Source organism: Bos indicus, chromosome 20, assembly GCF_029378745.1.
Source record: "Bos indicus isolate NIAB-ARS_2022 breed Sahiwal x Tharparkar chromosome 20, NIAB-ARS_B.indTharparkar_mat_pri_1.0, whole genome shotgun sequence".
Lineage (NCBI taxonomy): Eukaryota > Metazoa > Chordata > Mammalia > Artiodactyla > Bovidae > Bos > Bos indicus.
In genome coordinates this window covers 6,589,899-6,878,256 of record NC_091779.1, presented here as the reverse complement: position 1 = coordinate 6,878,256, position 288,358 = coordinate 6,589,899, and the positions used below count along the sequence as shown (strand labels likewise).

Below are 288,358 nucleotides of genomic sequence, written 5' to 3'. Positions count from 1 at the left end.
GAAGGAAGTAATGTGAGGAGAGGTGGATCTCTGTGGTAAATTAAGTTTGAGAGGTGCTGAGTTACAGTGGCATAGGTCTCAGCCTTTTAATAGACTAATCATGTTAGAGCCTCTCCAGAGAGTTTTTCCCAAGCTTTGACCACACGAGAGGGGCAGTACCAAGGGGGAACTTGAGAGCATTTTACACTTCACCCCAATAATCTCCATCTCTCCAGCGGCCCCCCCAGCTAACCCTCTCCATAACACATAAACTAAGTTAATACGTATCTTACTATAAACACAATCTTCAGGCAATAGGGGGCTGAAGCCTGTTCTCATGGGCTCACACCAGCAACTTGGGCATAACTGGGGATCAAAATGTGTTCTGAGAAGAAAGTTCTGGAGCAGTAAGTCAAATATACCCTGAACACAGTTACATCATGCAAGAAGAAGTACAGAGTTGAAGCAGTTGCAAAGATAAGTCCAGACCTCAAAAATGTCTATGTACTTCTCTTATGCTATCCATATGTGCCATCCGGATATTTTTCTATTGGATTATCTGCAAACTTGCTTCAGTTCTTAACATCATTCATATGAATGCGTGCAGCCTGTGTTCATAGAATACTTAGATCACTCCCGATATAGGCCTTCTTACTGACACACCCCTGATACCACAAAGTGTGTGGAAAGAAGCCAGAGGCGTGGACCAGTAGCTGAGATGAACCATGATAAAGGACATCTTCTTATATCATCAATGATATAGGATCGTCGATCCTCTGGATCAAATCCTGTACCCTGTGTGTATTTCACATGGTTATTCCAGGATGCTTACAAGTATTGTCTTTACTTTTCTTAAACAAGATTCAGAAAGTGTACTTGGTTGTCCATCTAATGCCCCCAAATGCCTCCAATTTAGTTAATGCAGTGGATAAAAAGGTATCTTTTCAATCCCAAAATTAGCAAAAATTTCTAATTTAATATCAATTCAACAAGATGGCCTATTGATTGAACCTTCGACTTTTCAAACTGAGTCTTTTGCCTTTGTGTCCAACGATGACATGTGTCATTGTGCAAAATGGAAAAGCCATCTGGCCAGAGCTGCCCTGTGAGATAAGGAAGAATGCTGGCATTCTTACCGCAGGGATGCTCAATATTGAACTATGTTGGATACTGTGAATAGGAAAGCTTCTCCAATAAAAAGTGTCCTTTAGATGCAAGTGCTGTATCTCCCTGTCACATCTGTGCTGTTTCTGCACAGTGACAAGTGGTCCTGACATAGCCTTCCCTTGCCCCCAGAATCCCCAAAGAGCAGCACAGAGGATCGGGATGGTTCTCCAGCGCAGGGCAAGTAACACAGAATTTCAGAAAGGAGATGAAGGCCATTTTCAAATCCCAGTTATGAAATAAATAAGCCACAGGGATGTAACATACAGCATAAGGAATATGGTCAAGAATATGGTAATCACTTTGTTTGGGAACAGATGGTTACTAGACTTATTGTGGTGACCACTTCATAACATAGGCAAATGTCAAAGCACTGTGTAGTATGCCTGAAACGAATAGGATGTCAGCTATTTTTCAGTTTTAAAAAAGTGCAATTGTCTGTCTCTGAACTCTCTTTTCTTGCAACACATTATTAGATTATTTTGTAATCACTTATTTTCCAAGCCATCTGTTTTGTCTGCTTGACCAAGAGCTTGCGCTTCGTGGTCTTACTTATCTCCATATCCTCAAAGCCAGTTAGAGACTGACCCAAGCTGGGCACTCAGTAAATACTTGTTAGGTGAATAAATGGAAAGTTGAATGAATGAATAACGCAGGAGGAAAGAAATTCGAGATTTGAAGCCCTGTTTTCTGGAGGAAGCAGTCTGTTAAACCTAAGAACCATCCTACTTGCATCTTTTGGTCAAACTGGTTATCATGCCCTGTCTGCACCATCCTGTGAGAGGCGACAACTGACACTTCTAGGTCTCAGAACTTGCTCTGCCCTGTGTTCTCTGAATAGGTGGACTAAGGTTTAGAGCCCAATCAGTACCGGGCTTTCCTAGGCTTAGCTGTACTTTTTTTTGCCTTTGACATTTAACCTCCCTTTTTTTCATATACTAAATATTATTTAGTATCATCTGATGCTCTTGACTCCTCAATGTACCTTTCCTCCCTATTTGTCTTTTCTGTCACCTGTTGAATACACCAATACTTCCTGTCTCTCCAGCCTGATATTGCTCTAATCTAATCTCTTCTTTGGAAAAAAGAAAAAAACTATATCATTTTTTTTTCTTCTTTATCTCTTTTCTATAATTTGTTCCCAAGGCCTTGACCCCTGAACTCACACTGAGTTCCCACAGCTACTTTCTCAGCTGGCCTGCCTGGCACTATCTCTAAAACATTCCTAGAATTGCTCCTTGATGAGATCGAAACCCATGCACACACCTAATCTCGATTTATCTTGACAGGTCCAATTTCTCCATACATGGTCCACATACCTCCCTGTTGTCTGACAGTCTACAGATGAAAATCCCGTGTCTGTTCCACATCCAAGAAGTCCACGTGTCACATCCTTGGCTGTCCCCATCTCCTTGGAGTTCTCTAGGCTGGCTGCCATCTTCAAATCTGACATGGCTCTTCAAGCTATTTCATTAGAGCCAGTGGAGACTCGTGTTTTGCTTTGTTTTCCCCCGGCTCTGCTACTGACATGATAAAAAGCTGGAGACAAGGTACTGAACTTGACTCTCTCAGTCAGTATAAAGCAGGGATTTAAAACACTTGGCATTCATCCACTTTGGAATGAAGCTCTAAGGATGAATGAGTCTGTGACCATAGTCAAGATTTTATTATTATGGATCTCTATTAGCAGTCCTATAATTTTACTGATGATGTTAATGGAGCTCATAATAATATAAGAAATCCATCAGCAGGCCTGGAAGCTCAGAAAGGCTCTACTGCTATGGCCTTTAAGAATGATCTGCCCAATGTGTTCCCTCCCCTCCCTAAACTCCTCTGAATTTTTTTTTTTAGCAAGAATCAAACTGCTGGCGATTAACTCTTATCTTACTATTTTCTGTGGGTTAGCTTAGTCCCAGTGAGATGGAAAGACCCTTGGAAATAAGGCTCAGGCTTGGTCTTTCTCCTGAACCTCTGCCGTACCAGATTCCGGACGGTCACAGGTCACAGATGCAAGCATGCTTAGACACTCAGTCATGTCCGACTCTGCGACCCTGTAGACTGCAGCCAGCGGAAGTCCTCTGTAATTTTTAAAAAAATTGAAACAGTTGATTTACAACGTAAAGATCATCATAGTAAGTAAGTCAGAAGGAGGAAGACAGGTACCATATGATATTTATATGTGGAATCTAAAAAATGGTATTAATGAACTCATTTACATAACAGGGAGACTTTCTGCAATGTAATTTCAACCTGAGAATTCTCTTAATCATAGTGAAAAAAAGGATGGCTTATGACGTCTAATGAGATTGCTAAATTGAAAGACTACTAAATTCAATGCCTTTTAAAAAATATTTCTCTTGAAGAGGAGTTGCTCCAAGCCCTCCAAAGCCCTGAATGCAGTCCCCGACTATCCCACTACTTACTGCTGAATTTCCCAGCCCGTCTCCTGCTCTTAGAAGTTGGTGCTGAGTGGGACACCTCCCTTTTCAAACTCACCCACGTTTCCTGGCCAGAGCCCTCTCCAGCCTCCTCATTTTTATAGGCCACCCCCTGAAAATGCCCTGTTTGTCAGAAACTAAGTACCAGCATCCAGGAGGCTCCCCCGCTCCCAGCCCCATACTGCTCTAGTGGCCTGGTGGTCTCGCTTCTCTTGTCTGCTACTAAGAAGAAGGAAGAAGTCACATTATTTGAGCGCCTGTGTGGGTCTGGGGCTCTTCTGCTCCAGGTGGGGAGTGCTGGTAACTGCGTGATAACCCATCTGGAGGAGGGAGCCCTGATGTGTAGCCTGGGGAGATGGTCCTGTCCTAACATGGCCAAGTTCAAGCTAGGAGTGTGTCACCACTGAAAGCATTCTGCGTTCTCTGTGCTGTCGAGCAGGGTGGATCTGGCTCCAGTCTGGGATAAGGGTAGGTAGCCCTGCAACTCGAAATTCTCTCTCCCAAAGTTTCTGAAAAATCAACTCATAAAAAATAAGCATAGGGGACTTTCCTGGTGATCCGGTGGCTAAGACTCCTGGCTCCCAGTGCAGGGCGCCCAGGTTCCAACCCTGATCAGGGAACTAGATCCCACCTGCTACAACTAAGACTCAGCACAGCCAAATAAATACATAAACAAAAACTAAATATTTGGGGAAAAATCAATTGCACTGGTAATTTCCAGAAAGGACATTTAGAAAGATAACAAAAAAAAATTATAAAGAAAACAATCGTAACTTTGGCTTCTTGCTTTTTGGTATCTCACTTTTAAAGGTTTACTTGGCTCCCTTTTAATGCTTGGAAGACTATTTCCCCGGAAGAGTAGCAGAATATGCCATCCCCAAATATGCCACCCTCTGCCCAAGATTCATTGCAGACGGGCTGCCTCAGCTTGCAAAAGACATTTTTCTCCAGTTTGTACAATGCAAAGCATGCAGGGTAGTTTCAAGGAAAGGCGCTTAATAAAAAATAAATAATACCTTAAGACCATTCATGCAGACACTTCCTGACAATCCCTGGAAGTGCTGACTAGCCCATGAGCTAATTATCCTGTAAATTTCCTATTCTTCCCTAGCGTGGAGGTGAGATCTAATTTGAAAGATTAAAATCTTTGCATGATTACAGTATCTGGTAATTGTTCAGCTCTGTAGTTACATGCTCAGTAGCTACTAACTAAGTGCAAAGAATTACAAGGTGATTTGTGCCTGTAAAATAAATTTCAAGAATTTTGCTTTTACAAAAGGCAAAGAAGCCAAAGTGGCAGAATAACAGACATGCTAAGTGGAGTAATTTATTGTAAACTTCAGGAAAGACAGACTTAGGGATCTCTGGATTCATAGACAAGCCAAGTTGCAGAATACCGCCCAATGCATCTTTGAGGTTGTACTAAATTTTATTTATGTAAAAGCACAGCTCAAGTGGGTAAAGTTATCTAAGAAGTATTTACCCTAAACTTTTGGAGGGGTTCCAAATGTTTGCTATTCTCATAGCAGAGGAACCACCCAAACCACATATTCATAACTTTCAAACATTAAAAAAAAAAAAACCAAACTTCTGGAACTCAATACTAGAGCAATGATATGAGATTGTGTGTGTGTGTGTGTGTGTGTGTGTATGTATATAAAATTAAAATTTTAAAGAAAAAAGAATAAAAAATAATAAAGCCTTTAGTATTTATGCTTTCAACTCCACCACTATTTGATTTTGTGCCAACCATTCTTTTTCTGCTTTAGTAGGTCACACCGGAAAATTCATTCATTAAACAAATATTTATTCAGCAGCCAGTGCATACCAAGCTCCTGTTTTTGGCACTGGGGACATGATGATAAATAAAATAGATAAGAACTCTGCTCTCATGGACTCAGAGTTCAGCAGGAAAGAAAGATTTTCTAATACTTAGAAGTATTCATTTCAATTACAAATACTTACAAGTGATGCTTAGAAGTCCTGGGGAAAAAAAGGGCAGCCCACCACGAAGAACGTAGGATCTATCCTAGTTTAGGAGTCAAGGAAAGTGGCTAATGAGGAAGTGATGCTTAATTTGAGAGCTTAACGTCAACTAGGCATGATTAGCTCAGAGATGAAAGTAGAGAAAGTGAACTCACTCAGTCGTGTCCGACTCTTTGCGGCCCCGTGGACTGTAGCCTACCAGGCTCCTCTGTCCGTGGGATTTTCCAGGCAATATTACTGGAGTGGATTGCCATTTCCTTCTCCAGGAGATCTTCCCAAACCAGGGATTGAACCCAGGTCTCCCACATTGTAGACAGACACTTTATCATCTGAGCCACCAGGGAACCTCAGAGATGGGGGAAGGGCAAAGCCAGTCTTTTTCTGCAGTCAAGTAAAGCAAAGGGAGTTTTCAAAATGATAATATTTTAAAGCCTTTCTTCCTCCAAACCTTGAGGCTTCCCAACCCTTTTTGTTTGTTACAGCTCAGCTTTTAAAGATTTTTCTAGTTAAAACTTTTTATATTACTGGTTAGAATTATGCTACACGCATAATTCTAAAAGAACAAGGAATATCATATCTGATGAACCAGGCCCTTATGTAGACAGGCAATAATGAGCCATTAGAAATGAAACTCACAATGGCCTGACAGTGATCTGTTCCAGCATCCATTCTGTGGAGCACCCCAGAGTCAGGCCTCCCTGGTTAAGAAAAGTAAGGGGACATGTGGGCAAGCCACAGAAGCAGGGGCTGGTGGACAGAGACTGAGTCACACAGAGCTCACACAGGACAAGGTAACTGGTGGTGATTTGTCCACAGAACCTTTTCAGGCAACCAAAAAGAAAAATGTAGAATAAAATCCTTCCCTTGGAGGTTCGTTCAGAAATGACTCGTTTGTGTAAAATGATACCCACAAGTAGCTAATTGTCAGTGTTATGTCTCCAGCTAGATTGTAATGACTCAGCATAAACCATGTCAACATTCAGAATTTTTGGAAAATTCATCTATTTCCCTTAATGGTAGGACTTTTCATGTGTTACCAGATCAGAACCTCACTGCTCACTTATCTTGACCTACAATTATAACATGTTATTACTGATGGTTTTTATATAGTTTTAGAAAGTCTTTGAGAAATGTAGGGGGAAAAAGGAAATAAATGACCCATCTTTCAAATCATTACTCAAATAAAAACAATAATTTACATTTGGGTATATTTCTTTTCAATTTTTTTCTCATTCTTCCTTTTCAAGTTTTATCTTTTGTCGTAAATATAAGTAATTTAATAATCTACATATAACTGAGAGCTATTCAATGCTTATTTAGCATTCTATAATACACATTTTCCTCTATTATAACTTTTGTAAATGTTATGTTTGGGGATTGCACAATATCCCATCAAGGGGATGTGACATTGTTTACTTCACCAGTCTTCTACTGTGGGACATTTAGGGCTTTTTAACCTGACATTTTTTTGAATAAAGAGGACTACTCATCAGCAAGGACTTCTGGATGTGGCACAATTAAGTCAAAGGTATAAACTTTCGAAGATCCCTAAAATTTTGTCCAGACTGTGTCTTCAAATACTGTATCAATTTATGCTCCTGTTGACCATGTATGAAAGAAAGCACTTGTCCTATGACACACTTGCCAGCCTCCTCTCTCTTCCTTTCCTTCCACTCTCTTCAGTTCCGTTCAGTCACTCAGTCGTGTCCGACTCTTTGCGACCCCGTGAATTGCAGCACGCCAGGCCTCCCTGTCCATCACCAACTCCTGAAGTTCACTCAAACTCATGTCCATCGAGTCAGTGATGCCATCCAGCCATCTCATCCTCTGTTGTCCCCTTCTCCTCCTGCCCCCAATCCCTCCCAGCATCAGAGTCTTTTCCAATGAGTCAACTCTTCCCATCAGGTGGCCAAAGTATTGGAGTTTCAGCTTTAGCATCATTCCTTCCAGAGAACACCCAGGACTGATCTCCTTCAGAATGGACTGGTTGGATCTCCTTGCAGTCCAAGGGACTCTCAAGAGTCTTCTCCAACACCACAGTTCAAAAGCATCAATTCTTCTGTGCTCAGCTTTCTTCACAGTCCAACTCTCACATCCATACATGACCACAGGAAAAACCATAGCCTTGACTAGATGGACCTTTGTTGGCGAAGTAATGTCTCTGCTTTTTAATATGCTGGTCATAAGTTTCCTTCCAAGGACTAAGCGTCTTTTAATTTCATGGCTGCAATCACCATCTGCAGTGATTTTGGAGCCCAGAAAAATAAAGTCTGACACTGTTTCCACTGTTTCCCCATCTATTTGCCATGCAGTAATGGGACCAAATGCCATGATCTTAGTTTTCTGAATGTTCAGCTTTAAGCCAACTTTTTCACTCTCCACTTTCACCTTCATCAAGAGGCTTTTTAGTTCCTCTTCACTTTCTGCCATAAGGGTGGTGTCATCTGCATATCTGTGGTTATTGATATTTCTCCCGGCAATCTTGATTCCAGCTTGTGTTTCTTCCAGCCCACCGTTTCTCATGATGTACTCTGCATATAAGTTAAATAAGCAGGGTGACAATATACAGCCTTGACTGTACTCCTTTTCCTATTTGGAACCAGTCTGTTGTTCCATGTCCAATTCTAACTGTTGCTTCCTGACCTGCATACAGGTGTCTCAAGAGGCAGGTCAGGTGGTCTGGTATTCACATCTCTTTCAGAATTTTCCACAGTTTATTGTGATCCACACAGTCAAAGGCTTTGGCATAGTCAATAAAGCAGAAATAAATATTTTTCTGGAACTCTCTTGCTTTTTCCATGATCCAGCGGATGTTGGCAATTTGATCTCTGGTTCCTCTGCCTTTTCTAAAACCAGCTTGAACATCTGGAAGTTCATGGTTCACATATTGCTGAAGCCTGGCTTGGAGAATTTTGAGTATTACTTTACTAGCGTGTGAGTTGAGTGCAATTGTGCGGTAGTTTGAGCATTCTTAGGCATTGCCTTTCTTTGGGATTGGAATGAAAACTGCCCTTTTCCAGTCCTGTGGCCACTGATGAGTTTTCCAAATTTGCTGGCATATTGAGTGCAGCACTTTCACAGCATCATCTTTCAGGATTTGGAATAGCTCCACTGGAATTCCATCACCTCCACTAGCTTTGTTCATAGTGATGCTTTCTAAGGCCCACTTGACTTCACATTCCAGGATGTCTGGCTCTAGGTGAGTGATCACACCATCGTGATTATCTTGGTGGTGAAGATCTTTTTTGTACAGTTCTTCTGTGTATTCTTGCCATCTCTTCCTAATATCTTCTGCTTCTGTTAGGTCCATACCATTTCTGTCCTTTATCAAGCCCAGCTTTGCATGAAATGTTCCCTTGGTATCTCTAATTTTCTTGAAGAGATCCCTAGTCTTTCCCATTCTGGTGTTTTCCTCTTTTCTTTGCATTGATCACTGAAGAAGGCTTTCTTATCTCTCCTTGCTATTCTTTGGAACTCTGCATTCAGATGCTTATATCTTTCCTTTTCTCCTTTGCTTTTCACTTCTCTTCTTTTCACAGCTATTTGTAAGGCCTCCCCAGACGGCCATTTTGCTTTTTGCATTTCTTTTCCATGGGGATGGTCTTGATCCCTGTCTCCTGTACAATGTCACGAACCTCCATCCATAGTTCATCAGGCACTCTGTCTATCAGATCTAGTCCCTTAAATCTATTTCTCACTTCCACTGTATAATCATAAGGGATTTTACTTAGGTCATACCTGAATGGTCTAGTGGTTTTCCCTACTTTCTTCAATTTAAGTCTGAATTTGGCAATAAGGAGTTCATGGTCTGAGCCACAGTCAGCTCCTGGTCTTGTTTTTGCTGACTGTATAGAGCTTCTCCATCTTTGGCTGCAAAGAATATAATCAATCTGATTTCCGTGTTGACCATCTGGTGATGTCCATGTGTAGAGTCTTCTCTTGTGTAACTTTTACTAAAAATTTGTTAGGCAAAAAATGTCATGGGTAGTATCTTAATTGGCATTTCTATGTGCTTAATAACTTCCCTTTATTTGGTGTTAATTGTGTTTTCTTTTTGATATATTGTCTATTAATGTTTACTGTCCATTTTCAATTAGCCTTCTTTAATGCTTTGGAGGGAAAAAAATTCCCCAGTTTGCACTATAATATTTTTCATCCTATTGAACCTTTACATTTTTGTGGTGATAATTCTAAACAATGAACACAAATAATGCAACTTTCATTTGAGATGCAAAAAAGGAAATAAACTTTAATTGTGCTCTCTTCTGTTTTAGTCACCAGTCCAATCAATTACATGTGATATTCTTTGTTCTCAGAAGCATAGAAAATAGAGGATTGAGTATTTTTAAAAAATGAGAAACTTTTATTTTAAAAGTAATTAAGCAGGTAATTTATTTTAAAAAATAACTATTTGAAAAATTGTACATTAATTTCACTGAAAATTTTGTTTAGAATCCTCTTTTGGAATTGCCTTCCAATTAGTTTCTGAGCCTCCTTCATTTTTATTGCAAATATTACCCAGGTTGATACAATTCTATTTACTTATTTTGGTTTAACCTACTTTGGGAGGGTTCTAATGATAAAGTCTCTCTCATGCCAGGACTAGACGATTGCCACATTGCATCTGTCCACATCAGCCCATAATCCCAAGACTCTAAATTCAGATCTGAAAACTAAAGTAGGGAGGAGGTTTGGGGTAAAATAATGTCCTTGAAACAAGCATAGTGCATTTAAGAAAACCTACTATGAAGGAGAGGCTTCCCAGATGCTGCTAGTGGTAAGGAACCTGTCTGCCAATGCAGGAAACATAAGAGACTAGGGTTCCATCCCTGAGTCAGGAAGATCCCCTGGAGGAGGGCATGGCAACCCACTCCAGTATTCTTGCCTGGAGAATCACATGGACAGAGGAGCCTAGCAGTTTACAGTCCATGGGGTTGCAAAGAGTGGAACACACTGAAGTGACTTAGCACACACCCACACACTATGAAGCCGTCCAATCACCTGCATGTGTTGGTAATGGGGGCAGTCTCCAAGAGCAGGTGTACCCTGCACAGCCTGTACCGCTGAGTGTGATGGCCCTGCCTCTCAAATGTGCATTTGAAAAAATCCATTTTGAGTCCTTACTTGAAGCTCAGATACTCAGAATTGCTTTTATTATTTTTCAAAAACTAAGAAAAGTTGTGTAAAATCAAGATTAAAGTGAATTAAGTAAGGCTGTACTACATCAGATTTAACAAGAGTTTTGTTACAAGTAAAAGTGTATGCAATTTGGAGCACTGATTTTTCTGATGAGATGTGAACTAGTGTGAAATCTACAAAGGTGTGTTTGCAGAGCAGCAGTGGAGACACGGACATTGAGAATGGACTTATGAACGTGGCTGGGGCAGGGGTGGGGGGAAGGAGAGGGTGGGTTGCAAGGAGAGAGTAGCATGGAAACAAACATTACCATATGTAAAACAGATAGCCAATGGGGATTTGCTGTATGACTCAGGGAACTCAAGCCGCAGCTGGACAACAACCTAGAGGGGTGGGATGGGAAGGAAGGAGGGCGGGATGTTCAAGTGGGAGGCGGCGTGGGTAAACCTATGGCTGATTCATCGTGATGTTTGGTAGAAACCAACACAATACTGTGAAGCAATTATCCTTCAATCAAAAATAAATTTTAAAAAAGGTGTGATACCACATTTTACAAGATTATCACGATGCGATCCTTGGAGTATAGAATGGAGCTTATGCCAACATACGCTTGTTCAAAATTCCTAAGATGATCACCTTCTGAGTTAGAATCAGCAAGGTGATTGATTATTCATTAAAAAAAAAAAAAAAAAACTCTTAGCCATCTCAGCAACAATGAACTAATGTTTTCAGTAGATCAATAAATTTTCAGTCTAATCCCAAGGAGAAACCCAGTGCATCAGAAAAGTCATCAGCAAAAACAGAAAGATCCATGCCAGCTGTTTGTGGCAGCCCATCGAAGAGGGGGCAGACCAGAACAATAAGAAATGTTTGCCATGTGTTGGGAGAGGAGCGGTAATGGAAAATACTCATAAACAAATGACTAACACTTGCCTGTATGTTATTCAGGTGCGCAGATAAAATACATCCATCTTCTTGCATGGACTCTTCTGGATGCAAATTACTCTGAGGCTCAGGCAGTCATTACCAGGGTCTTGTAATTCCTTATGCAGCCCAAGCCATCATGGGTGTCAGCAGTTTTGCAGCATAAGCACTTTAAGATTAAATCCTAACATCCAAATTAGCATAAAACATTCTATGCAAAATAAGACACATCAGAGGCTTTCCTTTTCAATTTCCAAATTGTCCATTGCTATTGTCTTGTACTTCACAGTTCAGTTCAGATGCTCAGTTGTCTCTTTGCGACTCCATGGACTGCAGCACACCAGACTTCCCCATCCATCACCAACTCCCGGAGCCTGCTCAAATTCATGTCCATCGAGTCGGCGATGCTACTCATGTCCATCGAGTCGGTGATGCTATCCAATATCCATCTCATCCTCTGTCGTCCCCTTCTTCTCCTGCCTTTAATCTTTCCCAGCATCAGGGACTTTTCCAATGAGTCAGTTCTTCACATCACGTGACCAAAGTATTGGAGTTTCAGGACTGATTTCCTTTAGGATAGACTCGTTGGATCTCCTTGTTCTCCAAGGGACTCTCAAGAGTCTTCTCCAACACCACACAGAGTTCAAAAGCATCAGTTCTTCAGTGCTCACCTCTCTTTATGGTCCAACTCTCACATCCATACACGACTACTGGAAAAACTGTAGCTTTGACTAGACAGGCCTTTGTCAGTAAAGCAATGTCTCTGCTTTATAATATTATGTCTAGGTTTGTCATAGTTTTTCTTCCAAGAAGCAAGCATCTTATAATTTCATGACTGCAGTCACCATCTGCAGCGATTTTGGAGCCCAAGAAAATAAAGTCTGTCACTGTTTCCATTGTTTCCCCATCTATTTGCCATGAAGTGATGGGACCGGATGCCATGATCTTCGTTTCTTGAATGTTGAGTTTTAAGCCAGCTTTTTCAATCTCCTCTTACTTTCCTCCTCACTTTCATCAAGAGGCTCTTTATTCCTCTTTGCTTTCTGCCATTAAAGTGGTATCATCTGCATAGATGAGGTTTTTTGCTCTTTCTCCCAACAATCTTGATTCCAACTTGTGCTTCATCCAGCCCAGCATTTCACATGATGCACTCTGCATATAAGTTAAATAAACAGGGTGACAATATACAGCCTTACTGTACTCCTTCCCCAATTTCAGCCTAGAAGCCTCTTCCCTTCTCTCTAATTCCATATCCTTGGTGCTTGGCCTGACACTCCTTCAGGCAGGCTACGTCCGCTGTGTTTGCTAGAATGGACATTTGATGTAGGAGGAAAGGAATATGGCATCTGACCCATAAGGGTCAAATCAAGCACAAGGGGAAAACAACCATTTTCTTTGCTTGTCTTTAAGCGGATAGGATAGATTTATTTCTCCTGAAGTTCAGCTTTCCCACAGCAAGAAGCAGGGGAGCAGCCACAGTGGGTTAAGTAAAGGGAACCCAGGATAGAGACAGCCCTGCCTGGATGCTAGCCATCAAGAAACCAGATTGCACCTTTGACAACCTGCTTGGAGCTCAAACACTTGAGGGAGACATCCCCAAGCCTTGTGGGAGAGCCTGGGAGGCCAGCACTCAAGGCCATGGGATTCCTGGTGTGATTCTGACCTTGACCACATGTGCATGTAGCCAAGAAGGCTCTTTAATTTGGACAGCTTTGGGCTTCCCTGGTGGCTCAGATAGTAAAGAATCCACCTGCAATGCAGGAGACCTAGGTTCGATCCCTAGGTTGGTAAGATCCCCTGGAGGAAGGTATGGCAACCCACTTCAGTATTCTTGCCTGGAGAATCCCCAGGGACAGAAGAGTCTGGCAGGCTATAGTCCAAGGGGTCGCAAAGAGTTGGACACGACTGAGCGACTAAGCACAGCACAGCATTGCTGAAATAGGGACTGACCAGAGGTTGCCATATCTCTTGCTTTAAAAAAAACTTGAGAAGAGAAAACAGATGTATTTAAGCTAGAAGCAGAGGATTGACCAGCTCGGTTCTCAGGGGACGGGAACCTATGGGGTAATATGGAAATCTGTGGGAGTATTTTTGATTGTTGCACGGATTGGGAGGCACCATTAGCATTTAATGGGTGGAACCAGAGGCAGTCAGCACCTTACCAAGTGTGGGATTTGGCCCACATGACAAAAATTTTTCCCATATCCCTCCCTAAGTAAATATGAATATCTAGTTATATAAGCAAAAACCTTGAAAAAATTATCTGAGTCTAAGGTCTAACTCCATTTAACATATAAACACAATGTATTTTTTCTCAGATTTAATATACATTGACTTCTTTGAAAATGTACCATTGTGTGCAAATACTTGTTTGGAATTTTATCAAGAATTGATCACCCTTTCAGTAAATCTCTGGTGACAGTGTATTAGTCTGCCTGTACAACTGCTGCATTCGAGTATAGATACAAATATACTTCCCTGGCCCTTCTTTCAAAATGCCAAGTATTAGAAAAAGTGTTGACAATACTCAGTCGAGTGTTGCTTTCTCATAAGCCCAAATTAATTTGTAAGAAATGGCTGTGGCTAGGGACTTCCCTGGCAGTCCAGTTGCTAAGACTCTGTACTCCTGATGCAGGGGGCTGAGTTCAATCCCTAGTCGGGGAACTAGATCCCACATGCCACAACCAAGACCGGGGGCATTTAAAAAATAATTTTATTTATTTATTCATTTGGCTGTGTTGGGTCTTCATTGCTGATGGACTTTTCTCTAGTTGCAGTGAGCTGGAGCCACTCCCTACTTGCAGGCTTCTCATTGTCGTGGCTTCTCTTGTCATAGAGCACAGGCTCTGGGGCATGAGGGCTTCGGTATTTGCAGTACACGGGCTCAGTAGTTGCATTTTCCAGGCTCTAGAGCACAGGCTCAATAGTTGTGGAGCACGGGCTTACTTGCTCCTTGGCATGTGGGATCTTTTTAGATGAGGGATCGAACCCATGTCTTCTGAATTGGCAGGTGGATTCTTTACTACTGAGCCACCAGAGAAGCCCTGGTGCATCTTTTACATTTAAAAAATATATATTTAGGGACTTCCATGGTGGTCCAGTGGTTAAGACTTCACCTTCCAATGCAGGGAGTGTGGGTTTTATCCCTGGTTGAGGGCTTCCCTGATAGCTCAGTTGGTAAAGAATCCACCTGCAATGCAGGAGACCCTGGTTCAATTCCTGGGTCGGGAAGATCCACAGGAGAAGGATTAGCCTACCCACTCCAGTATTCTTGGGCTTCCCTTGTGGCTCAGCTGTTAAAGAATCCATCTGCAATGCAGGAGACCTGGGTTTGATGGTCCACATCAAAAAATTTAAATAGATATATGTTTATTTACTATAAAGAAATTATAAATCATTTTAATTTTATAAATAAATTATTAAAATATTACAAATAAATATTTTGAAAGTAAAAGAAAGTAAAAAGATGAAGTTAACTTGAAAAAAAAAGAGTTGTGGCTAGATAATAGAATGGAATATCTTTAATTTTATCATACCAAAACTTCATATGCTTTTATTGTAAGTTACTTTCCTATTATTTTTTCTTTTCTCTTACAGGTTGCGCTGGACCCTCTGTGCCTCAGGCCAGTTCCCACTCCAGGACCCTCTCAGCTGCTGGAGTGTTGACTGCTGACAGCCCAGAGCTGAGCGCCACCACCCTCTCGCAGCCGTCACTCCAGAGGGCCGCCTCTGCCAAGGTCCTGCCCCGTGACTCCTCCTCGGGGCCGCCTCCATCCGCTGAGTGGTTGCTGGCAGGTAATGAGGCTCTGATTTGGCACAGTTATGCAGGATAGCCCCAGCTCCAGAGCTCCCTGTGGGATCTGCTGAGCCATTTGTGGGATGGTGGTCAAGCACAGCCCAACCTCCGTCCCGCCCCAGCCCTGCTTCCTTCCCTCTCCCACGCGTGCTGATTCTGAGAGCGTGTCCCACGTGCTTCCGACTGCCTAATGCCATCTCCGGTTCTCTTTCCTGGACAACCTGGACTGTAACATAAGTACAGCATTATAATGGCATTTGGACGTTGGGTGTCTTGTTATCTGGCAATTTTAACTGAGGATAGTAAAGGGGGAAATTAGCAAATATTTGTCACAATAAAAAAGAAAAGAAGCACTGTATATTGTGGGCATGAGAACCTCTAGACTAGGTGATCTCTGCCGGGTCCCTCCAACTCAAGACCCTCTCCTGGAGGGCAGGAATACTCCTTGCCCCAGGTGGGCAAGTAACTCAGACTCAGAATGATGCCTTCTGCAACTCCTTCTCACGTACTTGAATAAAACAAGTATTCCTATACAGCATCACTTCACATCAGCACTTTCCCCCAGATTATCCACCTGCCAGGCCCTATATCTGTCAGCAAGCTCTTGCTGGTTGCAACCAGCAACTCGCAGCAGTGCCTGCCCTTCCCACATTCTTAAAGCCTCGCCTATGAATGGCTGGCTGCCTCTAGCTTTCTGAGAGATGCCAGGTGCCTAAGGAAGTAATAAACGGGCTCAATAGCACCAGGCACTTTGTCCTTTGAGAGTTTTTTTTTTTTTGGATGAAATACAGGTTTAATTTCATTCTTAATATCACAGAATTGTAGTTCTCCTTAAACTGTCAACTGACGAAGATTCACAGAGCTTGAGGAGAGTTGGAGTGTGCGTGTGTGCGTGAGCATGTGTGCACGTGTGTACCTGTGGATGCTCTGCAGGGCTGTGTGGGAGAGAGTGCTTGCTGGCCTCAAGGGCGGTAGAGGAGGACAAGCCGAAAGCAAGACCAGCGAGCACCACACTTCCTCCTCTGGTCTAGCCCTCTAAGCCAGGCTGCCCCAAGCCAGTGATTCAAAATCCCTGAAAACAGCTAAATTTTTTCCCATGCCAGGGAGTTTAGTTCAGTTCATTCACTCAGTCGTGTCTGACTCTTTGCAACCCCATGGACTGCAGCATACCAGGCTTCCCTGTTCATCACCAACTCCCAGAGCTTACTCAAACTCATGTCCATTGAGTCAGGGATGCCATCCAACCATCTCATCCTCAGTCATCCCCTTCTCCTCCTGCCTTCAATCTTTCCCAGCATCAGGGTCTTTCCCAACAAGTCAGTTCTTCGCATCAGGTGGCCAAAGGATTGGAGTTTCAGCTTCAACATCAGTCCTTCCAATGAATATTCAGCACTGATTTCCTTTAGGATGGACTGGTTGGATCTCCTTGCAGTCCAAGGAGTCTCTCAAGAGTCTTCTCCAACACCACTGTTCAAAAGCATCAATTCAAAATCATGCCAGGAATGTGTTCCTTTATAGTAAAGCCAGACTAAGGGTTGTTTTACCTGGCTCTGTGACCTTAATCAAACTGACTGTTGACATAATTCTTCAGGATGCCACAGGATCATCGACTATCTTAGCTGTCAGACAATTCACACAGAAAGGCAGATCAGAGTCTGAGAGTGTGACCCTGGCTCCTCAGGGCCAGCACACTGCCCCCAGGTTGGCTGAGCACTGGAGGCTGTCTCATCACCCAGTACCTCTTCCTTAACTCCTTCACCTGTCACCCTAGAATGCCAGTCAGAGTTTCCAACTCTGGTTCCTCCTGGGGTGTGGTGATAATTAAAGCAATAATGGTTTTCAAGCACAGAGACATTCCAGATTAAAAGACACTACATAATGGAACGCATTCTGCTTCTAGTGACATAGGCTGATATAATTGCAAGCTAGGAAAATAAGATTAAGCCAAGCATCCCTGTTACAGCAGCAATACCATTTACCTTATTCTCATGACTTAGGGCCTGCCTCATATAAAAAGAAGCCCTAGTGCTCAAGAAAGAAGACACCAGGTTGAGAAAGAAATGCTTTTACGCACTCAACTTCCACTTCACAGACCAACAAAGCTGTACAATTCTATTCCAGTCACTTAGTTCAAGGCTAAAAATTGGGTTAAGAAAAAAATGGCACGTCTATTTGCTCATCACATCATTTGTACCTCACAGACAGCTTTTATTAAAATATTCATGTTGCTCAAGGATGGATTCAGAGATTATCACGGTAAATGAAGTAAGTCAGAAAGATAAAGACGAATACCACATGATATCATTTATATGTGGAATCTAAAATATGACACAAACATTCACAAAACAGAAACTCACTCGCAGACACAGAAAACAAACTTACGGTTGCTAAAGGGGGGAGGGGGTGGGGGAGGATAAATTAGGAGTTTGGAATTAGCAGACACACACTACTATATATAGACTAGATGAACAACAAAGTCCTACTGTGTAGCACAGGGAACTATATTCAATATCCTGTAATAAAGCATAATGGAAAAGAATATTAAAAAAGAATGTATACATGTATATAACCGAGTCATTTTGCTATACAGAAGAAACTAACATAACATTGTGAATCAACTCTACTGCAATTAAAAAAATATATTCATGTTGCTGTAAAAAGCAGGAAGACTATGTAAGGTCTGCCAGTTAACTTATGCAAATGCTTTGCACATGCATTTTCTTCTCTCACATATAAAATTGACATATTATACTGTTGCATATCTACTCTGCTGCCCAACACAGCAGCTCTTAGCTGAACATTTCGCATCCCAGGACAATGTTGACTGACACAGAACCCAGCACATCACTGTTAGCGGTTCAGCAGTGCCCAGGCTACAGCCACAATGGTGGCCTCAAATGCCCCGCCAAGAGGTCAAGAAAAGTGATTTGGGGGTCTGAGATGTTGGCCAACAGACTGCACTTCTATGCAGTAATGCTTCTGAGAGATTGTATTAAGAAGCTCTGTTCATAGCCAAGCCACTGAGAAAATATATTTTCTGATTCCATTCATTCAAATATATCTGAAATTCCAGGTCTTAAACTGGCAAAAGAACCCCAAAAAGCAGAAGGGAAGTAAGTGTTTATTGGGCTTCCCTGGTAGCTCAGCAGTAAAGAATCCACCTGCCAATGCAGGAGACTCGGGTTCAATCCCTGGGACAGGAAGATCCCTTGGAGAAGGAAATGGCAACCCACTCCAATATTCTTGCCTGGGAAATCCCATCGGCAGAGGAATCTGGCAGGCGATAGTCCATAAGGTCACAAAGAGTCAGACATGAATTAGTGACTAAGCGATAACAACAGTAGCAAGTGTTTATTAGGCAGCCTGGATTGAGGAGGCTAACAGAACGTGAAACAGAAAGGAGCACAAACTGTTTCTGGTCGGGTATATCTGCTGTTGAATGATATATAAAACTTGGCCAGGGTGCCTACTATATTTCTAAAGTCCTGATGCCCAAGCTGCTTCCAGAGGCAAAGAGAACGGATTAGAAAAATACCCAAATGGAAACAGCTCAATGACATATTAACAGAAAAATGCAAGTTGCAGATTCAGTAGTATGATTGCTCCTCCTTGCTCCTCCCTGCTCAAAGAATCCAAGCAAGCGTGGTTCTGTGGGGTCAGCTGCATTTAGGCCACAAAATGTTAGAGGCCATCACAGGAAGTTCACCCAGGGATGACACCTCTTCCGTAGAAAAGTATGTCCCAAATTTCAAACAATTCTTGCTTATCAGCTTCTACACATGAGTCATACTTAAAAGCTTTCAAAAATTTGTTACACCATGGTTTCACTTGGCCCTACCTTGATTTTTATTTCTCAAAAGGTGGGTGGTTTATAAAAAATTACTTCCCAGGAGCCAGCTAACATGCTCTCATCTTCATTCAGGCCTCTGGCCTCTGGTACATGTCTGTGGACGCTTCCTTCTATAGGTGCCACATGAGGACCCAAACCTCACCTCCAGAAATATTTGTTTCCAAATTCCCTGGAAAATATTTCCATCTGGAACTATGATCATCAGGTTAAATATCAAATTAAGTATTTATTTCTTTAAATAAATCTAGTTTTAGGCTACCTACTCTACAGGGAACAGGTTGAGTTCCTTAGATATTTTAATTTTGGTAAAAAGAAGCCTGAAATTATTTCTCTCAAGTTGCCACATGAAAACTTTTTTCCGGATTTTAAAAACTTATTCTTCATCATCTGTCATTTCTCCTTCAGTTAAAATCCTAGGTTGAGCTTGTGACAAACAAGGTGTGTGGCTGTCACTGACTCTATTTTAATTCCTAATACCACTTTCAGTGGGTGAAGGATGGCACCCTGACAAGGCTTAACTTCATCTCCTGCTGTTACCATCTCAACAGAAGGACTTAGTGGAAGTCATTCAACAACTCTCCCATTGCCAATAACTTTACGATGTAGAAAGGGAGGCCCCAAACTTTATTCTTTCCTGTGACTAATATGGTTTCTCCTCCTCCTTTCTTAAAACTTCTAAGTGAATCACAGAGACAAGTGGAAGGCTGAAAACAACGTGTCAGCTTTTTAATGAGCTTTAATTGTCACCACAGAAAATTAAGCACAGACTGAGAGTCAGGATCCAAGGCTGACTATAAACCCCGGCCGGGCAATCAGTCCTGATCCCATGAGATTGCGAAAGCTTTGTCTTTGGAGTAGAGAGAAAAAACCTGAATGGACAACAGAAAGGGAGTTTTCAGCTTTTCAGTGGCCCCAGCTGAGACCACTTGCAGTCACCCCTGCCCCTTGGGGTTTGCCCTGGATGCTCTAAGGCAGGATGGGGGTGCCCCACACAATGCCTGCACCTCCCCTCCTGCCTGGCTGGCTGATGGCATTGAGACACTGGCATCCATTTGTGGAGGCTTCTAAGGGGCTGTCTTTTGGTCATCTTCCAATTCTACACCCCAGCAACAGAAAGCTGACCTTGAAGAAAGACACTTACTAGGGTGTCAGGATGTTTAATAAACTAAAGGTGCCCAGGGTGGGCTTCCTGCTGCTTCCAAAGCTGTTAAGACCTTTGCAGGTATGTTCAATCATCATGCTCTTCCTGAGTAAGATGATAGCCATTTCAGAGAAAAAGAAACAGAGGAGAAATAACTGTGGAACTCAGCATGCTCAACATCTATTTCAAAAGCATGCTCAAAGGTCTCCATTGGAAAATCTTGAATAGATGCAATAGTCATGCTTTTAAAACCGATCAGAAAGGGATGGGCCACAGTGCTATTATGGAACCATGTTATTGTAAAAATGCACATTATATTGCTCCCAAATCTTTTTATTCAAAACCGCCGGATGAAAGGAGCAGTTCTTTTCAAAGAAACCAAGGCTGCTGCTTCCTCAGAGAATAAGCTGTGATAGCTGGTCACACATCAGCAAATAGCCCATCTGAGCTAAGAGAAAAATAATGGTTTGGTTTTGTTAACATGGGGAAGTGCCATTACTTTTAAGGCTTTGTTGTAGACTGCCTCTGGATGATTGCTGCTGCTATTAACCAGAATGTTCTAATTGGATATTAGCTCATTTATGGGGCAGAGGGAGGAAGAGCATTTGCCCAGGTGACTTGTAACGAAACGAACAAACAGATGTTAGGCATCCTGAAATTACCACCAAGTTTTCATGAGTTGTTAGATGCTGAGGCGCTCTGGAAATCCTGCCGAAAATTGCAGCTTAGTTGTGAGCAGAGCAATCATATCACTCTGCTCAGGCAGATTGCTGCCAAATGCTAGGACGTTTTCAAAACCATTTAGTCATCTCCCCTGAATATAAAAATGAAAGTGAAAAAAAAAACAAACTATCCCTCTGAAAGTATGATACCGAGAGCTGGGCCACGGGGATGATCTCATCCCTATTGGAAACCTTCCCTCACCTGCTCCTACACCTGCCTGGCCCGCATGAAATCACAGGGTCAAGGGGTAAGATAGCAGGTAGGTGGCGATTTCGATCTCAGTCTTCAGCTGTGACCCTCCTGGTTTAGTCGGGTCCTCACATGGCTCAAACGGTAAAGAATCTCTGCAATGCTAGAGGCATAAGAGACTCAGTTTCCCTCCCTGGGTGGGGAAGATCCCCTGGAAGAAGAAACCCCCTCCACTATTCTTGCCTAGAGAATTCAATGGACGGGCCACAGTCCATGGGGTCACAAGAGTTGGACATGACTGAGTGACTAACACTTTCTGAGAAGCAGACATCAAGACAGGATGGGCCCAGCAAGAGATGTTCAGGAGAAAGGCCTGAAGAATACGAGGAAATGACCAGAAAAAGTGGAGAGAGATTCAAACCACATCCCAGATCAGACCCTTGTGAAGCAAGGCAGGAAGGAGAGAAAGCGCTTTTCTAAATACTAGTGTTTCCTGTTGCTAGTGAGACACCTGCCAGGCATCAACAGCTCCAACGTCTACTCATCCCTCATCCCTTTCTTTTTTTTGGAGGCACTGCTTGGCATGTGGGATTTTAGTTTCCTGACCAGGGATTGAAACTGCACCTCCTGCATTGGAAGTGTGGAGTCTTAAACACTGGATCCAGGGAAGTGCCCCCACTTCCCTCTCTTACAGGCTCTGTCCCATACGGTGGATTCCAGGTACCATATACATTCATCACAGACTGACGCCGTTCCAGGTCCACCTGTGAACGTGGCTGTCCGTGCATGAGCCAAACCTGAGGAGGTGAGCAGCTCCTCCCCTCTCCGCTTCTGCTGTTTCTACTCCCCACCGAGGCTGCTGCCCGGCCTCTGGTCTCCAGGTGCAGTACCCACCACCCCTTCCCACCTGGAGGGTGGCCCCTTTCTTCTCTTGTTTTGAAAGAGCCACTACACCCTTCCTCAGAGATGCAAAGGGAAGGGCGCTGCTCAGCCTTTGGTCTCAGAGGCAGGAAGGGATCTGCTGATGACAACTCGCCACCCAGCCTGAGTAACTCACTGAATGTGCAGCATTTAGGGCACATTCAGTGCCAGCCCAGAGGCCTTGGGAATCCCTGCCCGAGGGTGACTCTCTGTCCTTGGACGTGGTTCCTGGATGGCAAGAAAAGCTGCAGGTGCCATTCAGAGATTGTACAGGCAGTCATCCCCCAAGACCTATCTTCCTCACAGCCTCCTCTCTGGTCTGCTGGCAGCAAAGGACACCCAACATGTTACCCGCCTCCATCACGCCTCTGTGCTCCACCCCATTCTCCAACCCCCAGGGATTCCCAAGGTGCCTCTTCACAGACAGTTCAAGCCGTCTGCCCTAGCCCCAGCCAACAAGACCAACCTGTGTCATCTGAGAAACAGACACCCTGCTTCCCCCAGCTACCTTTAATCAGTGCTACCGGAACTTTTGAAAGACCTATTGTTGTTTCCAAATGGCTTGTTTTATCTCTGAACATTTCTGTATTTCAACCTGGGATTATAATCCCTTCCTTCTCTGATTATTTCAAAAGAAAATGTTCCCAGCCAATAGACCAGTGAATGACGAAATGAATTTCTAGTCACACAGGCATTTGTATTTTGGGCTTCCCTGGTGGCTCAGCTGGTAAAGAATCCACCTGCAATGTGCGAGACCTGGGTTCAATCCCTGGGTTGGGAAGATCCCCTGGAGAAGGGAAAGGCTACCCATTCCAGTATTCTGGCCTGGAGAATTCCATGGACTCTATAATGCATGGGGCCACAAAGAGTCGGACAGGACTGAGCGACTTTCAGTTTCACAGAGAAGCCTGGCGTGCTGCAGTCCATTGGGTTGCAAAGAGTCGGACACGACCTAGTGACTGAAAAACAACTGCCATTTATGAAGTTGACTTTCTGCTCTAGAAAAATACCTGAATGTGGAAATAATATATTACAGTCCTTAAATTTCAAACACAAAGTCTTATGAAGGAAAAAAAAATGTGCAGAAATAAAAATCTCTGAATCAGCACTTATACAGTGACTGCAGATATTCACATGTAGGTATTTGCCAAAATATCGACTGTCAATTTGTGAGTCAGTCGGTTCTGACAGTGAATTGTAAGTTCGCAGCTTGGAGTGTAGGACGTATCCTCCTGGCGGCGATGTTATAATTGGTGGCTCGTTCCCCATCATGACTCCACGTCCTAAGCCTCCGCTAGGAGGGCCTGATCCGGGGTCCTGGGTCAGTGAATGCAGGGATGGGAGAGTTTTCTCTTTCCAGTACATGGAGTCCACCCATGGTAACAGTTTTTAAAATATATATATATATATATACTATATAACTTATTTAGGTTTAACAATTTATTTGACATCCTTTAAAGACTCTTTTTGTTTCTTTTTATTTTTTTGGCATTTAATAAACCTTCTTTTTTTAGGGCAGTGTTAGGTTCACAGCAGAACTGACAGCAAAGGACAGGGTTCCCATACCAGCAACATAACCCCGTGTCCAGCAAACACGCAACCTCCACCTCTCTCAAAGTCCCCACCAGAGCCGTCCATTTGTTGCAGCCTGGGTCTGCTGGGAACTTACACTGACACATTATCACCTTGGGGTTCACTCTCGGTATATATTCTACGGGTCTGGACAGATACTTAAGGGCGTTTCAAAGATTACAGTATCACACAGAATAGCTTAAGGGCCCTAAATATCTTCCATGCTCTGCCCTCTCATCCCTCCCTCCCACCAACGGTAACATTTTTGAAGTCGTGCCTTTCTCATTTGTTCTCCCGCCTGCTGCTACAATACCCACAGGCCTTCTGACTCCCAGTGTTCCCGAGTGTGCCTTCCAGTCGAGCCCCACTTGGGCAGAACGCACCCCACCCAGGGTTCCCTGACGCAGCTGATCAGCGCCCGCATCCCCACCCACGCCCCAGAGTGGCCTGGATCATCTGAACAGGCGAATACTAACAGTCCCCCAGACGGAGCTTAGGGATTTCCATTTTAACAGGGTGCTGACTGACCGCCTCTGTCTCTTGAATAGGTGCAACCTCAGTAAGCATCTGAAAGGAATGTGAGGTGGACCCCCCAGGCACGTCTGCCCCAGAATCCTTCTACTTTTTCCTCTTTCTCCCTTCCTTCCCTTTAGAGCAGACCCATGATAGCAGAATTCCTAGATCTCTTCTCTCAAAACGGTTCTCCTGGCAGCAACAGACTTGGCCAGAACGTGTGGGGGTGGCTGAGTGGTACCCCGGTGTTTGCAATTTAGAGCTTGCCAACAGATTAATTAGATCCTCAAAGAGAGAGACGTTTTAGCTTTCACTTTGCAGGTGCCTGATTTGTATCTACTGATTTCATCTTCTTTATACTTACAGTATCCGCAAGTGCTCTCAGCCCTTCTAGGATATTCAATAAACACCCCCAGCAACGTCTAAAAACTGGGTGTAAAATCACTTTTTGTAACAAAACAAGTCATCCAACCACCCAAGGAAAGGATTAGTAGAAGACTTGGCTGCCCCTCCAACTGCCTTTCCTCGATGCCGTCCCCCATCTTCGCCCATATAAAGATTATGGTTGCCAAGGAAACAGGACCAGAGAAAGAGAAAGACAGAAACTTTGTCTCATTTGGTCTTCCCAAACTCACAAAGCAAGCTGGGCTGTAAGCAGAGCTGGATGAGATTATGGTAGATTTGTAATTTACTTAGTCAAATTGCTTTTAATTCCTAGTCAAGCTTCAATGTACACTTTATTTTTCCTCTGAAAGTTAGCTCTTGCACTTAGTGGTCCAAGGTCTGACAAATAACAGAGCTTTACGATTCATTGTCTGTGATTAAACTCAAATGCAGGACAGATGGCTTGTCTGAGTATGTGTCAGACAGGCAAAGCACTTAAGATTTGTGACAGGCAAGACCAGGAATTAACTGCTAAGTTTTTGCATTTATTCATACATTCATGTGCACCATGAATATGGCTGTAAAACTCACTTAAGTGTTCTCACTTTATTCACAATATTCCCAAACAAAGCAACTGCTCTCCTTTTGGCAAACCAGATGCCCTAATCTCAACCTCATTAACTCAAAATCCATTTTTCTCCTACAATATGTGCTGTGTACGTTTTATCTTACTGTGACATGCAGGTTGCAAATGACATCCTTCGAAAACCCAGCTTGCCCAGAACCCAAAATGTTGGTTCTCACTTCATTTTTATGAACACTTTTATTGAAATATTTAACTTTTTATTGAACAAACATTTGTCTGTCAAAATAAACAAAAACTAACAAAATGAGAACAGGCAAAGGCTATTTATTCAGAGCTTGCTATATTGCAGGGGAGTCAGTCACTGTCAGTTGGTTTTGGCAGAGACTCAAAAGCGGGCACAGAAGTGGAAAGGCTTTATAGTGGAAAAAAGGGAAGGTTTCAGATATGCCCTGGTTGGAGGCTGGTGACCTAGGGACGTTGAAGGCAGGCTAACTAGAAGCAGGCATGTTATATGATAGTTAGGAGGGGATATTTGATTTTTTTCTGGTTGGTCCTAAGTGGGGAGCAGCAACAAAAATTAGAAAAGCTGGAAGTTATTAATCAAGTCCTGGCTGTTTGGGGCCAATTGTTGCACAGGTTATTGTTTGGCTTCTTAGACCAGTTGCTAGAGATAGTAATCTGACTTCCTGCAAGTCAGACTTGTAGATTGCAGGCTGACATTCTGGGCTGGTTATGGGAGATAATGCGGTTGGTTTCCTGGTCTGGTTGCTGCAGGTTTTTGTGGTTCAGAATTCTATTTTTATTACGCACTGGCCATTGTCCATTTGTATGTTCAACGTTTAAGCGATTAACATTATACGAACAAAAAGTACACAGAGTCTAAGTGTGCACCTAGCTCAATGAGTTATCCAGTGTAACGACCACCCAGGGCCCCCGTTTATTCTAAAATTCTCCTCAATCAGAATTTCAGAAACCTGTCATCAAGGAACATTGTGAGCGGCCTAGTAGATTTTCTTTCTCTTTGCTTCTTTAGTCCTGGTGTCCAGGGTGGGACTCACCACTTGCAAACTTCTCAGGCCTTCTCACGAAGTCATGCCTTCCCAGACACAATACGGGCAGTCCCGGGTTTCCCACAGTCAGGCTCGGCCCCATGAGTCACCATCCTCCACATTCCTGGACAGGTTCATAGAGCATGCCTTGAAATCCAGGCCTCACCACTTCCTTGGCAAGTTAATCTCTCAAAACCTGTTTCTTCATCTACAAAATGGGGGTAATAACAGTGCCTATTCTCAGGACCTCCCTGGCAGTCCAGTGGTTAAGACTCTGAGCTCCCACTGCAGGGGGTATGGGTTCAAGTCCGGGTAGGGGAATTAAGATCCCACATGCCTTGTGGGTGCAGCCAAAAAAAAAAGTGCCTCTTAATTGCTCTAAGGATCAATTAAGGCGATGGACACGTCAACACAATCTGTCACACAGAATAAGCACTCAGATTCTGATTTATTGGATGTTTAAAATGTCTAAAAATGACAGCTGAACATTAGTGAGAACCTCCGACGCACCAGGCCCTGAGCTTAGTGCTTAAATGTAGGATATGAATAAACGTTCCTAGCTGACTCATTAGAAAAGGCTGTGGTGCTGGGAAAGATTGAAGGAAAAAGAAGGGGCAGCTTTTCACTCTCATGCATTGGAGAAGGAAATGGCAACCCACTCCAGAGTTCTTGCCTGGAGAATCCCAGGGATGAGGGAGCCTGGTGGGCTGCTGTCTATGGGGTCGCACAGAGTCAGACATGACTGACGTGACTTAGCAGCAGCAGCAGAGGATGCGATGTTTAGATAGCATCACCAACTCAAAGGACATGAATCTGAGCAAACTCCAGGAGATAGTGGAGGGCAGAGGAGCCTGGTGTGCTGTAGTCCATGAGGTCGCAACGAGTCAGACACGACTTAGTGACTGAACAAGAACAACAAAAATTAATCATCCTTATTTTACAGAGGAAGGAATTGAGGCTTAGAGATGTTAAGAAACCTCTCTGCACTTACCTGCATTTGTTGTGAGAGTTAAGAGATGAAGGAAAGCATGTCTTTAGTGCAGCCCCAGCGCATCATAGTCACTCCATCAATGGGGCTGTTGTTTAAAATGACCCTTGGATTATCCACTGTGGCAGACCCTAGGCAGCAATTGCTTAGCAACATCTGCTCTCCTTTTCACCCTTAGCAACAAAAAACTCACTTTTTTGTATGGGGTGGCATCAAGAGGAATACGTAAAAGTACTCCTCTTTTCAGGCTCTCTTACTTCTTTAGGAGGTTGTGAGACCCAATTCTGGCCAGTGAGAGGTGTTTAAGTTTCTGAGGTGGGTCTTTTTGGAAAACTTATTATTGTCTCAAGAAAAAGGAAATTTCATCTGACAAATACTTCTTCCCTTTTGCCCCCATCTTTGCCGCCTAGAATGCCCATGCAGTTCTGTGAGGTACAGCTGCCACGGGCTGTTCTGGTAGCCCAGCTGGTAAAGAATCCACCTACAAGGCAGGAGACCCCGGTTCGATCCCTGGGTTGGGAAGATTCCCTGGCGGAGAACGTGGCAACCCACTCCAATATCCTTGCCAGGAGAATCCCATGGGCAGAGAAGCCTGGCAGGCTACAGTCCAAGATTTGGACATGACTGAGTGACTAAGCACAGCACAGCACAGCTGCCAGCCTGTAAGCGTAAGGACCAAAGGCCCATGCCTGGGATGCCGAGGCAGAAGAGCCCCCTGGGACCTCCCTGGTGAGCCAGAGCCTGGGACTCTGCCCTCCCAATGCAGGGGGCCTGGCTTTGATTCCTAGACAGGGAAGTAGATCCCAGATGCTGAAACTAAAGACCCAGAATGCCGTAACAAAAGGATCCCACGTCCGCAACTGAGGATCCCACCTGCCACGGTTCGACTTCGCACAGCCAAACAAAATAAATAAAATTTTTTTTTTTTTTTTTAAAGAAGAATCCCAGACCCCTGATGGCCTTGTAGGCAGACTGTCCAAGCCCTGGATTGCCAGCCTCCAAAAGTTTTCACCCCTGTAATAGCCAGATTTCAGTTGATGTTATACACATTTGAAGGCAATCCAGACTAATGCAGCCACCATTAGGGTGATAAGGATATCTGAATGAAATGAAATTTCCAAATGAAATGAAAATTAGGAATCTTTAGTATCTTCTTTAATCTGTTTACACATCCCTACTGATGATAAAGAACTCCTGAGAATGAGAAGTCGGTCCACATCATCTACATGAACTCTTCTCCAGCCTTCTGAGGACTGGCATCAAGGCCTCAGCATCTGAGTCCCATGTGTCCACTAACTCTCCCTTCTCACCAAGTCACATGATGTCATAGATGACGTCACCAGCAGGGCTTCCATGGGTCACGAGCACTGTGTGCCAAGGGACCGGAGGATTCTGCAGTCACTTGTTCTCAAGGCTTGGCTCTGGACCAGCCTCACCCAGCATGGGCCTGAATGACGCTTCTGTAAAACCTGAGGCATCTGCTCTGACATCTTGGTCCAAGTCCAAGGGCAGTAATTGCATTCTGCCTACTTGTGTCTCTCCTAGACTTCTAAGGTAGTATTTATGTCTATCCAAAAAAGATGATGCCCAGTGTTGCTCTGCCCATTAAAACAACAAGGGGTCCACCTTAAGGGATAAAGGAGCATCTGCACGAGGCACGACATCCTGAAGTGGGGGCAAGAGGCTTTACGAGGAGCCGGCTGGGATGGCAGCTTTCAACTGGAAAGAAGCTAAGTTAAGAAGGGTTAAACTTGTGGTTTTTCGTGCCACTTCAAAGAAATAATATGCATACATTTCCACTTACTTTAAATAACTCTAAGGCAGTGTCAGATGAAAACAGGATTTACCTCCAGCCTCTTTTCTCACAGCTTTCCTAACAAAACATATCCCACGAGAAGTACAAAAACTAAATTCCTTCTATATATTAAGCATGTTGTCTTACCACTGCATAGTACATGACTTTATATTCTAAACCATCAGTAAGCTCAACTGAGGTATATTTTGGGTTTGCTTAAATATTCTAAAAGGCCAACATTTTAAGTTACTTAATGTGCAAAATTGCTCTAATAAATGGATATAACTAAATGGTGAAATAGAGGACACCCAGAAAAATTTGAAATGATCCTCTTTTGAATTCAACTAGAAAAAGCACAATTTTCCAATGCCTAAAATTATATTCAATAATTAGCCATACACACAATGAAGAGAAAATCTCTAATAATTTATTTGACCTTCAGTTTCACATTGTGAAAAAAAAAAATAACAGTTTTACAAAACCTCAAAAATGTAGTAGCAAACAAGTACATATGAACACGAACACTTTACTTCTTCAACTTACACAGTTTTGTATGTGAACCACATACTCAAAATAGTCAAGAGAGGGATATTATTCAGCTCTAATCATTCTTATTCAGACAGGTGTCAAGCCCAGAGAAAAGGGGTCTACACAATTATACCAGAAGTGGAAGGCTGCCCTTTGTTATCCGTTTCCACAGCAACCAGCCCACAGAATAAGAAGAACCTTCTCTGTCTTATGCCAAGGTTTTTGTGTGCACTGTGCTGTGAATTGTATTTGCTTCAAAGTGTACGACATTTCACAGGGTGAGAATGGTCAAGTAGTGAGCCCAAATGCCTCTGTCAATTCAAAGAGCAGGAGTCCAGAAAGTTCCCTGCAGGCTGCGGGCCCACCCTGACCACCGCTCCCTCTGGCTCACACACTGCAATTAATAGAGGATTCAAGGACAGACCACAACTTTGAAACAGCTGCAGAAAATTCACCCTGCTCTCAAAAGCCACGTAGAGACACTCACATCTTGCCAGATTTGCATCATAAACTACGGAGCTGTAACTGCGACAATATACCGCCAGGGTACAATCAGACATTTGCATGGCTTAGAACACATCTAAGAGCGAGGGACTGACTGCTGCAAAGTATTGAGACCCTCCCTTTGATTTCGATGGCTCATTTATTTTGGTCCAAGTATAGCCCACTTATTCACGGCACGGACGGACATGTACAATTAGTCTAATGAATTCAGGTGGAGAGAAATGTGAGGGATTTATCTGTCTTTAGACAATGCAAACACAAAATGTCAAAGGTTATTGGTCTTAAACCCTATTTTCTAAGATACGATATTACGAGAAACAGCAATGGAAGCAGTGTGAGTTGCAAATGCTGGGCTTCCCCGGACACTTGCGAGGAAGCACCTATGAGTCTACCACTAATACCTATCACGGCACATGTTTAGCAAACAAGCACTGGAACTAGCAAAGAATGTATTCACAACCCATTCCCAGCTCTCCAGGGAGGCCTCTCAGAAGGGGCCACTGCTTACTGTTCTTTGGTGTTTGGGGGGCCATACGTGTCACTTTCGTGCACCAAAGAGTTCTTTTAGAGACTTACCTAAGAGGGAGCACTGAAGTTTACACTGTACCCCTCTGAATATCACCTTGGAGAACTTTTAGCACTTGCTAAACGCTACAGCAGGAATAGAGAACGACCAGTTTTGGTCAAGCAAATCTGATTGAGTGAATTAATTTCTGTCGGTGAGAGTTGTGTTTTTTCCTGTTAACTGGGGTTATGGCCAAGCATTCTCAGAGGGTAATAAATAGATAAATAAATAAACTTTGGACAATGCCTTTACCTGTGCCCTATATACAGAACTAGACCATAGAATTTCCAGGATTTCAGGATATCACACAAAGGGGAAAAAAAAAAACCAAAAAACTGCCAAGTGATTTGGTCCTTTCCAAACTTCAGTAGCTGAGACAGAAGCAAGTAAATCGAACAGGGATGGGAAGGACAGAAAGAAGGCTTCCCTTGCCCCAGGAGCCACTGGCATGACCAGAGCCCACGACACCCCAAAGCTGATTTAAGTTTAAGAAAAAAATGACCTTCATGCTTTCCCTACCTCTAGGATGTAACTTTAAGTTTCTATTTTGTCATCTTTCCCTGTCTTGACATTTACAAAATCTGCCCCCGCCAACCCTGCCCAACCCACCCTCCAGTTATACCCCTAAGTGTAACGCCAAAGTTTTCACTTTTGTGCAGCAGAGCACATCACAACGGTCACAAAATTGTGCAAAACGTACAACCATTCACACGCGTCCATACACGTGAAGACAACTATAAGCACTGTTTCAGCATGCAGGATTCAAACAATAAATAGCTAAACCTACAACACATTTCTTACCAGCCAAGGGAAAGTTTAAAGTCACTTATAAATAGAAGAGAACATCTAGCAAACAGCTACCAACAATGTCCCCATTGTTCAGAAGCGTTTCTGGGGAGCACAGCCCTGGGAGATTAGCGTGGAGTCCAGCGGTCCTCACTTCTGCAGCCAGCCCAGCCAGCTCCCCTCCTGGCCCCACAGTCGGGCTTTCAAATCTCCAACAGCAGCTGGTGTGGAGGCTTCAAGCTTGCTCCTCAGAGAGAGGTGACAACCATTTCAAATTTTACACATAAGTGGTGGAACCCATGGAAAATCAAATGCTGAATATGGTACAGCAAGGAAAAAGGGCTGGCTTTTCTCTCCCTTTGAGAAGCTGATTAATGCTGACATTAATCCACAATTACAAGACAAGGACTAGATCACAGGTTTGTTCATTCATATTTAAACCATGTGCTACTCGCACTGAAAATCCCACCCCCTCCCCCACCCCCTTCCTTCATGTCCAGTTAGAAGCATTTACAAGGTGCGGTGGATTGGATGCGAGTCTTGTAGCAACTTCTTTTCCTTTTTCTTGTCTTTCATTCGATGTGGCCTCTCTAAAGTAGAAATCGCATCTTGTCTCATCGAGGGATGGAGTCAGCTAAAATAGAAGAGAAGGAAGATTTTTTGTTAGTCTCAAATCTAAAAAAAAAAAAATTAAACTCAGGACAGAGCTGGTCAATATTGCTTCTAAAGGTCTTAATTACACATTTGGTAGGCAATGTGCAAAGATATTTAAAATGCCAGACTTAAATGAGCACGCTTGTGCATTCGTGCATGCAGATGCTCCAGCAAAAACAGAAAAGATCCTCACTTCTTGATTAACCATACATACATGCAAATCAAACCTATATACCTAGGTGCTATTACATCTTCTGCTTCTGATATGCGTAATTCCTCTCCATGGTTAAACAGCGTCACTGTAAAGTGATCACCAGAGGGTCACAAGAGATTCCTTTGCCAACTCACCCCCACCTTCTTTGGCCCATTTACCATAAAGGATTCCAAATTAAATTTATTCACCATATAGAAAGCAGACATATTAATCCTCTTATTTAAATGCATCTCTGCTATTCATTATGGCAGAAATCAGTCTCGCTTCTTTTCACATGACAGCACACCAGGCCTCAGCAGCCAAGGCTGGAGTTTATTCTCCAAGTTCATCAGTCCACACATAGGAGACTCAGGCTGTGGCATGCAGCATTCAGCTTTATCACCTACAGGACTGACCGACCGCCGATGATAAATTCAAGGTGCTGTAAGCACAAGCTTGCAGGTTTCATGAGAACTGGTGGTTTCTCACACCAGCAATCCTTCACACTTGGTTAAGTCTAATTTTACATAAGAAGAGTTCGCAGAGGGCTTTTGTCTTTGAAAAGCTCCCCCTATCTGTTCTTGGAGCACATTTCCAGCCCTAGCATAGGAATCTGCAGCCCCAATGCTGAAATTCCAAGTACAGACAAAGGAATTCAGGAGCGGCTGCTCATCACTCACGGAGTCCTTCTTGCTCTCGGGTGTTCAGAAGTCTGATTCATTCCATTAGCTGTTTCTTCCATTTCAAAACAGTGATTCAAGCTTTCAAGACATTCCTTAGACTACCGTGTCATCCCCCACCCCCACCTCCTTGGAACCTATACATCAACATGAGGCCAAAAGAATGTATCTTGTAACAATATGAAAGTTCAAGATGTTGCACACTCAAACAGAAAAACCAAAAAAAAAAGAAACAAACAAACAAAAAAAACCCCAAACAAAAACACCTCTACAAAGGGGAGCAGGGGACAAAGTGAACCAAAATCCAAGTGTTGTCAAGCTGGGGCCACAGAGCACCATGAACACGGAGTGAAATCAAAGGCATTTCCTTTCTGTCCCTCCCAGCGCTGACAGAGCAGCAACAGAGAGTTAAAATCACCTTGGTGGATAAGCTTTCAGGCAGAGGGAAACTTTGTGTTAACACTGTATTAATTCAGGTAGCACCTACATTTGGAAGGAAAAGCCAGGTCCCGGAAGTACTTGCAGCTCACGACTGATACCTACACAGTACTTCTTTTAAGTCACTCCATCCGACTTAAGTGTTTTAACACTATCTTGTGTGCCGTAAACTTTAAAAATTTAAACCAACATTCTCCCCGTCGGAAACTGCAAGAGTGGCTTTGATCAGGCCCACGCCATCCTTTAAAAAGGCAAATCCAGCCCCCTCAAATTTGCTTGTCCTGTGCTTGACTCTCTGGCTAATAGCACCAAGAGTGGAGAGGATATGTTTCGAATATAACCCAACACTTTTTTTACTCCATTTCCCAGGGGCCGGACATGTGTGATTAAATAGGTTCAAAGCCCCAGGAGAGGGTGAATTCAAGTGTTTGCTAACATACTCACTCTGGGCTGAGAAAGAAGGTACCAAAAATGAAGTATAGAGATAACAAGCAGGTAACAGTCATAGAAACCTCATTTTCCCACAACACATAAAGCTAATTCCACTTCAAGGTAAGGTCTAAATTGAAGGGAGGAAAGAAAACTAATAAGAGTATTGAACACTTAATATATTACAGACATGGGCTAGGTATTTTCACCCCTTTCTTTGCTTTTTTCTCATTTATCAATTCATCCAAGTCTAAACTGGGACAGATCTCAAGGAAAGCACAATTCAAATTACTCATTTAACAAAGGGGAAGTGTGAAGTGCAGAGAGGTCCAGACTCCACAGCTGAAGTCTAGAACCAGACATACGTGGTCGCTCTCTTTCTGCTTCCGGTTCCTTACCTTGTTCCAAGGATGCCAAGCCAATCACCACCTGGAAGTATGGCCACTGTCACTGGCAATTTTTAAGGCTCTCCTATGCAAATATAGTCAATTCTGGACTAACACCCAATTTAGCAGGCTGTTAATTGATGCTTCTGCCTAGAAGGTTCTTTAAACTTCCTTTAGAGTTGAGTAATGCATTTATATGGCAAATGAAATAACCCCTTTCAGAGCATTTGTTTATTCAGGATTACTGAGATGCCAGCAAGGCTGCAAAAACCAGTTTGGTTTGGAACAGTTACCCCATTCGCTCCCCAGAGGACGGTCCCGACAGTTCCTGCACCCATGACGGTGTCTCAGTACAGGTAAGCATTACGTTACGAAGAACTGTACCAATTGTAACAGGCGGGAGGAGATGAAGAAGAAATGAAAGAAATAGGAAGATTACATATGAAAGGGAGGTCAATTTTACTTGTGTTTCTAAAGGAGCTGTAAGAGATGAGTGAAGAGAAGACAAACGAAGAGTCCAAACCCCCTCTTTGCTGGACGGTCCCCTTGAAAGGTGTGAAGCATACTAAACACAGAACCAAACCTTTCCAAGTAATGAGTTCATTTTCACAAGCAGCTCCTCCAAAGCAGATTCTTAAACTTCATCCTCTTATTATTAGTAACGAGCCCTCTAGTCACCAAAACAAATCAACCCATTCCATGTGCTCTGTGCTACACTTACACATGCTTAAGTGACTTTGGGGCCAATCCTGAGAGTGCTTTACAAGGAAGCAAGGCAGCCATTAGCTCCCTGAACCCTGAACTGTGAAGGCCTATTAATTATTTGAACCAAGAGTATGATACACTCTTAAGTACACAAGACAACCATTATGTACTCAGATATATGACACAGAAACACAACTTTTGTTCACCCTGACAATGGGGTCAGCCTGAATGATTAACTCTGAAAAGCTGCAGGGAGGGCGGTTTGGATGGCTCTGTGTCCACGCATCAGACAAGCTCATGCAACGCAGGTGCAACTTTTTCCAAGGACAGACCCAGATTTCACAAAAGTTAGTGAATGCCCTAAAGGTGGCAGTTTGGGGATGGGGGGACGGGGGGACATTTTAAATAAGCTAATAAATAATTTTGCACAGAATACACTGGGAATAATTTTCAGCATTCGATTTTTGAAACCCTACTTCATTTCAAAAAGGGTTTGAGGAAGCTCAATCTAAATGTCAACAATTATCTCCTGGGGTGATACCAATGTGAAGTGTACTATGTGCCCATTTGGCATGAGCTGAAGTGCTTACACTTTGCAGCCAGACTGCCTGGGTTGAGGTCTTGACCAACCTTTCTGCCTGCTAAGCCCTATGACCTCAGGCAACTTACTTAACCCCTATGTACATCAGGTGTTCTCATCTATAAAGTGCTCCTGTAATAATATCCCACAGGGTTGTTGTGGGGACCAAATGAAAAGATCCATGTGAAACACACTGCCCAACAGCCAGCAAATGGGGAAGGCTCAGAAGACATCAGCTGGCATTATTAACATAGGTCAGGGTTCCCAACCAGATCATAATTAGAACCACTGAAGAACTTTCTAAAAATGCTAATGCCTGGGACCCATCCAGACCCAACAAACCCAGCCTCTGGGGTGTGCAGATTTTGGAAAGCTCTTTGGCAGATTCCGAGGCTCAGTAGAGGCTGAGAACCACTGGCTGATGATCTGGGGGGGGACTGCAGCTGTGATCAATACAAGTGTTTAAGCTTTGGGGTGCAAGTGCTTTTATTGGTATAGTTTGTGTGGTACCTCTATAGGACGGGCTATATGGAGCCTGTCTTATCCCACATATGAGCTTACACAGCTCACTCAACTATACAGATACTTACAGCTAAGCTGACTTACCTCACGCTCACTCTCTCCAGGATGCAAGGCATTTAAGAAGGCAGATGTTTCCAGGTGCTGACAAACGCAGTAGGGATCAGTGAGTACGGGACTGTGGTGATGCTGTTCCACGCATCCAATGTTGGGTCGTAGCAGTCCAGAGTTTTGCATCGCTGAATGCCAAAGTAACCTCCAACCACGTACAGTTTGTTTCCGGAGGCCACGGCATGGCAGCTCATGCGCTTTGCCGTCACGTCTCCCACCTTGGTCCACTGGTACGTCTCGCTGTTGAATTTATATGCAGAGCAGGCGGAGAACTCGGTATCTCCCCCCATAATAAAAATCTGGTTGCCCAGCACAGCTGCCGCCGTGTAACGCCAGGGCTGGGGACAGGTGGCTGGGACCGTCCACCTGTTTTCACACTGATCGTAACACTGAACTTTGGGGAGCTTGTCATGACTGACGCTGGTACCCCCAAAAGCAAACAGCTTGAGCTTGGCGCTCACCACTGCGGCGTTGCTGACCCCTTCTCGGAGGGGAGCCACCATGGTCCATTTGTTGGTTGTGGGGTCGTAATGTTCCACTTGCTTCAGAGAGACTGAGGGGGAGGCTGGGAGGCAGCCAGTGGCGGCAGTGTGCCCCCCAACCACATACAGGCAGTGCTTGAGCTCAGCAGAGCCGTGGCCAAACCTGGCCACCAGCATGGGGGCCGCCTTGGACCACTCCTCATGCAGGGTATCATATACCCAGACGTCTTTCGAGACCCCGTTCTCAGACCCTCGCCCCCCAGTAATGTATACTTTGCAGCCAATTGCACACGCACTGAATTCTTTTCTCGGGCTTGGGATGTCAGCCTTGGGAATGATCTCTTTGGCCTTCTGGTCGACCAGATAGAGTTTGTCACACATGAAAGTCTGTCCTCCCAAGAGGAAGAGGGCATGGCCAGTTTTCCGGGGCCGGGCACAGAGGCTGGTCACCACACCGTCGTTCTGCAGGATTTTCAGTTTGCACCTGATGGCCTCTTCCACGATCTCCTTGCTCTTCCTCTGCTTGGTGATGAGTTCTTCCATGGCCACGTTCTCCATGAGATAGATGGCCGGCAGCAGCGCCAGCCGCACCGTCTGCAACAGCTCTGGGAGGTAGCAGTAGCGCTTCTTTAGGTCGTAGCTGATCCAGTTAATTGCAGACTCATACACAAGTCTTTCGTCTTCGGTCTCCAGCTCTTCACTGGACAAGAGCTGCACTACCATGTCCTGGGGCAGCTGGAGGAAATCTTCGTTCTTCCTGATGGTCTGGAAGTTGCTGAGACACATCCGCCAGGAGAGCTCGTACAGCTTGGTGCACTGGTGCGCATCGGACAGCAGCAGCATGCCCAAGCAGTTGGTGGGGTGCAGGTTCTTTTCCAGGAACTCAGCACACGCATCCCGGATGTCTTGAAACTCCAGCATGTCGCCAGCTTCCAGGAGTGATTCTGCATTCTCTTCATTGATGATGACCCGGGAGGAGTAGGCATAGTCGAGGAGCAGCTCCAAGACTTCTGGGTGGATGGAATTGTCAAAGTTGACTTCACTGTCCTGGCTCTCTTTCAGGCCCCCGCTGAACATGGCTTCGAAGTAGCGGCTGCACGCAGCCAGCACTGCCCGGTGACAAGGGAAGGTCCTGTTGCCCGCGTGGAGAAGAACATCAGTGAAGAGGCGCTGCTGGCGTAACAGGTTCAGGTGAGTGAGGACACTGTCCGCGTAGGAGGACTTGTGGAACAGGTAGATGTTGATGGAGCCACTGCTGGCCCTGGACTTGCGGTTCTCGTGCACACTGACAGACATTGTTTCCACTCCTGGAAAAAACCACACACAACTACTGAACAGTGATGCTCCCAGTGTTCGGAACAGCCGAGCCAAAGCCACAATCGAAACCAGAAGACAAAAGACACCAGGGAACAGAATACTTGGCTGTGGGCCCCGCTGCCAACATTCTGAATAATGGATGGCCAGGCCTATCCAAAGCCAGAGACAGTTACCTATAAGGAAAGGCACTCACACTACTGTTGAGCTATGTGAACTATACGTTGTTTAGAAAAAAAAAAAGTCACTGCTCAAGAGCAGGTTCATCTTGGAAAACCTGATTGCCAACTTTCAGGATGTTGAAGTTCCTGAGAATGTAAGTCAGCAAAAGCCAAGAGGATCAAGGTCTCATTCTCACAGGTCCCTGCCCTGGTCCAGCTGATTCAGGGTTGGTCACTTGCAATGCCAGGCCTCCAGCTCTCGTAACGCCACGATGGGCACAAGTTTTAATGCCCAACATAAAGCCATGTGTAAGACAAATACCTACTAATTAATTCCATTAAGAATTCCTTTGGTAATATCCACTGTCTTTACCAAAGTGTAGGTACAGTAAATGGGAAATGTAACACTAAATCCACAGGTGTAAGCCAACTTCTGAAGTGACCAAACATTTACTTAACATTACAAATCATTTCTAACCAGACACCTCTACCACTTCAGTCCTAAAAGAGCCCCAATATAAACATGACCATATACTGATCAGCAAGCTATCCTGGAAACACCGAATAGACTCTGGCCTCACTTACCACCCACCTTTTCTGCTCTGGCCAGCTTCCAAAATGAGGATTTGTGCCCAGAAAAGAAAGACTAGTTTGAGTAGCAAACTCAGGAGTTCCGTTGTTCTGTTCTCCCTGCTTTAAATCAATTCTTAGAAAACTAGCTGCAAGAACAAAGGGTGTATCCACTGCTCTCTCTCGATTACACAGGGATCAATCACCAGGACCATCCCTGGGTGCCTCCAAATGCTGGCACCTGCATATAGGGAGATCAGAATGCAAATGTTACTTTATCTAAATCAAAACACACATACACACGTGTGTGTATATGTGTGTTGCCAGCCATTGTTAACTTAGGGTCACTCTAGAATTTATTTGCCGACTACAGTGCTTTCCTCAGTATCTAAATGGGAATTATAGCAGAACCGAATCGACTCTTTGGCTTTCCTCAGTAATCAAAGTGTAGGCTAAAGTTACAGGACATGCCTATCACCTATCTTCAAAAATTGAATTATCTTCTTCTTTTTTAACCCTATCCTTCTGTTAAGTCAAAGGAATAAAGGCTTCAAGAACCCGCCTGTCAGAGGATTCGTAGGGAAGCTGTTTATTCCAGGACGGTGAACTGCATCGATACAGTATCTGTTCCAAAGTAAGAACAGCCAGTCCTTACCAGCCTTGTTTCCTTCAACCTGACCAGCGGAGGCAAGGCAGGCACAGAGAACAACAGAGGCAGGTGCCTTTGACACACCCGGTCTATACTATTAGGAGTTGCAACTTGTTTTCTTTTATTTTAGGCATGTAACTTTTCATCATGAGTAAACATGATTTACTGGAGAAGAAAATAAACAAGAGTCCTAGGGCTCTGGTGTTAAGACTTTAGGAAGCACCCATCAGTCTCCACAGTGACCTGAGCTGTGACAAATGGTGAAGAGGCCAGCATCACCCCCACCTCAAGCTAAGCCTCTAAGGTCTAGTCCAGGTTACCCAAGGCCCAACGCTCCAAAGAGCAACCGACAGGACCCTATGTAAATGCACCAGGTTCTCCAATGTTCAAACCTGAATTAGCATCCCTGCTGTTCAACTGCTGTAGTCATCATGTGCGTGAGCACATTCAACCTTAAGTACTTTGAAGAAGAGTTTTAGCCTAAACCTCAAAAAATGGTATAAATACTCTTATGTCTTATATAGAAACTTGCAAGAATTCCAAATGAGTAGCTATGCTTTTTAACTTTTTTAACTAATGCTTCCAAAGCAATCTCAAAAGCTGCCTCCCTTGGATGGACCTAGAGATTATCATACAAAGTAAGTCAGATAAAGACAAATGTCATATGATATTGCTTAATGGAAAACCTTTCTTAAAAAAGATAGAAATGAACTTATTTACAAAACAGAAATAGACACATAGAAAACAAACTTACAGTTACCAAGGGGAAAGGAGGAATAAATTAGGAGTTTAGGATTAAAATACACACACTACTATAGACAGCCAACAAGGACCTACTGTATAGCATATATACTCAATGTCCTGCAATAGCCTATAATGGAAAAGAATTCATAAACGTGTGTGTATTCTGAACACTTTGCTGTATACCTGAAACTAACAACATTGTAAATCAACTGTATTTCAATTAAAAAAAAAAAAAAAAAGCTGCCTTCTTTCTGGCTGAGAGTGAATGCAGCTGACAGAAGAATGAGGCTCTTGCACAAGGTACAGAAGCACCAGAGTGCCTGCAGATTGAGCTGGAATCACACCCACCAGGCCCAGAAGGCATTTCCCTGAGCAGTGTAAAACAACACTCAGAGCCAGGCTTACACTTAACATAACAGTTTAGAAGACTGTGGGATATAGGATCTGCATCTCTTTACAGCCTGTGTTTATGCTCCTGGATTTCCCAAGTAGGTTCAAAAGCCAGCAGAAGAGCCTAGTCTGTCATCTTGGATGCCACCCAAATGGAGAAGTGTGTCACAGTCAAAATCCAACGATCTTGCAGGAATATTTGATTAAAAGGTACACTTGAAGACCCAAGGGAGACAACTTGCCTTTTGGTTTAAAAATATGCAAACATGAAAACATCAGCAGAAACCATGTGTACAGCCTCTAAACACACCTTCAACACAGAATGAATCATCCTTCTGGCATTTTTTAAGCCCCCAGAGAAATAATATTTGCATGCCAAGTAAGTGGCCAAAAAACGCACACATATACTTAACCTGCCTCTACAAAGAAGAAGGGGAAAAGGGCTGCTATTACCAGTGAACATCAAAAGGAATTCTGGCTACAGTAACTTCAGTTCACTTAATGCTCTTTAACCAGGATCTCAGCCTCCAATACTTAGCAGCGCGTCACATTTCTTTAAGTTTTGAACCTGATCTCCAGGCCATCAAAGGAGAAACTAGACAGATTTTCTCAGGCAATTTACATTATTGATAACAAAGGAACAACACTATAAAGAGACTGTTAACAAGAAAAGCATTTTACTATAGAGTCCTCTATAGCACTTGTAACGCTCTTTAACACACGGCCATGCCTGTGAGGGCGACACAAGATACATGCCAAGTTCAGTGGTTCATCTCCACCCCGCCTACCAATTCCTATCCTTCGAAACTAAGCCTGTTAAAGCTAAACAACTTGAATGACAAAAACCTAATTTTTTAGAAAGCAGTTTTCATTCATTCCCCACAGACATCTGGCCGCAGTGAACACGCCCTCACTAGGGGTGTCTGTGAGTGACCCGAGTGCCGCGTAGGGTGCAAGGGGCACAAACAATCCCGCGCGCTCGGCACGGCTCTTCCCACGGAGGGGAATGGGGCGGCGGGGGGCTGTCGATCGCATCCTGGCTGAGCTCCTCTCTCCCCAGCGGCTCGTCCGGGCGGCGGAGAGGAGGCCCCTCGGGCAGTGCCCGGCTCCAAGCGCTTGTCCTAGGAGCGCAGCCGCGGGCCGGGGTCTCCGCCCGAGAACAGTTCCCCACCGCCACCTAAGTCGGAGCTCCCGGCTCCGCGGTGCGCGCCCGCGCGCGCACACACACACAAACACACGCACACTAGGCAGCCCCTGAAACCCGCGGCGCCCGCAACAGGTCCGCGGCGGTGGCGGAGACTTACAGCAGTGGCGGCCGGCCACAGTGCACAACCAGTTAGTTGGGTCTGGCCTCGGTAACCCGGCGGGGAGGCGACGGAGCAGACGTCTCAGCCCCAGGGAGCAACAGCGACTGCCCTGGCGAAAGGAGCGCGCATGGGGCTCCGGCTCGCTGGCTGGTTACCGCGGGCTGATCGCCGCGGTCTCACGATTCCCAGGTCAAGGACTCTGGGCCTGCCACCCGCGGAGCAGCTCCCGGAGGGCGCTCGGGAGGGAAGAGCGAGCCAGCGGCCGCAGGCGCCGCGGAAGGAGGCGGGCTGAACGCTCGGGGGTGGGAGCTGGAAAGAGCCGTGCGCGCCGGCGGCCGCCTGGCGTCTCCACTTGGTCTCTGCAGCGCCTCAGCCGCGCCGCCTCCTCTCCGGCTGCCCGAGCAGTCAGCGCCCAGCAGCCCAGCGCCCGGCTATAAGCGGCGAGACGGGGAGGGGAGGGAGGGGAGGAGAGGGGAGGGGAGAGGGCGCGTAGGCAAAAAGTGACACCAGGGGAGGGAGGGAGGAAGCGCGTGAAAGCGGCCGGCGGAGGAGGAGGAGGAGGAAGGGGAGGAGAGCGTGTCGGGGGAGTTAATCGAGAGAGGAAGCGGGGGAGGGGGCTGTGGCAAGTAGAGAGAGAGACAAAGCGGATGCGAAATCTCAGCGACGAGCAGCTGCAACCTTCGGGAATCGCGAGTAAAACAAGTTTTCCTGGGTAGCTGTGTCTGCGTCTTGAGCAGAGTCCGGTGCTGAGGGACCTTTCTGGGGTGGGTGGGGACAGCGCGGCCCCCCAGGTGTGCTCTCTGCGTTGCGGGAGCCGACGTGAGGCTCGGCAAAGAGAGACAAGGGGCGAGACGGGTGTTAGTGGTTCGCGCCCTGGGCGCACACAGCCTGCCCGCTGGGCGAGATACCTGGAAAGAGGACAGTGGCGAGGTATGAACACAATTTTGGACACTGTAGGAACTCCGCAGGTTGGGCAAAGCCAGGCTGTAGGGCTTCTCTGTAGGGCACGGGACCAGAAGGACTCGAGCCCCGAGCGCTTCCTGCCCCCACGTACTCCCCCCCCTACCCCACCCCACCCACCGCGGGTGCGGCACCCGCGGCCGGAATCTGCCCCACGCCGCCCTGGGCAGCAGCAGCCGGGCGCTGTCCGGCGGAGCGCGCACCACGTGCTTTGCAGCCAATCGCCGTGGCCGCTTCATTCAAAACGAACTGCTCCAAGGAGTGGCCACGCCGCCACCTCTCCGTAGTGATAAACCTTTAATCGCCCCCTCAGACCCGGCCCTTTCCTGTCTTTTATCTCCAGGTTGTGTTAGGTAGGAGTTCAGCAGAGAAATGGTTCAGCCCATACACGTTTGAAGCGCCGCGTGCCACGAAAAGGAAAAGTGATCAGAAAATCTCGAACGGCAATCACTATTTATGAAACCCATTTTTGATCTTTGTACCAAGGGCTTATCTTTCCACTGGGAGCTGAAATGCCTGTTTTTCTTTTTATTGGCCATTTGGAATAAAGTATATGAATGAACTGTAGAGATTACCGGTCCAGCCCCCCGCCCCTTTTTTTACGGATTGGGAATCTGAGGCCCAGGGAGATCTGAAGTGAACTGTCCAGCTCGAAGGCACACGGCTACTTGCAATGGCTAGAATGGAGATCCTCACTTCCCAGCTTTCTTTTAAATATTAGACGCAGAAATGGTTTAACAGGCAGAGGAGGCTACCCCCGGCGCGCCCAGAATCCAGAGACTAGAAATCAAGGCCCTCTAGGTCCTTTAACCCCACTTTCCTATAACCACGGTCCCTCCAGGTATTCGCGCTGAGAAATTTCGCTCCTTGCAAACAAAGGAAGACAGTGCCCTCTGAAGTCCTTTGTTCGCATTAACTCGTCAGCTTCACCACGAGCCTTTACAGATCTGCTTCATATTTTAACTTATTATGCAGAGTCGCGGCTCCAGACTGCTCCACAAAGCCAGAGAGGCCAGATCGGTTACCGGTCAGACCTACGTGCAGGGGGTCTGCCAGCTGCAAGGTAAAGAGACCGGGTATGTTGCGAGCCGACCCCTGGTTCCTAAAGATGTGGATAAAAATCAGCGAAGACAGAGGAAGGCCGCAGATATTGGAGATAGGTGCTGAAAAGCCGAGAGGTAAACGTGTTGTATTGCACAGATGTCTTTTAAAAAAACATGTTTTCTTAGCCTGCGGCAAGGTGTGGGGGAAGGTAATCAGTGCAGCCTCTGGAGGCACCTCCTCCTAGCGCTTTATCTCTCTGGACTGCGGGTCAAAAACAAGCAGGTTGGTTCTGAAGACCAAATGTTAATAATATCTGCCCTGGAAGGTGGGACTGGGGTGGGGGCTGGTATTCTGTGTAAGAGATTATATACTTTTTCTCATTAAAGAGAAGTATTTCCTTCTTATTTCAGTTACTTACCAAATCTACTGGGACCTGTACCTAGATGACCCTGCCTAGGAATAACACATGTCCTCAGTTCATTTGGTTGGCTGGAGATTTTGCCACAGGAAGCCGCTGAGCTAAGAACAGGCCATCTGTTTCTGTTGCGTCTTTACCACTCAGAAAATGCAGAGTGTCCTTAAACAGGGGGTGGGGGGACAGCAAAGTTTACATGTCTTTGCAAATAGCTCAGCAGGCAGGACTGAGAAAAGAGAGAACTCCATCTGGCCATTCTGTCATCCACCCATGCGGTTTTCCTGTATCTTTTCTACCTAACGTGGCCACCTTTCTACACTTGAAGAAAAGAGAAGGGGAAAAAAAGTTGTGGTCTGGAAAATCTTGAACGTATTTAGTGACTGTATACATTCACTTCATCTGCCTTAGGGAGATAAGCAGCATGGAGGAAGGGAAAAGAAATTACTTATTCTATAGGTTATAAAAACTGGAAGACAAATGACCTACAAACCGTACCCTGGTTTGCTTGAGCCGATGCATCATAAGTTTTCAGGCCTATAGGCAGTTTCTAATGTTTACTTCACAGCTGAAAGTGATTTGGCAATTTAGGATCACAGCCATTCAAACTGTTATTCCTCCAGCGTCTCTCAGCCAATCCTAAAGGTAGTTCTTATCACTTCACTTACTGGAAGAAAAGATGAGCAAGTCTTGTATTTATACAGGAAGAACTCTCTAGATAGACTTGTGATCAAACCGGATGGTATAGGCTTCGGAGATATAAGTCATAAACATCTTGGGAAACTCTACAGACTTCCCTGTGGTACAATGGCCACCACCTCCCTCAAGATGTTAGGCCGGTCCCCTGGGCCCCTGGGAGCTGGTCTTCGCCTCTGCCTTGTGACACCAAACCAAGGTCTCGTTTTTAATGCTATTAGGAAGCTGTGCCAAGGCTTTGGCCTTGTTATCTCCCTTAACAATGTTATTTTGTTAGGCTGCAAAATAAGCAGCATGGGGTTAAATGTATTAGCTGCCTTCAAACCTAATTTATCTTCATTCCATCCTAATTTACACTTGGGCTGAATTAATGAGAATGATTTAATTAACACCCTGCGACCATAGTACCAGGAACAGGACAGCTCAGGGGATTAGACCAAGCAGTGGGCTAAGCAGCTGCCATCCTGCCTCCTGCGGTCCCCTGAAAGCCCCACCCGCCTTTCAGGCACACTGCAGGCCCGTCTTCCAAAAGTGCCCTCTTTGTTCTTCACTCCTCTTTTGGAGTGTGTGAAAGGAGGATGGCATGGCTTTCCTTCCTCGTGTGGTTTGTGAGATAGGCTTGTGAAGTCAGTGTGGCCTGGGGCCCTTACAGAGGTTTGTGCTCTTCCTCCCCGAGTGTCAGATTCTCTCTGGAAGTGAACACCCAGCCGGAGGTGACATGCTACACCTCCCAGCCCTCCCCCGGCCCATCGTGGGTCACGTGAGCGCAGGCATGCATGTGTCCTGGGCTCAGCACCTGTGGGAGGAAAGAGAGGGCAGGAGGGTGGGCCGGGAGAGAAGCTGAGCTGGGATGCAGCCTCGGTCAGAAATGACGCCGTGGAGCTGTCCCCAGGCAAGCTGAGAAGGCCAGGCTGTAGACGGCTGTATTGCCAGTTGCTGAAGGCAGGCTGCCCAGGAGAGGGGCCGTGGCACGCTCATGCTCATGTTCCCCAGAGGCCGTTCTGAGGGCTGCGGTAGCACCCCCAGGGCCAGGCAAGACGTCCTTCATTCTCCAAGGAGATTCTGAGGCGCTCAGTGCAGTGCCTGCTTTGACTCTTCACCCTCACACACAGACACAAGCCTACAAACCTACAGAAGTGAGGCTTCAGTTCCTACCAGCAATACTCTTTAATAAAAGGGAGAATTTTTTTTTTTGACTATTGATTAGAAAGCCAAGCATAGGAAAAAAGTAAAGTAATCAATGCAAGAAGTCATCAGCATTGTTCAAGGCAGTTATTTGTCTCTCTGGGAAGAAACAAGAGGTCTAAACTGATAGTTGTCTGAATTTTGGTTTACCCACCTGCTGCATTTATATCTTTTTAACTGTATTTGCGTTAAACATGTCATGATAAACTTTGAGAGTATTCTTAGAATTGGATCCAAATTGGCATGGTCATATCAAAGTTTTTACTTGTTTCCTAAAAGCTTCTGTTGGAGAAGAAATGGCAACCCACTCCTGTATTCTTGCCCAGAGAACTCCATGGACAGAGGAGCCTGGTGGGCTACAGTCCATGGGGTCATGAAGAGTTGGACACGACTGATGTGACTTTAGCACGCGAAGCCATTATATGTGTGACTACTTTACGTGTATTTTGTGAATTAAGTTGGATTATAGTGTGACTTTTTAATTTCCAATTCCAGTTGCTCATTGCTGCTGTGTAGGAATACAGGGGACTTGTGTATAATGATGTCTAACGGAAAGTCATGTGACCTTTCAGCGCTGAGCACCACCATGGGACCGCATGCCTCTCTTCAGGGTTAGAGCTGGGGAATTCATTCTTTCTATGAGACTGTCGCTTTCCACACCCCCAAGTGACATGGCAAGCGGTACTTTATTGACTGCTTACGGGGCTGCAGAGGGACGCATTTGAGGCACTTTTGCTTGGTATTTCTCCGTAAGCTCCCGGTCGTTAGTAAATCAAGCCATTCAGACTTGTTACTTCTATTGCAGGGCTGTTTAAAACAAAGATCTTCACAACCTGTGGTGGGTTATTGATTTTAGGGTCAAGCTTTTAAAGCTGCATTTATTATTTTCTCTCTGATCACAAAAGCACTATATGGTAGAAGGTTGGGGAAAAAAACAGAAAAGTAAAAAATTAGAGATAATGACACTTAGCATTTAAATCCTAGTCTTTCTGTATCCACATGGTATTTTATTTTTGGCAGTTAATTGGTTAAGGCAGAGACTCTGGAACCAAGCTGGAATTCCTGCTTTGACATTTACTAGCGAGGTGTTTGGAGGCCAAGTATTGTAATACCTGGGTGCCTTAGCTTCCCAGGTTGCAGTATGAGCTAATAACCGTACCTGGCTCAGAGGGTTGTTTGGCTCCTTAATAAATTAGCATATGTAAAGTGAGTAGAACAGAGCCCGGCTAGTGGTAAGTGCTATATAATGGCTCCTTTTATGATTCTGTAGTCAACTGTTTGAGAATGATATTCCTACAACCCCATAGTTTTTTCCTAGGAATTCTCCTAATAAAGATTTGAATCCTTATCAAAGCTGCTATTAATATTTCTACAACCTGCCCAATAGCACTGGACTAAAGGACATTTCCAGTCTTGAATTAATTTATTAATACATATGATTTTGAAGTGTTTATCTGAGGCTGTGCTTCTCTCAAACCCAACTTGTACAAGAAACACTAAAATTCATGGGAGTCACCGCTGCTTCCTTCCACCTCTTACTGACACTTTCTTCTTTTTGTCCTGATTGTTCTTCTGTTGGTGATGGAGAAACAATTCTTCACCTTCCATCATCTTAAAAACTAAGCAGATGAAAGGGGAAAGTATTTAAGAAATCATATTTTTTTAAAAGCAGTATTTAGAAGGCAGCAGGCCAAAAACAGTGCATAAATGAATCACAGCCCTGCTTCTTCCTGCCCTGAGGTTCTGGTAGAGGACCCTAGGTAAAAGCTCACTCCTATCTGTCAGAATCACACCAGGACCTCTGCAGGGTGAGGCCTTTCACAGCCCAGGGGCATCTGAAACCATTTTCCTTTGCTTCTCCATAATTTTTGAGTGTCCCAAGGCCCCTGGATCTAAACTCTTAATTTGTCCTAAGTAATTACATTGAAGAATTAACCGTTGTTCCAAGCAGTGAAAATGAAGGTTTTCTTTGGCCTATAGGCTTTGCTACAGAGCAAGACGCCAGGTCTGAGCATGTCTGGGCATGAAAAAGGGGCCAGAAGAAGGGACTTTTGTGGTCCATGACCTTTGAATGAATGAATAGTAAGAGGATTTTATGGCACACTGTGAGCACACACTTGACTCAGACCCGAGTCTGAAATCAGGAAGCTACAAGTCAGAATAAAGAAAGAATGAGCAAGAAGAGAGAGATGCTGGTGAGTGTGTTGTCTTTAAGTTCTCGTAACTGTTTCTCCTCGTGATTTTGAAAATACAGCCTGAACAAGGATATACTCAGCTATTAAAAAGAATGCATTTGAATCAGTTCTAATGAGGTGGATGAAACTGGAGCCTATTATACAGAGTGAAGTAAGTCAGAAAGAAAAGCACCAATACAGTATATTAACGCATATATATGGAATTTAGAAAGATGGTAACAATGACCCTATATGCAAAACAGCAAAAGAGACACAGATGTAAAGAACAGACTTTTGGACTCTGTGGGAGAAGGTGAGGGTGATTTGAGGATGATTTGAGAGAATAGCACTGAAACATGTATATTATCATATGTGAAACAGATCGCCAGTCCAGGTTCGATGCATGAGACAGTACTTGGGGCTGGTGCACTAGGATGACCCTGAGGGATGGGATGGAGAGGGAGGTGGGAGGGGGGTTCAGGATGGGGGACACATGTACAGCCATGGCTGATTCATGTCAATGTATGACAAAAACTACCACAATATTGTAAAGTAAGTAGCCTCCAATTAAGATAAATTAAAAAAAGTAAATAAAGTCACAAGATTCCCCTAGAAATATAAATCACTTTTGAAAACAGTCCTAAAATCCTAAATAAAGTTGGAAGACTTGCTGTTTCTTGATCTGAAGATATTTGGAAATACTGTAATATCAGGAAGAAATGAAGACTTTAAAAAAAGTATATATATTCAAGTAGTCCTAAATCAGTTTTCTTATCTGCAATTATCTGAAAAGTTGTGGTTTTATTCATTCATTTGTCCACTCATTCAGTCATTCATCCAGCCAATGTTTACTTACAGGCATCATATTGATACTTAAAGCTGGGGAGGTCCTCAGTTCCATTTTATCTAGCCTTCTACTGTGATTTTACACTGCATAGGCTTGGCTTGCCATCAATGTCCTCGTATTTGCATTTCGAATGTGTCTCTTCCCCAAGCTGACACCACAGAAAAAGTCATATAAAGAAACTTGAAAGAAATAAGCAGGAAAGAACATAAACACAGGCAGAAAAGGAGCTCAATTGCTGTCACCCTGATTGCTGTTGGTTTAGAAGAAAACCAAGAGAAGGCAGAGCGCCTGGGCTGTGAACTGGTGGTCTTCAATTGCCATTTTTCACCCAAGGATTATAAATAAAGCCTTTATTGCCTCATTAAAAACTGGCCTATTAAAAATGGTTAAGTGGCTCAGAATGCATGGGAAACCTCAAGGCAGGAGGTGAGACGCAACGCTGCACCTCCTTATTTTCACAAGGGCTTCTGTTTTCAAGAGGCTCTGAGTTTTGCCACAATGCAAGGAAACATCTCGGGTCCCCAGAACTGTGCATCAGTTTCTTCTGCACCTTTTGTGGGTCACTTGCCCCAAATCAGCAGGAACAGCAAGTTACACTCTGATGTTTCTGACTGATGGTGTTCCAGGCAGATTCTCGATCAGTTTCATCAGCATAAATTTTCTCTGTCTCACTTGTGTATTTTAACTTTGTATTTTGTATCGAAGCATAGCTGATTAACAATGTTGTGATAGCTTCAGGTGGACAGCGAAAGGCCTCAGGCATACATATACATGGATCCATTCTTCCCCAGACTCCCTTTCCACCCAGTCTGCCACATAACACTGAGCAGAGTTCCCTGTGCTGCACAGTAGGTCCTTGTTGGTTATCTGTTACAAACTAGTCACTGGTATATTTTTAAAATGCCATATACAATGTTGCATAAGTTTAAGAAGTTAAAACTTTAAGAATTATCTCAATATTTTCTGTATATATTTTTCTGCTACCGACAAAAGTTGTTGTTTTTTTCCCCCTTCCTGGTTACATAAGAAAGGAAACTGTCATCCTGAACAAAGCCACGAATGGGACACTGCAGTGCAGGACAGAGCAGGGGGCGGCGGCCCACAGTGCGGAACTGGGATGAAGCAACAGTGCCCTCTTCTGACTACAATGAGGAATCACACAAAATTCAAGATGCTCGGACCCTAGAGATCTGCTTTAGGACGCCGTGCCGCTGGGTAACAATAGTGCACTGTGTACTTGAAATTTTGCCAAGAGGGTAGGTCTTATATTGTGTTCTTATCACAAAATTTTAATAATAAAGAGGATAAGAGGAAACTTGGAGGTGATAGATATGTTCATGGCTTAGATTGCCGTGATGGTTTCACGGATATAGACTTACTCCCAGATTCATCAAGTTGTATATGTTAAAAATGTACAGCTTTTTGGAACATATTTGAGTCAGTTCTAATGAAGTGGATGAACCTAGAGCCTATTATACAGGGTGAAATAAATCAGAAAGAGAAAAACAAATACCGAATATTAACACATACATATGGAATCTAGAAAGACAGTACTAATGAACCTATTTACTGGGCAGCAGTGAAGAGGCAGACATAGAGAACAGACTTATGGACACAGCTAGGGGAGGGAGGAAGGAGAAGGAGAGATGGATGGAGAGAGAAGCATGGAAACATCTTCCCAACCCAGGGATCAAACTCAGGTCTCCTGCATTGCAGGCAGCTTCTTTACTAACTGAGCCACCAGGGATTTTGGAGTCCCCCCAAAAATAAAATCTGTCACTAATTCCAGTTCTTCCCCTTCTATTTCCCAGGTGACTTGAGGTAAAGAACCTGCCTGCCAATGCAAGAGACAGAAGAGATGTGGGTTCGATCCCTGGGTCAGGAAGATCCCCTGGAGAGGGCACGGCAATCCACTCCAGTATTCTTGCCTGGAAAATCCCATGGACGGAAGACCCTGGCTTTAGCCCATAGTGTCGCAAAGAGTCAGACATGACTGAAGCAACTTTCACACATTGGCCATGAAGGGATGGGGCTGGATGCCATGATCTCAGTTTTTTGAATGCTGAGTTTTAAGCAAGCTTTTTCACTCTCCTCTTTCACCCTCATCAAGAGGCTCTTTAGCTCCTCTTCACTTTCTGCCATTAGAGTGGTATTTTATCTTCAGTTCAGTTCAGTTGCTCAGTCGTGTCTCGACTCTGTGATCCCATGGACTGCAGCACGCCAGGCTTCCCTGTCCATCACCAACTCCTGGAGCCTACTCAAACTCATGTCCATTGCGTCAGTGATACCATCCAACCATCTCATCCTCGTCGTCCCCTTCTCCTCCCATCCTCAATCTTTCCCAGCATCGGGGTCTTTTCCAATGAGTCTGTTCTTCGCATCAGGTGGCCAAAGTACTGGAGTTTGAGCTTCAGCATCAGTCCTTCCAACAAATATTCAGGACTGATTTCCTTTAGGATGGACTGGTTGGATCTCCTTGCAGTCCAAGGGACTCTCAAGAGTCTTCTCTAACATCGCAGTTCAAAAGCATCAGTTCTTCAGCGCTTAACTTTCTTTATAGTCCAACTCTCACATCCATTCATGACTACTGGAAAAACCATAGCTTTGACTAGATAGACCTTTGTTGGTAAAGTAATATCTCTGTTTTTTAACATGCTGTCTAGGTTGGTCATAGCTTTTCTTCCAAGGAGCAAGCATCTTTTAATATCATGGCTGCAGTCACCATCTGCAGTGATTTTGGAGCCCCAAAAATAAAGTCTCTCACTGTTTCCATTGTTTCCCCATCTATTTCCCATGAAGTGATGGGACCAGATGCCATGATCTTAGTTTTCTGAATGTTGAGTTTTAAGCCAACTTTCACTCTCCTCTTTCACTTTCATCAAGAGGCTCTGCCATAAGGGTGGTGTCATCTGTGTATCTGAAGTTACTGATATTTCTCCCAGCAATCTTGATTCCAGCTTGTGCTTCATCCAGCCCAGCACTTGGCATGATGTACTCTGCAGGGTGACAATATACAGCCTTGATGTACTCCTTTCCCGACTTGGAACCAGTCTATTGTTCCATGTCCAGTTCTAACTGTTGCTTCTTGACCTACATACAGATTTTTCAGGAGGCAGGTAAGGTGGTGGTCTGATAGTCCCATCTCCTGAAGAATTTTCCACAGTTTGTTGTGATCCACACAGTCAAAGGCTTTGGCATAGTCAATAAAGCAGATGTTTTTCTGGAACTCTTGCTTTTTCAATGATCCAGCAGATATTGGCAATTTGATCTCTGGTTCCTCTGCCTTTTCTAAATCCAGCTTGAACATCTGGAAGTTCACAGTTCACGTACTGTTGAAGCCTGGCTTGGAGAATTTTGAGCATTACTTTACTAGCATGTGAGATGAGTGCAGTTTTTCAGTTAGGTTAAGCATTCTTTGGCATTGCCTTTCTTTGGGATTGGAATTAAAACTGACCTTTTCCAGGCCTATGGCCACTGCTGAGTTTTCCGGATTTGCTGGCGTATTGAGTGCAGCACTTTCACAGCATCATCTTTCAGGATTTGAAATAGCTCAACTGGAATTCCATCACCTCCACTAGCTTTGTTTGTAGTGATGCTTCCTAAGGCCCACTTTGACTTTGCATTCCAGAATGTCTGGCTCTAGGTGAGTGATCACACCACTGTGATTATCTGGGTCATGAAGATCTTTTTTTATAGTTCTTCTGTGTATTCTTGCCACCTCTTCTTAATATCTTCTGCTTCTTGTGCTAAAGACTACACACACCCATCTTATTTAATCCCTGCAATGACCCTAAGAGACTGAAGGTCTCCAGAACCCAAGGTGGGTTTCATCCCAGTAGAGTTGTGTTCCTAACCACTGACCCACCCTGCCTCTTCTACTCTCCTAATTAGCTTGGGCCCCTGCTTTTCTGTCCCCTGGAAGGCCAGATTTGGACCCCTGGTATATATACTTGAATTTACAAGAGAAGGAAAAGAAGTGAATTGTTTGGTTTTCTTTGCTTCACCTTGACAGGTCTGATAAGGATGTGACAAATGAAAAGCTAGAATCAACTGACTAAAATTACATTTTTTTCAATTATTCATTTTTACACTTTAACTATAGTCAATTAAACATGTTATCAGATCATTCATTCTGGCACACTAGACCCACCAGAAATTGGTACATCAATTCACATGCAAAATAATGTCCTAATCAAATTGCTTTTTAAAATGTAACTCAGACATAGTCTCTTAACTATGGAGCGAAGCACTCTTTCTCCAAGTGTGTATATTAAGTGGCTTCAGTCGTGTCTTACTCTTCGCGATCCTATGGGCTGAAGCCTGCCAGGCTCCTCAGTCCATGGAATTCTTCAGGCAAGAATACCGGAGTGAATTGCCATGCCCTCCTCTGGGGGATCTTCCAAACCCAGGGATCAAACCCGAGTCTCTTATGTCTCATGCATTGGCAGGCAGGTTCTTTACCTCTAGTGCCTTGACACCAAATATTAAGGGTCACATACCTGTCCACTTCAATGTCTAAAATCCAAATGTCTGGTGGAGTTCTGCATGTCCTCCTGGAACGATCTGGAGAAAACATGCAGTGGAAAATAAAGGATGCTCCAAACTGCTCGGCTATATCCAGCAACAGTGAAATTGTGGTTAAAAACCTAGGATACATAGGTTATACTAAAGTTTGAAATCTTCATATTGGACAGTGGTTTACAGATGGAAGGCTTCCCTTGTAGCTCGGTTGGTAAAGAATCTGCCTGCATTGCAGGAGACCTGAGTTTGATTCCTGGGTTGGGAAGTTCCCCTGGAGAAGGACATGGCAAAAGATGCTGTCAGTGAGGAGGCATGGATCCTCTGTTAGAATGTGATGGTGCTTGTCACTCCCCGAAGAAGCCAAACACAATAAAACCTCAATTGTCCAGAAGCCAAATCACTAGAATGATTAATAAAACATTTTCCTATACTGAACTTCTAGAAGAAAGATGGTGAACACAAGAAAATATGTCCGTGTTGGAGCTTTTATTTATTTTTTTTTTTTAAGGCAAGTAACATCTACCTAAGCAACAAATCAGTAAGAGAAATGTCAAATTGGGAAAGAAAGGTGAACAGTGTGAAGGCAATATTGACCGGCATGAGGAACGGCTGAGGGACAGCTGCCTCTGGGAGTGTGCGACGTTGCCCCCGGCTGCCTCTGCAGAGTGGGCTGCAGCTGGCGGGGTGAGGCCAGGGGGCTGCTGCCTTTCCTCTCGTCCTTCTCTGCGGGTTCTGCATCCACCTGCCTTTACTACTTTTGTTAATGTTGCTGCTGCTGCTGCTGCTAAGTCACTTCAGTCGTGTCCGACTCTGTGCCACCCCATAGATGGCAGCCCACCAGGCTCCCCCATCCCTGGGATTCTCCAGGCAAGAACACTGGAGTGGGTTGCCATTTCCTTCTCCAATGCATGAAAGTGAAAAGTGAAAGCGAAGTCGCTCAGTCATGTCCGACTCTTCGAGACCCCAGGGACTGCAGCCAACCAGGCTCCTCCATCCGTGGGATTTTCCAGGCAAGAGTACTGGAGTGGGGTGCCATTGCCTTCTCCGTGGTTAATGTTAGGAATTTTTGAAAGTAAACAATAAAAATTAAAATGTTATTTATTTACTCCTTAAAGTTTTTTTTTTTTTTTTAATATGGACTGTTTTAAGGTCGGCATTGACTTTATTACAGTGTTCCCCCTGTTCTATGCCTTTGCCATTGGCCACAAAGCACATGGGATCCCAGCTCTCTGACCAGGGATCAAGCCTGGACACCACCACCTCCACCACTACCCCTGCCTCTCCCAGCACGGGAAGGCGAAGTCCCAACCACTGGACCTCCAGGGAAGTTCCCAAAGTGTTATTAAAAACAAAAAATAGCTGCAGAAACCAACCTAGTGTTATAATTCTCCTTCAATTAAAAATAAGAAAGTTGGGCTTCCTGGTGTTCCCGTGGTTAAGAATCTGCCTTGCAGTGCAAGGAACACCAGTTAGATCCCTGGTCCAGGAAGATCCCACCTGCCGCGGGCACCACAGCTCCTGAGCCCACGCACCCTGAGAGCCCAGGCTCTGCAATGAGGGAAACCAGCACAATGAGAAGCCCGCCCACTGTGACAAAGCATAGACCCCGCTCTCTGAAGCTAGAGAAATGAGAGAAGGCCCAAGTGCAGCAACAAACACCCACCACAGCCAGCAAATAAAATAAATAAATCTAAAAAAAAAAAAAAAAAAACCCAGACATCTCCCGCATCAAAAGTAAATAAATAAGAGGAAAAGAATATCCATTTATTATTTCACAGTGGGTCAGAAGTGCCAGCATAGAGTGGCTCCCTGTTTCCTCTGCTCAGAGGCTTCTGTGGCTAAAGTCCTGATTCAGACAGCCTGAACTCTTATCAAGGGGCTCTGAGGAAGATTTTGTTTCCAAACTCATTTCAGGTTGTTCAAAGAGTTTGGTTCCTTGAGGTTGTAGGACTGTGGTCTCCATTTCCTTGATTCATAAGCCTCTTCATCTTCAAGCCGATGATGGTGCATCAAATGCTTCTCCCAAACCTCTGTTTCCCTCTTCTGTCTGCCTTCTCTGCTTTTAACGGCTCGTATCATTTCATTGGATCCACCTGAATAATACAAGATACCCTCCCTGTCTTAAGGCCAGTTAATTAGTAACCTTGATTATATCTACAATGTCCCTTTTGCTACAGTTCAGTTCAGTTGCTCAGTCATGTCCAACTCTTTGCAACTCCATGGACTGCAGCACACCAGGCTTCCCTGTCCTTCACCAACTCCCAGAGCTTCTGAAATTCATGTCCATTGAGTTGGTAATGCCATCCAACCATCTCATCCTCTGTCATCCCCTTCTCCTCCCGCCTTCAATCTTTCCCAGCATCAGGGTCTTTTCCAATGAGTCTGTTCTTTGCATCAGGTGGCCAAAGTATTGGAGCCTCAGCATCAGTCCTTCCAATGAATATCCAGGACTGATTTCCTTTAGGATGGACTGGTTGGATCTCCTTGCAGTCCAAGGGACTCTCAAGAGTCTTCTCCGACACCACAATTCAAAAGCATCAGTTCTTCGGCGCTCAGCTTTCTTTATAGTCCAACTCTCACATCCATACATGACTGCCGGTGTCAGCCGGCAAAGTCGATCAGGTCCTGAGAACGTGTACGGCGGGGCTAAGAAAGAAACTGAAGTAAGAGACTACAAAGATGGGGTCGAGAGGTTCAGACACGTCTCTACGAAGGGACGCAGTCTGACACCAACTTTATTTAACATTTCATATTTATGCAGAAAAGCGTGAGAAAGACAAGACAGTTGACTTTTTTTTTTGGTTGGCCTATACATCTTACAAACAGTCACTAGAAATCTTGAGAGCATGGGAATGGCTCCCTGTTATTATTTTTTACACCAGATAACATTTTTCTGTGTGTGAAAAGTTTATACAAAACTCCAGGTGTCTGTAATAAATAAGCGCCTAATCTCTGAGGTGGCGAGACAGAAAACTATGTTTGTAAACAAACCCTCAAAGACTGAAACAGCTCCCAGAGCTGTGTCCTTCAGACAAAAGACCCCGTTCTCACGGACAGCTCCCCACACATGACTACTAGGAAAACCATAGTCTGGACTAGACGGACCTTTGTTGGCAAAGTAATGCCTCTGCTTTTTAATATGCTGTCTAGGTTGTCTTTTGCTACACGATACAATATAACCATGAGCATTACAACAGAGGGCAGAGGTCCTGGGGGCCAAAATTCTGCCGGCTACACAAGCTTAAATATTGAGATTAAAATCAGCAGTTCTTGGAAATGGATGAAGGCACAATAATTATATTCTTCTTCCTTGACAGATGCAAGTGGAGAGAAGTTACAGCCCAATATCGGTTTAACAAGCTACTGTTCTTTGTCAGCCGGTATCATCAGATGCTCTGCAGGTCTGACCCATAACCATGAGTAATGGGAACTGGATGAGAGCAAGAGTGTCCTGACCTCTAGTCCCAGACCTGGAGTTTGTTAGAAACGAGACAACAGACCCAAATGAAATCACTTATGCTAAGCCTCACATCTCCAAACTGAGACTTAATTATAGTTCCAACTCTCCTGCAGATGGAATCTTAAACCAGTCAATCAGGAATGGCCTGATTAGCACTAGTTAGGTCATCTGCCTGATAGCCCTGTCATACCCTAAAGAAAAGTAACTTTGCAATAACCAACCTGCTTTTGGCCCTCTATAACTTGCTTGTCCTTGCTTCCTTCTGCCTGTAAGAATCTTCCATTCTGTACAGCTCCTTAGAGCTCCTTTCTTCCGTCTGCTAGCTTGGATGCTGCTCAATTCAATTCAATTTCTGCTCAGATAAACTCTTAAATTTTTTAATATACCTCAGATTATTTTTCAACAAGCTCCTTGAGCAAGTCAGTCCATCTCTTGAGGCCCTGGTTTTCTCAAGAAAATTTGTAAAAGGAAGGAATTGAACCAATAGTTTATTCTTTAAAAAAAATGCTATTTTTAATACAATATAGAGTCAAAATAGAAATGGCATCTTCTTTTTAAATGATAGAATGTTTGGACCATTTAAAATTATTTTCATAAAGCAATGCAAGATTCTCAGGCGTCAAATAAGAAGACCATTCATAGAGAACTGCAGTTTCTAGTGTTTTGTGCTTTATTATCCTCAAATGTCTTTGGCAAACTAGATATTCTAGTTGCTGCTGCTGTTCAGTTGCTAAGTCATGTCCAACTCTTTGCAATCCCATGGACTGTAGCACGCCAGGCTCCTCAGTCCATGGGATTTCCCAGGCAAGAATACTGGAGTGGGTTGCCATTTCCTCCTCCAGGGATACAGCATTGGCAGGCGTCTCCTGCTTGGCAGGTGGATTCTTTACTGCTGAGTCACCTGGGAAGTCCAGATATTCTAGTTATTGGGACAATTTCCTGATGAGAAACTGAGTCCAGGAGAATAAACCCAGAATCACGGAGCTGTGAAGTGGTGGTGTTGCAGCCTGCACAGGGGCCCTTTCAGCCTCCACCAGACAACCTTTGTCTTTTCCTCATTGTGTGTCTAGTCCCTAACCCACTGCACAGTAGTAAAACAACTAATATTTTTAGAATGAACAAGTGAATTGTTTAACAAATGAATGACTCCCAACCATCTCATAATTCATAAAGAAATATCCAAAGTATGTTCATTGCTCTGTACTTGCTAAGCCAAGAAAGTCTAACAAAGCATTAAACATAGATGTCAACTTGGACTAAGCCCAGATGATTTACCTGATGTTATCTGGAAAACCCCATTTCCAGAATATTTCGCTTAATCAGAGTTTCACTGGATGCCTTAAGTAACAGGACCACATTCAGAGCCAATGAATTGGAGGAAGTTCCCCCAAATTTCCAAAGATGAACCATCATCAATATATGATAAATTGTTGTTGTTGCTATTGTTTAGTCACTAAGTCATCTCTGACTCTTGGCAACACCGTGGAATGCAGCATGCCAGCTTTCCCTTCACCATCTCCTAGAGCTTGCGCAAACTCACGTCCATTGAGTTGATGATGCCATCCAACCATCTCATCCTCTGTCATCCCCTTCTCCTCTTGCCTTCAATCTTTCCCAGCATCAGGGTCTTTTCCAATGAGTTGGCTCTTTGCATCAGGTGGCCAAAGTATTGGAGCTTCAGCCTCAGCATCAGTCCTTCCAATGAATATTCAGGGTTAATTTCCTTTAGGACTGACTGGTTGGGTCTCCTTGCAGTCCAAGGGACTCTCAAGAGTCTTCTCCAACACCACAGTTCAAAAACATCAATTCTTCAGCGCTCAGACTTCTTTATGGTCCAACTCTCACATCCATACATGACTACTGGAAAAACTACAGCTTTCACCATATGGACCTTTGTCGGCAAAGTAATGTCTTTGCTATTTAACACACTGACTAGGTTTGTCATATCTTTCCTTTCAAGGAGCAAGCATCTTTTAATTTTATGACTGTAGTCACCACCTGCATTGATTCTGGAGCCCAAGAAAATAAAGTCTGTCACTGTTTCCACTGTTTACCCATCTATTTGCCATGAAGTGATGGGACCAGATGCCATAATCTTAGTTTTTGAATGTCGAGTTTTAAGCCAGCTTTTCTACTCTCCAATGGATATTCAGGGTTGATTTCTTTTAGGATTGACCTTTGCAAATAACTTGAGTCTCCTTGGAAGTGTGACCATTCCAACTGTAAACTAAGCAACATCACTGTGCTTTTCCTCTCAAGATAAAAAAGTGTTAAATCACCCAAAGAGCCAGTCACCCAAAGGGGAGGTAATTTATTTCTGCTCCTTGGTGATTAATTGGTCTGCACTCCTTAGTGTAAGAAATGATAAGACTTAAGTAATGGAAAACCAGGGCATATCTCCCAGTGGGAAAGCCTCACAGTAAGTCATGCTTGTTAATTCTGACATGCCAGCACAAATCCTCCTGGCCTGTGGTCTGGTGGGTAAATCTATTCACCAGCTCTATGTAACACTACCTTTATGTCAGACAAACGAGGAATTCCCTTAAAAGTCTAACCCTAACTTATTTTGTTGGGTCTAGTACTTAAGTATGGAGTGAGCAGCCTGCACAGAAATTAAATTCAAGCTCACTTTGAAGTCCATCAGTTCAGTTCAGTTCAGTTGCTCAGTTGTGTCCAACTCTTTGCGACCCCGTGAATTGCAGCATGCCAGGCCTCCCTGTCCATCACCAACTCCCGGAGTTCACTCAAACTCATGTCCATTGAGTCGGTGATACCATCCAGCCATCTCATCCTCTATTGTCCCCTTCTCCTCCTGCCCCCAATCCCTCCCAGCATCAGGGTCTTTTCCAATGAGTCAACTCTTCCCATCAGGTGGCCAAAGTATGGAGTTTCAGCTTAAGCATCAGTCCCCCCAATGAACACCCAGGACTGATCTCCTTTAGGATGGATTGGTTGGATCTCCTTGCAGTCCAAGGGACTCTCAAGAGTCTTTTCCAATACCACAGTTCAAAAGCATCAATTCTTCGGTGCTCAGCTTTCTTCACAGTCCAACTCTCACATCCATACATGACCACTGGAAAAACCATAGTCTGAACTAGACGGACCTTTGTTGGCAAAGTAATGTCTCTGCTTTTTAATATGCTGTCTAGGTTAGGTAATACAAAACACACAGATCATCTGTAAATTATAATTCATGCCCATTTATACTCACATCATGACTTACAGAGTGTTTTGAATGTTCTTAGTCATCCTGTGAGGTAAATATGATCATTATCCTTGTTTTGTTAATGAGGAGACAGGGAAACCAATGTAATTTAATTTGCCAGAGAGCCCAAAGTTAACAAATGGCAAATATCAGAGCCCAGACTTTTACTTTTTACTCAGAACCTGAGTTCTTCCTAGTTTGTGCACCTCCTGCTCAGAGAATCCACTTGGGTAGCCAGTAAGCAGCTCCTGAATACAGAGTGGCTTCTTACCTTCGTGTCCTTTCTCAGTCAATGGTAGGAAACAACATAGCAGCTGTCATGCTTGGGGACATTCTGCTCAAAGCTTTACATTGAAAGGGGTCCTTATACTTGGGTAGTAATTATGAACCTTAGGACACAAGCTTAGAAGTATAAGAAATGCAATTTTCTTTTTTTCTTTTTTTAATATTTTCTTTTTTTTTAATGATCAAATAGCTAACTTTATTTTTTTTAATTGGAGGCTAATTACTTTACAATACTGTGGTAGTTTTTGCCATACATTGACATGAATCAGCCATGGGTGTACATCTGTTTCCCATCCTGAACCCCCCTCCCACCTCCCTCCCCATCCCATCCCTCAGGGTCATCCCAGTGCACCAGCCCTGGGCACCCTGTCTCATGCATCGAACCTGGACTGGTGATCTGTTTCACATCTGATAATATACATGTTTCAATGCTATTCTCTCAAATCATCCCACCCTCACCTTCTCATACAGAGTCCAAAAGTCTGGTCTATACATCTGTGTCTCTTTTGCTGTCTCGCATATAGGGTCATCGTTACCATCTTTCTAAATTCCATATATATGCATTAGTATACTGTATTGGTGTTTTTCTTTCTGACTTACTTCACTCTGTATAATAGGCTCCAGATTCATCCACCTCATCAGAACTGATTCAACTGTATTCTTTTTAATAGCTGAGTACTATTCCATTGTGGATACGCACCACAGCTTTCTTAGCCAGTCTGTGCCGCACCACACGTGGGCCCTGACGCGTGTGTTCCCCAATCAGGAATTGAACCCTTGCCCCTTGCATTGGAAGAACAGAATCTTAACCACTGGATGATCAAGGAAGTCCCAAATTTTCTTTTTCTAGGTGTTTTGGTGAAAATTTAATTTGAGTCATTGACCAAATTCCCTCCCTCACCACTCACCTTCCCACTTTTCCCCTAGAGCTGTGTCCAAGTTCCAAAGTGCTTTTTAAGGTCAAGAGTAGAGGCCCGTCTAGTCTCCTCCACCATCTGTCCATGGCAACAAGCCAAACAACCATCACCCCTTCTCCTCTTTATTAGGTGGTCTCAGAGTCACCCCAACTTCCCTGGCCCTCTCAGTTACCCTGTGTCATTTGCTGCCCTCATCACACCGGAAACCCTGGTCGGTTTATGTCTATGGGTCTTTCAGCCCAAACTCACCACACAGCTCATGTGCTCTGAGGTCCCGTCACAGCCCCAGGCCCGTCCCGTCAGCAGCAAGGGGGAGACGCCTTCTCAGGGAACCACCCACCTCTGTGCCAGTGACACTGTCTCTTTTGGTGTCAATTATTTTTACTGTCTGCTTGTCTCAGGTCAGATTTGGTGAGGGAAATGGCAACCCACTGCAGTGTTCTTGCGTGGAGAATCCCATGGACAGAGGAGCCTGGCGGGCCACAGTCCATGGGGTCATGGAGAGTTGGACGCGACTGAAGTGACTAAGCATGCATTTTTACTATCTACTTTGCCTTCCTGAAACAGAATTTTTAGACAATAGTCTATTAAGTTTCACTTCAAAAAACTCAATAACATTTCTTAACTCTAGTGTCAAGGAGAAACAAATGGAAAGTTATAATAAAATCATATGCACTTAAATATGTAAATGCCCTAGCAGGACTACACCAAATGACATCAAAAGGAGTCAGACAGCTGCCCACGTACACGGAGTCATGGTGAGTATATGGGTCTCCAGATGCAGCCTGAACCTGGGCCGTACCTTACCCATTCAAGTCCCATGACTCGCATTACATCAGCAACACGATTTAAAAACATGATGACCGACTCTTGCTAAAGTCCCAGACAAAACAAAGAGCTCTCTCTCAGTTTTCACAGTCGTCCCCTCCTAGATAATTTGACGGGTATTAAAACACCACAAAAGTGCTGTGTGTGTATGAGTAAAGCAGGTAACTTCCACCTCTGGCCAAAATGGAATCACAGGGACCATATTTACCTTCCACTTTTAAAACCAGACAAAGCATAAGAAACGAGGGCCCTCAAGACATTGCGTTATCGGGTGCTGAAGGCCAGACTTACAGGCCACGGTCCAACCTCAGAGCCACACCTCTGCCAGCAGGACCTGTAGGCCCTCCTCTAGCTTTGCCTGAGTGAACAGACACACATTCACAGTTTACCAAGTGGGGTTTCCAGAGGGGTTGTGGTGATGCTGATGTTGTCAATGTTGATAATTTTGACTAAGTGTGATACCTTTCAAGCCAGATAAAGTTCCTAGAATTCTGTCACGGTTGATTCACTTCGGTTAAACATCAGGGTGATTATGCGCTGCACTGGCCTGACAGGCATGAGCTGCACCATGTGCATGACTTAAGCCAAAATCCACCCATTAGCATTCATGGAGACCCTTTCATGTGTCTGGTTGTGGGGGTCTGAGGATACACCTCCAGGGAGCTCAGAGACCAGCAGGGGGGTTCTAGTCTAAGGCTTCTAAATCAGCCATATGGCCACCTCATGCTAAGCATCTCCGTTTCCTACACAACAAAAGATAAAGATGTCGCGTGTCCTGTGGACGCCTGCCTGGGTGGCTCTGGGGGTACACGGCTAGCCTGCCCAGCTCTCTCCGGCTGAGGCGGCCTTCACTCCTTTTGCCCCACCTGGGCGTGTGCCTGGGGAGCCAGGTGTGGCCAGCTCACACTAGTGCCCAGTGTGAGCAGCCAGCACATCTTTGGAGTCTGGCCAGCTTAAAGCATCCACCCCAGGCATCAGCAGGTATAGCCCTTTCTATACTCTTCCTTTCTATAGTGCACTTTCTATGGAACCCTCGCACAGGCACTTTTCAGACTTTAATGTGTGTAAAAAATCACTTGAGGATGTTGTTCAACTGCAGACTCTGACTCAGAAGGTCTGGGTAGATGCAGAGATCCTGCTTCTCTTTTCGTTTTATTATTATTATTATTTTATTTTGACTGCCCTGGGTTTTTGTTATGGCTTGTGGGCTTCTCTTGTCATGGAACACAGATCATAGGGCACATGGGCTCAGTAGTTGCACAGAATGGGCTTAGTTGCCCCACGGCATGTGAGATCATAGTTTCCTGACCAGGACTCGAGCCTGCATCCCCTGCATTGGCAGGTGGAGTCTCAACCACTGGACCACCAGGGAAGTCCCAGAGGTTCCACTCCCAGGTGACGTCTGTGATGCTGAGCTGCAGGACACACCTGCGCAGCGAGGCCTCGCTTGGCAGCATCACAGAAGCTGTCTGTAACCACAGAATCACACAGGGACATTTCCGTGAGTGATAGGAACCGCTCTTTGATCCTTGGGGCTGCAGCTCCTTGGACATGAGGTTAGCTTTCATTCCTTCGTTAAGGGGATGGACTCAAATAAATACATTGCACAGAATATACGGAGAATAACAGACTTTCTGGGGAAGTAAGGGACGGCTTCCAGAAGGAGGTGATTTCTGAGCTGCGTGTGTAAAGATAGACAGCAAAAGAGACACTGATGTATGGAACAGTCTTACGGACTCTGTGGGAGAGGGAGAGGGTGGGAAGATTTGGGAGAATGGCATTGAAACATGTAAAATATCATGTATGAAACGAGATGCCAGTCCAGGTTCAATGCACGATACTGGATGCTTGGGGCTAGTGCACTGGGACGACCCAGAGGGATGGTATGGGGAGGGAGGAGGGAGGAGGGTTCAGGATAGGGAGCACATGTATACCTGTGATGGATTCATTTTGATATTTGGCAAAACTAATACAATTATGTAAAGTTTAAAAATAAAATTAAAAAAATAATAATAATAATAAAAAAAAAAAGACATTCAGCAAATGGAGAGGAGGTATAGGCATGGAGGGATGAGTCCCTGCAAGGCACCCGCAGCCACACCGAAAGGTTAAACTGTTTCTACACCGTGGAACATGTATTTTTGAGAGAGCACCCTGACTGCTGTGTAGGGCGTCAGCTAGAGATGAGAGGGGCCAGGGCCAGGGGGATAGCTCTGTCCAATGCAAAGGACAGAGAAGTCTGGACTAAGGAGAGAGAGCGAGGAAGCAGAAACCTGTGGATGCGGTACCTGCTGACTTTTACTGGGACCCTTTGGGGAGTGGGAGGCAGGGGGCGCAATTGTGCAGCTGCTGAAGCTGGGTGGAGCTGAATATCCAGGAGACAGACACCAGCTCTCTGACCTTGATTCCACGAGCACAGGAGCAGCGGTGGTGACTAGTCCTCCAGCGGGCGTGCAGGTGTGGTGAGGCACTGGGAGATCACACGCAGTGGTTCAGGGTACCCTTTCCCATTTCAACAGTACCGAGTGTCTATTAACACGAGAACGTAAAATGATGTGCTTGCTTATGTCAGGCGCTAATGAGGACTGTGATAAGAGCATCAGTGTTATTTTAAGAATGTTCTAACCAATATGCAGATAAGTATGGGGATACTAGGAATGTTCTAACCAATATACAGATTAGTATGGGGATACTAACTCTTAAAGCGCTGAACCTTTTGTTGTTAACTTTGGAGAGTTTCCGACATCTGACTGTTGATCTCTCAGCATCTATAAGAGTCACCATTCATTATTATGTGGCAAAGCCAGTTAGAACTAGTCAGCAATCAGTCTTTATGCTAATTCACACAATTAGGTACTGTACTATGATTAAATGCAAATGACTTGAGGCAATGAAAAGAATCAGAGTTTGTTTTTAAGGGACCCAAATCTGATTTTCACAGCAAAATCAGTCTTGTACCTGAAGAAGGCTGAGCATGGAGATGGCTCTGTGTGTGTGTTATATGAACCTTCTTTGTCCCTGTTGCATGAGCTTACAGTTTACATCCTCCAGTGGCTCCCATCTCCTTTTTACAACCACAAGATCCGGTTTATCTGGCTTCATCTCCACTCCAGCCACCCTCCACAGCCCAGGACCCTGGCACTTACTGTTTTGCCCAGAGCAATCTTCCATAGATGTCAGCATAACCAGGTATCTCTGCTCAGATGTCTCCTGATTAATGAGGCTGTCCCTGGGTTCCTGATCAAAGACAAGCTCCTCTCTTTCCATCTCTTTACCCTGCTTTATTTCTCTTCAGCACACTTGTCACCACATCAGGGCATATATTTATTTATGATTTGTATCCACCACTAAAAATCAAGCTCCATGAAGGGAGAGACTTTGCTATTTTATTTTGCTCTCTGCTGAATCCTCAGCACCTAGAATGTTGCCTGGAAACAGCATGTGTGTGTCAGTCACTCAGTTGTGTCAACTCTTTGCAACCCCATGGACTGTAGCTCACCAGGCTCTTCTGTCCATGGAATTCTCCAGGCAAGAATACTGGAGTGGGTTGCCATGCCCTCCTCCAGGGGATCTTTCCGACCCAGGGATTGAACCTGGGTCTCCCACAATGCAGGCATATTTTTTGCCATCCGAGCTAGAATGGAAATAGTAAATGATCAGTAAGTATTGTTAAAGGGAAAGATGGCAACTATTCATCAAAAGAGTTGGACACAACTAAGCAACTGAACTGAACAGATTCATCAGAACCTTATGAGAAAGCTAATAAGTCCTTCGCTTAAGGAAGAATATGTTTTTCTTCTGAAACCTGACACTGACTGTGTAGTCACAGGCTTTCTAACAAATCTGCTCTCTCTGCTCATCAGCTGCTTTAGTTCCCAACTCCGTGCCGCCCCTGTTGTGTGGCGCCCTCCACCCCCAAACCACCCCTCCCACCCCTGTTTATAAGGCCCAAGGTTTCCTGCCCAGTTTCTAACTCAAGCTGCTTGATCTCTTTTGAATCCCCTAAGCCTTTGTGCCCCCAAATCTCCAGTTCAGGTGTTCACAGACTCTGACCTAGTTGGAGCCAGTCGTTGGCTTCCAGAAATGTCATCTGTGAGTCCCTAGGCCACTGGTGTCTTGAAACACACCAGACTCTGGAGCCCTAGCTTCTCAGCATCTCTGATGTCTGTAAGCCACTGGAAGTGGCAGCTGAGGGCTCTGGTCTGAGTGGCCCCCAGCATCACTAGAACATATCTGGTGAGAAATAAAACAGACTCAAAGCAACTGTGTTTGATCTCCAGCACCACTAACAAATCACTGTCTCCAAGATGGCTCTGATGCCTCTCTCACTTTGCACTTTCCTGAAGGCAGCCTATGATAAGTCATGAGTAAGAAGCAAAGCATCTTGCTAATAAAGAATTTGGTTTTTGACCAGAGAGAAGTCTGGCCCTTGCCCCAGCTTCTGGGAGGCAGTCTGGTAGAAGTGTCTTAGTCTAGGCCAGAGCCTGGACACAGCAGGTCTTCGAAGGGGCCCGCCACATCCCATAGTATTAGGGTGGGAGCTGGCCAGGCGAGAAAGACCAACCTTGTGATTTAGGACCGGAGCTTTGGGTCACGTGGTATCAGTAGACCTGGAGGCTTGGATCAGCCGTGCCTACGGAATGGGGCCTCAAGAAAACCTCCAAACATCAAGGCTCAGAGGAACTTCCCCGGTGGGTAATGTTTTGTGTTTTGTTGCATGTTGTAACGTGTTCCCAAAACAAAAACTTTGCTCTTAGCCCCTGCCCCCAGACTTTGCTTTACATGTTTCTTCCTTCAGCTAATTTTAATCTATATCCTTCTCCTGTGATGTTCTATACTGTGAGTATCATAGCTTTCAGGGGTGTCTATAAGTCCTTTCTTCTAGGGAATTGTCAGAACTGAGGGTGGTTTGGGGAACCTCTTCCCACAGACTGCAGTTGGTGCCAAAAGTGAGGACAGCCTTGGGGACTGTGCCTCCAAGCCTCGCAGTCTGGCTGACTCTGGGTCCATCTCCATGCCATAAGGAGGCTGATGCTTCTGCTCCAAGGCGTTTCACTTCAGTACACCATGCATCCTCTTTTTTCCATTTAGCCGTAACTTTTGTCTTTTTTTTATATCATATTTCAAAGCTTTCATAGAGGAAAGGGAATTTTAAAACAGGAGAGAAACATGTGTGGTCTTTATGTCCTATTTGCATCTGTAAGTCCCAAGATACTCTAAAAATATAGAATTTCACAATGACTTTCCAGCACAGTATTAATTTTTTTTAGCACAATTCAATCATCTGTGAACAAAACATGAAATGCCTGATTTCCCTCTGCCCAGCAGACCATGGTCAAGACCAGGGACACACTGATCTTAGAACACACTGGAAAGCACACAACCCCCAGTACAGAGCAGGTGAAGGGGCCGAGATAGGAAGAGATGATGGAAAAATACAGAAATGCTGAAGGGGGAGCCGCAGGCATTTCTGAACTCAAAGAGATCACAAGGTGATGTATGAGGTCCCCACCAGCTGAGGATAAGAAAGCTGAAAGGGAAAAGGAGGGTAGAGAAAGACTCAGAGGCATTTTGTAGATGTGAACACAGAGAGGAAGCAGGAGGAGGGGATCCTAGGGCTGGGGGACAACCGCAGATCCTCCCTGTTCTGGAGAAAAGAGAACTGTGCTCAATTCTTTCTCCTTTTCTCTTTTCAGTCAGTCAAAAACTAACACTATGAGTGTTTTAGCAGAAACTAGCATTGCATTCGGAGAAGGCAACGGCACCTCACTCCAGTGTTCTTGCCTGGAGAATCCCAGGGACGGGGGAGCCTGGTGGGCTGCCGTCTATGGGGCCGCACAGAGTCGGACACGACTGAAGTGACTTAGCAGCAGCAGCATTGCATTATTGTCAGCTAAACATGAATGTTCTTCCTCAACTCAGGAAGATTGCATTTTGTTGAGAATAAATGAAATGTAAACCTTAAAAGCTTGATAAGTGGCTGGACTTTAGTATCACACTAAAGAAGTCAAAGAAGGCTCTTACCTTAGAAATCATGTTCTTTTCCACCCTAAGGATAGAGGGCGAGAGAGGAATGACCCTCGACAGCCTGTCTGTGACTGATAGAGTGGAGAGAGGTGCAGAGTCCAAGGGCAGAGAAACAGTTGCCACTTCACCTGAGCAAGAAGTCAAAAGAGAAGAGAGGCTCTGACCTTTGTCAAGAACACAAGGGTCATTTGGGAAGGAAGCCAGAGGATGGGGCGTGTGTGGTGCAGAGACCCTCAGCCTGGCTGAGCCCACTGCACCCCCCGCCATAGCCATCCCAAACCCCGATGATATTTCCACGTGTGCCCAGCCCTAAGCAATAACTGGCAATTGATCTCAGCCAAACATAGTAACCCTCATCCTCTTCCAAGTGCTGGTTGCCCAGCCTACCTCTTTAGTGAGGGTAGTGGTGTGACTCAGCTGATGCCAATGAAGTATAAAAGGTAGCCTGCTGGGAGGTTTCTGGAAAATGTTTTGCTTTTTGGTTAAACCAATATGTCTGAGGCCACCTCCTTTTCTCTTCCTCCTCCCTCCCCGTCCGTACATGATGCCTGAAGTCGCAGCAGCCACAAGGGATGAGGCAGGAGAGTCATAGAAACACCAGCCCCAAGGGCCTTATGCTGCAGAATTGAGCCGGCAGCTGCCCACCTGTGGACTTCTTGGTAGGTAAGAAAAAGTAGAACATGTTTGCTCAAGCTACCCTTAGTTTTGTCTCCTCCTCCCAGCAGCCTCAGAATACTCAAGTCTTATTCCAAGAAAATGTCTTTCAATCCTCAAAGCCTTTATAACTGGTAAAACCACCATTTAGATGATCATAGGAGAAATTCTGGCCAAAAAAAAAATTGTCTTGGAGCTCATGGAATCCATCAAAGAGACCTCTGATCATCAGGGTGTCGCACACTCCACTTTGAGAGCTGAACAAGGCCAGAGGTGCAGCTACAGCAAGGGTAAGAAAGACAAGGCATTGCCTGGAACAAGGGGTCAGCTTGGGAAAGCAAGAACATGGGCACCTGAAAAGGCGCCACCCAGCCTCCCTGCAGCAGAGGGGAAAGGACGGTTAAGAAATGCCTTTCAGCATGGCCTCCACCCTTCAGGTCAGACCACAGTGGACTGAGCCGCAGGGAGGCAGGAAGCTCTGTCTGTTGGTATCACTGGGGGGTCACAGAGCAATCAACCCCTCTCTGCCTCCCAGCACGACAAACTCAGAGCTGGAGCAGAGGCCAATTGCACTTGCACCGAGGCTCATTAGATCCCCAGGGCGTTCTGAAAGCGGAACGTAAATTGAAGTTGACAGTCCTTGACCCCCAGGAGTTATCCTCTGAATGAGAATAAGGGGAAATCAACAGGGAGGCAGAGAGGTGAGAAAGAAAAGCCAGAAACGGAACACAGGCCTGACGGATGAACCCGCTGGGGGCTCACATCTTCCCTAGTTTAAGCAGGCTTTTCTGTTTTAGTTCTGATTGTATTTGGAAACTGACATATTTTTAAAACTAAGTTCTACTTAAGGAAATTCAATACATAATGTTGAAAGCCGATCGCTCACATTGTGGATGGAAAGGTCATTTGACATACTGCAGAGTTTCTTCATGAAATGTGTTTTCATGGTACCTTTGCTCCAAGATCTGAATTCAGCAGAATTCCTCAGCCTCGTGTCCACGTACAATAAGACCTTACCTAACATATTTTTCCTTTCATAATTATGTTTTCATTCAGGAGAAATATTCATCTAAAAAGTGGGTTTACTTTTAGCCAAGTATAAATTTTGGAAAATATAGAAAAGTAGAAAGGGGGAACATTCACCATACTCCAAAGAAAACCTCTATAATTTTAAGCGTTTTTGAAATAATTTTTTGTTAGTTTCAGGTGTATAACATAATGATTCAATACTTGTATGTATTGCGAAACGGTCACACACTAAGCCTAGTTAACCTCCATCACCATAAATTGTTATGATTTTTTCCCTTGTGATGAAAACTTGTAAGATCTGCTCTCTTAGCAACTTTTAAACATACAATTCAGCATTATTAACCATTGTCATCATGCTGCACATTATGTCCCCATAAATTTTTCTTTTAGTTTTTGTGCCGTTCATGGTATTTCTCCACAGGCATATAATATTGATTAGACAATTTTATTTTCTGCTTTTTTTCACCTAACATTATAGCATGAATATTTTCTTATTGTTACTCTTACTAAATATTATTTTTTATGATTGCATGCTATAATTTACTTATATATTTCTGATAGTGAAATACTCTAACATAAATATACTTGTTTTGGATTACCCCGTGTCATTTAAGCAAAAATCTAAATGAATTATGTCATTATAAAATCTACCACATTATCATTGTCCCTACTATTGAGATTTTCCTGGTATCTTTCACTCTCTGACAACATCTTTATGTACCATTTTTTTCTACATCTTAGGTGAATTTCTTTTAGGCTAAATTAGTAGAGATGGGACCTACTGGTCCCAAAGGAAAGAAGTCTCAAGGTGCGTGATTGTAAAAATTGCTTCTCAAAAGGATTATAGCCAGGTATACTCCTAAAGTGTCCATTTAACCACACTTTCACAGCACTTAGTGGGTATTTAAAAAAAAATATTTCTTTATCAGTAAAAAAATCTTATTTCATTATTATATTAATCTATCTTGTCTTTGATTACCATCGAAGTTGGTACATATTTCCAGAAATTTATTAACTAGCTATATTTTCTCTTTTGTGAAGGATTTGGTCCTAGGTCAGAAACAAACTTCATTTTATTTCCAAGCGGAAAAAAAAGCCAGCAGAAGTTAAACCATTTGCCCAAGGCTACACAATTAAATGTTTCAGGAATCCAAATCGGGTATTTTAAGGCCTACTTAAGAAATTGCCCCTCCCACTACTGCCTTTTTTTTTTCCCCAATTCCTCAACCCTATTTGCAAATATTAACAAAATAAGTACATTTCAAAGCACACACTTGAAGCTCATAGCTTCTCTTCAGGTTTGAGGCTTGAAAGTCGCTCAGTCGTGTCCGACTCTTTGCAACCCCACGGACTGTCACACTTAGCTGCAGCAAGTAGGGTCCCTGAACTGTCTAGCCCAACAGGCTCCTGTCTCCATGGGGTTCTCCAGGCCAGAATACTGGGGTGGGTAGCCTTTCCCTTCTCCAGGGATCCTCCCAGCCCAGGGATTGAGCCCAGGTCTCCCATATTGCAGGCGGATTCTTTACCAGCTGAGCCACACTCTTCAGGTCTACCACTGAGTAAACTGAAGCCCTGGGCGGCACTGGAGACGGGCTCGATCCCTGGGTGGGGAAGACCCCCTGGAGGAGGGCATGGCAACCCACTCAGTATTCTTGCTTGGGAAATCCCATGGACAGAGGAGACTGGCGGGCAGCCTAGAGGAACAATGGCAACTTAAACAGGTGTGTGTGTGTGTGTGTGTGTGTGTGTGTGTGTGTTGCTCAACTGTATCCAATTCTTCAGCTCGCCAGGTTCCTCTGTCCCTGGAATTCTCCAGGCAAGAATACTGGAGTGGGTTGCCATGCCCTCCTCCAAGGGATCTTCCCAACCCAGGGATCAAACCCAGGTCTTCCGCATTGCAGGCAAATTCATTACTGTCTGAGCCACCAGGGAAGCCCTTCTAGCCATTCTACTTCTAGGAAATAATCAGAGATCTATGAAAAGATTTTCATAGAAAGATATTTCTCCTAGACTGTTCTTTTTCATTGAAGTATTGTTGGTTTACAGTGTTGTGGCAATCTCTGCTGTAGGGCAAAGTGACTCAGCTTTACACATATATATTCTTTTTTTATATTATTCTCCATTATAGTGTCTCTAAGGAGATTGGCTATAGTTCCTGTGCACTACGATCTTGTTTATCCATTCTAAAAATAATGGTTGGTTGTGTCTACCAACCCCAAACTCCCAGCCATCCCTCTCCCTCCCTCCTTGCCCTCGGCAACTTCAATATCACAGACTGTTTACAGCTCTGAACGTTCCTAAAAACTCCAAATGTCCCCCAGTAAACTAGTTCAATAAAAATAGCCTTTCCATCAAGTTTCCTATTTTAAAAGAACAAAACATGTGTGGTATTTGAAGTGACAAAAAAGTATATAGAATATCATTCTAATCTTATCAAATGAAAAATGCTACGTATATACACTGTAGTAATAACTGGATATGGCTACAGATGATTTTTCAGTTTTCTTCTATACTTTTTTAAACATTTACTTTTTAAATCGAGGTATAATTGGTTTACAATGTTGTGTTTCAGGGGTACAACAAAATGTCTTCTTGTATTTTTCTGTGTTTTCCAAACTTTTTAAAATAAATGGGGGTGTGTGTGTGTGTCTTTGGTGGTGTGGTGTTCAAGGAGATTTTTAGAATAGTAGCCCAGTGGACAGTGTTCTAAATATCTTTGTTTCCGTTCCCCATACACACACAGATGTTAAAAGCATCTTGTTGGAACCCCACAAAGGTCTATAAAATGGAGACTACACAGGTGGGTTAGCAGCTAAGCTTTCTTAATGAGAAGTTGGAAAGAAGTGAACAGCAAGTTTGATGAAACCATTTTTTCATAAAGCTGTACATATTCCAGAAGACAGATAAGAATATAAACGACAGCAAGATCAAAGATTTGATGGAACATATCCACTAGGAGTGAAGGTAAATTTATGGACTGAATTCTTTCTCTTAAGCTGGTGCCTTGTGAGTGTCCAGTTTATTGACGGTTTAAATTATGTCTGCAATTTTCTGAGCGGTTCACTTACTTTTCAAGTTTGTAAACCAACACATCAACAATCCCTAATCAATGGGAGAGCAATTCTCCAGGGAGCTATGAAAATATATGTTGCATTTCAATGCAATAAAAACACGACGAAACATGCCTCTGTTCTTCGTAACACAAAAGTACCACATCTGGTCATTAAAAAAAAAAAAAACAACATTATAAGAGTTGTAAGGATGCCAGATACTTATTACAGAGAACTGTTTTATCCATTTAGCCCAATTTTCCAGATGTTTTATTACTTGGAGACAGGACAATTGTTCAAACTGGTGATTGAAGCCCATTTATTTCAAGGGCTCATCTGCAAGCCATAGGAAGCATTTGAGGGACAAGTAATTTATGACAGGCCACAAGGCAAGGCTTGAGGAGGGCTGCCATCTCACTGGGTCACGAATAATCCCAACAAAGGACAAACTACCCTATTTTGTTAACACCAGCTTCATTTGCAAAAATTGCCTCTGAGGCAAGCACTTAGTTGTCATTTCACATGCAAATATGATGCACTTAATTGGAGCAATTTCCATAATAGTGGGTTAAGTTGGCTGTGACTGGTTGGCTGTGATTGGAGGCCTGGTTCTCATTGTCTACCAGCAACAAAACGCTCACTTGGACCAGTTGGAAGTCTTGTCCTCATAAAGACAACAGGATCGTTACGCAGGAGCAGGTGTTGCTCCTCCCGCCCTTTCCCCAACCAGGTGTCCCTGCCAGGGCCAACCCCCTCACCCCCCACCCCTGCTCCCCCAACTCCACACTCAGAGCCTCACTTCCCTGCACACAACCAGGGAACCTGCAGAGCACTAGCCTCAGGACATTAGTGAAGCAGTCCTGGCAGCCACAGTCTTTGCAGCTAATTAGAAGGCACCTCACTGTGGTAAATTCTCTCCACCTGTAGATCAAAGTCGGGATTTGGAGGGCAGAAGGGACGGGTGGCATCTTTCAGCTTCGCAACTCTGAAGTCAGCATGTCTGTCTTTGCTTCATACACAGAAGTGGGAGATCCCAGGGCCTTGTGGAGGTGTATTTTCAGGTTAAAAGGGTAGTGCTGCAAACTGTCCTAAGCCAATGGATTCACCAGCAAGTCAGCCTTGGGCAATTTACTTGTTGTTGTTTTTGTTATTCTTGTAAAAGCTGGTTACCTCTGGCATTAGAGAGAGTGGAGACTGTACATCCTCTCCTTGACAAATTTGCTACCAGCTTGTTTATTGTGATGAAATGAAATCTGAGACCAATTTCTGCTAAGTGTGTCAGTGTTTATTAACAAGCAGGTATAAAAATGATCATACAGTGGTGACTTGTGAGTGGGGGAAAAGTCCCTCGCAATCTTTAGGCATTCCAACTTTGCTTGAGAGGTTCATTCTAAGGAGGAACAGTAATTTTTAAAGCAGAATTAGCCAACTTACTGGTTGGGTCAGGAAACAGGCCAGAGGGATGAGAAGGAGCACAGGGTCAAGCGAGTCTGAAGGGCAAGTGCTGCTCCAAAGGCATGGTCTGGGCAGACCAGATCCTCATATTTACTTGTAGGGCCCATTATAGTCTTTCTCCGGCTGCTATTTAGTCACTAAGTCGTGTATGACTCTTTGTGACCCCATGGACTGTAGCCCACCAGGCTCCCTCTGTTCATGGGGTTTTCTTGGCAAGAGTACGGGAGTGGGTTGCCATTTCCTTCTCCAGGCGATCTTCCCAACCCAGGGATCAAACCCACATCTCTTGCATCGGCAGGTAGATTCTTTACCACTGAGCCACCTAGGAAGCCACTTTCTAATTAGTCACAGATTTCAATTCTGCTTTTCAATGGGAATCATTCTACTCATTACTTCTACTAGTTAACCAACCTGCTCTTTCAAAAACAATAATTCTAATCCGCAATTCTGGAGTGTATCTTCTTGATTAGGATGCTTCAGAGGCTTACTAATCATCCCTGAAGTGTGGATTCTTGATTAGGGGTTCCTCAAAGGCTAACCAGCCCCATGCGCATCACACTGTTTACAGCGGGTAACATTAAATCATCTCAGGTTGGACAGAGGTTCATGACATTGTACCAGTGGCAGTGATCAAGACCATCCCCAAGAAAAAGAAATGCAAAAAGGCAAAACAGTTATCTGAGGAGGCCTTACAAATAGCTGTGAAAAGAAGAGAAGTGAAAAGCAAAGGAGAAAATTAAAGATATAAACATCTGAATGCAGAGTTCCAAAGAATAGCAAGGAGAGATAAGAAAGCCTTCCTCAGTGATCAATGCAAAGAAATAGAGGAAAACAATAGAATGGGAAAGACTAGAGATCTCTCCAAGAAAATTAGAGATACCAAGGGAAATTTTCATGCAAAGATGGGCACAATAAAGAACAGAAATGGTGTAGACCTAACAGAAGCAGAAGATATTAAGAAGAGGTGGCAAGAATACACAGAAAAACTGTACAAAAAAGAGCTTCATGACCCAGATAATCAAGATGGTGTGATCACTCACCTAGAGTTAGACACCCTGGAATGTGAAGTCAAGTGGGCCTTAGAAAGCATCAGTACGAACAAAGCTAGTGGAGGTGATGGAATTCCAGTTGAGCTATTTCAAATCCTAAAAGATGATGCTGTGAGAGTGCTGCACTCAATATGCCAACAAATTTGGAAAACTCAGCAGTGGCCACAGAACTGGAAAAGGTCAGTTTTCATTCCAATCCCAAAGAAGGGCAATGTCAAAGAATGCTCAAACTAACACACAGTTGCACTCATCTCACAGGGTAGAGAAGTAATGCTCAAAATTCTCCAAGCCAGGCTTCAACAGTGCATGAACTGTGAACTTCCAGATATTCAAGCTGGATTTAGAAAAGGCAGAGGAACCAGAGATCAAATTTCCAACATCCATTGGATCATTGAAAAAGCAATAGAGTTCCAGACAAACATCTACTTCTGCTTTATTGACTATGCCAAAGCCCTTGACTGTGTGGATCACAACAAACTGGAAAATTCTTCAACAGATGGGAATACCAGACCACCTTACCTCCTTTCTGAAAAATCTGTATGCAGGTCAAGAAGCAACAGTTAGAATTGGACATGGAACAACAGACTGGTTCCAAATCAGGAAAGGAGTACATCAAGGCTGTATGTTGTCACTCTGCTTATTTAACTTCTATGCAGAGTACATCATGCAAAATGCCAAGCTGGATGAAGCACAAGCCAGAATCAAGATTGCCAGGAGAAATACCAATAACCTCATATATGCAAATGATACCCCACTTATGGCAGAAAGCGAAGAACTAAAGAACCTCTTGATGAAAGTGAAAAAGGAGAGTGAAAAGGTTGGCTAAAACTCAACACTCAGAAAACTAAGATCATGGCATCTGGTCTCATCACTTCATGGCAAATAGATGGGGAAACAACATAAACAGTGATGGGCTTAATTTTGGGGGGCTCCAAAATCACTGCAGATGGTAACTGCAGCCATGAAATCAAAAGACACTTGCTCCTTAGAAGAAAAGCTATGACCAACCTAGACAGCATACTAAAAAGCAGAGACATTACTTTGCCAACAGAGGTCTGTCTAGTCAAGGCTATTGGAGAAGGCAATGGCACCCCACTCCAGTACTTTTGCCTGGAAAATCCCATGGATGGAGGAGCCTGGTAGGCTGCAGTCCATGGGATCGCTGGAGTCAGACACAACTGAGCGACTTCACTTACCCTTTTCACTTTCATGCATTGGAGAAGGAAATGGCAACCCACTCCAGTGTTCTTGCCTGGAGCATCCCAGGGATGGGAAATCTGGTGGGCTGCCATCTATGGGGTTGCACAGAGTCAGACACGACTGAAGCAACTTAGCAGCAGCAGCAGCAGTCAAGGCTATGGTTTTTCCAGTAGTCATGTATGGATGTGAGAGTTGGACTGTGAAGAAAGCTGAGCGCCGAAGAATTGTTGCTTTTGAACTGTGGTGTTGGAGAAGACTCTTGAGAGTCCCTTGGACAGCAAGGAGATCCAACCAGTCCATCCTAAAGGAAATCAGTCCTGAATATTTATTGGAGGGACTGATGCTGAAGCTGAAACTCCAATACTTTGGCCACCTGATGAGAAGAGCTGACTCATTTGAAAAGACCCTGATGCTTGGAAAGACTGAAGGTGGGAAGAGAAGGGAAAGACAGAAAATGAGATGGTATCACCAACTCAATGACATAAGTTTAAGCAAGCTTTGTGAGTTGGTGATGGACAGGGAACTCTAGGGTGCTGCAGTCCAAGGGGTCGGAAAGAGTTGGACATGACTGAGTGACTGAACTGAACTGATGACATCCACAGTCTATAAGGAGTGGGTCTGTACGAGACCAAGGCTCTCAGAGAATAGACAACCTGTCCTGCTCCACAAAGGAATGGAGCCTGGCTCTGTGAAATTTAGCCATGACATGCCTTGATTGTGATCCATGGAGGCTGGACCCAGCCCAGGCAGGGTTACCTGATGCAGACAGGAAACAGGTGAAGGGGTGTGTTTTAAAGGGGGGACCTCCTAAGAATTGTAGCAGTGTGCTTCAACAGCTAGCTTGTTTTTGTGTGTGTTTTTCTTTGCACATTTGTCCTTTGATCTTGAACTCTGCTTTTCGCTAATTACAGAAAAATTCCATTTTCTTATAATTTTTTCATCTTTCTTCTTGATTGGAGTTTGGGTGCCGGAATCCAGCTCCAGCAGCCAGAGAATCAGCCTGAAGAGATGAGCAGTGTCGGCGGAGAATGATGCAGCCTCTGACTCAAGGTGTGGGACTGCATGTTTATTTCAAGCGTCAGGTCTTCTTTTATACTTTGACAAAAGTATTAGATCGGAGGTTTTACATTTTCAGCTCCCCCTTACCCAGACTTTGTCTCCATAAATCACTGTTGCCCTTCAACCAGAGTTACATTGTAACTCATGCTTATGTCTGGGCTGCATACCACATCCCTCAGTTTATTTCTTATCTTTCTAAATCCTGCTTGCCCCTAGTATCCTAAGCTCACTATCTCCTAAAAAGGCTTCTAGCTATTCTTAATTATTCCTAAACCCTAAGCTCAGCAAACTTCCTTTGCCATAAACATTCCCCTCACAAACAGGTCTCAGATAACAATCCTTCCCATGGCCTCAAGCTGCGGCCTATGTGCTCATCCTGGAACATTCTTTGTAAAGATCCTTGAACAAATGTCAGTGGTTACTTTATAGATTATTTTCTGGGCACAACTGCAGAAGGCTTTGTGCTTTCTCATGCTTCTCTCAAGAACAATAAGCACCTTAACATTCTTTCCAGCCAACTCAACCGAAGAAAGGAAAGAACAAGTCAGAATCACAAGACCTAACTCCTTCATCCCAGGACCATGTCTGCGGGATGAGGAGAGGGGGTTGGGGTCGTGCCTCCATTTTGTCAGTAATGCCTAACACGGCTCCTAACATTTGGGGAGGGTAGGTGGGAAGCAGTTTTTCCAGATTCAGGCTTCAATAGTGGAAGCCAAATTCTTTACAAATTAAGATGATTTCAGAGGGGCAGCCTGGCCCATGGGAAGAAGAGAATGTGTAGTTAGTCCACGTAGAATCAGATCCTGGTTCTCAAACTTCCTAGCAGTGTTTTTCTGAGCCTCACTTTGCTCATCTGTAACATAAGACCATGTTATTGAACTCAGATTCCACTGCTTCAAAGTCAGTACTCAAGAGACAAGTGTTGGTTGGAAAGGAAACGCTTTATTCAGTTGGCCAGCATCCTGGGAAGAAGGCAGACTCCTTTCCAAAAACCTACTTGACAATGAAAGTTTTTAAACAGAGAAAAGGAAGTTAAACATTCGAGGGGAAGGCGGGGGGAGGTCCAGAGTCTTCATTATCCTCCACTGTGTGCAGACTTTCTTCTGATTAGTTGTTGGTGAGGAAACAGGAGTCTTATGCTCAGACTGACATTACCATCTTCCATCTGGGTGGGGGCCTTAGTTCCTGCAGAAAAACTTAAAGACAGTGTGATGCATATTCCTTGAGGTGGCACGAGGGCCCTGACACATCACTGCGCTACTGTTTCTTGATTGCGCCTCCTTTGTATCCTCATTCCCTTTGTTGTTGTTAATTAGTTGCTAAGTTGTGTCTGACCCTTTTGCCACTCCATGAACTATAGCCCACCAGGCTCCTCTGTCCATGGGATTTCCCAGGCAAGAACACTGGAATGGGTTGCCATTTCCTTCTTCAGAGGATTTTCCAGACCCAGGGATAAAACCCAAGTCTTTTGAATTACAGGTGGATTCTTTACCACTGAGTCACCAGGACAGACCCCTTGATCCCCTTACTTCCTAGGTTAGTTATTGAATCTGCCCTTTAGCACCCAGGAAAGGTCTTTCAGCCTCCTTGATGTCTATTTCCCACAAACAAGAAATGGAGGGCAGGGAAAACATTTGTCCCCTGGAGGGTACCACAGGGTCCTGCTCATTTCAATCAATTTTCTATACCTTGCAAGACTGTCATAAGGTCCGTCTAATCAAAGCTATGGTTTTCCTGATAGTCATGTATGGATGTGAGAGTTGGACCATGAATTGATGCTTTCGAACTGTGAAGCTGGAGAAGACTCTTGAGAGTCTGTTTGACTGCAAGGATATCAAACGAGTCAATCCTACCAGAAATAAACCCTGAATATTCATTGGAAGGACTGATGTTGAAGCTGAAGCTCCAGTACTTTAACCACCTGAAGTGAAGAGTCAACTCACTGGAAAAAACCCTGATGCTGGGAAAGATTGAGGGTATGAGGAGAAGAGGGCGACAGAGGATGAGATGGTTGGATGGCATCACTGACTCAATGGACATGAGTTTGAGAAAACTCCAGGAGATAGTGAAAGACAGGGAAGCCTGGCATGCTGCAGTCCATGGGGTCCCAAAGATTTGGACACAACTTAGTGACTGAACAACACACTACAAGGCTATTATAAGGATTTGAGATACTATGTGTAAAGCAACTGGTTAAATAAAGGCTTTTAAAATGATAGCGGAACTTCCCTAATGGTCCAGTGATCTGCCTTCCAATGCAGAGAACTCGGGTTCAATTCCTGGTTGGCAAATGAAGATCCCAGATGCCATGGGGCAACTAAGCCCACTCGGGGCAACAAAGATCGCACGTGATGCAACTAAGACCTGACAGCCAAAATAAAAAGTAAATAAGTAAATAAATATTAAAAAATGACACAGCCAAAAATAAAAATTAAGTAAATAAAAAAGGGGAAATGATAGCTTCTCTGAGCCCCCAGGAGGCTACTGCTGTGAGCAGAGTGCACATAGAAATACTGAAATGGAGCAGAGCCCTTTGGGCCCTGGGACAGAGCCCCTGCGTGCTCTGCTGAAGTGCCCCTCTGAAGTACCTAGATCAGAGTATATGATACCTGAGTGGTTTTACAGGTATGAACACCCCACCAAATGGGAGAAGCTAACTACTTAACGACCATGAGCACATAATACCCAGGCCTACTGGAGCCTGAGGACTGATAATGCTAACCCGTGACACTGCGCTGTGAGCTCACCAAGCTCACAGCTTGTCAACCAAGTTGTGCACAAGCTGGTCATGTATCCTGCGACCTCCCTCACCCTGCCTTTAAAACTGCTTTGCTGAAACCCTTCAGGGCACTCAGGCTTCCTGAGTATTAGCTGTCTGAACTCCTTGTGTGGTGCCTGGCAATAAACACTGTATTTTCCCTCACCACAATCCCGTGTGTCACTAGGATGGTTTTACTGTGCCAGGGCAAGTGAACCCAAGTTTGGTTTGGTAACAATACTACAACATGTATGAATCTTAAAATAATTATGCCGAGTAAAAAAAGAACCTTAAAGAAGAAAACATACTGAATGATTTCTAAAAAATTTTTAGATAATGTAAACTAATCTTTGATGACAAAAGCAGATGAGCAATTTGTTTGGATAAGTGGAAAGGAGGGAGTGGGGTGAGGTTAGAGAGGGCAGGGGTCAGGGAAGGGATTACATAAGGTCAGGAAGAAACATTCAGGGCTGATGGATATGATATGTTTCATTATCTTGATGGTGGTGATGGTTCCACTGTTACATACCTAAAACTTACCCAGTGGTTGTTCAGTTCTTTAGTCACATCTGACTCTCTGCAACTCCTCTTTTTGACTTTGAAAGAAGTTAAATATTGCTAAAATTCAGCCTCTGTTCACAGGTGCTGAATAGAAACGTGGAGACAAGAGTTTTTGGTGAAACAGGAAAGAGTAGCTTTAGTTGCTTTTCCAGGCAAAGAGGGCCATGATGAGCCAGTGATCTCAAGACTGTGACCCACTATAGTGTTTCAGGAGCAGGCTGTTTCAACCAGTCTACGGTCTATGTTCCTGAGGTTGGCAGTTTTCATTGGGAGGGGAGTTTGCTTCTGGTAAAAACAATTTAGGAGTGTGTGTCAGGCCTTTATATCTTTAAGGGAACTGTGAGTTTGGTAATTCTGCTTTGTGACAGAATTATAGTCTAAATTGTTCCCAGTTCCCTAGCCCAACAACTATCCTTGTTTCTACATCTTCACATTTTCCAATCATTAACTCTTGAGTCAGCATTTCACTTCAAAAGACAAGCACACGGGGACTTTTACAGTTTCCTTAATTGTTGACCTGTGATGTTTTGGAGGCTATGGGTACAGTGGCAGCATTCTAGACATGGAAAGATTAAAGAAGGCAGGGGGTGATGAAATTAGGGTTGGAAAAGTAAAATATAGTCCAACTGTAGGGAAATCTGTAAGAAACTACACTGAGGAATTTGAGATTTGAGAAGTGTGGTAAATGATTTAAACATTTTGAAGAGAGCAGCATAATCATTAGAATATAGGAGGGACTGGAGTATGAAGAGCCCCAGACAGGGAATAGACTAGATCTGGGCTAGAGCATCAGCAGTAGGAATAGAAATCTTACAGCTTATGTTGGGGAAAAAGGAAATCAAAGATGCATGAAGACTAGTGACGCCATCAACAGAAAGAGGAAAGAGCAGGCAAGTGTTTGGAAAAGAAAATAATGAGATCAGTTTGGGCCATATCGTGTTGCTGCAAGATACTTGGACATCATCCCAGAGCAGGCCAGTGGATTACAAGGAGCACCCAAAGACTGTGACTCGAGTGCAGCTTTGAGGAAGCTTTGACGCTCTGTAACTAGGCAGTTGTTCCCACGGAAAAGCCTGTGAAAAGAGAACTAAGGACAGACCCACGAGCACAACACCTCTTGTTCAGTCACACAGAACTCTGACTTTTCCTTAGATACAGCATTATTCCTCTTAATTTTTAGTCTTTCCCCACTCCGTAATGTTATTCAAAAAGATATCATGTGGAGTGGCACGAAGCTTTGGGTAAGAATTGCAAAAATACTTAGGATCTATTTAGTCATTTGTAGGGACTGTCATTATTTTTTAGTAATGTTTTCATTCAATGATTATTACTTTTTCTCTGGTTGAGTCATTTCAGTTGATAGTGATTTTCAAGGCTTAATCAGCTGCAAAGAACTGAAATTATGCTTTTACTATATATATGTGTGCTATAGTTTTCTGAAATTTCTACGATAAAGAGAATATACTGAAGTTTTTACCAGTCTGCCCATTTTTCATGATCGTGAAGGTAGCAGGGAGAGGGGAAGGCGGAGGTGCTGAACTGTGGGGAACAGAAGCGTCCGAGGTGCAGAGCATTACTGGACAATAGACGCCATGGTAGCGTCCGGTCCTGAGTGAGTGGGGGCCGGTGAGCAGAGAGGATGATCGGCCAGAGCCAGATAAAGGAGAGGCCACATTCCAGAGCCCTTCTCTTTGGTCTGATTTCCACTGCTAAATCCATGATAATTGCATCCCACCTGACAACCAAACAGCTTAGAATATATAGGAAATTGTTTTAACTCTGGTAGGCTGGAGGAGTAGGTTACCTTTTAAAGCAAACCCATCAGTAGCTACAGTGCTTGCAAATGCCCTCTGAATCCATGTACCAGTTTGGCTGATGGAATGATGCTTACAGACAATCTGACTAGGACCCCAAGATGTCTTTGTTCCTCTGCTGCTTCCCCAGTTTTTGTCCACTTCCTATTTGCCTGATGCTGTTTTAGCTTTTTTCAGTTTCTGTATGCGCTTGTTCTTCTTGGCCTTTGAAATCTGAAATTCTGAACAGAATTCTGTTTGTTTTACACTGAGAATATGTTCTATTTATTGTGTTTTTAGCTCCTTTACTTCCCTCCTTGATTGCCCCGACTTGTAGCATGCACTGTAACTGTAGGTTTCAAACATAAAAGAGGAGATACATGAAGGAAGTATGTCTTTGAGAGGGGAAAACCATTTTCTTTCCCTGTGTCTCTGGGCACATGTTCACAGGTACTCTACATAATCAGACTTTACCAAGCACCCTCCTGCAACACATACATGAGGTCTCAGGCGCACTGTCGGCATGCACGGACGAGCGAACGTTGACCTTCTGGACTTCTTATAGAGTGTTAAGGCAGGCTTCTGTCTTTTTGCTGGAGGCTCTGTGCTTAAGAGTATGGATAGTATTTAAGGTTTTATGAATCTTCCCTTCGTAACAGAAGTCTGATCTGCAGTCTAAGGAAGAGGAGTTAACATCCCTTAATTTTTTTAGGCTCTGAAGAAAGCTGATAAGCAAATTTTGGAGCCCCTGATGAATCTTGAGGTGACAGTGAGCAGAGAGTACCTCAGCCCTGTCCTAGCAGACCTGGCACAGAGAAGAGGGAACATTCAGGAAATCCAGTCTCGCCAAGACAACAAAGTTGTTATTGGATATGTTCCCTTAGCAGAAATCATGGTAGGTACTCTGTGACTAAATCTACATATTTTACATAAATTGCTTGAGAAATCCCAGGGATTCTATCCGCACGGGTGTGGATGTGTGGGGGAGGGCTTTCCAGTCCTCCACAAAGTTTGAGCTGTGCTCTACCAAAATGTGTCATCAGCCTCAATGACCGTTTTCCCATGCTGAGCACTTATCTACTTCTGCTATTGCTGGCTCAGCCAGTTCTTCCTGTCATTCTTTTCCCCACCAGCCTCTCCTGCTCTAGGACAGGCGTCTAAGTGCCAGCAGAGTCTTTACCAAACGCTGGGACTGGGGAATGCTTCTGAAGCATACCTCCGCTCCTGGTTTTCTGTCCTCCACGGTACTTACCAAATTTTTCCTGATAATGGTCAAAAGATGTGCAGGGAGAGATTTGAGGCTTAACTTTGCAGAGCTAACTAACTTAAATTATTTTGATTAGGGTTATTCAACTGTGCTTCGAACATTAACATCAGTCTCAGCTACTTTTGCCTTAGCTGTCTAATTATCAAGCCATGAATCCTCAAGACCAAAGTATGCTGCTCAGCCAGAGACATGGCCTGTCCTAAGTCCTTGGAGGGAACAGGAGCACCTACCTACTTCGTTTTCAGTGAGAACAATTTAAAAGAGAACTTGAACAGGCGGTGGCACAGGTGGCCGCTCATCCTACTTGAGAGCATGAGAAACGTGCTCTGATGTTGACGGCTAATGTACCTGAGCTGTATTGTGTATCTAGTAAATTATTACTGTTGGTAGTTAAGATTCAGTCTTTTGGAATACACTGAGTGATAGATATCACAAGGTTTTTGGTTGGTTGATTTTACGCTTGTCTCACAAGAAAGATGTCAGTCTTCTATGGAGGTTCAATAAAAAGATATTTTATTCAAAAACATGATTTTTAAAATCAGGTTGATTGTAGTATGGATGACTGTGGGCTCTTTTCCCATATCTTTCTTCTGTTTCAGCTGGTCTTTACATTCCGCCCTCATGCTCACAATATCCAGTAAAGAGAGGTTGTGCAGCTATTCCTCTTCTGTAGGACAAGTATAAACAAAAGATGTTTTAGATTGATATAATTCATGTCTGTCTTAAGAAACTTAGTAGCTCAAGTCAGAATCACTAAACCATACCACAGATTACTAAAAAGAGATTCATAGTTAATGGAGAAACAGTTGCCAATTTTTCCTGATGAGATCACTACCTGTTAGGTATATACATTTCTGTTTATAGCAAAAAAAAAAAAAAATCCCAATAAGCTAGCGAACACTGCTGCTGCTGCTGCTAAGTCGCTTCAGTCGTGTCTGACTCTGTGCGACCGTGTAGACGGCAGCCCACTAGGCACCTCCGTCCCTGGGATTCTCCAGGCAAGAATACTGGAGGGGGTTGCCATTTCCTTCTCCAAGCTAACACTAAAGAAGGTAAAAAATCACCCTGTACTTCACAGTGTCCTAGCCTGACAAATAAATGTGTCTTACCCGACCATTCTGCAGCGGTGTCTTGTTAGCCTCCTGTAAGCATCATCTAGGTCTGTGACTTCTTGGTGACTCCAGAGTCTCTCACCAACAGCACTCGCCCGAGGCCTAAAATTTAAACCACACATCCCCCAAGGCAGTTTACATTCATGTTTTCTTCAAGAAGCAAACCACACACTTGGGCAAGTTTGTAGTGCTTTCCCGCTTGGTGGAGAAGAGAAGCTGAGGCCCCTTAGTCCACATGTTCTCCCTGAGGTTCCATACCATAATCTTGGAGTAAGGTTAGTTGCATCCACATACTCTCCCCATATGCAGGCTTCTCCACCAATGACGAGCTGTTTCTGTTCCGGAGTACCTAGATTACAGTCAGTGGTGTGAGTGAGGTGGTTGCAACCTGAGGCTCACACACAGAGGCGGCGCTGGCTTCTGGTGTTAGCCTGGGGCAAGGCTTCTCCCTGGGAGTCAGGAGGACCTTGGGAGACGTTCACAGCTGTGGCACAAAAAATGGTGGCAAACTTTATTGCCGCAACTGACCCCGTGGTTCACAGAGTATTTGTTAGTGTGTGTCGACTAATGTAGCCGGCCAGTACTAAAGAGACCATTTTATTTTGGTTTTCTGCAAACTTATTTGGACACCAGCACTTCCCCTGGTTGCCTGTGAACAGTGTGCCAAGGAATGCAAGCTGGACTATGCTCGTGACCACCACTCCTGCCTTCAGTACCTATCTTTTGGAATCAAAGAGACTAGGTATCTACAGTAATTACGACTTCTTGGTTCTCAGAAAATGCTTTTGGAGAAACAGTTCCTGACAGACCTACAGTTTTGAAACTTTTTAAACACCAGAACACTTTTCCTCAAAGGAAATTGTATATTAAAGCCTAGTGTACAAAACTGTGTACACTGGACAAAGCAGAACTGTTATATGGGGTTTGAGAGCCTAGAGCCCCACCACTCAGACATGCCCACCCCCAAGGATGCCTCCTCCTTAGAGCCCGGAAGCCACCGAACAGGAAGCGATCCCTACTTAGGTGTCACATCGCAGAGGAAGCTCAGAGGAGAGACAATGCTCCTGCAGTCAGGCCTCTTTGAATGCATAGTGACAAGTCTTATCAGTGTAAGGGAATCTTACTTTAGAAGTTCTTTCATTTAGGAAAGAATACAATTTCTTTCGAAGCTTACCAAATGGCTCAGAGGTTAAAGTGTCTGCCTGCAATGTAGGAGACCTGGGTTTGATCCCTGGGTTGGGAAGATCCCCTGGAGAAGGAAATGGCAACCCACTCCAGTATTCTTGCCTGGAGAATCCCATGGATGGCGGAGCCTGGTGGGCTACAGTCCATGGGGTCGCAAACAGTTTCTTTCACAAAGTTTAAAATGATACTGAGTTCAGTCTGTTGGATTATACACAAGGAAAATCAAGGATCAAACATAAAAGGAAGGATAGTAGGTGGTACCTAGGTAAAGATTCCCTGGAGGGAGGGGAGGGTTTGTAAAACCTAACACGTCAAGCAATGGTGGTTGCTTCACTTACCCGCAAAGTTAAGAGGCTTCACAGAGTAGTACTGTCTCCAGTCTTCTCCATAACTGATCAAATCTAAGTACCAAGGAGCAGAAAGGATCACAGGGAAGCCAGCTGCTGTAACTTGACTTAGTTTCATAGGAAAGTTCTGCTTTTTCCACACTTGAACTACTGTGCCTGGTGTAAGCTATTAAAGTTACAAATGAAATATGTATTAGGTCTCGCAGCTACAGGAGATGAAATTAAAAGTCTAAGGCATTGTAGCTAATAACTTTTCAAGATCCTTGAATAAAGCAATGTTTTCTTCTTTCCTCTTTCCTCTTTGAGGTAATATCTAATGCTATTTGTAATAACAGGGGCGTAGACATTTCATCAAACCTTTTAATTTTTTACCTTTTGTCTATATACAATACCATGTAGGTGTAATAAATTAAGGCTTTAGTCCCATTTCTACCACACTATTTTACTTACTTTGGAACTTACAGGATGCCACTAACACTTCTGGAAAGATAATACAAGTAGCTGGACTTTCAAATTTTCAGTTGCCCCAAAGGAAAATAAAGAATTCTGATTATGTCAGAGAGAAATGCCATTTAAAGTAAAAAGTATACTTGACAGTGATACTTAAAACAAAACGAAGGTTACCTTAACAGCAATAAAGACTCATTCTTATCTGTTTGTTTTGCCCTTCTGAAAAAAAGGAACATTTTTCAAAGTACTTCAATTTGTTACTAAGAAGGAGATGGAGAGGGAGGAGGGAAGATGGGAGAGATGAGAAGGAGGCGGCACTGAAGAATGAAGTAAATGGAAGAAATAAATAAATACCATCATCATTGGTGTCGGTGTGTGGCTCTTGCCTAACAGCAGCTTAAATGGAAAGGTAAGCTAACTTCCCCCAACATTACAGGGAAAGCTTAAGGTTCCTTCCATCCAAGGTGTTAGAGTATTAAGTCTATATTATCAGAACCACATGCAGTATTAGTAACCTCTCACCTCGCCTTCATCATCATAAACCTCTTGCCAGACTACGGATCTCTTCTTCATGGCTGAAATCATATCCAAAACCCTACCATTGAAAAAAATTACAAAGTTATTTCAGATCACCAACTTAGCAGTGTGTGTAAAGAATGCACACTTTATACCAAAGACTGCAACACTGAGAGATGCCTTTCAGTATGTGCGTGTGAAGCCGCTTCAGTGTCCCACGGTCTGCGACCCCATGGACTATACAGTCCATGGAATTCTCCAGGCCAGAAATTTGAAGCGGGGAGCCTTTCCCTTCTCCAGGGGATATTCCCAACCAGGGATTGAACCCAGGTCTCCCGCATTGCAGGCGGATTCTATACCAGCTGAACCACAAAGGAAGCGCCTTTTTACATAGGTAAAGCAGTGCTTAAAAATATTTAAAAAGTATGTAACCATATGCATGCATGCTCAGTCGTGTCCAACTCTTTGTGACCCCATGGACTGTAGCCTGCCATGCTCCTCTGTCCATGGGATTTTCTAGGCAAGAATACTCGAGTAGGTTATCATTTCCTCTTCCAGGGGATCTTCCCAACCCAGGAATCGAACCCACATCTCATGCAGTGCAGGCAGATTCTTCACTGCTGAGCCATGGGGGAAGCCCATGAAACCACATGTGCCCCGTGAAGTCGCCAGTAATTACTGTCTGGCTCTTTACAAAATAAGTCTACTACTTTTTACCATAGGGCAGCACTGTCTAGTAGATCTTTATCTTCAGGGATGGAAATGTTCTTTATATGCACTTTCCAATATGAGAGCACTAGTCTCATCTAGCTGTTGGCTCCTGAACATGTGAAATGTGGCTAATGTGACTGAGGAACTGAATTTTTAATTTTCTTCAAGTATAATTTAATACAAACAGCCACATGCGGCTGTGGCTGCCACACCAGACAGCACAGGTATAGAGTAAAAGCAATGCTGGAGTTGACAAAATGAATTCCAGGAGCTAGACGGTGAAGCCTTCGCAGGGTAGCCTGGGTTTTCAGCTGAGTTCACAGAGCAGATAACTGCTACCACCCTACGTCTCAACAGTCACTGCAAAAGGATTGGAGTCACCATGTTATTGATTTAAAGAGAATAATGGGTATTGCACCCTCCTTTATGATTTTTCATCTGTACTTTGTGTAACAAAGATTATAACATGTACACTTTGAAAAGGAACAGAGAGAAAATGAGAAAATAAAGCAGTACTAAATAAGAGCTTAAACTTTTACAAAAGGCACTGATGAAATAAAAACAAGTAGGCTTTCAATAACTTACATCTGCATATAGAAAGATTGTAGTTTCTCAATTTTGCCAAAGCGTTTGTTCCTCATGAAACGCAGGACTGCTGGATTGGACTTCCTTAAACAAAAACAGCGATAAAAATTTCATTAAAAGTTCAATATGCCCAATCTTTTTAAAGCAACATATAGCTCCAACATCATTTATACAGATGGAAATCTATTTAAGTTTGTAAAGAGTAAAATAAGCCTAATTATGCCTAAAATAAGTCTAAAATTTAATTATGAGTTATGTTAACTTTCCACTGCAATTAATTTTTTTAGAAGCTGATATCCTGTAAAAATGGCTTTCCCTAAGCTCCCATGTCTTTCTTCCATCTAAGTCTATTTGCACAGAAGACTTTCACTAGAAAAATCTCTCCCACTTAATCATTATCCTCTTCACTAAAGCTATTCTTGTTCTCTATTTAGTTTCTTTTTTAATTCCCATTTTCTTCTGCATCTTAATTCTCCTTCCTACAGGCTTCTGTCAATAGCATCAGTATGTGAATTCTGTAAACAATTCACCGTCTTAGGAGCTGCGGTCCCAGGTTAACACCTCTCAGAGATGTCCCTTTTCCCAGGGACACCTCTACACCTACTTCAAAGATAAAAGGTTTTAGAAAAGTGGAGGAGGGGGGCAGTTAACAGATTTTCATACCAACAATTAAAATTTACTTCATCTCCTCCCAGATGAATGAATTCATCTGGAAACACAGTACTAATTTCTTTGAAAAGTTTAGACAGGAAGCTGTAAGTTGAATTCAGTATAGGGTTTATAGGTCCAAAAGTCCCAGATGGCTCTCTCGCATGGTAACATGGAGTCAGGAGGTCTTCCTGGCCTAGAAGGAAACATGGAGAATCTTTTCTGAAGTAGTAGTTCAGTCACAAAGACAAGGCTTTGCACATGATTATACTACTTTATTTTGTTGAAGATATATGTTATACAGAAAAAGATAAGCATGTTTACTCAGAGTTACTTTGGTAATTTCTTCAGAAAAGAAAAGGGAGAACTAATTCCTGAATACTGCCCCTGTGCCACCATGCTTCCGTTTCCATCAGCCTCTCTGAGATTTTACCCGTTTCAGATACTATCTCAAATACTGGTGGCTGGTGGTTTAGTCACTAAGTTGTGTCCGACTGTTGAAACCCATGGACTGTAGCCCGCCAGGCTCCTCTGTCGATGGGATTCTCCAGGCAAGAATACTGGAGCCGGTTGCCATTTCCTTCTCCAGGGGACCTTCCCGACCCGGGAATCGAACCTCGGTCTCCTTCACTGTAGGCAGATTCTTTACCAACTGAGCTACAAGGGAAGCCCCATCTCAAATATTAAAGGCTCCCAAATCTTCAGCTTGCCCCAATCCTTTTCCTCAAGTTTCAAACCGTATTTCAAATTCCCTGCTGGACACAATTAGCTTCCCTTCAAATATAATCCAACAGGGCTTCCTTGTGGGTCAGAGGTAGAGAATCTGCCTGCCAATGCAGGAGACACAGGTTCGATCCCTGGTCTGGGAAGATCCCACATGCGGAGAAACTAAGCCCATGCACCGCAACTTCCGAGCCCACCTGCCACAACCAGTGAGTAGCCCCCGCTCGCTGCAACTAGAGAAAAGCCTGTGTGGCACCAAGACCCAGCATGGCCCAAGATAAATAAAATAAAAAATACAATCTAACAGAAACTAAATTCTCTCCCCCAAACTCCCTCTGTAGCTTCCTAGTTTTCACATTCTGGTAAGCCAGTCACCATCCCACCAAGTCTCTCGTCCCTCTCTTGCTGGAGTCAGTCAGTTGCCAAGTTCTATGGATTGTATTTCCAGAATGTCTCTCAGTTCCATACATTCTTTGCCATCCCTGTTATCAGCATTCTGCTCTCAGACCTTCACTTCCAATCTGTCACTTTCACGTAGGGCTCCCTACACTGAGGCTGTCTCCATGTCCCTCTTCTACTCTGCAGCTTTCACTGGCCTCCATGTGTCCTGATGAAGCGCAAACTCCTCACCCAAGGCCTACCATGCTACTTTTGCAGACTCATTTCCCACTATTCTCCAGGTCTATTCTAATAACTTTTACTGAACAATCATAAATGCTAGGTGCAGTGCTATGTGCTTTATATTCATTTTTTAATCTTCAAAAAACATGACATGATGGCTATTATTAATACACCATTTTAGAGATGGGAAGTCTGAGAATGAGATGTTCTATAACTTGCCCAGGGTCACTCAGTTTATAAATGCCAGAAAGTGAAAAGTGAAAGTAATATTCGCTCAGCTATGTCCGACTCTTGGCGACCCATGGACTATAGCCTGCCTGACTCCTCTGTCCATGGAATTCTCCAGGCAAGAATACTGGAGTGGGTTGCCATGCTCTTCTCCAAGGGATCTTCACCTCCCAGGGATAAAACCTGGGTCTCCTGCATTGCAGGCAGATTCTTTACCATCTGAGCCACCATGGAAGCCCGTAAGTGTCAGAAATAGGACTCAAATCCCAGGCAGTCTAGCTCCAGAAGCAGTTCTTAAGCACTCAGTAGTAAAGAATCCGCCTGCAATGCAGGAGACCCCAGTTCGATTCCTGGGTGGGAAAGATCCCCTGGAGAAGGGACAGGCTACCCACGCCAGTATTCATGGGCTTTCCTGGTTGCTCAGATGGTAAAGAATTCACCTGCAATACGGGAGACATGGGTTCATCCAGGCGTTGGGAAGATCCCCTGGAGAACAGCATGGCAACCCACTCCAGTATTCTTGCCTGGAGAATCCCCATGGGCAGAGGAGCCTGGGGGCTACAGTCCATGCGGTCACAAAGAGTGGGACACGACTGAGAGGCTAAGCACAGCACAGCACATACTGCTCTCTCCTGTGCTGTCCTCCAGCTAAATGCCTGTCCTTCTACCGGAAACAAGAATATATTCTTTGATCTCTCAAGAACATTTTAGGTGTTACTTCACTCATGTAACTGTTTAACTTACTTTTCACGTTCTACTTGTTGTAATCATTTCTTGTTTTCTTTTATCCCTTGTGTTTATACTTTAGGCAATGCCTAGATACAGTGACCTGCTCACAATAGACATATAGTAGTTATTGAATTACAACCATCAATAGTGCTACCTTTGTGCAAATCACAAGAACGAAATGAGCAAACACCAAGTCATGAGATGCAGGAGTACACGTGTTCACTTTTAGCAACTCATAAAACACACTCCTTACCTTTTCCCCAAGATGCCGTATGTCCAGGGCTATCAAATTCTGGCAGGATGCGAATCCCTCGTAATCGGGCATATTCAATCACTGTATGGACATCGTTTGGTGTATACACATGAGACAAAGAATAGCTTCCCTGCGAAAGTCACATTTATTAAAATTAAAATGTATGAGCTGTTTATGGTTCTGTTTGTATTTTGGTATCTGCCAGCAGACTTTTCAAGTATTACAAAGTATTAAAGTCTTATTTGATGTTGGATGGCTCATTTAAATTATCTGTTTACTGTATCTTATCAGTAAACTCTCAGCATACTTTGGGTTAACTCCAGATTTACTGACAGAACTATCTATTGACAGAACCAGCACCTTGTTTTAGCAATGTCTACCATCACGCAGCGCACAGAGCGCGGCTGAGAGGAGCTACCCTACGTCCGAGGTCAGGGGCAGAAGCCAGGAGGACCCCATGCCCGAGGGGCGGCAGCCATGAGGAGTTACCCACGTCCAAGGTCAGGGGCTGCAGCCGAAAGGAACTACCCCGTGTCCGAGGTCAGGGGCGGTGGCCGAGAGTGCCAGGCTGCGACAGCGCAGGAGCAGCCGAGAGGAGCTACCCCCCGCCTAAGGCCGGGGCGGCAGCCAAGAGGAGCAACCCCACATCCAAGGAGCGGTGGCTGTGTGGACGCAGGAGGGCCTAGAGGAGCTATTCCACGTTCAAGGTCAGGAGGGGCGGCAGTGAGGAGATAGCCCTCATCCAAGGTAAGGAGCAGCAGCTGTGCTTTGCTGGAGCAGCTGTGAAGAGATACCCCACATCCAGGGTAAGAGAAACCCAAGTTAAGACTGTAGGTGTTGCAAGACGGCATCAGAGGGCAGACACACTGAAACCACAGTCACAGAAAACTAGTCAATCTAATCACACTAGGACCACAGCCTTGTCTAACTCAATGAAACTAAGCCATACCTGTGGGACCACCCAAGACGGTCCAGTCATGGTGGAGAGGTCTGACAGAATGTGGTCCACTGGAGAAGGGAATGGCAAACCACTTCAGTATTCTTGCCTTGAGAACCCCATGAACAGTATGAAAAGGCAAAATGATAGGATACTGAAAGAGGAACTCCCCAGGTCAGTAGGGGCCCAATATGCTATTGGAGATCAGTGGAGAAATAACTCCAGAAAGAATGAAGGGATGGAGCCAAAGCAAAAACAATACCCAATTGTGGATGTGACTGGTGATGGAAGCAAGGTCCGATGCTGTAAAGAGCAATATTGCATAGGAACCTGGAATGTTAGGTCCATGAATCAAGGCAAATTGGAAGTGGTCAAACAGGAGATGGCAAGAGTGAACATTGACATTTTAGGAATCAGTGAACTAAAATGGACTGGAATGGGTGAATTTAACTCAGATGACCATTATATCTACTACTGTGGGCAAGAATCCCTTACAAGAAATGGAGTAGCCATCAAGGTCAACAAAAAGTCCAAAATGCAGTACTTGGATGCGATCTCAAAAACAACAGAATGATCTCTGTTCGTTTCCAAGGCAAACCATTCAATATCACAGTAATCCAAGTCTATGCCCCAACCTGTAATGCTGAAGAAGCTGAAGTTGAATGGTTCTATGAAGACCTACAAGACCTTTTAGAACTAACACCCAAAAAAGATGTCCTTTTCATTATAGGGGACTGGAATGCAAAAGTAGGAAGTCAAGAAACACCTGGAATAACAGGCAAATTTGGCCTTGGGATATGGAATGAAGCAGCGCAAGACTAATAGAGTTTTGCCAAGAAAATGCACTGGTCACAGGAAACACCCTTTTCCAACAACGCAAGAGAAGACTCTACACTTGGACATCACCAGATGGTCAACACCGAAATCAGAATGATTATATTCTTTGCAGCCAAAGATGGAGAAGCTCTATACAGTCAACAAAAACAAGACCAGGAGCTGACTGTGGCTCAGATCATGAAATCCTTATTGCCAAATTCAGACTTAAATTGAAGAAAGTAGGGAAAACCACTAGACCATTCAGGTATGACCTAAATCAAATCCCTTATGATTATACAGTGGAAGTGAGAAATAGATTTAAGGGCCTAGATCTGATAGATATAGTGCCTGATGAACTATAGACAGAGGTTCATGACATTGTACAGGAGACAGGGATCAAGACCATCCCCATGGAAAAGAAATGCAAAACAGCAAAATGGCTGTCTGAGGTGGCCTTACAAATAGCTGTGAAAAGAAGAGAAGCGAAAAGCAAAGGAGAAAAGGAAAGATATAAGCATCTGAATGCAGAGTTCCAAAGAATAGCAAGAAGAAATAAGAAAGCCTACTTCAGTGATCAATGCAAAGAAATAGAGGAAAACACCAGAATGGGAAAGACTAGAGATCTCTTCAAGAAAATTAGAGATACCAAGGGAACATTTCATGCAAAGATAGGTTCGATAAAGGACAGAAATGATATGGACCTAACAGAAGCAGAAGATATTAAGAAGAGGTGGCAAGAATACACAGAAGAACTGTACAAAAAAGATCTTCACGACCAAGATAATCGTGATGGTGTGATCACTCACCTAGAGCCAGACATCCTGGAATGTGAAGTCAAGTGGGCCTTAGGAAGCATTACTACAAACAAAGCTAGTGGAGGTGATGGAATTCCAGTTGAGCTATTTCAAATCCCGAAAGATGATGCTGTGAGAGTGCTGCACTCAATATGCCAGCAAATTTGGAAAACTCAGCAGTGGCCACGGGACTGGGAAAGGTCAGTTTTCATTCCAATCCCAAAGAAAGGCAATGCCAAAGAATGCTGAAACTACTGCACAATTGCACTCATCTCTCAGGCTATTAAAGTAATGCTCAAAATTCTCCAAGCCAGGCTTCAGCAATACGTGAACCGTGAACTTCCAGATGTTCAAGCTGGTTTTAGAAAAGGCACAGGAACCAGAGATCAAATTGCCAACATCTGCTGGATCATGGAAAAAGCAAGAGAGTTCCAGAAAAACATCTATTTCTGCTTTATTGACTATGCCAAAGCCTTTGACTGTGTGGATCACAATAAACTGTGGAAAATTCTGAAAGAGATGGGAATACCAGACCACCTGACCTGCCTCTTGAGAAATCTGTATGCAGGTCAGGAAGCAACAGTTGGAACTGGACATGGAACAACAGACTGGTTCCAAATAGGAAAAGGAGTACGTCAAGGCTGTATATTGTCATCCTGCTTATTTAACTTATATGCAGAGTACATCATGAAAAACGCTGGGCTGGAAGAAACACAAGCTGGAATCAAGATTGCTGGGAGAAATATCAATAACCTCAGATATGCAGATGACACCACCCTTATGGCAGAAAGTGAAGAGGAACTAAAAAGCCTCTTGATGAAAGTTAAAGTGGAGAGTGAAAAAGTTGGCTTAAAGCTCAACATTCAGAAAACGAAGATCATGGCATCTGGTCCCATCACTTCATGGGAAATAGATGGGGAAACAGTGGAAACAGTGTCAGACTTTATTTTTTGGGGCTCCAAAATCACTGCAGATGGTGACTGCAGCCATGAAATTAAAAGACGCTTACTCCTTGGAGGGAAAGTTATGACCAACCTAGATACTATATTCAAAAGCAGAGACATTACTTTGCCAACAAAAGTCCATCTAGTCAAGGCTATGGTTTTTCCAGTGGTCATGTATGGATGTGAGAGTTGGACTGTGAAGAAGGCTGAGTGCCAAAGAATTGATGCTTTTGAACTGTGGTGTTGGAGAAGACTCTTGAGAGTCCCTTGGACTGCAAGGAGATCCAACCAGTCCATTCTGAAGGAGATCAGCCTTGGGATTTCTTTGCAAGGAATGATGCTAAAGCTGAAACTCCAGTACTTTGGCCACCTCATGTGAAGAGTTGACTCATTGGAAAAGACTCTGATGCTGGGAGGGATTGGGGGCAGGAGGAGAAGGGGACGACAGAGGATGAGATGGCTGGATGGCATCACTGACTCGATGGACGTGGGTCTGGGTGAACTCCGGGAGTTGGTGATGGACAAGGAGGCCCGGTGTGCTGAGATTCATGGGGTCGCAAAGAGTAGGACACGACTGGGCGACTGAACTGAACTGACCATCATGCTGTTTCAATCTCATGTGACCATATGACAAAACAGAAATAAAAGGTTCGACTCCAAAGTGAAAATTCTGAATATATTGCCCTTGTCAGCTTTAGAATCATAATTCACACATTATTACAAAACCTAGCTGTTGGCGTTCAAGATCACTTTAATCACTGCCAGCAGTAAAAATTCCCCTTGAGATGCCCTGATTTTTTTTTTTATTAAAGATTACCTTTGGTCCTGTTTTATGTTCTTGAAAAATTAGAACTCAGTACCAGTGGAAAATAAAGGTCCATTAAAAGTGTTACTATGGCACATCTTGCAAGGTATAAATATATAAATATAAATAAATGCTCAACTCCTTAAAAAGTAGTCTTGTCTTCCCCAATCCCAACAAGAAATCTGTATTGAATCAAGACCTGATCCAAGTTTATAGTAAATACAGGGTACAGAAGAACATATTTACACTGGACGGGTAATCAACAAAACCCATATTGTGGAAAACTACAGGACAAACTGAGCTTCATTTCCTCAATGAAAATAATAAAAGAAAAATAAAAAGACATTGTCAGGGATGGGCACTCATAGAACAGATATGTTAACTGACCACAGTGTATGGAGTTTATTTTCATCTCACTGCAAATAAAAAAATTTTTTTAAGAAAAGGCACTTTGGCATACATGAATAATGATTGGCTATCTGGATTATTGCTAATTTTTTAGCTGTGATATGAGTTATTTTTAAACAGGCCTTTTTACCAATAAGAGATGATGTCTGAGATTACCTTCAAAATAATGGTGGTGGGGATATAGGTGCTGTCGGATTGACCATTACTTGATTATTGAAGCTGAGCAATGAGGAAGTGGGAATTCATTAAATTCTACTTCTGTATATGTTTGAAGTTTTCCATATTAAAAGCAAACAACAACAGGAGTGCTGCTAGGATTTCGATCCAAACTACATCAAAATTTAAGGAAAGCTTTGGAATTGTGACCAGAGGACTAATTCAGGGTCTTGGCTCTGCCCCTTCATATCTACAACTTTGCGTGAGACATGCGGCTTCTCTTGCTGTCAGTGACTAGCTCTGTAGTACAGGGGATTCAGTGAGACAGTAGTAAGGCTTGCTCCCTGCTTCACTAGTCTATAATTCAGTCAATTTGAACACTTGTAACACTACCATTATTTTCTACGAAGGAGTCATTATCTCTACGAAGAAGCCATTATCTCTTAAGATTCCCTACTTTATACAGTTTTTTAGAGAGAAAAGAAGTTATCATTTACAGAATTCAGAACAATTCTGTTTAAAACACTTGTACAATTGGGCTACTTGATAAATATAATTATTTAATTTTATGTTAATTACAAATGTTTCAGGTCTCCTACATCCATGAAGCTTTTAAATTTGTATTTTTATAGCCCCATAAATGTTTACATTTATGATAACAATTACAAAAGCAGACCAGTTTTGTGGACCTAAAATGCTCAGCAATAGCGTATTAAAAATTTTAAACCACGAATATCTAACTTTTACATTTAAATTATATCCATAATAAGAAACATTTAAGCTACCAACTTCTAAGGAAACCATACCAAAAATTTTTGTACACCAACAACAATAACATGAATTACTCACTTTATTGCTTAATTCAGGAAAACTGATGCTCTGATAAGGGAAAGACTGGTCATCCACTATGTGCCAGTGGAGAACATTAAACTTATTAAAAGCCATGGCATCCTGCAAGTAAAACAGGTTGAAAATTTATACACCTTAAAACCACAATGAGCTTATCAACTCATACCTGTCAGAATGGCTGTCATCAAAAAGAACACAACAAATGTTGGTGGGAATGTGGAGAAAAGGGAGCCCTCATGAACTCTTGGTGGGAATGTACATTGGTACAGCCAACAGTTTGGAGGTTTCAAAAAAGACTAAAAATAAAACTTACCATAGGACCCAGCAATTCCACCTCTTGGTATACATACCCAAAAAAACAAAAAAACTAATCTGAAAAGATACATGCACCCCAGTGTTCACAGCCGCATTATTTACAATTGCCAAGATACAGAAGCAACCTACGTGTTCATTAACAGGTGAATGGATAAAGATGTATGCATATACAGTGGGACTCTACTCTGCAATAAAAAAGAATGAAATTTTGCTATCTACGAGATGGATGGACTTGGAGGACATGATACCAAGTAAAGTAAGTCATACAGAGAAAGATAAGAACTGACAGCACTTACATGTGGAATCTAAAACATACAACAAACTAGTGACTATAATAAAAAAGCAGCAGACTCAGAAAGAACAACCCAGTGGGGAGAGGAAAGGAAAAACAATTACACACCACCGATGTACATTTCCATTTGTTAATACTTACTATATCCAGGATTGTTCCCAATGTGTCTGTTTCCTTTTAAAATTTCCTTTTCAACAAGGGAAGGATGTGAAGAAGTACAAATTTCTTTTCACTTTTCAAAAAGCCTATACACAATGCATATCATAAATTAAAACTTTAACTTTGCCCTACTGGAAGAGAGCCAGCTCATGAATTCCCAGTAGCTCTTGGCTACCACTACTGTGGTGTTTGGGAATAGAGCAGAGGAAAAATGGGATTTACAATTCCCACAATTCTGAGATTTTAGTGCCAACTCTTTCTTACAAATGAAAGAAATTCAGTACACACACAACACAAATCCAATTAACATTCTCAGAAATTTGTACATTGATTTTATGTATACTCTGAAGGAATAAACAATATAATATGTATGTAAAATATAAAAGATGATATGAAGAAAATGGAAAATAGGTGGAGAGACTTTCCCTATCAGAGAATCAGAACATATAGCCTCCCTGCTCAAGATGTGGCAAGAAGGTGGAGCAGGAAGACCCTCTTACTCACCTCCTGCCATAAACACAGCAAAATTACAACTAGTAAGAGCAATTATTGATGAGAAAGACCTGAAACCTAGCAGAAAAGATGTCTTCAGAACTCAAGATACAAAGATGGAAACACAAGGAGATAAGTAGGTGGGTCAAGACCCACAGTCCTGGGTAGATGACCCACAAATGGGAGGTTATCACAGTTGCAGAGGTTCTCCCCAAAGGGGTGAGGAATCCGAGCCCATATCAGGCTCTGCACACCAGGGGGTCCAACACTGAGACAGGGAGCCCCCCAAAACATCTAGCACTGAAGGCCAGCAGGACTTGAATACGGGAGAGCTGAAGGGCTACAAGAGACAGATTGTGCTTTTCAAATTTCACAGACTCTTAGTCCCAAGGCAGGGGCAGTAATTTTTAAGACGCCTGGGTCAGAGCCACTTGCTGATGCTAGCCTCCCAGAGAGGCAGGAGACTACTGGGAATGCCCTTGGGAACAAGAGCACCAGAGGGAGCCATCTGGGGAGCTTGCTGACACTGGGATGTCAAGCGCTGTTTTGGAGTCCTCACTCTAGACTGTCAGCACCACAGACTTAACTGCCCATTAACAGGCCAGTGCCAGTCCCAGAAGCCAGTCCCACAGGCAGCTGCCCCAGGGCCCAGCTCTGCCCACCCAGGGAGCAGCAGCCCCCATAGGAGGCAGGGCCTGTTATATATGAACCTTACGGTAACTACAAACCAAAAACCTATTAATAGGCACACACACAAAGAAAGGAATCCAAACATAACACTAAAGATAGCCATCACATGGCAAGGGAAGAGAGTGAAAGAAGATAAAACGAACAAAAAGGAACCATGGAAACAACCCAGAACAATTAACAAAATGACAGTACGTATCTATCCATCAATGGCAACTTTAAATGTAAATAGACTAAGTTCTCCAATCAGAATAGAGTGGACTCAGCCGTAAAAAAATGAAATCTTGCCATTGTGACAACATGGGTAACTCTAGAGGATATTATGTTAAATACATCAGAGATACATCAGAGAAAGACAAATACCAAGGATCTCTATCTGTGAAACCTAAAAAGCAAAATGAAACAAAAACAGACTGAAATACAGAGAAGGGTTGCCAGGAGGGTAAGGGGGTAGGTGAAGATAGGTGAAGAGGATTATGAGGAACGAACCTTCAGCTACGCAATACATAAGCCCTGGGAATGTAATAATACTGTAATAACTATATGGGGATAGATGGATACCAGACTTATCCTGGTGGTCATTTCATAATGTATGCTAATGTCAAACCATGATTTGGTATACCTGGAACTAATAGAATATTGTATGTCAACTACATTTCAATAGAAAAAGAATCATATGTTAATTCATTCTTCAAGTCTAAAATGAAATAAATGGGACATAAAAATTTATGTCAGTCTTTGGTAAATGAGATTATGGAATCACTGTTTTATGTATATCTATGTTCAAACTTTTTTTTTTACGCTAAGCCTGTATTTCTTCCATTAAAAATTACAATTAAGTCTTTTGAAGAAAAAAATCAAGGTTTTAATGGAAATGTAAAAATAACTTTTTTATAACATGCTATGTTCATAAATGATTCAGTGAAGGTACAGGGAAACTTCCTGATCCTCATAAACTGACAGTGATGGGAGGGATGAACCAATAAAAAGTCAGTAAGAGAAGAGTTATGTCAAATTTGCTTCCCAGCTCCCACCACCTGAGGTTCCATATTTCTTTGGAACATTTTCTTAGTTACAAAGCTGCTCTCAGATTCCTTTCTAGACCACTTACAAAACAGTAAGTGGAGGTCACAAAATTAAAGGTCAGTAACTGGAGATACTGGAGAAGGAAACTGAAACCCACTCCAGTATTCCTGCCTGGGAAATCCCATGGACAGAGGAGCCTGGTAGGCTATAGTCCACGGGGTCAAGAGTCGGACGGAGTAACTCAACAGCAATAGCAGCAGCAACTATAGGTAAGGTATTCCTCGTGAAAAGTCTCCACCCATGATTTGACAATTGAGGTTTACACAGAGGGCCAATAGGCAGCATTAAAACTGAGTGTTTTCCTTACCAATGCTACTGAATACTGGGTTAGCCTCTCTCCCACCTCAATGAAAACAAGAGGGTGATTCCCTAGGGGAGCCTCCACTTCTCTGCAGAGGAAATACATTTCTCACGGAAGGGAGGGAAGAAGTCCACTGCTTATCCTTAGTACACGGAAATACATTAGTATATGGAAAATGAATCCCTTGTTCCAACCAGCACAAGAGCATAGCGACCAACATAAAGCAACAACATACAAGAACACTTCTTCAGAACAGACAGTGGATTAAAATAATTACCTACCAGAGTTTTCAAAATAGTCTTAACGGGCAGAAAGTGTCTAGATGTATCAATTAAGATTCCTCTATGAGGAAACCTGGGAGAATCCACAATGTTGGATTCATTGGCAGTGAACTAAAAGACAAAAGAAAACTTTTATTTATTTTCAGAATTTTCTCCAGTTCAGTGATGATTACATGTGTCTCTGCAAGTATGAGATGAGATTAATTTAAAACCAAACAAAGTGTAAAAATTACATTTACCATCTAAGAAACACACTTGAGGAGAAACATTCAAGAAGCAATAAATAGCTAAAAAGTTTACATTTTTCCTATAGAATGCTTTATTATGTCCATCCAATAATGTTAGTAACATACAATAATCATACTTACAGTCCCATATGAATTTTGGTAAATCAACTGGCTAAAGGTCTCTAAACCTGAGGAAAATAAAATTTATAATTTATTGTGTTAATTTATAAAGGAGACAATAAAAGATATATTATCCAAGCATAGAACCATAGCCAGGAAAGGCAAATAAAATTAAATATGTTATACTCTGTAACATACTCTCTAAAATCAAGGCTCAATTTAAAAAAATCCCTGATGCTATCAGATAAAAATGTTTTACTTAATTGTGCCCATACCATTGTTTCTGTTTTAATGATAAACACAAAAAAATAGTGTTTTAAGAAAACAAAATTCCAGTTCCTTAATACATTTACAGCATTATAAGAAAGAATTTTTATAATACAATATTATAGGCACTTTGCTACTGCTAAGTTGCTTCAGTCGTGTCCGACTCTGTGCGACCCCATAGACGGCAGCCCATCAGGCTCCCCCGTCCCTGGGATTCTCCAGGCAAGAACACTGGAGTGGGGTGCCATAGGCACTTTAGAAGGTACCTAAACTTAACAGAGGAGAGGGCAGTGGCACCAGTGCTCTTGCCTGGAAAATCCCATGGACAGAGGAGCCTGGAAGGCTGCAGTCCATGGGGTCGCTCAGAGTCGGACACGACTGAGCGACTTCACTTTCACTTTTCACTTTCACGAATTGGAGGAGGAAATGGCAACCCACTCCAGTGTTCTTGCCTGGAGAATCCCAGGGACGGCAGGGCCTGGTGGGCTGCCATCTATGGGGTCACACAGAGTCGGACACGACTGAAGCGACTTAGCAGCAGCAGCAGCAAACTTAACAGAGGGCAAAGAGGCCCAGAAAACACCATGAAACTATAAAGGCCCAACTTACAGTGTTCTATTTATAACAGCAGAGACTTTTTTATGCATGTGGACTATTCCCTACATTATAGGCCAATTCCTCTATCCAGCCTTGACTTTACCAAAATTCATGGTTCTAGCTGATAACTATATTGCCAAGGAAGATTTTAACCTAAGAAGACAGGGATACTTCAGTTTCTTGCACTTCACAGGTAACTGCTTTTTTTTTTTTACAAATCAAAGGTTTGAAGCAACCTTGCATTGTCAGATGATGATCAGTATTTGTTACCAATTAAGTATTTTTAAAATGGGGGAGGAAACGGCAACCCACTCCATTATTCTTGCTGGGGAAATCCCATGGACAGAGGGGCCTGGTGGGCTACAGTCCATGGGGTCACAAAGAGTCGAACACAACTTAATGACTAAACAATGCAACATTTTTAAATTAAGGTATGTACCTATTTTTAAGACATAATGCTATTGCGCTGTACTATTGAAAAACTACAGTATACTGTAAGCATAACTTTTACATGCACTGGGAAACCAAAATATTTCTGTGACTCCCTTTACTGAGATAGTCACTTTACTGCAGTGGTCTAGACCCAAACCCACAGTATCTCCACGGCTTCCCTGTAGTACAAACTCAAATAAAAGAGAAGATGTGACAACATACTACAAAAACACAGAAGATCGTAAGAGACTACTATGATCAATTATACGCCAACAAATTTGACAACTTAGAAGAAATGAATAAACTCCTAGAGGGAAAACCTACCAAGACTGAATTATGAAGAAACAGAATCTGAGACTGATTACTAGTAAGGAGATGGTAACAATAATAAAACATCTCCAACAAACAAAAGGCCAGGATTAGAAGGCTTCACTAGTGAATTCTACTAAACATTTAAAAAAGAATTAATTTTTTGGATATGTCACCAATAGCAAAAGAAATAAAAGCAAAAATAAACAAATGGGACGACACCAAAGTAAAAGCTTCTGCACATCAAAGGAAATCATCAACGAAAGGCAATCTACCAAAGGGGAGAAGATACTTGCAAATTATGTATCTATTAAGGGGTTAATATACAAAGAACTCATACAACTCAATAGCAAAAAACAGTCCAGTTAAAAAATGGGTAGAAGACTGTGAACAGGTATATTTTTCAAGGAAGACACAAAAATAGCCAACATGTACATGAGAAGTTTCTCAACATCATTAAGCATCAGTTCAGTTCAGTTCAGTTCATTTCAGTCGCTCAGTCATGTCCGACTCTTGGAGACCTCATATACTACAGCACGCCAGGCTTCCCTGTCCATCCCCAATTCCTGGAGCTTACTCAAACTCATGTCCATTGAGTCAGTGATGCCATCCAACCATGTCACCCTCTGTCATCCCCTTCTCCTCCCGCTTTCAACCATTCCCAGCATTAGGGTCTTTTCAAATGAGTCAGTTCTTCACATCAGGTGGCCAAAGTATTGGAGTTCCAGCTTCAGCGTCAGTCCTTCCAGTGAATATTCAGGACTGATCTCCTTTAGGATGGACTGGTTGGATCTCCTTGCTGTCCAAGGGACTCTCAAGAGTCTTCTCCAACACCACAGTTCAAAAACATCAATTCTTCAGCGCTCAGCTTTCTTTATAGTCAAACTCTCACATCCATACATGTCTACTGGAAAAACAAAAGCTTTGACTACACAGACCTTTGTTGACAAAATAATGTCTCTGCTTTTTGATATGCTGTCCAGGTTGGTCATAACTTTAACTATTAACCATCAGGGAAAGGCAAATCAAAACCACAGGGACATATCACCTCACACCTGTTAGAATGGCCATGGTCAAAAGCATAAGAAATAACAAGTGTTGGTGAGGATATGCAGTAAAAGGATCCCTTATGTACTGTTCATGGGAATATAAACTGGTGAAGCCACTATATAGCTACCACATGATCCAGCAATTCCACCTCTGGGTATTTATCCAAAGAAAACAAAACACTAAGTCCCTCCACCCCAAACATATGTACCTCTGTGTTCACTGCCGCATTAACTACAATAGCCAAGATATGGAAACAACCTATCCATCAAGGGATGAATGGATAAAGATGCGGTGCGCATATGTATACAATGGAATATTGTTCAGCCACAGAAAGAAGGAAATCTTGCTGTTTGCGACAACATGGATGGAACCTAAGGCCGTTATGCTAAATGAAATAAGACAGAGAAAGACAAACACTACATGATCTCAATTAGATGTGGAATCTGAAAAATCAAAAACCAAGCTCATAAGTATAAAAATAGATTGGTAGTTACTAGAGGCAGGGGTAGGGGGTGGGCAAAACGGGTGAGGGGTCTAAAGTACAATCTTTCGTGTGTTCATAGGTTCTAGGACGTGAGGCCCAGCATAGGACTGTGATTAATAAATGCTGTGCTACCTATTTGCAAGTTGCTAAAAAGAGTAAATCTCAGAAATTCTCATCATAAGAAAAGCAATTCTTTTCTAACTATGTGTGGTGACGGGTGGAAACTAAACTTACTGTGGTGATCATTTGCATTATATACAAATATCAAATCATTATGTTGTAAAACTGAAACTAATATAATTTTATGTCAATTATACCTCAAGAAAATTAGGGAAGAATGAAAAGTTCAAAAGTTGCTTCAGTTATGCCTCCTTCCTACCCCCAAATACAGAATAACTTTGGAATTTTCTGTTAAGTGGCAGCACCCTCAAATATCATTTATGGCACATTTGTTATTTTCAAAGTCTGACAGTAAGCAGAAAATAAGGACTTCCTGGACTGGATTCACAAAACGCTCTCAAAAGTTCTTATGTGGATTAGGGCAGACATCAATAAAGGTGACATTCCTAACAGGCCCCAGACAAGACAGGCAGACCAGACTGGTAAAAGTTATTATATGCAAATAATCTAGATGATAATATCTGAAGTTACATTTGGGGTAAGTATCTGTAGCTATTTTCATGTCATTATTTTGAATAAGACCACAATCATACCATTATTATTATGACTATAAAACATAGCATTAACAATCATTATTTTATTCTAAATAACACTCAACCTGAGTCAAATTCAAAGCCTTCTCTCCTTTTAATTACTATAACTTTGGCTGGCTAGCTCACATTAAAGAAAATTATTCTTCTCCTTTTTCAAAGCCATACTAATTTGGAAGCCAGTAAAATAAAATCTTATCCTCTTAAAAGAAGAGGTCAAAGCAGCTTTCCAACAGCAAAAGTAAATGTCCCAATGCCGGAACTTTGAAGTTCAGACTGAAAGTCACAGGAAAAGCCTTTAAGGTTCTTCTCTGCTCACTGCCTCCAATCACTCTAGATTATATTTTTATCTTTTCACAGCATTCCTGCAAACTTTGTTACATTTCTAAATTCACGGGAATTTAAAATGGGGGAAGGGTTCTCTTCTTTTCTAGGTCATCATAGTGTGTGTGGTTGCCTCTGTTCCTGAACTTTTCTTGAGACTCCCAGGATCAAATCATTCCTGGCCAAGAAACAGAAGAAGAATCATCTAATTCCCCAGTGGATTCAGATGAAAATGGATAATGAGATCAAGTACAACTCCACTCCTGAAAGGAGACACTGGAGAAGAACCAGCTGAGTCAATAAGGACTCTCACATGCCATGGCACATGTGTTTATGCTGCACTGAGGTCATGAGCATCTTAGCACAGCAAGCAGAAAACATCACCACACATGGAGAGTTGGACATGTTTTATTGGGAACATGATTTTCCTCTTCGTTTTTCTGCTTCTGCACTAATAGACTGGTACAGAGAAAAATGTGAGTATACTGTTGTTTGAATTAATAAATCAAATGCAGAAAGGACATGCTTGCTACTGAAGGTGACAAGAGGGGCGCATGATAAAACAAAATCTAATTGGAGCAGATCAGGGCCATTTATAACTCTATAAATATTACAGTTCAAGAACATCAAAGAATTGCAGCATTATGAATGCAATAACCTTCAAACATTTTTAAAAGGTCAAATGATCTTTCATTAAGTGGTATACATAAATGATCTTTCTTTAAGTGGTATATACAGTACTGAATGGAAATTGTTTTGGAAATACCCAACAAATCTGTAAAGGGCCCAAGGAAGCAAAGTTTTCTACTAATATGCTTCATTTCCCAAAGTGGCAACTGAAACTATTTCCTTACTAGAAAATAACAATGAAACTACATAGAACTTACCTCGTAATACTCCCCAAACCCTGTTGGCAGTGAGCGTAGCCACTGATCCTTTCACCAGTAAAGTATCTGTATTGGAAAAAAGAAAAAAATGTCTCTTGTTGGTGACGGATGGTAACATTTTACATTATATACAAATATCAAATCATTATGCTGTAAACCTGAAACTAATATAATGTTATGTCAATTATACCTCAAAAACCCAGGAAAGAATAAAAAGTCCTCTGCTTCATCATCACCTGCACGGCCACCAGCACTCAGGGTGGCGCATGACAGCTGGTGACACCTAGGGAAAACAGGTCTATCCACAGCTAGTCATCAGGTGACAGTCTTCTGACGAGGTAGCCTTTCCATCAGAACAGAGTCCTGAGTTGGGCTTATGAGTAAAAATGGACAGAAATACCGACTCACCACGTTGTGAAAGGGGAATGAACACAGTGTCGTAAGGTAATCATACTCCAAAAACAAGCAAGCTCACAGAAGGACAGACAAGACTCTTGGTTACCAGAGGTGGGTGGTAACTGGACAAAGGCAGGCAAAAGGTACTCACTTCTGGTTATAAGATAAATGAGTACCAGGGACGTAATGCACAACATGATGAACAGTTAGCACGGCTGTGTGCTATACACGAAAGCTGTCCAGAGAGTAAATCATAAGAGTTCTCATCAAGAAAAAATGTTTTTCTGTCTTTAATTTTGTATGTACATGAGATGACGGTCACTAATTTCCTGAGACGATCATTTCACAACGTATGTGAGTCGGATCACTGCACTGCACACCTGGACCTGCACGGTGCTGGGTGTCAGTTGTGCCTCAGTGAAACTGAAAGGAAGAATGTTTGCTTTTTCCTTCAATGATACACAGTACATTTCCCAAAACATATCATTGTATTTCTGGATCATTCTTTTCTCCTGAGCTCCAAACCTGTTTCTCCAACTGCCTTCTGTATATCCTCACTTAGAAGTCCCGTGAAAAGTGAAAGTTGCTCAGTCCTGTCCGACTCTTTGCGACCCCCTTCTCCAGGGGATCTTCACAAACCAGGAATCAAACCAGGGTCTCCTGCACTGCAGGCGAATTCTTTACCAGCTAAGCTACCAGGGAAGCCCCAGAAATCTCGGAGGTTCTTCCTTAAACTCCACAAGCCCCAGATTGAACTCTTCCCTCTTCTCACTTGCTGGGCTCTGGACTCATCCTCTCCTCACTCCAGCCAGCCGAGTAGCTCAAGTCAGGAACCTGGGTGTCGTCTCCATGATTCCTCATTCTCCCTTACTGGAGAGTTCTCTCCCGCTACCCCTCTATAGAGCAGGGTCTTACTTAAGCTAAGAATTTAAGTCAAAAGGGCAAACTCCTCAGTGCCCATAATTCTTTGATGAAGCCTCTGGTATCAGTCTTGCACTCTGTAAGACCAGAGATTTCTCTACTCCAGCCCTTCTCTCCCTGTGCCCCAACTTGCCCCGTACCTAATACCCCTAACGTTGTCCTGAATCTTCCTTAACACTCACTTGCTGGGATCTTGCTTGTCGTCCAGAATCTGCCTTCCAACGCAGGGGACAGGAGTTCAATCTTTGGTTGGGGAGCTAAGATCCCACATGCCAAGGTGCAACTGAGTGCACGCACTGCAACTAGAGGCTGTCCCAACAGTCATTTCAGTGTTGAGAGAGCTTTCTTGTGGGCTCATCCACAGACAAAGTAAGGCACCAGAAGGCACAGAGAGGTGGAAAGCTAAAGGGATGAGACGGAGAAGACTCTGCAACAGCAGACACTCAAGGGCTGCAGGGTCATGATTTAACATGGTATCTCTGCTTCATCATCACCCTGCACCACCATCACCCAGGCTGCTGCCTAACAGTTGGCTACACATAGGGAAAACAGCTCTATCAACAGCCAACAATCTGGTGACAATCTTCTGACAAGGAAGCCTTTCCATCAGACGAACAGTTGAGAGTTAGCTAAAGGCCAGGCTAAGAACGGTATTGCTGTTATGACCACAGTCGAATCACGATTCCTCCCCGCTATTAAATCCTTAGTTTAAGCTCCCTAAATAGAACTCACCATTTCACTGGTCACGGTTTAAAAGCCAGTTTTTGCCACATTCCACTTCTGAGATCTCCTGGAATCAGTCAGCACAAAGACTTGTCTAAACCATTAACAGGTGGCATATACCTGATGCCAAGTATTCCCAACAGCTGAGGACTGGCTGTTACCCAAAAGGATTCTGATTCAACCCAATGCAAAGCCACACACATAAAGCCATAAGGAGGAGACTGTGTTTCCTGAATATACGGACAAATAAGCTATAGAATTTTTATTTCAAAGCCGAATTCTTAGTCTTAACACTGATAGGCTCCCTGAGGTGGAACGAAGGCATCTCTCTTTCAGTTATCCCTCTCTATACTTTTTGCACCACACTGCTGTTTTGAAGGGTCTACATGCAAATAACAGCAATGGGTTCCTCTTTTTAATAAATGTTATAGGTAAGACTGAAATCCCCCGTGAGATGCCCACTGAACTGCCCCTTCTTGCCTTAGAGGAAACAGCAGGGCCTTTCCTGGGCGCTGCTATGTCCACGCGACAAGGAACAGAATGCTGCTTTACGTGCACCTTCCTGCATATGCTGCTATATAAACGGGACCCTCCTGCACACAGTGTGATGCGTCTTCCCTTGCCCAGCTCAGCAGTGTATCTTGGCAAGTCCCCCGTGTCGTTCTGTCTCCACTTCTTCTTTAAGTACTGTGTGTATTGGCATGTGCTGCACTGGGTCGTCACTGCTGCGCGTGGGCTTTCTCTAGCTGCGGCGGGCAGGGACTCCTCTCGAGTGGCACTGCACGGGGGTCTCGCTGTGGTTGTCTCTCTTGTGCAGAGCACAGGCTCTCAGGCACGCAGGCTTCAGTCGCTGGCACATGGGCGCAGTAGTTGTGGCTGTGGGGTTTAGCTGCTCCTCAGCATATAGGATCTTCCCAGATCAGGGGGCGAAACGCACGTCCTCTCTATTGGCACGCAGATTCTTAAACACTGGACCACTAGAGAAGCCCTGTAACTCCACTCGTTCATTCTCAATTGTTGAAGAGTATTCTCTAGTGTCAACTGACAAGATATATGCAGCCATTCTTCTAGTGAAGAACACTTCGTTTTGCTTATAAACATTCACTGTGGCAGACAAACCACAGAGAGCATTCTTGATGTATGTAATGACTTCTCTATGGTAGAAATCAGTCTACATCTGGTTCTGAGGAGATGCCTGTTTTTATTTTACTGGATGCTGCTGTTAACACTCGTCAGTTTCTCCAAGATTTCCTCATACCCTTTGGACAATGGTTGATATCTTGTTATTTCCATTTGTGTGTTACTTCTATCATCATCATCAACTACTTTAAAACTAGTTTATCCTTTAACCAGAATATTTCATGGGTAGCTTATCCTCAGAAGTCTCTCTTTCAGAAAAATGGGGTTTGCAAAGCTGAATGCAAGACAGACTGTAACTCCCCAGCCTCGACACATTCCATTGTTTGGATTTTACAATATGTCATTGTACTGCCAGTCGGCAAAGATTCCTTGCTAATTTACTGATCATTTCTCAATTCAGATTGCAAAATCTAATTCATAAAGTGTCTGATTGCTGTCAACTCACATGACTAATGTGGGCAAACCGTCCTGTTTCTCTTCTAAGAACAGCCACAGAATGGAAGAGAAATGAAGTTCTTTTGCAAAAAGATGTATCAAAGCATCAAGAAATCTCATCTCTAATCTAACCAAAAGGATGAAGAGATGGATTTTAACTGTCTATGAGGCAATCTGAGAACAAAGGGGTTACTCTTTTCTCTAAGATGTGCATTTTCCTTTCTATTTTGACACCTGACTCACCAGCCTGCTCTTTCTGCACTCATCTTAAATCACCCATTGCTCCTCTTTGATTCCTTGATACAATTCCACGTAATTTCCAGTTGGTACATGCTATGAAAAAGGTCTGCCCATCTGTTTATTCTTTCTAGAACAAGTTAGGAAAAGCCTTGGAGAATAATATTTTATGCAAACAAAAAATCACGTAGCTTAATGTTGATTATGTTTTCAATCAATATAAATGAAGGTGGAATAGAAATATAATACAACATAAACATAAATGAAAAGTGGAAAACTTCATCCCTCTCAGTTCTGCATTATCTATGTGTCAACTTAATTATAAACCGAAATCATGTCAGGACTTCTCTGGAGGTCCAGTGGTTAAGACTTTGTGTTTCCACTGCAAGGGGCACAGGTTCAATGCATGGTCAGGGAACTAAGATCACACATACTGTGCCCAAAAAAAAGAAGGAAAGAAAGATCATGCCTATAAACACAGGCTAAATTTCAAAATAAACTATCTAGATGTCTTAAATTAAGGGATAAGCCAAGTAAGATTTGGCACATCCATACAGTTGGTTGAACATTATTCAGCCACTAAAAATGCTGTCATTGAAAAATATTTGTTGAAATTCATGCTCGTACGCAAAAAAGAGGCTTCCCAGGTTGTGCTGGTGGTGAAGAACTCGCATGCCAATGCAGGAGACATGAGAAATGCGGGTTCAGTCCCTTGGTTATGACGATCCTCTGGAAAAGGAATGGCAAACCACTCCTGTGTTCTTGCCTGGGAAATCCCATGGACAGAGGAGTCTGGCAGAGTACAGTCCATGGGGTCTCAAAGAGTCAGACACGACTGAAGCAACTTAGCATAGCACATGCAAAAGAGAAAAACAGAAAAACCACATGTACAGAACTAGACCCCTTTTTCATGCCATTCTTTATCTTATGCTTTTATTTATATGTATATAAAACATTCAAATGTATTACTCTGCAAAAAAAAAAAATCTAAGTAACAAAGGTTAACTCTGAGTGCCAGGATTATGAATAATTTAATTCCTCCTCTTCACTTACTGTACTTAAAGATTTCTGCAATGATTACGTTTTAGTTTTGCCATCAGACTTTTAACAGTAATTATTTAGTTATTTATTATTGCCAGTGTGCAGCATGTGGGACTTTGGTTCCCCATCCAAGGATCAAACCTGTGCTCCCTGCAGTGGAAGTGCAGAGTCTTAACCACTGGACCACCAGTGAAGTTCCCTCATGGTTATTTTTTAAATAATAATTATAAACTCGCTGGTTAAGAGCTCACAATAGTTCATGGAGTAGAGTCAGCTTCTGGCCCTGGAGTCTGTAACAAGCAGCTTTGTGTACAGTCCATCCCCATGACACAGGTACTCACAAGACTCATCCGAAGTGATGCTGGGGAAACTGTCACACTCTGGGTCCATGATGACTGAGACTTCAAGTTTCTGTAACTCCATTTCCCTTGGAATATTATCAGAGCCAAGAGGCCACTTGTAGAAACCAAAAATATAGTCATAATATCTGTATGAGAGAGATATTCAAACAAATTTTTAAACCATTCTTGTTCATTCGCTATGTTGGGTCTGACTATATGACTACACACCAGGCTGCCCTGTCTTTCACGAGGTGTGTGAAGCTGGGTGTGCAAGCTCATTCTGACTAGTGATGGGGGAGGGTGGGGAGGAGGGTAGGAGGAAGCTTCCTCTCCGAGGTGAGCACCAAGAAGAAAGGTTTCTCTGTATGTGACACCTACACCAGTATCAGCCAAACCAAAGAAAGCAGGTCAGAGATGACGAGAATACAGATTTCCTAACGATACTGTTGAGCCACGTATCCAACTAGCCCTGAAATCCTGCCTGCTTTTGGACTTCTCAATGTGTGAGATACTTTACCATCTGAGCCACCAACAATTGAATAGTTCAAGTTTGAGAAAGGAGGAGACAGGGCTGTCTGCTGTCACCCTGTTTGCTTAATCTCTATGCTGAGCACACCATGAGAAACGCCAGGCTGGATGAGTTACAAGCTGAAATCAAGATAGGTGGGAGAAGCTCACATACATGGATGATGCCCCTCTAAGGGCAGAAAGAGAAGAGGAACTAGAAAGCCTCCTGATGAGGGTGAAGGAGGGGAGAGAAAGAGCTGGCTTAAAACTAAACATTAAAAACACTAAGATCATGCCATCTGGCCCCATTAGGTGGTGGTTGAGACACTAAGTCGAGTCTGACTCTTACGACCCCATGGACAGAGGAGCCTGCAAGGCTCCAGGCAAGAATATTGGAGTGGGTTGCCATTTTCTTCTCCAGAGAATCTTCCCGACCCAGGGATTGAACCAGGGTCTCCTGCTTTGCAGGCAGATTCTTTATCAAATGAGCTACTGGCCCCTTACTTCATGGAAAATAGAGGGGGAAAAGGTTGAAGTCAGTGACAGATTTCATCTTCTTGGGTTCTAAAATCACTGTGGATGGTGACTGTAGCCATGAAATTGGAAGATATTTGTTTCTTGGCAGGAAAGCTATGACAAACCTAGACAAGTGTGTTGAAAAGCACAGACATTACTCTGTAGGAAGGTCTGTATAGTCAAGGCTGTGGTCTTCCCAGTGGTCACGTATGGTTGTGAGAGTTGGACTGTAAAGAAGGCAGAGCACCAAAGAATTGATGCCTTCAAACTGTGCTGCTGAAGACTCCTGAGAGTCCCTTAGACAGCAAGGAGATCAAACCAGCCAATCCTAAGGGAGACCAACCCTGACTATTCACTGGAAGGACTGATGCTGAAGCTGAAGCTCCACTATTTTGGTCATCTGATGTGAACAGCTGACTCATTGGAAAAGTCACTGATGCTGGGAAAGATTGAGGGCAGAAGAAGAGGATGTCATAGGATGAGATGGCAGGATGGAATCACCAAGGCAACAGATATGAACTTGGGCAAACTTCAGAAGATGGTGAGGGACAGAGGTCTGGCCTGCTGTCTCCATGAGGTCACGGAGAGTTAGACACAACTGGGCAACTGAATGACAACATGTGAGATAACAGGTTTTCTTTTTGCTCAAGCCAGACTGAGTAGGGGCTCCTGTCACCTTCCAACCAAAGTATCCCAACTATCCCAAGTATCTTCCAACCAAAGAATCCTCACTAGGGCCTGGAAAATTTACATTCTGCTGGTACCTGACTCGGAGAAGGTAATGGCACCCCACTCCAGAACTCTTGCCTGGAAAATCCCATGGATGGAAGAGCCTGGTATGCTGCAGTCCATGGGGTTGCTCAGAGTCGGACACGACTGAGCGACTTCACTTTCACTTTTCACTTTCATGCACTGGAGAAGGAAATGGCAACCCACTCCAGTGTTCTTGCCTGGAGAATCCCAGGGACAGGGGAGCCTGGTGGGCTGCCGTCGATGGGGTCTCACAGAGTCGGACACAACTGAAGTGACTTAGCAGCAGGAGCAGGTACCTGACTATCAGATGAAGAGGGTAGGAAATAAACATTTGAAGGTACTAGAAGATAAAAGATCACATAGTCTTCAAAGCCTAAGATATGCAACAGATTCTGAGAAGCCAGAAGGCTGCATAAGCTACTTATATATAAGACTGTCTGGTGTTTTTTCCAGGGAAGTAAGGAGAGATGGTGGAGAAGGCAATGGCTCCCTACTCCAGTACTCTTGCCTGGAAAATCCCATGGACGGAGGAGCCTGGTGGGCTGCAGTCCATGGGGTCACTGAGAGTTGGACATGACTGAGTGACTTCACTTTCACGTTTCACTTTCATGCATTGGAGAAGGCAATGGCAACCCACTCCAGTGTTCTTGCCTGGAGAACCCCAGGGACAGGGGAGCCTGGTGGGCTGCCGTGTATGGGGTAGCACAGAGTCGGACACAACTGAAGTGAATTAGCAACAGCAAGGAGAGATGAGAAAGTTCTGATGAACTTGGAAGTATATGGAAGATAACCAGTGACTTCCATATAACCAGTTAACCACAGTGAAACCGGTAAAGGTGCTGAGGAAAACCATTAGCTTAGGAAAATCTTTTTATAATTTAAAAATACATTATTTATTTACTTGGCAGGGCTGAGCATTAGTTCTGGCCTGTGGGATCTAGTTCCCCTACTGAGGACTGAACCTGGGCCCCTGCATTGGCAACGTCCAGGAAGTCTAAGCCCCTGGACCACCAAGGAAGTCTCAATCAAAAAATCCTGACAGATTCAAAAGGAAATGAAGATCACTAAACTGTATAGCTAAAAATGGTTAATACAGCAATCCTAAGATTATGGCATCTGGTCCCATCACTTCATGGGAAATAGATGGGGAAACAGTGGAAACGGTGGCTAACTTTATTTTTCTGGGCTCCAAAATCACTGCAGATGGTGACTGCAGCAATGAAATTAAAAGACACTTACTCTTTAGAAGAAAAGTTATGACCAACCTAGATAACACATTCAAAAGCAGAGACATTACTTTGCCAACAAAGGTCCATCTAGTCAAGGCTATGGTTTTTCCAGTGGTCATGTATGGATTTGAGAGTTGGACTGTGAAGAAAGCTGAGCGCTGAAGAATTTATGCTTTTGTACTGTGGTGTTGGAGAAGACTCTTGAGAGTCCCTTGGACTGCAAGGAGATCCAACCAGTCCAGTCTAAAGGAGATCAGTCCTGGGTGTTCATTGGAAGGACTGATGCTAAAGCTGAAACTCCAGTACTTTGGCCACCTGATGAGAAGAGTTGACTCATTGGAAAAGACTCTGATGCTGTGAGGGATTGGGGGCAGGAGGAGAAGGGACGACAGATGGTGACATGGCTGGATGACGTCACCGACTCAATGGACATGAGTTTGAGTAAACTCTGGGAGTTGGTGATGGACAGGGAGGCCTGGTGTGCTGCGATTCATGGGGTTGCAAAGAGTTGGACACGACTGAGTGACTGAACTGAATTGAACTGAACTGAGGGCTTCCCAGGTCATGCTAGTGGTAAAGAACCCAGTTGCCAATGCAGGAGACACAGAGATGGTGGTTCTATCCCTGGGTTGGGAAGATCCCCTGGAGCAGGAAATGACAACCCACTCCAGTATTCTTGCTTAGAAAATTATATGGGTAGAGGTGGCTTAAGGGCTACAGTCCATGGGGCAACAACAAGTCAGACACAACTGAGCACATAGCAATCTTGTGTATATACTACCATAATTAAAAAAAATTTTTTAAAGGAAATTAAAGCTGTTGGCAGCTTTGAGTCAGGTGCTGGCTTGTCCCAAATAAAGAAATCTTGGCCCTAGATATTAGAACTCTAACAGAAAACTCTAGTTAATACAATGGTTTTCCCAGTAGTCATGTATGGATGTGAGAGTTGGACTATAAAGAAAGCTGTGTGCAGAATTGATACTTTCGAACTGAGGTGTTAGAGAAGACTCTTGAGAGCCCCTCGGACTGCAAGGAGATCCAACCAGTCCATCCTAAAGGAAATCTGTCCTGAATATTCATTGGAAGGACTGATGCTGAAGCTGAAACTTCAATACTTTGGCCACCTGATGCAAAGAACTGACTCATTTGAAAAGACCCTGATGCTGGGAAAGATTGAAGGCGAGAGGAAAAGGGGACGACAGAGGATGAGATGGTTGGATGGCATCATATATTCAATGGACATGAGTTTAAGTAAACCCTGGGAGTTTCTGATGGACAGGGAGGCCTGGCATGCTGCAGTCCATGGGGTCATAAAGAGTGGGACACAACTGAGCGACTGAACTGAATAGAAAACTCTAAGGGATCGGACTCAATAGTATCCAAGGTGCATGTGAACAGTCAGTAGCTCCGTCGTCTCCACCTCTTTGCGACCCCATGGACTGTAGCCTGCCTGGCTCCTCTGTCCATGGAATTCTCCAGGCAAGATACTTGAGAGGGTAGCCACTCCCTTCACCAGGGGATATTCCTGACCCAGGGATTGAACATGGCTCTCCTGCATTGCAGGCAGATTCCTTACCATATGAGCCACCAGGGAAGCCCATTTTAGCTTGTCAGGATCTGAAACTAAAATTTCAGTTAACCAAGGAGAGAAAAAGGCAAGAAGAAAAAGAAAAAACTGGCATGTGATCTTGTTCTAAAAGCTAAGGAAGCAGCCACGTACCAGACAGACAGAACTCTGCCTGCAAAATGCATACTGTTTCAAAGCAGGGGTTGATACAAGTGGGTTCTTCAGGAGACAGGAGCCATGAGGATCTGAACACACTGGGGCTTCGGTTTTACCTGTTCTCCATGGCCTACACATTCTAGAACACCCCATCATCTCTAAACCTTTTCAACGCCATCATGCCTTTTCTCTGAAACAATAAAGGCCCCTCCTTGCTTCCTAGAACACTCTCCTGAATGCTTTCAAGTCTCAGCCATAAGGGCTCATGTTTTATAGCCTGCTTCCTAACACGCAGGGTATAATTAATAGTTGCTTGCCACAGAGGGCACAAATTAGTTACGCAAAGTCCTCAGATAACTCCCTGCACTCCCTTAGGATGCCAAGCCTTGTTTTTTAAACCATCTCACAGCTTATTCAAGTTCTGCTTATCTAACCATGGTTGCCTTACATCATCCATGCTTTCTTGCCATACTCATACCATTCAGCTTATCACTGTGTCCTTGTTTTACTAGCACAGAAGGAAAATCCAGTTTTACGAACTGAGTCCCAGGGCAAATGAGATGTGTTTATTTTTAAAAGATTCCCAAGTCAAGATCTTCCATTAAATGGCCTTCAGGTACTTTTTCCTTCTCAATATCCCAGGGCTGGTAATCAACCACCTTGATGCTACTTCTTCACCCAGACTCTAGCCATTCTGACCTGATGACAGATTCAACACCAAAGACTCCCTAGAGTATGCATCCAAAATGAGGGTAACATGGTCCCTCTTCTTATTTAGTGGTTCCCAACTGAAGGAGAAGAAACCATCTCTGCCATCGACTTCGTAAGTCTCTGCGGCCTAAGCCTAAGTCCAAGGCCTAGCTGGGGTCAGCAGGTGCTAATCTGACTAGTCCTGCATTTACCTCCCAGCTGCGTGGTGTCCTGCAAGCACAATTAAGCTCTAACGACCTCAGGGAACAAGGACCAAAATCTGAGGGAGGGAAGGACCTGTACAGTGGGCACCAAACCACACTCCTTCAGGGCACCTTTAGGACAGTCCTGGGACAGGTCGAAGACTGAGGCTTCTTGAGACATCTCCCCAAGGGCAGTCGCCTTGCACACGGTGTAGTTAGCAAAGCTAGCGCTGTGGCACAACACCACAAATCAACTCCTACTGTTGCTCAGTCAGTAAGTCGTGTCCCACCCTTTGTGACCCCAGGGACTGTAGCCCGCCAGGCTCCTCAGTCCATGGGGCTTTTCCAGGCAAGAATGCTGGAGTGGTTGCCATCTCCTCCTCCAGGGGATCTTCCCCACCCAGGTAGGGATGGAACCCATGTCTCTTGTGTCTCCTGCATTGGCAGGCAGATTCTTTCCAGCTGAACCACCAGAGAAGCCCCACCCCACACCCGCCAATCAACTTGACATCAATTTTATAAAAAAAAAAAAGAAAAAGCTAGCACTGTGGGCTGCCTCCCTACTACACAATTCACCCTGTGGCCAATGAGGTTACAGACCTGAGGCTGGAGGGCTGAGAGGTGCTAAGGATCTAAACAGGAAGCTGGGAGAGCAAGCACATAAGTGTTTCTGGCAAACAAAAGGAGAAGCAGGTACTGCAGCGCAGTGACATACCAAAGAAGTTAGGAGAAACTATCCAGCACTTTGCATGGAACAGGGATTTTGGAAGGGAAGGGGAGTTTGGGGCAATGCTTCAACCTTAGGACTTTCTGCCACCTGAACTGTTACCAGATTGGGGGAGGAGATATTGCCTATCAACGACAAGCCACTTCGGGAAACCCCTAGTCCCCAAACTTTAAGAACCCATCTTCCTCTTAGAATTCCCTCCAGATAAACTGCCTTTAACCCTCCATCCACTCCATTCTCCGAGGCGAACATGGCCACAAACTCTGAGCACCCTACTCCTTCCGCTCAATATCCTGCACCCAAAACAGGGTTCCAGAGCACCCAGGAAGTCCCTTAGGAGGCGGGGGTGAGGGCAGGGAACGGGAGGTCAGGGGAAGAGCTTGGGTTTCAGTCCCTGCTGGTTCAAGTGGGCTCTGCTCTCTTCTAGACCCGTGACTGGTCTGGTCACTGGCCGGTTCACCTGTCAAATAGGGGCAAGAGCGTCGGCGAGGCTGGATGGCTGTGCAGGTGGTAAGAGGCTCTCAGATGCTCCTCCTCTCGGCCCCCGCGCCTGCACTGCGTCCCAGGGTGGTCCGTCCCTCCCCGTCCCGGTGTGTCCGGGTCCCCTCCCTGGCCGCCCGTCGGGAGCGCTCACCGCCGAAACGCTTCCTGCAGGACTGCGCAGGAGGGGCCAGCCTTGGAAGTGGGGCTGTGCCCGAAGAAGTCGTTTCTGGGTGAGAGATAAAGCAAGCGCGGGGTCGTCATCACAGAGAGAGGCAGGGGCCAAAGATTCAGGTCCCGCGAAGCAGAGAGGCGCGGGGTCTGCGTCCTTCGCGTCCCCAGCGCCGCCTGCACTACCAGCCCCGCCAGCAGCGCCAGCAGCCCGGGTAGCCTCAGCCTCCCCAGCCCGCGTTGCTCCATGGATGCTCAGCTGCTCTCTACCCGGCAACCCCGTAAGCACCGGCCGCCGCCTCGGCTCCTGATCCCGCCGGAGTCCCGGGGGCGGCGCGTGGAGCGAGCGAGTCCGAGAGTCAGCTGACTGTGCTCCGCCTCCAGAGGGCTTGGGCAGCCTTGCCGACCAGCGCCCAGCCGCAGCAGCCGTCCGCCCACAGCCCAACCCGGGTTTCTTCCCTGCCCAAACTTCCCACTGGTAGCGCTGGGGTTCTTGCAGCAGCTCGCCTCAGTGAAACTGCAGAACGGACGCCCAACTTCCTCCCGCCCCTAACACCAAATAACCAGGGTGGTTCAGTTCAGTTCAGTTCAGTCGCTCAGTCGTGTCCGACTCTTTGCGACCCCATAAATTGCAGCACGCCAGGCCTCCCTGTGCATCACCAACTCCCGGAGTCCACCCAAACCCATGTCCATCGAGTCGGTGATGCCATCCAAATATCTCATCCTCTGTCGTCCCTTTCTCCTCCTGCCCTCAATCTTTACCAGCATCAGGGTCTTTTCAAATGAGTCAGCTCTCCATATCAGGTAGCCAAAGGATTGGAGTTTCAGCTTCAACATCAGTCCTTCCAATGAACACACAGGACTGATCTCCTTTAGGATGGACTGGTTGGATCTCCTTGCAGTCCAAGGGACTCTCAAGAGTCTTCTCCAACACCACAGTTCAAAAGCATCAATTCTTAGGCGCTCAGCTTTATTCATGGTCCAACTCTCACATCCATACGTGACCACTGGAAAAACATAGCCTTGACTAGATGGACCTTTGTTGGCAAAGTAATGTCTCTGGTTTTGAATATGCTGTCTAGGTTGGTCATAACTTTCCTTCCAGGGAGTAAGCGTCTTTTAATTTCATTGCTGCAGTCACCATCTGCAGTGATTTTGGAGCCCAGAAAAATAAAATCTAACACTGTTTCCCCATCTATCTGCCATGAAGTGATGGGACCGGATGCCATGATCTTAGTTTTCTAAATGTTGGGCTTTAAGCCAACTTTTGCACTCTCCTCTTTCACTTTCATCAAGAGGCTCTTTAGTTCTTCTTCACTTTCTGCGTAAGGATGGTGTCATCTGCATATCTCAGGTTATTGATATTTCTCCCGGCAATCTTGTTTCCAGCTTATGTTTCCATCTATCAACTGGCAAAGAGGTTCTCCTTAACCAAACTTTAGTCAGGCTCTCTTAAACCCTCTTCTTGACTAGCATAGCCCAGTTCTAGCAAGGATCCTGAGAAGTTAATGAATTAAGAATCTCCCACCACCACCCTTGATATGGGATCACCCTGGGATCCTGTAGCAAGAATTCTATTAGGTTGGTTTGGCAAGAATCTCCCTTACTCTTGATGTCTCCTCTTCACAATTCTCTGTCCACAGACCACGGCTGCCCTCTGCTTACTGGCTATAAAACCCCAGCTGTCTTTCTTGTCTTCAGAGTTGAGCCTGACTTCTCTCCCCTATTGTGATTGCCTTGGCACCTCCTTCAATAGTCCTGAATGTCTGAATAATTTTTTTAAAAAAATAACTTATTCACACAGTATTTTTGGATCAATCATCCCTGAGGAGTGAGGGGCAAGGCAACAATAGGCAATTTATTTCTAGCTAAGGCTTTTTTTTTTGGCCTCAACATGTGGTATGTGTGAACTTAAATCCTAACCCGCTGCACTGGAAGTTTAGAGTCTAAATCACTGTCCACCAGAGAAGTCCCTCTAGCTCAAGTTTATGGATAGATAATTTATCAGTCCCTGGTAAAATCCTTGGGCTTCCCTGGTGGCTCAGCTGATGACACATCTACCTGCAATGCGGGAGACCTGGGTTCAATCCCTGGGTTGGGAAGATCCTCTGGAGAAGGAAAAGGCTGCCCACTGCAGTATTCTAGCCTGGAGAATTCCATAGTCCAGGGAGTCACAATAAGTCACTGAGCAACTTTCACTTTCAAGGCTTAGTTTCAGGGAAGAGAATCCACTCCCCTTAGTGTTAATAGAAAGGAATTAAATACAGGATATCAAGTGGCTCACAGAAACTTGAGAGAGCTGAAGAATGTGACTCCTGGCTGAAATTCCCAGAATTGTGACTAGGATCCCAACTGCTTACTGGAGAAGCCTCTACTAGGGATGCTAGTTCTAGAATCTACACCAGGGAAAGGGATACCTCATGCATGGTCTCTGTCCCCGCCTAACTCTCTTCTGAATAACACTCTGAAATAACCATTATATCTAATGACAGAAACTAAAAGCTATGGAATCTCTGTAGCGTGGCAGTCTGGGAAATGTAGTTTCCAGCCTCTGTAATATAGGAAGACATAGTAGAAGGCATTTGAAACAGGTGGATGCTGAGTGATCAAGTTCAGCAACCTCACAGAATGTGACAATTAATTGAGATGAGTGGACAGCCTAGGACTTGGGCAGACATGTGGGTAAAGCAGCCTAATTCCTGAGGAAAGGTAAAGAGCCTGTGTTTGGGAGACAGCCCCTGATATTAGACCTGGATCTTCCCTCTGACTACCTTTCTCTGCACTCACAACATACCCATAAACAAGCCTGAAATATTGTATATTCTGAAATTATGAAAACATTGCAATCATGAAAACAGGTTGAGTTCCATTTGCCATAGTAATACTGAACTGGGCTCTCCCAGAAGGGCAAGAGGATTTGGAGTTCAATTTGGTTTGGCAGCTGGAAAAGGTTTCTCCCAGTTTTTCGAAGATTGCTGCTAAGTCACTTCAGTTGTGTCCGACTCTGTGTGACCCCATAGACGGCAGCCCACCAGGCTAGCAGTAGAGATTAGCTTCTCTCATTCCCTTATCTATTAAACAGTGCCACCTGGTGGGAATCTCAGCTCTCCTTCAACACTCCACATCCACTTTCCTCTGTCAATGAATATAGTGTTTATTGCAGGGCACCACACAAGGAGTTCAGGACAGCTAGTGCTCAGTAAGTCTTGGTGCCTGGAACTGGGTCACTCAGCATCCATCTGTTTCAAATGCCTTCTACTATGTCTTCCTATATTACAGAGGCTGGAAACTACATTTCCCAGACTGCCACGCTACAGAGATTCCATAGCTTTTAGTTTCTGTTATTAGATATAATGGTTACTTCAGAGTGTTATTCAGAAGAGAGTTAGGCGGGGACAGAGACCATACATGAGGTATCCCTTTCCCTGGTGTAGATTCTAGAACTAGCATCCCTAGTAGAGGCTTCTCCAGTAAGCAGTTGGGATCCTAGTCACAATTCTGGGAATTTCAGCCAGGAGTCACATTCTTCAGCTCTCTCAAGTTTCTGTGAGCCACTTGATATCCTGTATTTAATTCCTTTCTGTTAACACTAAGGGGAGTGGATTCTCTTCCCTGAAACTAAGCCTTGAAAGTGAAAGTTGCTCAGTCATGTCCAACTTATTGTGACTCCCTGGACTATGGAATTCTCCAGGCTAGAATACTGCAGTGGGCAGCCTTTTCCTTCTCCAGAGGATCTTCCCAACCCAGGGATTGAACCCAGGTCTCCTGCATTGCAGGCAGATTTTTCACCAGCTGAGCCACCAGGAAAGCCCAAGGATTTTATCAGGAACTTTACCAGGGACTGATAAATTCAGTTCAGTTCAATTGCTCAGTAGTGTCCAACTCTTTGTGACACCATGGACTGCAGCACCCCAGGCTTCCCTGTCCATCACCAACTCCTGGAGTTTACTCAAACTCATGTCCATTGAGTCGGTGATGTCATCCAACCATCTCATCCTCTGTGGTCTCCTCCTCCTGCCTTCAATCTTTCCCAGCATCAGGGTCTTTTCAAATGAGTCAGCTCTTCGCATGAGGTGGCCAAAGTATTGGAGTTTCAGCTTCAACATCAGTCCTTCCAATGATCACTCAGGACTGATCTCCTTTAGGATGGACTGGTTGGATCTCCTTGCAGTCCAAGGGACTCTTAAGAGTCTTCAAAACCACAGTTCAAAAGCATCAGTTCTTCGGTGCTCAGCTTTCTTTATAGTTCAACTCTCACATCCATACACGACTAATGGAAAAACCATATCCTTGACTAGACAGACCTTTGTTGGCAAAGTAATGTCTCTGCTTTTGAATATGCTGTCTAGGTTGGTCATAACTTTCCTTCCAAGGAATAAGTGTCTTTTAATTTCATGGCTGCAGTCACCATCTGCAGTGATTTTGGAGCCCAAAAAAATAAAGTCAGCCACTGTTTCCCCATCTATTTCCCATGAAGTGACGGGACCGGATGCCATGATCTTAGTTTTCTGAATGTTGAGCTTTAAGCCAACTTTTTCACTCTCCTCTTTCACTTTCATCAAGAGGCTCTTTAGTTCTTCTTCACTTTCTGCCATAAGGGTGGTGTTATCTGCGTATCTGAGGTTATTGATATTTCTCCCGGCAATCTTGATTCCAGCTTGTGCTTCTTCCAGCCCAGTGTTTCTCATGATGTACTCTGCAGAGAAGTTAAATAAGCAGGGTGACAATATACAGCCTTGACGTACTCCTTTTCCTATTTCGAACAAGTCTGTTGTTCCATGTCCAGTTCTAACTGTTGCTTCCTGACCTGCATACAGGTTTCTCAAGAGGCAGGTCAGGTGGTCTGGTATTCCCATCTCTTTCATAATTTTCCACAGTTTATTGTGATCCACACAGTCAAAGGCTTTGGCACAGTCAATAAAGCAGAAATAGACTGATAAATTATCTATCCATAAACTTGAGCTAGAGGGATTTCTCTGGTGGTCAGTGATTAAGACTCTAAACTTCCAGTGCAGGGGGTTAGGATTTGATCCCTGGTCAGGGAATTAAGTTCACACATACCACATGTTGAGGCCAAAAAAAAAAAAAAAAGCCTGAGCTAGAAATAAATTGCCTTATGTCCTCTTGCCCCTCACTCCTCAGGGATGATTGATCCAAAAATATTGTGTGAATAATTTTTTTTTAATTATTCAGACAAGTGTATTCAGGACTATTGAAGGAGGTGCTAAGACAATCACAACAGGGTCGAGATGTCAGGCTCAACTCTGAAAACAAGAAAGACAGCTGGGGTTTTATAGCCAATGAGCAGAGGGCAGCCGTGGCCCGTGGATGGAGAATTATGAAGAGGAGACATCAAGAGTAAGGGAGATTCTTGCCAAACCAACCTAATAGAATTCTTACTGCAAGATCCCAGGGTGATCCCATATCAAGGGTGGTGGTGGGGGATTCTTAATCCATTAACTTCTCAGGATCCTTGCTAGAACTGGGCTATGCTAGTCAAGAAGAGGGTTTAAGAGAGCCTGACTAATGTTTGGTTAAGGAGAACCTCTTTGGCAGTTGATAGATGGGAATATGCTCAGTCTAGGGCAGGAGTAAGTTGTGTCTGTTCTTATTTCCTTCTCTGCTTTCCTGACACCTTTAGGTCAGGCTGTGAGGGAACAGAAAGCTCAGTGGGTTCAGGTAACAGAAGGGCAGGGCACTGGGACAAGGTAACGGAAGGTGGAAGTCAGGTAGAGCGATGCAAATTCCGGCACACCATGGAGGTCATGGTAAGGAACTTGTATTTTATGCTAAAGACAATGGGAAACAAGCCACTGGCATGTATAAGGAAGTGGCATCCCCCAGTTTACCTTTTACAAGGAAGACTTTGGCAGCTGTGTTTCCACATTGCTTGAGGTGGGGTGAGGTCAGTGGTATAAGCAGCAGATGGACAGATATTTCCAGGCCAAGACCTAAACGTCTACCTCATTCTTGCATCATTTCTGCGGAGAAAGGGGGAGCTAGGGGAGGGAGCGATTCTATTAACACCAGCAGCAAAGCAATGAAATAGCTAGCAACATGCCTAAGAAGAAATAAGAAAGGCCGTCTCAAGTAGGCTATGAGACTTGGACGATAAGCATAGCCGACTTTACAAAGTCAGAGATCATGTCTAAGTGGGAAGATTGAATATGGCCCATTTTCTTATGGAGGCAGAGGCAATGGCACCCCACTCCAGTACTCATGCCTGGAAAGTCCCATGGGCGGAGGAGCCTGGTAGGCTGCAGTCCATGGGGTCGCGAAGAGTCGGACACGACTGAGCGACTTCACTTTCACTTTTCACTTTCACGCATTGGAGAAGGAAATGGCAACCCACTCCAGTGTTGCCTGGAGAATCCCAGGGACTGGGGAGCCTGGTGGGCTGCCATCTATGGGGTTGCACAGAGTCGGACACGACTGAAGCGACTTAGCAGCAGTATCTCCTGCCTAATCTTTAACCTCCCAAGTGTTCAAAACTCCGTCCTAAGGAGTTCTGAAGGCAGGCTTTAATATTTAAAGTCGAACTGCCGTTTTTAGAGAAATCCAGACTTAGGGGCAACTATCTGGTGTTAGGGACTGGAGGAAGTTGGGCGATCCGTGGCGTCCGTTCTGCCAACAGGAAGTCTGGGTGTGGGGAAACCCGGGTTGGGCTGGGCGCAGTCGTCTGCTGCGTCCGGGCGGTGGTCCGGGTGGCCGCCCCAGCCCTGTGGAGGCGGAGCCGAGGCGGGGCGGTGATCCCGAGGACGGCCCACCCGCCTGGAGGCGGAGCCCGGGCGAAGCACAGTCAGGTGACTCTCGGGCTCTCTCGCTGCACGTACCCGCCCCCGGATCCGGACGGGAAGTCCGGAGCCAAGGCGGCGGCTGGTGCTTACGGAGCGGGCCCCGGTGGAGAGCAGCTGAGCAGCCGAGCAGCCATGGAGCAGCGCGGGCTGGCGAGGCTGAGACTACCCGGGCTGCTGGCGCTGCTGGCGGCGCTGGCGGCGCGGACCCCGCGCGTTTCTGCTTCGGGAGACCTGAATCTTTGGCCCCTCCCTGTCTCTCTGAAGACGACCCCGCGCTTGTTTTACCTCTCGCCCGGAAACTTCTTCTTCGGGCACAGCCCCACTTCCAAGGCTGGCCCCTCCTGCGCAGTCCTGCAGGAAGCGTTTCGGCGGTGAGCGCTCCCGACGGGCGGCCAGGGAGGGAACCTGGAGACCCCGGGACGGGGAGGGACAGACCACCCTGGGACGCAGCGCAGGCGCGGGGGCCGAGAGGAGGCGAGCCTGAGAGCCTCTTACCACCTGCACAGCCATCCAGCCTCGCCGACGCTCTTGCCCCTATTTGACAGGTGAACCGGCCAGTGACCAGACCAAAGTCACGGGTCTAGAAGAGAGCAGAGCCCGCTTGAACCAGCAGGGACTGAAACCCAAGCTCTTCCCCTGACCTCCGTCATCTCCCCCCACCCCCGCCTCCTAAGGGACTTCCTGGGTGCTCTGGAACCCTGTTTTGGGTGCAGGATATTGAGCGGAAGAAGTAGGATGCTCAGAGTTTGTGGCCATGTTCGCCTCGGAGAATGGAGTGGATGGAGGATTAATGGCAGTTTATCTGGAGGGAATTCTAAGAGGAAGATGGGTTCTTAAAGTTTGGGGACTAGGGGTTTCCCGAAGTGGCTTGTCGTTGATAGGCAATCTCTCCTCCCCCAATCTGGTAACAGTTCAGGTGGCAGAAAGTCCTTAGGTTGAAGCATTGCCCCAAACTCCCCTTCCCTTCCAAAATCCCTGTTCCATGCAAAGTGCTGGATAGTTTCTCCTAACTACTTTGGTATGTCACTGCACTGCAGTACCTGCTTCTCCTTTTGTTTGCCAGAAACACTTATGTGCTTGCTCTCCCAGCTTCCTGTTTAGATCCTTAGCACCTCTCAGCCCTCCAGCCTCAGGTCTGTAACTTCATTGGCCACAGGGTGAATTGTGTAGTAGGGAGGCAACCCACCTTGCTAAGTCGCTTCAGTCATGTCCGACTCTGTGCGACCCCATAGATGGCAGCCCATCAGGCTCCCCCGTCCCTGGGATTCTCCAGGCAAGAACACTGGAGTGGGTTGCCATTTCCCTCTCCAATGCATGAAAGTGAAAGTGAAGTCGCTCAGTCGAGTCCGACCCTCAGCGACCCCATGGCCTGCAGCCTTCCAGGCTCCTCCATCCATGGGATTTTCCAGGCAAGAGTATTGGAGTGGGGTGCCATTGCCCTCTCCGGAGGCAGCCCACAGTGCTAGCTTTTTCTTTTTAAAATTGATGTCAAGTTGATTGGGGGGTGTGGGGTGGGGCTTCTCTGGTGGTTCAGCTGGAAAGAATCTGCCTGCCAATGCAGGAGACACAAGAGACATGGGTTCCATCCCTACCTGGGTGGGGAAGATCCCCTGGAGGAGGAGATGGCAACCACTCCAGCATTCTTGCCTGGAAAAGCCCCATGGACTGAGGAGCCTGGCGGGCTACAGTCCCTGGGGTCACAAAGGGTGGGACACGACTTACTGACTGAGCAACAGTAGGAGTTGATTTGTGGTGGTGTGCCACAGCGCTAGCTTTGCTAACTACACCGTGTGCAAGGCGACTGCCCTTGGGGAGATGTCTCAAGAAGCCTCAGTCTTCGACCTGTCCTAAAGGGCAGGACTGTCCTAAAGGTGCCCTGAAGGAGTGTGGTTTGGTGCCCACTGTACAGGTCCTTCCCTCCCTCAGATTTTGGTCCTTGTTCCCTGAGGTCGTTAGAGCTTAATTGTGCTTACAGGACACCACGCAGCTGGGAGGTAAATGCAGGACTAGTCAGATTAGCACCTGCTGACCCCAGCTAGGCCTCGGACTTAGGCTTAGGCCGCAGAGACTTACGAAGTCGATGGCAGAGATGGTTTCTTCTCCTTCAGTTGGGAACCACTAGATAAGAAGAGGGACCATGTTACCCTCATTTTGGATGTATACTCTAGGGAGTCTTTGGTGTTGAATCTGCCATCAGGTCAGAATGGCTAGAGTCTGGGTGAAGAAGTAGCATCAAGGTGGTTGATTACTTGCCTTGGGATATTGAGAAGGAAAAAGTACCTGAAGGCCATTTAATGGAAGATCTTGACTTGGGAATCTTTTAAAAATAAACACACCTAATTTGCCCTGGGACTCAGTTCGTAAAACTGGATTTTCCTTCTGTGCCATACTGCTAGTAAAACAAGGACACAGTGATAAGCTGAATGGTATGAGTATGGCAAGAAAGCGTGGATGATGTAAGGCAACCATGGTTAGATAAGCAGAACTTGAATAAGCTGTGAGATGGTTTGAAAAACAAGGCTTGGCATCCTAAGGGAGTGCAGGGAGTTATCTGAGGACTTTGCCTAACTAATTTGTGCCCTGTGTGGCAAGCAGCTATTAATTATACCCTGCATGTTAGGAAGCAGGCTATAAAACATTAGCCCTTATGGCTGAGACTTGAAAGCGTTCAGGAGAGTGTTCTAGGAAGCGAGGAGGGGCCTTTACTGCTTCAGAGAAAAGGCATGATGGTGTTGAAACGGTTTAGAGATGATGGGGTGTTCTAGAATGTGTAGGCCATGGAGAACAGGTAAAACCGAAGCCCCAGTGTGTTCAGATCCTCATGGCTCCTGTCTCCCACTTGTATCAACCCCTGCTTTGAAACAGTATGCATTTTGCAGGCAGAGTTCTGTCTGTCTGGTACATGGCTGCTTCCTTAGCTTTTAGAACAAGATCACGTGCCAGTTTTTTCTTTTTCTTTTTCCCTTTTTCCCTCCTTGGTTAACTGAAACTTTAGTTTCAGATCCCGACAAGCTAAAATGGGCTTCCCTGGTGGCTCATATGGTAAGGAATCTGCCTGCAATGCAGGAGACCATAAGGAGTGGCTACCCACTCAAGTATCCTTGCCTGGAAAATTCCATGGACAGAGAAGCCAGGCAGGCTACAATCCATGGGGTCGCAAAGAGTTTGAGACGATGGAGTTATTGACTGTTCATACACACCTCGGATACCACCATCAGATCCTTTTGGGTTTTCTGTTAGAGTTTTAATATCCAGAGCCAAGCTTTTCCTTATTTCGGACAGCCAGCATCTGACTCAAATCTTAAAGCTGCTGACAGCTTTAATTTCCCTTAAAAAAATTTTTTTTTAAATTGTGGTAATGTATACATAAGATTCGGAGAAGGCAATGGCACCCCACTCCAGTACTCTTGCCTGGAAAATCCCATGGACGGAGGAGCCTGGTGGGCTGCAGTCCATGGGGTTGCTAAGAGTCAGACACGACTGAGCGACTTCACTTTCACTTCTCACTTTCATGCATTGGAGAAGGAAATGGCAACCCACTCCAGTGTTCTTGCCTGGAGAATCCCAGGGATGGGGGAGCCTGGTGGGCTGTCGTCTATAGGGTCGTACAGAGTTGGATACGACTGAAGCGACTTAGCAGCAGCAGCAGCATATATAAGATTACTATGTATTCAGTTGTGTCTGACTCGTGGCCCCATGGGCTGTAGCCCTCCAGGCGCCTCTGCCCATAGAATTTTCTAGGCAAGAATACTGGAGCGGGTTGTCATTTCCTGCTCCAGGGTATCTTTCCAACCCAGGGATGGAACCACCGTCTCTGTGTCTCATGCATTGGCAGCTGGGTTCTTTACCACTAGCGCCACCTGGGAAGCCCTAGGATGCATTGTTAGCTAATAGTTTTGTGATCTTTATTTTCTTTTGAATCTGTCAGGATTTTTCGATAGGGATTTCCCTGGTGGTTCAGGGGCTTAGACTTCCTGGACATTGGCAATGCAGGAGCCCAGGTTCAGTCCTAAGTAAGGGAACTAGAATCCCACATGCCAGAACTAAGGCTCAGCCCTGCCAAGTAAATAAATAATGTATTTTTAAATTATAAAAAGATTTTCCTAAGCTAATGATTTTCCTCAGCACCTTTATCTGTTTCACTGTAGTTAACTGGCTATATGGAAGTCACTGGTTAACTTCCATATACTTCCAAGTTCATCAGAACTTTCCCATCTCTCCTTACTTCCCTGGAAAAAACACTGGACAGTCTTATATATAAGTAGCTTATGCAGCCTTCTGGCTTCTCAGAATCTGTTGCATATCTTAGGCTTTGAAGACTATGTGATCTTTTATCTTCTAGTACCTTCAAATGTTTATTTCCTACCCTCTTCCTCTGATAGTTGGGTACCAGCAGAATGTAAATTTCCCAGGCCCTAGTAAGGATTCTTTGGTGTTATTAGCTGGGATACTTTGGTTGGAAGGTAACAGGAGCCCCGACTCAGTCTGCTTGAGCAGAAAAGAAAACCTGTTATCTCACATGTTGTTGTTGTTCGGTTGCCCAGTCGTGTCCAACTCTCTGCGACCCCATGGAGGCAGCACACCAGACCTCTGTCCCTCACCATCTTCTGAAGTTTGCCCAAGTTCATTTCCTTGTATTGGTGACTCCATCCTGCCATCTCATCATATGATACCCTCTTCTTCTGCCCTCAATCTTTCCCAGCATCAGGGACTTTTCCAATGAGTCAGCTGTCCACATCAGATGACCAAAATAGTGGAGCTTCAGCTTCAGTCCTTCCAGTGAATAGTCAGGGTTGATCTCCCTTAGGATTGGCTGGTTTGATCTCCTTGCTGTCTAAGGGACTCTCAGGAGTCTTCTTCAGCACTGCGGTTTGAAGGCATCAATTTTTAGGTGCTCTGCCTTCTTTACAGTCCAACTCTCACAACCATATGTGACCACTGGGAAGACCACAGCCTTGACTATACAGACCTTTGTCCACAAAGTAATGTCTCTACTTTTCAGCATGCTGTCTAGTTTTCATAGCTTTCCTGCCAAGAAGCAAATATCTTCCGATCTCATGGCTACAGTCACCATCCATAGTGCTTTTAGAGCCCAAGAAGCAGAAATCTGTCACTAACTTCCACCTTTTCCCCCTCTGTTTTCCATGAAGTAATGGGGCCAGTAGCTAATTCGGTAAAGAATCTGCCTGCAAACCTGGAGACCCGGATTCGATCCCTGGTGTGGGAATATCCTCTGGAGAAGGAAATGGTAACCTACTTCAGTATGCTTGCCTCGAGAGTCCCGTGGACAGAGGAACCTGGCAGGCCACAGTCCATGGGGTTGCAAGAGTCAGACATGACTTAGCATCTAAACCCCCACCTAATGGGGCCAGATGCCATGATCTTAGTTTGTTTAATGTTTAGTTTTAAGCCAGCTCTTTCTCTCCCCTCCTTCACCCTTATCAGGAGGCTCTTTAGTTTTTCTTCACTTTCTACCATTAGAGTGGCATCATCCCTATGTCTAAGGTTCTCCCGCCTATCTTGATTCCAGCTGATAACTCATCCAGTCCAGCATTTCTCATGATGTGCTCAGCGTACAGTTTAAACAAACAGGGTGACAGCAGACAGCCCTGTCTACTCCTTTCTCAATCTTGAACCATTCAGTCATTGGTGGCTCAGACAGTAAAGAATCTCACACATTGGGAAGTCCAAAAGCAGGCAGGATTTCAGGGCTAGTTGGCTACATGGCTCAACAGTATCATTAGGAAATCTATTCTTGTCATCTCTGATGTGCTTTCTTTGGTGTGGCTGCTACCTGTGTTGTTACCACATACAGAGAAAGTTTTCTTCTTGGTGCTCACCTCAGAGAGGAATGCTCACCCTTCTCCCATCTCTGCCCCATCACTCGTCAGAATGGGCTTGCACACCCAGGATTATTCGTTTGAGTACTTTTATAATGGGGACCTCATAAGAGTCACTTGGGGTCGTGGCCCAGGCAACTTTTAAAATCACACTCTCAGAGACTCTGATTCTGAAGATCTGGACATCAGTGAAAGTCCAAGTCGCTAGGTTGTGTCCGACTCTTTGTGACCCCGTGGACTATACAATCCATGGAATTCTCCAGGCCAGAATAGTGGAGTGGGTAGCCTTTCCCTTCTCCAGGGGGTCTTCCCTACCCAGGGATGGAACCCAGGCCCCACATTGCTGGCAGAGTCTTTGCCAGGTGAGCCACCAGGGAAGCCGCTGGACATCAGTACCTGTTTGCAAAATGCTCCCAGGTGATGCTGACGTGCAGCTTGAGGTGGGAGCTTCTAGCTGGACTCATACCAGGTAGCAGGGGTGTGAGGAGTCAATGACATCACCTCCTACCACGTATGTATTTAAAACTTGGCTTGTCATGTGAGATGCTTTGTGACCCTATGGACTGCGGCACATCAGGCCCCTCTGTCCTTCATTATCTCCCAGAGTTTGCGCAAATGGATGCCCGTTGAGTCCCTGATGCTATCTAATCATCTCATCCTCTGTCACCCCTTTCTGCTTTTGTTTTCAATAAAACACGGCTACAATGCTTATCGGCTATACCGGATCCCACTCTAGTATGGCAGAAAGTGAAAAGCAGTAGAGTCTCTTGATGAGGGTGAAAGAAGACAGGGAGAAAGCTGGCTTAAAACTCAACATTCAAAAAGCTAAGATCATGGCATCCAGTCACATCACTTCATGGCAAAGAGGGAAACAATGGAAACAGTGAAAGTTTTCATTTTCTTGGGCTCCAAAATCATTGCAGACAGTGACTGCAGCCAGAAAATTAAAAGACCCTTGCTTCTTGGAAGGAAAGCTATGATAAACCTAGAGAGTGTATTAAAAAGCACAGACATCACTTTGTTGACAAAGGTCCATATAATCAAAACTATAGTTTTTCCAGTAGTCCCGTGTGGATGTGAGAGTTGGACCATAAAGAGATCTAAGCACTGAAAAATTGATGCTTTCAAATTGTGGTGCTGGAGAAGACTCTGGAGAGTCCCTTGAACTGCAGGGAGATCAAACCAGTTGATCCTAAAGGAAATCAACCCTGAACATTAATTGGAAGGACTGGTGCTTCTTGGGCCACCTGATGTGAAGGGCCCCTGATGCTGGGGAAGATTAGGGCAGGAAGAGAAGGGGAGGACAGAGGATGAGATAGCTGGATGGCATCACTGACTCAATGGAAAAGAGTTCGAGCAAACTCTGGGAGATACTGAAAGACAGGGAAGCCTGGTGTGCTGTACTCCAAGGAGTCACAGTCAGACCTGACTTAGCGAATGAGCAATGGCTTAATAATTTGTTTGAATTTCTCTCTCACACAGATATTATGACTATATTTTTGGTTTCTACAAGTGGCATCATGGCCATAATAAAATTCCAAGTGAAATGGAGTTACAGAAACTTGAAGTCTCAGTCATCATGGACCCAGAGTGTGACAGTTTCCCCAGCATCACTTCAGATGAGTCTTGTGAGTACCTGTGTCATAGGAATGGACTGTACACAAAGCTGCTTGTTACAGACTCCAGGGCCAGAAGCTGACTCTACTCCATGAACTATTGTGAGCTCTTAACCAGCGAGTTTATAATTATTATTTAAAAAATAACCATGAGGGAACTTCACTGGTGGTCCAGTGGTTAAGACTCTGCACTTCCACTGCAGGGAGCACAGGTTTGATCCTTGGATGGGGAACCAAAGTCCCACATGCTGCACACTGGCAATAATAAATAACTAAATAATTACTGTTAAAAGTCTGATGGCAAAACTAAAACGTAATCATTGCAGAAATCTTTAAGTACAGTAAGTGAAGAGGAGGAATTAAATTATTCATAATCCCAGCACTCAAGAGTTAACCTCTGTTACTTAATATATTTTTTTTTGCAGAGTAATGTATTTGAATATTTTACATAGATATAAATAAAAGCATAAGATAAAGAGTGGCATGAAAGGGGGGTCTAATTCTGTACATGTGGTTTTCTGTTTTTCTCTTTTGCATGTGCTATGCTAAGTTGCTTCAGTCGTGTCTAACTCTTTGAGACCCCGTGGACTGTACTCTGCCAGGCTCCTCTGTCCATGGGATTTCCTAGGCAAGAACACAGGAGTGGTTTGCCATTCCTTTCTCCAGAGAATCTTCATGACCCAGGGATTGAGCCCGTATCTCTCATGTCTCCTGCATTGACATGCGGGTTCTTTACCAGTACCACGACCTGGGAAGCCTCTTTTTTGCCTACAAACATAAATTTCACTAAATGTTTTTCAATGACAGCATTTTTAGTGGCTGAATAATGTTCAACCAATTGTATGGATATGCCAAATCTTACTTGGCTTATCCCTTAATTTTGGACATCTAGATCGTTTTTTTAAAAATCAAGCTTGTGCTTATAGGCATGATCTTTCTCTCTCTCTCTCTTTTTTTTGGGCACAGTATGTGGGATCTTAGTTCCCTGACTAAGAACTGAACCTGTGCCCCTTGCAGTAGAGGCACAGAATCCTAAGCATTGGACCTCTAGAGAAGTCCTGGCATGATTTCTGTTCATAACTAAGTTGACACATAGATAATGCAGAACTGAGAGGGATGAAGTTTTTCACTTTCATTTATATTTATGTTGTATTATATTTATATTCCATCTTCATTTATATTGATTGAAAATATAATCAACATTTAGCTACATAATTTTTTGTTTGTGTAAAATATTCTTATCCAAGGCTTTTCCTAACTTGTTCTAGAAAGAATAAACAGATGGGCAGACCTTTATCATAGCATGTACCAACTGGAAATTACATTGAATTGTATCAAGGAATCAAAGAAGAGCAATGGGTAATTTAAGATGAGTGCAGAAAGAGCAGGCTGTTGAGTCAGGTGTCAAAATAGAAAGGAAAATGCACATCTTAGAGAAAAGAGTAACCCCTTTGTTCTCAGACTGCTTCACAGACAGTTAGAGTCCATTTCTTCATCCTTTTGGTTAGATTAGAGATGAGATTTCTTGATGCCTTGATAACATCTTTTTGCAAAAGAACTTCATTTCTCTTCCATTCTGTGGCTGTTCTTAGAATCAGGACGGTTTGCCACATTAGTCATGTGAGTTGACAGTTAGCAGTTAGACACGTTATGAATTAGATTTTGCAATCTGAATTGAGGAATGATCAGCAAATTAGCAAGGAATCTTTGCTGACTGGCAGTACAATGACATATTGTAAAATCCAAACAATGGAATGTGTCGAGGCTGGGGAGTTACAGTCTGTCTTGCATTCAGCTTTGCAAACCGCATTTTTCTGAAAGGGAGACTTCTGGAGATAAGCTACCCATGAAATATTCTGGTTAAAGGATAAACTAGTTTTAAAGTAGTTGTTGATGATAGAAGTAACACACAAATGGAAATAACAAGATATCAACCATTGTCCAAAGGGTATGAGGAAATCTTGGAGAAACTGACGAGTGTTAACAGCAGCATCAAGTAAAATAAAAACAGGCATCTCCTCAGAACCAGATGTAGACTGATTTCTACCATAGAGAAGTCATTACATACATCAAGAATGCTCTCTGTGGTTTGTCTGCCACAGTGAATGTTTATAAGCAAAACGAAGTGTTCTCCACTAGAAGAATGGCTGCATATATCTTGTCAGTTGACACTAGAGAATACTCTTCAACAATTGAGAATGAACAAGTGGAGTTACAGGGCTTCTCTAGTGGTCCAGTGTTTAAGAATCTGCGTGCCAATAGAGAGGACGTGCGTTTCGCCCCCTGATCTGGGAAGATCCCATATGCTGAGGAGCAGCTAAACCCCACAGCCACAACTACTGCGCCCATGTGCCAGCGACTGAAGCCTGCGTGCCTGAGAGCCTGTGCTCTGCACAAGAGAGACGACCACAGCGAGACCCCCGCGCACTGCCACTCGAGAGGAGTCCCCGCCCGCCGCAGCAAGAGAAAGCCCACGCGCAGCAGTGACGACCCAGTGCAGCACACGCCAATACACACAGTACTTAAAGAAGAAGTGGAGACAGAACGACACGGAGGACTTGCCAAGATACACTGCTGAGCTGGGCAAGGGAAGACGCATCACACTGTGTGCAGGAGGGTCCCGTTTATATAGCAGCATATGCAGGAAGGTGCACGTAAAGCAGCATTCTGTTCCTTGTCGCGTGGACATAGCAGTGCCCGGGAAAGGCCCTGCTGTTTCCTCTAAGGCAAGAAGGGGCAGTTCAGTGGGCATCTCACGGGGGATTTCAGTCTTACCTATAACATTTTATTATTTTAAAAAGAGGAATCCATTGCTGTTATTTGCATGTAAACCCTTCAAAACAACAGTGTGGTGCAAAAAGTATAGAAAGGGATAACTGAAAGAGAGATGCCTTCGTTCCACCTCAGGGAGCCTATCAGTGTTAAGACTAAGAATTCGGCTTTGAAATAAAAATTCTATAGCTTATTTGTCCGTATATTCAGGAAACACAATCTCCTCCTTATGGCTTTATCTGTGTGGTTTTTGCGTTGGGTTGAATCAGAATCCTTTTAAGTATCAGCCAGTCCTCAGCTGTTGGGAAGTAATTGGCATCAGGTATATGCCACCTGTTAATGGTTTAGACAAGTCTTTGTGCTGATTCCAGGAGATCTCAGAAGTGGAATGTGGCAAAAACTGGCTTTTAAACCGTGACCAGTGAAATGGTGAGTTCTATTTAGGGAGCTTAAACTAAGGATTTAATAGCGGGGAGGAATCGTGATTCGACTGTGGTCATAACAGCAATACCGTTCTTAGCCTGGCCTTTAGCTAACTCTCAACTGTTGGTCTGATGGAAAGGCTTCCTTGTCAGAAGATTGTCACTGGATTGTTGGCTGTTGATAGAGCTGTTTTCCCTATGTGTAGCCAACTGTTAGGCAGCAGCCTGGGTGATGGTGGTGCAGGGTGAGGATGAAGCAGAGACACCATGTTAGATCATGACCCTGCAGCCCTTGAGTGTCTGCTGTTGCAGAGTCTTCCCGGTCTCATCCCTTTAGCTTTCCACCTCTCTGTGCCTTCTGGTCCTTTACTTTGTCTGTGGATGAGCCCACGAGAAAGCTCTCTCAACACTGAAATGACTGTTGGGACAGCCTCTAGTTGCAGTGCGTGCGCTCAGTTGCACCTCGGCATGTGGGACCTTAGCTCCCCAACCAAAGATTGAACTCCTGTCCCCTGCGTTAGAAGGCAGATTCTGGACGACAAGATCCCAGCAAGTGAGTGTTAAGGAAGATTCAGGACAATGTTAGGGGTATTAGGTACAGGGCAAGTTGGGGCACAGGGAGAGAAGGGCTGGAGTAGAGAAATCTCTGGTCTTACAGAGTGCAAGATTGATACCAGAGGCTTCATCAAGGAATTATGGGCACTGAGGAGTTTGCCCTTTTGACTTAAATTTTTAGCTTAAGTAAGACCCTGCTCTGTAGAGGGGTAGCGGGAGAGAACTCTCCAGTAAGGGAGAATGAGGAATCATGGAGACGACACCCAGGTTCCTGACTTGAGCTACTCGGCTGGCTGGAGTGAGGAGAGGATGAGTCCAGAGCCCAGCGAGTGAGAAGAGGGAAGAGTTCAGTCTGGGGCTTCTGGAGCTTAAGGAAGAACCTATGGGATTTCTGGGGCTTCCCTGGTAGCTCAGCTGGTTAAGAATTCGCCTGCAGTGCAGGAGACCCTGGTTCGATTCCTGGGTTGGGAAGATCCCCTGGAGAAGGGGGGTAGGCTATCCACTTCAGTATTCTTGGGATTCCCATGTGGCTTAGGTGGTAAAGAATCCCCTAGAAATGTGGGAGACCTGGGTTCGAAAGATCCCCTGGAGACAGAAAAGGCTGCGCACTCCAGTATTCTGGCCTGGAGAATTCCATGGAGTTGCAAAGAGTCGTAAAGGACTGAGCAACTTTCACTTTTCACAGGACTTCTAAGTGAGGACATACAGAAGGCAGTTGGAGATACAGGTTTGGAGCTCAGGAGAAAAGAATGATCCAGAAATACAATGATATTATTTGGGAAATGTACTGTGTATCATTGAAGGAAAAAGCAAACATTCTTCCTTCCAGTTTCACTGAGGCACAACTGACACCCAGCACCGTGCAGGTCCAGGTGTGCAGTGCAGTGATCCTACTCAAATACGTCGTGAAATGATCGTCTCAGGAAATTAGTGACCGTCATCTCATGTACATACAAAATTAAAGACAGAAAAACATTTTTTCTTGATGAGAACTCTTACGATTTACTCTCTGGACAGCTTTCGTGTATAGCACACAGCCGTGCTAACTGTTCATCATGTTGTGCATTACGTCCCTGGTACTCATTTATCTTATAACCAGAAGTGAGTACCTTTTGCCTGCCTTTGTCCAGTTACCACCCGCCTCTGGTAACCAAGAGTCTTCTCTGTCCTTCTGTGAGCTTGCTTGTTTTTGGAGTATGATTACCTTACGACACTGTGTTCATTCCCCTTACACAACGTGGTGAGTCAGTATTTCTGTCCATTTTTACACATAAGCCGAACTCAGGACTCTGTTCTGATGGAAAGGCTACCTCGTCAGAAGACTGTCACCCGATGACTCGCTGTGGATAGACCTGTTTTCCCTAGGTGTCACCAGCTGTCACACGCCACCCTGAGTGCTGGTGGCCGTGCAGGTGATGATGAAGCAGAGGACTTTTTATTCTTTCCTGGGTTTTTGAGGTATAATTGACATAACATTATATTAATTTCAGGTTTACAGCATAATGATTTGATATTTGTATATAATGTAAAATGTTACCATCTGTCACCAACAAGAGACATTTTTTTCTTTTTTCCAATACAGATACTTTACTGGTGAAAGGACCAGTGGCCACGCTCACTGCCAACAGGGTTTGGGGAGTATTACGAGGTAAGTTCTATGTAGTTTCATTGTTATTTTCTAGTAAGGAAATAGTTTCAGTTGCCACTTTGGGAAATCAAGCATATTAGTAGAAAACTTTGCTTCCTTGGGCCCTTTATAGATTTGTTGGGTATTTCCAAAACAATTTCCATTCAGTACTGTATATACCACTAAGATCATTTATATATACCACTTAATGAAAGATCATTTGACCTTTTAAAAATGTTTGAAGGTTATTGCATTCATAATGCTGCAATTCCTTGATGTTCTTGAACTGTAATATTTATTGTTAAAATAAATAGTTATAAATGGCCCTGATCTGCTCCAGTTAGATTTTGTTTCATCATGCGTCCCCTCTTGTCACCTTCAGTAGCAAGCATGTCCTTTCTGCATTTGATTTATTAATTCAAACAACAGTATACTCACATTTTTTTCTGTACCAGTCTATTAGTGCAGAAGCAGAAAAACGAAGAGGAAAATCATGTTCCCAATAAAACATGTCCAACTCTCCATGTGTGGTGATGTTTTCTGCTTGCTGTGCTAAGATGCTCATGACCTCAGTGCAGCATAAACACATGTGCCATGGCATGTGAGAGTCCTTATCGACTCAGCTGGTTCTTCTCCAGTGTCTCCTTTCAGGAGTGGAGTTGTACTTGATCTCATTATCCATTTTCATCTGAATCCACTGGGGAATCGAACGATTCTTCTTCTGTTTCTTGGCCAGGAATGATTTGATCCTGGGAGTCTCAAGAAAAGTTCAGGAACAGAGCAACCACACACACTATGATGACCTAGAAAAGAAGAGAACCCTTCCCCCAATGTAACAAAGTTTGCAAGAATGCTATGAAAAGATAAAAATATACTCTAGAGTGATTGGAGGCAGTGAGCAGAGAAGAACCTTAAAAGCTTTTCCTGTGACTTTCAGTCTGAACTGCAAAGTTCAGGCATTGGGACATTTACTTACTGCAAATGTAACTACAGATATTATCATCTAGATTATTTACATATAATGGGATGTGATGTTAAACTGTTACCACTTTGGTCTGCCTGTCTAGTCTGGGGCCAGTTAGGGAAATCAGCTTTATTGATCTCTGTCCTGATCCACATAACAACTTTTGAGAGCGTTTTGTGAATCCAGTCCAGGAAGTCCTTATTTTCTACTTCCTGTCAGACTGTGAAAATAACAAATGTGCCATAAATGATATTTGAGGGTGCTGCCACGTAACAGAAAATTCCAAAGTTATTCTGTATTTGGGGGTAGGAAGAAGACATAGCCAAAGCAGCTTTGAACTTTTTATTCTTCCCTAATTTTCTTGAGATATAATTGACATAAAATTATATTAGTTTCAGTTTTACAACATAATGATTTGATATTTGTATATAATGCAAATGATCACCACAGTAAGTTTAGTTTCCACCCGTCACCACACATAGTTAGAAAAGAATTGCTTTTCTTATGATGAGAACTTCTGAGATTTACTCTTTTTAGCAACTTGCAAATAGATAGCACAGCATTTATTAATCACAGTCCTATGCTGGGCCTCACATCCTAGGACCTATGAATACACGAAAGATTGTACTTTAGACCCCTCACCCGTTTTGCCCACCCCCTACCCCTGCCTCTAGTAACTACCAATCTATTTTTATACTTATGAGCTTGGTTTTTGATTTTTCAGATTCCACATCTAATTGAGATCATGTAGTGTTTGTCTTTCTCTGTCTTATTTCATTTAGCATAACGGCCTTAAGTTCCATCCATGTTGTCGCAAACAGCAAGATTTCCTTCTTTCTGTGGCTGAACAGTATTCCATTGTATACATATGCACACCGCATCTTTATCCATTCATCCCTTGATGGATAGGTTGTTTCCGTATCTTGGCTATTGTAGTTAATGCTGCAGTGAACACAGAGGTACATATGTTTGGGGTGGAGGGACTTAGTGTTTTGTTTTCTTTGGATAAATACCCAGAGACGGAATTGCTGGATCATGTGGTAGCTATATAGTGGCTTCACCAGTTTATATTCCCATGAACAGTACATAAGGGATGCTTTTACTGCATGTCCTCGCCAGCACTTGTCATTTCTCGTGCTTTTGACCATGGCCATTCTGACAGGTGTGAGGGGATGGGTCCTGTGGTTTTGGTTTGCCTTTCCCTGATGGTTCGTGATGCTGAGCACCTTCTCATTTACCTGTTGTTATGTGTCTTCCTTGAAAAAAATACTTGTTCACAATCTTCTACCCATTTTTTAATTGGACTGTATGTTTTTTGCTATTGAGTTGTTTGAGTTCTTTATATATTAACCCCTTAATAGATACATAATTTGCAAGTATCTTCTCCCCTTTGGTAGACTGTCTTTTCATTTTGTTGATGATTTCCTTTGATGTCCTGAAGCTTTTTACTTTGGTGTTGTCCCATTTATTTTTGCTTTTATTTCTTTTGCTTTTGGTGTCATATCCTAATAATTAATTCTTTTTTTATTGTTTAGTAGAGTTCACTAGTGAACCTTCCAGTCCTGGCCTTTGTTTGTTGGAGATGTTTTATTATTGTTACCATCTCCTTACATAATCAGTCTCAGATTCTGTTTCTTCGTAATTCAGTCTTGGTAGGTTTTCCCTCTAGGAGTTTATTCATTTCTTCTAAGTTGTCAAATTTGTTGGCATATAATTGGTCATAGTAGTCTCTTACGATCTTCTGTGTTTTTGTAGTATGTTGTCACACCTTCTCTGTTATTTGAGTTTGTACTACAGGGAAGCTGTGGAGATATTGTGGGTTTGGTTCTAGAGCACTGCAGTAAAGTGACTATCTCAGTAAAGGGAGTCACAGAAATATTTTGGTTTCCCAGTGCATATAAAAGTTTTCAGCAGTATAGTGCAACAGTAGTGCACTAGCATTACGTCTTAAAGATAGGTACATACCTTAATTTAAAAATTGTTGTCATTGTTTAGTCAGTAAGTCATGCCCAACTCTCTGTGACCCCATGGACTGTAGCCCACCAGCCCCCTCTGTCCATGGGATTTCCCAGGCAAGAATACTGGAGTTGGTTGTGTTTCCTCCTCCATTTAAAAAATGCTTTATTGGTGAAAAATACTGATCATCATCTAACAATAACAGGGTTGCCACAAACTTTTGACTTGTAGAAAACACAGTATCTGTGAAATGCAAGAGACTGAATTACAATAAAGTGAGGTATACTGTATTCTTAGGTTAAAATTTTCCTTGGCAATACAGTTGTCAGGTAGAATCATGAATTTTGGTAAAGTCAAGGCTAGATAGAGGAATTGGCCTGTAATATAGGCTGACTTTATTTTTCTGGGCTCCAGAGTCACTGCAGATGGTGAGTGCAGCCATGAAATTAAAAGACGCTTACTCCTTGGAGGGAAAGTTATGACCAACCTAGACAGCATATTAAAAAGCAGAGACATTACTTTGCCGGCAAAGGTCCGTCTAGTCAAGGCTATGGTTTTTCCAGTGGTCATGTATGGATGTGAGAGTTGGACTATAAAGAAAGCTGAGTGCTGAAGAATTGATGCTTTTGAACTGTGGTGTTGGAGAAGACTCTTGAGAGTCCCTTGGACTGCAAGGAGATCCATCCAGTCCATCCTAAAGGAGATCAGTCCTGGGTGTTCACTGGAAGGACTGATGCTAAAGCTGAAACTCTTAATACTTTGGCCACCTGATGAAAAGAGTTGACTCATTGGAAAAGACCCTGATGCTGGGAAAGATTGAGGGCAGGAGGAGAAGGGGACGACAGAGGATGAGATAGTTGGGTGGCATCACTGACTCAATGGACACGGGTTTGTGTGGACTCCGGGAGTTGGTGATGGACAGGGAGGCCTGGCATGCTGCAGTTCATGGGGTCGCAAAGAGTCGGACACGACTGAGCGACCGAACTGAACTGATAGGGAACAGTGCACATGAATAAACAAGTCTCTGCAGGTATAAATAAAACAGTGTTTAAGTTGGGCCTTTATGGTTTCATGGTGTTTTCTGAGCCTCTTAGCCCTCTGTTAAGATTAGGTACTGATAGCTTATGGTAAAGGGTGTTGGATTCCTGATCTCCAAAGATTTAATTTTGGGACCAGGAACCATGCTTGATCACTCAAGAGCTTTTGTGTAGCAGAGTTTTTATTAAAGTGAAAATGGGACAGAGAAAGCTTCTGACACAGACATCAGAAGGGGCATGGAGAGTGCCCCCCTCCCTGCAGTTAGCAAGGGAGTTATATACTTTTTAAATTAGTTATTACAATAAATCAAAAGAATGTCTCTAGGTTGTAAAAATTTTACCAGACCCACTCCCACAATTTACATTTTAGGATAACTGGATTAGAACTTAACAATAGAAAGATCCTACCAGACCAGGATTAGTCAGATAGTTTTCAGGAAGTAGTTTAAACTGAGTTATTTCTTGTGTAATCATTAGTTCCAGGCTTAAAGAAAAAAACTTTTTATGTGACTAAGACTAAGGAATGTAGAGAAAAAAAAAGTTGGTCCTTTCCTCCTCCTTGAGAACCCCAGAGCCCTCTCTCCTCGGGGGGCCCCGGGACTTCTTATCACCCTGCCTCGGAATTGACGCTCTCAGTATGTTCTACAGTGCCTATAATAATTTATTATAAAAACTCTTTCTTATAATGCCATTTCCTTCTCCAATATAAATTTATTAAGGACCTATAATTTTATTTTCTTAAACCACTATTTTTTGTGTTTATCATTCAGACACAAACACAGGTATGGGTACAATAAAGTAAAGCATTTTTTTTTAATAGCAATGGGGACTTTTTTTTAATTGAGCTTTGATTTTAGAGAATATTACAGAGTATAGCATACTTAATTTTATTTGCCTTTTCTGGTTATGGTTCTGTGTTTGGATAATGTATCTTTTATTGTCTCCTTTATAAATTAATGCAATAAATTATAAATTTTATTTTCCTCAGGTTTAGAGACCTTTAGCCAGTTGATTTATCAAGATTCTTATGGGACTGTAAGTATGATTATTGTATGTTACTAACATTATTGGGTAGACTTAATAAAACATTCTATAGGAAAAATGTAAACTTTTTAGCTATTTATTGCTTCTTGAATGTTTCTTCTCCTCAAGTGTGTTTCTTAGATGGTAAATGTAATTTTTACACTTTGTTTGGTTTTAAATTAATCTCATCTCATACTTGCAGAGACACATGTAATCATCATTGAACTGGAGAAAATTCTGAAAATAAATAAAAGTTTTCTTTTGTCTTTTAGTTCACTGCCAATGAATCCAACATTGTGGATTCTCCCAGGTTTCCTCATAGAGGAATCTTAATTGATACATCTAGACACTTTCTGCCCGTTAAGACTATTTTGAAAACTCTGGTAGGTAATTATTTTAATCCACTGTCTGTTCTGAAGAAGTGTTCTTGTATGTTGTTGCTTTATGTTGGTCGCTATGCTCCTGTCTGGTTGGAACAAGGGATTCATTTTCCATATACTAATGTATTTCCGTGTACTAAGGATAAGCAGTGGACTTCTTCCCTCCCTTCCGTGAGAAATGTATTTCCTCTGCAGAGAAGTGGAGGCTCCCCTAGGGAATCACCCTCTTGTTTTCATTGAGGTGGGAGAGAGGCTAACCCAGTATTCAGTAGCATTGGTAAGGAAAACACTCAGTTTTAATGCTGCCTATTGGCCCTCTGTGTAAACCTCAATTGTCAAATCACGGGTCGAGACTTTTCACGAGGAATACCTTAACTCTAGCTGCTACGGCTGTTGCTACTGAGTTACTCCGTCCGACTCTTGACCCTGTGGACTATAGCCTACCAGGCTCCTCTGTCCATGGAATTTCCCAGGCAGGAATACTGGAGTGGGTTGCAATTTCCTTCTCCAGTATCTCCAGTTACTTACCTTTAATTTTGTGACCTCCATTTACTGTTTTTTCAGTTGCCCAGAAAGGAATCTGAGAGCAGCTTTGTAACTAAGAAAATGTTCCAAAGAAATATGGAACCTCAGGTGGCGGGAGCTGGGAAGCAAAGTTGACGTAACTCTTCTCTTACTGACTTTTTTTGGTTCATCCCTCCCATCACTGTCAGTTTATGAGGATCAGGAAGTTTCCCTGTACCTTCACTGAATCATTTATGAACATAGCATGTTATAAAAAAGTTAATTTTACATTTCCATTAAAACCTTGATTTTTTTCTTCAAAAGACATAATTGTAATTTTTAATGGAAGAAATACAGGCTTAGCGTAAAAAATATTTGAACATAGATATACATAAAACAGTGATTCCATAATCTCATTTACCAAAGACTGACACATTTTTATGTCCCATTTATTTCATTTTAGACTTGAAGAATGAATTAACATATGATTCTTTTTCTATTGAAATGTAGTTGACATACAATATTCTATTAGTTCCAGGTATACCAAATCATGGTTTGACATTAGCATACATTATGAAATGACCACCAGGATAAGTCTGGTATCCATCTATCCCCATATAGTTATTACAGTATTATTACATTCCCAGGGCTTATGTATTGCGTAGCTGAAGGTTCGTTCCTCATAATCCTCTTCACCTATCTTCACCCACCCCCTTACCCTCCTGGCAGCCGTTCTCTGTATTTGAGTCCGTTTTTGTTTCATTTTGCTTTTTAGGTTTCACAGATCGAGATCCTTGGTATTTGTCTTTCTCTGATGTATCTCTGATGTATTTAACATAATATCCTCTAGAGTTACCCATGTTGTCACAATGGCAAGATTTCATTTTTTTACGGCTGAGTCCACTCTGTTCTGATTGGAGAACTTAGTCTATTTACATTTAAAGTTGCCATTGATGGATAGATACGTACTGTCATTTTGTTAATTGTTCTGGGTTGTTTCCATGGTTCCTTTTTGTTCCTTTTACCTTCTTTCGCTCTCTTCCCTTGCCATGTGATGGCTATCTTTAGTGTTATGTTTGGATTCCTTTCTTTGTGTGTGTGCCTATTAATAGGTTTTTGGTTTGTAGTTACCATAAGGTTCCTATATAACAGGCCCTGCCTCCTGTGGGGGCTGCTGCTCCCTGGGTGGGCAGAGCTGGGCCCTGGGGCAGCTGCCTGTGGGACTGGCTTCTGGGACTGGCGCTGGCCTCTTGATGGGCAGTTAAGTCTCTGGTGCTGACAGTCTAGAGTGAGGACTCCAAAACAGCGCTTGACATCCCAGTGTCAGCAAGCTCCCCAGATGGCTCCCTCTGGTGCTCTTGTTCCCAAGGGCATTCCCAGTAGTCTCCTGCCTCTCTGGGAGGCTAGCATCAGCAAGTGGTTCTGACCCAGGCGTCTTAAAAATTACTGCCCCTGCCTTGGGACTAAGAGTCTGTGAAATTTGAAAAGCACAATCTGTCTCTTGTAGCCCTTCAGCTCTCCCGTATTCAAGTCCTGCTGGCCTTCAGTGCTAGATGTTTTGGGGGGCTCCCTGTCTCAGTGTTGGACCCCCCGGTGTGCAGAGCCTGATATGGGCTCGGATTCCTCACCCCTTGGGGAGAACCTCTGCAACTGTGATAGCTTCCCATTTGTGGGTCATCTACCCAGGACTGTGGGTCTTGACCCGCCTACATGTCTCCTTGTGTTTCCATCTTTGTATCTTGAGTTCTGAAGAATTTTTTTCTGCTAGTTTTCAGGTCTTTCTCATCAATAATTGCTCTTACTAGTTGTAATTTTGCTGTGTTTATGGCAGGAGGTGAGTAAGAGGGTCTTCCTGCTCCACCTTCTTGCCACATCTCGAGCAGGAAGGCTATATGTTCTGATTCTCTGATAGGGAGTCTCTCCACCTATTTTCCATTTTCTTCATATCATCTTTTATATTTACATACATATTATATTGTTTATTCCTCCAGAGTGTATATAAAATCAGTGTCAGTGACCCCCAAATTTCTGAGAATGTTAATTGGATTTGTGTTGTGTGTGTACTGAATTTCTTTCATTTGTAAGAAAGAGTTGGCACTAAAATCTCAGAATTGTGGGAATTGTAAATCCCATTTTTCCTCTGCTCTATTCCCAAACACCACAGTAGTGGTAGCCAAGAGCTACTGGGAATTCATGAGCTGGCTCTCTTCCAGTAGGGCAAAGTTAAAGTTTTAATTTATGATATACATTGTGTATAGGCTTTTTGAAAAGTGAAAATAAATTTATACTTCACATCCTTCTCTTGTTGAAAAGGAAATTTTAAAAGGAAACAGACACATTGGAAACAATCCTGGATATAGATAAGTATTAACAAATGGAAATGTATATCGGTGGCGTGTAATTGTTTTTCCTTTCCTCTCCCCACTGGGTTTGTTCTTGCTGAGTCTGCTGCTTTTTTATTATAGTCACTAGTTTGTTGTATGTTTTAGATTCCACATGTAAGTGCTGTCAGTTCTTATCTTTCTCTGTATGACTTACTTTACTTGGTATCATGTCCTCCAAGTCCATCCATCTCGTAGATAGCAAAATTTCATTCTTTTTTATTGCAGAGTAGAGTCCCACTGTATATGCATACATCTTTATCCATTCACCTGTTAATGAACACGTAGGTTGCTTCTGTATCTTGGCAATTGTAAATAATGCGGCTGTGAACACTGGGGTGCATGTATCTTTTCAGATTAGTTTTTTTTTTGTTTTTTGGGGTAGGTATACCAAGAGGTGGAATTGCTGGGTCATACGCTAAGTTTTATTTTTAGTCTTTTGAGAAATGTCCAAACCTCCAAACCTTACCAAAAGTTCATGAGGGCTCCCTTTTCTCCACATTCCCACCAACATTTGTTGTGTTCTTTTTGATGACAGCCATTCTGACAGGTATGAGTTGATAAGCTCATTGTGGTTTTAAGGTGTATAAATTTTCAACCTGTTTGCTTGCAGGATGCCATGGCTTTTAATAAGTTTAATGTTCTCCACTGGCACATAGTGGATGACCAGTCTTTCCCTTATCAGAGCATCAGTTTTCCTGAATTAAGCAATAAAGTGAGTAATTCATGTTATTGTTGTTGGTATATAAAAAATTTTGGTATGGTTTCCTTAGAAGTTTGCAGCTTAAATGTTTCTTGTGTAAAAGTTAGATATTCATGGTTTTAAATTTTTAATATGCTATTGCTGAGCATGTTAGGTCCACAAAATTGGTCTGCTTTTATAATTGTTATCATAAATGTAAACATTTATGGGGCTATAGAAATACAAATTTAAAACCTTAATGGATGTAGGAGACCTTAAGCTTTTGTGATTAACATAAAGATAATTATATTTATCAAGTAGCCCAACTATATTATAAGTGTTTTAAACAGAATTGTTCTGAATTCTGTAAATGACAACTTCTTTTCTCTCTAAAAAACTGTATTAAGTAGGGAATCTTAAGAGATAATGGCTCCTTCATAGGGATAATGGCTCCTTCATAGAAAATAATGGTACTGTTGCTGCTGCCGCTGCTGCTGCTAAGTCACTTCAACTCTGTGCGACCCCATAGACGGCAGCCCATCAGGCCCCCCCGTCCCTGGGATCTTCCAGGCAAGAACACTGGAGTGGGTTGCCATTTCCTTCTCCAATGCATGAAAGTGAAAAGTGAAAGTGAAGTCGCTCAGTTGTGTCCGACTCCTAGCGACCCCATGGACTGCAGCCTACCAGGCTCCTCCGTCCATGGGATTTTCCAGGCAGGAGTACTGGAGTGGGGTGCCATTGCCTTCTCTGAATGGTAGTGTTAGAAGTGTTCAAATTGACTGAATTCTACACCAGTGAAGCAGGGAGCAAGCCTTACTACTGTCTCACTGAATCCCCTGTACTACAGAGCTAGTCACTGACAGCAAGAGAAGCTGCATGTCTCATGCAAAGTTGTAGATATGAAGGGGCAGAGCCAAGACCCTGAATTAGTCCTCTGGTCACAATTCCAAAGCTTTCCTTAAAGTTTTGATGTGGTTTGGATTGAAATCCTAGCAGCACTCCTGTTGTTTGCTTTTAACATGGAAAGCTTCAAACATAAAGAGAAGTAGAATTTAATGAATTCCCACTTCCTCATTGCTCAGCTTCAATAATCAAGTAATGGCCAATCCTATAGCACCTATATCCCCACCACCATTATTTTGAAGGTAATCGCAGACATCATCTCTTATTGGTAAAAAGGCCTGTTTAAAAAGAACTCATTATCACAGCTTAAAAAATTAGCAATAATCCAGATAGCCAATCATTATTCATGTATGGCCCAAGTGCCTTTTTATTTAAAAAAAAAAGTTTTATTTGCAGTGGGATACAAATAAACTCCATACATTGTGGTCAGTTAATATTTCTGTTCTCTTTGGATCTATGGGTGCCCATCCCTGCCCGTGTCTTTTTATTTTTCCTTTATTATTTTCATTGAGGAAACGAAGCTCAGTTTGTCCTGTAGTTTTCCACAGTCTGGGTTTTGTTGATTGCCTTTCCAGTGTCAATATGTTCTTCTGTCCCCTGTATTTACTATAAACTTAGGTCTTGATTCAGATTTGATGTTGGGATTGGGGAAGGCAAGACTATTTTTTAAGGAGTTGAGCATTTATTTATATACTTATACCTTGAGAGATGTGCCATAGTAACACTTTTAATCGACCTTTATTTACCACTGATACTGAGTTCTAATTTTTCAAGAACATAAAACAGGACCAAAGGTAATCTTTAATTAAAAAGAAAAAAATCGGCATCTCAAGGGGAATTTTTACTGCTGGCAGTAATTAAAGTGATCTTGAATGCCAACAGCTATGTTTTGTAATATTGTGTGAATTTTGATTCTAAAACTGACAAAGGCATTATATTCAGAATTTTCACTTTGGAGTAGAACATTTTGTTTCTGTTTTGTCATACGGTCAGTCACATGAAGTTGAAATAGCGTGATGGTAGACATTTAGTTCTGTCAGTAAATCTGGAATTAACCCAAAGTGTGCTGGGAGCTGACTGATAAGATACAGTACAGATAATTTAAATGAGTCATCCAACATCACATGAGACTTTAATACTTCATGATACCTGAAAAGTCTGCTGGCAGATACCAAAGTGCAAACAGAACCATAAACAGCTCATACATTTTAGTTTTAATAAATGTGACTTTTGCAGGGAAGCTATTCTTTGTCTCATGTGTATACACCAAACGATGTCCGTACAGTGATTGAATATGCCCGATTACGAGGGATTCGCGTCCTGCCAGAATTTGATAGCCCTGGACATACGGAGTCTTGGGGAAAAGGTAAGGTGTTTTATGAGTTGCTGAAAGTGAACACGTGTGCTCCTGCATCTCATGACTTGGTGCTTGCTTATTTCGTTCTTGTGATTTGCACAAAGGTAGCACTATTGATGGTTGTAATTCAATAACTACTATATGTTTATTGTGAGCAGGTCACTGTATCTAGGCATTGCCTAAAGTATAAACACGAGATAAAACAAAAAATGATTACAAGTAGAATGTGAAAAGTGAGTTAAAGAGTTACATGACTGAAGTAACACCTAAAATGTCCTTGAGAGATCAAAGAATATATTTTTGTTTCTGGTAGAAGGACAGGCATTTAGCTGGAGGACAGTGCATGAGAGTTGCCATGCCCTTCTCCAGCAGATCTTCCCAACCCCAGATTGAACCCATGTCTCCAGCATTGTAGGCGAATTCTTCACCTTCTGAGCCACCAGGAAAGCCCATGAATACTGGAGTGGGTAGCCTGTCTCCAGTGGGTAGTACTGGACAAGGGTCTCCAGGGGATCTTTCCATATCAGGAATCAAACCTGGGTCTTCTGCATTGCCAGTGGATTCTTCACTGCTGGGTGCTTAAGAACTGCTCTTGGAGCTAGACTGCCTGGGATTTGAGTCCTGCTTCTGGCAGTTATGGGCTTCCCTGGTGGCTCAGATGGTAAAGAATCTGCCTGCAATGCAGGAGACCCAGGTTTTATCCCTGGGAGGTGAAGATCCCTTGGAGAAGGGCATGGCAACCCACTGCAGTATTCTTGCCTGGAGAATTCTGTGGACAGAGGAGCCAGCAGTCTACAGTCCATGGGTCGCAAAGAGTCGGACATGAATGAGTGACTGTCACTTTCACTTTTCATTTTCTCGCATTTATAAACTGAGTGACCCTGGCCAAGTTATAGAACATCTCATTCTCAGACTTCCTATCTCTAAAACTCGGGGACTGACTGACTCCAGCAGGAGAGGGACGAGAGCCTTGGTGGGATGGTGACTGGCTTACCAGAATGTGAAAACTGGGAAGCTACAGAAGGAGTCTGGGGGAGAGACTTCAGTTTCTGTTAGATTGTATCTTTTATTTTATTTATGTTGGGCCACGCTGGGTCTTGGTGCCGCGCAGGCTTTTCTCTAGTTGCAGCAAGCGGGGGCTACTCGCTGGTTGTGGCAGGTGGGCTCGGAAGTTGCGGTGCATGGGCTTAGTCGCTCCGCATATGAGATCTTCCCAGACCAGGGATCGAACCTGTGTCTCCTGCATTGGCAGGCAGATTCTCTACCTCTGACCCACAAGGAAGCCCTGTTGGATTATATTTGAAGGGAAGCTAATTGTGTTCAGCAGGGAATTTGAAATATGGATTGAAACTTGAGAAAAAAGATTGGGGCAAGCTGAACATTTGGGAGCTGAATATTTGAGATAGTATCTGAAATGGATAAAATCTCAGAGAGGCTGATGGAAATGGAAGCAAAGCAACACAGGTGCAGTATTCAGGAATTAGTTCTCCCTTTTCTTATCTGAAGAAATTACCAAAGAAACTCTGAGTAAACACGCTTATCTTTTTCTGTATAAAATCTCTTAACTGTCTTCAACAAAATAAAGTAGTATAATCATGTGCAAAGCCTTGTCTTTGTGACTGAACTACTACTTCAGAAAAGATTCTCCGTGTTTCCTTCTAGGCCAGAAAGACCTCCTGACTCCATGTTATCATGCGAGAGAGCCATCTGGGACTTTTGGACCTATAAACCCTATACTGAATTCAACTTACAGCTTCCTGTCTAAACTTTTCAAAGAAATTAGTACTGTGTTTCCAGATGAATTCATTCATCTGGGAGGAGATGAAGTAAATTTTAATTGTTGGTATGAAAATCTGTTAACTGCCCCCCTCCTCCACTTTTCTAAAACCTTTTATCTTTGAAGTAGGTGTAGAGGTGTCCCTGGGAAAAGGGAAGACTTGGGGGAACATCTCTGTGAGGTGTTAACCTTGGACCACAACTCCTAAGACGGTGAATTGTTTACAGAGTTCACATACTGATGCTATTGACAGAAGCCTGTAGGAAGGAGAATTAAGATGCAGAAGAAAATGGTAATTAAAAAAAAACTAAATAGAGAACAAGAATAGCTTTAGTGAAGAGGATAATGATTAAGTGGGAGAGATTTTTCTAGTGAAAGTCTTCTGTGCAAATAGACTTAGATGGAAGAAAGACATGGGAGCTTAGGGAAAGCCATTTTTACACAATATCAGCTTCTAAAAAAATTATTTGCAGTGGAAAGCTAAGATAACTCAAAATTAAATTTTAGACTTATTTTTTAGGCATAATTAGGCTTATTTTAGGCTTAATTTAGGCATAATGGGCTTATTTTGCTCTTTACAAACTTTAATACATTTCCATCTGTATAAATGATGTTGGGGATGTCTGTTGCTTTAAAACGATTGGGCATATTGAACTTTTAATGAAATTTTAATCACTGTTTTTGTTTAAGGGAGTCCAATCCAGCAGTCCTGAATTTCATGATGAACAAAGGCTTTGGCAAAAATTTTAAGAAACTACAATCTTTCTATATGCAGATGTAAGTTATTGAAAGCCTACTCATTTTTATTTCATCAGTGCCTTTTGTAAAAGTTTAGGCTCTTATTTTGGAGATCCAAACGGTCCATCCTAAAGGAGATCAGTCCTGAATATTCACTGGAAGGACTGATGCTAAAGCTGAAACTCCAGTACTTTGGCCACCTAATGTGAAGAACTGACTCATTGGAAAAGACCCTGATGCTGGGAAAGATTGAGGGCAGGAGGAGAAGGGGGCGACAGAGGGTGAGATGGTTGGATGGCATCACCGGCTCAATGGACATGAGTTTGAGTACTCTGGGAGTTAGTGATGGACAGGGAAGCCTGGTGTGCTGCAGTCCCTGGGGTCGCAAAGAGTCAGACACGACTGAGTGATTGAACTGAAACTCTTATTTAGTACTATTTTATTTTCTCATTTTCTCTCCATTCCTTTTCAAAGTGTACATGTTATAATCTTTGTTACACAAAGTACAGATGAAAAATCATAAAGGAGGGTGCAATACCATTATTCTCTTTAAATCAATAACATGGTGACTCCAATCCCTTTGCAGTGACTGTTGAGACATAGGGTGGTAGCAGTTATCTGCTCTGTGAACTCAGCTGAAAACCCAGGCTACCCTGCGAAGGCTTCACCGTCTAGCTCCTGGAATTCATTTTGTCAACTCCAGCATTGCTTTTACTCTATACCTGTGCTGTCTGGTGTGGCAGCCACAGCCGCATGTGGCTGTTTGTATTAAATTATACTTGAAGAAAATTAAAAATTCAGTTCCTCAGTCACATTAGCCACATTTCACGTGTTCAGGAGCCAACAGCTAGATGAGACTAGTGCTACCATGTTGGAAAGTGCATATAAAGAACATTTCCATTCCTGAAGATAAAGATCTACTAGACGGTGCTGCCCTATGGTAAAAAGTAGTAGACTTATTTTGTAAAGAGCCAGACAGTAATTACTGGCGACTTCACGGGGCACATGTGGTTTCATGGGCTTCTCCGATGGCTCAGCAGTGAAGAATCTGCCTGCAGTGCATGAGATGTGGGTTTGATCCCTGAGTCGGGAAGATCCCCTGGAAGAGGAAATGATAACCTATTCGAGTATTCTTACCTAGAATATCCCATGGACAGAGGAGCATAGTGGGCTACAGTCCATGAGGTTGCAAAGAGTTAGCCATGACTGAGCAAGCCTGCATATGGCTGCATACTTTTTTAATATTTTTGAAAAAGTGCTTTACCATGGGGTTGCAAAGAGTTGGATATGACTGAGCGACTTCAGTTCACTTGACCAATGTAAAAAGGGTCTTCCTTTGGGGCCAGCTGGTAAAGAATCCACCAGCAATGCCAGAGACCTGGGTTTGATCCCTAGGTTGGGAAGATCCCCTGGAGAAGGGAAAGCCTACCCACTCTAACATTCTGGCCTGGAAAATTCCATGGACTGTATAGTCCATGGTGTTGCAAAGAGTCAGACATGACTGAGCAGCTTTCACTTTACAAATATAAACACCATTCTCAGCTCATGAGCCACACACACACACTCTGCAGGGTAGTTTGCCAACCCCTGCATGAGCAGGCCCAGATTCTAGCCTTTTCCTATTTGGCTTTTCGCATGATGCAGTCCGATTTTCTTTTTTCTTGATTTTTTTTTTTTTTTCATCCTGCATTTAACAGCCAGCATTGTCTGAACGTCAGGAGATAACTTGTGAATTGATTGTCAGCACAGCTGGAAGTTATTAGGTGCCATCACAGGATAGTTTTGTTTCCTTTATTCTAAGGTACTCAAAGAGATTAACCAAGATTGCTGTTTGTACACTTCCTTATGAACTGCCTCATCTTCCTATCTTGGGAGCACGCTTAGCAGATTCATTCTGCAAACGACTGTTGAACCCTTCTGTTGTGTCAGGTTCTGAGCCATGTGCTAGAAAGAAGGAACCATAGGGTCACCACCCAACTTTAGCTTGTTCTGCTATAAAGTTGTGCTGTACTGAAAGGCTCCCCAGGTGGCGCTAGTGGTAAAGAACCTGCCTGCCAATGCAGGAGACACAAGAGACATGGGGTCGATTTCTAAATTGGGAAGATCCCCTGGAGGGAATGGCAACCCACTCCAGTATTCTTGCCTGGAGAATCCCACGGACACAGGACCTGGTGGGCTACAGTCCATGGGGTCGCAGACAGTGGGACACTGAAGCGGCTTCACACGCACATACTGAAAGGCATCTCTCAGTGTTGCAGACTTTGGTATAAAGTGTGCATTCTTTACACACACTCCTAAGTCGGTGATCTGAAATAACTTTGTAATTTTTTTCAATGGTAGGGTTTTGGATATGATTTCAACCATGAAGAAGAGATCCATAGTCTGGCAAGAGGTTTATGATGATGAAGGCAAGGTGAGAGGTTACTAATACTGCATGTGGTTCTGAACTCCGGGAGTTGGTGATGGACAGGGAGGCCTGGCGTGCTGCGATTCATGGGGTCACAAAGAGTCGGACACGACTGAGCGACTGAACTGAATACTCTTAACACCTTGGATGGAAGGAACCCTAAGCTTTCCCTGTAATGTTGGGGGAAGTTAGCTTACTTTTCCATTTAAGCTGCTGTGAGGCAACAGCCACACACCGACACCAATGATGATGGTATTTATTTGATTTCTTCCATTTACTTCATTCTTCAGTGCCGCCTCCTTCTCATCTCTCCCATCTTCCCTCCTCCCTCTCCATCTCATTCTTAGTAACAAATTGAAGTACTTTGAAAAATGTTCCTTTTTTCAGAAGGGCAAAACAGATAGAATGAGTCTTTATTGCTGTTAAGGTAACCTTCATTTTAAGCATCACGGTCAAGTACACTTTTTATTTTAAGGCATTTCTCTCTGACATAATCAGAATTCTTTATTTTCCTATGGGGCAACTGAAAATTTGAAAATCCAGCTACTTGTATTATCTTTCCAGAAGTGTTAGTGGCATCCTGTAAGTTCCAAAGTAAGTAATATAGTGTGGTAGAAATGGGACGAAAGCTTTAATTCATTACCTAGAAGGCAATGGCACCCCACTCCAGTACTCTTGCCTGGAAAATCCCATGGACGGAGGAGCCTGGTAGGCTGCAGTCCATGGGGTCGCTAAGAGTCGGACACGACTGAGCAACTTCACTTTCACTTTTCACTTTCATGCGTTGGAGAGGGAAATGGCAACCCACTCCAGTGTTCTTGCCTGGAGAATCCCAGGGATGGGGGAGCCTGGTGGGCTGCCGTCTATGGGGTCGCACAGAGTTGGACACGACTGAAGCGACTTAGCAGCAGCAGCATGTGGTATTGTATATAGACAAAAGTTAAAAAGTTAAATACTAAACTTTTTAGACATTTCATCAAACTAAGGTTGGATGAAATGTCTAAGTCCTTATTACAAATAGCATTAGATATCACCTCAAAAAGGAAAGGGGAAAGAAGAAAACTTTGCTTTGTCAAGGATCTTAAAGAGTTATTAGCTACAATGCCTTAGACTTTTAATTTCATCTGCTGTAGCTGAGAGACCTAATAATACATATTTCACTTGTAACTGTAATAGCTTCTACCAGGCACAGTAGTTCAAGTGTGGAAAATGGGCGACTTCTATAAGGAACTAGAGAACATTACAGCAGCTGGCTTCCCTGTGATCATTTCTGCTCCTTGGTACTTAGACGTAATCAATTATGGGCAAGACTGGAGACAGTACTACTCTGTGAAGCCTCTTAACTTTGCAGGTAAGTGAAGCAGCCACCATTACTTGACTTGTTAGGTTTTACAAACCCTCCCCGCCCTCCAGGGAATCTTTACCTAGGTACCACCTACTATCCTCCCTTTTATGTTTGATCCTTGATTTTCCTTGTGTATAATCCAACAGACTGAACTCAGTATCATTTTAAACTTTGTGAAAAAACCGTATTCTTTCCTAAATCAAAGAACTTCTAAACTAAGATTCCCTTACACTGATAAGACTTGTCACTATGCATTCAAAGAGGCCTGACTGCAGGAGCCTTGTCTCTCCTCCGAACTTCCTCTGCGATGTAAGACACCTAAGTAGGGATCGCGTCCTGTTCGGTGGCTTCCGGGTTCTAAGGAGGAGGCATCCTTGGGGGTGGGCATGTCTGAGTGGTGGGGCTCTAGGCTCTCAAACCCCATATAACAGTTCTGCTTTGTCCAGTGTACACAGTTTTGTACACTAGACTTTAATATACAATTTCCTTTGAGGAAAAGTGTTCTGGTGTTTAAAAAGTTTCAAAACTGTAGGTCTGTCAGGAACTGTTTCTCCAAAAGCATTTTCTGAGAACCAAGAAGTCGTAATTACTGTAGACACCTAGTCCCTTTGATACCAAAAGATAGGTACTGAAGGCAGGAGTGGCGGTCACTAGCATAGTCCAGCTTGCATTCCTTGGCACACTGTTCACAGGCAACCAGGGGAGTGCTGGTGTCCAAAGAAGTTTGCGGAAAACCAAAATAAAATGGTCTCTTTAGTACTGGCCGGCTACATTAGTCGACACACACTAACAAATACTCTGTGAACCACGGGATCAGTTGCGGCAATAAAGTTTGCCACCATTTTTTGTGCCACAGCTGTGAACGTCTCCCAAGGTCCTCCTGACTCCCAGGGAGAAGCCTTGCCCCAGGCTAACACCAGAAGCCAGCGCCGCCTCTGTGTGTGAGCCTCAGGTTGCAACCACCTCACTCACACCACTGACTGTAATCTAGGTACTCCGGAACAGAAACAGCTCGTCATTGGTGGAGAGGCCTGCATATGGGGAGAGTATGTGGATGCAACTAACCTTACTCCAAGATTATGGTATGGAACCTCAGGGAGAACATGTGGACTAAGGGGCCTCAGTTTCTCTTCTCCACCCAAGCGGGAAAGCACTACAAACTTGCCCAAGTGTGTGGTTTGCTTCTTGAAGAAAACATGAATGTAAACTGCCTTGGGGGATGTGTGGTTTAAATTTTAGGCCTCGGGCGAGTGCTGTTGGTGAGAGACTCTGGAGTCCCCAGGAAGTCACAGACCTAGATGATGCCTACAGGAGGCTAACAAGACACCGCTGCAGAATGGTCAGGTAAGACACGTTTATTTGTCAGGCTAGGACTGAAGTACAGGGTGATTTTTTACCTTCTTTAGTGTTAGCTTGGAGAAGGAAATGCCAACCCCCTCCAGTATTCTTGCCTGGAGAATCTCAGGGACGGAGGTGCCTAGTGGGCTGCTGTCTATGGGGTCGCACAGAGTCAGACACGACTGAAGCGACTTAGCAGCAGCAGCAGCAGTGTTAGCTAGCTTATTGGGATTTTTTTGTGTGTGTGTGCTATAAACAGAAATGTATATACCTAACAGGTAGTGATCTCATCAGGAAAAATTGGCAACTGTTTCTCCGTTAATTATGAATCTCTCTTTAGTAATCTGTGGTATGGTTTAGTGATTCTGACTTGAGCTACTAAGTTTCTTAAGACAGACATGAATTATATCAATCTAAAACATCTTTTGTTTATACTTGTCCTACAGACGAGGAATAGCTGCACAACCTCTCTTTACTGGATATTGTGAGCATGAGGGCAGAATGTAAAAACGAGCTGAAACAGAAGAAAGATATGGGAAAAGAGCCCACAGTCATCCATACTACAATCAACCTGATTTTAAAAATCATGTTTTTGAATAAAATATCTTTTTATTGAACCTCCATCTTATTATACATTAGAAGACTGACATCTTGTGAGACAAGCGTAAAATCAACCAACCAAAAACCTTGTGATATCTATCACTCAGTGTATTCCAAAAGACTGAATCTTAACTACCAACAGTAATAACTTACTAGATACACAATACAGCTCAGGTACATTAACCGTCAACATCAGAGCACATTTCTCATGCTCTAAAGTAGACTGAGCGGCCACCTGTGCCACCGCCTGTTCAAGTTCTCTTTTAAATTGTTCTTACTGAAAACGAAGTAGGTAGGTGCTCCTGAGTTTCCCTCCAAGGACTTAGGACAGGCCATGTCTCTGGCTGAGCAGCGTACTTTGGTCTTGAGGATTCATAGCTTGATAATTAGACAGCTCTAAGGCAAAAGTAGCTGAGCCTGATGTTAATGTTCGAAGCACAGTTGAATAACCCTAATCAAAATAATTTAAGTTAGTTAGCTCTGCAAAGTTAAGCCTCAGATCTCTCCCTGTACATCTTTTGACCATTATCAGGAAAAATCTGGTAAGTACCATGGAGGAGAGAAAACCAGGAGCGGGGGTATGCTTCAAAAGTATTCCCCAGTCCCAGCGTTTGGTAAAGACTCTGCTGGCACTTAGACGCCTGTCCTAGAGCAGGAGAGGCTGGCGGGGAAAAGAATGACAGGAAGAACTGGCTGAGCCAGCAATAGCAGAAGTAGATAAGTGCTCAGCATGGGAAAACGGTCATTGAGGCTGATGACACATTTTGGTAGAGCACAGCTCAAACTTTGTGGAGGACTGGAAAGCCCTCCCCCACACATCCACACCCGTGCGGATAGAATCCCTGGGATTTCTCAAGCAATTTATGTAAAATATGTAGATTTAGTCACAGAGTACCTACCATGATTTCTGCTAAGGGAACATATCCAATAACAACTTTGTTGTCTTGGCGAGACTGGATTTCCTGAATGTTCCCTCTTCTCTGTGCCAGGTCTGCTAGGACAGGGCTGAGGTACTCTCTGCTCACTGTCACCTCAAGATTCATCAGGGGCTCCAAAATTTGCTTATCAGCTTTCTTCAGAGCCTAAAAAAATTAAAGGATGTTAACTCCTCTTCCTTAGACTGCAGGTCAGACTTCTGTTACGAAGGGAAGCTTCATAAAACCTTAAATACTGTCCATACTCTTAAGCACAGAGCCTCCAGCAAAAAGACAGAAGCCTGCCTTAACACTCTATAAGAAGTCCAGAAGGTCAACGTTCGCTCGTCCGTGCATGCCGACAGTGCGCCTGAGACCTCATGTATGTGTTGCAGGAGGGTGCTTGGTAAAGTCTGATTATGTAGAGTACCTGTGAACGTGTGCCCAGAGACACAGGGAAAGAAAATGGTTTTCCCCTCTCAAAGACATACTTCCTTCATGTATCTCCTCTTTTATGTTTGAAACCTACAGTTACAGTGCATGCTACAAGTCGGGGCAATCAAGGAGGGAAGTAAAGGAGCTAAAAACACAATAAATAGAACATATTCTCAGTGTAAAACAAACAGAATTCTGTTCAGAATTTCAGATTTCAAAGGCCAAGAAGAACAAACGCATACAGAAACTGAAAAAAGCTAAAACAGCATCAGGCAAATAAGAAGTGGACAAAAACTGGGGAAGCAGCAGAGGAACAAAGACATCTTGGGGTCCTAGTCAGATTGTCTGTAAGCATCATTCCATCAGCCAAACTGGTACATGGATTCAGAGGGCATTTGCAAGCACTGTAACCACTGATGGGTTTGCTTTAAAAGGTAACCTACTCCTCCAGCCTACCAGAGTTAAAACAATTTCCTATATATTCTAAGCCGTTTGGTTGTCAGGTGGGATGCAATAATCGTGGATTTAGCAGTGGATACCAGACCAAAAAGAAGGGCTCTGGAATGTGGCCTCTCCTTTATCTGGCTCTGGCTGATCATCCTCTCTGCTCACCGGCCCCCACTCACTCAGGACCGGACGCTACCATGGCGTCTATTGTCCAGTAATGCTCTGCGCCTCGGACGCTTCTGTTCCCCACAGTTCAGCACCTCCGCCTTCCCCTCTCCCTGCTACCTTCATGATCATGAAAAATGGGCAGACTGGTAAAAACTTCAGTATATTCTCTTTATCGTAGAAATTTCAGAAAACTATAGCACACATATATATAGTAAAAGCATAATTTCAGTTCTTTGCAGCTGATTAAGCCTTGAAAATTGCTATCAACTGAAAGGACTTAATCAGCAACAAAGTATCTAATAATCCTTGAATGAAAACATTACTAAAACATAATGACAGTCAACAGCAAACAACTAAATAGATCCTATGTGTTTTTGCAATTCTTACCCAAAGCTTCGTGCCACTCCACAGTGTAGCTTTCTGAATAACATAATGGAATGGGGAAAGACTAAAAATTAAGAGGAATAATGCTGTAACTGAGGAAAGGACAGAGTTCTGTGTGACCGAAAAGGAGGAATTGTGCTCGTGGGTCTATCCTTAGTCCTCTTTTCACAGGCTTTTCCGTGGGAACAACTGCCTAGTTACAGAGCATCAAAACTTCATCTAAGCTGCACTCGAGTCACAGTCTTTGGGTGCTCCTTGTAATCCACTGGCCTGCTCTGGGATGATGTCTGAGTACCTTGCAGCAACCTAATATGGCCCAAACTGATCTCATTATTTTCTTTTCCAAACACTTGCCTGCTCTTTCCTCTTTCTGTTGATGGTGTCACTAGTCTTCATGCATCTTTGATTTCCTTTTTCCCCAACGTAAGCTGTAAGATTTCTATTCCTACTGCTGATACTCTAGCCCAGATCTAGTCTATTCCCTGTCTGGGGCTCTCCATACTCCAGTCCCTCCTATATTCTAATGATTATGCTGCTCTCTTCAAAATGTTTAAATCATTTACCACATTTCTCAAATCTCAAATTCCTCAGTGTAGTTTCTTACAGGTTTCCCTACAGTTGGACTCTATTTTACTTTTCCAACCCTAATTTCATCACCCCCTGCCTTCTTTAATCTTTCCACATCTAGAATGCTGCCACTGTACCCATAGCCTCCAAAACATCACAGGTCAACAATTAAGGAAACTGTAAAAGCCCCCGTGTGCTTGTCTTTTGAAGTAAAATGCCGACTCAAGAGTTAATGATTGGAAAATGTGAAGATGTAGAAACAAGGACAGTTGTTGGGCTAGGCAACTGGGAACAATTTAGACTATAATTCTGTCACAAAGCAGAATTACCAAACTCACAGTTCCCTTAAAGATATAAAGGCCCGACACACACTCCTAAATTGTTTTTACCAGAAGCAAACCCCCCTCCCAATGAAAACTGCCAACCTCAGGAAAATAGACCGTAGACTGGTTGAAACAGCCTGCTCCTGAAACACTATAGTGGGTCACAGTCTTGAGGTCAGTGGCTCACCATGGCTCCCTTTGCCTGGCAAAGCAACTAAAGCTACTCTTTCCTGTTTCACCAAAAACTCTTGTCTCCACGTTTCTATTCAGCACCTGTGAACAGAGGCTGAATTTCAGCAACATTAACTTCTTTCCAATGTCGACCAAAAAGATGCAAGTTAAGTTTCATCTGAGGCAAAATGAAGACTACAGCCTGGGAGACAGCACCTCAGATAGCTCTGAGAGACTGCTCCAAAGAGGCAGTGGGGGAAGGTCAATATATACGATTTTGGTGAAGGGGGAATTCAATACAATTAAGCACTCATTTACAAAGTGTTTTCTGCTCTCCAGGAGTCTCTGAGGTCCTCAGAAAGGGATTTAGTGCTTTTCTAGGTAATACGAGATGCAAGGACTGGAATCATGAAATCAGTTGCTAAAAACATCCAACTATCTAAAGACCTATCCCACCAGATTCCTGGAGCAAAGAGTGCCCCACTCCACCCTGAACTCCCTCAGCGGGTGTTGAAGGTCAATAGCTGCAGCAGCATGGGGTTCAGTCTCTGTAGAGGCCGATGGTGAATGCCCTTGTTCAGTGGTTGGCAATGCTCTTGGCAGGTGCCAATTAGCAGTTGACACCAAGAACCATTCTCCAATTCCCCACTTCTCAGCTTTTGTGAATCTTATACCATTCTATCTAATATTTTGACTGGCTATATTTAATTTCCTTCTAAATCATAAGCTCGTTTAGGTCAAGAAAACATATGCATCTTATTGTATTCCTTCAGTTCCCAGTGCACCATGACCACAACATAGATGGATCAGTAACTATATGAAGCATCATTAACTTCTCATCAGCAGAGGCAAGGAGTGTCCACACCAGATGAAGTTTCACAAGGGTAAGAGTACTTCCATCAGCAGTATTTAAAGTAATGAATTAAAACTAAAGATTAAGTGGAGGCCTCATAAAGTTAATTCTTATTCTCTACTATGGTCTTAATGGAAGGTTAACCAAGGGGTATTAGATTCTGGCCAAAATACTGGGGCTTGAGGTTAACTTAGAAGCACTGTATCATCTTTCAGGTTACAGTTATTTCAATACTAAAACAAAAGTCAGGTGGAACTCTAAGAATTATTAGAAGGTAAATGTTTTCAACAATTTCATCATGACCACTTTATAGGCACTATTTCTAACTATATGCTCCAGAAAACAATATTTAAATAATTATTTTTGAAAATGTAGGTGGGTGTTTTTTAAAATGAAAACTCTTAAGAAGTATGAATTTAAACTCACATAAAAAAGTCGTTAAAAGTTCAGCCTTCCTAAGTCAGGGACCTAGGATATTTAAATTAACTTTGTAATTATGGATTCAAATAAGACTAGAAAACCAGGTCTCAAACACAGTCCAAAATATTAGAAAATGGTCATAGAAGCAAGTGTTTTAATGCACATCAGTCACCTACAAAACTAGAGTATTCCCACACTGAGAATAATGCACGGAATCAGCATTCAACACACGAAGGTCCTGGTGGGTGACCCCATGGACTGCAGAACACCACGCTTCCCTGTCCATCACCAACTCCTGGAGCTTGCTCAAACTCATGTCCACCTAGTCAGTGATGCCATCCAACCTTCACATCCTCTGTCGTCCCCTTCTCCTCCTGCCTTCAATCTTTCCCAGCATCAGGGTCTTTTCTAATGAATCAGCCCTTTACATCCGGTGGCCAAAGTATTGGAGCTTCAGCACCAGTTCTTCCAGTGAATATTCAGAACTAATTTGCTTTAGAATGGACTGGTTGGATCTCCTTGCAGTCCAAGAGACTCTCAAGAGTCTTCTCCAACACCACAATTCAAAAACATCAATTCTTCGGCGCTCAGGTTTCTTTAGAGTCCAACTCTCACATCCATACATAACTACTGGAAAAACCATAGCTTTGACTAGATGGACCTTTGTCAGCAAAGTAATTTCTCTGCTTTTAAATATGCTGTCTAGGTTGGTCATAGCTTTTCTTCCAAGGAATAAATGTGTCTTTTAATTTCATGGCTGCAGTCACCATCTGCAATGATTTTGGAGCCCCCCCAAAATAAAGTCTCTTACTGTTTCCATTGTTTCCCCATCTATTTGCCATGAAGTGATGGACCAGATGCCATGATCTTAGTTTTTGAATACTGAGTTTTAAGACAGCTTTTTCACTCTCCACTTTCACTTTCATCAAGAGCCTCTTTAGTTCCTCTTCTCTTTCTGCCATAAGGGTGCTGTCAACTACATATCTGAGGTTATTCGTATTTCTCTCAGCAATCTTGATTCCAGCTTTCATCCAGCCCGGCATTTTGCATGATGTACTCTGCATAGAAGTTAGATAAGCAGAGTGACAACATACAGCCTTGATGTACTCCTTTCCCAATTTGGAACCAGTCTGTTGTTCCATGTCCAGTTCTAACTGTTGCTTCTTGACCCAGATATGGAATTCTTAGGAGGCAGGTAAGGTGGTCTGGTATTCCCAACTCTTTAAGAATTTTTCAGTTTGTTGTGATCCACACAGTCAAAGGCTTTGGTGTAGAGTCAATAAAGCAGGAGATGTTTTTCTGTAACTCTCTTGCTTTTTCGATGATCCAACGGATGTTGGCAATTTCATCTCTGGTTCCTCTGCCTTTTCTACATCCAGCTTGAACATCTGGAAGTTCTCAGTTCACGTACTGTTGAAGCCTGGCTTGGAGAATTTTGAGCATTATTTCTGTGTGGTAGTCTGAACATTCTTTAGCATTAAAATGAAAACTGACCTTTTCCAGTCCTGTGGCCACTGCTGAGTTTTCCAAATTTGCTGGCATATTGAGTGCAGCACTTTCACAGCATCATCTTTTAGGGTTTGAAATAGCTCAACTGGAATTCCATCACCTCCACTAGCTCAAGGGCATATCCCAGGCAACCACAAGGAGAAGAGGAGACTGTTTAATGCTCTGAGAAAGAAATTCACTTATCTGATCTGTAATTCAACAAGACTTATCTGATTTTGGTGATCCTTGATTAATCTTAGTAGAATAAACATGAACTTCAATACTGGAACCAATATTAGACCTTCAGTGTCCTTTAGACTATAGTCCATTTTGGGCAGAGCTGACCCCAGAAGTGTCTTTTACTCAAAGCTACCAAGATTGTCTCTATGGCTGTGTATCTGGTATAGGAAAAGCAGCATGCATGCTCAGTCGCTTCAGTCATGTCCGACTCATTGCAACCCTATGGACTGTAGCCCACCAGGCTCCTTTGTCCATGGGATTTCCCAGGCAGGAACACTAGAATGAATTGCCATTTCCTTCTCCCCTCCAAGGTATCTTCCTACCCAGGGATCGAACCTGCATCTCTTACGTCTCCTTCATTGACAGGCAGGGTCTTTACACCAGTGCCACCTGGGAAGGCAGGGAAAGGAGAGATGCCACCAGAACAACTTGCCTCTTTGGCAGAATCAGAGGATGTTTAGTAACTATCTGTGTCAAATACCAATATCCTAGATCCTATTTTGAATAAAACTCCAGTGATTAAGAAATCAGATTCTCCACAATTAGAAACTCATGATTATAGGGTTCAGAATGCAAGGACACAGGTCAGGCAATGGGAGCACAGCTGTCTGCAGATTAGTGGTGCATGGCTGTCCGGAGAGTACCTTAAAGCAAAGAGGATTCAGTTCAGTTCGGTCCCTCAGTCGTGTCCAACTCTTTGTGACTCCATGGACTGCAGCATGCCAGGCGCCCCTGTCCATCACCAACTCCCGGAGTTTGCTCAAACTCATGTTCATTGAGTCAGTGATGCCATCCAACCATCTCATCCTCTGTCATCCCCTTCTCCTCCTGGCCTTCAATCTTTCCCAGCATCAGGGTCTTTTCCAATGAGTCAGTTCTTCACATCAGGTGGTCAAAGTATTGGAGTTTCAGCTTCAGCATCAGTCCTTCCAATGGATATTCAGGACTGATTTCCTTTAGGATGGACTGGTTGGATCTCCTTGCAGTCCAAGGGACTCTCAAGAGTCTTCTCCAACACCACAGTTCAAAAACATCAATTCTTCGGCCCTCAGGTTTCTTTAGAGTCCAACTCTCACATCTATACATGACTACTGGAAAAACCATAGCTTTGACTAGACAGACATTTGTTGGCAAAGCAAGTTCTCTGCTTTTTAATATGCTGTCTAGGTTGGACATAGCTTTTCTTCTAAAGATCAATCGTTTTTAAATTTTACAGCTACAGTCACCATCTGCAGGAATTTTAGGGCCCAAGAAAATAAAGTCTCTCACTGCTTCCATCGTTTCCCCATCTATTTGCTATGAAGTGATGGGACCGGATGCCATGATCTTAGTTTTTTGAATGTTGAGTTTTAAACCAACTTTTTCACTCTTTCACTTTCATCTAGAGGCTCTTTAGTTCCTCTTCACTTTCTGCCATAAGCTTGGTGTCACCTGCGTATCTGAGGTTGTTGATGTTTCTCCCAGCAATCTTGATTCCAGCTTGTGCATTATCCAGCCTGGCATTTTGTATGATGTACTCTGCATATAAGTTAAATAAGCAGGGTGACAATATACAGCCTTGACATACTCCTTTCCCATTTTGGAACCAGTCTGTTGTTCCATGTCCAGTTCTAACTGTTGATCTGAATACAGATTTCTCAGGAGGCAGGTAAGGTGGTCTGGTATTCCCAACTCTTTAAGAATTTTCCATAGTTTGCTGTGATCCACACAGTCAAAGGCTTTGGTGTAGTCAATAAAGCAGATATTTTTCTGGACTCTCTTGCTTTTCTGATGATCCAGCAGATGTTGGCAATTTGACTTCTGGTTCCTCTGCCTTTTCTACATCCAGCATGAACATCTGGAAGTTCTCAGTTCACATACTATTGAAGCCTTGCTGGGAGAATTTTGAGCATAACTTTGCTAGCGTGTGAAATGAGTGCAATTGTGTGGTAGTTTGAACATTCTTTGGTATTGCCTTATGGCACCCCATTCCAGTACCCTTGCCTGGAAAATCCCATGGATGGAGGTGCCTGGTAGGCTGCAGTCCATGGGGTCGCTAGAGTCGGACACGACTGAGCGACTTCACTTTCACTTCTATGCATTGGAGAAGGAAATGGCAACCCACTCCAGTGTTCTTGCCTGGAGAATCCCAGGGATGGGGGAGCCTGGTGGGCTGCCGTCTATGGGGTCACACAGAGTCGGACATGACTGAAGCGACTTAGCAGCAGCAGCAGCCTTTCTTTGGGACTGGAATGTAAACTGACCTTTTCCAGTCCTGTGGCCACTGCTGAGTTTTCCAGATTTGCTGGCATATTGAGTGCAGCACTTTAACAGGAAGCACTATTACAGCAGCTTCTCCAATCAGGAAGCTTCCATAAGCCTCTTATTCTTATCCCTTAGAGGGCAGACTAATGAAATAAAAACCCCAATCACAATTATGGCAAAAAGGATTAGGACACTTCCATACCTTTTGTAGGCATCTTGAGACACAAGCAGAAATCATAGTTGTGGAGGTACCGGGATGAATTACCAAAGAATGTAAAGTAACTGCTACATCTTGAACTGGGGATCCAAGCAATGGTCCTAGGTAAGGGGGAAAACTATATTAGGACTGTATTGTACTCAGTGAGGGGTAAGTGAAATGTGCAAAGAGGCAGAGAACTTCCAGTGTTCAGCAAGTAAGGAGCTTTGAAGTCATCACACTGTTCTAAATAATAAATAAAATGCAACAACTCTTATTGGATTGAGTGGAAAGGGGAGGACAAAGGGCAAACCACCGTCCCTAAGACTGGAGAGAGAGGTCAGTGCAGGGAGTTGCACTGAACTGTAATTGCTAAACTGTTTGAGGCTCAATGTGGCCCAGTCACAGTCAAAAACTCCAGGAGGACCCAGTCTTGGGGGTGGGGAGGGGCACAATTTTGTGATCTCAAGCAGGTTCTCACAGTAAATATCAGAGATACATGAGGGTGGTAGTGGGGAGGAATTCTTTCTGAAATACTCCAAGGCATTCTATTCTTAACAAGGTCGGCCCTTAGAGGAAACTAGTATATCAGAGCCAAACCTGAAGGGGTATCAGAGCCTAGATGACTGGAGGGAAGCACCCAATTCCAGTCTACTCCAGCCATCCTGTCCCACCTATGGGGGATGAAAGGACTGAGAAACAGCTGTGCAGCTCAAAGGTCAAGGGCACCGGCTAAGGCCCAATCTCAGGGGTACAGACACTCCCCCTCCCCCTCACCTCACCACCACAGTACTAAAGGCCAGTTTAGAGCAGTCCCTTTTACCCAGTGCATCATATCTGGCTATCAAGAAAAATGCTGAAGGGCAAAGAGCACAATCTGAATACAGAGAGCAAGCATCCGAACCAGACATGGCAGGAATGCTGAATGATCAGACTGAAAATATAAACTGATTTATAGGGCTGTAACAGACAAAGTAAAGGGCACTAAGAACAGATGGTCATGATGGCAGAGAGACAGAAGTCCTAAGAAACAACAAAAAGAAATGCCTCAGATCAAAAACACTGTAACAGAAAGGAAGAAGACCACTGACGTGCTCAGATGGGACACGGCTGAGGAAAGGCTGAGTTAGAAGATATATCAGTAGAAACCTCCAAAACTGAAAAGCAAAGTGAACAAAAGACCGAAAAAACCAGAACAGAATATGCAATACTGTGGGACTACAAGGTATGACATATGCATGGTGGGCAGAAATAGGGAGAAAACACCCCAAAGTTAGAAAAGAAGAATGAATAATTTCTGTTATTAGAAGGGGCTGAAAGTGACCCTCATCTTACTGATCTGACTGCCTCACCTTGGAGGCACGCACTGTGAACGCCATTTTCAAAGGCCTCTCGGGAGGCCTGCGAGAGGTCTCCGGCAACGCTTGCTGCATACTCGATAACGGGCAGAAGAGATGATGTTTCCACAGGTTTTGCTTCCAGTTCTACAGTCACGAGATGCCGTTTGTCTCCTAAAGTTCTATCTAAGGTATCTGTAAACAAATCGAATACAGTACCTCAGAGATTTGTTCTGGAAAGGTGTCAAGGTGCCATAACTGGCAAAATCAACAAGTCCAACAAGTTAATTACAGTCAACAAGTTCAAGATCTCATGGAAGATAAAGTGGAAGAGAATACCAATAAAGACACTAAGCACAGTATAAAAATGTCAGAGTAAATAGTTCTATCAAGAAAGTGTAGATTCTGTGTTTATCAACGTTAAACACCTGCTCTGAATCATCTATTAATATTGCTTCAGTGTTAGGGTGTGTTAAGGCAGATGAACACACAAGTTCTGACATGAAGATCATACATTTAAACATTTGTGACCCAAATTCTATTAAGCACAAAATTTTTACTTAAAACACTTACTGAGTACAAAGGACTATCTAATGAAAATTAAAAGGTTTTTAACCTTGACAACAAACAGCTGAATTTCATACTGTTCCTGCAATATATTCTTTATTTAATGTTCATGATTCCTTTCCTCCAAAACTACTGATCTATTTGTTAAAATGAAAACGGTATCCCTCATTTGTCAACAAGCAACAGCGGTCAGTGAAACTGAGTGGGGCCCTGTGTGGCTCTCTGGCATGGAGGCCCTTTTGTCCCCCATTTCTTGTAGGCAAGACTCCAGTCTCTGTGACCTTCCCTGAGTTCCACAGGGCAGATTTGGAACTGTTGCTAATCAAGGGAGAAGCAGTCAAGAAACCACCTGTTCAGTTCAGTTGCTCAGCCGTGTCCGACTCTGTGACCCCATAAACCGCAGCACGCCAAGCCTCCCTGTCCATCACCAACTCCCGGAGTTCACCCAAACTCATGTCCATTTAGTCAGTGATGCCATCCATCCGTCTCATCCTCCGTCGTCCCCTTCTCCTCCCGCCCTCAATCTTTCCCAGCATCAGGGTCTTTGCAAATGAGTCAGCTCTTCGCATGAGGTGGCCAAAGGATTGGAGTTTCAGCTTCAACATCAGTCCTTCCAATGAACACCCAGGACTGATACCTACTGATACCTACTAGAGGAACTGCTGAGAACTAAGGTCTACACATAGCCAACTTCATAACAAAGTTGCCAAACTGTTTTCTTGCCAATCTTGTTGGTGTAAAAGGGCATCTTGTCTTTTAACTCGCATGACCCTAATCACTGAGAATCTTTTAATATGTTCATGGGCCTTCAGCCTCTTTTGTGAAATGTCTGTTCAACTTTTTTTGTTCACTTTTTTACTTGGCTGGTTGCCATGTTTTTAGTGATTTTTGGATTCCAATCTGCCAGTCTTATATGAGGCAAATATCTTTTCTCAGTGTATCTTTTTGCTTTCACTATATTCTAATACAGTCTTAATTTCAATAACATAAAATTTACTAATCTTTTAGTTCACAGTTTCAGCCTTACCTGCTTAAAGTTCTCCTATACCGTCTTCCAAAAATTTGAAAGTTTAAAAACTCTCATAAAGCGTTGGGGTTTTCTTTCTTTCCTCTTTTGCATACATTAACATTTATTCTCTTTATTCTCTGTCTTCAAAGGGAGACTTTCCAACTCTCTCCTCTTATTTAGGCTTTTAAATTCAACTAGAATTGAGGTTTAGATACAGTATGTGGGAGGAATCTAAATCTTTTCCCGTGTGAATAGTTTTTCCAGGCCCATTTATTGAAATTCAGTCCACCCTTTCCCACTGAGCTTCAATATCACTCAGTGAAAGGTACATTTTCATATAGATGTGTGTTTCTAAGCTCTCTGGTTTGTTCCCCTGGTATATTTGTCTGTTCCTAGCTTGATTAGTTGGTCAGTATCATAATGACTGCTTTTATAGTAAGTATTAAAGTCTGATACACTTCTTTGGGTAGAACTGGTACCCTCATGCTATTCAGTCCTCTTATCTATGAATAATATGGATCTTATCTATACTTTTCTTTCATTCTCTTTTTCAAAACATGTACCTGGCTGCACCAGGTCTTAGTTGTGGCATGCACAATCGTTAGTTGTGGCACGTGAACTCTCACCTGTGCTACGTGAGATCTATTAATAGTTCCCCGCCCAGAGATCAGAGCCCTGGCCCCAGGCATCAGGAGCACAATCTCAGCCCCTGGACAACCAGGGAAGTCTCATGAATAGGATGGTTTCCCACTGAACTTCGGTCTTCTTTAATGCCTGTACATTTTGATAATTTTCTAGATGTACACAAATGTAACCTGTGCCTCAACAGCATGTGATCACTGGTGGTCTGAATGTTCAGTCAACAGCATCTGGTTATTAGCTTTTCACTTTGTAACTAATAAGCAATTTAGAGGGAGACACTTGAAGACTATGCAAATATGTTATTCAACAATGTACACAATATTAAGTATGTGCAAAATGACGATTTTCTATTCCAACCCTCCTCCTCAACATCTAACAGTCAGCACTTGGCATTTCAGTATAAGGAAAAACAGTCTCTTCTTGTTGATCTATTATCGGTATGGCCTCATGAATTCTAGCTTTTTGTCAATGGCTTAATTATTGTTTTTAGCTATTCTGGGGGTCAAATTAACCCAGATTTAGCCAGTGTAGCCTCTTGAGGTTGGTTCCTATGTCCTTATGACACAATCCCATCATTTTTTTTTGAACATTTCCTTTCTTTCTCAGATAAGAGTCCATTGCTTATTTATTTTTGAAAGTTTCGTATTTCTTACTAATACTTTTTAATCCCCTTTATTTCTTCAAAAATAATATTTTATATACTCTGTACATGGTAATTCTGGTATCAGAAGCCCTTGTTGGTCTGCCTGTGAGGTTTATTGTTTCTACTGCTTTTTTCTGCCCATTGTGCCTTTTCTCAAGGTTTTATGATTTTAAAACTTTAAAAAATATACTGTGAGTTCATTTTACTTTGTGGGATCTTTGAGGCCTGGATTGAGGGTACATTTACCTAATAAGCCCTATGTTTGCTTTCTCAAGGCTCCTTGGTCTATCACCAACCAAGAGGACTTCACACCAAGTTCTTCTTGGTTTGGAGTTTTATAGATTATACTGGTTCTATGAACGTAGGCTGAAAATGCCTATGGTTACAAATTCTCAGAAATTCTTCCCCTTTGCCAAAAGCCAGTCAGATAAGTTTCCTTGTCACCTTCTTTTATGGAGAAGACTTTCCATATTGCTTCCATGAGAATGTGGCTCTCAAGCAGTAGGTTAAATATGACCACAGATTTCTCCAGAATAGCTAGTGGCTTAGGTGCTGAGTTATTTTCCAAGATTCCTGTTCCACCTTCCTTTCTTTAACCTCTGGAAGTTTCCATCATATTCTAACCACTTCAGACATTAATTGGAAAGAGGTTATTTATATTTTCAAGCATCTTGTTTTTCCAGATATAAAGTCCAGAAAGAGAAATCATCATGTCATTTGTCATCATGCCCCTATATCCTGTTTAATTTTTCAAGTTTCAAAGAAAAGTAATCACGTGGCCTATTTACAAACCACTGAAGTGCTTAAAAGTTCTTAGTTACGCTAAACATCTCTTTTCTATATTTTTTTCACAAACCTGTCCAAGTTTTCTTATTGTGGGGATGGGAATAGCTGTCATGTTTTTTTACTTAAGGGAAGCAAACTGAAAAGATCGTATGTAGAAAAAGCATGAATTCTTACATTTTGGCACAGAAATATAAAAACTTCAGTTTCCCAAGAATACCATCAGCACAAGATTACCATGTTTATTAGTGAAAATTATTTTCCACTCTACTTTTTTTCTTTTTAAAATTTTAAAATTATCTGTAATTTTGCTGAGATATAATTGACATACAGCACTGTAGGAGTTTAAGGTGTATAACACAAGGCTTTAACTTACATAGATCATGAAATAATTACCACAATTAGTTTGGTGAACATCTACCATCTCATATAGATACAACATTAAAGAAATAGAAAAAGATTTTTTCCTTTGTGATGAGAACTCTTAGGATACACTCTCTTAACTTTCACTTATAATGTACAGCAGTATTAATTATCTTTATCATGGTGTACAGCAAACCCTAGTACTTATTTATCTTATAACTGGAAGTTGGTACCATTTGACTGCCTTCTAAGTCTACCTTCCCCACTCCCCATTTCCACTATTTTATGGAGTAAAAAATAGCACACCAATTGCAAATTCTTATACTCATTCTGGTATTGAGGACCAGGATGAGCTGTCTACTTCAATGGTTAATCCCACTGTGTACCTGTTTGACGAGTGGCTCAGCCAGTATATGTAATAAATGAGTGGCAAGAAATAGGGCCATGCCTAAAGCAAACAAATTCTAAAAAAACAAGAAAACACACATAAAACCTGTCCTCACTGATGGAAGACACTAGTAAATATAAACCCTGCTTTATGCAACTAAACTAAGAGATGCAGCAGACAGATCCTGGAGAGAAAGAAAGCAACAGGACCAGCAAATTCTAAATGTTGCATTTACCTGTGGCACGAATCGAATTTAGGATGGCCTCTCGGTATGCCACCTGGAGGGGCCCGAGATAGGTTTCTAGTCCATATTCCCTCTTGATTCGGTCATGAATGATTTCAATATGTAACTCCCCCATGCCACAAAGGACAGTCTGGGTAAAAGAGGAAGAAAACAAAACAAAGGTCAAGGAAAAATTGTTTATCACAAAACACTAAATAAAGGTATGATATCAATATATTTTATTTCCCATTACTTATAAACAAAATTTCTCCTGTATAAACATTTTTTTTTGACTCCTACATCAAAACACTGTTTTTAACTTCTCTGACTGTAAAAATAAATCAATTAAAAGTGAATCACAAGGAGTGGTCCAGTGACTACGATTCCACATTCCCAATGGAGGGGGCCTGGGTTTGATCACTGGTCGGGTGACTAGTCAGTGCTCGTGCCGCAATGAAGATCCCACGTGCCACAACTAGGAGCCAGTGCAGCCAGTCTCTGACTCTGTGATGGTTGGGTTATTAGCTGGCTAAGTGGCATTCTAACCAGAACCATGCTTCCCAACCACAAAGCTAAGTGCCAGCCAACGGAATGTAAGTATTAATGACGTTGTCAACTTCTAGGTTATATCTTTAAGGATAAATAAAACCATTCTCTTAATGAAGATGTGGATAACTATCTTGAAACGTGAATGAGGGCAACATCTTGTGAATGAGGGAAATAACCCCTCTCCCAAACACTCCCAATCACATGGCTGTTTGCCAACCATCCTGGACACCTTAACCTTACAGTTTTGTGGGCAGTCAAAACTACTAGAGTAATACAACCCAGCAATCCCACTGCTGGCATACACACTGAGGAAACCAGAAGGGAAAGAGACACGTGTACCCCAATGTTCATCACAGCACTGTTTATAATAGCCAGGACATGGAAGCAACCTAGATGTCCATCAGCAGATGAATGGATAAGAAAGCTGTGGTACATATACACAATGGAGTATTACTCAGCCATTAAAAAGAATACATTTGAATCAGTTCTAATGAGGTGGATGAAACTGGAGCCTATTATACAGAGTGAAACCAGAAAGAAAAACACCAATACAGTATACTAACGCATATATATGGAATTTAGAAAGATGGTAACAATAACCCTGTATGTGAGACAGCAAAAGAGACACAGATGTATAGAACAGTCTTTTGGACTCTGTGGGAGAGGGTGAGGGTGAGATGGTTTGGAAGAAGGGCACTGAAACATGTATATTATATGTGAAACGGATTGCCAGTCCAGGTTCGATGCATGATACAGGGTGCTTAGGGCTAGTGCACTGGGATGACCCAGAGGGATGGGATGGGGAGGAAGGTTGGGGGCGGGGAGGTTTCAGGATGGGGAATACATGTACACCTGTGGCGGATTCATGTCAATGTATGACAAAACCAATACAATACTGTAAAGTAAGTAGCCTCTAAAAAATAGATAAATAAATTTTTTTAATTAAAATAAATAAATAAAAGCAGCCCATATTAAATTTAACAAAATTCAGATTATAACAACAACATGTGACTACTCATGGAATAAACAAAGAATGAAAAAAAACAAAAAACAAAACTACTAGAGTAGCTTGAACCTTTAAGTGACAGAGAAACTGACTTTTCTCTTTTTTGAACCAATGTCATTTTGGGTCCTTGTTAGAACAGCCAAATTTGCATTAAAACATTAAAAAAAAACCCCAAAAACAAAATAACACAAAAATAGTTATTCCTGAAGGTCTTTTTGTATGGGAGAGTATGTGCAAGTAATCCTATTTGCCCCATTTTATTCATATACCATCTGTATAGTGAAGCATTAACTTTAACCTGAAAAGAGATCTGGCCTTTGCCTTTAGCTACTGGAAAGTTCTCTGTAGGCCAAAATGCTCCCTGATAGAAGTGTCTTTGCTTGTCTGGCGCCTCTGTCCACCAGTCTAACAATGTGACTTATGAAACAGGTTTTGGAATAGCCATACCCATTCACAACCTAGAGAGTGAAGGTAGTAGCCCAAACCTACAGGAGGCACGAGAGATTAAATGTCAACCACATAGGCAGTATGTGATTATGTTCCAACAGAATCTCTGAACATCGAAGGCTTAGGTGAGCTTCCCAGCCTGGCAGTACTCCACAGAGTCAAGAGGATGAAGAAAGCTTTGCATTTAGAACTCTTCCAGACTTTGCCCTATGTGTCTCTTCCTTGGCTATTTCTGATTTGTTTCCTTTCAGTGTAAAAAAAACTGTAAGAAACAATAAAAGACTATTTGGTGTATGACTGTGATACTTTAATATAAAGTTAAAAAAGTAAATTATTTGGAAAGAAGCAAGTTGTTGAATAATACAAATACAATGACTAGCTATATATCTGTACATATATATTTAGAAATATGTATATATATACTATGCTTTGTAACATAGCATGGCATAAACATGGATGTTCGGAAAAGTGTGAAAGGCTATTCACTGATTATCTGTGTAGAACAGGATGGAAAGATTGAAAGGGAGACTTTAATTCTTTACTTTGTCCACTTGCGTGTTATTTGCCATTTAAAAAAAAATTTGTATTGGTGGTTTTTAAATAAAAAGTTTCTATTGCAATTGCTTTTACAGCTTTCAGAATTAATTAAACTAAGCTGCTACATCATTTAGTTGGCATTTAGGGAAAAAAGTACTCCACATGTTTCAGATTAACTAAAATGAGTTTATCCTTTTTACAGACACATTTATAATCTTTTAAAGGAACTTTTTCTCGATATTTTATATAAACTCTACTCTGCCTCCCTAAAAAGAAGATGCAGAACAAACATGTGTTCTTCTACTATACCATAATACACAGTGCAGTCCTGTACCTACTTTCGACTCTGTTTCTTCCCATACTGTTGGCCGCAATCTGTCACTTCTCACCCATTTTACGTGTGTATCATCATTAAAACTACCTTTGCATCCTCCCTTTAGTAAACTGTTTCTGTACGTTTTGGCATAAGAGGCTCAAAGTGTTGTCTTGCAGTTGAAAGATTTATTTCAAAATTTCACAAAAGGCTGTGTTCTGGAACATAAAAATTTTGGAGAGTAGTTTATATAAGTAAGGTATAATCATGCTGAGGAATTAAGGAGAATTTAGCTTGACAGTAAAAATAATAATCAGAAATTTATATTATGAGAGAGCCAAAGTAGAAGGCCTTTTCTTTCAGGTACATGGACAAATCAATGTTTTAGACAAATGCACTTAAACACTGTCTTGCACACAAATAAACATTATTATTGAAAGATTTGGGGAATTAATAATATGCATACTTGTCCAGAATCAGGATCTAGCTTCACTTTCAAACTGGGATCTTCACGCTGAAGGCATTTCAATGCATGATCCAAATCTAGAGGACAAACAGTAACTGTTACCTTTACATCTTATTTTTTAAGATAAGGTACTACAGTAACAGTTATTTCACACGGCCAGAAATGTTTTGTAGAGAATTTAAAAAACTGACAAGACAGTGATGGGAGGTTACTTGAGATTGAGTGACCTGGAAAGACCTGTCCAGGATGATTTAGATAAAGACATAAACCAAAAAGAATGATGTTGTAAGTAAAAACCCAGAGAAAAAGAATTCCAGAGAGAGGAAATGGCTGTGCAACGAATGGTTTCTACTGAAGAAACAAGAAGGCCAATGTAGCTGGATAATGGTAGACAAAAGAGCAGCATCAGATGAGGAGATGTGTGACAGAGATCAATCACATCATGAAAGGTTTGAAGGCCATGGTGAAGTCTGGATTTGCACTGGGAAGCCACTGAAAGGTTTTACATGGGACAGTAACATCATCTGATTATATTCTGCAAAGATTTAGAAGCTAACAAAAAAGCCTTCAGAAACAAATACAAAGGAAGCTAAATTATGTCATGACCAGAGATACTAATGTGCCCACTCTACCATGAATGATCACACCAAAGAAGAATACAGCTGACCCTTGAATAACATGGATTCGATGCAGGTCTGAAATAGATGGGAATACCAGACCACCTGACCTGCCTCTTGAGAAACCTCTATGCAGGTCAGGAAGCAACAGTTAGAACTGGACATGGAACAACAGACTGGTTCCAAATAGGAAAAGGAGTACGTCAAGGCTGTATATTGTCACCCTGCTTATTTAACTTCTATGCAGAGTACATCATGAGAAACGCTGGACTGGAAGAAACACAAGCTGGAATCAAGATTGCGGGGAGAAATATCAATAACCTCAGATATGCAGATGACACCACCCTTATGGCAGAAAGTGAAGAGGAACTAAAAAGCCTCTTGATGAAAGTGAAAGTGGAGAGTGAAAAACTTGGCTTAAAGCTCAACATTCAGAAAACTAAGATCACGGCATCCGGTCCCATCACTTCATGGGAAATAGATGGGGAAACAGTAGAAACAGTGTCAGACTTTATTTTTTTGGGCTCCAAAATCACTGCAGTTGGTGACTGCAGCCATGAAATTAAAAGACACTTACTCCTTGGAAGGAAAGTTATGACCAACCTAGACAGTGTATTATAAAGCAGAGACATTACTTTGCCAACAAAGGTCCGTCTAGTCAAGGCTATGCTCTTTCCAGTGGTCATGTATGGATGTGAGAGTTGGACTGTGAAGAAAGCTGAGCACCGAAGAATTGATGCTTTTGAACTGTGGTGTTGGAGAAGACTCTTGAGAGTCCCTTGGACTGCAAGGAGATCCAACCAGTCCATTCTGAAGGAGATCAGCCCTGGGATTTCTTTGGAGGGAATGATGCTGAAGCTCAAACTCCAATAATCTGGCCACCTCATGCGAAGAGTTGACTCATTGGAAAAGACTCTGATGCTGGGAGGTATTGGGGGCAGGAGGAGAAGGGGACAACAGAGGATGAGATGGCTGGATGGTATCACTGACTCGATGGACATGGGTCTGGGTGAACTCCAGGAGTTGGTGATGGACAGGGAGGCCTGGCATGCTGCGATTCATGGGTTCACGAAGAGTTGGACACGACTGAGAGACTGAACTGAACTGAACTGATGCAGGTCTTCTTATATACGGAGTCAGATATGGAGGAACCAAGTACAGGAAGGGCCAACTTTAATTTCAACATTCAGAAAACTAAGATCATGGCATCTGGTCCCATCACTTCATGGCAAATAGATGAGGAAACAATGGAAACAGTGAGAGACTTTATTTTCTTGGGCTCCAAAATCACTGCAGATGGTGACTGCAGCCATGAAATTAGAAGACACTTGCTCCTTGGAAGAAAATCTATGACCAACCTAGACAGCATATTAAAAAACAGAGACATTACTTTGCCAACAAAGGTCCGTCTTGCCAAAGCTATGGTTTTTCCAGTAGTCACGTAGGGATGTGAGAGTTGTACTATAGAGAAAGCTGAGCACCAAAGAATTGATGCTTTTAAACTGTGGTGTTGGAGAGGACACTTGAGAGTCCCATGTGCGGCAAGGAGATAAACTAGTCAATCCTAAAGGAAATCAGTCCTGAATATCCATTGGAAGGACTGATGCTGAAGCTAAAACTCCAATACTTTGGCCACCTGATGTGAAGAACTGACTCAATGGAAAAGACCCTGATGCTGGGAAAGATGGAAAGCAGGAGGAGAAGGGGACAAGAAAGGATGAGATGGTTGGATGGTATCACAATTCAATGAACATGAGTTTGGGCAAACTCCAGGAGCTAGTGATGAACAGGGAAGGCTGATGCGCTACAGTCCATGGGGTCGCAAACAGCTGGACACGACTGAGCGACTGAACTGAAATGCTGAACTCAATGACATAAAATGACATGAAAAACTTTTTGAAGTAAAATGTTAACTATTTTATCTAAATTGTCAGAGCACTAGTTAATTGATGCACCAAGATTATTTGTACCTGGCTGCTTAGCCATTGATGGAGGTTCTATGGTACAGAAAAAAACAGGTTCTGGAATCTCCACGCCAGCCAATAAAAGCCTCTCTGCTTCATTGTTTTCTTTCTGCTTCTTTTCTCCTTCCCTTTTGGCTCGACGAGATGCAGCTAATGCGCTGGACCTGGATGAGACAATAGTGTCCCCGGTAGCAGTCTGCAAGCAAACAAGACGCATGAACACAACAGGCAAGCACTCAGCTTCCACCAAAACCATGAAAACCAAAGACAAATTCAATGTAGCACTTTCTCTTCATCAAAACCTAAAAGAGACAAATTCACTAAGCTTATTGTAACTGTACATTCGTAAAGCTAATTCAACGTATAGACTAATTCTATCCAAAACACTGCTATAGTAAATTCTAACAATAAAACACTGCTAGAGGAGGACAACAATAAAACACACATACAACAAAAATACATTTAAAATTCATCTGGCAAATCAAATTTATCTTTGAGCAAAAGAGACAAAAATTCTTGCCCTTACAAGACTTCATTGGAAAAATATCTTCACTTTTTACATAATCAGTTATAAAGTTACATTTTCTGAAGTTATCAAGATAGCAAAAAACCTAATGAGAATAACACTATATAATGCAAACTTAAAACATAAGTATGTATCCATAAATAATGTATTTATTTTACTTGGATTTGAAATTTATATGAAGATAATCCATAGTGTTTATAGCATTCCATAATTTATTTTTCTCTGTATTAAATGTTTGAGATTTGACTATGTTGATGAATGTACTACAATATTCCTTATTCCACTACTGATAGCTTTTGGATTGTTTATGGGTTTTTGCTATGACAAAACACGTACTTTTCATTAAACATTTAAGCTGTTATTTCCTACAGAAACCATTTGGTCACTTACATGTTTAAGCCCAACAGTCAAAGCGATGTTACCAGCAGTCAGTAAAGGGATTTCTATATGTTGGTCAGCAAATGGCAGAAGCAGACGACTTACCCTCTCCCTGTAAAACCATGATTCGTGTTAGTAAAAGTACAAAGACATGAGTTTAGAAATAAGAAGTTTTAGAAAATCACCTAGGCTTCTACTTACGTGCAGTTTCCATTAATATTATGGATGGCCGTTTGGGGTTTTAGCATGCCTGAGTATATGCGCATAAAAACCAGTGGGCCTCGCTGCTTGTCATGGAGGACTTTAAATGCCAGGGCACATAAGTCACCCTTATACCACTGCCTAAAAATCAAGGAGAAATTCCAGAAAAGCCTTTAAAATACACCTCCTATATATCTATATAGGTAAGATCAGAATCACTGCATAAACTTAATGTCCTCCAAAGATTACTCTTATCTTCTGATTTAGTAACCCAGGACAATTAAATAATGTATTCTGTACCTCTCTTCCTCCACTGGACTAGATTACTTATTGGAGATCTTACCATTAATGCTTCAAAACTGGAGAACAACAACAACAACAAAAAATGGATTATCTTCCAAATATTACTTCTATTAGCAAATAATTCTTGCCGAGACATCCCTCCTCAAAAAATACACCTAGGAATATCACACCACTTCTTAAAACCCCATAAAGGATAAACAAGAAGGTACTTTTCAATTACGGCTTTCACTCTCTCCTCCCACTTTTTCTTCAGCTGCATAGCCATATAAATCTACACTATAAACTTGGACTTGTTTACAACACCAACACTTACAGAATGATGTCCTTAAACTGGTGTTCACTGAGAGGTTTCAGAAAGTCTGAATTTGTCTCAAATTGCCAAATTTTGTGCATAGGTACATTTTTCTGAGGAAAATGCTCCATATTTTCATTAGTTTCAAAGGAGTCCATGACTCAGATTAGACACTTCTATTATTGAGCTTCTCTAATCTTTTTCCTGTTCTCTCCAAATTTTATTTAACAACTCCTTATATAGAGAGTTGATCATATACTAGGAACTGTTCTATGTGCTTTATAAATATTAGCTCATTTATTCCATTGTCAATCCTATGAGATAAATTCCATTTTCTGCATTTTACAGATGAGAGGTTAAGCAACTTGGAAGACCTGAGATTTAAATTCAAGTAGTACACAGTCCATGCTCATCATCACATTGCTATAATGCCTTTCCAACAGAGAGAGATGAAAAGTGACTCAGATTCCAGTTAACAGGATTAAAGTCCACCTCTGTCTGCCATTATGCACAAAGCTCACTTAGATTTTAGAGGATTTATTACCAAGGACAAAGCTGTTAGGCACAAGAGCAGTAAAACAACAGACCTTTCCTTACAGTCACAAAATATTTTGAGCTTATGGAAAATCTTGAAATCCAGAGTAAATATAAATATATCTATAGCATATTTATCAAACACCCCCAGTGTACTACTTCTTTTTTTCAGACTAAGATGGAAGGGTCAACACTTATACTTTTACACAGCAAAGAAGTCACACATTCTTAGCGCCTTCTTCAAGACAGCAGGTTACAAGAGATGATGACAAACACCCCTTTCAAGTAAAAATTACAATGACTCTACATTATATTGTTTACAGTAATATTCTTCATCAATGTTATTCAAAAATTGTGATTCAACTACCATTTTTGAAAACTAAGACCTATCTGTCTACCTATCTTTTCAAGCCTGTAAGATTTTAATCTATGTACTTTTATACTTACAGAAATTCATAGTTGCGTTCTTCCGGTGAAGGCAAGTACATAGTAATAGCGTCTAATAAGGGCTGGACCCCTTTGTTTTTCAGGGCACTTCCACAAAGCACAGGCACTGCTGTCTGAGCCAGTGTTACTCTGTGTATTGCAGTTTGTAGCTATAAAGCAGAGATATAAATGTTTTATGTGTAGTATTTGGGTCTCCACCAAAATATCTCAGAATCAGATGACTTCTCTAACTAACCATGTAAAATACCACTCCTCAGCACACTACCATCATTCTTTATGGGCTTATTCTTTATTTTTCACTGTAAATAACACTAATCACTATCTGGTATATTAGATATATATTTATTAGTTTACTGTCTGTCCCCCAATCCACTAGAATGTAAAATCTATATAAGCATTATAGCAAATCCCATAAAACATCACTAAATCACCAAAAACTGGAAAAGTGCCTAAAATAAAGTAGTTGAATAAAAATATTTCTTGAAAAAGTGAGTTAATTACTTGTGATTCAACCTTGATAGTCTACTAGAAGAACTTGTTAGAAATTAGAAATATGAATTCCAGTTTCTTCAAATGAATTAAATCCACATTAAATAAAATCCAAGGCAAAAATGAGGTGTACCAAAGTTAGAAACAACTTTTAAAAGATCACAAAAATCAAGAAAAGCTTAGATGTGTTTGCAAGCTATTGATAAGAGGAATGGTGGCTCAACTTCATTCTATATTGTAAACTCTTTGAAAACAGAAATCATATTATGTGACTATATGGTATAGTAAACATCAAATCTAACCATTCAAATACTAAACAAGAAAAAAATTCAAACTTATAGCACTTCATGCAAAAGAAAAAACATTTTTTACACCTCTAACTTCTAATGGCTCAAAATTAATCTACAGATCTTGTGTTTTTCGTTAACTCTTTCCATGAAAAATAACCAAGCGAATTTGCTGGGCTCATCTTGAAGTCAACTTAAAACACATTACCACTTAAACACTGTTCATGGGAGAAGGTTCCTGGCAGAAAAAACCAAAAATACCTTGAATAAATCCGTCATAATTCAAATACAATTCTCTGGTTTGATGTATTTCATAAGAAATCCAGAAAAAAAAAAAAAAAAAAACCTGGGAAGATCTAGAGTAAGTTTCCACTAACAATTAAAACAGACTCAGAAAAAATGTTCTGAGAAAAATGACCATTATAGTAGTCTGAAATTTCAGTAAATTAAAAACAAAAAACAAATTTCTATCTGTGATTTCCCTACTACTTGTGAAATGATCACAGTGAAAGGAAAAGGATACAGAAAATGAACAATGTTCTCTAATTTTTAACACTGTTCTAATTTTTAAGTTGGCATTTTCTAATGATATCCAAAGTTGAATAAAAAATCTACAATAGTCATCAAACCACATCCAAATAGTAAAACTTGGTCAGAAGTAAATGATTAATAAAATTTACCTTTTCGGCTGGTAGCAAATCAAAATTCTCACTAAATTCTCCTAAAACTAAGTCAGCAAATTCATCATCCAAATCTGCAACCTGTAAGGAAAGGCTTTAGTTCTATAACTTGCATTCATTATCACAACTATAGGTCTATACACCATAAACATCCATTACCCAAATATTTCAAGATAGTTACACAGTCCAACTTATCCAGGCGAAGGAACTCATCACATCTTTTAGAGATTTTCTTTCAAAGCAAAGAGACTGAAAACTGAAGATATGAGCTAATGAGTTTTCTAAACTCATGGGAAGCAGAGCCTTTTGATAAAGCACCTCAATACAGTACTACCTACTCAGAGTACTCAAGAGAAATAAGAGAAAATTGATGATTGATAGCCAAAGACAATATATACAATGGACTGCTGTTTAAAAAAGATCTGGAGGGGACGTCCCTGGCAGTTCAGTGGTAAGAACTCTGTTATTACAATTCAGGGGGCGTAGGTTTGATCCCTGGTCGGGGAAATAACATACCACAATCCTCTGATATTTTAAATGTTCATCGTATCTTCTAAATAAAAGAATACATCTTGTTTATAATTCTTCACTGAGGGAATAAATTTAAGTTGAGAGGGTCACAGTATCATTTCAATAATAAAAACATAAATAACCTCATTCATATTTGTTTCCTAATCATTTGCCTATGTGACAGGAGAATTCAGCTGATAATAAAATTAACAAAAGAGTTTCAATGAGAAGCCTCCGCACTGCAAGAGTGGCCCCCTGCTCACCCAACTAGAGAAAGCCTGCATGCAACAGTGAAGACTCAGTGCCGGCAAACACAAATTTAAAAAAAGAAAAGAAAAAAGTTATGTCACCTCTTTCTCTTGGTTACCCATGGAGATAATACTAGGGCTTATCCCATGAGGCTACTGTGAAATTTAAATAACCAATTCAAACTATGCTTCCAGAACATATGTAAGTATATAATATTCTTTTCATTGCTGTTCACCTTTGGAACACACGAAGTTGATTCTAGTTGCACTAATCTTATTCTCTAATTTAAAACTTTTTATCTGTGGTAAAATATAACAAACATAAAATTACCATCTTAACCATCTCTAAGTGAATAGTGTTAAGTATATTCCCACACGGTCATAAAACTAATCTCCAGAACATTTTCATGTCACAAAACCAAAACTCTATATCCATGAAACAAACTCTTTCTCATTCTCCCTTACCCCCAGCTCCTGGTTAATTATCATTCTACTTCCTGTCTCTATAATGCTGAAGACTCTAGATACTTCATGTAAGTGATATTCTACAGTATTTGTCTTTTTGTGATTGGCTTATTTCAATTAGCATAATGGCCTCAAAGTTCATCTATGTTGTAGCATATGTCAGAATTTCCTTATTAAGGCTGAATAATATTGCACTGTATATATAGTACATTTTATCCACTCATCTGCTGAAGAATACTTGGATTGCTCCCACTTTTTGGCTGTGTGAAAAATGCTGCCAAGAAGAAGGATGTACAAATAGCTCGAGAGCTTGCTTTCAATTTGTTTGGACATATATCCAGAAGTGGAATTGCTAACACATATGGTAATTCTATTTTCAATTTTCTGAGGAACCACAATACTGTTTTCCATAGTAGTTGTATCATTTTCATTCCCCAAACAGTGCACAAGGGTTACAATTTCTCCCCATTCTTGCCAACTTTTTTTTTGATCGTAGCTATCCTAGCTGGTGTGATATGCTGTTATTCTCTAATTCTATACATATGTATGTATTCCTTGTAATGAACACTTTATTACTATCTACTGATAGTCATCTCAAATTTTCCTTATTTTCATTATATACTACCATGTTCTGGAACACTGAGAGATATACATGCAAGTGTAATTTGGCTCCTCAACTATATTACAAAATCCTTCTTAGGTTTACTGATAGGTAGAGGGGTGTGGGGGGTGTGTGTGTGTGTGTGTGTGTGTGTGTGTGTGTGTGTGTGTGTACTGATAGGTAGAGGGGTGAGTGTGTGTGTACTGATAGGTAGAGGGGTGAGTGTGTGTGTGTGTGTACTGATAAGTAGAGGGGTGAGTGTGTGTGTGTGTACTGATAGGTAGAGGGGTGCGTGTATGTGTGTGTACTGATAGGTAGAGGTGTGTATGTGTGTGTGTGTACTGATAGGTAGAGGGGTGTATGTGTGTGTGTGTGTGTGTACTGATAGGTAGAGGGGTGCGTGTGTGTACTGATAGGTAGAGGGGTGTGTGTGTGTGTGTTTGTGTGTGTACTGATAGGTAGAGGAGTGCGTGTGTGTGTGTGTGTACTGATAGGTAGAGGTGTATGTGTGTACTGATAGGTAGAAGGGTGTGTGCATGTGTGTGTACTGATAGGTAGAGGGGTGAGTGTGTGTGTATACTGATAGGTAGCGGTGTGTGTGTGTGTGTGTACTGATAGGTAGAGGGGTGAGTATATGTGTGTACTGACAGGCAGAGGGGTGAGTGTGTGTGTGTGTACTGATAGGTAGAGGGGTGAGTGTGTGTGTGTACTGATAGGTAGAGGGGTGAGTGTGTGTGTGTTTACTGATAGGTAGAGGTATGTGTGTGCACGCATGCATGTGCTTAGTCGCTCAGTTGTGTCTGACTCTTTGCAACTCCATGAACTGTAGTCTGCCAGGCTTCTCCATGGGGATTCTCCAGGCAAGGTTCAAACCCAGGTCTCCCGCATTGCAGGCGGATTCTTTACCGTCTGAGCCACCAGGGAAACCCTGAGAGCTCTTTGGTACAAGTCAAAACACCTCAGAGGGGAACCAGTTATGTACCTAATTATTGATTCCACTTGTGTTCTTTTTATGCCCCCTCCACCTCAAATTAGAGAGTATAGCAAAACAGGTAAGAGCTCTAGCTCTAACTAGGACAGTCTGGGTTCAGATTCCCGTTCTGCTGCTCATTAGCTATATGACAACTTATTAAAGCACTCTAAGCTTTCCTCACCTATAAAATGGAAATACTATATAGGACATCTGCTAATGTAAAAAAGATGATACTCTTTGACCTAGCAATTCCACTCCTATATTTAGCAAATTCTTGCAATGTGTACAAAGAGATACATACCAAGATGTTCACAGAAACACTGCTCATAACAACAAAAAAAGAGGAAACAACCTCAAGTCCATTCACAGGAGAACAGACAATAAACTGTAGGATAATATTACACTGGAACACTATAGAAGACTGAAAAGGAATGAAGCGTAACCACACATCACTCATGAATGAATCTCCAACATGTTGAAAAATGTAATAAAATACAAACAGTATCATTTCATTTACGTAAAAGTCACTCAGTTGTGTCTGATTCTTTGCGACCCCATGGATTATACAGTCCATGGAATTTTCCAGGCTAGAATACTGGCATGGGTAGCCTTTACCTTCTCCAGGAGATCTTCCCAACCCAGGGATCAAACCCAGGTCTCCTGAATTGCAGGCAGATTCTATACCAGCTGAGCCATAAGGGAAGCCCCATTTCATTTAAGTAAAATTCAAAAACATGGAAAATGAGGTATATATCTATGGTAAACTATAAAGTAAAGCAAATGAAAGATAAATACTGCAATCAAGGTGGTGGGAGTGGGTAGATGATTAGCAGAAGGGAGAGAGAACAGGAAGTAGCACACAGAGACACAAGAATATTGCTAATATTCTACTTCTTAAGCTGGGTGGTGATTATACTGGTGTTCACAGTATTATACTTTATATATTCTATATGTAAATTTAGATGAAATGTCACAGTAAACATTTTTTAAAGTTTCTAAATATTTAAGCAATTTTAAACTCAAAGTATTTACTTGTTCAATTAAGGCATTCCTTGCTTCTGTTGTTTCTTTCAGCAATTTAGGATCACTCATTTCCAAGAGGGGTTTTCTCTCAAAGTCTTTTCCATCATCTGAATTGGGATTCCAAAGAAGTTTTTCTGTACGTACTACATCCACCACTCCTTTGAAAGCTTTGCCTTCACCAATTGGTAACTGTAAGTCAGAGACAGACAAACATTTTACTAAATGATCATTAGAACTCAATTAAAACTATACTGGTGATAAAACTTCCCCCACTCACTCCCAAATGTCTCTTATCATCATCATAATCGAAATCTATTTTTACTTATATCCTAACTTCTTCCAAAAGGATTTGAGATAGCTTCAAAAATGTATATAATAATACCACAATAAACTGATAAGGAAACTAAGAAGGATCTGTTCATATTAATTAAACCAAATATTAACCAACCAACCTGTAAAAGCAAAGGTTTTGCCTTCAACTTCTCTCTGATGCTTTCAACTGCATAGTTAAAACTGTAAAAAAATTAAAAATGTTAAGATTCTTAAAATAGGATTTAAGAATGTTCTCTGAAATTATAACCCTAAATTGCTCCTAATGTTCACCATTTAACATTTTTCCACAGGACATCTTGTCTAATCTTTTAATGTTAATTTCAGATTAATAGTCCCTGGAGAAGGGAATGGCAACCCACTCCAGTACTCTTGCCTGGAGAATTCCATGGACAGAGGAGCCTGGCAGGCTACAATCCATGGGATTACATAGTCGGACATGACTGAGTGACTAACACTTTCACTTTTCAGATAAAAGTGATTAAGAATCTATCATAATTCTGCCACACGTGTATTTAGGGCATTTTATTATTGTGAGCTTCATTTAACTAAGTTTGAGGTTAAGATTAAATGAATTCATCAAAGTCACACAGAATAAATTGGAGTTAAGATTCAAATGCAAGATTTATGATTACAAGTCAAAGATTCTTTCTTCTAACAAGTATCAATACATTTGTTATCACACATGACTACCCACTTTCTTCCAAGAGCCAGCTTGATTTTTCTATGCTTTTATCTCAGGCATTCTTCATATCATATGCTATACTGTTCATTTCTGTGCTAACACTAGGGCTGACTACCTATAAAACACATGCCATCTTTGGCATGAGGGCTGATTCATACACACATGCAGATCATTCTGGTCCCAATGTCTTTGGGCAGCAACCTAGTATCCAGGCATCCCCCTCCCATCATTACAGGTTCTGTCAGTCAGTACAGGCAGTACTTCTATCAATCTCAAGGAACTCCAAACAGCAAATGGTCAGAACTTTAGTCTAGCACATTTTGAAGGTTGCTGTGCTTTTACTCATCAAGACGCAAGTCCTTTAAACCAGCAGCCTTAGAATTACTATACAGAGTGACAGAAACACAAAGCATACCTGTGTGGTATTAGAAGAGACACGGTTTATGGTTTCTGTCACTCTCGCACCACACATCAGGACTGCTCCCTTTCACATTTCCCCAAAATCATCAGAATTCTTAATTCTTGCCCTTTCACATTTTCTCCAAATCCTTCATACATTCTTGACTGTCTGAGTTCTGTTCTCAGAATAACGTATCCATTTAGGATCACCACTCTAAGTCTGCAGAATTACCACTACATCTCAGCACTAACTGGTTTGCCCTATATGCGGGTCTCAAAACACCTATGTTCTCCTTCCTAGTTTCTTTTCATTGAGAGCATTTTACCCAGTAGCTAAAGAAAATCAGGGGACAAGGAAGAACATCACTCACTGAGGCAACTATAGGCAACAATTCTCTACCCTCTACCGTTAGCAATGACAGGAGCACCATTCAGCAATACAAGGACTCAGCCATACAACTCTAAATAGAGCCAGTGGAATCAGAAAACATCACTCTGCAGGAGCCTAAAAAATAGGATAAAGCCTCTCTACCTTAGAATCAGAGCACTTCATCATCTATCAGCTCTCTATTAATCCCACATTGTTACTTTATCTATTAGCTGCTTTGAATTTTTTTTAAATGGGATTGAATTGGGATACCACGGAATAGGTATCATGGATTGAATTGGGATACCATGGAATAGATGATACTTTATACGGAATATCTGTTTCTAAATTAAAGTTGTAGTGCATTAAATATTCTCACTTTGATAAGCCAAAGAAACACATTTTAAATACCTTGCTCCAATTTTGTCCATCTTGTTTAAAAAACAGATTCGAGGTACCTTGTGCTTATCAGCTTGCCTCCATACTGTAAGAGTTTGTGCCTAAAGTAAAGATAAGGAAAAAAACACATATTTGACAAAAACAACTGTTACTACACATGAAATAAGCAAACCTCAGCCTGCACTATAACGGAACGGAGCCCTACTCTAGCATAGCTAGTACTACTGCACGTATACCTCTGGACCCACAGTAACGCTGTCAGGTTAAAACAGCTAAGAAAATGATCTAGGGTGACCGAAGATTATGCTTCCATCGAGAATACTTTGGGTGAACCAGGGTGCAAGACACAGGAAATGAACAACCGAGTACTGGGAGTCACAGAAAGAGGACTTAACCAAGAATCACAAGAGCTTCTTAGGCTTCACCTTACTTGGTAACAATCACACTTGGTAACATATAATACTGAACTCATCAGTTTTCTGATCTGTGCCATATGGACTTTTGCCTTAATTAATTCAGACAGTTGTAATGTGAAAAGAATAAACAGGAATGTACTATAAAATGCTACTATGACAAAAATCAAGTATTTTTACTGTGAATGTTTGAATACTCATGTAAACTGAAGAAAATTTAAGGAGGGGAAAGGAAGCCAACACCTGTATTTCTAAGTCACAATTCTCATATGCTTTTTTATTTGGCTTCTTTTAATTCTACTTTCTGTACGTGTTAAATATAAACAGTTTGCCTAGTGGAGAAGGCAATGGCACCCCACTCCAGTACTCTTGCCTGGAAAATCCAGGGACAGAGGAGCCTGGTGGGCTGTAGTCCATGGGGTCGCTAAGAGTCGGACACGACTGAGCGACTTCACTTTCACTTTTTACTTTCCTGCATTGGAGAAGGAAATGGCAACCCACTCCAGTGTTCTTGCCTGGAGAATCCCAGGGACGGGGGAGCCTGGTGGGCTGCCGTCTATAGGGTCGCACAGAGTTGGACACGACTGAAGCAACTTAGCAGCAGCAGTGTAGAGTCTAGACTTTTAAAAACCTCATGTGCTGACATTGTTAAAATAGAAACCAGTTTGTCATTTGTTTTATTAGGTAAAACTTAATATACAATAAAATACAGCTATCCCCTGAACAATACAGGGATTAGGGTGCAAATCTCTGCAAAGTCAAAAGTCCACTTATAACTTTACAGTTGGCCTTCCTTATCTGCAGTTCTGCATCTGCAGATTCAACCAACAATGGTTTATGGAGTCTGAAGCACCTATTTAGTGGAAAAAATCCACTTGTAAGCAGACCCATGAAGTTCAAACCCATGCTGTTTGAGGGTCAACTGTATACAGATTTTAAGAGTACAGTTCAATGAATTTTGATAAATGTGTATACTTCTGTAACTACTACCCCAATGAAGAGATAGAACACATAGAACATTAGAGACTTTTATGTCCCAAGATTCATTCTGCCTGTTATTGAACCTCATATAAATAGCACAGCATCTTTCACCCAATATAATGTTTTTGACACTCATTCCCATTGTTGCATATACTGGTTAATTTTTACTGCTAAATTCCTCTGTATGAAGCCTGGCATGCTACAACAGTCCACAGGATCACAAAGAGTTGGACACGACTGGGTGACTGAACAACAACAAGGACAAGTGTATACTTAATTTTACAAGAAACTGCCAAATAGTCTTCCACTGTGGGTACAGTATTCTACAGTCCCACCAACAACGTGTAAGAGTTCCAATTACTACATATCCTCAACCAAGATTTGCCATCATTCTTTTTGATTTTAGCTATTCTTGTGGGTATGAAATGGTCATTGTAATTTTAATCTGCATTTCCCTAATGACCAATGAAACTGAGCATCTTTTCATGTGCTCATTGGCCATTCACCTGCTTCTTTGGTGAAGCATCCTTGATTCAAGTCCTTTGTCTTTTTTTTTTTTTAACTGGGTTGTTAGGTTTTATTGGGTTATTACTGACATGCAGTTCTTCTAGATACAAGTCCTTGGTCATACACATGTACTGCGAAAATTTCAGTACATACTTTCAAGACAATAATACTCTCTACATAATCAGATGTTATTGCACTCTGGAAGTTTAGCATTCTTACAGTATTTTATCTAGCATTATACATCTTTTTCACAGTCTAAGGCTTGCTTTTGTTTTTTTTTTTTTTTAAGTTTCAAACATGTAATTTTGATGAGGTCCAATGAATCATTTTGTTTTCTGTTTCCTGTGTCTTCTCTAAGAATTGTTACCTGGTGGCCCCACTAATTTTTATGTGAGTTGGAGGGGGGAATATACATTATAAATTTCCCAAGAAACAAAACATATTAAGAAATAAAACTCTCATCACTCCACCTGCCAGCTAAAAGCTCATCTACTATTTTAGCAAATAGCCTCCTGCATCACAAATTCAGAAACTTCCTACTAAGCATATTTCAATCTTGTAAATAATGTAATCTATCTGAATGATTAAGTGTCAAATGCCTGTAAAGAATTATAATGATAGGAAGGATGCAACCACTAGGAAATGAAGTGACTCAAAGAAATACAAATAATAGTGTATAATCAACCTCAGACATCAGTGCCAGGCTTTATATCAAGCAAATATCACTGTCTGTCAGGGGTCCTCAGGTGGACAGACAATAACTGTTTTATTTCCCCTCCAACTTTTCATTTGAAACACTTCAAATCTATAAAAAAGGGGAAAGAACAGTACAATAAATATCGATGTACTCTTCATTCACCTAGATTTACCAAATATTAACATTTTGTTACACTTGCCTTTTTTCTCTCTCTATATAAACACATGTCTCTGTACACATTATGTGTGTGGTGGGTGTGAAAATGTGCCACATGAAACTACCATGTACAGCACAATTAACTGATGGTCCCAACTGTTAGCCTTCTAGATCAACACCATGTTCTTCCAAGGGCCCCCTTCTTGGGGCCTAGCTGTTCCCAGCTAATGACCGAGTTCAGCAGAGTAATAATGTAGGTCTATTCCCACAAGACATGGGTTCCTCTAATAGGTGACTTTGTCTTGAAGACTCCCCAGGGTATAGTCAAACTCTTTTGTAACTGTGCTATAGCCTGAGACTCTTCCTCCCAAATCCCCCTTCCTGGCCCTCTCCTTCACAGGTGTAAGCCTGTCCTGTGGTCTGAACACCCTCTGCCACTTCTCTTTCTCCTTTTTTATTCCCCCCAATAAATCTCTTCTACATCTAATCCCATCTTGGCACCCAAACTAAAACCATGTGTGTATCTGTGAGTGGATGGGAGCTGAGCCATGAGATCACATTGCAGGTGCCATGACATTTCAATCCTAAATACTTCAGCATGCATTTCCTAAGGATAAGGACATTCTCCTACATAATCAGTTACAAAGACCACATTCAGAGAATTTTAAGTTGACATTTAAAAAAATTTTCTGGCTGCACCTGTGGCATGGGGGATCTTAGTTTTCACCAGGGATAGAACCCATGCTCCCTGCACTGGAATGGCAGAGTCTCAACCACTGGACCACCAGGGAAGTCCCCTGATACAATACTTTAATGTATGTACTTCATATTCAAATTTCTGATTTTCCCAAAGACGTCCTTTGTAACCTTTTCGATCCAGGATTCCACTGACAAGGATATGTTACATTTAGTCTTCTTGTCTCTTTAGAATTCTGTAATCTAGAACAGTTTCCCAGCTCCCCCCAACCCCAATCATTCATTTTCCTTATGTTTTTTCCTTATATTTTTCCTCTCAATTTCTGAAAAGCCTTGGCCCGCTGTTTTGAAGAACGTCTTTCAATTTAGATTTGTTAGTCTGTTTTCTCACACTATGAGCCAAACATTTTTACCAGGAAACAATACCCTTCTTAGTGCCTCACATCAGGAAGCCCATAGTGTCGATTTGTCCCATTTTCGGGTGCGCTGATTTTGATCCCTTAATTAAGATACCACTTTTAATAATCTTAAGAAGAACTAATATGGTTCTATATTCAAGGTAAAGCCAATCTTGAGATTACAAAACAAACAAAATAACAGCTAAAGAAAACATAACAGACCCCAGGAGCAATAATTTAAGGATTATTACTATCATTTTCAGGATTTATTCAAAGAGATTTACATTAAGTTTTAGGAGAAAATCCTTCATGTGTTGCTCATATTTCTGCATGTTTTATCAGGAGAGGCACTGACTGCCTTTGTTCCAGACTATCTTTTTAGATTTTGTATAGTGAACAGTTTAGAGACAGCAGCTAGTGTCTCCTTCCAGAGAAAAGGTAGGTAGGCTTACAACCCTGGAAGATAATGTATCCGTTCAGAGCACAGAGCAGGCATGTCTAATGCCCATTATAAAATACCTGCATTAAGCACAGGGTCCCACTGCATGCAGCTGTCACCGGACCTCTCTTTTGTCACCCTAAGGGAATTAGGGCTTGACGAATCAGCACAAGGAAACGTTGATACTCTGGATATTGCTATTTTGGTGACTAATACGGCCTTTCATCCTTGACTCAGGAATCTTATGTCTTCTGCCAGAATCCATAAAGCTATGGCAGACTAATTTGTTAGCTTGAAAGTAAGAATCCAGCTCTTCTCAAAACCAACTTTCATTATTTCCTACAGAAAAGTAAATTTTACTTTCCTTTTACTCTGAAGTACATGAGATCACATCTCAATATTAAATTCCAAATTATTCCAAATTCTTTTCATCATAATTGGACTTATATGAGCTTACCAAAAAAGGGTTATAATACCACCAATTTGGGCTTATGAAATAAAGGGCTATAATAATATCAATCTCAGCTTACCAAATAAAGGGTTATAGTTAAATCAATCTGATGCATTCTACTTTTTAAAAAAAATAATACTTTCTACCTTTACTTTGGCAATATTTTTTACCTCTACACCGGCAGAGGCATCAAACACGGCCACTGCACCATCTAACACTCTCAGGCAGCGCTCAACCTCCAAGGTAAAATCCACATGACCTAAGAAAAGATGAGAAATATAACACCCAAAATATAACACCACAACCACAACCACCACATGATCCAGCAATCCCACTTTTGGGTATACACACAAAAGAACTGAAAGGATAATTTCAAAGAGATATTTACACCTCCATGTTCAGAGGGGCACTATTCACAATAACCAAGAGGGGGAAGCAACCCAAATATTCATCAATTTTTTGTATTCAAATATTCACCATATATTTCTGCATATACACAAAATTTTGTATGTATCCCATAATGTCTTCCTTATGGGCAATGGAATACCCTTCAAAAGGAAGGAAGTACTGTCACAGGCTATAATACAGATGAACCCTAAAAAGTTTTGCTAAGTGAAATAAGCCTGTCACCAAAGGACAAATAGTGTACAATTCTATTATAAGCAGTATCTAAGGTAGTCAGTCTTATAGACCTAGAAAGTAGAATGGTGGTTACCAGAGGTCAAAGGGACAAAGAGAAGCTGTTTAAAGGTACAGAGTTTCAGTTCAAAAAAATGAAAAAGTTCTGGAGATCTATTTCACAATAATGTGAACAATCTTACTCTACTGAATGGTACACTTAAAAATTATTAAGATGGTGGATTTTACATGTTTTTTACCATGATTAAACACACACACAAATAAAAAAATCTCAAAATAATGTAGCACCTCTGCACTGCTGAAACAGCACTATACCTGGTGTATCAATAAGATTGATTCTATACCCCTTCCAATCAAATGTGACAGCAGCTGACTGAATAGTTATGCCTCGTTCTCGCTCTTGAGCCATGAAATCTGTCACTGTGTCTCCATCATCAACATCTAGCCAGGAAAAGAAATGACATAGTTAGGCTTAAAAGCAAGTATATTTTATAGGCCTTTGATTTCTACCTGACATAGTTTAATATGCTCTAAGGAAAACTGTTCATAAAATAAATTATTTAATATTTAATTCCCTTAATCCTTTTCTAAATTAAGCATCATTCTAGAAAAAGTTTTTTTAGCAGATGAGAAAATACAGCAGTGGCCACAGGATTGGAAAAGGTCAGTTTTCATTCCAATCCCAAAGAAAGGCAATGCCTAAGAATGCTCAAACTACCACACAATTGCACTCATCTCATACACTAGTAAAGTAATGATCAAAATTCTCCAAGCCAAGCTTCAGCAATACATGAACCATGAACTTCCAGATGTTCAAGTTGGTTTTAGAAAAGACAGAGGAACCAGAGATCAAATTGCCAACATCTGCTGGATCATCAAAAAAGCAGGAGAGTTCCAGAAAAACATCTATTTCTGCTTTACTGACTATGCCAAAGCCTTTGACTGTGTGGATCACAATAAACTGTGGAAAATTCTAAATGAGATGGGAATACCAGACCACCTGACCTGCCTCTTGAGAAATTTGTATGCAGGTCAGGAAGCAACAGTTAGAACTGGACATGGAACAACAGACTGGTTCCAAATAGGAAAAGGAGTTCGTCAAGGCTGTATATTGTCACCCTGCTTATTTAACTTATATGCAGAGTACATCATGAGAAACGCTGGGCTGGAAGAAACACAAACTGGAATCAATATTGCCGGGAGAAATATCAATAACCTCAGATATGCAGATGACACCACCCTTATGGCAGAAAGTGAAGAGGAACTAAAAAGCCTCTTGATGAAAGTGAAAGAGGAGAGTGAAAAAGTTGGCTTAAAGCTCAACATTCAGAAAACGAAGATCATGGCATCTGGTCCCATCACTTCATGGCAAATAGATGGGGAAACAGTAGAAACAGTGTCAGACTTTATTTTTGGGGGCTCCAAAATCACTGCAGATGGTGATTGCAGCCATGAAATTAAAAGACGCTTACTGCTTGGAAGGAAAGTTATGACCAACCTAGATAGCATATTCAAAAGCAGAGACATTACTTTGCCAATAAAGGTCTGTATAGTTAAGGCTATGGTTTTCCCAGTGGTCATGTATGGATGTGAGAGTTGGACTGTGAAGGAAGCTGAGTGCTGAAGAATTGATGCTTTTGAACTGCAGTGTTGGAGAAGACTCTTGAGAGTCCCTTGGACTGCAAGGAGATCCAACCAGTCCATCCTAAAGGAGATCAGTCCTGGGTGTTCATTGGAAGGACTGATGCTAAAGGTGAAACTCCAATATTTTGGCCACCTCATGTGAAGAGTTGACTCATTGGAAAAGACCCTGATGCTAGGAGGGATTGGGGGGCAGGAGGAGAAGGGGACGACAGAGGATGAGATGGCTGGATGGCATCACCAACTCTATGGACATGAGTTTGAGTGAACTCTGGGAGTTGGTGATGGACGGGGAGGCCTGGCGTGCTGCAATTCATGGGGTCACAAAGAGTCGGACATGACTGAGCGACTGAACTATTCCATAAAAATATTTTTTTCTGTAATAACGAAGATTAAACTCTTTACATATTTTAATTTTACTGAATCATATACTTCTTTCATTTTTTTCCTAGTTTAACTTTCATTATCCCATCTTTATCTGATGTTCCTCACACCTGATCCCTTGACAGGAGGCAGAGTAATGTCATAAAAGAACACAGACAAACCAAATTTTAATTCCAACCTTATTACTTCTCTACAATATTTTTTAAATTTTTACTGGAATATAGTTGCTTTCCAACGTTGTTAGTTTCTATTGTACAGCAAAGTGAATCAGCTAACTCTTTCGCAAGTTGGGCAAAAGACTCTTTTGCAATCCCATGGACTGTAGTCGGCCAGGCTCCTCTGACCATGGATTTTCCAGGCAAGAATACTGGAGTGGGTTGCCATTTCCTTCTCCAGGGGATCTTCCCAACCCAGGGATCAAGCCCGAGTCTCCTGCATTGGCAGGTGAATTTTTTACCACTGAGCCACCTGGAAGCCCTATTTCCCCATTTACACGGCAAAAAATTCCATGAGAAATTCATGTGTTTATCATTATGATAGGAACCTATCATCATGAAGATTCTCATCTTGAATGGTTTTATCCTTTATAAAAGTCTCAGCCAATTCCAAAGACCTAGAGAAATTGTTCTCAATGGAGCACATTTCAAAATCACTTTGGTGGACTCCTCTGGTGGTACAGTGCATAAGAATCTACCTTCCTATGCAGGAAACACAGGTTCAATCTCTGGTTCAGGAAGATTCCACAGGCAACGGGCAACTAAAGGCCATGCACCAAAACTACTTAGCTGATGCAGTGCCCACACAGCCCGTGTGATGCACCTACTGAAGCCCATAAGTCTAGAGCTTGTGCTCCACAACAGAAGCCACCTCCATGAGCAGCTTATGCACCACAACAAAGAGTAGCCCCTGCTCACGGCAACCAGACAAAGCCTGCAAGCAGCAATGAAGACTCAGTGCAACCAAAAAAAAAAGTTAAAAGGACATGATGCCCTCCGTGTGAAAAAAGAAAAAGAAAAAAACTGTTTCACCAGAGATAAGGGGCAAGGTAGAAAAAAAAGAATGACAGTTTTTGACATAGTATAATAAAAAAAGTAAATTCAAACTTAGGTAAATAATACTATTACTGGGGGTTAAAGATTAACAAAATCTTTTCTTGTTCTGCATGAGAATTTGACCTCTGGTTAACTTTCCAGGTCTTTTCTCCTACAGCCCAGAAAACAAGTATGCCAAATGCACTGCTAGGCAACATACTTATGGAAAAAATAATTTCTGACTGGTAAACTACACCTGACTTGGGAAGGACTAACAATGAATTATAAATACCTGATGAAGAAACGCAGCTCTAGGCTTCCCTGAGTGGGGTATGGCATGTCCTTTGTGAGAAACCTGGAAGGTGGCCCACAGAGCTGTAACAAGAGATACTCACTCCTCCAAGGCATGAGCTTTCCAAGCTAGAGTGGCTCCTGTGAATCTTGTTACCTTACACCTAAGCTATCACTTTTGGGTAGCCAAAGAAGACAGTTTCCACAGAGCTCTGCAGACTGCTGTAAGAACTTCTGCAGGGAGAAACACCCACTGCTGCTCTGCTCGTAAGCTATGTTCCTACCCCAGAGACTTCTGAGTAGACCAGTGCCAACTGCAGCCCAAGACACGAGTCCGAATGTTTACCTGAAGCTACAAAGACCCTTTGGTGAGTACTGTAACCACCTTAACTTTACGCTGTGGCTTAGACAGTACTGCCGCCATGCCACACTCAACATCTTTGGGCTGACTTCTTCATCAAAATATTACCCAATGATGTTTTTTCTAATGGGGGCGGGGAGAGAGAGGAGAAATCCAATCTAACCTCCCAGTGATCTTGTGTATCCAGAATAATATAAAATTCTTTCTGTGGTGGTAGTTTTTCCTGCATCAATATGAGCCATAATTCCAATATTACGAATTCTGTTTAAAAGGGAAGAAAAAAAAAAGACATGTATTATAAGGTGGACATTACTGAAACTGTAAAACCAAAATATCTATGCTGTGCAATTTTAAAAACTGGTTAGTATTTCAACATTTTATATAAAAGTGTAAAAATTAGAAAAATGGATAATGTATCACTCTCACAGTATTCTGACAAAACAGCTAAAGAGCTAACTACAATTCTGTGAATATCTTATATTTATTTCTATGAAAAGTGTACTGCTGCTACATTAAAAACTTCTAGCATTGAATTGAGACAACAGCTTTTTAAGAGACAAACCAACATCTATTTATAGTTAATTAGGTAGGGCAGGAAATTATAAAAATTAGAGCACTCACTAAATGCTGAATTAAGCGTGTGAGAGACACCTGTAATATTTCATGGCAGCCTATGGAAAAGACAGTATCAATGATGAGACTTACTTAGCAATAGGAGGATTGATGATGGAATGAAGGGACTTGATATCATTTCCTATTAAACCTAATGGAAAGAGTGTTAAAATTGAACTGTTAAAGAAAAAGTCCTTAATTTATAAATTAAAGAAATTAAAAGAATTTTAAGCAAATAGTATAATACCAATTAAAGTAAAATTCAAACTAAATGTAACACTCATTTACCTAAAATTTATTTTCTTGCACTCTCTAAGAAAGCTTGATCTTGAACCAAAACAACAACAACAACAAAAAATGCACAAGGACTTTGCTGGTGGTCCAGTGGCTGGGACTCTGCACTCCTAGTGTAGGGGGCCCAGGTTCAACCCCTAGTCAGGGAACTGGATTTCACATGCCACAACCAAGAGATCGCATGCCATGACTAAGATCCAGCACAGCCAAATAAATAACTTAAAACCAAAAACAAAAAACACCACACACTCCTATAAACTGACACAGTCGAGGCTTGAAGAGCAAAAAGTGATACTCATATCATCTGACAACGGTTTTTGTACAACTTGGAACCTACCATGCCTCAGCAATTCCAAGGACATGATACCTTTAAAGACAGCCTAGGAGGTGTCACTGAATAGGAAAGCTATAATAATCTAATATTTATAGAAGGCCAAATAGTATTTCTGGAATAAAAAAGTCATGATGACTTACTCCACACTTACCATTTACTCTATTAATACTAAAGAAACAATGCAGTTACATTTATAAATTCAATCTACACCTTTCTGGTATTTAAACCAGTTCTCCCAAACTTCTATAATAAATTATGAAGACGTCTATTACATTTTGAAAACCTGATGGCAGTCTGAAGACTGGATGATAATCTGTACTGCTAATGATAAATCTGCATGGGCAAAACACAGAAACCCCTTACTCACCAATAAGGCAGGCCATTAAATTCACATGTCTTTACAAGTTACACAGCCAATTGGTATTTTTGCTCCAGTATTCTCACATGACAAAGATGGTAGTGAGAACTGCTACAGAATGAAGTTACAGGTGAACCTTGATCAACAGAGGTTTGAAGTGTGTAGGTCCACTTATCTGAGGATTTTTTTCAATACATGCATGCCACAGTATTACAGCCTGCAGCTGGATGCATCCGCACACGTGGCACCGCAGATGCAGTGTGCTGAACCACCTGCTACACCTCTGAGCCAGCTACTCAAGCCACCCACCCTTCCCTCTGCTCAGCTCATGAGGATGGACAGCACACGAGAAGTGTAAGTCGACTGATACTACCTCTGAGCATCTACCAGCATGCTTCAGTTCCTAATAATCTCAAAGAAATAGCCAAGAAGTAAGAGAGAGCCACTGTTTTAAAAATGGTTGGTGATTCCCAATAAGGGAGATGCTTGCAAATGAGAGAGAGAGAGAGACAGAGAAAAGGAGAAAGCAAGCAGTTTAAGAAAGATGAGAAGAATCTAACATCTGTACCTGGTAGGGAACTGTAATTTCTTCCAAGAAGCACATGTAGCTTTAATCTTTTTAGACTTGCTCTTATTTTAGAGGAACACATATTCTGGTGAGGAGAAAAAGAAACGTTAATTTTATTTTGGCATAACTTTTTACTGTAGCTTTAACACCATGACTATGCTTTGAATCTTCATATAGTAGTCCCAGTTTATTAACTCCAACTCTTTTAAAAAGTGACAACACAAAATTATACAAGAAAAAAATAAGGCTAAAGTTAATACTGAACTGACCTTAGATGATGGCTCTTCTAGATCTGCAGCATTAACATCACAGGGATCTTACTTGAAAGATAAATTCTTGGGACCCATTCCACTCAAGAGAATCAAACTCTACAGGTAAGGTCAAATAATGCATCTTAACAAGCCCGCCATTCATCTGTAGACAGACATCTAGGTTGCTTCCATGTCCTAGCTATTGTAAATAGTGGTTCAATGAACATTGGGGTACAGGTATCTCTTTCAATTCTGGTTTTCTCAGGGTATTTGCCTAGTACTGAGATTGCTGGGTCATATGGCAGTTTTATTCCTAGTTTTTTAAGGAATCTCCATACTGTCTTCCACAGTGGCTGTATCTAATTACATTCCCACCAACATTGCAAGAGGGTTCCCTTTTCTCCACACTCTCTCCAGCATTTTTTGCTGGTAGACTTATTGATGATGGCCATTCTGGCCAGTGTGAGGTGATATCTCATTGTAGTTTTGATTTGCATTTCTTTAAAAATGAGTGACCTTGAGCATCTTTTCATGTGTTTATTAGCCATCTGTATGTCTTCTTTGGAGAAATGTCTGTTTAGGTTTTTTTTTTTTTTACCACTTTCTGACTGGGTTGTTTGTTTTTCTGGTATTACGTTGTATGAGCTGCTTGTATATTTTGGAAACTAATCCTTTGTCAGTTGTCTCATTTACTATTATTTTCTTCCATTCTGAGGCTTGTCAGCCCAATAACTAGGACATGGAAGCAACCTAGATATCCATCAACAGATGAATGGATAAAAAAGCTGTGGTACATATATACAATGGAATATCACTCAGTCATAAAAGGAACACATCTGAATCAGTTCTAATGATGTGGATGAACCTAGAGTCTATTATACAAAGTGAAGTCAGAAAAAGAAAAACAAATGTTGTATATTAATGCATGTATACGGAATCTAGAAAGACAGTACTGATGAACCTATTCGCAGGGCAGCAATGGAGATGCAGACACAGAGAACAGACTCATGGACACGTGTGGGAGTAGGAAGGGGAGGGTGGGACAAATGGAGAAAATAACATGGAAACATAAACACTACCATACGTAAAACAGATAGCCAATGGGAATTTGCTGTATGACTCAGGGAATTCAAAGTGGGCTCTGTAACAACCTAGAGGGGTGGGATGGTGGGAGGGAGGTGCGAGAGAGAGGACATATGTATACCTATGGCTGATTCACACTCACATACGGCAGAAACCACACAATATTATAAAGCAATTAGCCTTCAATTAAAATTAAATAAAGCAAAAAAAAAAAAAAAAAACCAAGCTCTCCAGGTGACTCTGACAGCTAGAAAGCTTTTTAAATACATTCAGGAAACAGGGAAGGGAGGGGGAAAAAACTAACATTTTTAAAAGCTCCCAAGTATCTTCTTGTAATGTTCCCACATAGAGGTTGAATGTTCTCCATCAATTTATCCCTAGACCACTAGATTTAATGGCTGTCAATATATCTGGCATTGTTGCAGTTAGTATATGTAATGATTTTGGGCTGTCACAATCTGCCTTTCATGAGGTCAAGGAATGCATACCTGTGATTTCTGTGTTATTTCTACTTAGTTACCAAGTTGCTGGCAACAAAACACTATCATTATAAGAAAATAGATTAAGAATAGAGAAGAGACTCAACTAATTAAATTTCTACTTCATAATGACCAGGGTAAGACGGTATCATCTATCAAAAGGTGTACATTCTGAAAGCATCAGAAATGGAAACACTGAAGAAAATCTGTGTAACTCCTTGGGCCACTAATGACCTCAAAATGGAATATAGTCTCAATATGCTGCACAGGTAATTTTAAAGTAGCAAAATTAATTTATAGACTAATGATAAGGCATGCTTCTTGTTGGCTACAGATTCTTCCATACTCCCCGTTAAGAAATTGCTGATACACTAGTATAAGAAATAAAAAATTTTTAAACTAGTATATGAAATACACTAGACCTTCAGGGAAGTCAAGTAACTGAAGTTGTCAAAGTACATTTAACTTTACAAAAAAACCTTACATTAAAGTAGTGCAAGCTGGATATTTTCTTCTGATTCACTGCAAATATCCTTAAATTGGACATCTTGGCCCTCTAAACTTATTCTCTGAAAAAGAAATAACAGAATTGCAAAACTAAGCTTATGTATTACATGTAAGACATACATAACGTAAATGCAGTATATTAAGTAAAAATGTACTACTGTTAAAAAGTACAAACAATACTTTTAGCTATCAAAAAGTCAATGCATAATTCAGAAAATGAAAACTCAAACTAAACATGAGAAACATGGATCTCAAGTCCCTTATTTTTTCAGCATCCTTTAACTCTTCAAGAAAGATGTGAAGATACTGCAGAAAAAAACATATTGAAATTACAAAAATACACCAAGCAAAAAAGCATTTTTATGTTTTAAAAAAACAGAATTAAGTACAGAAAGGTAAGCATCTACATGTTAAGTTGGTAATTTCTCACTGACAGTATAATTTTTTGGTTTATCTGTATATTCTGATTTTTCAACCAGAAATATATAGAAGCAAGTCCTCTTCTATGATCATGGAAAGTTAGCATCTGTAGTTTAAAAAACATATACTAAATATTCACCATGCATCAGGTACACTCTCAAAGCAATGAGAAAAATGCACAGAAGCATATGAGATAAGGGGGGTGGGCACCAAGCAAACAAACAGATAAGGTTAAACTCCATCGGGTACCTGTTATGGAAGAAGTCACGTCAAAACTCATTATCCTTTCTAATCTTCTCCCTTCTGTTTCTTAAGACAGAAACATTCACTACCCTTAGTTAGGAAGCTGCCAGTCCTTTTGATTTTATTTCCCAAATATATTCCCTCTTCATTTCCAATACTAAAGTTCAGAATATTTGCAAAACAACATATGTTAATCTATTCTGAAATAGAACAATTTCAGAATTCTACCATAACACAATACAGAAGCTCACCAATATGGCTTGATCCCACATTGCAACCTTTAAGAAACTATCACCTGTCAAAACCTGGTATATAAGTTGATCCACAATTTTCTGAAAAGACTTATTAAAATACTCCTCCTTTGCCCAACCACATATATGTATTCTAGATTTTCTTCAGACACTTCAACCAAAAAAAATTTAAAAATACATACATATATATATATATATATATATATATGGAAGGAAAATGTGTATATATATCTATCTATCGGGATATATATATACACACATACATATATCTACATATACATATATATCGGGAAGATCCCCTGGAGGAGGGTATGGCAACCCACTCAGTATTCTTGCCTGGAGAATCTCTTGGACAGAGGAGCCTGGCGGGTGACAGTCCATATGGTTGCACAGAGTCAGCTTAGTACAATACACAGTAGTGGCAGCACAGTGTATAGTAACATAACTAACAGTAGTAGCACAATCATAGTAACATAACAAACAGAGAAGCAGATGTAAGCTGTTTCCTGTTAAGCCAGACATTTAAGACTTGTAAAATTATAAAACAATATAAAACACCCTTCAAACTAAATCATTTTTGTTTTTGAAAATAGGTATTTGCATTATAGTATATTAATGACATTAATATCTAACGGATTTATTATTTTAATGAATTATTAAAAGATTTTAAAGTTTTGCTTTCATTTCTAATATCTGAGTATCAATTATAACCCATGTAAACAAAACTGTTCTTGAGTTCTGACTCATTTTTAAGAGCAAAAGGTTCCTATAGACCAAAAGTTTTTAACTTATTCCACCACTATGTTTCCCAAAGTAAATGCCCATGATTATTATTTTAGGTTACAGAGGGGAAAAAAATGTACTAAACAAATGTTAGAAACAATAGCAACAAAATCTATGATTTTGTGCGTGCACACGTGCTCCTTTGTGTCCAGCTCTTTGTTGCAACCTTATGGACTGAGCCCGCCAGGCTCCTCTGTCCATGGGATTCTCCAGGCAATGGGCTGCCATACCCTCCTCCAGGGGATCTTCCTGACTCAGGGATCAAACCTGAGTCTCCTGTGTTCTCCTGCACTGCAGGTGTTTTCTTTACCGCTGGGCCACCTGGGATTTTGTAGTATTGCTTTCATGAAATCATTTATGTAAAAATGTCAATTTAAGGAAAAATATTAAGTAATTAATAGCTCAGGTGACATTCAGTTGTCAGACTTAAAAAGGTAGTACTCAGATCACTTAAGTGGAAAATACTGCTTGAATCCATCATCTTGTCAATTTCCTACTTAAAAACCTGTAAAGTCTTTTAATATGACAAATTTGCCCCTAACTACCTTCACAGCCTTGTACTCTCCTACTCCTACTCTATTCCAGGAGCTCTAGCCAAAATTCCTCTGAAACACCATGCTCTGACACCTTCACACCTTTGCGTGTAATGGTGCCACTGTCTGAAAGCAGTCCTCAAATCCCCAAAGCCACACACCTGGCAAATTTCTATTCAACCTTTAAGCCTCAGCTTGGAAGCCTTTCCTAATCTCCTACGAAGTTTTCATACCGCCTCCTCTCTGTTTTCATAATACTTGGAACTTATATTTACGCTTGACAAACACGGTATTTACGAGTCATCTCCACTACCGACCCCAAAGGAGGGATCTTCTATCAGCAGCCTAGCACCATGCCTCAAACATATTTTTGACCTACGAAGTCATTTAGGGCCTGCCCCTGAAATTCTTCTTCCTCTTGGCTCAATGATTTTCAATGAAAATGGTTTCCTACTAGTACTATCAGATGATTCTTTATACAAGGTCCAGACCTCCTCAGGTTCAGACAACACATAAGCACAACTGAGGCACCTTCCTTGGCGATCCAATGTTTTTTAACACTCCGCACTTCCAATACAGGGGGTGCAGTCTCAATCCCTCACCAGAAACTAAGATCCCACAGGACAACCGGGGAGTGGCCAGAAAGTAAAAAAAAACAAACAAAAATGTAATTGAGCAAAGCCCTATGGGGCCTTCCAAAACAGAGGCCCCTCCCATGTCCTCCACTTGCCTGTTGTCGGTAGAAAAACTTTATCCTCTAGGTCTTCCCCAAGTTCCAAAAACTAATTTAATAAGAGAAGTGAGAAACTGCAGAAATACAACAGCGAAACGATAAAATAATAAGTTCACCCATTCTGAACCATGTTCTTTGAATTGTTTTGCAGATACTGAAACCTCCACCAGGTGGAAGTTAACAATATGATGCGGACAAGCAGGTAGACTCCAAATGATTGGAATAACTATCCATGAGCCGATCACACACCCACAATCCCCCTCCCTCTCCGTATCTTTAAAACCTTTCCTTGAAAGCGTTTGGACAGTTGAGGACTTTTAAGCACTAGCTACCGAGGCTCCTTGCTCGTGTGTCTTAGTCCTCAGTCGTGTCCGACGTTTTGTGACCCCATGGACTGTAGCATGCTAGGCACCTCTGTCCATGAAACTCTCCAGGCAAGAATACTGGAGTGGGTAGCCATTCCCTTCTCCAGGGGGTCAAACTTGAGTCTCCTGCATTACAGACAAATTCTTTACCATCTGAGCCACCAGGGAAGCCTTGCTTGGTACCCTGCAGTAAACACTGCACTTTCCTTCACAACCTGCTGTCAGTAGATGGACTTTATTGTGCTCATGCAAGTAGACCCAAGCTTGTTTTGGTAACATAAGTACTCACTAAAAGGTGTGACACCTTATGTTATGAAAAGGGAAAGTAACGAGGGGAAAAAGCTAAATATCCGTTCTACATGATCAACAAGTTACACAATCTATAAACAAAAGAATTTATAGACTATTTAAACTAAAAAAAATCAGTGGACTATCATGTCTATAAGGCTTAATACACAAAAACAGGAATCATGGGACACTAAAATACAATCACAAAATACATTAGTATGCAAGCATAAATGAAGATGTTGTTCCTGAGGATGAAGTAATGTATTAATAGGAAAAGAGATTCTAAAGCATCAGTTAAAATAGTCTGTTTACATATGGGATTTGTTACCATACTTAGTAATTTTTCCTGAATCAGAAACTTCAATTCAGATTTGTGTCATATTCAATATTCTCAGAAAAGTATCAACTATGAATCAGGTCAATATGTTCATCACTGATTAATGTCAATCCCTACTGTCATTTTTGCTTTTTTTCTTTTTATATTGAATAGAGCACCTCAAACTATCTAAACACTCATTTTTACCACAGGATTTACGTCACAAGTTCTAAGACGAGCTATTTATCTAAACTTTTAAAATTCGTCTAGCATTTAACTTAACTGAAGAAAAAAGCTTGGGGAAAAAAAAAAGCTTGCTAGAAAAAAATGCTCAGTAATTAAAGATACTCTTAAAGGTCAACTGGAAAAGTACCTTCCAATTCCTTGTTCTTCTAACATTTAGTGAAGCAACACAGGAACTGGTTATTGGAAACATGACAATGGGTAACACATGATCCCCAGCCTCAGGAAAATTGTGACCTTTAACAACCCTGTATATCAAAACAACAAACATTTCATTCATAACATCTTTTGCACGGCTTTTACTACCGTACCTGTTTCTCCTCTTTAACAAATCAATTTACAAAGCAGCTCTCACATCCTCCTGGCTTATTCTTCTAATCTTATCTATACCAATAAACACTATCAAAGTATCATACAGATCAGGGGAATACATTGTCAAGCTTCTGACAGCCAAAATGCAAAGAGTGGCTATCTAGTATATACTTTTGGGATATGCACCAAAGTAGTGATGATACCCTTCTTGGCTACTGCCAGTTAGATAGAAAGAAATTTTTTAAAGAGAGCTTTTTGTTAACATTGATTAGTTTAGGTCATTTCTATCCCACAATCCCAGGTGAAAGTAAAAACAAATGATAAACAATGTAGCAACAACATCGCCTCTTTTTCACATAAATCAAAAGGTGACTACTGCTTAACCTCTAAAATATTTTCTATTTCTGATTCAGAAGGGAAAAGGGCATATGGCTTTGAGAAAAAAAAAAAAAAAGCCACGAGTTCGTAATTTAAACAAACCTATTAAAAACTTCCATGAACTGGCAGGAAGCAAAAGAAACCAACACACAAAAGTTCATACTGTATGATGACAATCATGTCAATTTAAAACAGACAAAACTAATCCGTTCTGTTCAAGTCAGGATTGTAGGTACTCTTAGAAGTGAAAAAGGCATGAGGAGGGCTTCTCATATGCAGGTCATTTCTTGATTTGGGTGCTGCTTATATGGGTATATTCAGGTTTTGAAGAATTCACTAAGAACGTTCATCTACAGTACACATTTGTCTTCATGTCACAGTTATTACACGTCAATAAAGTCTTTTAAAATAAACTTTTTAAAATACTTTTTAAAATAAACTTTTAATTATACTAGAAATGTCAAGTGGGCCTTTCACTTGTGGTGAGAAAAAGCCAACTGGACTTTAGTCAGAGGACTTGCCTGAGTTCCAAGTCTTCTATGATCTTTAATGACTAACTTCAAATCTCTGAGCCTGTCTTTTCATCTATCACATCACATGATCCACATGAGAATTCAATTCAATTAACAAGAATTTATTGTCTACCACTGTCTTCTAAGTAATGGGGTTAAAAGTAGTGAGCAAAAAAACAGCAATCCCCGCTTCATGCTGTCTCTATCCTAATCAGTGACTACAAATAAGAAAGAAAAGGAATAAAACACACAGCATCTCCTATGGTGACAGGTGCTTACAGCAAACAATTAAGCAGGAAAGGGGAACTGAGGCAGCACTAACCGTAAGTAAGGAGCTCCTACGCTGTGCTGTGCTTAGTCGCTCAGTGGTGTCTGACTCTTTGCAACTCCATGGACTGTAGTCCGCCAGGCTCCTCTGTCCATGGGGATTCTCCAGGTAAGAATACTGGAGCGGGTTGCCATACCCTCCTCTAGGGGATCTTCCCAACCCAGGGATCGAAGCCAGGTCTCCCGCATTGCAGGCGGATTTTTTACCGACTGAGCCACCAGGGAAGCCCAACAATAACGTAGTGTGTAGACTACTCTTTCTCTAGGGGATTTTCCCGACCCAGGAATACAACTGGGATCTCCTGCATTGCAGGCGGATTCTTTACCAGCTGAACTACCAGGGAAGGCCAAGGAGCTCATGGAAGGCCTCAATGTAACAGTGACCTGAATCAGGTGGGGAAGGCAATACCAGGGGTAAATGTATCCCACGAAGTCTACGTAATTTACTGCACTTGAAAATATACAAATGCTAATCAGAATGAGTTCGGATTCTAAAGAAAATAAGTCACATTAGAAGATGAAGGCTTAAAAAAACTGCCTCAAATCCATGCTCTGAGACTTTGGGAGACGAATAACTGAATGACTTTCCAGACGTAATTAAAGAAACTTCAGCGACCATGCTTTACAAGGTAAAACGGGCACTTTCTTCGGAACCACTAGAGAACGACGAAATGCAAATTCACACCGCCCTGTGCACCAAAAGGCCTCACGAATTTCAAAAATTAGACAGGACGCTGTCTTTCTTTTCTGACAGTCGTTGCTGTTGCTGCTGCTAAGTCGCTTCAGTCGTGTCCGACTCTGTGCGACCCCATAGACGGTAGCCCACTAGGCTCCCCCGTCCCTGGGATTCTCCAGGCAAGAACACTGGAGTGGGTTGCCATTTCCTTCTCCAGTGCATTAAAGTGAGAAGTGAAAGTGAAGTCGCTCAGTCGTGTCCGACTCTAGCGACCCCATGGACTGCAGCCCACCAGGCACCTCCGTCCATGGGATTTTCCAGGCAAGAGTACTGGAGTGGGGTGCCATTGAGGCCCAGTAATTTTACTTTCCCTCTACAGTAAGTTTTCATGCCTCCGCATCCTTCTCAGTCGTGCACACATTACACACGGAGACAGGAACAAAGACCAGTCGCTCTCGCCAGAGGGAGAGAAAGGCCCACACCTGGGCGAACACCGAGGTGAGGGGGCGGGAGATTGCGGTCCTCGTGTCTGCCTGGCTATAGCATCCTGGAAGGCCTCCAGTGAACTGCGTGGTCCAAGGCACGAGGGAGCCGCACGGCGCGGCCCGGTACCTACCCGGCACTCGGTCGCATCTGGAGGCCGTCTTTTTCCCGCCCGGCTGGTGAGAGCCGAGGTGCCGGCCGCAACCAAGGATGCAAAGGTCTTACGGTCTGTCTCCGAGGGCGCCCTACCGGTGAGCTGAACCTAAATCTGTTTCTCTTTGCCTCAGTCCGCGCCGCACTCCGCCACTTCCGGTAGCGCCCCACTCAAAGGCTGCCGGCTAGCAACTTCCGCCCTCTTAGCTGAAAGTGGAGAAAGGAAGCTCGGAACGGTTGCGTCGCGGATTTTCTGGAGCACGTCGTTAGAATAGACCCTTTCCTGTCGCGGGTGGTGCGGAGTTGGCTCGTTGGTCTCTGAGAGCAGAAAATTGAGAGCTTCTTCGCGCCGCGGAGACTGCACCCGGCGGCTCGGCAGCCGTCACCATGGTGAGGAGGTCACCTCGGGAGCTCGGGACCTAGGGCGTCGGAGGTGGCGGGGCCTGGGGTCCCATGGGCGCCTGGGCTGGCGGTGAGGGAGGATAGGCGGAAGTAAGGTGCTGCTGAGGGAATGAGGGTGGACTCCGTGGGGTGCGCTCTTGCTCAGTCGTGTCCGACTCTTTGCGACCCCGTGGACTGCAGCACGCTAGGCTTTCCTGTCCTTCACCAACTCCCGGAGCTTGGTGAAACTCCTTTCCCTTGAGTCGGCGATGCCATCCAACCGTCTCGTCCTCTGTCGCTCTCTTCTCCTGCCTTCAGTTTGTCTCAGCATCAGGGTCTTTTCTAATGAGTCAGTTTTTCGCATCAGGTGGCCAAAGTATTGGAGTTTCAGCTTCAGCATCAGTCCTTCCAATAATTATTCAGGAGTGATCTCCTTTAGGATGGACTGGTTGGATGTCCTTGTTGTCCAAGAGACTCTCAAGAGTCTTCTCCAACACCACAGTTCAAAAGCATTAATTCTTCGGCGCTTAGCCTTCTTTATGGTCCAACTTTCACATCCATAGTCTGGAGTCAAAATAACCTCACTTTTGGTCGATGGAGTGGATTATTTGCCTGAGCACAGGCTTTTGAAGTCAGACAGGTTTCACTCTGCTGAATTCCTGACTTCACTTAAAGTTGTGTGGCCATCAGTTCCAGATCCTAGTGATAACTGTACACTAGTCTTTAATCCCACATCAGTCCTCATCTCAGCTGAGGAAACTGAAGGTATGCCCTGCTGAGGGCCAAGCAGCTGGACGTACAGCCCAGATCTGACTGCCAGATCTTTTGTCTTTCTACTACGTGCCTAATCTGTGTTTCTGTGCGAGGTGGCAAATCCACATACCCTTTTCACGGTTGCTGCCAAGTTTATGTGATAGCAATTGAAAACACCACACAATACAAAGTAACTTGTTGATTGTTACACTTAGAATTATTTTCCGTGTTGTTGGAGTTGGCCTCACACCATTGTTTTATTTTTGTAATCTTAAAATACAAATAGACTGAGTCCGTACGTTTATAAATAAAACTGGCATATAAAATAAAACAGGCGCTTAAGAAGCAAAAGAGGACCCCATACATTGCTAATGAAACGAAAAATAGTACAGCCGCCTTGAAAACAGTTTGGCATATGTCAGAACAAAGACGTCTGGGTACACGTTTATTCAATGAAAACTGGAAACAAGCTAAATATTCGTCAACTGGTAAATGAGTAAACAAACGGTGGTAAAAATAAAATGACTACTTGTCGAATTGAAGTATGGATTCATGCAGCAATGTAGGGGAATCTCAAAAGCCTTATGCTAAGTGAAAGAAGCTGGATGCAAAGGGTTGCATTCTGCAGATTCCATTTACTTTCATTCTGGGAAAGGCAAAACTAGAACAACAGATGCCAGGTTGGAGGTGGAAAAAGATGATTTACTTCAAAGCAACACACAGCTTTCTGGGGTGTTGGAAATATTCTTATTTTGACTGTGGTTACAGAGCTGTATAGCTTGTGAAAACTTACAACTCTAAACCTACATGTACATATCTTTATATGTGTGTAAATTATTCTTTAATAAAACTGGATAAATTTTAAATTTTTTAAATAAGTATGAATGATGATTATATTGAAAACCCAGATATGGATGTTCAGAAAGAGCGATTCTAGAATCAGATCGTCTCTTTTGTGGTCCAGTGGATTTTGGACAGTTCTCTTCAATGAACTTTCACTGAGTTTATTACAGAAGTAAATCCTGACACCTCATATCATCCAGGATTAAAATTTATTTAACTTACATCACATGATTAGGCTTAATAGTGCAAGAGTTATTTAATCAAGTGAGCAGTGGATGATATACAATGATCTATACTTCATATGCTGCTCACAAGAAAGTATTTTAGAATAATTCTGTCAGTTTTGTTTTTTTTTAACACTTCTTGCATTGTTATAGCCACAAAATGAATATATTGAGTTACACCGTAAGCGCTATGGATATCGTTTGGATTACCATGAGAAAAAGAGAAAGAAGGAAGGTCGAGAGGCTCATGAACGTTCAAAGAAGGCAAAAAAGATGATTGGTCTGAAAGCTAAGCTCTACCATAAACAGCGCCATGCTGAGAAAATACAAATGAAAAAGACGTAAGTACCATTTATTTGTTGTACCAAGTTAAATGTCTTTTGAGTATTAGTTGTTAAAACTGATAATCTTGAGTCTTTCTCATTCTTGGTAGTATTAAGATGCATGAAAAGAGAAACACCAAACAGAAGAATGATGAAAAGACTCCACAAGGAGCAGTACCTGCATATCTACTGGACCGAGAGGGACAGTCTCGAGCTAAAGTACTTTCCAATATGATTAAACAGAAACGAAAAGAGAAAGCGGTAAGCAGTAAAAAACTGGTCTTTATTTTTGTTGTTGTTGTTCAGGAGAATTACTTAAATTCACATTTGAGGTTCTTAGTTTCTTCAGTTAAATGGAAAAATAAAGTCCAACTGTTACCATTATTTAGATGTTGAAGTCTTTCATATAAAATGTTTTAGTAATAAAAAAGGTTTGTTTTCTTACCATGAGAACATTCAGCAGGATTTAATTTTTTTTTTTAAGAATGTCATGCATCTTTAGTTTTTAAAAATTATTTAAGGTAATTCCCTGCCGATCCAGTGGTTAGGACTCTGCACTTCCCCTGCAAGGGGCACAAGTTCAGTCCCTGGTCAGGGAACTAAGATCCCGCACATCATGGGCAGAAAAAAGAAATTATTTAAAACAGCTTCTTATACTTGACAGCTCCTAATGTTGTGGTGTTATAGAGAGGGATACAACTGCTTCTTGTTTTTGTTGCTTTGCAGTGCCAAAACTGGTTAAAAAGTAGAGTAGTGGAAAGCATCCTAAGTGATTTGACTCAGATAAAAATTCAGAAATTAAAAAGAAAAAAAAAAAAAACTTCTGGCTTGTCTTTAGTGTCAGATTCGGCTAAATTTTGCTAAAAGCCGAGGGAAAGACATAGATACTATTTTTAAACACCTGTGGATAGAGTGACAAATGTAGGTAGCAGCAGAATATGCAGTATCTGTATTTAAAGAACTGACAGTCTCCAGATTTGATCTGTAAAATCTTACTGCTTTTTTTGGTATGTATCAAAATTGGAACCGTAGAACTTCACCAAATTTTAGAGACTATCTACTTAACCTCTCTTCATTTTACAGATGAGACTGGAGTCCAGGAGTTTTGTGAATCAGTTTTCACAGGCACTTATTTATGAAATGCTATAGGGTTTGTCCTTCATAAATAGGCCCAGAATTCTTTCTGCTGCCTTGCGCTGCTTCCATTCCCCCGCCCCCGACAGAATCTACATTCTAAGGAGGTACAAAATATGGAGTGATGATTTTGTCTTACTAATAATATTATCTAAAAATCCATTCAGGGTAGAAATAGGGAGATAAGAGATGGAGACAGTCTTCCAGTTTTACAGTATAAACTATTTAGCAGTAAACTTAACTAGTGCCAATTAACTTTAGGCTTCTTGAGGACACAGTGTAGATCTCTAGAAAAATATCGTTGCTTAAGCAAAAAAAGTGAATCTACAACTTTGTACAACTAAAAAATACTGGACGTTTTATTCTCATTCTCTTTTACTAATATAAATTTTAATTGTGATCTGTTTTAGGGAAAATGGGAGGTCCCTCTGCCTAAAGTTCGTGCCCAGGGAGAAACAGAAGTATTAAAAGTTATTCGAACAGGAAAGAGAAAGAAGAAAGCCTGGAAGAGGATGGTTACTAAAGTCTGTTTTGTTGGAGATGGCTTTACTCGAAAACCACCTAAATATGAAAGATTCATTAGGCCAATGGTAAGACCCTGTTAAGAGTGCAGTGGCTTAAAGATCGGTTCCTATGGTAAACCAGATAATTTCCTAAAATTCCTAAAACTGGTATAACAAAAAAAACATATTGAAAGATGTTTTTAAGCTGATGATAGGTATTGTTTAGCACTTTCCCACTACTGTCAAGAATCTTTGGCTTCGTAGGAGATTTGAAATGAAAAAGAATTCTCATTACAAAGGTTGTCAGTGAATCTGGACTTGTAAACATGACAGAGACTTCCCTGAAGTTCCAGTGGTTAAGACTTAGTGCTTGCAATGCAGGGGACACAGGTTTGATTCCTGGTTGGGGAACTGAAATCCCACAAGCTACATGGTGTGGGAAAAAAAAAAAAAATTAGAATCTTCATTACCACACAGTCATTTTACTCATTCATCAAATGATCTACTATATGCCCGACACTTGTCTTTGAGAACAGTTAGAAAATTGGAGGATTGTTTTTTCAAGAGTCAATTCCAGTTTAGTAAGAGAAGTATCAGTGCCTTTGAAAGTATTTACTTAATATGTAGTCATTGACAAAAGAGAGTATTAAAATGGGCCTTCAGTTTCTGTTGACAGCAGTAATGGCCAAACTCAATCTCCTCTCTTCCCCTAATATATTTTTGCAGAATGCCTTTAAACAGAACGAATTCATCTCCCAACTAGACACCAGCCTGCTTAGAAAAACAAAGAATCAGAGGGGAAAGTTGGCAGTATTACTCTAGCTCTCAACCTGAAATCATTTTCAATGAAATAAAATGTTGCCTAACAGCCGGCTTGTATAAAGTTCTATTGGAACATAGCCATGCCCATTTATTTACATATTGTCTACGGCTCTAGGTGACTCTGGTCTCTGTCTTCTCTGGGCTGTCTGCTGACCAGTATTAACCATCAATGCAGAGAGCTGACAGTCTTTTTCACCAAGGAAGGTGGCTGAGGTATCCTCACACTATTTAGCCTGGGAACAAGTTATTTAACCTGCTGGTCCTTGTTTTATCTTTTTTTAAGTAGCGGGAGTTGTTAAGGCTGTCGTGCTGAAATGCACAGTCTGTGAGCTCTGGCACAGTGCCTGGCATGTCTCAGGCCCTCAGGAAGTATACACAGCTGGACAGCTGTTCCATGGTGAGAACTTTTTAGGAGTATGTGTTTGAGTTTTTCCTCACATATTTTTCTGTAACTATCAGATAAGTTGTCTATAGAATTAATTATATTTTCTCTGATGCCTTAAGATGAGATAATATTCAATCCTTTTTGGAGTGGGGTGGGGAGACAATTGGAAAAGATAAGCAAAAAGAATCAATATTCATCATTAACATCTTTAACTTGTGTTTGGCTTACTAGGGATTACGTTTCAAGAAGGCTCATGTAACACATCCTGAACTGAAAGCCACCTTTTGCTTGCCAATACTTGGTGTAAAGAAGAATCCCTCATCCCCACTATATACAACTTTGGGCGTTATTACCAAAGGAACCGTCATTGAGGTGAACGTGAGCGAGTTGGGCCTTGTAACACAAGGAGGCAAAGTCATCTGGGGTAAGTCCAATTTGAATATGGGGTTCTTGGTGTTATAATCCTAAAATAGACATTTTTAAGTTGACATGAAATATGCAGCAGATTTTAGTGCAGTTAAACTTGATGTGAATAATACTTAGAAAATGTGAATGTTCTTAATTTACTGGTTTCGGTTACATAAACTACATTGCTAGATATTTTTGGTTGCTTTTTGTTTAAAAAGGTATTATTAGAAAAGATGGTAAGTTACAATTGAAAAATACTGGAAGAAAATAAACTAACCACAAACGGGAAGGGAGGCATACATCAAATATATAGCTACACTACTTAAGTGACAATTACAAATTAAAATATGTCATATGTAACAATTTTAAATTCTTTTTTTCTTCATTTTCTTAGTTTTCTGCTTTCAGTACCCAGGTATTTCTACACTTTAATGTTCTTTGAAAGGGAAGAATACAGTGTATAGCTTATTGATTCAATCTTCATGAGTCATTGGCATATACTTCATGTTGACTAGAATTTAAAATGAGTTAATAAAACTAAGCATTTTTTGGCTACTGGTTAGCCACAGTATTATGCTGAGAAGGTATTTTTATTTAGTTCTTTTTCAATAGTTTTTACCCAAAATTAACATTGAAGTTTTAACAAATGCTTTTTTTGGCATCTGTGAAGGTGATCATACTTTTCCCTCTGAAATATTTATGGAATTAAACTGATGTATTAATAGTCTTCCTAGTAATAAACCATAATGTATTTCTAGAATGTACCTTCCTTGGTCATGATGCATTGTTCTTTTAATATTCAAATGATTCAGGTTTTTAAAGTTTAATTTAGGGTTATCTTTTCTGTGATTTTAAGTAAGATACTTTTATTTTCTATGTTATCTTAGTTGGGTTTTTGTGTCTGTATAATGCTAGGTCAAAGGAAAGAACCAAGATAGTTTACTTTTTCTGTGGTTTAGAGAAATTTTTTTGAACACTAAAAGGTTCACTTCTCCTGCAGGTTTTCTAATGGATTTGCAAAAGTGCATTATTTTCTACCTTGCTCCTGGTACAGACCAGGTGCCAGTAACCTGCAGCCTGCAGGGCTGCCGCTGGTATTGGAATACAAAACCAAAATAGGTTGTTAAGTTGATTTGAAACTTAGTTAATAATATTTGATACTTTTTCCAGTAAGAATTGTGTGGAAAAGCAGTGCTCAGGTCAACCCACAAAGGCATGTTAAGTGATTTCATTTTATAAAATCTCATGTAATACCACAGTTGTTCACTTTTTTTCTTTCTTAAAAGTGATGATTGTAAATATTTTAAGCAAAGATCGTATGTATTCGTTTTTATTAGCTAACATCCCTCACTGTTCTGTTTTGTTTCTCTTAGGAAAATATGCCCAGGTTACCAATAATCCTGAAAATGATGGATGCATAAATGCAGTCTTACTGGTTTGACAGCAGTTACATGCAAATAACTCTTTATAATTACTGAAGACTACACACCAATTGGGAAACCGTTACTCTGATATTTCTGAATACTACCAACCAACCTTACATGTTGTCTTCAGTCAAAGAAAACTATTTATTCTACTGTTTTAAAAAAGAAAAAAGCCAACATTAAAATGATCTAGTTTTACAAACTGGTCTTTTGCATCTGTTTAGCGTTTAAATGTTCATAAAAATCAATTGATTAAAAAATATTATAGAAATATCTTACTTCAACAGTATTTGCATTAATGAGTGGTACTATGCAGTGCAGACCTGTCATTTAAAAAAAGGAAAAGCCAGTATAGCTGAAAATACCTTTTATCATAAAGGTTAGTGCACATTTAAATGTGAAGAATAGGCCAAGCAACTTTGTCATGTCTAAGACCTTACCTTAGGTCTTCTCCTCACTGTAGATTATTAATCCAAAGACATGCAGCATTAACACATTTTAATGAAAATACTTTAAAAGTGTACGAGAGATGGCACATTACACTATAAAGTTCAAAAGAATGATAGTAAGTCAGAGAATTAGTATCTTAAACATTTTTCCCTTCTCAGTCATCATATATAATACCGTATACTTGGAACTATATTTTCTACTCAAGACGCATAAAAAAAATAAACCAAAATGTTTATACTTTTAGCATTGTCTATATTCTAAACTTAGGGTCAGTTCAGTTCAGTTCAGTCGCTCAGTCGTGTCTGAGTTGGTGTCCATCACCAACTCCTGGAGTTCACTCAAACTCAACATCCATCGAGTCGGTGATGCCATCCAGCCATCTCATCCTCTGTCGTCCCCTTTTCTTCCTGCCCCCAATCGCTCCCAGCATCAGTCTTTTCCAATGAGTCAACTCTTCGCATGAGGTGGCCAAAGTACTAGAGTTTCTTAGGGTAGCATATTTATATTTTTAGAATGGTAAAAATTAAGTAATTCCAGATAAAATAGTTTTAAAAAGACTGCACTAATGCCCTTAAAAGGAAATAAATATATTTGCAGTTACTTAGATAATATCAAGAAGGTCATGTTTTAGTCAAAAGCACATCTGTGATCTGAGTATGTTTGTGACTGAGCTTTAGTGTGTTTATATATTGTATTAATTTATAATCACATTAATTTTTTTCAATTCTGTTTATTTTTTTTAAAGTCTGTCTTGAAAGTACAACCATTGTGATTAATTGTGGCTTTAACAAAATCAGTGTAAACAAATCCAGTATCTAAACACATCTTCACCAATGAAATTAGGGAAAAGGGAAGGTATTTCAAAACATAGACAATCACAAAATATAGGTTTAATTACTACTGTTAAAATTGGAAAAAAAAAAAAAAAAACTACCAAGAAAACAAACATAAGTACTTGAGTAAGTCTTGCTATTCCAAAGAATGTAACATCTTTCCTAAGTTCTATAAGCAGTAGGTAGAAGTTCTGGAACACACAAACACTTAGGAAAAGAAAGGCTAGTTCCTTGGGAATGACTATCCAGTATGATACAATTACTTCAGGATAACATAAGAGGAACCTACCTTACAATCAGATTTTAACAAATGATTTTGCCACTAATAGAAATGGGGAATGAGTGAATGACAAGTTTTTCAGGGTGAAACAAAATAGACTAAAGGTAAGCACTGGATACAGAGCTGAGGTTTGCTTATTTTTCACAACCAAAAATAAGCAAGTTAACGATCTTGTACAAATAAAGCTTGATACTAAGTATGTGAAGAGAAGCATAAACATTACTAACTAGCCACACCCATGGAAGGCTGGGTTAACACCTTAAACACAGTACCGCCACTAGTGGGCAAACAAGGCAGAATGTCTAAAATACTGTTACACAGATGAGTCATGTTAATATAAATTCTTTATTTACATTAAGATCTGTCTCAGTTTGCTGGTGTGACCAAACCTTAGAAGGTAATCCCTAAGGGTAAAGCAGAATGTAAGAGCAGATATTCAGGTACCAGATAAAACGCTCAACTTGATGCAATCATAAACCTTCAAAATATTTTTCTAAAGTCACTGAAACCATTTTAGGTGGTGTTCTGGTGGTCAGTTAAAAGTGAACCATTAATCACTAGTAGTTTTTATCCTTGCCATAATTCTCTGCACTGAGTGGAAACACCATGAATATAGACACATTTTAAGTAGTAGAAGATTGACATTCTGTCATGCTATTTTTGATTTTATAAAAAAATCATAATAGACCCTCTCTCTCAAAAGTTGTAGAGGAACTTTATAATAAATTCTTAAATATATTTCTGTGATGTCTAGCAATAAACTTGAAAGTAGGACTAAAATGTTGCTAATAACTGTCTGCTTTATATTACACAAGGAAATATATATGTATTTACACAAACTGCAGTGAACTCCCTTCTCCACACATAAGACTTCTAAACAGAAAAAAGCAGTTCACAAAGAACTCTTAAGAATGTGACTGGACACTCAACTACCTGGTTGAAATCAGATTTCAGTCCTCTGTAATTCTGTTTTTCTAATGCCTTTTGCAAAAACTACAAGTAATCTGATTAAGTTTTATTTAGAGTCCTAACTGAGGATAAATTTTGTTATAAATTCTACACTTACTCACTGAGCATAGAACTCATTGTTACTGAACATGAAAGTTAGGTTTTCTCCCTGTGAGTTAGATTTTTTCCATGTGACTTAACTTTTTTCCCTCTGCTATCTATAAACTCCAAAATACCATTTTCTGTCAGAGATAATATGTGACAGAATTTTTCTTGTGTGAACAAAAATTCTGAAACTTGATTAAAATGCGCTTATGGTTTAAGAATAAACCAAACAAGTTTAAGTATAAATTTATACAGCGAATCCTTAGTGATCACATATGAATATCCATTTCTTTTCTGTAAACTCAGCAACTATATTCACACATCAAAAGATGTCAGTGAGCTCAGTCTTAAACTACATCTTGTTAAAGAAAACTATTTTAAAGAACAATGAAGAATCCAAGTTAAAAAAAGGTAAATGTTAGGTTTTTAAATCTGTTTTAAGAAATTAAAAATGGAAAGGTTTAAGAATTTACTGAATCTATTTCCCTAACTGTGGTATTAACAAAAATTTCTCACAAAATGTATAAAATAGCATAAACATTCAATACGTACACTAGCATTCGTCACTTATTCTTTCACTTGACTAGCATTTGTTAAGAAAACAAATGGCCAAAGTGCTTAATTTTCATTTAGAATGGAATAATCTGGGCTAACTCTGACCATAATATTAAAGAAAATGGAGGGGACACAGTACTCAAATTTTTACATGAATAAGGAGGGTTTGCTATTTTGCCTACTGAAGATTTTACCTCAACTTTAAATCTTCCTAAAATGCCAACAGCCCAAAATAAAATTTAGTATCACCTGACTATAGACTGAATAAACCTTCAACATCAATACTTGACACCTCAAATAATGACACAAAACCATAACACTTTTCATGTAAGGACCAAGCAGTTTTAAAAACAATCTAAATGGTCTCAAAGCGTTCTCAAACTTGAATGAAAATTTGAGCACACGTAATACTTTCAAAGAATAGGACTGTTTTAAGATTCTCTTTGGATTTGAATGACCATTTTGTTCACTTTTAAATAAATTACTATACAAAAATAAACAACTGAGGGTGTGTTTTTAAATTTTTTGTTTTTGGTTTTCCCAGGCAAAGGCCTTTGCTATGGCAACACAATGTACACACAGGCTAGCCTGTAACTTCTCTGCACAGAACAAATCAAGGGTGAGCAAGCTCACAGGGACTAGACTCTTGCAACTACGGCTCCCAGGGCCACTCACTCCTGCCATCTAGGCCTACGACTGGGGCGCAGTTCTAAACTTACCAAAAATGGAAGCCAAGGGCACAAGCTGGTAGGCAGGCAGAGAGATCTTTGGACAGGAGTCACTCCGTCAGTTAGGGAAGTGGACAAAAGCTGAGGGGAATATAAACAAGATTCTAGAATAAAGGCAGTGTCAGGATTAAGGAGAACCCTTTAGGAAGGGTTCTCATACTTCTGAAGTATACATGTTAATTGGGTGAGAACAAAAATACAACCCCCAGCTTCAAAAGAAATTTTAAATAATTATGCTAGTGCCTACACACTAGAGTTAAATCCGGAGCAGTACTGTTAATATCAGATGTTATCAAGAGTGAAGTGGAAACAGATTATGTTTGTATTTCTCCACAGACAAGTCAAAGGAAGAAACTGCACCTACAATCAAGAACTAAGAGGTCAAAAATACCACCTTCGAAAACCTCTGACCATAAATTGCTGAATTTGTGCTCTCATTTGAAGTTACTTTGACCCTAATTTACTGATCTTTTTGTTTAAGCATGCCTAGTTTTAAAAAATGGTGATTAGTTTTGAAATTTAAGATAAAACTTCTAGAACCTTCACCAAGATTACTATTAAAACCCTTAGTATAAAAGATGTCTGTGATCCTTACAATTGATGGAAGCCCTACTACTTTCATAGTTTTTAAATTTCTATTTTCTGAAATAATAATGGTCAGATATCTCCAACTGCTAAAGAAAATATAGTATGATCTGGTTTCCCCAAATTGAAACATGGTTAATAGAAATTAAAAAAAAATTGTATTTACACAAAAATAGCCTGAAAAATTAAAAAGAATAGTGAATCCTAGGATCTACTGGGGAGGGAAAAGCAGCATCATAAATAAGTTCAACTTGAAAATTTGGAATTTTTGTCCTGTGCCCCATGCTATTTATTAATCGCCGTATTTTAAAAACAACAATTTTATTACAAAGAAGAGGTTTTATCATCTGCATTTCTTCCTCATTCAGGTCAGCTTGGCTTTCTTCTTTGCGGGTCCTTTATGCCCTTTGGCCTTTCTTCTCAAATTCCGCCTGTCAACCACAGGCACTTCCACTTCTATCTCCTCGGAGCTGCTGTCCACAGTCTTTTCTGTTGATTGTGTCAACTGATCCAGTTGCTCAGAAGATGCTTCAGACTGCTCCTCTGACAGGTTCTTCTGTCCTGCATTCTGTGAAAACGGCACATCTTCAAGTTCAACCTCTATCAGAGAGCTCTGAGGCAGAGCTGCAGATGATTCCTGGGGCTCGGCAACCCCCTCCTCACCCTGGTCTTCCAATGAGGCAGTAGTGTTGGGTGACACATTTTCAGGGATCGATTCCTCAGAAAATTCAGCAATCACAGAGTTTGGAAAAGCGCTGTCGGACCGGTCTTCATTTGGGATAGTAGCCACATTGTCTGAACTCCCAAAATGTGCTTTCTTTCTTGAAACTAGAGGCAGCTTCTCTTCGGTGTGCCCCTTGTCATCAGACGGACTTTCATCTAGCAACGTTTCTGAGTCAGTTGCATGTGAAGTCTAAAAACAAAAAATCCAGTGAATAACTTTTGTAATAAAGTTCTTATAAAAATTATTCTCAGGCACTAATATGCAACGACCCTGAACCACATTTTAAAGAATTCAGGACTCACTACTTTTGTCAATCATGTGCACATATTCTCTGAATATAGCTCAATTTCTTAAAAACTGTATTACATGATAATTTGGATTCATTAAGTGCTTGCTTTAAAGATACAATTAAAGTAATGATTTTACCTCAAAAAGTATTTAAGGCTCTTAAACTTTCCATCAAGATTCTTCAAAACCATGAATCAACTCAAAAGTGTTTAGTTTCTTGATGTTACTGAAGCCAGAACCAAGAATCCTGGGACTTGACACTGTGCTACCCCACTGGGTTTGACTATTAGCTGATGGATGGGGTTTCCCAGGCGGTGCTAGCCATAAAGAACCCACCAGCCTGTGCAGGAGATGTAAGAGATGCGGGTTCGATCCCTGCGTCAGGAAGATCTCCTGGAAGAGGGCTGGCAACGCACTCCAATATGCTTGCCTGGAGAATCCCACGATCAGAGGAGCCCAATGGGCTACGGTCCACAGGGTCTCAAAGAATCGGACACAACTGAATGGACTTAGCAGGCAGGAAGGCAGTGAAAATTCTACTCAGGTAATTACATGAGACACCAATAAAACAATGCTATATAAGAGTTTTTTAGACTTGAATATTCAAAACTAGAAATTAAATGTCCTTTCAGATGTCACATACGCACACAAGTATTACTCAGCCATAAAAAAGGAATGAAATCTTGTCATTTGCAACAACATGGATGGATCTACACGGTACTATGCCAAGTGAAATAAGTCAAAGAAAAAACCCATATGATCTCATTTATATGTGGAATCTAAAAAACGAAACAAAATGAAAACAGACTCAGATTAAGACAGCAAATGGGCGGTTGCCAGAGGGTAGGGAGTGAGGGGACTGAAACAGGTAAAGGGGATTAAGAGGTACAAACTTCCAGTTACAAACTAAACCACAGGGATGGAATATACAGCGTAAGGAATATGTCAATAATACTGTAATAATTTTGTATGGGGACAGATAGTTAATAGACTTACACTTTACATTTAGGTGATCATGTTATAACATATGCAAAATCAAATCACTATGTAGTACACATGAAATCAATGCTGTACATCAACTATATTTCAATAAAAATATTTCTATAAAATATCATATCAACTTTTCCCCACTAATCAATCCAATTAAAACAAATGAAATGACTGTACCCGTTATAGACCAGCAATAGGTAATTCAAATATTTGCACGCATGCCTGCTAAGTCACTTCGGTTGTGTCTGACTCTTTGTGACCCTATGTACTGTAGATCCACCAGGCTCCTCTGTCCATGGGATTCTCCAGGCAAGAACCCAAAGTGGGGTGCCATTCCCGTCTCTAGGGCAACTTCCAGACCCAGGGACTGGGAAAGAGGCACCCAGGTCTCTCATGTCTCCTGCACTGGCAGGTGGTTCTTTACCACTAGCGCCACCTGGTGAATAGTATTTAGGTGTGTTAGTTACTCAGTGTCTGACTCTATGACCCCATGGGCTGTAGCCCTCCAGGCTCCTCTGTTCATGGAATTCTCCAGGCAAGAATACTGGAGTGGGTTGCCATTTCCTTTTTCAAGTATTTAGGTAAATAACGCTTTATCCATTTTTCCAAGCATTTCCTAAATTTACAAAGTAAAACTCATTTTGTTACCATAAGTCAGATATGAATGAAGTTACAAAGATTTGAATTTATATTACTGATCGCATCTGCTCAAAATATCCAATGTAGTATAATTTATTTTTCCTAAAGGACTGTACACGCTAAAATAGAGGAAAATATATATCCTACACTGCCCCAGCTGAGTCACCAAGGCTGGACACTGTAACTACAAAAAGTTAGGTTATTTTTCTATTACCTTATCCTGTGCAACACCCTCAAGGGGTTGTGAAGAGTCTACCACCAGTGGAGCAAGATTCGGAGAGTCTTCACTGGAATTAAAAGACTGCAATTTTAATTCTTCATCTAAAACTTCACTAGTAGAGTCCTCCTCTTCTGTTATGAGTGAAGTCTTAAGAGTATCATCTATTATCTCACCATTCATAGGCTCTAATGCAGATTCCTACACAATTGAGCAAAAAAGAAGGACAAAATTACAGATTAACTTACTTGTCATACAACGTGGGTCCATTCTCAATACCTCCCTATCATTCACCAGGACTCAAGATACAGTCTACTACATTACTGGGCATAGGTTAAGGAACAGCAGAGTCAGGAAGAGAACAGAACCCCTAAGCAGCCCATTTCCCTCTGTGTTCATGGAGAATGATGCAGTGAAGAGACCCTACCTCCTTCTCCCTCTTCCTCCTTACAGGGCAGTCACAGGAAGAACCTTTTCGGTAAAAAGTTATCAGAGAAAATCTAAATTTGGTGCTGGCTCTTTACAGAACATCAGCTGTTCAGTAGTTGGAATCTTTGGGGTCTGAGGAAGTCACAGTTCAGCATGCCTGGGAAGGAAGCACTATCAGATTTGTGGCAGGCTGAGTTTGGGTAAAGCTTCTTGCTGGGAGAAGAGAGTCTCCAACCTCAGTGAGCTCACTGTACAGTTAACAAAGGGTTGTCTCTAAACAATCCTGCCCCTTAAATCACATTAAAATATGGAAAAGTGATTTGATAACACAAGGTCTCCAATTTCTGAAACTCTTCCTCTGATGTTTAATCAATTTACAAGACTTCCATTAATGTCTAATATTTCTAATTAATACTAGTGACATTATAATAATTAGAAATCATTTTACATTTAAAAATTAGAATACTGATACACTCGAATTTTTAAAAATAGACTTGGCTGGATTGTATAGAATCCCTGATATCATATAATGAATATTTTCCTAAGGGATATTTAAATCAGAGACTTAGAAAAATTAATCTGGGGAATTCCCTGGTGGTCCAGTGGCTGAGAATCAGTGCTCCCAATGCAGGAGCCCAGGTTTGATCAGGGGTCAGGGAATCAGATCCCACATACCTCAACTAAAGGTCCCACATGCCACAACTAAGACCTGGTACAGCCAAATTAATTAATTAATTTTAAAAACCACATAGATTAAAAAAAAAAAGAAAAATTAATCTGGCCAGAGTATAAAGAATAAACTGCGCACAGAAGGTAATTAAAATAAAACTCACAAAAGGACCAACTAGGGTAGAAGAAATGTTAAAAAGATGAAAATGAGAAAGATACAGTAAAACATTTTGTAAAAAAATTGAATTTTGGTGAGTAACTACAAGAGAGAAACAAAAGAAAAAAACTCATGTCCTTCAAGTTCTAGGTTTGGGAATAGAATGAAAAATAGGAAATAGGAAAAGCAGAGAGAGTACACTGTACAGTGAGCTCACTGAGGTTGGGGCCTCTCTTTTCCCAGCAAGAAGCTTTACCCAAACTCAGCCTGCCACAAATCTGATAGTGCTTCCTTCCCAGGCATGCTTCTCAGTAGAGAAGCGATAGGCAAGAACAGAGATTAAATTTAAGATGATAAAAGACATCTGTCTAAACAGAAATACTCAGAAGGCAGGTAATATTATGAGATCATAGTCTGGATCAATATTCAAAGTCTAGAGTTACTGGTCACCCCCACAGAGACAATCATTCTGTCTAAAGACTAGATGCATTTCCAAAAAAAAAAAAGAACAAAAGGGCAGAAGGTCAAGAACTGAGTCTTCTAGAATGCCCACAAAGACAGGGGAAAAAGGAAAAAAACCAACAGGCAACAGAACAGTCAAAAACCAAATGCATGAAACCAAACCAAACTCCAGAAAGAGGTTACCTAGAAAGCAGAACCCAGTAGTGCTATAAAGCCAGGGGATCAGAAAGCCTAGAGGGAGAGAGAGTGGACAGCCTCAGCAAGGGCAGCCACTGGAGCGCAGTGAGAGCGTCACTGGTGAGCCACTACAGGAGGCGCTCACAGGTACTGTTGGGCAGAGTCGGCTCACGTGCAGTATGTACAGTGTAATCTTAAGTTTTTAATAAAGGAAAAAACCACACAAAGATACATTCCCATAATCATCTAGAAGCAGATAAATTTTGTTATTAAAACATGTATTTCCCCAATTTAAATCAGTAATGCAGTTTCACTTTCTTAGCTCCTGGTTGGAGTTGACAAACAGGTAAAATGTTTTTAAAGAAACTTAAGCATGTCTGAAAGAAAAAATAAGGAATCTGTAAAACACTAAAGATATTAAAGAAAAAGAAGAGAAGGACGGGAACTAGAGAAGATGAAAAAAGAAAAATAATTGAGGAGCTGCAGAAATCAAGCCAGAGAAAGAGATTTTTTACTCAGTCAAAAAGTTATTTTCTTACTTGTTTTCTAGTAATTAAACAAAAAAAGAATTTAGTTATTTTTTAGGAATTTGTAAATCAACTGTAAGTAAAAATACATTATTTTTTCTAAACAACTAATTCTATCCTTATATCCAAAATCAGGTGGATTTAGGGCTTGTTGGACCTAAAGGCATTCTAATTGGTTTTCTAAGGTAGGCTTTGAACAGTCACATCATTTGTGTCACTTCTTAAAGTTTATGTTTAATTCTACAAATTGATTTAAATTTTAAACACACTGAGAGGACATTACTATCTAAACATCTTCTACTTTATCTCTGTAATATGTCAAGCTTTATAAATTCAGTTAGAAATATAAAATACTTATAACTTTATCCTTCACTACCTGACTTTGCTTTAGACATATGTGCTTTTTAACATTACAATTTCTACTAAGAGTCTTTATGCTTTTCCAACAATATGCGACTAAGTTAAAAGTTACCTCCACTCATTTTATTAAATAAATAAATCTCAGGAATCCAAAAAGGAGGGGATATACGTATACATATAGCTGATTCACTTTACTGTACAGCAAACTAACACAACATTGTAAAGCAACTATATTCCAATAAAAATTAATTTTAAAAAAAGTGAATCACTCACCTTTTCACCTTCTTGCTTTTCCAGGCCTGGCTGGGTTTCTGGTGCTGGTTGAACATCTTTATCACTACTTTCATCCTCAAATTCAATCACACTCTGTTCGGGTTCTTCTTCCAAGAATTCTTCTGAGCTCTCTGAGGTGCGTGCAGTAGACTCCAATCTAGGAAACCAAGGAAAAACATTTTCACTTATTTTATTAAAGACAATCAGTTGCCACAGGTTACACTCATACAAAATGGCAAACTTTAATTAATTAATGATTTTATTGGAGTACAGCTGACTGACAATGTTGTGTTAGTTTCTGCTATACAGAAAAGTGCATCAGTTATACATATACATATATGCAATCTTCAGATGGCAAACCTAACTGGTAAATGTTGCATGTGTTCTGACTACTGACTGGCCATTACCCATCTCTCTCCCTCTTTTTGGGTCTCCCTATTCCTTAAGACACAACAATATTGAAATTAGGCCAGTTAATAACCCTGAAATGGCTCTAAATGTTCAAATGAAAGAAAGAGTCACATATTTCTTACTTTAAATCAAAACCTTGCCAGAAGTGACTAAATTTATAAAGGCACATTGAAAGCTGAGACAGGCAGAAAGCTAAGTCTCTTGTGCCAAATAGCCAAGCTGTGAATGCAAACCAAAAGTTCTTGGGAAAAAAAAAATCAACAGTGCTACTCCAAGTGAACACGTCAATGATAAGAAAGCAAAACAACCTTATTGCTGATCTAGAGAAAAAGGTATAGTGGTCTGGACAGAAGATCAAACCAATCTCAACATTCCCTTAGCCAACGCCTAATCCAGAACAAGGCCCTAAATCTGTTCATTTCCATGAAGGCTGAGAGAGGTAAGGATGCTGCAGAAAATAAGCATGAAGCTAGTAGAGAGGCTGGTTCATGAGATTGAAGGAAAGACGTTATCTCCATGATAGTGCCAGGTAAAGCAACCAGCGCTGATACAGAAGCTCTATCAAGTGAGCTAGAAGATCTAGAGCTAAGATAACGAACGAAAGTGGCTACAGTAAACAACAGACTTTCCAACGCAGACAAAAAGAGCATGTCATCTAAGACTTTCAGAGCAAGAAGAGAATAGTCAATACCTGGCTTTAAGTTTTCAAGGACAGGCTGACTCCTGTTAGGCACTCGTGCAGTTGACACCAATGCTCATTTACCATTCTGAAAATCCTAGGGCCCTTAAGAATTATCTACTCTGCCTGTCCTCTGTAAAGGGAACAGCACAGCTTGGGTGACAGCACAGCTGCTGACAGCATCGTTTACTGAGTATCTTAAGGCTACTGTTAAGACCTACTACTCAGGAGGAAAAAAAGTTCCTTCTAAAATATGACTGCTCATTGACAATGTAACTGGTCACCCAAGAGCTCTGATGGAGATGCATAATGAGGTTCATGTTATTTTCATGTCTGCTAACAGAACATCCATTCTACAGTCCACAGATCAAGGAATCACTTCAATTCTAAAGCCTTATTACTTAAGAATTACAGTTCATAAGGCTACAGCTGTCAAAGATACAGATTCCTCTTATTAATCTGGGCAAAGTCAACTGAAAACCCTCTGGGAAGGATTCACCATTCTAGATGCCACTATGAACACTTATGATTCATGGGCAGAGGTCAAAATATCAACATTACAAAGAGGTCAAAATATCAACATTACAAGGAGTTTGGAAGAAGCTGATTCCAACTATCATGGATGACTGTGAGAGGTTCAAGACTTCAGTGGTGGGAAGTCACTGCAGATGTGGTAGAAACAGCAAGAGAACTAAAAGGAGAAGGAGAGCCTAAAAATATGATTGAACTGCTGCAATCTCAGGTTAAAACTGTAATGGATGAGGAGCTGCTTAATGTAGATGAGCAAAGAAAGTGATTCCATCTCGAGATGGAATCCACTCGTGAAGACGCCATGAAGATCGGTGAAATAACAAAGGATTTAGACTATGACATAAACTTAGTTGAGGAAGCTGCATCAGGGTTTGAGAGGACGGACTCCAATTTTGCAAGAATTTCTACTGTGGGTAAAATGCTATCAAGCAGCCTTGCATGTTCCAGAGAAATCATTAGTGAAAGGAAGAAGTCAGCCAATCTACATGGCAAAGTTCACGGCTGTCTAACTAAAGAAAGGGCCAAGGTCACCCCAACCTTCAGCAACCACCTCCCTGGTCAGTCAGCAGCCATCAACACTGAGGCAAGACTCTACACCAGCAAAAAGATTATGACTCATTAAAGGCTCAGGTGATGGTTACCATTTTTTTTTTTTTTTTTACCAATAAAGTATTTTTAAATTAATGAATATACTTTTTCCTTAAAGACATATACTATAGTACAGTGTAAACATAACTTTTATGTGCACTGGAAAACTCAAAAAATGTCGTGACCTGCCTTATTGTGATGGTTGCTTTATTGTGGTACCGTGGAACTGAATCTACATCTCTGGAGTACGCCTATATATAATACCCCTTTCATTCTCAAAAATACCATTTGGGGCAATAAATGATATGGCTTAGTTCTACTTCTGAAATGCCTTTCAAACAAATCCACAACTTTCTATTCCCATTCTCATCTTCCTTCTTCAAGCCCTATTCTCTCTGGACACTATAACTTCTTCCCAACTCATGTTGAGACTAGCAGTACATACATTCTTTAGTAAGGTTTAAAGAGCTATGTTTCTTTCTTTCTATCTATACCTGTGACAGTCCAGCTCTGAAAATTCTGATATACCCCTATGGATTGCAGAATAAAGCACACATCCTCTCAAAGTCTAACATGACCAGACCTTTATATTTTTCCTTTCACTAGATGCTGAGGCTGAAACTTGAATACTTTGGCCACCTGATGCAAAGGACTGACTCACTGGAAAAGATCTTGGTGCTGGGAAAGATTGAAGGCAGCAAGAGAAGGTGACGACAGAGGATGAGATGGTTGGATGGCATCACTGACTCAATGGACATGAGTTCGAGCACCGGGAGTTGGTGATGGACAGGGAAGCCCGGTGTGCTGCAGTCGATGGGGTCGCAAAGAGTCGGACACGACTGAGCAACTGAACTGACTGCGATGCTACCATTTACCTATGTATCAGTTTTCCTTACCAACACCCCTCCCAGTTTGGTGCCTTTGCTCACATTATTCCTGCAGTCTAGAACTGCATGGTACAATACGGTAGCCACAGGACACTTGCGATTATTTATAATACGGTAATTAAAACTAAGTGAAATAAAACACTCAGCTCCTCAGTTGCTCTAGCCACACTTCAGTGCTCAGTGACACGCACACTGAGTAGAGGCTGCCGTGCTGGGCAGGGAGACACAGAACACGCCCACCGTGCCAGAAGTTCTCTGAACAGCCCTGGTGTAGAGCGAGGTTCAGCAAACTTTTCTTTTAGGTTTCGTGGGACACATGGTCTCTGAACACTCACTCACTCCACCACTGTAAAGCAAAAGCAACCACAGCAAGCACGTAAACTCGTACAGGGATGTGGTGCAGGAACGTTTTACTCATGAGAGGTGGTGGGCCAGACTGGCCTGTAGACCACAGTGTGTGAAACTTCGAGCTAGAAAACTCTTCTTTCCCAAATATGCTTGTTGAGTTCCTACTCATCCCTGAAGCCCTGGCCCAAATGTCAAATTTCTCCACCCCCTCCATTAGAGTCAATCACGCTCTCCTTTGTATCCACAGCACTTTCACTTCTATTATTATATTACAATCCACCTTGCAGCTCTCTCAACCTGTGTCACAGGTACAGACACGTGTATTAGAGACTACTGCTGCAGTCCATGGGGTCGCTAAGAGTCGGACGCGACTGAGGGACTCCACTTTCACTTTTCACTTTCATGCATTGGAGAAGGAAATGGCAACCCACTCCAGTGTTCTTGCCTGGAGAATTCCAGGGACAGGAGAGCCTGGTGGGCTGCCATCTATGGGGTCGCACAAAGTCAGACATGACTGAAGCGACTTAGCAGCAGCAGTAGCAGCAGACAAGGGTAAAGATGACATATTGTTCTTCATAGATTAAGCATTTAGTCTCATTGCTACTGTTTTATGAAAAGCTAAAGAAAAATTCCACAACAGTTCTGTGATGTGTAATTTAAAATGTGCTATTACATTCCCTTCTAAAAAGGGTATTATATCAAAATGTTACTCAGTGGGAAAAAAACATAATTATCTAAACTCTTATTACTCTTTTCACAAATAAATTTTTCTTTAAAATGGCAGATTTTTCATTAAAATATAACATTTACATAATTATCCAAATTTAAAATTATATACAGAATTAAATTAGCATAGCTACAGAATACTTTACCTGAGAATAATTTTATAGCCAAGATGGCAAAGCTATGAATGGTTGACTCAAGAACAGTTAGTAAGACTATCAGAGCAAAAGCTTAATTTAACTATAATATTCAAAATCTTGCTTTCTTTAAATAGGAAAATAAGGTTTTGATCCAAGGGTTCTGTTGATTCAGCAGACTATTAAGTTTCTGGAGGAGCTGATGATTTCATTTATGGCAATTACTAATTTATGTTATTTTCTATAATCTAGTAAGATAAGTCCATTATAAAGTAAAATTGAGGGTTTCTTAAATTGACTAAACTTCAGGATTACTAAAAACCACAGCTACTGTCAATTTCAAAGCTGACAATAAACGGCTCATTTGAGATACTTTAATCACTAGAAGATTCTTCTGGATTTTCACACAAGAGACTAAAACATCAGTTTATTCTACTCTCTTACTAGCAACTTCTCCCTATAATACTGTCAATGTGACACTTTTTAAGTGTAATCAATAATCTTGTTGAAGAACTCAAATACAAACTTCTACACCAAGGTCATTTACTACACAAATAATATAAAAAATGCCACCTTAAAAACTAAATACTATGAAAATAAGAGGACACAAAATAATGACAGTAAGATAAACAATGCTTTACTTGTTCACTGAAGCTGTGGGAGAAGTCTGAGGAGTCTTTTCATCTTCCCCTTGAGAACTACTAAACTCGGAATCCTGAAACCGCTTTCCAATCTTTGGCCGCTTTAGATGGCTACTTCGAGTACGAGTGGAAACAGGTGTTTTATCATGACCTGAAAAAAAAATAGCAAGCCCATAGTTAATTGACTGTGTAGTCAAAGAATTACCCATTAATTATACACAGAAATGCAAGAACTAAGCCAGTTTAACTATATCACCACAATTTCACACTTCCTATCACATCAGGCTAGGAAATCATGTCAGTGACATATTTTAAATTATGAAATAATCTTAAAGTCAGTATTCATTCCTCACATATCTGTGTTACCTTGAGCTCTGCAAAGTATTTGTGCATTTTCACTTAGATTCTCTTCCAATAATCTTTTGAGAAATAAACAAGGCAGACGTTATGGTCCCTATTTTACAGGTAAGGGAATGAAAAAAAAGAGGTACGATAGCTTATCTGTTCACACAGCAGAATCAGTGGTACCAGAACCCCGACCTAGATATTAGAGGTGTGTAAGTCTTTATACTAAGGGACACACACACACACTTAATTCTAACACTCTCAAACACTTCAACTAATAGACCAGCTGAATTTCTTACCTTCAGAAGTACTTGCAAAGGCATCTTTTAGAGAATCAATCTAAAACAGAGATACACATCAAAACCAAAAGTTTTAGACCCTTTTTCCTTCCTATGCATCTACTTCAGTTTCAAAGAAAACCTTTTAAAGACTTTTTCAAATAGCACCTTTTGTATTCATCATCCATCAGAAGGCTCACTTAAGAAGCAAAAAGGCCATCTTAGAGCTTCAGTTTATTATGAGCCTAAGCACTTGTGAAACCCCCTAATATGCAAGACTGATACACACTGGGGTTTCCAAGTGTTCTGTCCGCAGCTCCTTCTCAGTCCAAATCCTCCTGGGTAATCGTATCTACCACCTTTACTTTAACATCTCCTTGCTGATGAATCCAAATATGCAACTTAATTTCCCCAACTTCTTTCCTGATTTTCAAAGCTCTATTTCTAATGAAATCTCTCTCCAGTGAATTCTCCAACCCAATTTCCTATCCAATCTGTCCCAAACTAAACTCTCATATTTAATCACTATTATTCTCTATCTTGGTTATTGGCAATAACAATTTAGTATGCTATTCCAATCAAAGACCTGTGGGGCAGTAACGACTTCTTGTCCTTCGTTCAACCAACCACAAGCCTGTCCATTAGGACACTGAAAAATCTCTCAAAACTGCCCCCTCTTTGGTATTACCAATGCTGCAATTTGGGCATTTATCATCCTTAACATGAAGGTGTACACCTTAAATATGTATAATTTTTGTTGATTATACCTCAATAAAGCTAAAATATAATGTAGTTAAAATAAACAAAATCACTTCCCCATGTGGTTACTAATAAAGAGTTTAATATGAGAAATATTTTCCTTGATTAAAATATTACAGTAATATGAAGAATTTCTAAAATGAAAGAAAATCTAATTTATATCGCCAACCTTTACAGTACAGTGAAATTTTAATGTTCTCATTAAAATGACACAAATTATTTGGCTTAATATTAAAGTAAATCATTGCTCTCACTAAATGTATGAAACAAATAGATTTTTCTACTTTCCCTCATTTTATGATATCTGATCAATAATAAAGTAATTTGAATATAAATGAGGAATTTGGAATGCAACATAATACAATGGCTTATTCTGAAGCCTGAAATTCCAAAGGTAGGAAAAAAAAAACTGAACTCCTTATATATATTGTATTATTTATATTATCCTTAAAAATGTTTTCAAAATTTTTTCTCAAATAGTCATCACTCATGCTAATTAAGACAGAAGAAGAGAGGCACAAATAATTCCCCAAAGCACTGGTCGTTGAAATGCATGTGCATTTACACAGACATATTCAACACTCACTAAAAATATATTCAGATACCCACATACAAAATAATTATGACTATATTAAAACCTTCCCTGGTGGCTCAGCTGGTAAAGAATCCACCTGCAATGCAGGAAGACCCAGGTTCGATCTTTGGGTCAGGAAGATCCCCTGGAGAAAGGAATAGCAACCCACTCCAGTATTCTTGCCTGGAGAATCCCATGGACAGAGGAGCCTGGCAGGCTACAGATATGGGGTTGCAAGAGTCGGACATGAGTGAGTGACTAACCAATGTAATAATAATGTAAAAGCTACCACAACAAAATGCTGTAAAAAATAAACCTCTAGGATCCCACCAACGAACTGGTATTTTTAGTAATATCAAGTAGGTTTCAGAGAAGTACCTGGTAAGTCCTCTGGAATTCAGTAAGGGGAACTGCCCTCTACTTTCAGGTTACCTAGTATTTGCAAAGTGCACTACATTCCACGGTGACTTAACACATATAGCCTCAAACTTCCCCCAAATAACTTCACAACATTTGACCTATTTCACTTCAAGAAATTTATCTGTGCAAGGAAATAATTACATTTGCACAAAGATGCATGTATAACTGTGTTCATGGTTGGGCCATTTATAAAAAACAAGTATAATATGTTAAGGAAATAAATGCTAGTATTTATATAGAATAATGTGCTGCTGCTGCTAAGTCGCTTCAGTCGTGTCCGAGTCTGTGCGACCCCACAATCAGCAGCCCACCAGGCTCCCCCGTCCCTGGGATTCTCCAGGCAAGAACACTGGAGTGGGTTGCCATTTCCTTCTCCAATGCATGAAAGTGAAGTCGCTCAGTCATGTCCGACCCTCAGCGACCCCATGGACTGCAACCTACCAGGCTCCTCAGTCCATGGGATTTTCTAGGCAAGAGTACTGGAGTGGGGCGCCAATAGTGTGCTACCTAACAACAATGATTTAATACAGTAATGACAGGGTTCTCTGGTGACTCAGTGGTAAAGAATCTGCCTGCCAGCGGAGGAGAAATGGGTTTGATTCCTGGTCCAGGAAGATCCCACGTGCCACAGAGCGACTAAGCCCACGCTTCACAACTACTGACCCTGTGCTCTAGAACGTGGAAGCCACAACTACCGAGCCCGCATGCTGCAACCACTGAAGCCTGTGCGCCCTGGAGCCCCGGCTCTGCAACCAGAGAAGCCAGCGCAAAAAGAAGCCCTCGCGCTGCAGCAAAGAGCAGCTCCCACTTGCTGCAACTGCAGAACAGCCCACCCAGCAACGAAGACCAGCACAGCCATAAATAAATAAATAAAATTAAAAAAAAAAAAAGTAATGACACAGAAAATGCTTACAATATTATGTCAATGGAGAAAAGCGGTTAGAAGCATGTATGAAAGTGAATGAAAGTCGCTCAGTCATGTCCGACTCTTTGTGACCCCATAGACTATACACACAATGGAATACTCCAGGCCAGAATACTGGAGTGGTAGCTGTTCCCTTCTCCAGGGGATCTTCCCAACCCAGGGATCAAACACAGCTCTCCCACATTGCAGGCGGATTCTTTACCAGCTTGTGGCTGATAAAGCCACCTTGTGGCTCACAAGGAAGCCCAGTTAGAAGCATAAAAGAATAAAAACAGAAATGAAACATACACACATACATGTTTCATAATATGTATTAAGTACATATACAAAAATGTTAGTTGCTAGATCTAGGGTAACAGAATTATAGATTTTTATTTTCTTCTGTACTACTTCGTGTATTCCAAATTATTTTTCAAAGAAAATTAAATCTTAGAAACAAATTAACAAAAAAGGCCAAGTAACACAGTAGAAGTTACCTAAGTCTGCTGAATGAACAATAACATTTATAAAGTTAAGTAGTAGCTGAACTTCTTTTTTAGAAAAAGCACACTTGGTATTTCCTGTGGTAAACACACATTGTACCTACAGTTAGCTGCATCTCACTAGACTGACTGTCTTCAGCTCTAGCTTCATATTCTGGAACAGAGGCAAGACTGTATTCTCCAGATGTAGATCTTTTAGCTTCATTTTGAGAAATTGCTGTGTGAAAAAGAATTTTTAAAATTTTAACCCAGTTAGTATTTGGTTTTAATTGTCACATTCTTTGTACGGATTTTTACAAAAGCCCTAAACAAGGGTATTAATATTCAGATGTGGGATATCCCTTCACCAATATCTTACAATGAAACCTTAAAAGAGTTTTAAATAGTTTATCTGTTATTTAGCAACTTTAAAGAGAGATGCATAAGACTGAGTACTACCTTTGATCCCCTGATGCCTATTCTGTGCTGAATAACCTGTGTTCATTTCTTACCCACCAATTTCTACTGGACTACTGAGCTATATTCTATTGGGTTACTCTAGGTCTTCTTACTAATAATGACATAAATGTTTAAATATAACACAAATTCCAACTTTAGAAAAGAAGGTCAATTACTAGAGAGATCACAACACATTGGACTATTCTGGACTATAAGACCATCATTCAGTTCAGTTGCTCAGTCGTGTCTTTGCGACTCTTTGCGACCCCATGAATCCCAGCACACCAGGCCTCCCTGTCCATCACCAACTCCCGGAGTTCACTGAGACTCACGTCCATCAAGTCAGTGATGCCATCTCATCCAGGATGTCATCTCATCCTCTGTCGTCCCCTTCTCCTCCTGCCCTCAATCCCTCCCAGCATCAAGGTCTTTTCCAATGAGTCAACTCTTCGCATGAGGTGGCCAAACTATTGGAGTTTCAGCCTCAGCATCAGTCCTTCCAATGAACACCCAAGTGGTCTCCTTTAGGATGGACTGGTTGGACCTCCTTGCAATCCAAGGGACTCTCAAGAGTCTTCTGCACTCAGCTTTCTTCACAGTCCAACTCTCACATCCATACGTGACCACTGGAAAAACCATAGCCTTGACTAGACGGACCTTTGTTGGCAAAGTAATGTCTCTGCTTTTCAATATGCTATCTAGGTTGGTCATAACTTTCCTTCCAAGGAGTAAGCATCTTTTAATTTCATGGCTGCAATCACCATCTGCAGTGATTCTGGAGCCCACAAAAATAAAGTCTGACACTGTTTCCCCATCTATTTCCTATGAAGTGATGGGACCAGATGCCATGATGTTAGTCTTCTGAATGTTGAGCTTTAAGCCAACTTTTTCACTCTCCTCTTTCACCTTCATCAAGAGGCTTTTTAGTTCCTCTTCACTTTCTGCCATAAGGGTGGTGTCATATGCATATCTGAGGTTATTGATATTTCTCCCAGCAATCTTGATTCCAGCTTGTGCTTCTCCCAGCCCAGCGTTTCTCATGTTGTACTCTGCATATAAGTTAAATAAGCAGGGTGACAATATACAGCCTTGACGTACTCCTTTTCCTATTTGGAACCAGTCTGTTGTTCCATGTCCAGTTCTAACTGTTGCTTCCTGATCTGCATACAGGTTTCTCAAGAGGCAGGTCAGGTGGTCTGGTATTCCCATCTCTTGAAGAATTTTCCACAGTTTATTGTGATCCACACAGTCAAAGGCTTTGGCATAGTCAATAAAGCAGAAATAGATGTTTTTCTGGAACTCTCTTGATTTTTCTGAACCATAATCACAGAAAACTAGCCAGTCTGATCACACAGACCACAGCCTTGTCTAACTCAATGAAACTAAGCCACGCCGTGTGGGACCACCCAAGACGGACGGGTCATGGTGGAAAGGTCTGACAGAATGTGGTCCACTGGAGAAGGGAATGGCAAAACACTTCAGTATTCTTGCCTTGAGAACCCCATATGAACAGTATGAAAAGGCAAAATGATAGGATACTGAAAGAGAACTCCCCCAGGTCCGTAAGTGCCCAATATGCTATAGGAGATCAGTGGAGAAATAACTCAAGAATGAAGGGATGGAGCCAAAGCAAAAACAATACCCAGTTGTGGATGTGACTGGTGATAGAAGCAAGGTCTGATGCTGTAAAGAGCAATACTGCATGGGAACCTGGAATGTCAGGTCCATGAATCAAGGCAAATTGGAAGTGGTCAAACAGGAGATGGCAAGAGTGAATGTCGACATTCTAGGAATCAGCGAACTGAAATGGACTGGAATGGGTGAATTTAACTCAGATGATCATTATATCTACTACTGTGGGCAGGAATCCCTTAGAAGAAATGGAGTAGCCATCATGGTCAACAAAAGAGTCGGAAATGCAGTACTTGGATGCAATCTCAAAAATGACAGAATGATCTCTGTTCGTTTCCAAGGCAAACCATTCAATATCACAGTGATCCAAGTCTATGCCCCAACCAGTAACGCTGAAGAAGCTTAAGTTGAACGGTTCTATGAAGACCTATAAGACCTTTTAGAACTAACACCCAAAAAACATGTCCTTTTCATCATAGGGGACTGGAAGGCAAAAGTAGGAAGTCAAGAAACACCTGGAGTAACAGGCAAATTTGGCCTTGGGGTACGGAATGAAGCAGGGCAAAGGCTAATAAAGTTTTGCCAAGAAAACGCACTGGTCATAGCAAACACCCTCTTCCAACAACACAAGAGAAGACTCTACACATGGACATCACCAGATGGGCAACACTGAAATCAGCCCATCATTAGGCAATGCTTCTACACTAGACTTGTGTCCAAACTGAAAACAGTCTTACCTGTAATTTTAAGAGTTTCTCTTTGTAACGCTCTGGTGATTGGTATTCTCTGGTACCAGTGTCCAACACCTTCAACTTCCCAAAGCAGTTCATGGTCTCCTGGATATTTTTCAAAGTACTGGTTGCAAGCTGAAACACACATTGAAACTTTTCTAGAAATCCCAGCAACCAATTGGAATGAATGGTTAAAACGCTGTATAATGTATATTTTATCACCAAAAAACTGTTTAGGAGACACTGGTCTGGGAAATATGCCTGGTGTTCCCCTCACTTAATCCAAGTGGTAAGTTCTCCTACTCTTTGGCCTGGCTGTCTTTTGGCTCAAAACTCATCAAGAGGTGAACCCAGTTTTCAGGCAAGACCTTTAATAGGGCAAATGAAGAGAACTTCTGTGCTTTTTAACTTATATCTGTATTTTGGGAAGTGTGAAAATCTAAAGTAATTCTGTAAATTTGAATACATAAAAAATAAGTCTGAAATTATTACTTTTTTAAAAACTTAAAAATCTTTAAAATAAGAAAGCACACAAAATAATGTTTTGTAGTGTTTCTAGATGTGAAACCATGGGCAGGAAGGATACACACCAACTTGAGGAACACAATTACCTCCAGGGAGAAAAAGGTGAGAGAGGGATGGGATTAGGGCCGGGTTCAAAGAGAACATCAACTATATCTACATCTTGTTCAAGTCTCCATCTCGTTTAATTCTCTTAAATGAAAATATGGCAAAATCTTAACATCTGTTAATCTGGACCCTGAACATGTGGACAGCAGGATGCCATTTGCTCACTTTTCCCCCGCATATTTGACAATACTTCTCAGGTTCTTTAGTTACTCCCACACCTATCAGGAAGCAAAAAGCTGGAGAAAACCAGTAGGCCACACTGAGTCCTTTGTCTCAATTAAAATAACTAAAATAGTAGAGGATGCCTTACATAATACATAAGCACCTGTAGTTCATTTAGTATTCAATTTATTTATCATTAGAATCCTTAAAAAGGGTAAGTAATAAGAGACTCTGCCTACAGTAGATGTGTTTGCATGCCTCCCCAAATTTAGTAAAGCAATAATTAAGACTTTAAGAGGAAAATCCATTTTCAGATTATCCAGGGTAGACAGCATTCATTCCATTCTCACGTATGGGCCTAGAGAGAAACTGTGATTCAAGATGAGCATGCAATGCTTGGTTCTTGTTTTCTGGATTTTTGATATTAAAAGGGAGAAGAAACTTAGAACAAAAACATTTTTTCAGTGAATATCTGATGCTAGATTAAAATCAGTGGTAAATTATATACTATAAAAGTTTTCACACAAATCACTCCAGTATCAAATCTTACTTCATTAAGAAAAGAGCAGTACTACAGGCTTTATACAAATATAAATCCACTAACAGCATTTAAAACACAACAACAAAATATATATACACACTAGAAACAGCGTTGAAAAAGAATTGAGGTACATGAATCCATAGCAATAAATCTTATAAAGATGAGTAGAAAAAGCTAATTGCAGAATTCATACAGTACATATTATTCATATAAAGTTGTTGTTTTTTTTTTTTTAATTTATTTTCAAGGATTACATTCAGACCCTTGGCACTCAAAGCACAGAGTCCTAACCACTGGACTACCAGGGAATTCCCTGAAGCCTTTAAACATGTAAAACAATATGACACTGAGACTTCCCTGGTGGTCCAGTGGTTAAGAACACGCCTTCCAATGCAGGGGATTCGGGTTTGATCCACGGCTGGACAACCAAGAGCCTACATGCCTTGGGGCAACTAAGCCCACATGCCACAGCTAAAGAGCCCACCCGATGCAACTACAATCCAACGAAGCCACACACCAAAAGGACAATTAAAAAAAAACATGACATTGTCGGAGTGTGTGTGTGTGTGTGTGTGTGTGTATAAAGTCGAATAACTGAATAACTGCATGGGGAAAAGAAATGCCAAATTAAGGATACTGCTTGAAGGAAAGTTACAAGGCTAAAACAGCCTGGAGTTAAACTCCCCTCCTGGTCCTCCCCACCATTCTATGCAAAACAAAGAACTCTCTCACCCGAAGAAAAAAAATGGACATTAAAGTTGATTTGCCCAGCTCCCAGCCGGTCCAGCCTCTGGCCGATCTCCAGAATTCCTTGCCCCAGCCGTGTAAGAGAGAACTACTCTGAACAACCTTAGAGAACAGGCCCCCTTAACACAGTAGATTTCCACATACATGCCTATATATACTTGCTCTTTTCTTGGGTTAGTGCAGCAGCTCACTAATCTGACTGGTACCCCTTCTCGCCTCATTAAAGGTGACCTGTTCCTGTACAGTGCCAGTCTCATTCTTTTTGTGAACCCCGCTTTCTCTAACTCCGTACCTACAGTGCTTATTTCAAGGAAGGGAGAGAATAAGCTAATTGGATAGGACAGGAGTACAACTACATTGGCAATAATCCACTTCTATGGATGCTACATGCTGGATGATACATGAGTATTTTGTTACCTCCTACTTTTTTTTTTGTATATTTGAATTTTTTAATTTAAAAAGCTACCACAGGGACTCCCCTGGTGGTCCAGTGATTAAGACTCTACATTCCTAAAGCAAGGGGTGAGGGTCTGATCCCTGGTCAGGGAAATGAGTTCCCACATGCCTTGCAGCAGAGCCAACAAAAAAACCTACCACAGACAAATAACAAATAACCCAAAGAAAGAATGGTTAAAGGGTCTAAATATACATTTTTCCAAAGATGATACATATATGACTAATAAGCACATGAAAAGATGTTCAACACCAAATGTGCATCCAGACAATGAGATGCCACTCCACATCCACTGAGAGGGCTACAGTAAAAAAGACAAATAATGGAATTTTCCAGCAGTCCAGTGGTGAGGACTCTGCGCTTTCACTGCCAGGAGCAAGGGTTCGATCCCATCAGGCAACTAAGATCCCATAAGCCTTGCAGTGTGGTCAAAACTTACAAGGACAAATAATAGTAAGTATTGGTGAGGATGTAGAGAAACAGCAACCCTCATACAATGTTTACAAGAATGTAAAATGGTGCAGTTGCTTTCAGAGCAGTTTGGCAAGGTTATAACCAAGCTACTTCATCCACACCTAGATATATACACCAGAGCAATGTTCACTCAAAAATTGCACAAATGTTCACAGGAGCATTATTCATAATATCTAAAAAGTAGAAACAATCCAAAAATCTATCAACTGGTGATGGCATATCCACACACTAGAATATTTCTCAGCTATTAAAAAAAAAAAAATGAAGCACTGAGTCAGACTACAACATGGATGAACCTTGAAAACGTTTATGCAAAATGAAAGAAGTTAGACACAAAGAGCTTACAATACATCATACAATTACATTTATATGAAATGTCCAGAATACGTAAATCCATAGACACAGAAAATAGATTAGTTGTTAGTTGCTAGGGGACGAAGGAATGGAGGAACGGCAGAGTGACTGCTAATTGGTACAGAGCTTCTTTTGGGGATGTTGAGAATGTTCTAAAATTAGATAGTGGTTATGGTTGCACAGCTGTGAAATAATAAAACCACTGAACTGTACACTTTATGAGGGTGGATTTAATGGTATGTGAATTCTATTTCAATTTCTTAAAAAAAAGCTACCATACCCTCAAAAGGCCATTTATGTGAGGTAAGGGCACATAGACTCTATTGACCCTAGAGAGTCAAGAATGTAATTTACTTAATACTGACATACACACATTTAAGATAAAGTGCAGAAACAAGTCAGAAGTGACACTGAGACAAGTTTAACTAAAAACTTAATCCAATTACCTATGTACATGAGAGAGGTCAGGGGATATCGCAAGCCAAGTGCATCTTCTGTAAAGGAATCAACAAAGTCCTCCAGCATATGAAGCCCAAAGTCTTTGCCTCGATATTTCTTTCTTACAAACATTGTATCCAGAACTGGCAGTTGGTAGCTTTGGGTAAGAAACGAGGCACATGTGCTTCCTGCAGTCATAAAACAGAAATCCAACAATTTTTCACATTTAAAAGACCATGTAGGTATATATATTTAGAGAACATGAGTTAAGTCTGAAATGGGTTATTTTTTCTTATATCACGAATGTTAAATAAATGCATAAATTTTACAATATAAAATGCTTTCCAGCTATTACATATCATAACGTATACCTGAGATGATGAGAAGAACTATGTATTTTACAGCTGACAACAGTAACTCATGCAAATTAACCATTACCATTTGATGAATTGTATGCTTGAATATATATCTCTGTCCATAGACCTGTACCACTTTAAAGCTCATCAACTATTAAAATTTCAAATTTAAAGAGTATTTGGTGATTGCATAAGTACACGAAGTATCCAATTCCAACCTTAGTATGTGAATATTCGTCTTTTCCCTTTACTTTTTCCCTAGTGAGTACAGTTTCATTTTTATCTACTTAATGACGGCAAAGAAGTGAATTAGTTCTCCAAATTTTTAAGGACTATGGATTAGGACTAAATGGAAACATTGGTTTTTAGAAACGGCTAAGTCAGCAATCTTTCCTCTGTGAATACACTTTTTAAAATATCCTGTACATTTAAGGTTTAATAGGAGAAGTGTTTGTAGTAGTAACTAAATATGCCTCCCCTTATTATATTACAGAGCTACACTGATTTGTCTTTTGAGAACCCTGATTTGGGTTTTGACCCTTCAAACAGATGTATAAGCTTTTATAATGTATCTTAAGACAGTCTGTAAGTAGAGGACATCATGCTGGAGTCACTTTCTAAGTTAGCTATCAGTCAGTATTCTACTCTTTTAGTACTTCAAGTAAAACAATTATTCTCAGTTATATTATTCACATGATTTTGGATAGTTATAATGATGTAGTTCAAGAAAGAAACAAAATTTCAGGCAACAAACCTTTCACAAATTAACTTTTACCAATCATATCATTTGATGAGATGGTCAATATAGCAAGACTTTTTAAGTTCAACCATATAATGAATTACTCATTATTAAACTGGAGAACTTCAATAACTTTTTGCAATAATCTCTGTAAGAGGGCATGACAACCCACTCCAGGATTCTTGCCTGGAGAATCGCCATGGACAGAGAAGACTGGTGGGCTACAGTCCATGGGGTCACAAAGAGTCAGACACGACTGAGCGACTAAGCACACACACACTAAGACAACTAATTTAAATTCAAAACAGGTAACACACATTGTTATATACTCAGTTCTTAACCACTGATGTTCAGTTAGGACACTAATAAGGGTCAAAATGTCTTACAGAGTGGCTGTAATTAACAATATTGCTTTATGAAGAATCCACCTGCCAATGCAGGAGCCACAGGGGACTCGGGTTTGATCCCTGGGTAGGGAAGATCTCCTAGAGGAGGAAAGAGCAACCCACTCCAGTAGTCTTGCCTAGAAAATTCCACGGACAGAGGAGCCTGGCAAACTACAGTACCTGGAGTAGAAAAGAGTTGGACAGAACCGAGTATGCACATCAAATTAAAAAAAAAAACGTAGATCTTAAGCATTAGCACCTCAAAAAAGGAAAGGAAGAGGGCTTCTTTGGTGGCTCAGTTGTAAATATGTATATGTAAAACCCAATGCAGGCGACAGGGGTTCGAGCCCTGGTCCAGGAAGACCGCACATGCCATGGGGCAGCGAAGCCCACGTGCCACAACTACAGAGCTTGTGCTCCAAAGCCAGGAGCCACAGCTACCGAACCCTGAGCACCCTAGAGCCCGTGCTCTGCAACAAGGGAAGCCACGCAATGAGAAGCCTGCACCCCACTGCAACCGGAGGAAGCCCTGCGTACAACAAAGGCGCAACACAGACAAAAGTAAAGAAAATTACACACACACACACACACACACACACACACATTATATATATAAAAGAAAAGAAGGAAGAAAGAAAATGGCAACCATGTTAGGCAATTAATATACTGATTATGGTGAATATTTTGCAATGTGTATCAAATCACAACTTCAACTTATCAATTATACTCAATAAATCCAAAATAAATACATAAAATTTTTACTAGTCTAATGGGTAGCCTCACCAACAAGCTACTATGACTAGCTTTTTTAATGCCTTAAAATTAGGGTTCTCTCATAGTAACTGCTACAAGTGATAAAGAAATCAAGAGACATTACTTTAAAAATAACATTAATTCAAAGGACAAAGCAAACATGAGAAGAGAATCCTATCTAGTTCGTAATACTGCCTGAAGATCTATTGCTTTTACTGTTGTGCATGCCTCAGAATACCAAATATATGAAGTAAATTTCCCACAAATTGATTTTTTTCTATTTTTACATAAACATTCCTTTAAACAGAGAAAAGGTAGAGTCTAGCATCTAACAGTGTTAACAAGGTCAATTTATGGAACTAACAGTTTTCACAAAGTCTAAAGTTCTACTTACTCACCATGTACATATTCATTTCAAAAAACCATGCTAATTCCCTTCTTGTGACTATATCTTAAATTCTTATTTTTATATTTCTATCAGGTTCTACCCAGATATAAGAGAAATCAAATAAAGGGTAGAAAAATCTCCTGTTACCAGAGATTCTTCAGACACATCAACAGCACAAGTACTTAGTAATTAGTGGGGGGGGGACTACAACCTTAGATGAACTTTTCATTAAAAATCTACTAGTTGAAATGAAATTTAATTTAGCACTGCACAAGAAGCAGCTTGGATATTTACACTCCTCAGAGCTTCACCTTTGGCCACAATCTTTTTCTATATGCTCTCTCTGGGTAATTTCACCTACTCTCAAGGTTTCTACCATTTATCCAAATGCTTATGATCACAATCTTTTATTTCTGTAATGCATGAAACTTACTCCAAGATGAATGGAAGAGTTCATATAAACGTAAATACAACAAAAAACACACGGTCATCTCCAAATACAGAGAAAAAGCATTAGACAAAATCCAGCATATTCATGATAAAAATACTTAAGGTGTTCAATTTGATAAAGGGATCTATGAAAAACCTCACAGCTAAGAAAAATCACACTTAATGGTGAAAGACCAGATATTTTCCCCTAAGATCAAGAACAAGATAAAAATGTTAATTCTCACCACTTTTATTCAATATCTTAAGTAGGTTCTAGCTGGGCAATTAGACAAGAAAAGGAAATGAAAAGCACCTAGAAAGAAAGGAAACCTTCTTGTATACAGACCTTAAGATTTTCATCTTAAGAAATTCACTAAAAAGGTATTAAAACTGATAGTTTCTAAAGTCAGCAAGATTATAGGACATAAGATCAACATACAAAAATCAACTGAGGCCTTTCCTGGCAGTCCAGTGGTCAACACCGAGGGCATCCACTACAGGGGGCGTGGGTCTGATCCCTGGCTGGGGAACTAGGATCTAGACCCTCAGGTGCCTTGCAGAGTGGCCAAAAAAAAAAAAATTCAATTGTATTTCTAGACAGCAGCAATGAACAATCTTTAAATGAAATTAAGAAAACAATTCCACTAACAAGAGCGTCACCAAATAATAAAATACTCAGGAATAAATTTGGCGAGAGTACAAAACTGAAAACTACAAACATTTACTAGGAATTAGGGACCTCCCTGGTGGTCCAGGGGTTAAGAATTTGCCTGGCAATGCAGAGGACACAGGTTCCATCCCTGGTTAGGGAACATCCCACATGCTGCAGAGCAACTAAGGCCATATGCCACAACTACTGAAGCCCACGCACTCTAGAATCCCTGCTCTGCATCGAGCGGTCACTGCAACGAGAAGCCCACACACCACGACTACAGAGTAGCCCTCGCTCACCCCAACTAGAGAAAGCCCGTGCACAGCAACAAAGAGCCCCTGGGATGCAGTGAAGACCCATCACAGGCAAAACTAAGTAATTAATTTTTCAAAAAGCCAAAGGAATTAAAGAACAGTTAAATAACTGGAAAGACATCCCATTGTTCATGATTCAGAAGACAACATTGTTAGAATGTCAACACACCGCAAACTGACCTATAGGTTCAAAATTCCAGCTGGATTTTTTGCAGAAATTGACAAAGTAATCCTAAAACTCGTATGGAAATGCAAAAAAACACAAATGACCCAAATAATCTTAACAAAGTTGGAAGACTTCCCATTTTAAAAGCTACAAAGCTACAGTGATCAAGCCAGTGTGGTACTGGCACAAGAATAAATAGCAATCAACAGAACAGAAGTTCCAGAAACAAAACCTCTTATTTTTGGTCAACTGATTTTTGACAGGAGTCCCAAGGCATTTCTATGGAAACAGAACAGTCTTTTTAAAATGAATGAGGCTAGGGCAACTGGATATCCACATATGCAAAAGAATGATATTGGGTCCCACTCCCCTTTTTTAGACCACATACAAAAATTAACTGCAAATGGAACATAAACATAACTTTAAGTGTTAAAACTATAAAAATCTTAGCATAACACACAGCAGCAAATCTTCATCACCTTAGGTCAGGAAAAGTCTTCTTAGCGAAAACACCAAAAGCAAGAGTGACACATGGACAGATAACTGGCTTCACAAACACTAGTCGTCAAAGGGCATCGACCAGAACGCACAAAGACCATCCACAAATGAGGGAAAATCCTTTCAAACTACGTACTCCATACGGGACTTCAGTCTAGAATATACGAAAAATGCTTACAACTCACTAATAAAAAGACAAATAAAACCCAACCTAAAAATAAGGATTTAACAGACATTTCCCCAAAGACATACAAATGGCCAACAGGTATATAAAACATGTTCAATGTCTCAAATGATCAGGGTAACAGCAAACCAAACGAGGTTTCACCTCATACGCATCAGGGCTGCTACCAGCAAAACAAAAGACAGCAAATGCTAACAAGGGTATGGGAACCTGGGACCCTGTATACTGTTATTGGGAATGAAAAATGGTGTAGCCACGATGAAAAAAAGCACAGAGGTTCCGCAAAGAATTAAAAATAGAACCATCACAGATCCAGCAATCCCACTCCTGGGTATATATCCAAAATAATGGAAATCAGTATCTCAAAGAGATTAGCAATTCAATGTTCACTGCAGCATTATTACCAATAGCCTAGATGTGGTAACAACCTAAAGGTCCAATGATGAATGAATGGATAAAGAAAATAAGGGGTGGGTGTGGGGGTGGGGGGGGCGTGTGTGTGTAGGACATATACAAACAGCTTCAAAAAAATGTACATCTGCCTTATACAACAAGATGGATGAACCTTGAGGACATTATGCTAAGCGAAGTCAGTCAGCCACAGGACAAACACTGCATGATTCCAATTACATGAGACATCTTAAAACAGTCAAATTCCTAGAAGCAGAGAGCAGAACAACGGGTGTCAAGGGCAGAGTGAGGGAAAACAGGCTTAAAGTTTCAGTAAAGCCAAGCTCTAGAGACATGCTATATACAATACGACACCTACGGTCAACAATACTGTAATCTACAGTTAAAAGTCTGTTAAGACAGTAGGTCTTCTGTTAAGTGTTCTTACCACAATAAAATAAGATTAAAAAACATATTTTAAGATAAATAATCTAGACAGAAAGGAGATTAGTGGCTTCCAGGAATTCCAAGATAAAGGAAATGAGGAGTGACAGCTAAAGGGTACAGCAATTCTTGAGGTGATGAAGATGTTTTTGAATTAGGCAGTACTCATGGTTGCACGACTCTGTGAACATACTGAAAATCACTTAAGGGTAAACTTGATGATATGTGAATTATAACAGGATGGACCTCAAAATAATCATACTGAAAGAACCCAGACAAAAAAAAATGTACTATATGATTCCAATTTATAAAAATCTAGAAAGCAGGCTAATATATAATAATAAAGAGCAGATGAGTGTTTCCTTGGGGACAAACTGAGGAAGGAAGGATGGTTACAAATAGGCACAAAGAAACTTTTGGGAATAAGAGATCTGTTTACTACCTTGACTGTAGTGGTAGTATCACAGCTATATACACAAGTCAAAATGTAACAAAGTAAAATTTCGACATGGTTAGTTTTCTGTAAGTCAGTTATACCACAATAAAGTGAGAAGGGTTAAAAAAAAAAAAGAAGACAACTCAATTTAAAAATGGGTAAAGGATTTGAACAGATAGCCCAAAGAAGACACAATAATGGCCAAAACGCATGTGAAAAGACGCTCAACATCCTTAGCCATTTGGTAAATGCGACTCAAAATGACAATGCCATACCACTTGACAGCCACCAGATTGGCTATAGTCAAGAAGACAGATAAAAAGAGATGGGAATACCAGACCAACTTACCGGCCTTCTGAGAAACCTGTAGGCAGGTCAAGAAGCAACAGTTAGAATCAGACATGGAACAACGGACTGGTTCCAAATTGAGAAAGGAGTACGTCAAGGCTGTATATTGTCACCCTGCTTATTTAACTTCTATGCAGCGTACATCATGAGAAATGCTGGGCTGTATAAAGCACAAGCTGGAATCAAGATTGCTGGGAGAAATATCAGTAACCTCAGATATGCTGATGACACCAGCTTATGGGAGAAAGTGAAGTGGAACTAAAGAGCCTCTTGATGAGGGTGAAAGAGGAGAGTGAAAAAGCTGGCTTAAAACCCAACATTCAAAAAACTAAGATTATGGCATTGGGTCCCATCACTTCACCGCAAATAGATGGGGAAACAACAGAAACAGTGACAGATTTTATTTTCTTGGGCTCCAAAATCACTGCAGACAGTGACCACAGCCATGAAATTAAAAGACACCTGCTCCTTGAAGAAGACCTATGACAAACCTAGACAGTATTAAAAAGCAGAGACGTTACTTTGCAGACAAAGGTCTGCATATTCAAAGCTATGGTTTTTCCAGCAGTCATGTATGGATGTGAGAGTTGGACCATAAAGAAGACTGAGCATCGAAGAATTGATGCTTTCAAACTGTGGTGTTGGTGAAGACTCCTGAGAGTCTCCTGGACTGCAAGGAGATCAAACCAGTCAATCAACCCTGAATATTCACTGGAAGAACTGACGCTGAAGCTCCATATCTTGGCCACCTGATACAAAGAGCCAACCCACTAGAAAAGACCCTGATGCTGGGAAAGATTGAAGGCAGGAGAAGAAGGGGGTGACAGAGGACAAGATTGTCAGATGATATTACCGACTCAATGGATACGAGTTTGAGCAAGCTCCGGGAGATGGTGAAGGGCAGGGAAGCCTGGTGTGCTACAGGCCATGGGGTCACAAAGAGTCAGGCCCGATGGAGCAACTGAACAACGACAATGGGTAAATCGTATGGTATGTAAATGAACCTTAATAAAGCTTAAAAATGTAAATGGAACAACAAATTTGTACACGTGATTCTAATAAACTGTTTATAATCAGATTTTTCATATACTCCCCAAACCTGCTCCTTCTCCTGTTTTCTAATTTTTCAGTAAATCTTATCATCATTCTATCAGGGGCTCAGAGCAAAACCTGAGATCTCATCCTTGACTTTTCCTTCACAGCCTACGCATAATCCATTAGAAATACTGCAGCAATGACTTCATAATTTATCTTAATTATGAAGACTTCTACCCCTTTCTTCACCTCTCACCAGTTTTCTGCAACCGCCTCTTAACTAACTTCACTCTTCACTGCCATCTCTTTCTGGTTTTCCACACAACACAGCTACTTTTATAGAAGGCTAACCAGATTGTGTTACTTCGAAGCTCAAAATCCTCCACCAGATTCCTATCACCCAGAGTGAAATTCAGACCTCTAAAAACCTCCTCTTGAAACTTCAAGAGAAGTTCCTTCCTCATTGTTCCCACACTACCTTCAGAGATGCTTGCCCTGACTAGTCTATTGAAATAGTACCTCTATTTTAAATAGTACCCACCCCCAACACACACTATTCTTTTAATCTAGTTTTTCTTCATAGTACCTGAGAGCATATCATCTATTTGTCTATCCATTGCTATCTTCTCCTCTTAAATGTACGTTCCATGAGGACAGAGTTTGCAAACATTTTATTTCTATCTCTCAATTTCTGCTTTTTGCTTTCTCCTATTCGCCCTCCTCCCCTTCTTCTCCTTCCCTATCAATATAGCAAATACAAATAACTTCTGAGTAAATGAATAAATGTTCACAATATCATTCAGGATCTAGGCATCAAATTCAAGAACAGCTGTTCTGTCACAACTGAATGACTCTCCCTTTTCATGGCATCACCATTTCTACTTTGTCTAATCGGGAAAATTCCCGATTAGACATTCTCTTCTCACCTTCATAAAACCTGGCTAAATACCTTATGAAGCCATCAGTGTGTGATTGTTTCCACAGACACACAGCATAAAGTGAATCCTAAAGAAATAATGCTACTAGATATCTTTCCATGAGACCTCGTCATATACTACTAGAGAAGTATTCTCATCACAGTCTTCATGCTTTATAAATCAGTTAAGGTAACATGAGCTGTTACAATAAACCGAATCAGGAAAGCTCAACATTAAAGCTCAACATTAAAAAGTTTCGTTTTTAAATAACAATGCCACATGGTTGTTTCTGGGTAGTGGATGGCTTTCTGATTCACAATCCTTCAGTTACCTACTGGTGCCTCACAAACCATCCCCAAATGTACTGGCTTAAAACAAAATCTGTAATTTCACGATTTATCACAACTCTCATATGGTATTAAGTGGGCCACTGGCACAGCTAAAGGTCCAAATGCCTCTGTTTCCACAGCAGCAGGAATCGCAGCGGGGCTTGCCAGCCGGGCACCTTGCTTCAATGCAGTTAAAGACCTTGACGCTGGCTAAGATTGAGGGCAGGAGAAGGGGACAACAGAGGATGAGATGGTTGGATGGCATCAAAGACTCAATGGACATGAATTTGAGCAAGCTCCGAGAGATGCTGAAGGACAGGGAAGCCTGCAGTCCATGGGGTTGCCAAGAGTCAGACACAACCGAGCAATTGCACAATGACAATATAGACTATCAAAAGTTATTATTTTATATCACATTTTTGTTATTCCTCAAAAAATCTTGAAACAGAAGGGCCAGAAATCTAAATTTAGTGAGCAGAAAGTGGGTGACCTGTCCAAAAAAGGAGGTAAGATCATAGCTATAGCTCCGAGTAAAAAGAAGTTAGAAAGTTGTAACAAAAGCTAATAGCAAATGAAGAGAGGAAAAAACACTTCCCCTAAATATTATTTCAAATGGAAATTTCAAAAACCAAAAATACATCTCCTGATATCGATCATAAATAAATCCCTTTGGAAGCAAGTTAACAAACTGATTTTAAAGGTGTTGATTAGATTGATAATCAACAATTAGATAGATTAGATGATAATCAACAATTAGATAATTAGGTAGATTAGATCTTATGTTTTTCCAAAACATGAGTCTTCAAAGTGGATCAAGGAGATTGACAGTTGAAGCCAAATAAGAAGTATTTCCAAAATAACACTTGTCTTCAAATTTTTTCCCGTCTACACTAAAATGTGACATCTGATTTATACACATTCACTATCTTTTATCTTTCTTGACATAGGACAGTTAACAAAACTTTCACTGAATTAACAAGTGGTTTTATTTTTCATGCCTATATGAGATTTTTCTTCCGAGCCGTTTTCTAGTTAGTATAGCCCTTTTAATAGGTGGACCTGATCGTCACAGACCCTGTGAGATTTAGGAACTTCACCTAGTTTTGTGGTAGACACTGATCAGACTCTGGGAATAGTCCTTTTGACAGTGCTCACTTTCAACTCTCCATCAAAGTTCACACATACACTGTCAGGGCACAACAGTCCTCTAAGACTTGTTGGGGAAAACACACACACACACAAACACACTATCCATCCCCCAAAAACAAGCACTTACATCTTTTTCAGTATTTAAAGTTATTTTCAGTTATTATATACATGTATAATATATATTATAACATTGTATATATTTTATATATATATATAATATAGTATTTCCAGTTATTCTAAATAACTTACTACTTCTTGATTTTTCCATTTTAGGTATAGAAGATGAGAATTAACTTTTATATATTAACACATTCACACACCCTACTCCCAATACAGCAGTGACAGAATGAGATGGTTAGACAGCATCATCAACTCAATGGACATGAATCTGAGCAAACTCCAGGAGATAGTGAAGGACAAAGGAGCCTGACATGCTGCAGTCCATGGGGTTGCCAAGAGTCAGACACGACTTAGGGACTGAACAAAAATTCCCACTATACCATAACGACACATCCTATACACGCCTTATCCTATTACCTCAATATAGTAATATATAATTTTGGCTAGACCAATCTTCAGCAATTACATTATGCACACACACACATACATTTTTGATAACTGAACCATGTGGTCTATCAGAATTGTTTTTCTATCCTGCACTGCTTTTTGATACACCTTAACAGTGGTTTATCACTCATTAATTAGTGTTTACTTCTAACTTATCCCTCAAGAAAGTCTCCCTTAACTTTATAAAACTCATCTTGATAAGTGCAAACACATCAGGTATTCCATATTTTTGAATCGATGACTCAAGAGTTTCCTGACCTACTACAACCTAGATTAGTCAATCTCTAGAAAAGTGCTGTCCAAAAGAACTTCCTGCAGTGATGGAAATGTCCTGCATCTCTTCTCTTCAATGTGGTAGCCACAGGCAGTTACAGGACACTTACACTGTGGCTAGTATGACTGAGAAACAATTTTCAGTTTTATTTCATCTTAACTAATTTTCATTTAAATAGCTACATAAAGCTAATGGTTACCAATTGGGACAGAGAAGCCCCAGAATGATCAGAGCTGTGATTTGGGGTATTTCTCTCCTTTATTTCCTAATCTCTTTCTTGATCTCCTTCCTTATTTTAACAGAGCATAAATTCTAGCTTCCTGAAAGACGATGCATGAGAGATTAAAAAAAAAAAATTTTAATTAACTATGTAGAAATTTCCTTCTCTCTCATACTTCATTTATAATCTGGGTATAGAATTACAATGAAAATCACTTTCTCCCAATATCTTAAAGGCATTATTCCACTTAAGAGTATTCAGTGTTGCTACTGAAAAATCTACATCATTCTGATTCTTGATCCTATGTATAAATCCCCCTCTCTGTGGAGTCTCACAAAATCTTTTTTCTATCCAAGATATTCTGAAATTTCACAACAATCTACCTCCAGTATGGGCCTATTTTAATTCACTGTGATGGCTGTTCAAAGGGCCTCTTTAACTCAGACATGCATGTTCTATAATTCTGAGATGTTTTCTTTAACTACTTGATTGGTGATTCCCTCCCCTCCAGTGCCTCTGTTCTCTCCTTCTGAAACATCTGTTCTTCAGATTGTTCTGCTAATTTTATCTTTTCTTTCTTTTATATTTTCCTTCATTTAGGAGTTTTTGTGCCGTTTTTGTTGCTGTGACTGCTCACCTTTATAATCATCATCAACTTTATCTTCCTTATGTTGTGCTCTATGGACATTCTTATATTTTTTTAGTAAGTAAACTATTTATTTCTGGGTGCACTGGGGCTTTGTTGCTGTGCACAGGCAACAGCTGTGGGGAGTGGGGGCTACTCTGCTGCGGTGCACTGGCTTCTCACTGTGCCAGCTTCTCCTGTTGCAGAGCGCAGACTCCAGGCGCACGGGGCTTCAGCAGCTGCACCACACTGACTTAGTAGCTGGGGGTCTCGGGCTTAGTTACTCAGAGGCATGTGGGAGCTTCCTGGACCGTGATCTCTTCGTTAACACGGTGTCTGCCAGGATGCTCTGCATAGGAAAATTTACTATGTTTCCTTTTTTTTGGCCATGAGGCATGTGGGATCTTAGTTCCCTGACCAGAGATTGAACCCATGTCCCCTGCACTGGCAGGTAGATTGTTATCTACGTACCAGCAGGAAAGTCTTGGGCATTTTTTAATACATATTGTTCTCATTCCATGAATGTAAAAACTACTCTTACATTCAAAAATTATTAAGAGTTGTTCCGTTTTTGCATCATGTGTCTCTTCCAAACTGGTTTTAGTCTGTCTTTGTTTTGATCTCCATCATATTAGTGACTTGTCCAAACTAAGCTATTTGTTCATAGTTAAGAATATGCAGAGTACATCATGAGAAACGCTGGGCTGGGAGAAGCACAAGCTGGAATCAAGATTGCCAGGAAAAATATCAAAAACCTCAGATAGGCAGATGACACCACCCTTGGGGCAGAAAGTGAAGAAGAACTAAAGACCCTGTGAAAGTGAAAGAGGAGAGTGAAAAAGTTGGCTTAAAGCTCAACATTCAGAAAACTAAGATCAAGGCATCTGGTCCCATCACTGCATGGGAAATAGATGGGGAAACAGTGGAAACAGTGTCAGACTTTATTTTTTTTTTTTGGCCTCCAAAATCACTGCAGATGGTGACTGCAGCCATGAAATTAAAAGACACTTACTCCTTGGAAGGAAAGTTATGACCAACCTAGACAGCATATTCAAAAGCAGAGACATTACTTTGCCAACAAAGGTCCGTCTAGTCAAGGCTATGGTTTTTCCTGTGGTCATGTACGGATGTGAGAGTTGGACTCTGAAGGATGCTGAGTGCTGAAGAATTGATGCTTTTGAACTGTGGTGTTGGAGAAGACTCTTGAGAGTCCCTTGGACTGCAAGGAGATCCAACCAGTCCATTCTGAAGGAGATCAGCCCGGAGTGTTCATTGGAAGGCCTGATGCTAAACCTGAAACTCCAATACTCAGGCCACCTCATGCGAAGAGTTGACTCATTGGAAAAGACCCTGATGCTGGGAGAAACTGGGGGCAGGAGGAGAAGGGGACGACAAAGGATGAGATGGCTGGATGGCATTACTGACTCGATGGACATGAGTTTGAATAAACTCCAGAAATTGGTGATGGACAGGGAGGCCTGGTGTGCTGCGATTCATGGGGTCACAAAGAGTCGGACACGACTGAGCGACTGAAATTAACTGAAGAAGGAGACATTAAGAAGTTAACTAATGTACATGATGGAGATTGCTGACAACGAGTTGGGACTTTTCCCAGGGGAACTATTTAAACTGGCATTTTTAGAATATTTTTTTCTCTTGGACAAGTCAAATTCCTCAAAGGAAACTTTTTTGTTCATGTAACCATAAATAATTTTGAAATACATAACATGTATTCACACATCTTTGGTAACATCTAAAATTTCCATCATAAGTTTCAATTATAAAGACTATAATTTTGAGCAAGACTTCCCTCGTGGCTCAGATGGTAAATCTGCCTACAATGTGGGAGACCCAGGTTTGATCCCTGGGTTGGGAAGATCCTCTGGAGAAGGAAATGGCAACCCACTCCAGTACTCTTGCCTGTAAAATCCCATGGACAGAAGAGCCTGGTAGACTACAGTCCATGGGGTCGCAAAGAGTCAGACACAACTGAGCAACTTCACTTTTAACAACTATTTATCTTAAATATAATTTCAGACTTAGCAAAAAGTTTCAAAAATATGCAGAGTTCCCACATACCCTTCATCCAAATGCTCCTAATGTTAACATCTTACATAGCCAGAATACTACTATGAAAACCAGGACGTCAACACTGATAAAAGACTATCAGTAAAACTGCAGACCTTATTCAACTTCCACCAGTTTGTCTACTAATACCCTGTTTCTGTTTCAGAATCCAATCCAAGATTCCATATGGTATTTAGTTTCACATCTCCTAAACTCTGGTCTTTGACACTTTGTACACCTTTCCTTGTCTTTCATCATCTTGATACTTTTGGAGGTTACTGATCAGTTACTTTGTAAAATAACCTCCAATTTGGCTTTATCTAATGTTTTTCATAATAAAATTGAGATTATGCATTTGGGGCAAAAACAGTACAGAAAAGATGTGATGTCCTTCTCAATATACGACACTGGGGTCTCTAATAGTGATGTGTTTTATTCTTGGTAATTTTAACCATAATCTATTAATTAACATGGTGCCTGCCAGGATTCTCTATATAAATTTACTGTTTCCTTTTTTGGTTTTTGGCCTTAGGGCATGTGGGGGATCTTACTTCCCTGAGCAGGTACTGAACCCACTGTCCCCTGTAGTGAAAGTGCAGAGTCTTAACCACTGGACTGCCAGGGAAGTCGCCCCACCCCTTCTCAAATAAACAATATTGATTAAAGAAAAAAACTGTATCACTACTCTTCTAAATGTGTCAAATGGACCCTAAAAACTATTATCAATTTGATTTGATAACTGTCATCATACACTGAGCAAACTGTTCCTTACTATGGAACTATTAACAGTAAAAAAAGTTTACATCGTTCCTCTCCACCCTCTATTATATTTATTCTACACACTGTTATCTTGATATAATACATTTTTATGTTTGGGTTATATATGGATTATCTAATAATTCTCCTCTGTAAATACATATCTGTATATAAATATAAATTTTTTTAAATATAAATTTTTAAAATTCCTTGTGACCATAAGGTTCTAAGTACCAATTCAAAAGTAATTCTGTGTTTTCATTATAATTAATATTAGTATATGACAGATCAAAACACAAGTATATTATACATTTGGAAAATTATTCAGCAAAAAATAAAATTTTACTGAAAATATCCCTCTTAATGAAATATATAGAGCTTACCTTTTTCTTTTCAGTTTATGAGTCCATGAACAAATATTACATACTATCAAAACGCAACAAGCATTAATTCTGTTCCTTTTATTTTTATAGATAAAAATGCTTAATAACCATAGGACGGACCAGAAAATCTTATTACAGTGATGTTACTCAACTCTGCAAGCTCCCTTTAGGGTTATGTATCAGATATTATACAGTGATCTACTATTAAAACCTATTTTTAATGATCTGACATCTACCTAACCCAAAAGATAAACTATAAATCCCTCATGATTTCTTTATTTCAGGCCCCCCAAAATTATATATTTTCTTGAACTTCATTTCCTATAATTAGATTTGACCTCATAAACAAAGTCTCCTCTTACATATCAGGATAATTTTTATGTTCCTACTAATAACCCTACATACTGATTTGCATTTTATTTAAAAAATCATAAATAATAAGTGATAATCACAGACTTTTAGTCAACGACAAATGTATTTAATAAAGACTTTATCTTTTTGCTACTGCTACAGTTTTTTTCTGATACGTATCAATACATTAAGGAGAGTTCTATCACAAAGTGTTTCAGTTTTTGTCCCGGGCAATTTTTAAAAATCATTTGGGTTTCCTTTGTAGAAAACTACTTCCAGACTGAATTAGATGGTTATAGGTTCAAAGGCTAGCGTAAGCACATCTAAGTCCATTGTTCTCGGGCTGACAGAGCCAGAGCTTAAAGCGGAAAAAGACAAATAAACAGGCCGTAAGGCAGTTAGCAGGGAAGAATGGAAGGTGCTAAGAGGGGCAAGACAAGCAGCACTTGGAAGCCGAAGCATATAAACCTGAGCTAAATGCCAGAAATAGATAACAGAAGCCAGGTTCCAAAGGAGAGGAGGACACCCAAAGCAGAGGAAGAGCCCAGAACACACAACAGAGAAGGACCAACGCCTAGAATCCAGTCCCGACCAGAAACACTGAGCGGGGAGTGCTGTGCCCTGTACCAACTGTGCGTATCTCACCTAGAGGTGCTCTAAATGAAAAAGCATACACTCTTACGTACTTCAAATGTCTATAAGCTAGTTTCAAGTAGGAAACCCTGCTGTAGCCAGTATGAGCAGCAACAGGCCTCTAATTCCCATAGGAATTATCTTGTATAAAATAAAGCATATAGTAATTGAACCATACTCCAGCCCCAAATGTATGAAAACATTTTAAGCCAATAAAGTGATGTCTTCATGCAATGCAGCACTAGGCTTCCACTAAAAACATCATTTTTCTGCCTCTAAATGATGGTATCTTTCTGGAGTTACATAATTACTGGTTCTGCTTCAAATTTATACAAAAATAAAACAGCATACTAACGGAGACTTATTTACTACACCAAACCATTTAAAACTATATATCAGTTTTATTTATTCTTGAGAAAAAGTAACCTCCCTTTCGTTGACTATGTATACTAATTCTCATCATAAATGTCCATTAATTGTATGACTAAGATATTATTAGTCATAACTATCCTTCAAGTCAGCAGGGAATTTGTTAAGATCTTTAGAGGGCATTTGATCACAAGAGCTAAATTTGGCAAGTCTGAAATATAAAAAAGACAGAAAAATAATGTGAGCGTTCTCTGTGAAAGGTCTTTTGGCCTAGGTGCAGAGCAAGGCTGCCTTTGTTACATGGTGGTTGTCAGGTGTGGAGTTATGGACTAAGCAGGTTTGATTTCTCTGGCTCCAGAAGCTCTAGGGAACTAAATGAACAGAACACATAGAGCAAGATGAAGCTGCTCTAGTCTTTCAGGAATAGGGTGTAGTTGGGTCCTGGGATCAGAAATCCAAACTTGACTAATGATGTCAAAGCTGCTTGGATTCTCTAAATATATTAAAGAACTTTGTTCTTCATGGTAATTGCAAAGCTGCCTTTAATCTATCAGGCTGAATCAGCTAAAACTAGAAGAGAAAGGCTATGCATCTGGTCCACAGGTAGAAAGGGGCTTTGAAAAAAGTCGGTAATAGTGACAGCAATAGGAATCGAAGTAGAACAAGGACTTTAAATAAAGGGAAGGAAATGAGAGGGAAAGAAGACAAATTTGAGCCTCAATATACAACTTTCTTCACATACGTGGTGAAATATTCCTGTCAAATGTTTAATCTTTTTTTCAAGACTTTCCTAACAACCTCACTTGCACAGAATCAAAGCACTCACAAGAAATACTGAGTAAAATCATCTCAATTTGTAATTTAGATACTAATTTAAAAGGGACATTGATATAGGTGGGGTCCAGAAAGTGAGTTTACATAATAAATATTTTATTTAAATAACTTTTAAAGACTCACCTGTAGGCTTAACTGAATAAAACCCAATGGCCTCTCCTTTCTTCCACAGAATCTTAGCATAATCAGTACTGCTATGACACAGGAATGGGATCTCATTTCTCTCCATTTCCTGCTTTCTATAAATAATTCGATTCAGAACATACAGAACCACTCTCTCCCCAAGAGTTCTCACCTACAAAGAGAGTCAGACACCAGGCACAACGGTTATAATGCACATCAACTGAGAGATGCAATTTACCTCACTCCCTGCTTCCGTATCTCGTACTGACATTCAAAGCATTTTGAATACATTCAAAATGACTTGTAAACCATTTTATTATCACAAAGATGAGACCAAGTCATTCACACCAATAATAATCCATTTCTATGGATACAAATTATGCATGAAGTAATGCTTCGCAGCAAAATTCTAAAATAGGCAAGCAGGTTTCCAATATACCAATGCCCAGCATCTCCACTTTAGCAGTCAGTGTTCTCTTCTGGCTTCCAACTGCTGAGATCCCAGGTCTCCCCAAACTAACTGCAGCCCCCAACATCTCTAGTGCGTCAACTCTTTCCACCCATTCCAGCCTACACAATAAAAAAAAAAAAAGTAAAGAAAATAAAAGGGACAAAAGCTTAGTGTTACCCTGAAGACTTTAAAAACAATCATCTCATTGGATGAGGAAAGCCATAATTATGCTTTTGGGAAAGGCATCTGTCTCATCCTTTCCAGGTAAAATGGTCATTAAACAGTCATGTGTTTGTTATGCAACTCTCAGGAATACCTGTCTCCCCTCACACACATACACACACACCCCTCCACCAGACCAGATGGGCAATGACGGTGGCACCAGGACAACCTGATGAAAACAAAACTTGGGTCAGTCACGGAATGGAAACAGAACCTCACCTCCTACAGGCAGGGCGACAGTCACAGGGACCCCCTCATCAACTGCCTGACACTGAACAGTGGGGTTTTCCCCACAGATATCTGTCACTGCTAAAAACAAGAGTCTAGCCATGAAATCTACACGCCTGCCCCAACTTTCCTTAAAGAAAAACAAGAATGTCTAATTAGGGGGAGAGAGAGAAAAAAGCATTAGGCACACACACACTACTACCAAAAACCTCCCTGCAAAGAGATTTCCAATACCAAACAGCACATGTAATGACCATGTTCACCAGCTTACAAGGTAATCCATGCCTTCCTGAACAGCTCTGACCAGCATGAAATTCCTCCTCACGCTGAGCTGAAATCTCTTTTCCAAAAACTATACTTTGCTTGATATTCTGGACCACAGAGTCTACAAATATTTGAAAACAGCCATTATATTCTCCTAAATTTCCTATCAAAGCTGAATGTAGAAAAAGACTAATCTAATATGATTTTGGGTACTCCTGCCATTCCAGTCTTATCCCTTGAAATAGCTTCAGATCCCTAATGTCATCGGATGTGACATCCCATGTCAGCGGAGACAGCTACTACAAATATAAACTGAAGATATTGATAAGATAATGGGGCTTTTCTGTATAAACTTAAGGTTTTTATTAGCTTTCTTTCTTTCCTTGATTTTACTTCTAATTAACTAAAGCCCAATCTTTTTCATATGTGCTGCTGTTTTAGTTTGATCTTCATGATATACAGTTAATTTTTTGAACCCATAGATGTTATTTTACCTTTTTCACTAGTTTATTTTCATCATGTTAGATCCTTCTCTTTGTTTCTTAATTCTGCCTTTACAGATGAGTTCTCTCTTCCAGCACTGTGGCATGCTAAGCATGCCAGCTATGTCATCTTCTAAGTAACTAATAAAATGATGACGGGGACAGAAAAAAGGACTAAGTTTTACAGTGTGCTACTGAGGACCTCCTCTCCACTACACTGTTTGGAACACTGAATGGACCACCCAAAATGGCCCTACTCATAAGCAAGTTTCCTGGTCAGTCTCTCCTAGAGACAGAGAACCTAAGCAACCACAAAGAGAGAATAAGCTGTTTCCCACCCAAAAGGAAAAATCAGAACCTAAAGTTGATGTGCTTAACTACAGATCAATTAAACCACAGGTTCTCATTCCTCCTCCCTCAACACTCAGACCCTCACATTAGAATCAAGGAAGCCCAATCTAAGTGCCAGTTTCACCATAACAGCGGAACAATGAAAGGGTATAATATCACCAGGTATGCTAAAATGGAGAATAGCCCAGTAACTTCAAAAACTATCCCAGTTTATGGGAAACACATTGTGAAATGGTCTCTTAAGAAACACTTTTAAAATGACAGGGTCTTGTTACCTGCTTAAGCCCCTCTCTAGAAGGGACAGATGTTTTCACAATATCATCAATAGCCCACCACTGATCAGCAAGGTAAAGTGCCACAGCTAAAAGAGAATAAATGATGGTTAATATCGAAGTCTTAAAGTACACGATATTACTCTTTTGTAGGTTAAGGATACTCTTAAATATACCCATACTTTATAATACAATGTGGCAGCCCCATTTATACTATCTTACTGTATTTCGCTCACTAACCAACTGAGAAATATTATTTTCCTAAATTTACAGTTTCAAATGTTTTTTTTTTTCCCCCCAAATCCCTTCATGTAGCCATCTTTTAATAAATTTCTAACTGTTTGGGGGGAAGAATTCCTCAATTTATAAAGATTAAGCAAAATAGAGACCTGTGAGTGAATCCTCAGGTGCAAAAAGAGCAAGAACTTTCTGGGTCTGATCTCCACCATAGAGAGGTACAAAGCCTACATTTGACAGGCTAATAGGAATCTGAAATGACAATTGATTAAACATTAGTGAAGAGCTGGTAAAGAAAATATCAAAAACACTATGTTTCTACCAATAGTTTAAACATACATTAACACTAATTGCATAGTTTCTTTTCACAGAGGATATTTCTAGCCTCTAGAAAAAAAAAAAAAAGACCAAATGAGATAGACTTTGCTTTTGCAGGAATTTTATTAACTTGGGAGAAAAATGAAAGTATTTCAATAAATATCACTGTGCTCTAGCTATGCATCTGAATAAAAACAAAAGCATGATATGCTCTATAAAATGATTTAAAAATTTTATCATCTGTTATTTAGATCACTTGAGGGAGAAAAAATTTCATTTTCTAGTAAAAGACACCGGGGTATTTTTCCTCTGAGATATATACAATACTTTAAATCTTTTCTGCCTTCAATGAATGAAAGCTGCTCAGTCATATCTGACTCTTTATGACCCCATGGACTGTAGACTGCCAGGCTTCTGTGTCCATGGAATTCTCCAGGCAAGAATACTGGAGGGGGTATTCCCTTCTCCAGAGGATATTCCCAACCCAGGGATCGAACCCGGGTCTCCTGCATTGCAGTCAGATTCTTCACAATCTGGAACGCTAATTCCCTATTTACACATAATATTGCCATTCAAAGAATTGTAAAATACTTACGTTGGAAGAAGCTAAGAGTTCATTAAATAAACATCATTTGCCAAAAGAAAAACCTGAGGCCTAAAGAGGTTAGACAATTTGCCTGTCATCAAATTCACACCAGAATTCTAATAATTTTATGTCTTAACGATCTATCAAAATATAGTCAAAAATTTTAATATTTTGGGAAAAGGAAGGTTTGTGACACAAAAAAGTGTAATGTAATGTTTTGCTCATTTTTTTTTATTTTTTAATTAAATTTTTTTTGCTGATTTTTATAAAAAATGTTTGTAAAACAATTTCCAAATCTAAAGTAGATTTAATTGGGTTAGCTCAAATATGGCTAACCAGTCATTTGATCATGCTGCTGTACTAACAAATCAATATTTATCCATTCTACTGAAAAGTCTTCTGATAAAAATTTCAAAGGTGATTAGTTAACACTTTAAAAGATAATAAAAGGATACCAATTTCACTATAAACTCAGTGGAAAAGACTGATAAAAATCACAGCAGGATGCCTTACCGTAATATTGAGAAGAGAAAAACGTTCTGGATTTTCAGGGTCCCCACACCTCAGATCTGACATGTAATCTTCAGCAGAATTTTCGAGTTCCTCATGACTGCAATTATCCAACATATCCACAGGGAATGCCATCCTCTTTAACAAACAACATGGGACAAAATGTTTCAGAGTATGAAATACTGTTTTCAAAAAAAAAAAGAAACGCTCTCTTCCTGTACTGAGAAAACTTTTTATTGTAATAGCACAGCATTTTATTGTAAGGAGACTTCTTTTTTACTATGCCAAAAAAGACTACAACTTGAGCCTACTGATTTAAATGTATGTCAAAAAGAAAACTTAAACACTCATATTAAAGCCAACCAATGAAATAAGAATTAATGCCCATGCACCTTTGGTCAATTAATTTATGACAAAGGAGATAAGAATATACAATGGACAAAAGACAGTCTCTTCAATAAGCAGTGCTGGAAAAACTGGACAACTACATGCAAAAGAATGAAATTAGAACATTTTTCTTACACCATTTAAAACGTTTTTTCATACCATTTACAAAAATACACTCCAAATGGATTAAAGACCTGAACTTAAGACCAGAAACGCTAACAGTCCTAGAAGAAAACAGAGGTAGAATGCGCTTTGGCATAGAGCACATCGATACTTTTCCGGATCTGTCTACAAGTGCAAAGGAAACAAAAGCAGAAATAAACCAATGGCGCCTAATTAAACTGAAAAGCTTTTGCACAGCAAAGGAGATCATCAATAAAATACACAATCTACTGAAAAGGAGGAAGTATTTGTAAATGATATGACCAATAAGGAATTAATACCCCAAATATATCAACAGCTCATACAACTCAATGTCAAAAAACAAACCAGTTAAAACACAAGCAGATCTGAATAGGCATTTTTCCAAAGAAGTCATATATACAGATGACCAACAGGCACATGAAAACATGCTCAATATCGCTAATCATCAAAGAAATCCAAGTCAAAACCACAACAATTTATTATCTCACATCTGTAAGAATGGCCATCATCAGAAAGAACATGAATAACAAATGCGAGAGAAGGTGTGGAGAAAAGGGAACCCTTCTACACTGCTGGTGGGAATGTAAAATGGTATAGCCCCTGTGGAAAACAGTATGGAGGATCCTTAAAAAGCTAAAAATACGGAACTCCTGGCGGTCCAATGGTTAGGACACAGCACTTTCACTGTGCTGGGCCTGGGTTCAGTCTCTGGTTGGGGAACTAAGATCCTGCAAGCCAGTACCTGGGTACACACCTGAAGAAAACAAAAACAGTAACTCAAAAAGATACATGCCTCCCAATGCTCATAGCAGCACTTTATAATAGCTAAGGTACAGAAGTAACCTAAGTTTCCATCAACAGATGAATGGATTAAAAAGATCAGATTTTTTTTTTAATGGGTATAATGTGGGGTGTGTGTGTGTGTGTGTGTGTGTGTGTATATATAAAAAATGGAATACTACTCAGTCATTAAAAAAAGAATGAAATTTTTTCTTTTAAAGAATAACATGGATGGACCTAGAAGGTAATATGCTTACTAAATTAAGTCAGAGAAAGACAAATATTACACGTTATATGCAGAATCTAAAAAATAAAACAATAAATGAATATAACAAAACAAATTCACAGATACAGAGAACAAGCTGGTGTTTACCAGTGGGAAGAAACAGAAAGGGACAAGACGGAGTTAGGGAATTAAGAAGTACAAACTCCCATGTATAAAATAAGCTACAAGGATATACTGTTCCATACAGGGAAATGTATGATTATTTTATAACTTTAAATGGGGTGTGTGTCTGTGTGCATGTGCATGCGTGCACACACTCAGTCATGTCCTACTTTTTGACCCCATGGACTGTAGCCCACCAGGCTTCTCTGTCTATGGGATTCTCCACACAAGAACACTAGAGTGGATTGCCATGCCCTCAGAGGATCTGCCCGACCCAGAGACTGAACCTGAGTCTCTCACATCTCCTGCACTGGCAGGCATATTCTTTACCACTGTACCAAAAATGGAATATAACCTATAAAAACACTGAACCACTGTTTTACACATCTGAAACTAATACTGTAAATCCACTTCAATTGTAAAAAATGAATAATTCCTTAAATGATAAAACTAAATATTTACAAGGTATAGGATATAAACACACATGCATACAAATAAATCATCATACACCTCTCAACGTAAGAGTCACTGTAAAAGGACACAGGAACTTTTCAGAATCACAGAAACATTTACAAATATGTTTTGGTGATGGTTGAACCACCTTATAAGTTTACTTTTTAAACAATCACTGAAGTACAGCTGTAACAGGTAAATGTTGTTCAGTCACTCAGTTGTTTCTTTGCGACCCCACAGACTGCAGAACACCAGGCTTCCCTGTCCTTCACTATCTCTCTGAGTTTGCTCAAACTCATGTCCATCAAGTTGATAATGTCATCCAACCATCTCATCCTCTGTCACTCCCTTCTCCTCCTGCTCTCAATCTTTCCCAGCATCAGGGTCTTTTCCAATGTGTCAGCTCTTCACATCAGGTGGCCAAAGTATTGAAGCTTCAGCATCAGTCCTTCCATTGAATATTCAGGGCTGACCTCCTTTAGGACTGACTGGTTTGATCTCCTTGCAGTCCAAGGGACTCTCAAGAGTCTTCTCCAAAACACTTCAAAAGCATCAAGTCTTCCGCGCTCAGCCTTCTTTATGGTCCAACTCTCACATCTGCACATTACTACTGGGAAAACCATAGCTTTGACTTTACAGATCTTTGTCAAAGCAATGTCTCCACTTTTTAATACACTGTCTATGTTTGTCATGGCTTTTCTTCCAAGGAGCAAGTGTCTTTTAATTTCATGGCTGCAGTCACCATCCACAGTGATTTTGGAGCCCAAGAAAATAAAATCTGTCACTGTTTCCATTTTTTCTACATCTAATTGCCATGAAGTAATGGGACCAGATGACATGATCTTAGTTTTCTGAATGCTGAGTTTTAAGCCAGCTTTTTCATTCTCCTCTGTTATCTTCATCAAGAGGTTCTTTAGTTTCTCTTCACTTTCTGCCATAAGGGTGGTGTCATCTGCATATCTGAAATTATTGATGTTTCTCCCAGCAATCTTGATTACAGCTTGTGCTTTATCCAGCCTGGCATTTCACATGACATACTCTGCACAGAAGTTAAATAAGCACGGTGACAACATACAGACTTGATGTACTCCGTTCCCAATGTGGAACCAGTCCGTTGTTCCATGTCTAGTTCTAACTGTTGCTTCTTGACCTGCATACAGGTTTCTCAGAAGGCAGGTAAGATGGTCTTGTATTCTCATCTCTTTAAGAATTTACAGTTTCTAAACTATATCTCTCATGAATACAGCTGTTAAAAAAAGGAAGCCAACAACCTAAAGGGGATGGGGGACACTAAAGATTTTTCACTAAAGTCAAGAAGAATAAGGACTTAACTACTAAATAATACGATATGTACTTGCTAATGCAATTAGTTGAGAAAATTAAGACTTCCCTAGTGGTTAAGAATCCATCTGCCAATGCAGAAACAGAGGTTCAATCCCTGGTCCAGGATGGTTCCCCAGGCCATGGGACGACTAAGCCCACATGCTGCAGTACTGAGCCTGCGCTCTAGAGCCCACGGGCCACAACTACCGAGATCCACACACCGCAGAGCCCGCGCTCCACCACCAGAGAAGCCCCTGCAGTGAGAGTCCCGAGCACAGCAACTAGAGGAGCCCCCCGCTCGCCACAGCTAGAGAAAGCTCACGCAAGCGACAAAGACCCAGCACAGCCAACAGTTAATTAGTTAACTAAGAAATTCAAGAAAAAAGCAATTAGAGGCGTAACAACTGGGGACAGGTGCCTGGGTTAGGGGAAAAGGAGACTATCTCTACCCCAGTTTGCAAATAATACAGTTAACTGAAAAACCAAAAAAAAAAAACCCAATGGAAAAAGTATTCCAAACAATTAAGAAAATGAGGTAAAATGCTAAGATATAAAATTACATAGAGAAATCAAACCCTCATATATATAATAATAACCAGTAAGAAGAAACAATAAATGGGAAGTCCAGGACTTTTTAATAGGTAGGACTGTTTCACTGGTCTGTCTTACAATATATTGAAATGAGAAAGTAATTCTGCCCATTAAAAAAATATTTCTTTATGTGGCTGTGCTAGGTCTTAGCTGCAGCATGTGGGATCTAGTTCCCTGGCCAGGGATTGAACCCTGGCCCCCTCATGGGAACTCAGAGTCTCAGCCACTGAAGTCCCAATTTTTTTTTTTTTAATTTAGGGGAAAAGTCACTGAAAAAATAAGTTACTTTTCTCTAAAGTGACCTTCAAATCTATTTTAATACAACAAAAGTATCATTAGATAAAGAACTTAATATCTAATAGAAATGAGATAAACACAAAAAAGACATATGTTATACATACAGTTAAATATATTTTTATGAATTCTGAAGATATATTAATGAGAAGAAGTTCTTTTTTTAACCATAATCTGAAATATTGGTCCTAAGAACTTTAAAACCTGATGTACATAAGACGGGGATCTTAATTTGTAAATATATATAATTTTAAGTAAGCTGATGTTTAATTTTAAAAAATCAAAACCTAGAAATAGAACACTTAAATTCAACCCATCTGCTGCTGCTGCTGCTGCTGCTGCTAAGTCACTTCAGTGGTGGCTGACTCTGTGTGACCCCATAGACAGCAGCCCACCAGGCTTCCACTTCCCTGGGATTCTCCAGGTAAGAACACTGGAGTGGGTTGCCATTTCCTTCTCCAATGCATGAAAGTGAAAAGTGAAAGTGAAGTTGCTCAGTCGGGTCCGACTCTAGCGACCCCATGGACTGCAGCCCACCAGGCTCCGTCCACGGGATTTTCCAGGCAAAAGTACTGGAGTGGGGTGCCATTGCCTTCTCCGACCCATGTGCTAGTAAATGTAAATGTCTAAATAAAAGGAGAAAGAAAAACTTGTGACACTATTTATGAAAGCAATACCACAGGACTTCCAGCCAACTTGTGAAAAGGAGGAAAATAAAAACCGAATTTCAAGAGATAACCAAAAAATAAAAAAACAGAGAACCATCAGGAGCTTATCTAAAGAAGATGTTATAGTTAGAAAGGGATCGTAAAATACAACAGTAGCTCTACATTGAAGGAAGCTTATTTGTTAGTTTGGCAAATCTTTGTATCTCTATCAAAGTCAATATGAAAAAGCAAACTAAGCAAATACACAGTATGTTCTGTAGTCAAACCATTAACCAACACGGGACTTCCCTAGTGATCCAATGGTTAAGACTCCACACTCTGAATGCAGGGGACCCAGGTTCAATTCCTGGTCAGGGAACTAGACCCCACATGCTGCAATTGAGACTCGATGTAACCAAATAAATTTTTTTCTTACAAAAACTAAAAACATGAAATGGTCAAGAGCAAGTGAAAGAAGCATAAGGAGGACACTAGTTAAAAGAATGTTAGTACAGTAACTGTTTTTGCTTTCCTGTAGACAAAATCCCAACTTTGTAACCAAGTAACACATTCAAAAGTACTTAAATTCAAGAAAGAATAAAAGTATTCCTGGGACTTCCCCTGGAGGTCCGGTGGCTAAGACTCCATGCTACAACCACAGGGGGGTGCAGATTAGTTCCCTGGTCAGGGGAACTAAGATCCCACATGCCAAGGTCAATTAAAGAAAGTATTCCTCTTAAACCAACTCAAAAGACTCTCTAAAATATTAACTACCAAAACAAGGTGTGAATTAGATATTTAAATTTTTTACTTGCTAAGAGTAACCATGATGTAAAGGATAAAATATAAATTAATATTTGAAGATTACTTTTTTTTTTTTTTTTTTCAAATTTTACAACCCCATGAACCATAGCCCACCAGGCTCCTCTGTCCCTGGGGATTCTCCAGGCAAGACTACTGGAGTGGGTTGCCATGCCATCCTCCAGGGGATCTTCTCAGCCCAGGAATAAAACCTGCATCTCCTGCATTGCAGGCAGATTCATTGCCGTCTGAGCCACCAAGGAATCCCTATATGCTTCTAACCATTCCCCAAATGCTGATGCTCATGGTCTACACTTTGAGGATAAGGGTTTAGACCAGCTACCAGGCCTTCTAAGGACCACACTGTTGACTTCTGAAGATTACTTTTAAAAAACATTTATTCATCCTAAACTATAAAGCCTATGAAATCCTCAATTTGATATATGAGATTATACATTTTCCTAATCAGCATTCAAATTTCTATAACTTAAATATTCACCTGAATATCAATTTAAAATATCTCCAAAATCTCCAGTAGTATGTCAGCACACTTTTGCTTACCATTAAGAAGACACTGCTACAGATCAAAGGCAAGTAGAACATGACTAGTTGTAAAAAGAGAAATTTACTATCCTTTATTCTTAAACCTTTTTAAACTGAGGTTTTATAATACAAAAAATAATCTCTTCTGGGTTTAACTGTAATTTTAAAGATTATATAAACACAAAATCAAACAATTCTGTTTTCCTGAAATTCAATCATGTAAATACTCTGAAATTTGCATAATGAGCATTACCAGAGGGAAAAAATTTGGTTAGATGTGATTTCCTTTCTTTTTTAATAACTAACTTTTATTAAGTGCCAGAATGTGTCAGAACTGTGCTAAAAGAATGTCATGCATTCTCATTCAAGCCTTGAGGCAAAGATATGTGGTGGACCCAATTAATATTCTTATTTTATAGAAAAGTAAACCACCTTGGAGATGTTAATCATTTCCCCAAAGTTACAGAGAGAGTGGGTGGCAAATCTCAGACCCAGGCATGGACCTGACACCCATCCTCCAGAGCGAGTGAAACACTGAGTGTGTCACATTTATGATTCATTATTTTATAGTGAAAACCTTTAGAGTTGGAGCACTAGAAATGTGGCGATTTCCAGATGCATCTGACTTGATTTTAATATTGTTCATTTCCCTGGTGGCTCAGATGGTAAAGACTGTAATGCAGGAGACCCAAGTTCGATCCCTGGGCTGGGAAGATCCCCTGGAGAAGGAAATGGAAACCCACTCCAGTATTCTTGGCTGGGAAATCCCATGGATGGATGTGCCTGGTAGGCTACAGTTCATGGGGTTGCACAGTCAGGCACAACTGAGTGACTAACATTGAAAGGATTTCTTTTTAAAACCTTTTTTGGAGATATTGAAGCATGACTGGTGGTTTAGTTGCTAAGTCGTGTCTGACTTTTGCAACCCCGTGGACTGTAGCCTCCACACTCCTCTGTCCATCGGCATTCTCCAGGCAAGAATACTGAAGTGGGTGGCCATTTCCTTCTCCAGGGGGAAGCATGACTAAATGTCCTTAAATCGATCATTTTTGTGGCAGCAAAGCTAGTTTGAAATGAATGCATTTCTTCTTCACTATAGAAGAAATCATTTCACTATTTTCTCTCTCATTTCACCTCCAGGGCATCTCCCAACAAACTTACAAGTTGTTATTTTTGAATATAGTTTAAAAACAACTATAGCATCATAGCTTTTAATATGAAAAAAATTAGAAAATATTTCCCCAATTCCCAAGGCCCAAACATAAACCCCTTCTAAAATATCTCTGTGTTTTCAAATCTGTCCTTAAATCCATTACTTTTATTACTGGTCACTCTCAGTGCTAAACTTTATTGGCTAAACAATCACTGATCAGTATTTTAAAAAGATGAAAGAACTGCTACTGCTGCTGCTAAGTCGTTTCAGTCGTGTCCGACTCTGTGCGACCCCATAGACGGCAGCCCACCAGGCTCCCCCGTCCCTGGGATTCTCCAGGCAAGAACACTAGAGTGGGTTGCCATTTCCTTCTCCAATGCATGAAAGTGAAAAGTCAAAGTGAAGTCGCTCAGTTGTGTCCGACTCCTAGCGACCCCATGGACTGCAACCCACCAGGCTCCTCCGTCCATGGGATTTTCCAGGCAAAAGTGCTGGAGTGGGGTGCCATTGCCTTCTCCGATGAAAGAACTAGAAATCATTATAAATCAGTAATAGCAACAGGTAACACTTACTGAGAAATGACATACCAGACTTTAAAGAGAATGCTGCATGTAATATATAATGAGGTACTTCTATCAACCCCATTCTACAGATGAAGAAATGGAGCTTTAGAGATTAAGACATGATCAATGTCACACCACTGGTGGAGCTAGAAGAATATGAATCCAGACAAGCAAATAGACATTCCAATGTAATTATTTTTTACTCAATATGCAAAATAAATATCATACTCTGTCATAGGAAACTTACTTCTGTAAAATACCACAACTGCACCTTGTTATTAAACACTGTATTCACGCATTACACCAGGAAGAGTACTTGTACTGGAATCCTGTGAGGATGCTCAGGTCAGTTTTGCCACTAGCCAGCTTCGTGACCCTAAGCAAGTTACTTACCATCTTAAGCCTTCTGTACTCTCGTTGGTAATGTGATGCAACTAGACAGGATAATCCTAAGGACCTTTTCACCTCTAAATGTTTGTAATTGTTTATTTTAAAAAATAGCAGTTAACTTAAGACTGTGTAAATGACTAGTCTTAAGCTGGTTCTCCTAGGTTTAGAGAGACAAGAGAAGGTTAGTAAGGTTTTGGACAGATACAGCTTGCTATGAAAAACATCAGTGACTTCTCTTTTTTTGTTGTTTTTAAGCTTCTGTCCTATGTTATATAACTATAAAGCTGTCAGATCAAATTGTGTCAAGTACTTTATGCTCTGCCCATGAGATGAACCAAAAGGCCTAACTAGATTCTACATGAATGAGAAAGCTTAATGTCCCCTTAAGCAAACTAACTCATCAAAAACTTTACACAGAATGGACAATTAAGTGTAGAAAGTGTCCAAACTAATTTGTAAATTAAGTAAATGGCATGCTCATTAATCCTGAATGACCAGTATAAAAACATAATACACCTCTTACATAAGAACATAAGAGGCCCACCCGCTATTTTATACCCATCTTTTAATAATTTCATCCCCTTTTCCTGAAATATTATGTAACAGTTTGCAAGAATGAATGTTCTTTAAGAAAGAAACTATGAGAAAGAGCTAAAAATCAAATTGTTATTACTGTGATTTCCCCTCCTTTTTAAGGTTAATTACTGGATATCAAATATATTTTTTATTCTATAATATTTTATCACTCTGAGGCTATACATTATAATTTCCGAATTATTAAAACTATACCTGAAAATAAGAATTCTCTTTGAAAGTACGTGGAACTTTTTGTATGATTATTTAATGTTCTCTCTTCTTTTCTTTTTTTCCTGCATATCAGCGTCTTTTTTTTTTTTAACATATATCCCCTCTCTTTTTAGACTCCCTCCCATCAAATATATTCTTAAAGCAGGAAAAAATACATAATTTTAACCTGAGTTCTTAAGTTACTTCAAGAGTATGGCTATTATTGGGAGCTTTAGGAGGAGGAGAAGATCCAAAGAATTATGGAGATTTTAGAGCTGAAAGAGTTCTTAGAAAAAAAAATAATTATCTCCACCAGTCCAAGCCTTGATCCTACCTCTGCTGATTGTTTCCCCAAGACCGAAAATAGGTTAGGTATCCAAGTAACATAAAATCTGTGATGCTCTCAACCTTTTACACAAAAGGCCTGTTTCTGGACCTTATTATGATTCTCCCCTTGTCTCTTTTCTCCCCACCATCATATCCTTCTCTGACTAACCTAGGTCCTGTATTACATCAGCTCAACTTTTATTCTACTCACCTTTTATCCTTTTACCCTCCTATCCTACATAAGGCCCTAAATCCAAGATGAATCTTTCTCCACTCTTAGAACTGAGTTTTTTAGGATGACAAAAATGAAACCACTAAACAGAGTGCTTACAGTTATCAACACTTAGGTGGGCTCAACAATGCTCAGAAATCCTTTTCTATCCTCTGAGAGGGGAAAAGGATTTGATTACATGTAGGTAAAGAGGCCTATAAATCTATGGGTAATGGGACAGGAGGTTAAATGTGGTTCGTAGTAGCATAGTGTCAGTCGCATCCGACTCTTTGTGACCCCACGGACTGTAGCCCGCCAGGCTCCTCCATCCATGGGATTCTCCAGGGAAGAACACTGGAGTGGGTTGCCATTACCTTCTCCAGGGGATCTTCCAGACCCAGGGATCAAACCCGGGTCTCCTGTGTTGCAGGCAGATTCTTTACTGTCTGAGCTACAGAGAAGTCCTACAAATGTGGTTCATATTTGTTACCTTTTTTATTTAGAGAACAAAAATCAACTTTTGAAGTCATAATCACTGAGCCAACATGGACTATGCACCTGATTCTATTTGAAACACTTCACATGTATCCCTGAGAGAGCGTTTATCCCCAACCCATGAAGCGGGAGATTTAATCATCTCATTTGTCAGATGAGGAAACTAAACACACAGCAGCCCCACCTGTTCAAGGCACCCTGTGTCTGTGTGTGTGGGCTCAGTCTGTGTCCGGCTCTTCGCAACTGCGAGCACTGTAGCCACCAGGTTCCTCCATCCATGGAATTCTCCAGGCAAGAACACTGCAGTGGGTTGCCATTTCCTTCTCCAAAGGATCTTCCCAACCCAGGGATCGAACCCGTGCCTTTTGCATTGCAGGGGGATTCTTTACCGTCTGAGCCACCAGACTAGCTGTGTGGCCATAAGCAAATTAGTTGAACAGAGAGAGGAAAAGGACCTCTGAAGAAGGAATAAAGTTCAAAGTAAAAACTAATAACCTTGAATATACATTAAAAATCTTACATCAAAAAACTCTGGGGCAGACTTTATATAATGAATATGATCCATAAGAATTAGCTTCCTTAATACAAAAGTTTTTGAACTAAGCAAATAAATAAGCAGGTGGCATGAACAGACAATTCATAAAACAAGAAAAACAAACATAAAAATGCTCAACTCAAAATTTTTTTAAAAGCCTATTGGATGTAAAATATTCGTATATATTTATATGTTTTACAGATAATAATCTGGAAGAGCTCACATTATTAACAGTAGATATTCCTGGTGAAGGAGGAAGAACCAAGGGAAGAAAGGAGATTCCACATGGAGCCTCCTTCCTCAATCGCTCACTCTGTAGTGTAGGCTCTCTTGGATGCAACTCTGACAAAATTTAGGTTATATGCCTGCATCCAACCTCCAAGGGAGAAGAATGATTTGGAAGGTTCTATCTTGGGAAGACAAGCAAGGCTCATAGGGCTGACATGGGACTCCTAAGCAAAATGAGTCAGACCACAAATACTAAACGACCACACCCAGGAATGGATGCTAAATCCTTATCTTCCTGTCTATACACTTGGAGGAAGACACAGTGAGCTACTTACATTTCTCAGGTACATATACAAAAGCCCAACAATAAATTAATAGGCTGTATGTGAAGCAGACATGTGCTTGTAACTGAAGCTTCCACTGATCGACCACATGTGGTTCTGCAGAAAAGAATATCTTTGCCTCTAGAACATGTCAGCTACCCCAGCCTGTCATGACCCAGATTATTAAACACTGTTTATAATCTCACAGGAGTAGTTTACAAACCTCAGGAGGGACAAAATAAGAACTATTTAAATGAATACACCATAAAGTTTTGTCCTTCATTTCAACATTAGACAATCTTTTTTTTTTAAACCTGTCTTCTTTACCATGGAATAGATTCAATTTTACAGTGCTTAGAGTAAATACGAGTTTGACACAGTAAATCTCCAGGACATAGGCAATTTTAAAAAAACAGGAGTCTAAACACTATGCATTTGTTGTACATATCGTTACCATATAACATCACAGAGATATGTCTCATTAGAACCATGAAGATGGATATTTTCGTTTTAAAGGAAATCCCAAAAGAAAAACAAAACTTGGTACTTAATTTCGGCTTACAACTAGTGAAATATTCTGAGTCGCAATCACCACTACCACCATCACCACCACCTCACCCCATTTCCTAACACTTTCACTAAACAACAAAGAAATGTAACCAAGGGTTGCTGCTACTTGCAGAGTATCACAGCAACTTGAAAAAAAGCAGCCTCCCAACTACAGGCTCAACATTCCCCTTTCCCTCCCAGGCTTCTCCACTCTGCACTGCGAGCCACAGCCTCATACACCTGCTCTTGCAATCTTCCTGCAAACTCCAGTGTGTATGCTTACCCAGATCAAGTGAAATTGTTTTCTTACATTTCACTGGCAGCAGGCCCAGGGAAAAAAGAGATAGTAGTAGCCTTCCTCTCTGGCTTCAATATATTTGTTGTTTAATTGCTAAGTTGTGTCTGACTCTTCGCGACCCTAAGGACTGTAGCCTGCCAGGCTCCTCAGTCCTTAGGATTTCCCAGGCAAAAAATACTGGAGTTGGTTGCCATTTCCTTCTCCAAGGGTCTTCCCAACCTAGGAACTGAACCTGCATCTCCTGCTTTGGAGATAGATTCTTTACCACCGAGCCACCCGTCTTCAATACATATTACTATAAAAATGAATGACGAATGGCCGAACAAGTTTGCATAAACAAACCACACACTGGTGCTAGAACAAAGAACTGCCACAGATGAAATCCATGTGAAGTTCTGCGGCTAGAGGAAGAGCAATAGATGGTCTCTCAACAGGCAGATAGAAGGGGAGACCCTCTAGGATGGGAATGCTAAACGGAAGCCAGAAAGCATGCTGAGAATAGCTAGCTGGATTCATCAAGAGAGTTAAGGTATGTAAAAAGCAGGGGCATGCACACTAGGAAAATAAATTGGGGATAGAAATGACAGGCCAAGAACGCCAGATTAAAGAGTCTGGACTCTATTTTGCACACAGAAGGAGGTAATTTAAAGATCCTGAGCAGAAGAGAGACACCCAAGGCTATGGTTTAAGACAATTTACCCAGCAGCTGCGTATAGGATAGAATAATAGGTAAAAATGAAGGGAGACAACTTGAGAAACTTACATGAGTTTCTTGCAAGTTCCTCATGCATACTTCTTTTAACATACTTATCACAGGAGAGTGTGATTTACCTATTCTATCTTTTCTTCGTCTATTCTACCAGGCTCAGAACTCCAGAGAAGCATAATTTTTCCAAAAAAGTAGGGATGGGTCAAATGATCTCTGATGTCCTTTCTAACTAATACCTTAGGTCATGCATGACCACTTAGAGGAAAAAAACAGGGAAACAAGCACTTAATTTACAAAAGGTTGGTACCATCTAATGAATAATCATTTATTCTACCTCAAAATGTTTTCTGATGATGAAAGAACTATCATTCATTGCTTGTTTACCTTGCACGAGGCATTATGCTCAATATTCTACACATAATAAATAATCTATTCCTCAAAATGATTCTATGAGGGTAACTATTCTTACACACGTTCTTCCAATGACGAGCCTCAGGTGTGAAAACGTTAAGTTGCCCAAGTTCACACAGCTGGTAAGTGGCAGAGTCAGTCTCTAAACTTAGGCAATCTCTCTCCAGAGGCATTTAATCAGGCTCCTCGATCAAGACAAGAGTCAATATAACCCATAATGTACCTGATCATACAAATATCATATATCAAGCATATTGTTCAGTCACTCATTAAGTGTTAGATTTTTTTGAATCTCGCAGTATCCTCTCTTCAGACTTTAGATATTTGTTCTAATCCCTACAAAACCACCTGCAGAATTTTAAAATGTTTACTACACAATGAATACAAAGCCAACCATTTTAAAATGAAAGGGAAACTTAAAAGCTGACAAAATAAGAGATTCAGCTGGTACTAGATTCAATATGAATTATGAGCAAGTTTTTTTTTTTCCTAAGTTAAAGCAAAATGATCCCACAATAGGGCTTCATTCAAAATTAGGAAAGGTGTACCTCAAGGATATATACTGGGACCACGCTTATTTAACTTTTATGCAGAGTACACCATGAGAAATGTTGGACTGGATGAAGCACAAGCTGGAATCAAGACTGCCAGGAGAAATATCAATAACCTCAAATATGCAGATGATACCACCCTTACAGCAGAAAGCAAAGAAAAACTAAAGAGCCTCTTCATAAAAGTGGAAGAGGAGAGTGAAAAATCTGGCTTAAAACTCAACATTCAAAAAACTAAAATCATGGCATCTGGTCCCATCACTTTGTGGCAAATAGATGGGGAAACAGTGACAGACTTTTTGTTCTTGGGCTCCAAAATCACTGTGGGTGGTGACTGCAGCCATGAAATTAAAAGACACTTGCTCCTTGGAAGAAAAGTCATGACAAACCCAGCGTATTAAAAAGCAGAGACATCACTTTGCTGACAAAGGTCCATCTAGTCAAAGCTATGGTTTTTCCAGAAGTCGTGTACCAATGTGAGAGCTGGACCATAAAGAAGGCTGAGCGCTGAAGAATTGACTCTTTCAAACTGTGGTGCTGGAGAAGACTCTTGAGAGTCCCTGGGACAGCAAGGAGATCAAACCAGTCAATCCTAAAGGAAATCAACCCTTTCTTTTAGATAGGTCAGATAGCATCACTGACTGAGTGGACACGTGTTCGAGTAAACTCTGGGAGATGGTGAAGGACAGGGAAGCCTGGCATGCTGCAGTCCATGGGGTAAAAAAGAGTTGGACACGACTGAGCAACTGAACAACAATTAGATGCAGAAATGGAAAAGGACCTCTGACCTCTTCATGCGTCAGACAGCATTCAGTCTTTTATTCCATCCTGAGGATCACATTTTAAGAAAACTACACTGAAATGGCATCACCGACTTGATGGACAAGAGTTTGGGTAAACTCCGGGAGTTGGTGATTGACAGGGAGGCCTGGCGTGCTGCGGTTCATGGGGTCACAAAGAGTCGGACACGACTGAGCAACTGAACTGAACTGAACACTGAAATACAATCAGGATGGCAAAGGATCTGGAAACAACAGTATGGAAGATAAGGAAAAGGAACTGGGGAGAAATCAGTGAGGGCAAGTCCTATTGGAGAAGTCTTAGAAGGAAGGCAAGAAACTTCCCTTCAAATATCTGAGGTGTCAATATGCAGATGAAAACTTAGTCAACATACCTCTAAAGAGTAAGAGAAATGAGCATTTCCAACAGTAAATTCTATCCACAAATGTATCACACCTCATGAAAACACAGATCACCTAATTAACTCATCAGAGAGAACTGTCAGTGACTGCCGACACATTCCAGTTGTGACTGGAGTAACATCTCTCCACCCAAGGCACAAGGACATCCGTTTTCATCTAAGCCAGTTCTAGAAAGGAGAGCCAAGAGTCCACGGAATTCAGCTGAGTGATTATTTGTATATGCCAACTGTAAAATCACGGGAATCATTTTATAGAACTATGGTTTTTGTTGTTGTTGCCATTTTGAAAAGCTGCTCAGATGTAAAAAGTTAGTATTCACCGAAGTTTCACTTCACTCAGAATCACCTTGGTTTCTTTTTTAATGGTCTAGAAAATTTTATCAATAAATCTCCTCAGTCTTGAAATTTCAAATACTTTTAAATATGCATTAAATTACAAAGCTAAATATCAATACTTCGAACATGTGGTTGCTTTTTGCTAAATATAGCTAGATTTGCCACTCATATGCATATGTAATTAATAGAAAATAGGACCAGATATAAAAAATGTGTTTTTTTTTTTTTACTTTTATTTTTTGGCCCTACCACACAGCATGTGGGATAGTAGATCCCTAAGGATCAAACCCATGCCCCCTGCAGTGAAGTGCAGAGTCTTAACCACTGGATCTCAAGGGAAGTATCCAGATCTAAAATGAGTAGATTCTTATTCTGGGATCCACAAGAGCTATATGCGGGACTATATAAATTACATTCAATTTTTCAAAACAACAGTCATTTCCCCACATTAATACACAAACTAATGAAAACCAAAAGATTTTCTTGTTTTTAATTTGAACTCTACCAACTCAACTCATTTTGGTTATACTTTATCTCATGAAGAGCAAAAGCTCTGACAAGTAGTAGAGAAATCACAATTTTAAAAAAGAAAAAGTCATTGTTTTGAAATGTACCTCAAAAAAGTACTGTATACTGCATGACTGTGGGGAGAAGATAATAAAAAGGAGAAAAAGTTGAGGAACACAGTTCAGTGTTCAGACTGAACACAGTTCAGTCCCTCGATACTTAAACAACAAAAATTCTAATTTCACTGATGACGATACTCGTAGTAGCTCACCTTTAGGAATGTCATCACATTTAATTCTGCTAACATTTTGAGATAAGCTGTATTATAACTACTCTTACAAGGCAAGGTTCAAACGTATCTATTTGGCTTAAATTGTGGAATTATACTGCCTCTGAATAATAACTACTGTTAAGAATCAGAGTAAGTTCATCTGATATATGAAGGGCCGGTTGATGTAAACTTGAAAGCATTACTAATATGTATAAAGACTTTATAGACTAAATTCCTTATCAATACAGTTTATTACTTTATCATTGTACAACAAAAAGTCAAGTTCATTGACTTTTTCTCTATAGCTATTTACTGAAATTGGCTTCTCCATTATCACTATACTGATATCACTCCTCCAATAATAACCTCTCAATTCCCAAATTCAAGGGATTATTTTCATTTTACCCCTCTTGTCCTTATGACAGACCAGACCCAATTGACTACTGTAAAGTTTCTCTTTCCTTGGACAATACTCTCAAGTTTATTAGTTTCCTTCCTTTCTCAGTTTCTTTCAGCAACTGAACCCTCTTCTCCTCTCCTGAATCCATAAATGCAGGGGTCCCCCCACATGCAATCTGGGCTGTTTTAAAAAAGGCAATTTACTAAATTGATTTGTTCCCAAAACATATTAGCAAAAATCTCTGGGCATTTAGATTAAGGAATTTGTAACATTTTAATCCACAATGCTAGACTATAAGCATCTTAAGAGTGGAGTTTGTTTTTGCACCCCACAGCATCGGATACTCAGTGTTTGTTGAATAAATGAAAGCTACCTCTGGTGTAACCTAAAACTAACATCTCATTGGAGAAGCTAGTAACTAAAATCATGCTCTTTTTTTCTCTTTTTACTCTGTGCTGAACTTCCTGGCAGGAACAACGTCAATCCTCAGGGACCTACAACAGGTCCAGTCAGAGCACAGGCAATCCTTAAGTTCTCTAAAACAAGACTCATCTCTCAAGGTCCAAGGTCCCTTTCACCTAATTCTCCAAAAAACATGTCAGCAGGGAGAGGCATTGCATTTCTGCTAGGGATGGTACATGATGCGGAATCATTTATTTTCAGACAGAATAAGTCAAAGAGTCTTCAACTAATCAGAAGTAAGTTTAGAGTGGATGGGTTTAAAAAGTTTAAATAGATGACTCTCAAAAACATCTAATTATAAAATATTTTTTCTCCAAATCAAAGTTAAATCTTTTGTTTGAGGTATATTACATAGCTATTAAAGGAATTCGTAATGATTTGAATACTACTTAAAAGACCAGACTAATCTGGAACTTGTTAGAATCTAAAATCCACAGATAAAGCATCTTAGATTGTAATCACTCAAGGAGCAGGCAATGTTGCTACTCATAGAAGTTAAGTTCCCTAAACCAATCCTCATCATAAATTCAGAGGAGTCCACTATGACAGCATACAAGCTTTCCGTGAAAGAGATATTTTATCATTGTTTGTGCTGCGAGTCTTATCACAAATGGACTCTCACCACCACATTCCCTGGGCTCGCACCCACATTGCCCCCCACCCCACAAACCAAAAGAGACAAGCAAAGATTTTTAAAAACCAAAAACTTAAAGTCTTGTCCATATACCAAAAACTTAACCTTGTGCATATTAGCTAATCAAAATCGTTCCTCTTGTAGGAGAAAACCAAAACACAGCTTGCAAAGACAACCTGTACATCTTTTGTACATGCAAGCAGACACACAAGGCAAGTCAAACCCAGATCCATTTTGGTGAATTCCCTCCAGGGCCCAACTGTGTGTATTATGCAACAGCCACCATTCCAGGCTTTAATCCCTGTCTGTGATGCAGTGATAAAATACCAATGGCCAGGGTACAACCTACTAGGAACTTGAGTATATTTGTGAGGAGACAAATTAAAAGCAAGAACTACCAAATTCTCAAGACCCTTGAAAAAGACAGGATGTGTTAACAGTTCTGAATCACAATACAACTTTTCCTTCGGGTAGTCTTTTAGCAACCTGTCCCTATCCCACTCAAAAATCCTCACACGAGAATGTTTTATTTGAGGTTTTGAAAGGAAATCACAAAAAAGGAAGGGGTCGTGGTTAATTTAGAATCTACTCCACATAAGACACTCAGACCAACTTCCAGAAGCTGAAAAGCCAGTGAGATACTTCATCTGAAGTAAATGTAACCCAGATCCCTGAGACATAAACAATCCAAAACTTCACCCAGATTTCCTAGGGCACAGGCCTCGAAAAATTGCACAACGGGCAGCCAAGAACTAGAACAAAATTGCAACGACCTGTATTTTAGAAGGGAATCTATACAATACCTAATCCAAACGTGGTTACAGGTAAGGGAGCTGGTCAGAGCATCCTTGGAGGCCACCTGCGTGGCGGAACCGGAACGCTTCCGCCCCACCCGCCACCAGGTCCGCTTCCCCCACGCCGAGGCCACCGGCCCGGACTGAAAGGCTCCAGGTGGCAAAGGCAGGAGGGGAGCGGGCTCGGCAGGCAGCAGCTGGGGAGCGGGCCGAGGCGGGCGCAGGAAGAAGGAGGCATTCCCTCACACAAAATGGTGGCGCTGGCGCGGAGGCCGGCGCACCTGGGGGCGCCCCGCACGCCCCTCGGAGGAGCCGGCCAGTCGCCCGCAGCTGGACGAGCGCCCCGAGCCCGAGCGGCCGGCGTGGGCCTGCGCCGCGCCCGAGCCCTCGGAGAGGCCCGCAGCTCGTGCCCGCGTCACTGCCCGCGGCTGTGCGGGGCCAGGCCGGCGGGGCGCGAGGCCGGACCCGGCAGCTTCGGCCTGGGCCCGGGAACCCCCGCCCAGGACGGGCCGCGCACTCACCTCGGACGCGCCGCCGGAGCCGCCGGAGGAGCCCGGGAAAAGAGGCGGAGCCGCGGGAATGAATGGAGCCGGCGGCGGCTCGCCGGCGACCCCCGGCCGGGCCCGGGCCGCGCCGCTCGCGGCTGCCGGGGCGAGTGCGGCCGCCTGCCCCCCGTCCGGGACACCCGGCTCCTGGTCGGCGGGCCGGCCGCAGCCCACCGTGCCCTCCGCCGGAGTGACGCACTCGCGCCGCAGCGCCTCCAGCCTCTGCGGCCGCACGGCGCCCGCGCCCACCGCGAATCCCCCCGCCCGCCCGCGCCGCACGGCCCCTCCTTGGCGCCGGGGACGCCGCCCTGCCTCCGGCCCCGCTCACGGGTCTCGCGGGCGCCGGGCAGGTGTGAGCTCGGCCGGCCGGGGGGCGCCTCGCGGCCCCCGCCCCGCCCCGCCCCCCGCAGCCCCTCTCCCCGCCCCGGCTGCCGTCGCTAGGCAGGGAGCGACGCCGCAGCTCAGGCGCTGGCCGGGTATTAAAGAGTGACCTTGGCTTAGCTATAAAAATAGGTGCGGGTAAGCCGCGGGGACCTCGACGCTGAAAGTGCGTATTCCTTGACTGTCAACATTCGCAGACGCCCGTTTGCATTCCCTGGGGAGTTCTCCAGCGAGGGGCGGGACCTCCGGGAATTTACCCAGGGTGGGCGAGGCCAGCCGACCTCGGGCCGGGATGCAGAGAGTGCGGGCGAGGACCACTGGCACCCGCCCGCCACCTCCCTCCTAAATCCTCTGCCACGCTGGAGGATGGAAGCAGAAAGGAGGTAGAGAGCCCCATTCCCAATCTGGAAAAACCCAATCTGGACAAGACAAGACTTCCATTTTGGGATTACCAGGAACCACCAGATTCCCGCGTTGACCTTTCCTCTTTCTTAGTCTAGCACACGCAAACTATCCCCAGGCGAACGGCGGCTCCACCCTCCTCTCCTCCCCTTCCTCTCCCAGCATATTTCGTCTGCCTTAGCGCCCCGGGCCCTTTTGCTAATTACACTCCCAATGAAGAAGACAAGCTCTCAAGTATTTAAAGAGAGATAGATTTCTTTAAAGTAATGCAGGCCATAATAAATGAATTGAGGAATAGTATTGTGTTAATCCGTAATCTCTGGAAAATAAACTCACCATTCAAGAGCTGCGGCATTGTTTTCAGCTCATCCAATAGGTTTGAAATTGCTTCTTTAATTCCTCGGAAATATTAAGCAATCGCAGTTCCAGCCTTTCTTGAATTTACTAACAGTCAACGAAGTCAATAACACTTGTTGATAGAGATATATTTAACTCATGTTTTTCACCAAATAGACTTTTCTAGTTGCTCATAAAAATCAATTTCACATCTCTAATGTTCTATTTGTAATATTTAATTAACAGAAATCTTAAATGTTATAAAGTATTTACCATTTTTCTGGCCCTTAACACTGAATAAGATTTAATTGAGCAGGAATTTTGAATAGCAGGCTTTTATTCACAGCAAATCTGAAATGAATGAAGTTATTTCAGGCTATTTGTAAATCGGAGTCCCCGGGGCAATTCCAAAGGATTGCCACTTTGGCAAGATGTCCTTTTGGCTACCAGGCTACAGGTGTTGAAGACTTGGGCCTTAGAGTAAAGCTAGCCAATGCAACTTTTTATGTTTGAAATGCATGAGTGTGGTTGGATTTTAGCTGTTATTGTAGTCGGTGGCCACTTATGCATGGGAAGCTATCTCTCAGGTGTCTGACCATGCTTTAGTAATCAAAGTCACACTCACCTAGCCCCTAAAAGAGAGACTCCAGTGGTTGCTCATTCAAGCAGCTCTCTTTCTGTGGCAAGGATCTTTCCTGGTGAGCCCTGGTGGAGAACTGCTGTCTCCTCATGAAGAGTGTCAAGTAAGGAAACTCTGGCTTTATTCTCTTCACTTGCAACAAGATAAAGCTCTGAGTGTTTTAACTGAAAAAAATAAAAAATCATCATTTACTTCCCTCTTTGGCTGAGATACACAATACCTTGCTTCTGTTTTTACCCATATTCTGAAGACCCATGGGCTCTAAGTGGATAAAGAACTGAAAAAAAATGAGTCTATCAGATTAATACATGCTATAAATCGCTACCAAAATATTTTAAAATATGCTTTGAAGCTTTTGTCTTAAAGGAGTAAGAGTTCTATAGCTTTGATTCTTGTTGTTGTATATGCTTGCTTCCCTGGTTGACTCTGAGGGTAAGGAATCTGCCCGAAATGCAGGAGTGAAAGTGAAAGTGAAATCTCTTAGTCTGACTCTTTGCGACCCCATGGACTGTAACCTATCAGGCTACTCGGACCATGAGTAAGAATGCTGGTTTGGGTTGCCATTTCCTTCTCCGGGGGATCTTCCTGACCCAGGGATGGAACCCAGATCTCCTGCATTGCAGGCAGACGCTTTACCATCTGAGCCACCAGGGAAGCCTGCAAAGCAGAAGCCCGCAATGCAGGAGACCAGGGTTCAATCCCTGGGTTGGGAAGATCCTCTGGAGCAGGGAACGGCTTACCCACTCCAGTCTTCTTGCCAGGAAAATTCCTTGGACATGCACAGAGGAGCCTGGTGTGCTACAATCTATGGGGTCACAAAGAGTCGGACACGACTAAGCAACTAACACTTTATGCTTGCTTTAATTATTATTTTGTTAAGTTATAAGCAGAAAGAAATATGTTCAGAGTTCTCATTGCATTGTTAGCATATGTCAAAAGGGAAATAAAACCATGGTAAGAGAAACTTGCAACACCTCCAGACATAGAGATTGCCGATATAAATGACCCAGAAAAGGGCCCTTAAATTGTATTAGAAAAGAGAAATTCCTAATGGCTAAAATAATGGCTAGTGGCTAATAATGACTAATGGCTAGTAATTGTTAGCAAGCTGCAAGGCATTCTACTAACTTCTTTGTAGAAATCAGCTCATTTAATTCTCATAACCACCCTTTGAGGGACATAGTAATGTTATGCCCAGTTCATCGACAGGAAAATTGAGGCACACAAAGAAGCTAAGTAATTTGCTCAGGGTCACATAGCTAATAATCCTGGCAGTTCGGCTCCAGAGCAAACTCCGTTAATCAGTGTTTCATACCACCTTTCATGGACACAAAATCTTATGCCATATGATTGAATTTTGCTTTTGAAGCCCTAAAACATACCAAATGCCAGTGTCTTCATCTTTAAAAGATTTCTTAGATGCAGTAGTATTTTCCTGGACATGAAGAGGAAATTAAATCCTTAGTTAAAAGAAAACTTGTAAGACTTCCTCACATATATATTAAGCAAAATTATATAATCTGTTAGTTTTTGAAAAGCAAACAAAACAACTTTCCACATCTTTTAAGGGTAATTGCTCTCCAAGTGTTTTTTTTTTTTTCCCCAAATTCCAGAGAACAGTTATACATTTGATTTATATATTTATTTAGTGAATGGAAGAAAAGATTCACCACCATCTCTGACCCTCCATTAGGCTTAATGGGCAGAATTGTTACCAAGTCCAGGCTCGCTCTGCTTGCAGCTAGATAGGGCAGTGAATCCGAGAGAGGAGGCATTGAGGAAAGGAAGAAACTTTAATCAGGGAGCCGGGAGACCAAGATGAAGGTAGGCTAGCGCCTGAAAATAACCGTCTTACAGTATCTGGATACCAGGTTCTTTTATAGATCAGAGATGAGGGGAGGTGAGGAAGCAAAGGAGAAAGGCCATTAATCTTGCAAACATCTAGAATGGCAAGCCTCAGGCAGGGGATATGTTAATTTCTTCCTTCCTGCCATCCACAGGTGAACAGGGTTCTGAACAAAGGTACTTTAACAGTCAGGCAGAGGGGCAGGATTCCCTGAACAAACCATTCTGTATGATTATAATAACAAAAACAACGAAAAGCAAGTTAAAGAAACAGTTCCACAATGGAGTCAGAATTGGCTTCCTCCCTGCAACAGAAGTAGGGTCCAGTGTATATCCATGTATATACACATATACATATGTATGTTTTAAATTCATAAAATTACAGTGAAAAAGCTCTCAGGACTAAGGTAGCCCAGGCACCTCTAGATCTAAAATACTAGCCACCTAGTTAACCAGTTAGCTAATAGTGACAGCCATGTTAAAAGGGAAGTGAAAAGGTAATCTAGTCATCTTTCCTACTCACCCTAGAAGAATGCTTTATTTCCTACCCAGGTATATAAAGTATGTCACAGGAATGCTTTCAGTATTAAAAACAGTATCTTGTCGGGGTTTTCTTTGTCAAATACTACTACTATCTGAAGATTTCAAATTCCTGAATGATACTATGCATTGAGGAAAAAAGAACTTGAAGAACAAGAGTAATAACAACTTTGAGAAGACCAGTTACATTTGTTCTTTTGGTTCAGTTTAACATGATATATAAGTTAAAGCACAGAGTATTTGGTAAGTTTAGGCTCAGTTTAAGAGAAAGAAAATGTGATATTTTTCCTATTGTTGTTGCTAAGTCACTGAGTCGTATCCTACTCTTACGACCCCATGGACAGCAACATGCTAGGCTTCCCTGTCCTTCACCATCTCCCAGAGCTTGCTCAAACTCATGTCCATTGAGTCGGTGATCCCATTCAACCACCTCATCCTCTGTCATCCCCTTCTTCTCCTGCCTTCAATCTTTCCCAGCATCAGGGTCTTTTCCAATGAGTTGGCTCTTCGCATCAGGTGGCCAAAGTATTGGAGCTTCAGCTCTAGTCCTTCCCGTGAAAATTCAAGGTTGATTTCCTTTAGGATCCTAAAGCAAGGTTTAACTCCTTGCTGTCCAAGGGGTCTGAAGAGTCTTCTCCAATACCACAGTTCGAAAGCATCAATCCTTCACTGCTCAGCCTTCTTTATGATCCAACTCTCACATCTGTATATGACTACTGGAAAAACCATAACATTGACTAACTTTTTAAGCAAAATAATGTCTCTGATTTTTAACACACTGTCTAGGTTTGTCATAGCTTTTCTTCCAAGGAGCAAGTGTCTTTTAATTTCATGGCTGCACTCACTGTCCGCAGTGACGTTGAAGCCCAAGAAAATAAAGTCTGTCACTGTTTCCATTGTTTCCCCACCTGTTTGCCATGAAGTGATGGGACTGGATGCCATGATCTTAGTTTTTTGAATGTTGAGTTTTAACTCAGCACTTTCACTAAAGAAAAATTACACATTTATATTCATACAACACGTTGCCTAGTTAATATCTATTTTCCCTTTTTCTCTGTCAGATCTAATTTTGTTCAGGGTGGTCATGTGTCCAGCCAAAGCTATTTTCTTTCACTCCTCTTGCAGCTTATGATCATTTTGGCCAATGAAATGTAACAGAAGATTACTTGGTATGGCTTCCAAGAAAGGTTTTATTTTAGTGACAAAAGACACACCGAGTGATCCCTTTGCCTTTTGCTGTTTGTACTTTTTATTCTTCCTGCTTGGAAGGACTTACCCCTCGGATGAGAGCAGCCATCTTGTCACCAAGAGAATGAAACCCGTGTGTGAACCGTGCCAGAGCCAAGAAATAGGAACTGGGAGTAATGATGACACAGAGAGCTACCACAGCAACCCCAGACTGCTCTAGTCTTCTCCATTACTCGACAACGAACGCAGTC

The 288,358-nt window shown here is 41.6% G+C and overlaps 6 protein-coding genes across 16 annotated transcripts; 2 read left to right on the top strand and 4 right to left on the bottom strand.

The window, feature by feature from the left end:
* Positions 1 to 29,539: 29,539 nt before the first annotated feature.
* Positions 29,540 to 42,256, bottom strand: ENC1 (ectodermal-neural cortex 1). The gene is made up of 3 exons (XM_019983024.2): positions 41,827 to 42,256; positions 36,189 to 38,001; positions 29,540 to 32,151 (listed from the first exon to the last, which is right to left on the bottom strand). The coding sequence occupies exon 2, from the start codon at positions 37,988 to 37,990 to the stop codon at positions 36,221 to 36,223; it is 1,770 nt and encodes a 589-aa protein (XP_019838583.1). The 5' UTR covers positions 37,991 to 38,001; positions 41,827 to 42,256; the 3' UTR covers positions 29,540 to 32,151; positions 36,189 to 36,220.
* Positions 42,257 to 84,761: 42,505 nt separating this feature from the next.
* LOC109575074 (beta-hexosaminidase subunit beta-like) lies at positions 84,762 to 119,665 on the bottom strand. Its single transcript, XM_070774537.1, has 14 exons — positions 119,319 to 119,665; positions 112,337 to 112,482; positions 107,103 to 107,168; positions 102,064 to 102,110; positions 101,696 to 101,806; positions 98,083 to 98,184; positions 92,374 to 92,503; positions 89,835 to 90,015; positions 89,172 to 89,255; positions 87,882 to 87,954; positions 86,901 to 87,075; positions 85,636 to 85,726; positions 85,375 to 85,479; positions 84,762 to 84,932 (listed from the first exon to the last, which is right to left on the bottom strand). The coding sequence occupies exons 1-14, from the start codon at positions 119,582 to 119,584 to the stop codon at positions 84,872 to 84,874; spliced, it is 1,638 nt and encodes a 545-aa protein (XP_070630638.1). The 5' UTR covers positions 119,585 to 119,665; the 3' UTR covers positions 84,762 to 84,871.
* Positions 119,666 to 126,139: 6,474 nt separating this feature from the next.
* Positions 126,140 to 158,373, top strand: HEXB (hexosaminidase subunit beta). Of its 2 annotated transcripts, XM_019982852.2 has the most exons (14): positions 126,167 to 126,503; positions 133,455 to 133,600; positions 138,920 to 138,985; positions 143,910 to 143,956; positions 144,217 to 144,327; positions 147,823 to 147,924; positions 150,031 to 150,160; positions 151,814 to 151,994; positions 152,619 to 152,705; positions 155,007 to 155,079; positions 156,250 to 156,424; positions 157,410 to 157,500; positions 157,658 to 157,762; positions 158,203 to 158,373. In XM_019982852.2, the coding sequence occupies exons 1-14, from the start codon at positions 126,265 to 126,267 to the stop codon at positions 158,261 to 158,263; spliced, it is 1,614 nt and encodes a 537-aa protein (XP_019838411.2). In that variant the 5' UTR covers positions 126,167 to 126,264; the 3' UTR covers positions 158,264 to 158,373. The 2 variants fall into 2 exon arrangements, with proteins under 2 accessions (XP_070630637.1, XP_019838411.2); XM_070774536.1 differs by lacking the exon at positions 157,410 to 157,500 and having other exon boundaries at positions 126,140 to 126,503.
* Positions 139,399 to 209,921, bottom strand: GFM2 (GTP dependent ribosome recycling factor mitochondrial 2). 5 transcript variants are annotated; one of them, XM_019982850.2, is made up of 21 exons: positions 209,765 to 209,919; positions 202,746 to 202,830; positions 200,449 to 200,533; positions 198,988 to 199,045; positions 198,446 to 198,543; positions 194,890 to 195,015; positions 194,106 to 194,194; positions 189,210 to 189,298; positions 187,470 to 187,530; positions 187,027 to 187,206; positions 183,198 to 183,278; positions 181,742 to 181,890; positions 180,166 to 180,306; positions 179,977 to 180,076; positions 179,067 to 179,256; positions 176,480 to 176,556; positions 173,174 to 173,312; positions 168,559 to 168,738; positions 167,213 to 167,328; positions 159,256 to 159,438; positions 158,341 to 158,807 (listed from the first exon to the last, which is right to left on the bottom strand). In XM_019982850.2, the coding sequence occupies exons 2-21, from the start codon at positions 202,806 to 202,808 to the stop codon at positions 158,679 to 158,681; spliced, it is 2,334 nt and encodes a 777-aa protein (XP_019838409.1). In that variant the 5' UTR covers positions 202,809 to 202,830; positions 209,765 to 209,919; the 3' UTR covers positions 158,341 to 158,678. The 5 variants fall into 5 exon arrangements, 4 of the variants coding, with proteins under 4 accessions (XP_070630630.1, XP_019838409.1, XP_019838408.1 ...); XM_070774529.1 differs by lacking the exons at positions 158,341 to 158,807; positions 159,256 to 159,438 and adding an exon at positions 139,399 to 139,767 and having other exon boundaries at positions 209,765 to 209,920; XM_019982849.2 differs by lacking the exon at positions 168,559 to 168,738 and having other exon boundaries at positions 209,765 to 209,920.
* A 107-nt stretch (positions 209,922 to 210,028) lies between these two features.
* Positions 210,029 to 217,186, top strand: LOC109574857 (ribosome biogenesis protein NSA2 homolog). Its single transcript, XM_019982851.2, has 6 exons — positions 210,029 to 210,174; positions 212,139 to 212,326; positions 212,419 to 212,569; positions 213,853 to 214,032; positions 215,384 to 215,576; positions 216,934 to 217,186. Exons 1-6 carry the CDS (start codon positions 210,172 to 210,174, stop codon positions 216,999 to 217,001), a joined length of 783 nt encoding a protein of 260 aa, XP_019838410.2. The 5' UTR covers positions 210,029 to 210,171; the 3' UTR covers positions 217,002 to 217,186.
* Positions 217,187 to 217,336: 150 nt separating this feature from the next.
* On the bottom strand, positions 217,337 to 283,632 carry FAM169A (family with sequence similarity 169 member A). 6 transcript variants are annotated; one of them, XM_070774533.1, is made up of 13 exons: positions 283,609 to 283,632; positions 263,749 to 263,883; positions 262,484 to 262,583; positions 262,098 to 262,183; positions 259,825 to 259,996; positions 242,718 to 242,897; positions 238,916 to 239,044; positions 236,213 to 236,325; positions 232,970 to 233,009; positions 232,326 to 232,476; positions 227,381 to 227,537; positions 224,324 to 224,527; positions 217,337 to 222,381 (listed from the first exon to the last, which is right to left on the bottom strand). In XM_070774533.1, exons 2-13 carry the CDS (start codon positions 263,878 to 263,880, stop codon positions 221,833 to 221,835), a joined length of 2,013 nt encoding a protein of 670 aa, XP_070630634.1. In that variant the 5' UTR covers positions 263,881 to 263,883; positions 283,609 to 283,632; the 3' UTR covers positions 217,337 to 221,832. The 6 variants fall into 6 exon arrangements, with proteins under 6 accessions (XP_070630634.1, XP_070630633.1, XP_070630631.1 ...); XM_070774532.1 differs by lacking the exon at positions 283,609 to 283,632 and adding an exon at positions 283,267 to 283,385; XM_070774530.1 differs by lacking the exon at positions 283,609 to 283,632 and adding an exon at positions 282,752 to 282,885.
* Between the last annotated feature and the right edge of the window lie 4,726 nt (positions 283,633 to 288,358).

What these genes read in the sequence shown, in the direction of transcription:
- ENC1 (XM_019983024.2), bottom strand. Translation starts at nt 37,990, where the DNA reads ATGTCTGTCAGTGTGCACGAGAACCGCAAGTCCAGGGCCAGCAGTGGC.
- LOC109575074 (XM_070774537.1), bottom strand. Translation starts at nt 119,584, where the DNA reads ATGGAGCAACGCGGGCTGGGGAGGCTGAGGCTACCCGGGCTGCTGGCG. An exon ending in GGTTTGGGGAGTATTACGAG is followed by an intron (nt 102,111 to 107,102) that starts GTAAGTTCTATG and finishes TATTTTCCTCAG; the next exon opens with GTTTAGAGACCTTTAGCCAG. An exon ending in GAAGCCTCTTAACTTTGCGG is followed by an intron (nt 85,727 to 86,900) that starts GTAAGTGAAGCA and finishes ACTGTAATCTAG; the next exon opens with GTACTCCGGAACAGAAACAG.
- HEXB (XM_019982852.2), top strand. Translation starts at nt 126,265, where the DNA reads ATGGAGCAGCGCGGGCTGGCGAGGCTGAGACTACCCGGGCTGCTGGCG. An exon ending in CATCACTTCAGATGAGTCTT is followed by an intron (nt 133,601 to 138,919) that starts GTGAGTACCTGT and finishes TTTCCAATACAG; the next exon opens with ATACTTTACTGGTGAAAGGA. An exon ending in CACCGCTGCAGAATGGTCAG is followed by an intron (nt 157,763 to 158,202) that starts GTAAGACACGTT and finishes CTTGTCCTACAG; the next exon opens with ACGAGGAATAGCTGCACAAC.
- GFM2 (XM_019982850.2), bottom strand. Translation starts at nt 202,808, where the DNA reads ATGTCCAATTTAAGGATATTTGCAGTGAATCAGAAGAAAATATCCAGC. An exon ending in AAATTCGATTCGTGCCACAG is followed by an intron (nt 168,739 to 173,173) that starts GTAAATGCAACA and finishes ATTTGTTTACAG; the next exon opens with ATACCTTAGATAGAACTTTA. An exon ending in TCTCAAGATGCCTACAAAAG is followed by an intron (nt 159,439 to 167,212) that starts GTATGGAAGTGT and finishes TAATTTTTTTAG; the next exon opens with GCTCTGAAGAAAGCTGATAA.
- LOC109574857 (XM_019982851.2), top strand. An exon ending in AGAAACGAAAAGAGAAAGCG is followed by an intron (nt 212,570 to 213,852) that starts GTAAGCAGTAAA and finishes GATCTGTTTTAG; the next exon opens with GGAAAATGGGAGGTCCCTCT. An exon ending in AAAGATTCATTAGGCCAATG is followed by an intron (nt 214,033 to 215,383) that starts GTAAGACCCTGT and finishes TTGGCTTACTAG; the next exon opens with GGATTACGTTTCAAGAAGGC.
- FAM169A (XM_070774533.1), bottom strand. Translation starts at nt 263,880, where the DNA reads ATGGCATTCCCTGTGGATATGTTGGATAATTGCAGTCATGAGGAACTC. An exon ending in CTAGTGAGATGCAGCTAACT is followed by an intron (nt 233,010 to 236,212) that starts GTAGGTACAATG and finishes TCTCTGTTTTAG; the next exon opens with ATTGATTCTCTAAAAGATGC. An exon ending in CTTTGCAAGTACTTCTGAAG is followed by an intron (nt 232,477 to 232,969) that starts GTAAGAAATTCA and finishes TTTTTTTTTCAG; the next exon opens with GTCATGATAAAACACCTGTT.